Source organism: Ictidomys tridecemlineatus, chromosome 5, assembly GCF_052094955.1.
Source record: "Ictidomys tridecemlineatus isolate mIctTri1 chromosome 5, mIctTri1.hap1, whole genome shotgun sequence".
Lineage (NCBI taxonomy): Eukaryota > Metazoa > Chordata > Mammalia > Rodentia > Sciuridae > Ictidomys > Ictidomys tridecemlineatus.
The window spans coordinates 59,346,249-59,634,606 of record NC_135481.1 but is presented as its reverse complement, the minus strand read 5'-3'; the positions used below and the strand labels follow the sequence as shown (position 1 = coordinate 59,634,606).

The 288,358-nt window shown below is 38.9% G+C and overlaps 7 protein-coding genes, 1 long non-coding RNA gene and 1 pseudogene across 35 annotated transcripts; 4 read left to right on the top strand and 5 right to left on the bottom strand.

Moving 5' to 3' along the window:
• Positions 1 to 35,536: 35,536 nt before the first annotated feature.
• On the bottom strand, positions 35,537 to 62,847 carry Ppp1r36 (protein phosphatase 1 regulatory subunit 36). The gene is made up of 11 exons (XM_013357490.4): positions 61,699 to 62,847; positions 61,013 to 61,077; positions 55,013 to 55,099; positions 54,096 to 54,193; positions 53,933 to 53,999; positions 51,569 to 51,667; positions 46,353 to 46,487; positions 37,094 to 37,136; positions 36,598 to 36,776; positions 36,321 to 36,512; positions 35,537 to 35,840 (listed from the first exon to the last, which is right to left on the bottom strand). The coding sequence occupies exons 1-11, from the start codon at positions 62,014 to 62,016 to the stop codon at positions 35,693 to 35,695; spliced, it is 1,431 nt and encodes a 476-aa protein (XP_013212944.1). The 5' UTR covers positions 62,017 to 62,847; the 3' UTR covers positions 35,537 to 35,692.
• A 5,178-nt stretch (positions 62,848 to 68,025) lies between these two features.
• Positions 68,026 to 70,536, bottom strand: Hspa2 (heat shock protein family A (Hsp70) member 2). The gene has a single exon (XM_040274977.2). The coding sequence runs from the start codon at positions 70,399 to 70,401 to the stop codon at positions 68,497 to 68,499; it is 1,905 nt and encodes a 634-aa protein (XP_040130911.1). The 5' UTR covers positions 70,402 to 70,536; the 3' UTR covers positions 68,026 to 68,496.
• A 4,618-nt stretch (positions 70,537 to 75,154) lies between these two features.
• On the bottom strand, positions 75,155 to 102,775 carry Zbtb1 (zinc finger and BTB domain containing 1). Of its 10 annotated transcripts, none has more exons than XM_021724789.3 (4): positions 101,062 to 101,202; positions 94,193 to 94,322; positions 84,424 to 86,339; positions 75,155 to 79,088 (listed from the first exon to the last, which is right to left on the bottom strand). In XM_021724789.3, exons 3-4 carry the CDS (start codon positions 86,319 to 86,321, stop codon positions 79,085 to 79,087), a joined length of 1,902 nt encoding a protein of 633 aa, XP_021580464.2. In that variant the 5' UTR covers positions 86,322 to 86,339; positions 94,193 to 94,322; positions 101,062 to 101,202; the 3' UTR covers positions 75,155 to 79,084. The 10 variants fall into 10 exon arrangements, with proteins under 10 accessions (XP_021580464.2, XP_013212951.2, XP_021580463.2 ...); XM_013357497.4 differs by having other exon boundaries at positions 75,155 to 76,950; XM_021724788.3 differs by lacking the exon at positions 75,155 to 79,088 and having other exon boundaries at positions 79,279 to 86,339; positions 94,189 to 94,322.
• Positions 101,392 to 180,591, top strand: Zbtb25 (zinc finger and BTB domain containing 25). 17 transcript variants are annotated; one of them, XM_078050048.1, is made up of 6 exons: positions 102,024 to 102,329; positions 103,332 to 103,424; positions 113,385 to 113,480; positions 114,630 to 114,717; positions 115,949 to 116,128; positions 119,935 to 126,648. In XM_078050048.1, exons 5-6 carry the CDS (start codon positions 115,956 to 115,958, stop codon positions 121,067 to 121,069), a joined length of 1,308 nt encoding a protein of 435 aa, XP_077906174.1. In that variant the 5' UTR covers positions 102,024 to 102,329; positions 103,332 to 103,424; positions 113,385 to 113,480; positions 114,630 to 114,717; positions 115,949 to 115,955; the 3' UTR covers positions 121,070 to 126,648. The 17 variants fall into 17 exon arrangements, with proteins under 17 accessions (XP_040132335.2, XP_077906174.1, XP_077906177.1 ...); XM_078050051.1 differs by lacking the exon at positions 103,332 to 103,424; XM_078050047.1 differs by lacking the exon at positions 114,630 to 114,717.
• Positions 132,467 to 140,451, bottom strand: Akap5 (A-kinase anchoring protein 5). The gene is made up of 2 exons (XM_005322789.4): positions 140,305 to 140,451; positions 132,467 to 137,863 (listed from the first exon to the last, which is right to left on the bottom strand). Exon 2 carries the CDS (start codon positions 137,636 to 137,638, stop codon positions 136,331 to 136,333), a length of 1,308 nt encoding a protein of 435 aa, XP_005322846.2. The 5' UTR covers positions 137,639 to 137,863; positions 140,305 to 140,451; the 3' UTR covers positions 132,467 to 136,330.
• Positions 144,673 to 287,564, bottom strand: Mthfd1 (methylenetetrahydrofolate dehydrogenase, cyclohydrolase and formyltetrahydrofolate synthetase 1). 2 transcript variants are annotated; one of them, XM_078050042.1, is made up of 29 exons: positions 287,452 to 287,564; positions 231,679 to 231,745; positions 196,255 to 196,339; positions 186,968 to 187,027; positions 186,510 to 186,563; positions 183,981 to 184,117; positions 183,770 to 183,870; positions 181,717 to 181,853; positions 180,201 to 180,312; positions 174,249 to 174,376; positions 173,731 to 173,828; positions 173,372 to 173,545; positions 171,715 to 171,851; positions 170,146 to 170,192; positions 169,416 to 169,523; positions 169,225 to 169,299; positions 166,188 to 166,290; positions 162,434 to 162,510; positions 161,711 to 161,851; positions 160,018 to 160,086; positions 159,622 to 159,733; positions 159,388 to 159,527; positions 156,424 to 156,465; positions 153,633 to 153,733; positions 152,629 to 152,806; positions 149,853 to 149,960; positions 149,274 to 149,426; positions 146,379 to 146,472; positions 144,673 to 144,892 (listed from the first exon to the last, which is right to left on the bottom strand). In XM_078050042.1, the coding sequence occupies exons 2-28, from the start codon at positions 231,705 to 231,707 to the stop codon at positions 146,383 to 146,385; spliced, it is 2,796 nt and encodes a 931-aa protein (XP_077906168.1). In that variant the 5' UTR covers positions 231,708 to 231,745; positions 287,452 to 287,564; the 3' UTR covers positions 144,673 to 144,892; positions 146,379 to 146,382. The 2 variants fall into 2 exon arrangements, with proteins under 2 accessions (XP_077906168.1, XP_005322847.2); XM_005322790.5 differs by lacking the exons at positions 231,679 to 231,745; positions 287,452 to 287,564 and adding an exon at positions 212,422 to 212,668.
• LOC144377814 (large ribosomal subunit protein eL22 pseudogene) lies at positions 184,964 to 185,442 on the top strand (annotated as a pseudogene).
• LOC101958852 (uncharacterized) lies at positions 212,727 to 266,453 on the top strand. The gene is made up of 10 exons (XM_078050059.1): positions 212,727 to 217,888; positions 220,909 to 221,219; positions 222,429 to 222,557; positions 237,764 to 238,020; positions 245,625 to 245,760; positions 248,080 to 248,391; positions 249,503 to 249,703; positions 261,720 to 261,929; positions 262,917 to 263,132; positions 266,183 to 266,453. Exons 2-10 carry the CDS (start codon positions 221,103 to 221,105, stop codon positions 266,342 to 266,344), a joined length of 1,740 nt encoding a protein of 579 aa, XP_077906185.1. The 5' UTR covers positions 212,727 to 217,888; positions 220,909 to 221,102; the 3' UTR covers positions 266,345 to 266,453.
• On the top strand, positions 269,764 to 277,463 carry LOC120886490 (uncharacterized). Of its 2 annotated transcripts, none has more exons than XR_005729463.2 (4): positions 269,764 to 270,569; positions 271,549 to 271,702; positions 274,095 to 274,130; positions 276,201 to 277,463. It is a non-coding gene; the product is annotated as an uncharacterized LOC120886490 (long non-coding RNA). The 2 variants fall into 2 exon arrangements; XR_013438982.1 differs by having other exon boundaries at positions 269,772 to 270,392.
• Positions 287,565 to 288,358: the final 794 nt, after the last annotated feature.

Genomic DNA, 288,358 nt, shown 5'->3' with positions numbered 1-288,358 from the left:
CAAGGTGTCAGTTGTTTGCTGTGAGAAAGGAACTGTACAGGCTTTGCCAGGTCGTGCCCGCATATCCAATAGAAAGCTACCCCAAGTTCAACCATAAGCCACCGTGAGAAGCATCTCCCTCCCATCCGTAGGCTTTTTTTAATTTTTTAAAATATCTTTTTAGTTGTCAATAAATCTTTATTTTTGTTTTGCTTATTTATTTATATGTGGTGCTGAGATAAAACCCAGGGCCTCACACATGTTAGGCAAGCGCTCTACTACTGAGCCACAGCCTCAGCCTCCATCCCTAAGCTTTTTGTAAATATTTTTTCTATTGTCTGTCACATAGCCTGAAGTCCCAGTAAGGGTGACATGCCCCTTTTGATTTTGATGATGATCAGGTTTTCAAGAGCTTCTTACTAAAAACACAAATGTATGTGGGCTAGGTAGCTTCGAGATGGGATATAAATACTATGGAAATGGGGAGAGTGACTTAGGAGATGGGCGATGTGACAGAATGTGGATGACGATGCTAGGAGACTCTTGGGCAATTTTTCTAATAAAAACCTAAAGCATTTTCACATGCAAAAATCATTAATTTAGACTGGGGTTGTGGCTCAGTGGTAGAGAACTTGCCTAGCGTGTGTGAGGCACTGGGTTTGATTCTCAGCACCACATACAAAATAAATAAATAAAAGTCCATCAACAGCTACCAAATAAATTTTTAATTGGAATGTTACGCATTTCTTGAAGTTTTGTTTCTAAAACAGACCACTTTAAACAACACTTCCAAGTTCTAGTTGGAGGGGCAGGAATTTGGCAGTTAGGATCTCACTCAGTTGTTGAGAGTCTTGCTAAGTTGCTGAGACTGGCCTCAAACTTAAGATCCTCTGCCTCAGCCTCCAGGAGCTGGGATTACAGGTGTGAACCACCATATCTGCTTTGGTTTCCTTTTAGATAAGTCTAGCCTTTATCTGTTATCAGCAACTTTAATGAGGATTGCTAAATGCCTACTATGTGCCAAGTGACACAATGGACTCTATGTATGCATTATGTTCTTGTATTGGGACTATTTTATTAATAGGAAACCAAGGCTTAGTGCAGTTGACTTTCCCAAGGTCACCAAATGTGTAAACAGTCGCCAGGATTCAAGAATTTGCTGGAGTGATCTTGGCCACTTTAGTTAATGCCAGAGTAAATTGACAACAGACCTTGGGTAAGTGACCAGTTACTGGGAATCTCCAAATGACCCTTAATCTTTGTCCCAGGTTTATATTGAAATGCAAGAACAGAATTCATGTAGCCTATTCTCTTGACTTCCTGGGTTCTCAAATGTTTCCATGTGAGAAATGCTATATTTGCAAGGATATCATATTTCTGTACCCACAGTCAGGACGGGGGTTCTAATAGGGGGACCTCCAAGTGGACTAGCACGCAGTCACAATTCAAGAGCAGGATTTTCTCAGTTCCTGGGACACGTGGTCATCACAGCCAGGCTCTGATTCAGATCGGGTGTTCTTTTCTATTCCCAGCACATAGACCTTGGCACTCTTGCCTTGTCCTGCTTGGACCTCCTGGGGCTCCTCCTGCAGGTTTTAGGGACCACCCACTTTTGCTGACAGGACAGCACCTGTTGTCATTCCAAGTAGGGTTGGGGATGATGAGCATAGCACATCAGTCTTCCAGTGATGACAAAGGACACGTTGTGCCCCACCAAGAGACAGCTTGTCCTGCTCTGAGCAGCAGGGGCCAGCCCATTGCAGTTTGTTTCCACAGGATGGAGACGACTCTTCTGAATACATTCTACTGGTGTATTTTTGTTTCTGCTTAAATCATGATGCTCAGTGGCTCTCCACCCACTTAATCAACAGGTTTCTATGCTTCAGGGTGAGAGAGAGGCCACTGAGAACAACCAGGCCATTGCTCAGCTCTGGCAGCCAGATTCTTTTTTTTTTTTTTTTCTCTTTTCTTTTAATCCCTTGGAAGACAGTAGTATTGAAAAGTGGTCTCCAAAGTTGGAGGTGTACCCAAGACAGCACAATGGGGTACAGAAAGAGAAAATAGGGCATTTATTTTCATTTTTGTCTATCCTTTAAAGTACCTATTTGTGGATATATGCTTTATAATACATGTACAATATTAAATGTATAATGTTTTTTAAAAAGGTAGATAGTTTTGAGACTATCCCATATATACAGGCTGTCCATGCAGAAACAGCCCCAGAGGAAACTGGCTAGGAGCACAGTGCCTGTAATCCTAGCAGCTTGGGAGGCTAAGGCAGAAGGATCTTAAATTCAAAGCCAGCCTCAGTCACTTGGTGAGGCCCTAAGCAACTCAGCGAGAACCTGTCTCAAAATAAAACGTAAAAAAAAGAGCTGGGGATGTGGTTCGGTGGTTAAGCAATATCCCTGGACCCACCTCCCCCAATATATATATATATATTATATACATGTTGTTGCCATATATCTATTCATATATGTTATACATATACAAGTTGGCTGTCCATAACCATGCATTCTTAAAAAAAACGTGCTTTGTACTGAATATGTGAAGACTTTTTCTTGTCATTATTCTCTAAACAATACAGTACGACAACTCTTTATATAGCACTTTACATTTTATTAGGTATTACAAGTAAACTAGAGATTATTTAAAGTATACAGAAAGATGTGTATTGATTAGATGCAAATACCATGACATTTTATTTAAGGAACTTGAGTATCCACAGATTTTGATATCCAAGGGGAGTCCTACAACCAATCTCCTGCAGATACTGAGGACAGTTTTATGTGTGTGTGTGTGTATATGCTTGGGTGTATATACATAGAAGCATATATATGCTCAGATTTTTTTATAAAGCATGAATATATATAGTTTGAGACTCTCATATGTATACATATCCATATATATCAAATATATGTGTAAATGCTCAATTGTTGTCATTAGGATACATGATAAAAAACTAAAGGCCAGGGGCTAGGGTTGTGACTCAGGTGTAGAGTCCTCGATTAGGCCCTGGGTTTGATCTTCAGCACCACATAAAAATAATAAAATAAAGGTATTGTGTCCAACTACAACTAAACAATAAATATTTTTTTAAAAATGAGGTCAGTGCAAGCCTAGCATGTGTAAGGCCCTGGGTGTGATTCCTATCACAATAACACACACAAAATCAAGGCCATTGATCTTGAAAAGCAAGACTTGATTGTTGTTGTTGTTTTGTTTGTTTGTTTTTGTACCAGGGATTGAACCCAGGGGTGCTTAACCACTGAGCTACATCCCCAGCCCTTTTTTTTGTATTTTACTTAGAGACAAAGTCTCACTGAATTGCTTAGGACCTCTCTAAGTTGCCGGCTTTGAACTTGCGATCCTCCTGCTTTAGCCTCCAGAGCCACTGGGATCACAGGCGTGCATGACTATGCTGAACTAAGATTTGGTTTTAGGAGAGAATTTTCACCCCTAAATTCCCAAAGCTCCCTTCTATTATTAAAAGCATAACTGAAGCTGAGTGTGGTGGCACACACCTATTGTCCCAGCTACTCGAGAGGCCGAGGCAGGAACCCATGGCTTTGATAGCAGCCTGGGCAATACAGGGAGACCCACACTGCACACAGGCAAAAGTGCATCACCTTTCACTACAGTCCCCAGGTAGAGATGACTTAAACACCTACCCTCTGGGGGAAAGGCAGACCACATTTCCAGTGGAGGAAACTTGGAGAAAGAGGAAGAAGAGAGGCCCATGGCGGCCGGTGTTGGGGGAGAGGGATCGCGTCCCACTCCACTCCGGGTAGGTCTTGGAGGTTCCCAGAGCAGGGGGCTGCTGCTTCTTTCCTTAGACTCCTTAAGAAAGGTCCTCACTGGGGACATGGGCCACGTCGTCTGAAGGTGGGCCTTGGGGTGGTGTCACAGAGTCCTCCGACCTACGGTAGTAGTGTAGAGGGGACTGAGGGTCCTCAGTCCCCAAGTGGATGGACACGAGAGGTCAGACAATGTGGGAACCAGACAACCAGAGGGGCTTCAGACACAGGGGCCCAAAGAGCTGGGTGGGTCCAGCTTTGCCAGTGAACAACCTGGCTCAGGAGGCTGAGTCCGATCGGCCTCTCTACCGTGAAGGCCCAGAAGGACACGGAGCATGGCCCGCAGGCCCTTCACCCCCATGAGGACACAGGCATTTCCCTCTCTTTCCAGATGTTTCTGCAGCCAGATACCATTGGTGATGGGTTAAATTGTCCCCCTGCCCCCAGCCCAGATTTCTATGTTGAATTCTTCACCCTTAGGACTTGATCAGAAGGTGACTTTTTTTAACAGGGCGGTGGCAGATATCATGAGTTAGGAGGTGGTCAGTGGAGTAGAGTGAGTCCTGATCCAGTTGCTTGGATCCTTCTAAAAGGGGAAGTTTGGAGCCAGACACTATAGGGAGGACACAAGTGAAAGACCAGGAGGAAGAGGACCTTCTACAAGCCGAGAAGAGGGGGCCTGGACTAGGTCTTCCCTGCCCGCCCCCAGGAGAAACGGACCCTGCCAACATCTTGAGTCTGCATTTCTGGATTCCGGAACTGAGAGACAATGAATTTATGTTGTTCCAGCTTCTCAGTTTGTGGTGCTGTTACATGAACATTGCCAACAAATTGACCATCTTTGTTAAAGAAGTGAAATGGTTGGGAGAAATCAGGATTTCTGATTCAAGAGGGGCTGGGATAACCTAGAAAAGATCATTCTAAACTGAGAGAAAATGAGTTCTCTGGAGAAATCTTTCATGGACCAGTGGAGTCCTCTGCCCCAGTAGAGGCAACTGAGGTCTCAGAGGAAGATAAGTGTCATGATCCATTTTCTGTCACTATAACAAAATACCACAGACTTGGTGATTTACAAAGAAAAGAAGTTTATTTGGCTCACAATTCTGGAGGCTGGGAAGGCCTGGGGCATGGCGCCAGCGTCTGTTCAGCTTCTGGTGAGGGTCTTCTGGCTGCTTCATAAAAGGCAAGAGAAGGCTGAGGAAAATAAACTTGCTTTCATAACAACTCACTCTTAAGAGCATGAACCCGCTTGTGAGAACTCACTCACTCCTGTGAGAATGGCAGCAATCCATTCATAAGGGTGTTCCTCATCCCCTAACCCCCTCTCAGGAGTCCAGCCCCCAACACCAACCCATTGCAGCTCAAGCCTCCAATATATAAGTTTAGGGGGAACTTCCAAGCCATGGCAGTAAGATAATCACCGACAAAGCAGCATGCCCTTTCTTGCACATTCTAGTAAACCAAATAAAATGTCATTCCTGCAATACTTGAATCTTTCAGAGATACAGGCCTACCCTGCCCCACTCTCTAAGTGTGACTAGAACTCACTTTCCTGAATATTTTAGTTTCCAGACTGGTCACTGTCTTATAATAGATAGTGGCCCCCTCATGCCTTGCCTGATGTGGGTAGCAGGCATGTTGAAGTCTGCTTGTTCTCAGCTCACAAGAGTTAGCTGTTAAAGTCTCAGGAACTCTGTAATCCCAATGTTAAGCATAACCATTACCAAAAATTTAATTATCTTATTCTAATTACTTATTATAACAACTTACAATCAAATAAATTACATTTTTTAAAAAGTAACAGGCTGATTCAGGAGAGGTGGCACATGCCTGCAATCTCAAAGACTCAGGAGGCTGAGGCAGAAGGATCGAAAGTTTGAGATCAGCCTCAGAAACTTAGCGAGGCCCTAAGCAACTTAAGGAAACCCTTTCTCAAAATAAAAAGTAAAAAGGGTTGAGGATGTAGTGCAGGGGTAAAATGCCTCTGGGTTTAATCCCCAGTACCAAAAAGAAAAAAGTAGTGAATGCTCACAAATCATTACCTAGCCAGGCACTGTGGCACATGCCTATAATCCCAGCAGATCTAGAGGCTGAGGCAGGAGAATGACAAGTTCAAAGCCAGCCTCAGCAAAAGTGAGGCACTAAGAAACTCAGTGAGACCTTGTCTCTAAATAAAATCCAAATAGGGATGGGGATGTGGCTCAGTGGTTGAGTGCCCCTGAGTTCAATCCCTGGTCAAAAAAAAAAAAAAATCATTACATTTTAATTATTTATTTCCATCCATGTTGTAGAAATACTTGATAATGAGTAGATACTGCATCTCTTTCTAGTTCCATGTTCTGTGAATTCAGGTTGGTAGCTTGAAATCGCCCGTGTTGTGGGTAGGCATACCATGGAAATTGGCAAATGCTATTTCCCAGCCCTTGCCCCCAGGAGAGCCTGTTGTGAACTCTGACAAGCACACTGCTCAGTGTAGACGCTGCCCTGGGCTCCATGTTTGGGGCTGGGGATGTGGCTCAAGAGGTAGCACGCTCGCCTGGCATGTGTGCGGCCCGGGTTCGATCCTCAGCACCACATACCAACAAAGATGTTGTGTCTGCCGAGAACTAAAAAAAATAAATATTAAAAATTCTCTCTCTCTCTCTCCTCTCACACTCTCTCTTTAAAAAAAAAAAATACCAAGTGCAAAAGCTTAAGAAACAACTAGTTCAGCTGTGTGCCGGTCTGAGCTGGAGTTTAGACCATCGAGGAATGAAGAAAACAAATCCAGTCCCCCACACTTACACACCCAGTGACAGTGACACCAGGAAAGCCTCTCGCATCTTCCCAGAGTTGAGGTGGGGCACTAAACAAGTAGTGACTCACCTTGATACCTGTGACACCTGCAATACCCGCATTGCCTTTTGCAATTGAGTAACAGTGCTGAACAGGGAACATCTGAGCAGGTTTCCACCTAACCATCCCCATGGCTATAAAATACCCCAGAGTGACTTTTTGCACTACTTCCAAGAAAATGAGAGACTTCACCTGGGCCCCAGGCCTCCAGGACTGTGCAATCTATTCTGTAAATACTCTTTCCACCTGCTCATGTGGTTTTGTTGGGGGGTGTACTGTGGATTGAACTCAGGGGCACTCGACCACTGAGCCACATCCCCAGCCTTTTTTTGTATTTTATTTAGAGATAGGGTCTCAGTGAGTTGCTTAATGCCTTGCTGTTGCTGAGGCTGGCTTTGAACTTGAGATCCTCCTGCCTCAGCCTCCCAAGCGACTGGGATTTCAGGCGTGCACCACCACACCCGGCTTAATGTGGCCTTTTAACTCTCTGGTAGAACCAAGTCCTTGGGGCAACAGCTCTTTTTGCACAGTAACAGGTATAAAAATAGCAGGCGACCCTACTTCAGCGATAGATGACAGGTAAAAAGTGTTTCAGGGACCACAGCAGTTACGCTCTGTGCTGTAGTAGTTTGGAGTTTGGGGGCTGACCTGGGCCGGCATCCAGCGCTACCACTTATCAAGTGTGAGGCCTGGACCAGGCATGACTTCCCCAAGCCTCCACTTTCTCACGTGTACAGGAGGGAAAGAAGAAAGATTGTCACAGTTGAATGAACAAGAGATAGAGGTTTAAATACATATATTAAATCTCAAAATTACAATGTTAGCCAGGCTGGTGATGCATACCTGTAATCCCGGCAGCTCAGAAGTCTGAGGCAGGTTCAAAGTTCAAACCAGCCTCAGCAACAGCAAGGCCCTAAGCAACTCAGTGAGACCCTGTCTGTAAATAAAATACAAAACAGGGCTGGGGATGTAGCTCAGTAGTTGAGGGCCCCTGAGTTCAATCCCTGGTACCAAAAATAAAAAATAAAAAAGGAAAAGAAAGAAAGAATTTTGATGACATTATTTCATTTCCCCCGCTATTAAAATGTCTGATGCCATTATGATTCTTCGATTTTTTTATGTGACCTCTTTTCTCCATGGACATATTTATGTATGTATGTATTTCTAGTTTTGCAGTGCTGGGGATTGAACCCAGTGCCTCACACATGTTAGGCAAACTCTCTATCACTGAGCTACATCCCAGCCCTCCTTGGACACTTTTAAAATCTTTCCTTTTAAGCCGGCACAATGGTAAGTCTGCTTGTTCTAAATAAAATACAAAATAGGGGGGGCTGGGGATGTGGCTCAAGCGGTAGTGCACCGCCTGGCATGCGTGCGGCCCGGGTTCGATCCTCAGCACCACATACCAACAAAGATGTTGTGTCCGCCGAGAACTAAAAAATAAATAAATAAATATTAAAAAAAAATACAAAATAGGGCTGGGGATGTGGCTCAGTGGTCGAGTGCCCCTGAGTTCAATCTCCAGTATCCCCGCCCCCCTCCCCAAATTACAATGTTAACCAATGCAATAAAAGGAAAATAGTCATTTAACTACAAAGAAGTTGGGGTGGGGGTGTCACAGGGATGGTGACGACTCTAAATCCTTGTTATTCGGAGCAGAGCAATAAAAATCATACAGATTATTTAAAGATAAGGAGGTAGCCCCAGAAACAGTAATAGAACAAAGAGCAGTAGTTATCTTTAGGGTATGGGAGTCAAGTTGGGGGGAGATGTGGCCATTCCACTCATTGCTGGGCTTTCCAAATTTTTTACTTTCACATCCTGTTCACGTATTTACCCCAATTCAATTTTTTAAGTAAAGAAAATAGTTCTACGTTACATGAGCTAGATTTCTAATATGTCTCCCTCTAGAAAATTTAGTTGATTTCTTTCTGCTCTTTTTTCTAAAGTTGAGTTTACATGCCTTGCCATGGGGACATTGGAAATAGTTCATATTTATAGCCCCGATGTCTCTCTAAGTCTCTGTAGCTCTTTGAAGTCTGTCTTGTGTGTCTCTTGATTTATAAGATGCTGGCGAATCACTCCAAATAAAGCCTTCTTTCCTTGCAAAAATATGTAAAGAAATAGCAACAGATGATTCAGAGTTTGAAGCAAGTGTTTTCATCTCCAGAGCCTAAGCTGCCTGCCTGAGCAACCTGCCATGGCTTCAGAGCCAGGCTGCTTCCTGCTTGGTCCTCTTCAGCAAACCCAGCTCTCTCCCCCAGCCTCAGCCCCAGCCCCAGACCCGCCCCCAGATGGAAATCTTGAACCTGTCATTGACCTACTGATAAGCTTCAGGGGACCCACAGATGCCCAGAATAACATTTGCAACCATATACTTTCCGGGGGAGATGGTACAAACAATTTCCAGAGCCCTAGAATTGAGGTCTCCAATCCTCCTAACAAAGCAAATTTAAGTGGTTTTTATACCCAGAGAAATAGTAAAATTTGTGGTTCTCTAACCATTTATGTTTCTAATATAGCATGGTGGCTAGGAGTATCTACTCTGGACCTGGCTGTCTGGCTTTGAAGTTTAACTCCATTATCTCCTAGCTGTGTGACCTCAGGCAAATTACTTAACTTCTCTGTGCCCTTTCTTTCCCAAATATAAAATGAGACAAATAAGGGTACTTACATCATTGGCTTATTACTAAATGAGTTAATACAGGTGATGTGCTTAGAACAGAAGCTGGTACCAGGGCAGTTTTAGTTGGTCTTTGATCCCTTTCTTGCTCAGACTGACAACTCATAAGTGGTCACTCTCAATTACTGTGTGACTATTTTCAGTGTGCTTGGGGTGTGACTGAAGCACATCCTGGGTGGCAGTGCAGCACTTTGGGGGGTCCTAATTCATAGATGACATTGCACTGATCCTATGGATAACAGCAGAACCTTTCAATGGCTGTGTGTGTGTGTGTGTGTGTGTGTGTGTCTGTCTGTCTGTCTGTCTGTCTGAGGATGACCCTGGTGGCTTGTGCACTGAACACTCACTCCCCCGAGGGCCTCCTGGGCCTCCTTCATCTGCTGGGCCTAGAAGGACCGTGTCATCCTTCGCATCACCATCCCCTGCCGTACGCTCTCCTCTCTGCCCACTTGGCCAGATCCGCTCATCCTGGAGGACTTAGCTCAAGCCTCTCCTCTGAGAGCTCTTTTGTGCACTCCCTACCCCACATGGAACACAGTGTTCTTCCTTTGGGACTTGCAACCTTCATGCCTTAGCTCTTAATCACCACCACAACCCTTATAATAAACCACACTGATCATTATCTCCCAGTTACAGATAAGAAAATTTAGGATAAGAGAAAAAAAAAATTTGACCTGTCGGAGGCTCTGATCCACTCCTCCAGACTTCCTCTCTGACTCTGCCCAACTCCTGGCCCATCATTCGGTCTTTCATTTATTTAAAGTCTCCTGTGACCCTTGTGATCATCTCTGTATCTCAAGCATCTATCCTTGTACCTGGCATCCCGTAGGTGCTTAATAAATGTTAAATGGACAGAGCCATCTCGAATTTAGGCTCTGCAGAACTTTTACCATGGCTTTCCCCAGATTGCAACCTTTCAAGGAGGCTTCTAGCCTTGACCAGGTGGTTAGCAAATGCCTTATTAATCTGATAATCAAATATTTCCCTCATGGCTACTATGGGACAAGCACCAAGATCACACAGTAAACAAAGTGGCAAAGTCCCCTGCCTCTTGGAGTGTATACTCCCCTTTCATTGAAGAAAGCTTCATGGGCCCCTCCCCCTGGCAGTGCCACTGTGATGCCTCCCGCTGGGGAGATAGGACAGACCTCCTCTCAAGAGTTATATTCCAGATGAATAGATACATGGCCACTCCCACACTACAGCCAAAATGTAACTTCCAGCACCCAGGCCAGCTGACAGCCCAGGGCCTCTGTCTCAGGTGCACAGTGACCTTGCAAGTGTGAGCAGCCCTTGTGTCTGGCAGAGGCCCTCACTGAGCAGGTCAGGAAGGGCTCCTGGCTTCCTCCTCTGTGTTCACCCTTTGCATGTGCCCGGCTGTGGCCTCCTCCTCCTCCTGGCTTCTCAAGCCAGGGCAAGAGCCTGGGCAGGCCCCGTGACACTCCTCTCTCGCCTGGGCTGCTGTTAGCTTGGGGATCAAAGAGGCAAGTGCAGCCAAGTTTGCAGGGTGGGAAAGCTGGAGGGTGAGGCTAGAGCTGGCTCAGGGTTGGCAGAAGCTGGAACACCCAAGGTCAGGTGCAAGCAAGTGCCGTCAAGGTTCTGACACTGACCAGGGGCCCACGGTCACAGAAGGCATGACACATATCCTTCCTGTCCTTTTCCCTCCATGCATAGATTTTTAACTATGAAATCCCTTGTATTCTAGAAGGGTGGAGAGGTGTATCTTGCTGCCTCAAAGAAAATCTTGCTATTAGATTATGAAGGCTCCACACAGAACTCAGAGGGGTGAACCCAGAACTGTAGTTTGATCTCGAATGTCTCCAAAAGACCATATGTTAAAACATGGCTTGGCACTACTAGTAGTCAAGACCTTTAAGAGGTGGGGCCTCGTATGAGGTTTTAGGTTGTTGAGGATGTTCCTTTGAAGGGGACTGGAACATCAATCTTTTCTTTTTTTCCATAGTTGGCCATGGGATGAGGGCTTCCTCTGCCATCAATGGGCCATTCAACCACAGACTGAAACCCCCAAAACTAGGAGCCAAAACAAACTTTTTGTTCTTTTTAAGTTGGTTATCTCAGGTACCTTTTTACAATAACAAAGAGCTGAGTATAACACCATGGGTCACATTAGCCCTTGACTCTGTCCTTCCAGTTGCCTCTCTGCCCACCCCTTCTAGCAAACAGCAATCTGTTTTTCTGACTGTCTCGCACCACACACGAATCTGGGCACTGATCTTCAGCATGCTTTACCAGTCCTTTCTGGGGTCTCTCCCAACCCCTCACCTTCTCCCCTGACCAGCTTGGCACCCAGTGACGTCTCCCTCTGCTCCCTCCACCCCTGCCACGCCAGCTCCCACAGCTAGCTACCCTTACTTCAGGGATTATGTACATGTGCTGGGCTACTTGTGACAGAGGCTCCTTCACCCTCAGAATTCTGGATTGAACTTTGATTTAGGAGCAGACTTGTGGCACAACAGGATTCTCTTTCTTGGTTAAACCAGATGAAGGGGAAAATCTGGAAGAACTTCAAAGTGAAGGAGGGGACGCAGCGTCAGGGCTGGGAGGCCTTGGCTCACTTCACTTTTATGCACCGTGGAGCAGCTTTATGGTCCCCCTCGACACCCCACCTACATAGTTTGCCTCAGATTTTGAAGACTCGGTTCAAGCAGCCTCCCTTGTTTTTCTCCTCCCCTGAGCCCTCAGTCTACAACTACCTCAGGCTGCTCTGAGTCTCTAGAGCTTCACCCAACATGCAACACATCAAATTCCCACTACCCGAGCACTTCTGGCTTGAGTACTGACCTGCTTGTCACCAGCACGTGGGTGTGTGCTGAGCTGTTCCCAGTGCACAGCCTAGGTGGTGACCTCTGGGGCAGGCTGTACCCCTGGGAACCTCCCACGGCCTCTTGGCATCTTCAGGGGTGGGGGTGGGGGGGCATTTGCTTGCTGATGGATGGATCATTAAAGATGGAAACTTGCTCCGTCATCTGATTCACCTTCCTGATAACAGGCAGGTAGGTGGCACTTTGGGCAAGGGGCCCATATCTGGTCTGTTCTTTGCCAATGGTGCTGTCTCAGCAAAACCCAAGGTTGAACAGAGCCCCAGAGGAGTGGAAATTACAGGGAAAGCTCTCCTTTTCTAGGCCTGTGTTCCAACGTGATGATAAAACATCCAGCTACACTTTCATTCCCAGCCTGGAAACCACCGCACATGGAAGTCAGTGTGGGCGGTCATCAGAGGCCAGGGAGAGTGAACAGAGGCGTCCTCAGGCTCGGGGAACCTCATCAAAGGAAATCTGCCTGGAGAATAAAGGCTCCTAGGTTTGTTTTGAAAGAAAGGAGGGGGAAATATATCCTGGCTCCTTCAAGTACAAGAGACCTGGCACCACGTCTGTCCACCACGTTGGACCATCCAAATATGAAAACCAGTAATTATGTGCTGTGGGCAGGGCCGGGCTGGTTTCTCAGTGCCACATCCATTTCCCGTGGTGGGCGGCAGTGCTACAAGGAGCAGCGATGCCAAGTTTTTTCAGCTCTCTCCTCTGCGTGGGGAGTTTAGAGGATAGCCAAAGCGTCAGGTTTGCAAACACAAAGTGAGCCACTGGGAAGGTGCTGCGAGCACAGGAGGCCAGGCTGCAACCAGAATGGCCAGTTTTTGTTTGCTTGCTTCTGTTTTTTTTTTTTTTAGTTGTAAATGGACCTTTATTTTATTTATTTATAGTGGTGCTAAGGATCAAAATCAAGGCCTCACACATGCTCGGCAAGCGCTCTACCACTGAGCCACAACCCCAGCCACTGTTTCTATTTTTTTATGGATATTTAGCCAAGCCATAGAGCATTCTCCCACGGTGGAAGCAGGGCAGGTGAAAACAGATCTCCTGGATAAAGAGGCTCTGAAGGCAGGCTGGGCGTGAGGAAGCACCTACTCAGATCTGGCCAGTGATTCCCACAGGAGCATCCGGGGATTTCTGAGCCCATGGCCCTGGCCCTCTCCTGTGGCCCTGCCATTAGCAGTCTATTAAGGGAGAGGAGCCCTGCCAAATCGACTGAATAGAAGCAACCTAATGGCTGGGTGCTGCAGCACACACCTGTAATCCCAGCCACTGGGAAGACAGGAAGATTGCAAGTTCAAGGCCAGCCTGGGTAACGTAGAGAGACCCTGTCTGAAAATAAACAATAAAAAGGGCTTGGGGTGTAACTCAGTGGTAGGGCACCCCTGGGTTCAATCCCTAGTACTAGGAATAAACAAAAATGACCAAATATAGTAAAATTAGCCATTGGGTACCTTCATGTGTAGACCTGTGGGACAGGGAAGTACTAAGGAGGAAGAAGCTATGGTCCACAGGGTTTGGAGCTCAGAGGGTGAGATGGCCACTGGTATGCCAGTTTAGCCAGTTTGTCCCCCAGTCATGACCCCAGGTCATCTGTCTCCTTCTGCTCACGTGACTGGCTTGCTTAAGCCCAGGGGAGGAGATGGTCCTCACAGAGTTTCTTTGAGGTCAAGTTTCCCAAAGGACACCCCTCCCACTGCGCCCAAATCTCTTCAGCTTCACTTCCCAGAAGGTTCTGGAATAGGGCCCTGTTGATAGCTAGTGCTTGGTGATCTCAGTGAGAAGCTTGGACAAAATGTGCTCACCTCATCTAAACATCCACATTTTTAGGAGGCACCCACTTACTGAGATGTGTGGTTCAGCACTGTGGGAGTTCCTTCTCACATTGCGATGGTTGGCACGGACTTCACTGCCTTGGGAAAGAGAGATGCCAGTTAGCTGGGGAACAATGCGCCTCTCTTGTTCTCCTCTTTCTATGGAGCTGAGTCACCAAATAGTTCCTGAATTTTTTAAAGATGGAAAATAACTTTTTAAACAACTTAAATAATTTAAACAATTATTTTTAGATAGTACTTGCTAACATAAGAATATTTGTCCATGGGATAAAGGTGGAAGGAAAAAGCTACCAATTTATTAAAATAATTTGTAATCGCACAAACTAAGGACAATTCAGGAAATATGCTTCCACTCTTCTTTCTCTGCCCCATCTTTTTGTTTTTAAAATTGAGACCCATGGTGTATGAATATGTGCATCACGTCTTTTATTTTGTCACATTACAAATAGTAATAACAAATTTTTCTTTTTTTAAGATAGAGTGAGAGAGGAGAGAGAGAGAGAGAGAGAGAGAGAGAGAGAGAGAGAGAATTTTTCAATATTTATTTTTTAGTTTTCAGCAGACACAACATCTTTGTTTGTATGTGGTGCTGAGGATCGAACCCAGGCCGCACAAATGCCAGGCGAGTGCGCTACCGCTTGAGCCACATCCCCAGCCCCAAATTTTTCTTTATATACTCATAGAACCACTATCATATTGAAGACATGGAATATTTCCATTACGAAAAAAAATCCCCTTGTGCCCTTTCTGAGTCAATACTCTCAATCTCCAGCTCTAGGCAAACACTGGTTGGCTTTCTGTCATTATAAATTACATTTGTTTTTTGAGTGTTCATGTAAATGAGGTCACACAGGATGCATTCCTTTTGTGTGTGGCTTCTTTTAGTCAGCATGTTTTTGAGGCTCATGCATGTCCTGTCAAGTGTAAGTGTAAGAACCTCTCTTCTCTTGATGGCTAAGTAACATTCCATTGGATGGCTATACCACAATGTATCCATTCACCTGTTGATGAACATTTGAGTTGTTTCCAGTTTGGGGAAATCATAAAGCTACTATGAACAGATTTTTGTGCAAACATATGTTTTCATTTATTTCTATTTCGGGGTATGTGTGTGTGTACCAGGGACCACTGAGCCACATCCCCAGCCCTATTTTGTATTTCATTTAGAGACAGGGTCTCACTGAGTTTCTTAGTGCCTTGCTTTTGCTGAAACTGGCTTTGAACTTGCAATCCTACTGTCTCAGCCTCTTGAGCCACAGGGATTACAGGCATGTGCCAGGGTGCCCGGGATGTGTCTTCATTTCTTTTGAGTCAAGGCCTAGGAGTGAAATTTCTGGATCATAAGGTATGGATGTATTTAAATTTACATATCTTACATATGAAAAGTGAAGTGTTTTCGAAGTCATTGTACCATTCTACAGTCCTACCCATTGTGTACGAAAGGTCTAGTTCCTCCACATCATCACCAACACTTAGTATGATCCATCTTTTAATTTTAGCTCTTTTATTGGGTTTTCCATTACATATAGACTTAAATTCTACATTTTAAAATTTATTATTAGATCATGCATGTTTATAGTATTTGTAAATGTCCTTTTTAATAGATGCAGTATGTATCATTATAGGGATGAACCATCATAGTAATTTCCTATCGGTGAACATTTAGGTTGTTTGTAGTCTTCTTTGTAAATAATGCTGTTAAAACATCTTTTTCAGAATAGGCATTTTTTTTGGTAGAACAATAGATAAGAAAAAAGAAAAAAAAATCTATAATTTTAGCATCTAGAGAAAATCACTAACTTTTGGATATGCCCTTCTAACCAATTAGCTGTCTAGTAACATTTTTTTTGAGTCTATGTTCTTATTCACTGCAACAAACTGATAAACCGCATTTTTTTTCTGTAATGGGCCTTAAACCCATTAAAGTGGGTTTAAGAGCCTCACACATGCTAAGCAAGTGCTCTACTACTCAGTCCTTTTTATTTTATTTTCTCACTAAATTGCCTAGATTGGCCTGGAACTTGAAATCCTCCTGCCTCAGCCTTCTGAGTTGCTTGTGATTACAGGGCACATGCCACCGTACCCAGCTTGATACACTACATCTTGAAATGTGACATGTATATGTTTGTGTTTAAAGCCATCTCCCCTTTTAAAGGAGAGGGATCATAGTGCAACGTGAATCTTTTTAGGGCTCTTGATACCAAGAGTTTCTTTCTAGCACCGTGAGCCAAAAGGAATTCTAGTGTTTCAACCTGTCCTGTGGGCAGCTGCTTCCAATAGAAGGAGTCAGAACTTCAGGATAATCTCTTGCAGACCTCAGGAAGACTCCAGAGAACCTTAAGAACCTCAAAGATAGCCCCTGCTTGTCCACCTTCCTTCTGGCAAACACAGGCATATGCAAACTCTTAAGAGCATTCTGATGCAATCCTCCCATTTGTGAATTTAGGGGAAAAATGAATTGCTAGACACACCCTCTCTGGATCAGGGAGGAATTTTCTAAATGCTGGGTGTGTGTTAAAAGGAAGGAGCTGGTTTGTTAGGACAAGCCCCAACAGGCAAATGTCTCCAAGCTCCAGGCTGGTGAGTACCTAGTGAAGACAGAGAGACAGAAACCACCAGTCTCAGGAGGGCAAAGAAGGGAAGAGAAAATTGCAGCTTTATTTTTGTCCAGAGATTATAGTGTAGGAGTGAACAACTACTTCCCAGGAGGACCCAAGCAGCAACACCTGGAAATGTGAGATGACGTTGTTGTCATGCCTCCTATGTGTCAGACACAGGATCAGGTGCTTTATGAACAGCAACCCCTTGAATATTTGCAGTGACCCTATGAGGTCATTGGTATTATCAGCCCAATTGTAGAGAAATTAAAGTAGATGAATTAAGTAACTCCTTTGAGGTCACACATACCCATATATGGACCCACATACCCCAGTAATGCCAAGCAGCTCCCACAAAAGTACTAATACAGTGCTCTGGGAATGATACCTCTGCTCTGCTTATAATATCCAGACCTGCCTCTCTAGCTGATCACACTGGTGCTTTGGAAAATGTGTACTTAAAGAATATGAGTGATTCTCCTGGGGCACCCTGGGAAGGAGGTAGCATCGTCTTGAGAAAGGGCACTGGCCTGAAGTCTGCCTCAACTGCCCATTATCTACTGGCAAGTCACATGACCTCTCTGGGCCTCTGTTAACCCCCTGTGACACCTTCTGTACCCACTTTCCCATTCAATCATAAGGGTCCTGGTGAGGGTTCGCTGAGACCGAGTATTTGACCTGCTAGGGCAGACTGCCTGCATGGAATCCTAGATCTGCCACTTGCTGGCTGTGGGACCCCGGGTCATTTCTTTAATTTATGATGCCTCAGTCCTTCCTCTGCAGAATGGATCTACCGACCTCATAGGGTTACAGTAAGGATTAAAGAGTGAATACCTGGGACTGAGAAAGCAGTACATAATGTCATTATTACCATTGATAACATATAGCCTTCCATCCCCACGTGCCAGATAGCTTCTCCTCTTTTCTTGCTGTCTCAACCATGTCACACGGGCCTCTGGTTCTCTTCAGAAGTTTGCAACAGAGGCCAGATACATGCTTGGTGGTGTTCTTTGAAAGTGTCTAACTCGGGGCCAGTGAGAGAGTTACTCCTACTCACTGAGGAGAGAACTTCCTGGCTCTTGGTTCACTGCAAGGTCACTGTGTCAAGGGCAAGAAACACCTAGCATCAGTTGCCACCAAGACTGGAGTGAGATTCTATTGTGTGTATTCACAAAAATGCACTTGTGCTCTGAAACCAGGACCCCAATAAGGGATGCAGGAAGAAGGGAAGAGGAGCATCCTGTGGACACAACCCATCTGCTCTTCATTTTAGAGACTGATGAGAATGCAGTGTCCTTGTTTCTGTATTTTAATAAAATCTCTCCAGTGGTACACTGCTTTATAACCAGCAGACAAACCACATTAATTCAAACCAGGTGGACTTTATACAGTTTTAGCATTTTAGAGTAGTTTACTCAATTCAAAATGTTTTCTAATTTCTCTTTATGATTTCTTCTTCAACCCATGAGATATTTAGAAGTGAGTTGTTTAATTTCCAAATAAGGGATTTTCTGATATCTTTCATTTATTGATGTCTGGCTTAATTTCATTATGAATGGAATTGAATAATGAGAGAACATATTTTGTTTTCAGTTCTTTAAATTTGAGAATGTTTGTTTATGGCCCATATTATAATGGGAGCTCTTCCGTGTGCATCTGAAAAACATGGGTACCTATTATAGTGGAGTAGAATGTTCTATAACATTCAGTTAAGGAACAGTTGTGGGTGGTGATGTGGGGATCTTGTCTATCTGTGATCCTTTTCTATATACTTTGTTCACTTATTGAAATCTCCATCTATATTTATGGTTCCTCCTATTTCTTCTTTCATTTCTACCTGATCTTGTTTTGTTTTGGTACCAAGGATTGAATCCAGAGGCACTTAACCACTGAGCCACATCCCTAGCCCTTTCTAAATATGTTATTAGAGACAAGGGTCTCCCTGAGTTTCTTAGAGCCTTGATAAGCTGCTGAGACTGGCTTTGAACTTGTGATCCTCCTGCCTCAGCCTCCAGAGCTGCTGGGATCCCAGGCCACCAGGCCCAGCTCCGATCTTTCATATGCATTTTGAAGATATATATCTGTTTTTAGATATATACACATTTAGAATTGTTATGTCTTCTTGATACAGCTATTACTTTATCATTATGTGATGTATCTGTTTATTCAGGTAATAGTTCTTATTTAAATAAGAACTGGTATTCTTTCAATTAGTATCAGCCTGATTTAGCCCTTCTCCATCCTCTTACTTTCAATCCATTCCTTTTTATATTTAAAATGTGTTTCTTATCGAGTCATAAATGGGTCTAGTTTTTTAAATATTCAATCTGACAAATTCTACCTTTGAATTGAGGTAGTTTAGACTATTCACATTTGATGCAATTATTGATATGTTGGATTTAAGGCTACCATCTTGCTAGTTGTTTTTCATGTGTCACATAATTTTCTCTTCTGTCTTCTTTTGAAATGAGTATTCTAATTATTCGATTTTATCTCCACTTTAATTGTTTTAATTGAAAGTGTTTCCCTGCCTACTGAACCCAAATTAATGATCCTTTTAATGTATGGCCAACTACAGTTCCATTTTATTTTAATTAAAAGAATATGGACTTTGGAGTCAACCAACCTGACTTTGATTTGAAACTCTCCGACAAACTGGTTATGTGGCCTTCGTCAGTTTAACCTCCTTAGAGTTCAATTTATCCATTTGTACAAGTAAATGACCAATACTGCTTTTCAGAGTACCATGAGAATCAAATGAAATGTTTATTTAAAGTACTAGCATAGGTCCAAAACATTAAAAATAATTTTACTTAATGTTATTTGCTTTTATTTTATCTATGTGTTTGCTTTCTATACAGCTCTCTTTCTAAATCTACTTGAGCCATTACCAGGAGGCACACACCTGGCCTAACAGCTAACCAATCCTGTACCTTCTTTCCTGAGCCTAGAGCAGACATTGCTAATCAATCACAGAGCTGTTTCTAAATAAGCTCAGATATAATGTCTCTTCCTTTCCCATTCTTTCATCTTTTTTCTTTTTATTAATGCCATACTGTTTCTCAATGTTTTGTCAGCCAGTTGTAGATTGACCAAAAGAAAACCTAAAACATACTGGAAGTCTTTTTAATGCATTTATTATTTAATTGGGTTAAATACCTCCTTTCTCCAATAAACTTTTTACTTTGTTCATTTATGTGCCAAACCCTTCTTGAAAAAGGTACTGCAAAAGGAGAACTTCAGTTTCAGTTTTTTCAGGTCAATGGTCCCAATGGCTGAATCAATGAGGTTTTTATTTTGTATCTGTGAAACCAGACACCAAGGAAGGGAAGGGGTTGGAAGACGCGGGGCAGGCCAGAGGTTAGGGACAGAGCCTTAGGGCTGTCTCATCACATTCTCCTTTTAAAACCACGCTCAGGCATGTGACAAGGACATGGTGTCTTGTGACAGGTACCAACTATTCCTCATGGAGCCTTGGGTATCATTTAGCTATGGATGGACAAAGGAGGATCTGTCTTTTGCTTGGAATGAAAGCCCTGACCTTGTATCATGGGAAAGCACTGAACATTCTTCATTCAGCTGCCTCTCCCCAGCCCTGCTCTGGAAAAAATGACTTCCTGTTAATGATGCTGGGGCTTTTTCCACTTCCAGAGACTTGCTGGTGCCCAGGAACATCGGGAAGCTTTGCACTCTCAGATCCTGAGCCCTCTGGGCTGGGACTGATCTTGTCGGTGGCACCACCACCACCTCCTTGTGACCCCAGGAGAGGCTGATTTATAATAGAATTCGCTTCTTATCACTTAGGAAATCATCACGAGAGAACAAACATGTTGCCTGAAGGAAATTAAAAAGCGATCCCCTCTCCACTGCCAGCCTGGATCCGCAGGGATGCCGGGTGCCCTCGGCCTGAGCTCTTCCTCCCCCAACCTCCTCTTTCTCTGCTTTCTCCCTCTTTCCGGTAATGAAAAACAGTAACAATATTTAGGGGCTTGGAACTTCTTGAACGTTCCCACATTACTTGAAGAGAGTTCATGACTTTTCACCAATTTGGAACATAGATTAAACTGGAATGAGTGTCTACTTATTTTTTTCCCATATTTTTAATTGATGCATTATAATTATAAGTAAGGGTGTATTCATTGTTACATATTCACATGTGCACACTACATAGCAATATAATTTGGCCAATATCGTTCGCCAGTACTTCTCCTTTCCTTCCTCCTGGTCCCTTTCCTCTACTTGTGTCCCTTTAATTTTCATAAGACCCCTGTAGGGGCTGGGGTAGAGTGGTAGAGTGCTTACCTAGCACATGTGAGGCCCTGGGTTCAATCCTCAGCACCACATAAAGATAAATAAGTAAAATAAAGGTATTGTCTCCATCTACGACTAGAAAAAAAAATTTTTTTAAAAAGACCCCTCTACACACTTTATTTTCCCTTTTCCTCTCTAGTTTCCACAGATGTAAGAAAACAGATGACCCTTGACCTTCTGACTTTGACTTATTTTGATTAACATAATATTCTCAAGTTCCATCCATTTTCCTGAAAAAAAAAAAAACAACTCATCTTTCTTTGGCTGAATAAAAATGAGTGTCTATTTATAGTATATTTGTGTGATTTTGGGTGACACTACCAAAGCCTTTAGAAACAAAGTTCAAGGAAAGAGTTTCCTTCTTTTTCATTTACTGCCAAGGGGACGGCTTGCTCTGGCATTTTCTGTTTTACTATTTAGAAAATGGTCTTATTCCAAATGTAGAAAAATGGTTATAAACACATACACACACACACACACACACACACACACACACACACACACACACACGATTCTTATCCTGAAATCTTTCTGCAAGGCAGGGAGAGGGGTGCAGTTTAAATCCATGGCCTCTGAGTTCTCATTGCCTCAAATACTGCTTCATGTTCAAGTGCATCCAAGAATGTCATAGCTCTATGCCAGTACTACTTAGGCAAAATAATAACAACAAAAATCCTCCCAACGTGAACAGAACACCTCCTTAACGCAAGCTGCTTTCCTTTGACATACGATCTGTTTTCATCCTCATCACATCCTCGGAGCTGGGCATTTCCAAGCCCTGTTTGGAAAACTTGAGCAACCTACCCAGGAAGATGCTGCTACTATGGCGGAGCTGGTATTTGAACACAGATCTGGAACCTAATTCAGCCCTCATTCCACTACCTGTGATACATAAAGAGACACGTTACTATCCAACACCACAATTATGAACTAACTGTGTATGTTTTTGTCTGCTGGAAGATGGAGTTATTCATATAATTTACATGAATAATTTCCAGACACAGAAGGTAGGAGAGGAACTGTAAATCCTTCTTAGAGATTACCTACCAACCCTAGGAGAACTCTAGAAGAGCCAGGAAACATGGCTCACCACTGTCAGCTCCTGGGATACCTGGTCCTTGTCCCCTGGTGTGTCTCCTCTTCCCTGGACTCCAGCCCTAATACGTCGTTCCTGGACCTGGCAGAAACTCTCACTTCCTGGCTGTCCTCTCAGCTTCACCTTAAGAAATTCTCCTCTCTTGACCTGCTTTCTTCCAGGCTTGCTTATGTGTCTGGGCTTCTGTCAGCCTTTGGAGATTTCCCCAGGCAAAAATCATCAGTCAAGCTCTCTGCTTCGATAGCCATTTGCCCCTGAAATAGAACATCTAGCACGTGATATTAACATGAATTATTTCTGTTTCTTTTTCTTGTTAGATAATGAGGTCTCTAACTGCAGGAAACTAGAGTTATTTGTCTTTCTAGGGCCTACCAAAGGTCCTCAACCATGGTTAGTTGAACTGAATAGGGCTTAGGACGTTGCTCAGTGGTAGAGCGCTTGCCTAGCCTGCATGTGGCCCTGAGTCACATCCCCAGCCTTGCAAAACAACAAGCTGGCTTACCAGCACAGAATTCAGGCATGAATATATTTGAGGACATGTTATGGAGACTATTTGTTTATACTTCTGTAATATCTGTTTTAGTCAGCTTTCTCACTGCTGTGACTAAAAAACCTGGCAAGACAATTTTAGAGGAGAAAAAATTCATTTGGGGGCTGTGGTTCAGAGGTCTCTGTCCATAGCCAGCTGATTCCATTCCTTGGAGCTCAAGGTGAGGCAAAACATCATGGCAGAAAAAAAGAGTGTGGTGGAGGGAAGCAGTTCACATGATGATCAGAAAGCTAAGTGATAGACTCCACTCCCCAGATACAAAATATATACCCCAAAGCCCATCTCCTCCAGCCACACCCTACCCATTTTCAGCTACCACTCAGTTAATCCTATCAGGAGATTAATTTGCTGATTGGGTTAAGACTCTCATAACCCTTTCTCTAAACCTTCTTGCATGGTCTCACACAAGAGCTTTTGGGGGACACCCAATATCTAAACTATAACATATTGAAAGGCAAAGGAGTAAATATTCTCAAGAGCTACATCCAATTTGAAATCCATGTGATGGTACATGGGTGCCGTGTATGGGACAGCCATAGCTGCGTGTGCACAGTTTATAATTTTGGGATATAAATGATGGGATAGAATGAGGCAATTTTGAAATTATAACTAGAATTTTGTGTCAGTGAGATGTTTAATATAAACATCACGTTTTGTCAGAGTTGACTCAAATAAGAACTATGAATTTAACTGTGAGTTTAAAATCGTCTTTTTTAAGTGTTAAGAATGGACTCAAGGATCTCTTCCAGGGGCCTATTTTACTTTTTTGTTTTCTGTACTGGGATTGAACCCACAAACCCTTAACCACTAAGCCACCTCCCCAGCCCTTTTTATTTTGAGGCAGGGTCTCATTAAGTTGGTTAGGGCCTTGCTAAGTGCCGAGGCTGGCTTTGAACTTGTGATCCTCCTGATTTGGCCACCGGAGTCCCTGGGATTACAGGTGTGCACCACTGCACCTGGCCACCCATTTTACAATTTTTATCATCATAGATGATCAAGCCATAATCACCGTGTCCTCAGAGTTTTCCAAACTTCGTCTCAGACCCATCTCCCCTTAGGAGGTAGACATTAATAATCTCTCCACTTCTCTTATGAGGAAACTGAGGCAGTTTGAAGTGAAGTCATCTACCAGAGGCCTCGTAGGTGGTAAGTGGAGAAGCTGTGATCTGAACTCAAGCAGAATAGCCAGGAGTCCACATCCTATATACCTGCACGTATACTAAGTTAGCAATACTCACCTGGACCTCAGGCAAACACATCCTTGGATCTTGTGTAACCTGAATTAGTATCAATCACAGATTTGGTTCTTTCTTTTCAGTTATACCCTCTGTAGATGACAGAATATGATATTCAGCTCTCTCCTAATAATGTCACCATTAACCCCTGAAGATAGATTTTTAGTTTGTGAGTTTTCCTTCTATGTCTGAATAATTCTAGTTAGCTTAAAATTTCTCCAAAAAGGTGGGCACAGTGGCATATGTCTAGAATCCCAATGACTAAGGAGGCTGAAGCAGGAGGACAGCTTGGGCAACTTGATGAGAACTTGTCTCAAAATGAAATTTAGAAGCCGGGCACAGTGGTGCACACCTGTGTTCCCAGTGCCTTGAGAGGCTGAGGAGGAGGATCTCGAGTTCAAAGCCAGCCTCAGCAACTTAGTGAGGCCTTAAGCAACTCAATGAGACCCTGTCACTAAATAAAATACAAAATAGGGCTGGGGATGTGGTTCAGTGGTAAGCGCCCCTAAGTTCAATCCCAAGTCCAAAAAGAAAATAATAATAATAATAATTTAGAAAAAGGGCTGGGGATGTATCTCAGTGGTATAATTGAACCCCTAGGTTCAATCCCAGCACAAAACAAAACAAAACAAAAAAGTGTCTCTAAGATTCTCTCCTCCCTATAGCCTAAGCCACCCACATTTTTCCGTGCATACTTTACTCTGGGAGGTAGACTTCTCAAATTATAAAGTCTAAAAATGGAGAGGAGTATTCTCCAGTTAAGACCTGACCCATGCCATATGTGGGAAAAGAAATCAGGACTTTTGCTTATATTTTCTCATTAACATTCCAGAATTACATTCTTTTGCTCTCCTGCTGGTTCTCTATTGCTGAATAATTTTGTACTTGTGACAAAATTGCTAACTTTGAAAACAAGACCACATTTTTTTTCTTTTTGATGCTAGCTCCTTCAGGCCACTTCTTATCTTGGATTTGCGGTATGGATCTTGTTCTTTCTAAATTTGTCAAGATCCATCTGAAAGGGTCGAACTTAGTTCTCATCGTCTGTGATGTTAGCAACTCCACCTAATTTGGTATCATCCACCAAACACAAGATACTTGTTCTCAACTCCATCATGTGGGTCACTGAAGAAAGTATTTATATAAACCTCTTTTCCCATAAATATACTTTTGTGGCTTCCAGATAACTTGGGAGTGGTGAGCTGAGTTCACAATTTAATCCTTTCCAAGAACTGCAGTCGATTATCTAAACTGTATGCTTCTTACAAAAAAAAAAAAAAATCAAGATTCATTTCCAAATCTGAAGAAATGCTGATGTTTGGCTATTACTCAGTTCCTGGAGGACAACCAAAGTTGAATTTATTCTAAATACAGGAGAGACGAGAATGTGCTTTGGAAGCAAAGCTTGGCCTGGATATCTGGAACCTACTCTCCAGACTACCATTCTTTTTTCTTATTATTAAGCAGAGCAAAACTCAGGGAGGGCAACTGTAAACTGAAGTACTGGGCATCTTTAAACACAAGTTTCCATAACATTTATTTTGTATCTTGTCCCTTAGAAAAGTAAAGACAGGGCCTTTTTAAGAAAAAGAAGTCCTGGGCTGGGGCTGTAGCTCAGTGGTGAATGGTCTGCATAGCATGTGAAAGACTGGGTTCAATCCCCAGCACTGCAAAAAGAAGTTCTGGGTCTTTCTATTTTCTTTCAAATTTTTAGGGAAATCTGGCATTGTTCATACCAATAAATCTCAGTCCTGGCTGAGATGATCAGGGCCACCAGGAGAACTTGGAAAAATGCACATGGTTGACCCTCGCCAGACTCCCTGAATCTCCAATGTTGTGCCACTGACTGGAGGTGGGGGCAGGACATCTCCATTTTTCAAAACCTCCCCTAGATGCTTATGTTAATTATGTTTAAATCCATGTAATGAACCTTGTAAAACAGATATTTTGAAAATGAAGTGAATTGTTGGGTGTGGGGACACACACTTGTAATCTCACTGAATCCAGAGGCTGAGGGAGAAGGTTTGAAGGTATGAGGCCAGCCTCAGCAACTTGTGAGACCCTGTCTCAAAATAAAAAATAAATTAAAAGGGCTATGGATATAGCTCAGTAGTAAGACACTCTAGGTTCAACTCCTAGCATCCAAAAAAGAAAAAGAAACAAATCTAAATATGTTAATTCAGAAAGATCTCACATTGGTTATACAGAAGGTATAGTAAGTTTTCATTTGATATGAATTCATTATGAATTTGAAGAAATGTATATAGACTTATACCTTAGGTACACATACACTGTATCATTTGGAAGTCTCATCCCCAGGTCATGACAGGCACCAATCAGAAAGAATGTCATGTGTCGTGCGGAGCACCTGTGCCTGTGGGGTGTGAGCCCTTTAGGTGATGGATTGCAGGAGAGAGGATCTCTGGGAGGGACCAGAGTAGATGGGTCATGGGGGGCTGGGGAAGCGCCTGCTTACCAACTGCTGTGGAAGTATTTCAGCATGCTCACAATCTATCGAGGATTCCTGAATTTATATGTAGGGGAAAAAAAAAGTCTAGGATGATCCTCAATCAACATTGGTAATTAAAGCAGAAAGATGATTTGGGTAAAATCACCAGGAATATTTGGGAAATAGCCATGAGTATAGGGAGAGTGGATAACCAGCCATTATCTACAGGCAAGACCCCTCTGCTGAGCCAGTCCAATGAGCCCACTGCTGCCACTGCCCCTTGCAGACCCTGGAATACCAGTGTATTATCTTATCACTATTGAGATGTGCATCTCCCTCCCTCACTGGACTATGAGCCCCTTGAGCACAGGAATGGGATCCTATTAATGTTTGGATATCTAGTGTCATGCCCCCTCCCACACACACACACACTCCATAGGTTCACAGTTCTTGCCACAGAGGAAGCAGAATGCTGAATGAAATAAATGAGCAAATAGAATTTTCTGGATACACTAATAATAGGCAGAAAGAGTGAGAGCTGTATATAACTGAATGTGTCATTCCTGAACCTCAAAAACAAAAACAAAAAAAATGCACACTCTTTCTCATTCTCCATTTCTCCACTGATGAATTGTCAGATGTAACTTCAACCAAAAACATGTGGCTTGGCTTTCACGGTGGACTAGCTTTGTCATTTTCTCTGAATTAAGCATTGTTTTTAGCAGAGATCTGTATAAAACCATGATTTCATAAAATGATTGTCTTAATTTTAAATGGTAGATTCTGATGAACCAAACTACCAACTCTATTGGGATTCCCTTCCCCCCATCCTTTGCAGTCCTAGAGATGAAACCCAGGGCCTGTGCACACCGGGCAAGTGCTCTACAACTGAGCTGCACACCAGCCCTGGGCTTTTTGTTTTAATTACCCATACCTTCAAAGAATTCCAAACACATACCTTAAACAAACAACTTGAAACCAAACATGGTTCATAATGACCAGGATTCTGGAGCAATAAAGCAAAAATAAACTATATATTCAGAATTAGTTTTCATAATAAGCCAGGAGTCAGGAACACATAAGAATCTGACTCCACCACACCCACAAATTATGTAACAGTCTCAGATTTCATCTGCTTTTTCTAGGCCACAGGGAAGTTAGAGACTGGGAAGCTCTTTAAAAATGAAGGATAATGACTTTCTAATAATAATCATGATCCAAAGAAAGTTGATTGTCTTTGCTTATTTATGATCATTTATGATCCACCTCATACAATATACTATAAAAGGCAAAAGCTCAGAGAAATAAAAACTGATGTTCACACCACAACCTGTACATGAATGTTTGCAGCTTTATTTGTAATAGTGCAAATCTGAAATCAATCCAAATGTCCTTCAAAGGATGAATTAAACTGTTCCATCTGCATCATGGAATACTACTCAGTAATAAAAGGGAACAAACTATTTGATATGTGCAATGAACTGGATACACTTCCAGAAAATGCTGAAAGTCAATCCCAAGAACTTACATACTGTATGAACCCATGAATATGACATTCTTGAAATAATATGTGTGTGTGGCTATAAAAGAGTGACAGGAGGGATTCTTGTGGTGATGGAATGTTCTGTGTCTGGGCTAGATCAATATTATGATCAATATCCACTATGAAATTATACTATAATTTTACAAGATGTTACCATTGGGACAAGCTAAGTAAAGTTTTCATAGGATCTCTGTATTTTTTTTTACACTTTGAATCTGGAATTATCTCCAAATAAAATGTTTAATTAAAGAAGGAAACAAACAAGAAAAGGTATAAGCAGCACAAAAATAAAAATGGGAAATATGTATAAAAATGGGAAATAAAAATCTGAGCAACCAACCTCAAGCTCTGATGATTAAGTATTAGTTTTAAATTTGTGTGTTTTCTTGCAGTAAAATGAAAAGAAGAAAACATGATAGATTGAATACTATCATTCTCTGATGAAAGTAATCATAAGGAGAGGTGATTCCCCCCCCCCCGCCCCTTTTAGCAGTCAATTCTAAAAGAGAAATTAACTTAGTTTAAAATACAACCCACTGATGCAGCCAATTTGGAAAGCAGTATGGAGATTTCTTGGAAAGCTGGGAATGGAACCACCATTTGACCCAGCTATTCCCCTCCTCGGTCTATTCCCTAAAGACCTAAAAAGAGCATGCTACAGGGACACTGCTACATCGATGTTCATAGCAGCACAATTCACAATAGCAAGACTGTGGAACCAACCTAGATGCCCTTCAATAGACGAATGGATAAAAAAAAATGTGGCATTTATACACAATGGAGTATTACTCTGCATTAAAAAATGACAAAATCATACAATTTGGAGGGAAATGGATGGCATTAGAGCAGATTATGCTAAGTGAAGCTAGCCAAGCCCTAAAAAACAAATGCCAAATGTCTGCTTTGATATAAGGAGAGTAACTAAGAACAGACTAGGGAAGAAGAGCACGAGAAGAAGACCAACATTAAACAAGGATGAGAGGTGGGAGGGAAAGGGAGAGAGAAGGGAAATTGCATGGAAATGGAAGGAGACCCTCAGGGTTATACAAAATTACATACAAGAGGAAGTGAGGGGAAAGGGAAAAATAATACAAGGGGGAGGAATGAATTACAGTAGTGGGGGTAGAGAGAGAAGAGGGGAGGGGAGGGGAGGGGAGGGGAGGGGAGGGGGGATAGTAGAGGATAGGAAAGGCAGCAGAATACAACAGACATGAGTATGTCAATATGTAAATCAATGGAAGTGTAACTGATGTGATTCTGCAAGCTGTATACGGGGTAAAATGGGAGTTCATAACCCACTTGAATCAAAATGTGAAATATGATATATCAAGAACTATGTAATGTTTTGAACAACCAACAATAAAAAAAAATTTAAAAATAAAATAAAATAAAATACAACCCACTGAGCTCAGCCAGCTGAAAACTCAGGTGCTGCTTAATTTAATGATTATTAATCCATGACTTGGTTATTTGAGATCCTAGGGGAAAAAAGAAACCCAATTTTCAGGCCGAGTCCTACACAGATGTGGAGCAGATGAACACCCAGAAGGAGTGGCTTTGGGGAAAACAAAACAAAAAACACTTCATGCCCAACTGTCTTTTCCTATGCACTCTCTGAAAGCCCGCCATTTGGGATGAACTTCTTTAGACTAAGAAATTTTACTACCTGGATTTCTGAAAATTCAAGGCCTGGTTGTTGCTGAAGTGATGCTCACAGAGGAGCTACTGGGCATTCAAGAGCCTCAAGAGAACATGGAGAGATTTATACCCTGAGCTTTCCCATCTAGGGCAGCCCCCAGCCCAACCCTCTTGCCTCCTCAAGTCTCACCTCTCCAAGTATCCCCTGGCCCTCACTGCCTCACTGGTTTTCCACCTAAACTGGATCATGCCTATTAACACACACACATGTGTTCCAGTATCTCTGAAAAGCCAAAGCCAAAACAATTCTACAACAAAATAATGCCACCCCTTTGGCCCACTGCGCTGCCTATTGACTGTATTCCTTTCCTTTGCTTCACAGCAAATCTCTCCTTCTCATGGTCCTGGTCTCCACTCTGCCCTCTGCCTTTCCCCCACAGCACCTGTTTCGAGAGGGCGCCACACCTCCAGGCCTGCACAGCTGACTTCCATATTCCCAGATCTAAGGTCACGTCTCTGTTCTCATCCTACTAGTTCTCTCTGTGGCATTTCTTCCCAGCTTCCCACTCCCTACTTCATGACATGCTTTCTCCTTCCACGATTCCTTGCTCTTGGTTTTCCTCTTACCTCACAGGCTATTGGCACATTGTTGATCTATGTTGCTGGAACACATAAGGGATTTACTGCATTTTCTGGCTCCTCTTCTGCTCTTTCTAACATGTGGAAAGCTCTACAGCTGGGTAAGGACCCAGTGTCTTTTCTACTTGCATTAAATCTCTCCTTAGCCAATCGTTTCCAGTCTCAATGACCACTTACTTCCAAATCTACATTTCCAGGTCTGATCTCTCCCTCAAATCAGTAGCCTCTCACTGATCTCCCATCCTCCATTCTCCATTCCGCACTGCCTTCAACCTCCAGCCCACTTTCCACACAGGAGCCAGAGGAATCATTTTGAAAATAAATCGTATCATGTCACTACTTTACCTAAATCCCCCATCTGCTCCCCAACCCAATTAATATAGAATCCTAACATCCTACCCACTTACAAAGCACAAATCATCTGGACTTTGCTAACTGCTCCTCATTCATCCAGAAAGACACGGACGACATCTGCCTCATCATGGGAGAATTTGGAGGTCATAGCATAACAGGTGTACTATATAAATATTTCTTTGTGAATCAGTAAACTAATAATTTAGTAAGACAAACTTGTAATTCTAGACCGGTAGCAATAACTCCGTTCCTCAGAGTTCTGATTTGAAAAGTTAGCATCCATCACCAGCATTCTCCCTGGTTTGCTGTAAGAAGTCATGGGGGTGGGGGAATTGTCTAGTTCTAAAAATCCACGCAATTGGCCTTTAATGGGTACATGTTACCACGGGAGTCCTGGGATGACACTTAGGGCTCCTCCCCCCTTGATTCTTGGTGTGAAATGACACAAGACTCTTGGATTCTCAAGCAGATGCTGCCTTTGTGTCTGCATCAGTGTGTGACTGTCGGCACATATTAAAGGAGGTGTGAGAAGAGAGATGGTGAGTGTGGGGGAGGAGATAATTACCCCAAGGGAAGCAACAGCACATTTATACAGTCAGAGGCTCGGAGAAACAACACAAAAGAGCATGGAAATCCACTGCACTTCCACCCGGGCCTCAAGCCAGCTGCTGGCAGGGGCTGAAGTTGATTGGAGCAGTTACCCATCTATAGGATTTGCTGCATTTTGTGATTTTCTTTTCTTTTCTTTTTTTTTTTTTTTTTGAGGGAATCTTTTTTATTTTCAAACTTTTCATGCATGCTTTGGTCTGTGCTTGTTGCAAAGCAAAAGAATAATTGGGGGGGGCGGCGTTGTGGCTCAGTAGTAGAGCTCTTGCCTAGCATGCATGAGGTACTGGGTTCGATTCCTGGCAGCACATAAAAATAAAAACAAAATAAAAGTATTGTGTCCATCTACAACTAAAAAAATTTTGAAAAAAACCAAAAACTGGGGAGGGTGCAATTTTCACCAATCACATCCTGGTAGTTCATGGAGAGCTGATACCTACTTGTTTTTATCTCCCAGTGTCCTTTCCACTTCTGCTCCCCCTGCAACTGTAAATATTTAAGTCTTTGCCTCTATTTTTTTTTAAAAAAGAGCAAAAGCTTAGAAAACCACAATAACATTATTATACCTAACAAATTTACCAATAATTCCTTAATATCAAATATCCTCCCAGTATTAAATTTCCGATTGTATCACATACATTATATATGATATGTATTACATATATATCATAAAACAATTATTAGCTTGTTCAAATTAGGATCCAAACAAGGTCCACAATGTATTTGACTAATATATCCCTTAAGTCTACTTTTCTCACTTAAAGATTCACTTTATTATTTGTTGTGGAAATCAGGCCACTTTTTCTGTAGATTCCTCCCTTTTTAAAATTTTCCATCTGCATGCCTGCAGTGCTATGGAGCATTTTCCTCCTTTCTTAGGTTTCCTAGACTTAGGCTTACAGACTCTGTTCTATGCAGTTTTAATTTTTTGGAGGGACTTCTTTAGAGGAACTGTTGTAGACTCCCTGCATGATGCCCAGGTGTCTCTTAGGATGTCAGCTGCTACTGGCGATCAATGTCTGATCCATTATTCCATTTATGATTTACAAAATGATAATATTCTAGCTCTATCCCTTTATGGGGGTTGTTTTTGTTAATTTTTTTAGTTGTTGATGGACACACAATACCTGTATTTTATTTATCTATTTATTTTTGGAGGTGCTGAGGATTGAACCCCATGCCTCACACATGCTAGGCAAGTGCTCTACCACTAAGCCACAACCCCAGCCCTATCATTTCCTTTTAATTTATTTCCTGAAATAGCTCTGCAGAGAAAAATTGTCCCTCATCCACTATTTGGGTTGCACTGTTCAGTTGGAAAGGGAAATTACTACCTGTCATTTGTTGGGTAGAAAGAGCCAAGGAAAAGAGAAGCTCAGAAGAACAGCTGTGCTGTTTTTATCAAAGCACTGGTACAGGAGGAGGGGGAATGACTGATGGAAAAGAGATGTTCATTCCCCTCTCTGTGTCCTCATCACTTCTCAGGGGGTGATTTCGAGTTGGCCAGCTGCTTGGTCCGAGTCTCCACTTCACAAGTTAGCCTTACCCGCTTGCTCTCCCGTTCTGTCACAGAGTTTTGCTCTTGACTTCCTAGTTCAGCTCTGAAGGCTGGAACCCTCTTGATATGGTTTAGATCTGAAATGTCCTGCAAAAGCTCATGTGTTGAAGGCTTGGTCCACAGTGCATCGGGTTCACAGGTGACCTTTGGGAGGTCATTGGATCATGAGGGCTGTAACCTCGTTAATGGACTAATCCATTTATGGACTGAGAGCTTAAGGGGCTATTGGGAGGTGGTAGAAACTGTAGGAGGTGGGACCTAGATGGAGTAAGTCACTAGGACTGTGCCTCTGAAGGGTATGATCTGTTCCTGTTCCCCCTCTCTGCTTCCCATCAGCCATGAGGTATAGTTTTGCTATACCATGTGCTCCCCATCATGATGTTCTGCTTCGCCACAGGGCCAGAAACAATAGAGCCAAGTGATCATGGACTAAAACCTCTGAAATCTTAAGCCAAAATAAATCTTTCCTTCTTTAAGTTGATTTTATAAGGTGTTTTGTCACAGTAATGGAAAACTGACTAACACACTCACCTTATACTTCTTCTTCTTCTTTTTTTTTTTTTTTTTTTGGTTTTGTTTTTTTAGTTGTAGTTGGTCACAATACCTTTATTTTATTTTTATCAAACCAGTACCCTGCACATGCTCAGTGAGTGCTATACCGCTGAGCCACAATCCCAGCCCCTCCACCTTATACTTCTTAAGTGTCTCATAAACCTAGCAAGGTACTGAGCACTGAGTAGGTTATCAATAAATTACTTCTTATAAGGTAACAAAATATTTACTTTATCATTGTTCTAATCATTCTAAAAAGAACTTTTAAAGTGCTTATTTGGTTACTGGGCTGAATAGAATGACACATTTCCACCCCTCAATGAGTGGTAAATCAATAATGGACATCTTCAGAGATCAACATGAACAAGCCAGATATTTGAACTAGCCCTAAATGAATACACAAATATGCTGGAAAGGTAAAATATGTTACTGCCAAATTTCCTTCAGAAGGGTCACATCAGAGCATACTGCCACTCCCTCATTCATGTGTGAGAGTGCCTGGTTACCTACCCACTTGCCAATGTTGGTCATTATTTCTTTCAATCTTTGCAAATTCTATAGATAAAGAGTGAAATCATATAATCTAGTTTATTTTTCCAATTGTTTAATTTTTTTTACTGGGCACTTTACCCAATGGTGCTCTACCACTGAGCTATGTTCACAGTCCTTTATTAGATTTTATTTTGAGACAAGGTCTTGCTAAGTTGTTCAGGCTGACCTTGAACTGGTGATCCCCCTGTCTCAGCCTCCTGAATCACTGGAATTACATGTGTGCACCACTAGGCCTGGAAAAAATTTGATTCTGGAAAGAATTTGATTCTAAATAGTGTCAATGATCTCAAACTAGCCAGTGGAGGTGGGAGAGGTAACACCTCTACAAAGGTCTTAGTTGCCACCCACCATAATGCTGGGTTTCAGAGTGACCTGACTGAGGTTCTCAGACCCAGCACATTTTTCTTTTGCTTTGCTTAGGCCTCTGGGTTTGAGTTAGGAGAAGTAAAGGAAATGAGAATGAATCTTTGCCCAAAGAAGAAAAGGGAGGTTATTTGCAAAAGAAGTGATCTGCTATACCAAGCCCTTTGGCATGGATCACCTAGACTGCCTTAGACATTATCGAGAGAGAGAGAGAGAGAGAGAGAGAGAGAGAGAGAGAGAGAGAGAGAGAGAGAGAGAGAGAGAGAGAGGGCATGCTAGCAGTATGTTGCTAGCAAACTCTGGATACAGAACAACTTTTTGAACCTACTCCCAATCAGACTGCTCTGGAGATGGAAGCACAACAGCCTGTCAATAAAACAAGGGGGGAGTTCACTGGGCTCTCAGCCCCAGAAACTTTCTTTTGCAACCTAAAACTTGTTTAGAGGGAGGTCCATGAATGGAGAGTCAAATCTACTTTTCTTTCTTGGTATGGAGATTAGCTGAGATCAGAATGCCACATGTTAAGTCCTAAACAGGAATGGTTTGTGTATCTATGATGGAATTGAAGCCCAAAATAAATGCAAAGACAGAAATGGTGACACAGATAGGTATCAGAAGCAGAACCAGGAGTAGGTGGCCTTAAGACGATGGCCAAACTAGAAGACAGTTCTGCAGCCACTGACAAAAGCTTAAGCAATAAAATAGCTCCATCTTTCCTAAGTGCTTGCTACCCCCACCAACCCCACAGCTCCTCCACTAAACAAGGCCTGGCCACCGGGTTTTCGGGTCTGAGCCCTGGTATCTTCCACCCATAGCTGCCTATTCAGGCTCCACAAAACTTCAAGAGCCATCTCCATATCCATCCCTCCATCCCCAACTTGAAAACCTCTCTCCTTTAAGCTGAGTAACACTGTTTCTCTTTATATCTGACTTCTAGCCTTCTTTTCCTTGCCCTGCTCAGGGAGAAACCTGAATGAAGACTGCATGTCAATGCATGTTAATCATCTCTACAATACCAGGTGCCACCTAGGTACTGGTTAAACTTTTTTTTTTTTTTTTGGTGCATGTATGGGATAGTACTCAAGGGCACTTTACCTCTAAACTACATCCCCAGCCCTTTTGATTTTTATTTTGAGGCAGGGTCTTGCTAAGTTTCCCAGGCTGGCCTTGAACTGAACTTGTAATCCTCCTGCCTCAGCCTCCAGAGTTGCTGGGATTAGAGAGGGTGCTCCATCATGCCTGGCTTAGTGTTAAATTTTTAATTTGCCTTTTTTGTTTCTGAAATTTTATTTACACACATACCAAAGATGCTTTTTCATAAGGCAAAGTTGGATTTAGAAATGAATGCTTCTTCACCAGTCAACTAAAATAGTATTTAAGTGGCCTAATACTCTTGAAGAGTCACACTGAAGTAGAAGAAGCAAGAAAGTAACAAAATAAACCAATAAAAATAAGAAAATGAGCTTTCAAGAGATTTCTGGAATTATTTAATAGTCTATTGAACTTTTTACAAAATAACTTGAACAAACAAAATTAACTTGAATAACTTAAAAAGTTTAATAATAATAACACACATATTGATCCTATATCAAGCAGTTAAGTTGAAGTAGTTTACCTGAAGTGCTGGGACTTGATTACAGAAGTGGAATATACCAGATTATTTAGGGCATATTTAAGAAGACAATGTTTTCATGACTCCAGTGTGTCCTGAATCTGGTTGTTATTTCTCTCTACCAGGGATGGAAGTCTTTTAGATGATTTTGCATTTTCTTTTGGTTCAAGAGGGAGAAGGGTATGAGGGTTGAACAGACATCGTGGCTCCCCCAAAATGCCAACTCTGTAAAAAGAATTTTTGGTACAGCTGAGGTAGTATACTAAAACTAAGACAGACAAGACACAGACAGACAGACAGACACACACACACACTTTTTTGAAAGTTGTCTCTATTTCATGAATAACCACTGTGGTCTGACATATGAATCCAAAACTCAATCCACAGCAAGATTTTGTATTGACCCTTCCTAAATTTCCCAAAGATGATTCTTACAATACATAACCATCAGCCTTAAAGAATCTGTTACTTACTTCTCCAAGTTACAACTATTTGGAGTTTCGCACAACTTTCTAATGATTTTTTTTTCTAATCTCAATGGATATAACTAGAATTAATCTGGACAGGAAACAGTCAGGAGCAGGGGATTCATGGAAACACAGATGCCTTGTCTTCATTCAATTCTCTGCAGAGGCCTGGTGCTGAGCCCCTGCCCCTTCCAGGTCCAACCCTCAGGCTGTCTGGCCTCCCTCCTGAGTCACTTACACTGACATGGGCACAGAGTCCAGACTTTGCATGTGTTTTTGTACCCGGCCTGGGAGTTTGATGCCTACTAGATGATACTTTTTCTCAACGATATTCTGAGCTTTTTCTCTGAGAGATGGCAGCAGAGTAGACAGGACTGGAGAACGCATGTTAACGGCTTTTTTAATGGCTGGGCGTTTTGCCATCATTCGCCTGTGGGAGAAGAAAGATGCCATTTAGATCACCTTCTCCAGCTGTCTAGAAACAGCCTCAAGTTTACAAAAGTCAGAGATCAAACCTGAATTGTACAAAAGTCATGCGTTTCTTCTCCCCTCCTGATTCTTCATCTTCCCGTTTCCTTCGAGGAATGTTGAACATATTAGAGCGGAAGAGCCTTCCTATTTCTTCCTCGATTTCTGTCAAGTGTTGACGTTGGAAGACAATCCATGCTACATGTGTACAGAAAGTGAATAAGGACTATGACAAAAAACAGACAAGAATCACGATTTTCAGAAATCATAAGAAAAATTCTCAACTGTTCATATAACATTGCAAAGTAGCTACAAACCCAAATGACCCAATTTCTCAATATCCCTGAAAAGCCATGAAAAATTGGACATGTACTTGCCTTCATGGGAGAAAAATCAGACCAAAATCCTAAGGTGTACTATGTGGCTTGTTAGCATTTTTTTTAGAAAGAATATTCACCAAAATAAGTGCCTAAGAAATGACTATTCATCATTGCTATGCACTATGTATCACAGCACAAAGAAAATCCCTAAAATGTGACTCACCTCGAAGAATTTCCAGTCTTTTTGTGTGTCTGACATTTTCTCCCTGCAACATAGCACATTATAACAATAGGCTGAGAGGGAAGTTTAGTCTTTAATAATCTAGCTCTTATCTTTCCCAAAATGTAGGCTCATGACCTGTGGCTCCAAGACAATTAGCTACATGAATGCTAGCAAAAGGCAAAGAGAATACAAATGCCTTCTATTCAACTTCCTAGGTGACCCAGGTCAAAACTTCTGGAGTGTTTGGGCAAAAATTAACCAAAATTACCAGGCACCGTGGTGCATGCCTTCAATACCAGTAGCTCCGGAGGCTGAGGCAGGAAGCTTGCAAGTTCAAACCCAGCCTCAGCAACTCAGCAAGGCCCTAAGCAACTTAGCAAAACCCTGTCTCAAAATAAAAAAGAGTTGGGAATGTGATTCAGTGGTAAAATGCCCTTGGGTTCAATCCCCAATTCCCAAAAGAAAAAAAAAAGCCAACATAAATTCAGAATAAACAAGCCAATGAGAAATTGTATATTTTCAAATGCTTCTGGTGATGTGAGTGTTGGGGACATGACGAGAGTGGGAAGGTGGTAAACAGGTTATGTGAAGTGATAAATAGATGTGGTTGCACAGAACTAGAAGGTAAGTATAGAATGAAGAAAAACAATGGTTTTGGCTGCTGGATGCAAAAAAGAAAGAGAAACAAAATTAATAAAATCAACACCACACCATCAACAGACTAAGAATTATATTGTGCTCCTCCTTCTTCTGAGTAACATCTGACATTAAAGAGTCTGGAGCTTTTTCTCTCTTGCTAAACCACACACCCAGACCTGAGCCTTAGCTCTTAAAGGCAGATATTTGCCCAGCAGTCCTTGCAACACAAATTCATTGTTAAGGCTATTGTACTGGGATGAGCATGCTTAGTAAACCTGACCTTGCATCTTACACAGGTTGTTTTGATTTTGACTTTCAGCTTTAGGGAAGCAGGCATGTTCTGAAGAGTTCTTGAGAGTTGACTGTGGGGGCTGTGTACCTGCAGTCACTCCATCAGTCATGGGGAAGGAGGTCAGACCCAGGGTGCTCCAAGGTTGAAGCTGGTTTCATTTCTGCTTTTCCTTGTGCCTTCCTTGGAGTAACTGTGATTCCTAGGATTCTAGGATTGGTCCTGGGACCAGGCTTTCCAGAACCATCCTGGAAAGTCTAGGGAAGATAATCCTCAATCCTCAGGACCTGCATCCTTCTTCCAGGGACTTTGGTTTTTACTGGCCCAAAGTGACCTTCCATTGGGGCATGAGCCCAAAGAGCTGGTTCATCTTTTACAATTCTTATCCTACCTGCTTCTTTGTATACTGGATTCCTCATGTACAAATCTTCAACACAAAATTAAGGCAACAATAATTACATTAAGTGCAGACTATATTGCCAGATACCATGCTGAAACCTTTATGTTGACTACCATATTTAGTCTTCATAATACCCATATGAAGTAGTCAGCACTATTATTCCCACTTACAACAACAACAAAAAAAACTAAATTTGAGATTAAAAACCAAATATATATGTTTAAGTAGGGACAGATCTTTTTTTTTTTTTTAATATTTATTTATTTAGTTAGTTAGTTTTCGGCGGACACAACATCTTTGTTTGTATGTGGTGCTGAGGATCGAACCCGGGCCACACGCGTGCCAGGCGAGCGCCCTACTGCTTGAGCCACATCCCCAGCCCAAGGGACAGATCTTATGCTAAAATTCATGCCTGTAAGATATACACCTCTGTCCTCATAACCAGAATGCTTGGGAAATGGCTTTTTCTTTAGAATAGTTTGCAGATAAAAATATTGAACAACGGAGTCCAGCAGAAACTTTTCAGGGAAAGAAGCTTCCATGTTTCTTTGGTTTATTCAGAAATTCAGGTATGAATTCCTGCCCTTTCATACCTCTACCAGATTGAAACTAGAGCCCATGCAGACCTGCCAAGCTGAAGCAGAAAACCAAACAATCTGTTTTTGGAATAATGAGTCAGCTTATGTTCTGGGAGAAAGTTTAGAGAGACAGCATCTTGGCAAGGTTTTGAAATTAGAGAGTGACGTCCATGAAACACACATTCTCCCTCTCTCTCTCTCTCTCTCTCTCTCTCTCTCTCTCTCTCTCTCTCTCTTTCATTTTTTAGTTTAGAAGGAAAGGTAACATGAACGTCCTTCACTTTCCTTCAAATTGGCATAAATACCTGAACTCTTATCTCTCTTAAAACCTAAAGCAAACTGATGTGGCCCACACCTGGGAAATGAAGAATGGAAGACTGGGTCTTACCATTCTGATTTATCTCTATGAAGGAAACTGAAATGAGTCCAGGAAATGGATGTGTAGCAGGGGCACTGTTTGGGATCTCACAGTTCAATCTCTGTAAATTCATCTATTGCTGGTGAATTGTGGATCATTTTCTCTTTTTTGTATTTTATAATTTCTATATTAAGGACATAGAACCTAAAATCAATTGATTTAAAATTTAGAAATTTTTTGATTAATAGAATGAAAGACACTTCCCCCTCTGCCAAAATCACCTGCAAAATTAAACAAGGTTTGTAATAGCACAATCCAATAGTAACATAAGGTAAGCCATAAATATAATTTTTAAATTTCTAGCAGCTATGGTTAAAAGAAACCAAACAGGTGGATCTGGAGGTATAGCTCACTTGCTTAGCAAGCACAAAGCCCTAGGTTTGATCCCCAGCACTGCAAAATAATAAAATAAAATAAAATGGTGATGTTAATTTTAACAATATATTATTTTATTCAAATTCCTGAAATATCATTTCAATATATACTCAATATTTTAAATTGATAAGGTATTTTATTTACCTTAAAGCTTTTTGTACATATTTTATATACTACATATATTTCACACTTATAGCATCTCTCAATTTGAAGCTACATTTCAAATGCTCAGTAGCCACATGTGGCAAGTAGCTACCATGCTTGTCTGCAAGAGCACTGTAGTGTGTGTGGGACCCGGGTTCGATTCTCAGTACCACATAAAAATAAAGTCATTGTGTTATGTCCCTCTACCAAAAAAAAAAAAAAAAAAGTTCTCTCTCTCTCAAAAAGACAGAGAGAGAGAGAGAGAGAGAGAGAGAGAGAGAGAGAGAAAAGGTTCAGTTTGGTCCACAGTGTTGAAGGCTTCAGTCCATCATCAGCTGCTCTATTGCTTTGGGTCTGCAGCAAGGTAGCACATCATGGCCAAAGCACATGTTGTACCAAAATCACTCACTCACCTCATGAACCAGAGAGCAGAGGAAGAAGGGGCCAGGGCCCCACAATCCCTTTCAAGGGCACAACCATAATGACCTAAGGATTTCTCATTAAGCTCCACCTCTTCAAGCCTCTGCCACTTCCCATCCTGGGGATCAAGCCTTTAACTCATGGGTCTTTGAGAGACATTCAAGATCTAAACTAAATAAAGGTCAAAATCTGCCCTATACAAGGAAAAAGAAGCTTCAAAGATGTGTTGGTGGAGAGGGGAAAGAGTCCTTAATGCATGTGACTGAGCTGGGAGGCAGGTTTAAGAGTGATTTAGAGCTGTGTGTTGTGGCATGCATCTGTCATCCCAGCTATTTGGGAGGCTGAGGCAGGAGGATAATTTGAGACCAGGAATTTAAGACCAGTTTGGGCAATATAGTCACACCCACCACCCCCCCAAAATTTTAAAAGATGATGTTTTAAAAGAGCCTACTTTTCTTTCTATCTCTACCTCCACCACCAGCCTCTTTGGTCCACCATGAGGTGGCAGCCACACTGAGAGTGTAGGAAGAAGGTTCATATCCTAGGATGGGGGTGAGGATGAAGCCTGTACTAGCTACAACCAAAGAACAGATCTAAGTCTATAGTTTACACCAAAAAGGAGGCTTTTGCATGTATCTCCAACACCAGATAAATTTTACTGAACACATTCATCAAAATTTTGCTGATTTATGTGATACTGGATTTTCACAGATGTGTTTAGAATAGAGAAGCATCTTCTCTTACTTCTCAAGCAACATGAAAGCACTAGATTAACAGCCCCAAATTATTGGTTCTACTATAATCTTCACTTTAACTCCAGAGATAAATGGCATGAGGTATTCTAGTCCAATATTAGCCATGCATGTATTAGAGGGAAAAAAATCAGAAAACCCACATGAAAATATTAGCTTATTCAAATTATAGTGAATAAGACATGTTAAAATCAGCTAATTACTTATAACTGAAAAAAATCACTGTCCTCATTTTCTACATAAAACCCACCAATGCCAGGCACGGTGGCACAGGCCTATAATACCAGTGTCTCAGGAAGCTGAGGCAGGAGGACTGTGAGTTCAAAGCCAGCCTCAGCAATTTTGGAAGATCCCAAGCAACTCAGTGAAATTCTGTCTTTAAAAAAGAGGGCGGGGGCTAGGGATGTGGTTCAGTAGTTAAGTGTCCCTGAGTTCAATCCCCAGTGCAAAAAAAAAAAAAAAAAAAAGCCCACCAAAAGAATACTATAAATTCCTGAATCAAGGACATAATCAACATCCATGGCCATTAACAACTCACTGGCAGAACCATCCTGCAATCTGCTTTCCTCTAAGTCCTTTGTTCTATACATGTCAGTCCTTTGACATGTATGGAATTTGATACATAAATGGTGCATGGTGAGCTCTAAGCCTGTTCTCCAAACTGCCATCCAATGGGCAGAAGAAAAGCAAGTGATGCTGCAGATGGTGGAAAAGGGACCAGGATCTTGTGCTAACCAGAGGCATTCACCTACTTTCAAACATCATAGTTTCCTTTAAAAATCATATTGTAAGAAGGAAAAAGGAGGATGGGGAAAGGGGAAATATTGGAAGACAATAATGACCAAATTATATTGTTATATCATGTGCATATTCAAATATGTAACAATGAACCCACTATTGTATATAATTTTACTGCACCAAAAAAAAAAAAAACATGGAAAAGATTGTAGCTGGGAGCAGTGGCACACACTTGTCATCCTAGGTATTTAGAGGCTGAGGCAGGAAGATCCCAAGTTCGAGGCCAATCTGGTCATCTTAGCAAGACCCTATCTCAAAATAAAAAAGGGCTGAAGATATGATTCAGTGGTAGAGCACTTGACTAGCATGTGCAAGGTCTTGTCTTTTGCAATCAAACCCACATTTGTTCTACTTTAGTCCCAAGCATTTGAATGTAGCTAAAGATTCTCCAGATGCTCAATAGTTTCTAGATTTGAATTAGCAGTAGTTGATTTTCCAATGTTCCACTTATCTTTTTCTAAAATATAGGGGAAATTCAATAGTGTATTCAAATGGCCCAACAAATTAACACAACTGTCTAAATTGAACAATTAGCTGACAAACAACACTATGGTATAATTGCTTGAAAGGCTGAGTAAAGCAAAATTCTTATGAAAACACAAGAGTGCGTGTGGTACAGAAAGGATGCTGTAACGCAGTGGCTTTCAGACTCTTTAAATTGTAACTCACAGCAAGAAACATACTTAATATTGAGTCCCTAGAATACACACATTGACTGCTATGGTGTGAATCTGGTTTGTCCTTGCTGAAATACAAGCTGAGGCTTACTTACCCAAGGTGACAGTATTGAAAGGGAGTGGGACCTTTAAGAGGTGAGAACTAGTGGAAGATGGCAGAGTCACCACTGCCCTCTACAAGGGATTGATGCTGGTATTATGGAGAGTTGGGTTGGGTCTCATAGAAGTGGATTAGTTTCACAGCAGGTTGTTAAAGAAAGAGCCTGGCCAGGCACAGTGGCACATGCGTGTAATCCCTGGGACTTGGGAGGCTAAGTCCAGAGGATCACACTTTTGAGACCAGTCTTGGCAAATTGGCAAGATTCTGTCTCAAAAAATAAAAAGGGCTGAGATGTGATTCAGTAGCAGAACACCCTGGGTTCAATCTCTAGTATTAGGGGGTAAAAAAAAGAGCAAGCCTGCTTTCTCCCTGATTTCTTGCTTCCTTTCCCACCATATTGTCGCGACCCCTTGCCCGCAAGGAAGACGCAACTCGGGAATCTTCTTTCAGCGGTTTATTCAGGCCCTTGATGTTTCTTCTACTCATCCCTCGGATGCCCCTCCCAGGCTTAATATAGCATCTCAAGCCCCAATGCGAAGCTGCCACGTGGAACTTTCTCATAGGGTGCTGAAAAACCATGCGCCAACTCTCCCAAATAAGGAGTTGTTTGTCACAAACCACAGCGGAGCCAGCGCCATCTTGTAATGGCGACCATAATCTGCATAAGCGGCAGAGGCGGCTCACCACACCATATGATCTATCTTGTACACTATGACACCTGACTCCTCTTTCTTCTCTATCTTCACTCTCTCTCCACTTCCCACCTTTGATGCTATCTGCCATGAGGTCCTTACCAAAAGTGAAGCTTGGTACCATGCTCTTGGACACCGGTTCTATGAGCTCATTAAACCTCTACTATTTAGAGAACAATAATACAGAACCCAGCCTCAAGTATTTTGTTAAAGCAACTCAAAACATACTAAGACACAGACACAAAAGTATCCTGAAAAAAAATACTTAACTTAATTTTATATGATATACTTGATTTTTTTAAAAACATTAAAAAAAATTTTTTAGTTGTCAATGGATTTTTTACTTTATTTATTTATTTGTTTATTTATATGTGGTGCTAAGGATTGAACCCAGGGACTTACACATGCCAGGCAAGTGCTCTACCACTGAGCTACAACTCCAGCCCCAGATACACTTTTTTTTCAGTTGTTTATTAAAGTATCCCTGGACTATGGATTTCTATTTATTACTTTTACGCCAGATATACTTATTTTTTAAAATTATTTTATTCTCTTCACAACTACATTGATTTCAAGATCTACCAATATGCTATGACTTGTAATTTTAAAAACAAATTGGTTTAGGAGCATTACCATAAGGAAAAGCAGGCTGTGGAAAGCCGAATGTGTAAGGACTATCTATACTTTTAAAAGATACAGAAAGAAATAATGACTGCAAGCCAGATGTGTTGGTCCATGCCTATAATCCCACCTACTTGGAAGGCTGAGGCAAGAGGATCAAAAGTTCAAAGTCAGACAGGAAAACTTAGTAAGACACTATATCAAAAAAATAAAAAGGGCTGGGAATGTAGCTCAAAGATAGAGTAGCCCTGACTCAATTCCCAATACTGGGGGGGGAAAAATCAATAGGAATTTACCAAATTGGGTTAAAATGTTAGAAAAATTCAAAATATAACAAGACATGTTACTGTGGAGAAAAAAATCACCAATAGATATTACTAGAAAGTTTGATATTAGTTAAAAAAATAAAAAGCTTATATTCATAGTTCATCTGATATGTTGTAACAGATTTCAAATGGAGCAAAGTCACATTTCTTTAAAATGCTAATTTTAAAAAATTAAAAAGAGAATAAGTTTAACCCAGGAACGGCAAGAACTTGTATGACTATCAAATATCAGAAAAAAGGTGGACATGTTTGAATAAAACATTTTTCTAATGTTTAAATATATAAATATTCAAAAGAAAACAACAAACTAAAAAATACAAATGATCAATCCTTGGTTTAGGATGTAAATAAAGAAATTAAAAAATTTTTCAACTCCCCCTTGGAAAATGGTTGAAACTAAATGAGTAGACAGTGAATAATTTTAAAAAGAAAAAGAGCAGAGATTCTAAAAGCCTGAAAAATATTCATTAATGTAAAACATCTTTAAGCTTTTAATATACCTTTAAACTATCAAAAATATTAAAATAATAAAACCCATCACAACCAAATATGCTTATTGCTGAGGGCAATACAAAATGTTTTAATTTTTTTGAAATCACTTTTCCCAGCCTCCCATGCAGGAGGTCTTGTGGAGGGCTCTGGATTCTTTTCAGTTGGTTGGTCTTGGTTGGTTGTTTGGAGATGGGGTCTCCCTATGTTGTCCAGACTGGACTCAAACTCCTGGGCTCCAGTGATCTTCCTGCCTCAGCCTCCCAAATGCTGGGACTATCGGCACATACCACTACCTCTGAAATGAACATTTTTGGAGCACAATCTGGCAATATGTTATGAAGAGCTTTTTAACAATTGTTTGTGCCCTATAGGTAAAAACATTCTGGGTAATAAGCCATAAGGAAATAGTCCACATGAACAAAGTAATTTATGTAAAGCAATACAAACTACAGTAAAACAGAAAAACTGAAACCATATAAATGTTTACAAAAGGGATGGTTAAGCAATGGGTACACTATACAACAGGATAACTACAGCTGCTATGGAAAGTGATAAGTGAAATTACGTATGCAGAATAAGAGAGGAGAGCACATAGGAAATGTAGAACACACACAAAAAAAACATAGGAACAACTGGGTTAAGTATGTTCATGGACAAAGATATCTTTGAAAACATGGGGGATTTAGAGAGAGGTATATCATGTATGTGTTCTTTTCCTATTGAGGGTTTTTTTTTTTTTTTTTTTTTTTAAGTTCTGGCTATGGCCATGGGATGGCTCTTGGGCTTGTCATGAAACTGTTCAGGGGGAGATTTGGGGTTAAGGATCAAAGTTTTTCTTCCTGTGATCTCCAACTTTCTGGTGATGAGACCCCTTTTTAAATTTCAATTACAATTATGCAGACATTGTCATCCTAAGACAAAAATTGTATTCCCATAAACAGTGTTATTTTATAACCCCCACCTCTGCAGCTCTTCCTGGCAGTTGCAAAACAAGCAGACATTCCATCCCCCACCAACATTGGTCTATCACTCGGTATGTACTAGAGGCAACCAGTAGCCCTGCCTAGCATAGGAATCCCTCCTGGTTGAGAGCAAGATTCCACTGAGAAATCAAGTCATTTAATCACAAGCAGGGGAGAATTTTTGAATATCAGCTGAGCCGGGTGTCATGGCACACACCTATAATCTCAGTAACTCTGGAGGCTCAGACAGAAACACGGCAAATTTGAGGCAAATTTCAGGAATTTAGCGAGACCCTGTCTCAAAATAAAAAACAAAGGGCTCGGATGCAACTCAGTGGTAAATACCCTTATGTTCAATTCCGTACCTAAATAAATAGATATTAACTGAGATTCTGGGATGTCTTCCATACTCACTTGACTCTCTCAAAGCAGACAACCCCCAGTGCTTGGGGCAGATTTTACCTGAGCCCAATTATTCTGGACAACAAAAAGGAAATGCTTTTCTCCCTGGTACCAGAAGTCAAATGCAAGGGTCCTAAGGGTATCATGATCTAATGGCATCTGGAGTGCACTTACTTTCCACAGCACATGTGATGCTTATCGGGCATGCCCAACCCTAGCACGAGGACACAGTACTTCTGAGCCAAATATTTCTGTGCTGCTTCTAACTTACTTAAAACCAGCTCCATCTCTTTTTTCTCTACAAGGCCCCTAGAGGGAAGAAAAAGATAATATGGATTAATTTGAGTAAATGCCTATTAATTAGCATTTTAAAAGTCTGAATTATAAACTTTTTTGAAAGATATACTAGTGAGTCAACAGACCTGACTTACCAATTCATTTGTTTTATTTGAGCCATGACATAGGAAAATCCTTAAAGTCCCTTAAATCATTATTAATCACTAGAATCAGTAACTCAAAGTTTATGGTCAATTTTCACTTGTTTATAGATAGATTCTTTTTGCTATCTATGGAGCCTCAATTTTATATACAGCTAGTCCTAATATCTACAGAACAGCTCAACTAACAAGTGACCCATAACTGGTTGCTGAGGCAGCGGGCAGCTTTTCTTTCTACTGTGTTCTCAAAGCTGCTGTAGAGACTCCCTGCCACCTAAGCTTTCCCAGTTCCTGGTGTTTCTATTAATCTTGGGGGCTTCAAGTACAGCACTGGGCCACTCTCAGTTCTGAGTTTAGGTTAAAGAGGCATTTGTGGACAACTATTTTGGGAACTTGGGTGTCAATTATAATAACATTGCTTCCCTATGAAAACACAGCCCCAGCTCCAACTGAATTGCAAATGATCTTTGTAAAAGTCTTTTCTTAGGTTGCAACATGTCTGAATCCTAATTTTAATTTTTTTTTTTGCAGCACAATAGGGAACTATATTCTTGACAATACATTCCAGTGCACTGTTAGTCACTAGATACCAAATGAAATGCGCAGTACACAAAAACAAATTACTATCCCTTCTGAGGTTAACCACTACAATGACTAGATGAAGATATGCTGTGAGGGGAAATGGTGACTTTAAGGATAATATGGCTGTTTCAGAGCACAAAACATTATTACACATGATAAAAGGCATTTTATTCTAGTGGAAATCACTAGAATAAAATGAGTTTCTTGAATAGATAAAGTGGGCTCCAACTATTTAAATTTTGTTTTAAATTTTTAAGAGAGAGAGAATTTTTTAATATTTATTTTTCAGTTTTTCGGTGGATACATCTTTATTTTTATTTTTATGGGGTGCTGAGGATCGAATCCAGCGCCCGGTGCATGCCAGGAGAGCGTGTTATCACTTAAGCCACATTCGCAGCCCTAAATTTTATTTTTAATTTGTTTTAATTAGTTATATATGACAGTAGAATGTACTTTGATACATCATATATAATGGAGTATAATTTCTCATTCTTCTGATCGTACATGATGTAGAATCACACTGGTCATATAGTTATATACAAACATAGGGTAATAATGCCTGATTTGTTCTATTATCCTTTCTAACCCCATACCTGCTCCTCTCTCTTCACTCCCCTTTACCTAATCTAAAGTAGCTATATTCTTCTCTAGCTGCCCCCCATCATGGATTAGCATCCACATATCAGAGAAAGCATTTGGCTCTTTTTTTGGGACTAGCTTATTTTGCTTAGAATTAAGCTCCATCCATGTACCTGCAAATGCCATAATTTCATTCTTCATTAAGAATGAGTAATATTCCATTTTTTAAATCTATTCATCTGTTGAAGGGCATCTGGGTGGTTCCATAGTTTAGCTATTATGAATTGAGCTGCTATAAACATTGATGAGGCTTCATCACTATATAAGCTGATTTTAAGTCCTTTGGGTATAAACCAAGAAGTGGGATAGCTGGGTCAAATGGTGTTCAAGTTTTCTAAGGAATCTCCATACTGCTTTTCATAATTCTTGCACCAATCTGCATTCCCACCAGCAATGTATGAATGTATCTTTTTCCAGTAGGCTCCAATATTAAGTGTCCAAATGCTATGTAACCCAAACACACCCCTCCACATGAGCCCCAATGGCCACATCACAGCCTCTCTCCCTGCTTCCTGTACCTTCAACCTTCCTTTGTCAAAGTTGCCAGTAGCTTTTGCTATAATCCCAGCAGCTTGGGAAGCTTAGGCAGGAGGATCTCAGGTTCAAAGCTACTCTCAGCAATTTAGCAAGGCTGTGGGCAACCTTGTGAGACCCTGCCTCAAAATAAAAGGCTGGGGATTTGGTTCAGTGGGTAAGTACCCGTGGGTTCAATTCCTTGTACACAAAAAAAGAAAAAGAAAAATTCTATATCTGAAAAACCATTCCCTATAATGTTTCAGCCTTTTTACTTCATTCTGTAGCACTGCCTTAGATAGCCCTAAACACTAAATTAATAGTTCACCTGAAATAACCAGTATATTCTTTAAAAATGCCAGGGTGCAGCTTAATGGTAGAGCATTTGACTAGCATGGCCCTGGGTTCCATTCCCAGAACTATTAAAAAAAAAAAAAAGTAAATGACAAGAATGACAAATTTTGCTGAAATTGATGCTTCAGTAAGAGAAAAATCAGCATAATACTGTGAAATAAACATCTGAAAAGAATTTCAACTGGAGTGTGGTTGTGTACATCTGTAATCCCAGTGGCTCAGGAGGCAGAGGCAGGAGGATAGCGAGTTCAAAGCCAGCAAAAGCGAGGCATCAAGCAACTCAGTGAGACCCTTCTCTAAATAAAATATAAAAAAAGGTCGGGGATGTGGCTCAGTGGTCGAGTGCCCCTAAGTTCAATCCCCTATACTAAAAAAAAAAAAAAAAAAAAAAAAGGTTTAAAGAGCCACAGAAATGATCATATTAAACCTTTGAGATTTAACCCAGGCACCAAAATATGCAACCTTAACCACTGTAATAAATTACCCCTTAATAACTAAAGTCAAGTCATTTACTTAATGGAAAGTTATGCCACCATTAAAAAATCATAAAGGAGGCCATAACTTGAAAAATGTTTATGGTACAAGTGTTTATAAACTCAGGCAAAATTGTGTCTTGTTCAGAGCTATAAATCTTGATTCTGAATGGATGAACTCTGGAAACGGACCCATAGTTGATCAATAGAAGGTGCTGGGTGTGGTAAAGCACAGGCTTTTGAGTTAGACCTGGGTTCTAGCCTCTCTCTACTACTTAGTAGGTATGTCATTTCAACAAATTACTTCACCTCTCTGAGCCTTAATTTTTTCATCTTTAAATGGGGAAGAGCTTTCTTTTCTTGGAATTAGGGCTTTTAACCATCCAGTATCATCTAAATGCATCTCCCCCTGCCCTTGGCTACACAATTTACTTTGCTGTATTTTTAAATTTTTTTAAAATTTTAATTTGTTATATATGACAACCAAAGACATATGATTCATATAACCCATACACAGCACAATTTTTCATATCTCTGGTTGTACACAAAAGTAGAGTCACATCCTTCGTGTCTTCATACATGTACTTAGGGTAATGATGACCATCGCATTCCACCGTCTTTCCTACCCCTCTGCCCCCTCCCTTCCACACCCTCCCTTTTACCCCTTTGCCCTCTCTAGAGTTTATTTAATCCTCCCACCTCCCCCGCCCCAAAAAAATGCATCTTTGACATCTTTCTCCATTTCTTTCTGCCCTCCTCTCACAGGATGCAAGCTTTCTTCCCAAGTGCGACCACTAGGTTAAGACAAGACACTATCTCGTTTATTTCTGTGCAACACTGTGAATTAGGCACTATCATTATCCCTATGAAATCAATTTTTTTCTGTGCTGATATCACATTGCAATCTATGTTTAATTCTAAATAATAAGTAAATGGACTGATTACTGGAAAGCCTGAAAATGAAAGGTCATAATGCTTTTTTAGAATCAAACCCCAGAATCAATCATTTTAAGACCTATTTTGCTTTTGGTCATTTCTGTAATTGATTCCTTCTAAGAAACAGTCTTATATCTCCATGTTCTAAAGAGTTTTCATGCATTTTAAAAATAACTAAGGAATCTTTCTTCTCTGTTACCTGTTAATTAAGATATAAAATAAATTTCTTTGCTAGATTAGCAATAAGCCTCAAAATTAGAAAAGACCACACAAAATAAGCCAAAATAATACCTCCAAAGTCTAATAAGTTTCTACTTGGGAATAGTAAGAATCCTTGTACCTTTGAAGCTCACACTGGCTTTAGCCCTTTTGCTCGCTACCATAGAAACACTGCATGCTCTGGCTGTCTTACTGTGAAAGGTTGCCCTGAAACAACACCAGCATTGCACATTATGATAGCTTTATGGTAGCAGCAGTGTTTGAATTATTTATTTGGTCCTTTACAAAACTGCTATCCAGAAACTATTTCTCTATCCATAAAATGTTTTTCAAACTGCTTGATTATATACAGGAGTTTTGCATTTCAAAATACTCTGTAGCAAGTTAATGGCTCTATTCAACATTCCTAACAGCTAAGTCACTGGGTTGGTTCCACATGTACGAGGAGGGCAGCTGGGCACTTGGAAAGTTCCATGCTTGTGAAAGGTCATGGCCAAGTCTGCAAGGCATTGTTCTGCTGTGGACTCCAAGTTCCCAGAGCTTGCCCCTGGGTGAATATCTCTAAGCCACCTCTGTGTAAAGCAATTATGTTCTTTACAAGTAACCTAAGAAAGTTTGGGGTTTTTTTCCTGTGATGACATTTTGGCCAATTCTGTTATTTAAAAAAAAAAAAATCTTAGCTTTTTTATTAGATGCTTACAAACCCTTTAGCAAGAACTTTTATTAGCACAGAAAGCATAACAAAATAAATCTATTTCTGCACTACTGGATATGGTAGCTACTAACTACATGTGGCTGTTGAGCATTTAATGTGGCTAGTTTCAACTGAGATATATTGTAAGTATAAAAGACACCAGGCTTCGAAGACTTATTTCATAAAAAAAGTAAAATATCTCATTAATCACTCACTTCCTAGTATTGACTACTTGTTATAATAATATTTTCCAGTCATAGGGTTAAATAAAATAACTTTTAAAACTAATTTAACCTGCATCTTTTTAAAATATGGTTACTAAAATTTTTTAAATTACTAATGTGGCTTTCATTAAATCTCATTATTGGGTACTGTTATTCTTTATTAGTTGGAATATTTTGTTGTACGGAATACCCATTATTCAATGAGCTTTAAAAACAGGAAAACTTCTCCCATGTACACCCAAAAGATTTTTAAAATTCCATTATCTCTTCACCTTAGGTAAAAGTTACTTTTAAACTGGCACTTACAGAACTTACTTACACCATATAGCTTTCGGGCTTCTTTTCCAGCGAGTTTTTTTCCAAGTAATGAGATAAATAGTATAATAATGCCATGAGGAAATTGTCAAGATTCTTATTTCTATGAAGAAATTTAGAAAACAGAAAGAAAGAAATCAACACTAACCTATTTCAAATATGAGGTTTTTCATAAAAAATATGGGCATAGGACATGAGTAGAAATACATGTTATCATGCCTATCACACAACTAATTTACTTACCATTTAAGATTCTATTACACTACTGAAAGTTAAGAAATTCACTTTTTGTAAAAAAAAAAAAAAGATTTATTTTTGGAAAGTCAGACACTAAATTCTTTTTGTTTCTTTTGTACTGGGAATTGAACCCAGGGATGCTCTTCCATTCAGCTACATTCTCAGTCCTTTTTTTTTTATTTTTTATTTTGAGACAGGTCTCACTAATTTGCTGACACTGGCCTCAAACTTGCAATCCTCCTGCCTCCGCCTCCCAAGTCCCTGGGATTACAGGCTCCACTGTGCCTGACTACTAAATTCTTACAGTTGTGCTTATTAATTAAATTTTTAAGAAGTTCTTAATATACAAGTAATATATATCCATTGTTTAAAAAATGTACAGAAATTGGGGCTGGGGCTATAGCTCAGTGGTAGAGAGCCTGCCTCGCATGTGTGAGGCACTGGGTTCGATCCTTATCACCACATAAAAATAAATAAAGATATTGTGTCCAACTACAACTAAAATATTTTTTAAAAATGTACAGAAATATATAAAGTAAAATATTCTCTCTTCTATCCTACTCCCTGGTTGTGGCCACTATTAAGTCTTTGGAATGAATTCTTCCTAAACGTTCTAAAGCATAGGTGTTTACATATAACATCCTCCCCCACCAACATGTATACATATGTATAAATATATGCCTTAAAGTATTTTTTTTCTATAGATATGATTTATTGCCACTTGCTTTTGTCACTTAAATGTGTAGTGTGGACCTCTTTCTATAATGCTATGTATAGATGTCCCTTATTCTTTTAAACAGCTGAATATTCTCTCTTCAATTACTTAACTAGTCTTCTGTTGAAGGATATTGATGTCTTTTTAAAATATTATAGACAGAAGTGAAATTGTTAGAACACAGTACACAAGCATATTAAATTTTCATGTTTTGCTCTCCAAAAAGAATGCACTGATTTACAATGCTATTCTCATTTTTCAATTAGAAGTTATTGTTTTCTTTATATTTTTATCAGATTTTACCTTCTTTCTAGCCCCCAAAGGACATTCTTACTCTGACATGCTTTCTTTTAACTGCACCTTTAGAGCAGAATGAAGGTGACTATTACAGATTTTTTTGTCAAGATATTAATAACTACTTATCTAACTTTGGGTTTCCCCAGAAAAAGATCCTGAAACAAGGAACTGAGAGTAAGCAGATGATGTGGGATGTGATCTTAGGAAACATCCTATGGAGAGTGGAAATGGAATAGGAACAGGAAGGAAGCCAGTGAATGGGGTGCTATCACCGTGAACTAGTATAATTCAGTTCTGCAGGGGCTCTGGGAGGTTGTATAGAAAATATCATGTAGAAAACAACTCTAAGGAGTTGTCCTGCTTGCCAAGGTCAGTGCTCAGGCCAAGTGGGCCCCTGCAGTGGAGCAAAACCTGAGGGCAGAGTCTCAGGTATTCATCACAAGCAACCTGCACTGGAAATCTGAGGGGATGTAGGAGAAGTGCCTATAGCATTGGGTGCCCAACTCTAATAGACCAGTCATATGTGCAGATGCCAAGAGAAGCCCAGGCACAGACGGCCATAGAAAGGAGACACTATTCTTAATTTTGTAGCTAAGGGAACTGATGCTTAGAAAAATCAAGAAACGGGGCTGGGGATGTGGCTCAAGTGGTAGCGCGCTTGCCTGGCATGCGTGCGGCCTGGGTTCGATCCTCAGCACCACATACAAAGATGTTATGTCCGCCAAAGACTAAAAAATAAATATTAAAAAAATACTCTCTTTCTCTCTCTCTCTAAAAAAAAAAAAAAAAAAAGAAAAATCAAGAAACATTCTACAGTAAATGGGTACATTCTGTGAATGGTATTATAAATATAGTGCAGTCTGCATGGAACTCTGGGAACATGACTCTGTACTCCTTGCCCTGGGACTTTGTTGGGGTTTCCTGTGGGCTCCTGTGACTTTTGGATTCCTCTGCCAGACTTTTTGATTTCAGTCTTTGTGACTGAGTGATGAGTTGATGGTTTACATAGAACCTGCTTCCTGCTGTTTCTCTAAAGATCAGATCTATCAGCATTTATCAGATGAAATTACTGCAAAGTAAAGGGGAAAAGACTTACAATGTCTTGCAAGCATTACACACCTCATAAACGTTGTAAAAGAACAGATCTTCTGCATCTCAGTATCTTGTAGCAAAAGCAAAGCAACAACTGAAAGGAGAGAAGATGGTAATTGAAGGAGAGACAAAGTGCTGCCTTAGAGGTTCATACCAGGTAGTGTGTAAGGAGGAGGGAACAGCTACTCACATTTAACATCATCCAGTGTAACGTTGCCCTGCTGACCTCGTTTCTCTAAGGCTTTCGCTGACTTATCCTCTCTTGAAGAGAGCCTTTTATCTGTCAACCTGTTTTGGAACAACAGCATGTAGTAGTGTTTTGTTTTTTTTTTTTGTTTGTTTGTTTTTTGGTACCAGGGATTGAACCCAAGGGCATTTAACCACTTAGCCATATCCTCAGCCTTTTTTATTTTGAAACAGGGTCTCACTAAGTTGCTAAGGCTGGCCTTCAACTTGCAATCCTCTTACCTCAGCTCTTGAGCCACTGGGATTACAACTGTGCACCACCATGCCCAGCCCCTAGTGTTTTAAAAGGTTTTAGTTGTATCTACTCTATCTTGTAGTGTGTGAATCATTTACTATAAAGTAAGGAGATCCTCAGAGTTATGCATGGGTTTCATTTAATGAAATATCATTTGGGGATGTATTTTATTAAACATTATATTTATTATGCTAGATATAAAAGGAATGCACACTGTCTGATATAAAATGTACACATAGGGCTGGAGATGTGATGCAGTGGTAGAGTTAGTTGCCCAGCATGTGCAAGGCCCTGTTCAACCCCTAATATCATATGTACAGTACACGCACACACACACATATATTCCATCCAAAAGAGATCATTTCAATCATCTATTTCTGGATAGTTACAATATTCAGATTAAAAGAAAACTAAAAAGTTGAAATGTACTAACAGCCAAGTTATCACAGATACATTTATAGGGATGATTTGTAACTCCCACTATAATTTTGAGGTAGTGCCTCATTTTTCCTTTATTGGTACTGCATTTCAGCCTGAGATAATGGAACTTAGAGTTTGTAAAGACTTAAGTGATTCCACTGAGAGGCACCATTGGCAGAACCGGCATGGATGAGAAGTGAAACCACCTTTCTGAAGCGGGGCCATCAGTTTCAGCAAAGTGAACGGCTTTGCCTTTCTTTCCTTTTTCCTTGAGTTCTACTGAAGATATAAAACTGCAATAGAAATGAGATGATTAGGAACTTGAGTTTTCCCAGGGAAAAAACTAATCACATCATGATCATAACTCATACAACCTTAGGATGGCATATATTATGAGCAGAGGCCAAATATTTTTGGGCACAACAGTGTTCCATTTATGAATTTATACACAGAATGATTAAATCTTCAGATTTTACATTAGGCTCTCAGCCTCAGCAGCCTCCACTATACTACCATACACAAAAATTTCTATCTAAAAATCTTGTAGTAACTTCTCAAGAAGCAGAAACCTCACTAAGTTTGCAGGGATTTTAAAAATTTATCGAGTACTTGTTATGGGCCAGATGCTTTTAGGAAAAATCTTATTTATTTATTTATTTTTGGTACTGGAGATTGAACCACTGAGCTACATCCCCAGTCCTTTTTATTTTTAATTTTGAGGTCTTGCTAAGTTGCTTAGGACCTTGTTAAGTTGCTTTGCTGGCTTTGAACTTGATCCTATTGCCACAGCCTCCCTAGTCGCTGGGATTACAGGCATGTGCCCATGCCAGGCAGCACAATCTCATTTAATCCTCATAGCAACTCTATGAGAAAAATAATATTAACACCATTTTTATATCTGGGAAAAACTGAAGCTTAGAAAGAGATTAAGTAACTTGATTGAGATCACATAATAAATGGCAAAGCCAGGATGGGCACCCAGGTTCTCTAGCCACAGAGCTATGGGCATAGCCACCAGGCAATCCTGCCCCCAAGAAGTCATCTTGGTAATTTTGAACCCCTCTCAAGAACTTGCCTGTCTCCAGGAAGTTTTCAGAACCCTTTACTTGACTCAGGATTTCCTTACAGGCAGTATAAGACTTATTTGGCAGTAATGGATCTAATTAACAAGAGACCTCAAAAAACAACAAGTTTATACTGAGGCCCCTGAGACTCTTGCTGACAGTGAACATGAGATGGTATCTGATTATAGCCACGCTCTCAGAATATCAGCAAATGCTAACAGGAAAATAGAAGTCTTTCAAAGATCAGTAGGATATGGTTCCTACCTTAGAGAGAATACATTTTCCACAACTGTGGTGTTTGCTACATACATTGGTTTGGTGGCCCAGTGTGGGTTATGAATTGCTTTTCTGCTTGGAAACAATACGGCATTGATAACCCAACCAGTAGCTTTATCTCTGCCCAAAGTTGTAAGTGCCTCTGTTAAGCTGAAATGTAGATAGAGTAATGGAAGTACTTTCTCTCCAGTTTTAGTCATTCTCTAAAGATGAATATCGATCATATAGATCCTTATTGCCTCCTTATAAAATAATTTTGGAGGAATACCTCCCCAGCAGCTTTGGCCAACCTCCTAATGTCCTGTTGTATCATATGTCAGCTCCAAAAAGTGAGTACATGATTTCACCTCAAGAGAATGGATTACTTGTATTTTTCCACCTTTCTTTTCCTTTCCTTTTTGAAGACACTGGCACCATGCTGGCCAATGGATGATTTCCATGCTTTTCATTCTTTCTGATGTTCCTCTTATCATTGGTCTCCAAGGATTGGGATCATGGGGGAGGGTGTACTGAGTTATTAGGGTGGGGGAAAGGCAAGAAAAATAAATAAATTTATGAATACCAACTGTTAATGGTGGCTACTCCAATGAGGGGTGGAGGGCTGGGACAGACACGAGATAGTGGTAAAGAAATCTGTCTTCCACATCTGTATGCTTCTGCATTATTTGAATTGTTTAATAATAAGAAGGTATGTTTATTACCTGTATAACTAAATCTTTCATCCCCTCTACATGCTTACTGACTCACCTACTGTCCTAATCTCTCTATTCTGTTAGAATTCATGGTCCTACCCCCTCCCTCTAAGATTATCCACCTAATTGGAATCTTGCTCCTCAGTGCTCCCACAGGAGGGGCTTTCTAGAGCAGAAATGTAGCTCATGTACTCAGTAAGGGTTCCTGGACAGGCCTGCCACCTCTGCAGCTTCTACTCCGACCACTGCCCACTCAGATATGTTCAGACTTTAATAAGAAATCAGCACCTATATTTCCACTGAACCCAAACACTAACTCTGGCCATAAAATATACAAAGGTCTATTTTCCTCCACCTTAGTACTGTCCCTAATAGCAGGACACTTAAGGTAACCTAAGGTTTGCCAAACTGAGTTACTTAAACATGAAACAGCTTCATCATATTCCTTTCTACATCTCCTCAAACTGTCCCAGAATGTATGTGTGTAGGCCACATAATACTTGGGGTATTTAATTTTTTTTAATTGAGTTGTAACTTATAAGTACTAAAGCAAATAAATCCTAAGTATAAAGCGTGATCAAGTTTTTAATATGTATATACCCACGTAACTACCACCAACACATAAAAACCATTTCCAGTACATGGGCAGGTTCCCCTGTACTGTCCCCCACTATGTGCCAGTTGATAATACCCCTAAAGGTAACTGCTATTTTTTACTTCTAACTTGGCAATTCCTTTTGTTTTAAAAAATTTTTACACACATATAACCATTCATTCAACCATTTACTTTTTTGTTGGGGGGCTTTGGTGTTTGGGGGGGAATTTATTTATTTTTGGTACTGGGGATTGAACCCAGGGGCATTTAACTACTGAGTTGCATCCCCAGCCCTTTTTCATTTTGAGACAGGGTCTAGCTAAGATGCTGAGGCTGGCCTAGAACTGGCTTGAGGCTCCTGCCTCAGCCTCCCAAATTACTGGGATTATAGGCATGTCCCACTGTGCCCAGCAGTATTTACACTTTGTATCTAGCCTTTTTGGGACAATATTATACTATGTGACTTAGATATTATTTTTAATACATTTAATCAACATATAGTAACTGGGGTACAGTGTGATATTTCAATACATTTATATAATATCATGATCAAATCAGGGTAACTGGTGTATCTATCACCTTAAACAATTATTACTTCTTTGTGTTGGGTACAATTATAAACCTCTCTAGATTTTTTAAAATAGACAATTAATTACAACCAATATTTTAAGTCATACCATCTCTAAAACTAGGGGAAATCAAATCAAGTCATATTTTAATAACAATTTGGTAACAAAAGAAACTTTAGCTTATGAATATGAATATTTTATAAATATGAAAAACTATGAAACTGATTATCTGTAAGTTTACTAGTAGGCTCAAATATGAAATAGTGCTACCTGGATTAGCACCGAAGATTAGTTTGAAAAGTACTGCTAACTGGGCTGGGGTTGTAGCTCAGCAGTAGAGTGCTCACCTAGCATGTGTGAGGCCCTGGGTTCGATCCTCAGCACCACATAATAATAAATAAATAAAGGTATGATGTCCAACTACAACTAAAAAGAGTAAATATTTTTTAAAAATACTGCCAATTAACTTCATTTATACAGAAGTTCAGTGAGTATGGTACAATTTTCATTAGAGAAGAGGGCTAAGATGGCCTTTATTTATATTTATTTTATTTTTCATTATTGAAGATCAAACCCAGGAATTCACATGTGCTAGACAAGCCCTCTACCACTGAGTTACATCTCCTTACAGCCCTTTTGTAATTTATATCTTACAAAAGGGCTGTCCCTATCTATTCTTCATCATGTTCCTTTCTACACCTCCTCAAACTGTCCCAGAATGTATGTGTGTAGGCCACATAATTTTTTAAATTTTGAGAAAAGTTCTTGCTAAATTGCCCAGGCTGGCCTCAAATCTGGGATTTTCCTGCCTCAGCCTCCTGAAGCACTATGTCACTACCTAAGATAGTCCTTAAATATACATGAAGAGGGCTGGGGATGTAGTTCAATGTAGAGTACCTGCCTAGCATGCTGGGTTTGATCCCCAGCACCTATATATGTCTATATCTACATATAGATACATAGAGATATACATATGGTATGAAGAATAGATATGTATATCTGTATGTATCTATATGTAGATGCAGGCATATATAAGAAACTTTTAGACCCACATTCTATTTTGATTCCTGTGACTAGTCTTTCATTTAATAACCACAGCTGTCTGTCTCACAGTCACCAAGTGTAATGCTTTAGAAGCTGCCAAACAGAATCTTCTATGACATTTCTGAGAAAAAAAAAAAAGCAAAACTAAAATTACTACTTTGAACATAAAAGATTCCTTAATCCTGGAACAAATATATTCTATGAAACTTGATTTCAATGCTAATAAAATGTGAAGCCTTTTAATTATTTGTTTGACCTCCATGTCATTACATTTATAATGTAACTATATATACTTAGCAAAGTTCTTCCTGGCCTCCAGCCCCATTTGTCCAACAGCTGAAGAGTCATATCCATGTGAACATGTCATAGCAAACTCAAACACACATTTGTGTCTTTTAATCTGTATTTGAGTGAAGGGCAAGCCTAGCCATTCACTTTCTCCACTCAGACACCTGGGAGTCAATAAAGACCCCTACTTCTCCCTCTCCTTTTATATCCAGCCACTTGTATTCTATCAATTTTATCCAAACATTCTGTCAATTCCACCTCTTAAATATTTCTTTGTCCTTCACCCTTCTGTTTTTAACTGCATGGAGTTAATTCTGCTACTTACTATAACTATCTCTAATCCTGCACAAGGGTTTTGGCATCAGACTAATTTTGGTTCAAACTATCAGTTGTGCTACTCAATGTCTATATGACTTTGCTTAACCTCACTGACCCTCTGTTTCTTCACCAATAAAATGAGAATATTTTTTAAAAATTTTAAAAATATTTATTTTTTAGTTGTAGTTGTTTGGACACAATTCCTTTATTTATTTTTATGTGGTGCTGAGGATGGAATCCAGGGCCTTGCATGTGTAGGCAAGCACTCTACTGCTGAGCCACAACCCCAGTCCCCATAAAATGAGAATATTAATGCTCACTTCATATAGCTATTTATAAGAATTAGAAAAATATGCACTAGATACACAAGTAGTGGCTAGTATTATCAGTTTAGTTATATAGTTTTAGAATCAGTATTTATTTTTTCCATTGATAGCAGGGTACTTAACCACTGAGAAACATCCCCAGCCCTTTTTTGTATTTTAATTTGAGACAGGGTCTCACTGAGTTGCTTAGTGCCTTGTTAAATTGCTGAGGCTGGCTTTGAACTCCTGATCCTCCTACCCGAGCTTCCTGAGCCACTGGGATTACAGATGTGTGCCACCACTCCCAGCTAGATTCAGGATTTTAGATTAGTTTTTCTAATCTAATTATATTTCCTTATAAAATGTACCATCATTGCAGGAGGTGTAATATGATCCCACTCATGTAAAACTATTTCTATAACTTACAAAGGCAACTTTACACAGTATTAAGAATATGGACTCTGAAGCCAAACATGCATACATTTAAATCTTCTTAGTCACTTATGAGCTATGCTATTGGACCAAGTTACTTAATTTTCAAATCACTTAGCCCTTTGAAATCTCAGTTTCTTTATCTGTAAACTGGATAGCAGCTGTTTCAAAGGGTTTGTAGACTGATTAGTAGAAAGGCTGGTTCATGGGAAGCAGCTGGTAAGGGTTAATTAACAGAAAGTGATGTCTGCCAGGCTGTTCAGTAAAATGATAATCTCCAGATAGTTGGACTTCACCAGATATTTATTTTATTCTCTATACTTTTTTTTCAATACAAATTGTAATGTTACATATTTGAAATTGTGGTCAAAAGAATGAGATAGAATTAGGCAATAATTCCAAATAGTAATATAAAATATCCTTTTTGTAGAATAATGCTAAATAACACTATAAAGGGAAAACACTGGTTAAATATTTATTTTTCTAGCAGTAGGGAAGATATATATTCCTGTGTATTTCTTAGCTTCCAGAATCTCTATACTTTTCTTCATTGCTTATTGCTTATTTTTTATCTCACACATATGTAATTTTATAAAACTGCTAATAGTTTTATTAAAATTTACCTTCTGAATTCAAGAGTTTTGGTTTCATCTTTCCAGTACCACATCCCTAACTGTAATCCTGATTGCTGCAAAATGAAATGATTGAAGCAAAATTAAAAGTTCAATTTTCAATCCACGTGTTACATAAACCTTTAATAACTCACACGTCTTTTTTTAACTCTAGTCAGTAAAGATGTAGAATCTTAAAAGTGTATTTTTAACTTATCCTTTTTGATTGCTTTTTGGTTTGGTTTCAGTAGGAAGGGAGGGAGGGAGGGAAGAAAGCAGGAAGAGGAAGGAAGGGACAGCTCAGGTAAGGAAAGGGAGGAAGAAAGAAAATTTAAACTGCACATAACTCAAGATTCATCGGACAAAAATATTTGGGATAAAATAAATTGAAGCCGAGCATAACCACAACCTTTGACCTGATTTGGACACAAAACAGCAGCCTGCTCCAAACCCTTCGCCCTCCGTTCCGAGGCAATCGCCAAACCCTTTCAGGTAGTGGTAGAGAGCAACCCACCAGCCCTTCCTTGCCCCGGGTCCTATCCAGAACAGGGCTGCTTCTCTGCCCCCACCCCCGACGCTCCCCAGCTGTTGGGCTACTTTGCAACCCTCCAATCAGAGGTGGTGAGGTGGGCTTTCACGAGCATCTAAACATCTGCGAGTGGAGCCAGAATTCAATTCCTACCGACTGCTCAATGTACCTCTCTAGGTCTGTTTTTGTGGGCAAACATGCTGGTATGTTTTTGAGAACTACCGGTCCCGGAGGAAGGCGGCGACCCGCCTGTGGAGGAGGTCACGGAGCGCAGCAAAGGACGAGGGCGTGCGGGTGCCGGTAGGTTGTTGTCCCGGGCACCCGCCGAGCCTGCGACCGTCGCCCGCGGCGCCGATTGCCGATCCGGGAGAGCAGGGCCGCCTTCACCAGCCCCCGGAGAGGGGAGGACACAGGCGGTTTGTACGTCCTGCCGGGAAGGGGCCTGCTTGTCCCACCGCTTCCTCTTAGACTCGGGCAGCCGGTACATGGCTGCACCCTGGCCGCCTCACAGCGTCGCCCAGGCCACCGGACGCGGGCGCTGGCTCACCGGACGCGGGGCGGGGTCGGGGGCTGCTTCCGCCGCGTGTCGGCGGGACTCGCGCTTCTCTCCAGGTCCCTAAAGCCCCACCCAGTGCCCCGTTAGCATGTCTGACTCAGTAGTAAAGCTGCGCAGGACTTGAGGGCATTCCCTCCGTGATAGTACACTTCTGCGTTGTTTCAAAGCAGCAACTATATTCCCTCCTATAGGGAAGAACTGTCTGTTCCCACCTTTCTACATTAAGTGGGTTGGACCTACGTTGATTTTGAGGTGTTGCAGGGGAAGAAGCAGTGTGGCCTAGTGAATGAGATACCAGAGGAGATTTTCAGAACATTTCTGCCTCTTCACCAGTTGTGGAACCTAGGGTAAAACAGCTCCCATCCTGCTTCTGAAAATACCCAAATCAGGAGTTATGAAGATTTTCATAGTTGTGTGTTTGTAAAGCACCAGCCTTAATAAGTACTCAAAATTAGTGTTGCTCAACTCAGAAAACGTGCTCGGTGTCAATGTGTAATTAAGTTGCTATTTTTACATATATTTTTCATTTTTCAAATCACATATCTTGTAATTTCCTTTTGCAATTGAGTTGGTATGCAGATTTTGGTTGATATTTTCCCCTTCCAACACAGAAGCAAGCAATGCAACATGATTAGGAATATTGAATAGTTTGCTTTTGTATCCCCATAGTTTAAATGGCATAAAAGATACTCAGTAGCTTAGGGATTTTTATGCTCCCATAAACTTTAAAATTGTGGCTAGAGATACTCTGCTGATTCCGACCCCTACCCTCCCATCTCACTACTTGGTGACAATTACTGATTATATCAGGATAAACTATAAAATAGTAATCATCTAGATCCATTCTGGTAGCTGTTCAGGTTGGCTCGATATATGGAAACCCATCTATACATTGGCAGTGCTGTTTTGAGACTAAGGATAGGCTTGCTTACTACCAGATGACTACCTTGAAAGGACAAGAAAAATATTCCAGATGCTAAAAGTCTTTTTTTCAAACAATGTATATAACTTGAGGTGGGGAAAACAGGGAGAAAAAAATGAAGAAAAGCTCCCCGGAAAGTCTAAGAAATCTGGATGGAATCTGGATGGAATTCAGTCATTTCATAATCATACTCAGAGTGTGGTCATTAAACTCTTCAAATTGCTCCCCCAAATGTGTGAAGTTTTAATGAAAAACCAAAGATCTTATATAACATACCATAATGTAACTCAGGCAGTGTAATATACAAAACTAAGGTAAAAAATGTTATTGACAGAGAATAAAATTATGGTATTTTCAGGTAAATGGGTAGAGTTGGAGAATATCATGCTAAGCAAAGTAAGCCAATCCCCCCAAAACAAAGACAGAATGGTCTCTCTGATAAGTAGATGGTGATCCATAATGGGGAGGGGGGAGGCATGGGGAAAATGGACGAACTTTGATTGGGCAAAGGGGAGGGAGGGTAGGAAGGGTGCATGCGGGCAGGAAAGAGGGTAGAATGAGATGGTCGTCATTACCCTAGGTACATTTTGACTGCACATATGGTGTAATGCTACATCATGTACAACCAGAGAAATGAAAAGTTGTGCTGCAATTGTGTACAATGAATCAAAATGCATTCTGTTGTCATATATACCAAATTAAGATAAATTAACAAAAAAAGAAAAATTATTTCCAGTACAAAAGGCATTTAAATAAATCTATACATAATTTGAATGCTAAAAAATAAACTCAAAATATCTACAAAAGTTATTTCACATGTTCTAGAAGAACAATGTTTAAAGAGAAACTTCAGTAACTCTGATGGACCATCTTAGAATTCTCTACCACTTTACCTAAGAATTCTTTTTAGGTTTTTATTTTTAAAATAGCACTAGAAATTTACAACCTACACTAGAAATGTATTTATTTAAAGAAAAACAATTTGTGACCTTTAAAGTAGGAATATAAAGATGACTTATAAATAGCTAATAATTCCAAGTGCCCTAACAAGACTTTTTTTTTTTTTTTGCCTAATTAAGGGAAAAAAGTTATACTCCTCAAAGTATAACTAAGAGCATATAACACAGAAGTAAGCTGTTGGTCTCAAACTTTAGGCTCAAGATATTAACTGAATACAGTGTATGCTTATACTATGAAAAAGTCATAAGGGAAGACTTACATATAATTCTACCTTAAAAATTAATTTTCCATAAAAGAAAATGGCAATACCAAATTCTGAATAACACCACTTTGGGTTTCTTATTTCCCTACCCATCAATTCACAAACAACCTGATCTACAATGAAAGGGGTCAAGGAAAGGGCCTATGACTTCTTGATTTGTTCTAAGGGAAATATAACATTAAGTATCACACTATACAATTTTAAAAATGCTAAACCCCTAAAATATTTCCATTCCAAGAGTCATATCAAAAATAAAAACTGGGGGCTAGGGCTGAGGCTCAGCAGTAGAGCACTTGTCTAGTATGTGCAAGGCCTTGGGTTAAAATAAAGATATTGTATCTACAACTAAAAAAAAATATTTAAAAAAATAAAAACTGGTCTGGAGTTGTATGGTGCAGTGGTAGAGCACTTGCCTAACACGTGTGAGGCACTAGTTTCAATTCTTAGCACCACATAAAAAAATATATTGTGTCCATCTACAACTAAAAATATTTTTTAAAAAACTGCACTCTTTCTGAAGATCAAAATTTTCTCCAAGGAACAAAATTCTGCCTCTAATTTCTAATTCTGTAATTCAAAACAGTTTACTCACATATTATAAGCTATAAATAAATTCTATTAGCAATTGTCTTGTGGCATATGATTTTTAAAAAAAAATTCTAGTATTCAAAAATCAAGGGAATATGAGTCTCAACAATTTTTTTTTTTTTTTTGTACTGGGGATTGAACTCTTGGGTACTCTTGAGTACCACTGAACCACATCCCCAGCCCTATTTTGTATTTTATTTAGAGACATGTCCTCACTGAATTGCTTCGTGCCTTGCCTTTTGCTGAGGCTGGCTTTAAATTTACCATCCTCCTGTCTCAGCCTCCCAGCCATTGGGATGACGGGCATGTGCCACCAAGCCCACCTCTCAACACAATTTTTATAAACTATATTCAATTTAAAGTAGCAATTTCTTATAGGCCCCATTTAGCTTCATAAAAAGACTTTTGATTTCATCCAGAGAGAGCCACTGTATTCCTGGTTAATACATAATACCAATAATTAAATTATCATTTAAAATCTCTGACATACTGAATAGGTGGTGTATTAAATATCCTATTTATGCATGTAAGTTTAAAGATGTCAATAGCATTAGTATCTCCTAATGTACAAGTTTTAATGCCTTTCCATTGACTAGTTACTGTACAAAGTGAGATTGTTTTTGAAATTTCACACATCTCAAATTCTGTAAATAATCTGTTGTGTCTCATTGTAACAGATGTCTAGATTTATCACCTTAAAACAGGGACAATCTTTAATCATACATTCAGATAAGAATGTAAGTGGGGGCTGGGGATGTGGCTCAAGCGGTAGCACGCTCGCCTGGCATGCGTGCGGCCCAGGTTCGATCCTCAGCACCACATACCAACAAAGATGTTGTGTCCGCCGAGAACTAAAAAAAAATAAATATTAAAAATTCTCTCTCTCTCTCTCTCTCTCTCTCTCTCTCCTCTCTCACTCTCTTTAAAAAAAAAAAAAGAATGTAAGTGCCTGGAGAAATATATCTTTCCAATCTCTTAGCATCTATATATAGTACATTTGCTTTAATCCTGATCAGTAGTCTCTACTGTAATTTACTACTTTTGAGTTCAAGTGATGTTAATGATTCCTTAAACTGTAATTTAGTCCTATCCTAACTTCAAGTACTTTTTCCACTGTTATTTGACTATGGCTGACCTTATATCTTCTAAGGAGTTCCCAAGAGTTCTTGGGTTACCAGTTTCAACTAACTCCTGGGAAACACTAAATGGCCACTTTGGTGCCTTTATCTTAGTAATATTTGAATTCAGGTAAATTTGAGAAGAATTAAATTTAAAAACACTCAAGGCAGCTAAAAGTTGTATAAATTACTTTTTAAAACAACAGAAAATAAAGCATCTAATACATTAAGGTTAGGACAATAGCTGGTTGCAGGAGGCCAGGCCATATGATCAAGGACTACCAAAGGTCAGTTTAAGACTTTAGAAACTAATTCCTATGATGAGGTTTAAAATAGTCATACTAATACCAAATTGCATTAAAGATATTATTTTTTGAAGTCAGAATAAAAGATCAACACTTTCAGCAAAGAACTGGAAAAGGGCAATAGTATGAGTATTAACTTGGTAAAACTCACGTAAAAAAGTCATTTTAGGGCTGGGGATATAGCTCAATTGGTAGAGTGCTTGCCTTGCATGCACAAGATCCTGGGTTCAATCCCCAACACCACACACACACACACACAAAAGTCACTTTAAAGCCACTGTTCACCTGATTCTGTCAGTACTATTTTGTCAAACATTTATGTGATGCTGTGTGTAGACAAAGAAACACCCATTGCCAAAAACTTTCCACCACTATAACACTAACATTAATAAACCCAAGTTACCATCAGCTTTTCTAATAATCACCTTTAAATTTCTAAAGAAGTATTCTGAAGTAATTTCACAATTGCCTATTTATCTTCTTCTCTCTCCCCTGGCCCAAGTGAGATTAAAGTAAAAATTATCTGCATGTAAGGGTCAACTATTGTGTGAGAAGCCCTAAATTATTACTCATACTATTATTCCAAAAATTAATCTCTTCATGGCCCCAAAGGGTCTGCTGCTAGATTGAAAATAAAGTTTTTATAATTTATATAATTTATAATCCAATTATCTTTGAACAACATGAGGAAAATCTTTTCACTTGGAAAGAGATAAAAGGACATTTATACAGTGAAGACATTGGGTTAAAACTATGAATTTTTTCCAATAGGGTTTACTGAATTTCTCCTAAATTCCCTTTAAAGGAAATGAGAATAAAGCAGAAGTGTCATTCCATTTAAAAAAAATAATAAAAATCACCTTCTCCCAAGGATGTGGATTTCCAAAGGGTTTGAAATATTCTATTTGTAACAATCTCAAATCAGATAAATGGTCTCATGTTGTATATTAACAATATACAGTATTATCTTGTAGTTTGCCTTTTAAAAAAGAAGTTTATGGGTTGAGGCTGTGGCTTGGAGGTAGAGTGCTCGCCTACCATGTGTGAGGCACTGGGTTTGATCCCCAGCACCACATACAAATAAAATATATTGTGTCCACCTATAACTAAAAAATAAATATTAAAAAAGAAGTTTATTATAGTGATTTGTGAGGCAAGTACTGCAAAAACATTATGAGCTTCAAATGGGAGAGGGGCCTATATATCATCTTTCCCTATCTCCCAATAGTTACAACTGCTGGAAACATGTTCTTATATAATTTTCCAGAAGTTGAGCTGTTTTGCTAGAAAATTAAAGTTAAAACAAATTTGACTTGATTTGTACTTAATGTTAAGTCACTTTTAAACTTTAAAGCAGGCAAGCTTTAAAGTGATTTACAGGCACCTGTATGTCACAAAATACAACTTTATTCTATACTACCTTTTGACTATTACGAGAAGATAACTTCTGCCTCCACTAGGTTAAAAAAAATCAATAATTTTTATACTTAACCCCAAAATATAGCTTGTATTTTCCTTGAATAGTCAAGTGGATTTTCAGTAGAACACTTAAACCAGGTCTTAGGAGCCTGGGTATACTAGAAGACCCCAGTCAGGTTAAAAAGGGAGAAGAAAAGTTTACCCAGATTCTTCTCCCCTTAAGTTGTTGATAATTCAAGGCTGGAACTTCATCTGAGAATTAGAGAAGATTGGATTAGATAAATTTCACATCACACTAACATTTTAAAAACTAACATGAATAAAACATGGGAAGGAGGTAAAATTGAAAAACTCCAAGACAATAAGTTTGAGATCAATTTCAGCTTTACTTGAAATTTGCATTTATTTGCAAAATATACCTGTCCTTAAGATCACTGTGATGCTTAGTCTTAAAGTAGTACATAAAAATAAACAATTTTAAGCATTTATGTATTTTGTTACTAAGCTTCCATAGGACAGGTATGCAAAGGCCAGGTTTCCCATCTCAAACAAATCTCCATGCACAAACTAAAGTAAACCAAAAAATGCTCAAATCAGCAATGACACAAATGCATTAAAGAGAAACTGCAAATCTTTTTTTCCTCAAAATTAAACTTCAGAACTAACCTTTAATAGTTAAACTAAGTTGTTGTACCTTTCCTTTCATATGCATACACCAGGCTAAAGACTTTCAACAATAGATTTCATACTTGGCACAAGGACATTTCAAAGAAACCAAAACAAAAGGGGGAAAAAAAGAGAAAGGAAAAGAGATTTACGCTGATTTAAGTGCAAGCCTTAGTCCACTTCCTCAATAGTAGGTCCCCCGGACGCTCCAGAACCGCCGCCAGGACCTCCTTGGTAAAGTTTGCTGATGATGGGGTTGCACACTCTTTCAAGCTCTTTCTGCTTGTGTTCATACTCGTCTTTTTCTGCCATCTGGTTTCGGTCAAGCCAGTTGATCACCTCCTGACACTTGTCGAGGATCTTGTTTTTGTCCTGCTCGCTAATCTTGCCTCTCAGTTTCTCGTCTTCCACCGTCTGCTTGATGTTGTAGGTATAGGACTCCACCGCATTTTTGGCTGCGACCCGGTCGCGATTAGCTTCATCTTCCGACTTGTACCGCTCCGCCTCTTGAACCATCCGGTCAATGTCATCCTTGCTCAGACGACCCTTGTCGTTGGTAATGGTGATTTTGTTTTCCTTACCAGTGCTCTTGTCAGCAGCGGTGACGTTGAGGATGCCGTTGGCATCAATGTCGAAGGTGACCTCGATCTGGGGGACCCCACGGGGTGCTGGGGGAATCCCAGTCAGGTCGAACTTGCCTAGCAGGTTGTTGTCCTTGGTCATGGCCCGTTCGCCTTCGTACACTTGCACCAGCACGCTGCTCTGGTTGTCTGAGTAGGTGGTGAAGGTCTGCGTCTGCTTGGTGGGAATCGTGGTGTTCCTCTTGATGAGTGGGGTCATGACGCCGCCAGCCGTCTCGATGCCCAACGACAACGGAGTCACGTCTAGTAGTAGCAGGTCCTGCACGTTCTCCGACTTGTCTCCGATGAGGATGGCCGCCTGCACTGCGGCGCCGTAGGCCACCGCCTCGTCGGGGTTGATGCTCTTGTTCAACTCTTTCCCATTGAAGAAATCTTGCAGCAGCTTCTGGATCTTGGGGATACGGGTAGAACCACCCACCAGCACAATCTCCTGGATCTGGCCCTTGTCCAGTTTGGCGTCGCGCAGCGCCTTCTCCACCGGCTCCAGGGTCCCGCGGAAGAGGTCCGCGTTGAGCTCCTCGAAGCGGGCGCGGGTGATGGACGTGTAGAAATCCACGCCCTCGTACAGCGAGTCGATCTCGATGCTCGCCTGTGTGGACGAGCTCAGCGTGCGCTTGGCGCGCTCGCAGGCGGTGCGCAGCCGCCGCACCGCGCGCTTGTTGGGCCCAATGTCCTTCTTGTGCTTGCGCTTGAACTCTTCTGCCAGGTGGCTGACCATACGGTTGTCGAAGTCCTCGCCGCCCAGGTGGGTGTCACCGGCCGTGGACTTCACCTCAAAGATGCCATCCTCGATGGTCAGGATGGACACGTCGAAGGTGCCGCCGCCCAGGTCAAAGATGAGCACGTTCTTCTCACCACCTGCGCAGCCTTTCTTGTCCAGGCCGTAAGCTATGGCAGCCGCCGTGGGCTCGTTGATGATGCGCAGCACGTTGAGGCCCGTGATAGTGCCCGCGTCCTTAGTGGCCTGGCGCTGCGAGTCGTTGAAATAGGCGGGGACCGTGATGACCGCGCTCTGCACCTTGCCCCCCAGGTAGGCTTCGGCGATCTCCTTCATCTTAGTGAGGACCATGGAGGAGATCTCCTCGGGGAAGAAGGTCTTCATCTCCCCCTTGTACTCCACCTGCACCTTGGGCTTCCCTCCCTCGCTCACCACCCGGAACGGCCAGTGTTTCATGTCCGACTGCACCGTGGCGTCCTCGAACTTGCGACCGATCAGCCTCTTGGCATCGAAGATGGTGTTAGTGGGGTTCATGGCCACTTGGTTCTTGGCGGCGTCGCCGATGAGGCGCTCGGTGTCCGTGAAGGCCACGTAGCTGGGGGTGGTGCGGTTGCCCTGGTCATTGGCGATGATTTCCACTTTGCCGTGTTGGAAGACCCCCACGCATGAGTAGGTGGTGCCCAGGTCGATGCCGATAGCCGGGCCGCGGGCGGACATCCTGACTGAAAGATAAACGAGCGGTGTTAGGACGAGAAAACCGGGGAGCGGCAGTCCGCGGCGGCGTCAACTAACGGTCACCTCGCACTACTCTCCGCGAGCGCAACCAGTCTCCCCGCTCCCCGCTCCGGGTTCCCCGCTCTTATAGCCGCCTTCTGGAAACTCCCAGAGCCAATCCGCTCCCGGGACCGCCCGCACAAACTCTTCCAGCCCAGCCACAGGCTTGCCTGGGTCGGAGTGACCGACCTGAAGCCCAACAGATGTCTAGTTGGGTGAGGGGCGGGACCCCGACCCTCGCTAGAAGACCCAAGGATGGCCGTTATGCAAATGAGGCTCCTCCCAGTACCTCCAGCTGCTTGGGGGCGTTAGGCTCGTGCCCTGGCCCCCGGGCCCCCCGCCCCCGCCAGGTGTGCGCGCTTTTTCCGCGGTCTTGGCTTTCCAGAAGCGGGATTCGTCGACACGCAAAGGATTGGCAGGGCACGCGGCCAGTGAGCAGCGCGGACTCCTCAGTGAGGGCGGGGAAGGAAGGGTTGAGGCGTGGCGCCGGCAGGAGGTGCGGAAGGGGAGCGGGGTGTGGGGATTATTTATGGGTCCCGAGGCCGCAAGTGCTTTTAGTGCCAGGTGTCCAGACTGACCTAGCACGAGGAAGAAGGGGAATTCATTTTGAGTTGGTTGTACCAAATAAGTACGGCCCAAACCGGCCCGTTTGGCCCAAGCTGAGGGGATTCCGGTCTCTGCCTGACAGGGGGTGGGGGAGGCTCCCCTGGACGGAGACAAAAATGAGGTTCTTTTGAGTCGGTGGTCAGCGACTTGAAATTTTATATAGCGTGTTTCGTTGCAGCTCCTTGTGGCTGTGAAGCACTCGGTGAAAGCTGCGTGGCGCGGGGGAGGACGAGCCCGGGAAGGCCAGCCGTTTTCCTCGCTGCGCGCGGGCGGTTTGCTGGGGCGAGACGGGAGTGTCGTCAGCCCGCCTCCCAGGAGCCTAGGGTTGCACTTTCTCGACCAAGCTTTTATGGTTCCTTGCTCGTCCTATCGCTGTAAACCTCCAGGTTTCCCCTTCCTGTTCTCTGCACTGTTTCCCTCATTTTCAGCTTCAAGTGCTTTGTCCACCGCTTTGAGTCCTTTAGGGGAAAATCGAACAAATTCACGAAACCCCACACGATCCCCGCATCCCTGGCGTTCGCACACTCTGCAGAGTTTATGTCTGAGCCCAGTGAGATAATTTTCTTTACCTGTGATGAAGTCACAGGTAACTTCAGGTGAAGGTAGATGAAAAAGTTCACGGTCCGTTGGTGTTCAACGGGAGTGTGGGGATAGCTCAGGGAAGCACTGCCCGGACCCAGGTGACTGGAGTAGAAGCTGAATCCTGGAGTAGAGAGCGGTAGCTTCTCGGGTAGGGGGTGGGGGGGGGGCGGAGAGGGAAAGTGAGGACAGTGATTCCTACTTTTAACAGGTACCTACTGTGGAGAGGAAAAAGACAAACGGCCCCCCATACGGGATTGATAGTCTGATAAGGAAGTAACACAACTGGAGAAAAGTGCTGGAAAAAAGGGTGCTGTGAGAACCCAGAACGATGAGTGAGACTGGTGTTGGTGAGGGCTTCCTGGAGAGGCCACATGCCCTAGCCAGGTGCTGAAGTTTGCCAGCAGAGTTGGAAAGGCAACGATGAGGCCAGTATATGAGCTTTGTACGGGAAGCTTACTGTTACTAGAAGGAGAGGGGTACAGACAAGAAAATCTCTACAGCTGGGCAGGATACTTTTAGGAGTCTTGTGCCCTGGTCTTTCCTGGTCTTTGAAGCTGGCTAAATGCTGGTGTAGCTTGGAAAAAAGTTGCATAAAACAGAGTGGGAGAAGAATTTTGGCCTGAGAAACACAAAAGCTATTTATATCTAAAAGGTAACGTTGACAGAATTCTATAAAATCAAATCAATGAACACCTTAAGGTTTTTTTATTTAGTCATGTATGTAATTCCCAGTTTTTAATATGAATTTGTTAATCTCACTGGTCAAGCAGTATTGGTTTTAACCATCATACCATATTCTTTTCCATGAAAGCAGTTGAAAAAAAATAGAAATAGGAAAACATTTAGAGAAAATATTAGGAAAACGAGGGGAAAAAATCAAAACATTGTAATTGAAGCTAGCATAAGTTGTGAGTACAGATTTCTTGGCTTTATTCTTGGAAATTCTTGTTTTTTAATTTTATTTATGTGGCCTGGAAAGAAATACTAATTAATTCTTCCTAGAATTGATGAAATAATGTGATTTAGCACTAGGGTCCTACCTACATTTGAAAGAACCTGATAAGCACAAGCTCTTCCTATTTCTTGTACTCACACGTTTACTTAAAGCAAAGCAGGCCTGCAAAAAAACAAGCAGGCCCAGAGTTCTCCCACACAAACGCTAAAATTAGAGTTTCAAAAGGAGAGGTTCTTTTGCTCAGTAACTATGTTTTACCTCTGTGCGCAGTTATAATAAAGAAATAGTTATCTAATGACCACATTCATCTTAAACACAACTTTCTAAACCAGAGTAGCAATTATAACCATACTTTGATTAGCTATAACTATATATTTTTTGCTCTAGTTTTTTACCTGGTAAATTGATTTTCAATGTTTTATAGTTTATATGGCATCCTGAACTTTTCCCAAAATGATACAGTATCTGCCTGTTGATTTTATATGGAAGACATTTTTGCATTCATAGACTATTTTTAGCACATACTGATTATTCTTGGAATTTTTATATTTTCCTTATTTGTATTGGTTTTTTAAAAATCTTATTTTTCTTTTTGATAATTGATTTATAATTTTAAAAACTCTTAAAAATTATCAGATTTGCAAATTTATGATCAAATAATATTCATCCTTGCCATTAATGGTGTAGCAAAACAGATAAGCCCTACCAGTGAGGATGTCAGATATTACAGTCTTTCTGAAGGCTATGTGACAACTTTTTTTCTTAAATACGACCATACTTTTCATTTAATATTACTTTTTATGGCTTTGCCCTAAGGAAATAATAGAAAATGCAGGTTTTATTATTTAAGTTAGCAACATAAATAAAAGGAAATGACTTAAATAGATAACAAGAGAGTGATTATGTAAATTATAGAACATGCATATGATGAATTATTATACAGCCATAAAATTGTTAATAAGGTTTTTAATGTTACACAAAATTATTCTTGATATAAGTGAAAAAAGAGGTTGCAAAACTTTTTTTATCTTTTTATCCTACACAGTAATTTACTAGCTCAAATATTTTGTTTCTGGCTAGTTTTTGTTTTGGTTTATTTTGGTTGCTGAGGATCAAACCCAAGGTTTTCGCATGTAAAGCACAGATGCTACCTTAGAGCTACATTCCTAGCCCTCTTCCTGTTTGTTAGAAGGGAACTGCAGCACATCATTTAACCTGAATCTTGTAGATAATAACTTCATTTTTCTCCTGATTACCTCTCCTATTTCTGTTTCAAAAGTTGAAGACAACTTTGCTGTCTGAAAATATTTGTACTAGAGATACAAAAGATGAAGAAAATGAGGCCTAAAACTATGTACATGCCCAAGAAGATTGAAAAGAATAAATTTTCCCAGAATTACTATGAGAGAAAAAACTTGTGTATTTTCCAGCAACCCTTCTCAATCCTTAATCCCTACCCACTCACAATCTTCCTAAAGATTGTGGATTGTTTTGAGGAGGTAATGCTGGCAGGAAAAAGAAAGAGTAACACCCTATAATTTGAGGACCTTTGAGCAAACTGGAGTTCATCTAATGATTATATTTACGATCTTTATAAATACTGCCATTTTATAATCCTTTGAAAGTGTCCTTTCTTGAAATAATTGTTCAATGACCTGTTGCTTCAGGAAAAAAAAAAATTGCCATTTGTTTGAGTCTTAAAAATCCAGTCTTTTAGTTACAGTTAAATTGTAGATACACAATAAGCTGGTGTAGGAAACAACTGTGTCTGGTATGGAAGAACTGAACCTGGAAGAAATCATTCTGTGACAGTAGCGGACAAATTGTTCCTCTTCCAGTTTTGAGGGCTAATTTTAAGGTTGAGGAATAGTCTTGAAACAATCCAGGAAAAGGGAGACTATTCTCCTGTACTTGGGGAATCAGACTCAATATGCCATTATTTTTAATACTTATTAAAATCTTTGAACATAAACAGAATTAATTGCTGGCAAAGAAGTCATTTTTCTGAATAGTAAATTATGTTTGCTATTTTGAGAAAGAAATTAACACTCTGAAAGGACTTTGTCAGTGGATTTTTTTTTTTTTTTTAGTTATAGATGGACACAATACCTTTATTTTATTTGTTTTATTTTTATGTGGTGCCAGGGATTGAACCCAGTGCTTAATGCATGCTAGGCAAGCGCTCTGTTGCTGAGCCATAACTCTGGCCCCTGTCAGTGGATTTTTTTATAAAATATTCTTTTTATATTATGAGGAAACCCAATTTGTTGTCATCTGTGTTTGCCATGAAACAACATTTTTCAATCATTATTCTATATTCAAAGAAACCAGGAATTGTCACAAGAGTTTTAGCTAATTCTCTTTGTGCTTTTTTTAAATTGTGCAGAAACACTATAATTAAATACATTGTTTATTCTGTTATTATAGTATTAGAGAATGAGAGGAATTGATAACTTTTCAGACTAATTATTATTTTTTAATGTACAGGGCACTGTACATTAAAAGATCCAGGTTGAAAAACATACAGTACAAATAAAAGTAATATACAGACAATTTAACTTCTGAACATAAAGGAGTAACTTTTATTAGATAAAAGCATGTATTTAAAAATGTAACAAAAGTACTTTATGTAATCCAAAAGTTCCATTTTATACTAATATACAGAAAATAATCATATCATAGAAGGCATTTATACCATTTATAATGATTATAATTCATGACACTTGTAGTTAATACAGTCGAAATTTAAGCCATTTTTCTTTAGTAAATCTAATTCATTAAAAATTTAGTTGATCAAATTACTTGTTGTCATTTTCATATTGATCTGGCACCTTTAATTATTGGTAATATTCTTTTATCTTTTGTTTTCTGTTTATTTTTAGAAGCCTGCAGTTGTTTCTTTGTGTTCCTAAGAGATGAATAGTAGTGTTTTTTAGACTCTAAAACTTCTCTAGACTTATTTATGTCTCTTGAAACATTTTCATGTTTGATCTCTTTAATGGAGTTCTTTTCTCCCTTCTCCCATCTATTCCTACTATCCCATTATAATAAATTCTGATTTTCAGCTAGTCTAATTATTATAATAGATATTCAGTTATCTCCTACTTTGCAGCTAAGGTTTTTAAGTGACTTAATCCCTGCATATATACTCTTAAGTATATTTTTAAAGTTAGATCTCTTTGTGCAATTTCTTACTACAATATTTGAATAAGCATAAAAATAAGACAGCACTTCTAAAAATATATAACATCTTGGTATTGCACTAAAAACAATAAAGATCTGGTTACATAATTAATCAAAGGTAACAGTATAGTATATTCACAATAAGGAAATAATATGGCCATAAGTCATGTGGTTAAGAATGTGTATGTATGTGTATATTGCAATGCATTTGTATCCAGGTTAAAATCTCAAGTATTTCTGCATGAAAGTTTTTTTTAAAAAATGTTAAATGTTAATCATCATTTCACTCAATACTTTGTTGAATTTTATTTTGAATTTTGAAGTTGAAGAGCAGGGCACTGTACATTAATATTGAGAATATTTAACAGAAATTAATTCTACCTTATTAGATTATATTGCTAAATTCAGAAGAAAACAGCGTGTCTGTGATTTGTGAAAATCTACCACTATTGAGATTATACTACTCCACTCTTCGAGTTAACAGACTTAAAGAGGAGCGTATATTAATAACCTTGTATGTGCTTGGTAAGCACAGAAAGGAAGGCAAGTGTTACTTACAGTAATAACTAGATTGTCTTGTTATAATATTGGCCTTACATTTCCTTCTCTGTACTCCTGTCTTTTTACTTAACACTTAAACTACATATTTTTCAGTGAATTTTTAAAAACTGCCTAACTACATTTCTTAATATATAAGCTATGATTCTGGTTATTTTAAGTTTAGAATTATATGTGTTCTTTAGAGATATGTGATTATCTCTTTGTTTTATATTTACAGTAGTCTACAAAACCCTTTTATTTTAGAAGGGACCACTGAAGATAATTAGCATATAAAGTTTCATTTTAGTGCAGCTTTAACCACTGATGTCATAAGAATTTTACAGTAACTTTAGCATATTTTTCACAACTACTAGGAAAGTCACCATGAATCAATTTTGTTATAACAAAGTGATTCCAAAGTGATCTTTATTTTCTTGGATCTTTGCAACTGGAACTTTTGGGGCTGATGAAGTTTGTCAGGAAGACAGAAAAGATGGTGCCACTTCAGATCTGATATTCCTGGGTCTGCACTTAAAGATTATCTGTTGAAGATTGATTCTTCCCCATGTCCTCTCCAAATTCAGATCTGTCACTTCTCCAGAGGTTTAGAAGGCCCTATTTCACCACTGCCACACAGAAAAAGACAAAACTCAAGAAAAAAAACATTACAAGTTGACTGTCTACAAGATACAACATATTTTTAGGTCAGAATTTCTTAGCTTTTGGCACCAGGCCAGCACACTGTTAAAAAGAACAAAGAATAGGAATAAAAGAATAGTTTCTAGAATTTAAATTTACCCAATTACTTCTTGAATATAACTCACTGCATCTTTCAAATATTATTATTACTAATACAATTCTGCTATATTTATTTAGCAGAATTTTATTTTTGTCTTGCATGTATGGTCTGAACTAAATGGTTGGGCACAAAAACGTAACATAAAAAAGGAGGTCAGACAAATAGAAGAGTAGGAAGGAAGAAGTTAAGACACATTTTTCCTTCAAATAAAGTTTTACAATGTATTTTTTAATGACAAATTTCTGATTGAAACAAATTTAAAAATTCATGTTCCTCTCTTCAGCTATGAAGCTAACATTGCCTTCCTCAAATATTGTTATATATTCTGCAAATGAAAAGGAAGTACACACATACACAGAGAAAGATGTTTTCCTTCAAATTCCTAGGTATATAACTGTCTTAACCAGCCCCAGTGATTCTGGGTAGAATTATATTTTTGCCTAGAATTATAATGCCTTGTATAATTGTAATTCCATAATTAAAAAATAAATTGTCTCTTAAAATGATTTTTTTCCATATCAGGGAACATAAACATTTGAAAGGTGATTTTCATTATCAGTGTGCTTAGAATTGTTTCATCAGAAATTGAGCTGAGCCTATTCAACTGCTATAAACTATTGGTTTTAAGTAGAATGTAAACATTAACACATTTGAAATAAAGGATAGACCAGGCTTTATAGCCTGAATGCTTGTCTGATCCTTTCTCAGGTAAGTAGAGTATTATACAAATTTTCTCACATAAAATTATTATTATTCCTGGCTGAAATGAAATCATGTTTTTTAAAAATTTGTCATTCTTTGACTCAGAGCTATTGTATGATTTCTTAGTAAAATGATGATTAGTACATTGAATATTCAATTCAGAGCCAAGTAATCTTTATAACACCTTTTTTTGGTCAGTTCATTGAGTAGGATATTAAGATATTATAATAGTTTCCTGCCCCCTAGTGATCTGTGTGGATTCTGATAGAACAATTTAGTCACTATTGAATGACCTCAATGATTTGGTTCTCCTAAATACATTAAGGGAATAGCTTAAGTAGGATTTAAACTTAATGCTGAATTCTACTAAGTGTATGTACATAAATATGTAAGCAATATTACATTGGTTCACAACTAGCTTGAATTTACAAGCTGTTATTTAGTTTATATTTACTAATTGTCAGTTACAGATACATTCTAAACCCTTGTCTTTTTGCCTCTTGCCTTTCATATAAACTTATAAGTAGTTAACTTTCATCTGGTTTTTGAGGCTACACCCATGTTACCAAATGATATGTCCTTGAATTTGACAGCAATGAAAAGCAGGCCACTTAAATGATTATATAGACATTCACAGAATCATCTGCAATTCAATCTTCTCACTTGAAAAAAAATGTTTTAACAGATAAGTCATTCTAGTAGTAGCATGGAAACTACTGTATAGAAATCAGGTAGTAGATGCAGAAGTTAGAATCAGATTGGAGGGGTTGTTTCACTTAAATGTTTAAATTTGCTGCTAGGTTAGGGTGGTTATGCAAGCTGTCATTTCCTGAGATTATTTTTCCTCTTTTATAAGACTGTAAATTCATCTAAAATCTATGCTTTCATAAGTTGAATTATACACTCTGGAATAACCAACTTTTGTTTCTTTTTTTCTTTTTGGCTATGCTGGGGATTGAACTCAGGGCCTCAAGCATGCTAGGCAGGGGCTATACCTCTAAGCCATATCTGCAGCCCTCCAATTTTTGTTTTTAAGCAAACCTTGATTGCTTTATAAATCTTAGCAATCACAATACAGTAATGGGAGAGTTTTTTTTCATATTTTTATTGGTGCATTACAATTGTACATAATAGTGGGATTCATTGTTACATATTTGTATATGCACACAATATAATTTGGTAAATTTCATCCCTCAGTATCTCCCTTTTCAGGGGTGTTCTGTTTTTTGATCAAAGAAATGATGACTTTCTTATCCACATCATCTGTTAAGGCAAAAAGAGGAAACTGGTTATTCTGTCATTCTGCTTTTTCTTGGGAGCATTTGTTTTCAAATGAGTTCTTAACTCATCAGTGTCAAAACAAATAAAAGGAAATGGAGATTGATGGAAGAGATTAAAACAAAGGACAGCAATAGAGAAAATAAAGGGGGGGAGTCACAGACATAGAAATGTATAAGTTGAATTCAAAGTAATTTTTAATTGATTTCTACCACAGGTCCCCACAAATGGCTGACATACCACTGAATGTTTCAAGTTTTAATGAAAGAAAATCAAAACATATCAGCATTTAATATTTATTTCTAAAACATCATTCTGAATGACTCATTCAAATAAAATTTTGTTTTCCATTCTCATATTTTCACATTACTCAGAATGTTCATTAGGTACCATTACTAGCCCCCTTACCAGGCATTGCAGATGAGATGAACAAGGAGCACAGCCTCACAGGACCTTTATCACATGAGCCTGAAAAGGCCCATCTTTGTACTTCTTGATAGGTGGAGCAAGTAGCTTAGTGGTTAAGTATAGTAATGTAGGCAAAGTTTGGTCTAGATTCAAACTCCAGGTCTAATAGTTTCTATGTGATTTTAGGAAACATACTCAGCCCTTCTGGACCTGGGTCCCCTATCTAGAAAATTAGTATGATACTTACCTCAAAAGACTGTGAGGCTTAATTAAAATTATGTATGTAAAGCATTTGAGTATATAGCCCTAAATAAATAGATACTGGGATTATTGAGAACCCTATTATGAATGGATAATGGATTTCCAAATCTGTGATGTAGCTTCAAGTTCTAAACACCAAATATAACTCCACTTGCTTGAGTTTCCTACCATCCAACCTATCACCCTCAGACATTAAGGATATAGGGAGAATCTTACAAGGATATGTTTTCCCACAGCTTTTTGGTGCTCTGCAATGCTAGAAGTTGTTGATGCTAGGATGCCTTCAGAGCACTAGCATTTTATCCCTGGGAAGCATTAGTTACAACGGAGAAGGGGATGGTGAGGAAAGTTGACTGATCAAAACAGATTAATGGAAAAAAAAATTTCAATTTTAATTCATGATAAAACTCAGTTAAATTAGATATACCAAATTTATTTATTCTTAACTATGTATGCATAGACATATCCAGGTTTTTTTCTATTGGTACTTATTTAGCTTTTTGTTAATGACAAGTTTTATACTTAAATATTGACAACTGTTACACTGGTTCTTTGGCAGATTTTCCAGAGATACATTAAGTAGGAAAAGTTTCGTAGTGATATAGAGGATTGAGTATCGTGTTACCAATGAGAAGTTGCCAGCTATCACCAGCCTCTTTCCATTGTTTAGAATATAAAAGTATCTCAAGTATTCAGGCATAGCCTTGATATGTACATCACTCTTATTCAGTTAGGCAGCCTATAATTATTTTAATCTCATCAATTTATTTTAATCTCTATTCATCTCACCTATAATTTTCAAATGTTTTATTTACTTCAATTTTTATATCCTATTCATATTTTTTTTGCTTTTAATTACAGAACAACATCTTTCTTGCCCATTATTTTTCCTTTTAATTAGTGTCAGCTCTAGCAAACACCATCCTTATTTTAATTCTTATTATTGTAACTAGCCCCTCTGGAAGATTTTTTTCTAATTTAATTTTTGTCCATAGACAAACTGTTAATTACTTTGTAGTAATAAAACATTTGCCAAATACCACTTACTCATATGGCTCGTTTCTCTGAATATTTTTACTTTAATAATATGGGAAATTAAGACAAACTTCTGAATCCTAATCTACTATGGCCTTGGCTATGTTTTATTAATCTCTGGGTGTGAGGGTCTTATTTACTAAAAAGTTATAAAACATCCAAATTGCACTGTAATTAGTGGCAAGTTTGTTAAAAGCTGATTATTCCTCCAGGATTTCTTGCTTTTTAGAAAAAATAGGCCTGGGGATGTAGCTTAGTGTTAGAGCACTTGCCTACATGTCTTGCAAGGCACTGGGTTTGATCACTAGCACCACAAGATAAAAAATTTAGTCTGGGATTGCTCATTACACATAAAGAAATCCAAAAAACTAGCCAGGCACAGTGGTGCATGTCTGTTATCCCACCTACTTAGGAGGCTGAGGCAGTAGGATGACAAGTTCAAAGTCTGCCTGGGCAACTTGGTGAGACCCTGCTTCAAAATAATTACAAAGGGATGGGTATATAGCTCAGTGGTAAAGTGCCCCTGGGTTTAATCCCAGTATGGAAGAAAAAAAGGAATCCAAGAATTGGTAGTGGTAAGAACAAAAGGTCTTTTCAAACAAAATGGTGTCAGGATGAAACGGGAACAAGATCCTACTCCATCTATCTAGATTTTTCTTTTTTTAAAATTTGGAGCCTAAAGACGTGTGTTTTATGAACAGCAGACAACTTCCAGTCTTCATTCTCTTCACAGCACAGGAGAGCAAGAAGCAATAGCAAAGGAGTTAGAGCTCTTTAGCTCCATGCTAACAGAGGATGGAGGTAAAAGGAAGTTGAGTCTGGCTAAGGTGTTGGGCATTTTTCATTTCCCCTAATTTTGTTTTATTTTGATATGGGATTGAACCCAGGGGTGCTCTACTCAACTACATCCCCAGTGCTTTTTATTTATTTTGAGACAGGGTCTCACTAAGTTGCTAAACTGCCGAGGTTGGCCTCAAACTTGCATCCTCTTGCCTCAGCCTCCCAAGTCACTAGGACTACAGGCATGTGTCACTGTGCAGAGCTTCCCTTAATTTTAAAAGCCACGGAGCCTTTGAATGAACTGTTTGATAAGGAAAATTATACTTTCCACTTGGAGAAGCCTGTACTACCCTGTAGCTAATTCCAAAACAAGTGTGTCCTGTGACATATGAAACAAGAAGAAAATATCATGAGGTGTGACTTTGTGAAACTATAAACATTTCAGTCATGTAAAATCAAGATAATGTTTATATATTTGGTTGCTAATTGTTGGCTGTTAGCACATGGCAGAGTACAAAATCACACAACCCCTCCCCAATGGAACAAATAATCCTTTCTTCAAAGAGGTAGTATTTAGAAAAAAGCCCTCCCCACCCCCCACCCCAATAGTGGGGAAAGCCATTTCAACAAAAATTTTGATGAGGGTAGAAAAAAGTGACCCTGAAGATCATGTTCACTAAGATATCATGTAGTTAGGAAATTTGGTTTATTTTATCTCTTTACACTACTTTCTGAGAGCTTTTGGTTATCAGGTTCCTAACAGTAATATATATATACATGCATCTTATATTTCATTTTAAGTTGCATTTCCAATTTAAGTATTTGATAAACAACTAAATCTAAGACTAAGAGGAACTCATTTTTCCTGCATTCTCTGTTAACTGTGTGGCTTTAAAAAAAAATATTCTTGATTTCTTGTTTTATCTTCTTGTGCCTCTCTACTTCACATTAATTCTGCCCTGGCTCCTGTGCTATTCCTAACCTCAACAATTTGAACATATCCCTGTAAGTCTCTGTACTCACACTGCTCTACTACTTTCAACTAAATCTTTACTAGCCAATATATCTCTCAATTCTCAACTTGTTCTTTTATGTAAACTGTACAAAAATTACTTATTTAAAAATCTGATGTGAACAAAAAGCAATGCCATTAAACTATTGCTCATAATCACAAAATTATATTTTAAATATAGGAGAGTTAACTAAAATCCTTTTAATTATAAGAAGGGTATTATGTTACAAGTAATTCACATTAATAGGCATTCTATTCAGTAGATGTGTTTATTGGTGGGTCAGGTTTGCCAGTGTTTTAATTCACATGTAAATGATGTAGACCCTCGGTCAATAACAACTAACAAACTACTTTAATTGAAAATGATAAACTATTTCCATTTATATGTTGATTATTTTATAATCTTCAAATTTTGTATCCTTTACAGAAAATAATAATAAAGCATGGTGATAAACTGCAATTTGCCACGACACATTTTCTCCAAATCTTAGTATAAAACACAACACATTTTTTGTGCACTCTACTTTTATAGAACAACCAGATTTATAATTGATTTATTTTATTAGATTTATCAATATACATGGCAACTTTCTTGAATCTCAAAGTTCCAAAAGTATGTAATTTTAAATCATATTTTCCTTTAGATGTCATACTTCTAGAGCGCTATTAAAGTCTATTTATAAACAAAAATAATTGGTAAACTAACACACTTTAGAAAATCAAGAATATTTTAAATTAAAAATATTTTTAATGAATACAAGATGTCTTTTTAATTAACTATCATAGTTAAATTTAATATCATAAAACAAAATGGCTTATCCCCACAAGTTTCACAAGTGAGGGAAAGCCATTGGGATTTACACTTAATATAAGTTTTTAATGTGATTATTAAATGATAATATTTTATCAGTTATAGGAAATGTTCATTTATAGGAATTTCCTCAGGTCCATCAATCTTTTTAGGCCAAGTTTGAGCCCATGTCAACCTTAAAGGTTAGATTCAGTGCACCTAACTTGCCTAATAAGCTTGTCAATTTAAGAATATGAATTTCATTGATAATAAGGGAGAATAAACAGTAGCTAACCCACTGTTCAACTGGGAAAAGAAAAAAGAAAAAGAAAAAAATGCTAACAGTGAAATAGGGCAGTTTGAAATAAATACTTTCTAAAATTTAAACAGGAATGGCCAATCATATTGGGTTTTAAATTTCACATGATAACCTTAAAAAAAAAAAACATAAAAATAGTGAAGTCATCACCTTATTGATAAAAAAAACTAAAGTTTAATAGTCATTGAAGGGGTAACAGCCACTTATCATCTACATGTAAAAGTAATTTAAATCCAAGCTAAGAAAACTAGAAACAAAGAATGCTATTAGAAACAACAAAAAAATGATAAAAACATTTTAACGCCTAAAATGTAGAAACTTAATATCCTAAACAAAAATATTAAAGATAAAAGGGACTTGAATTTTTTTAAAACAATTCATCTTATAAAATCAATTTCTAAATAGCTCATATCCTTTTTGCTTTGGTGTTTTGTCTGCTATCAACTAGACATTAGTACAGTAGAAAATCACTTAGGTTCTTTTCAAATGCTTGGCATTATAATGTGATCTCATATCTTTCCTCAAATTAAATTTTGCTCCACATATTCCACATGTATACAGATGAACATCCATGTGCTGCTCCAATTGTTCATTATTTGGGAATATCTGAAAGCAGACCTGGCATATAGTCTCACCAGCAGATAAATGAGAAATCATATGCCGTACATGGTCATGTTTTCTGAAGTTTCCTTGATCACAAATGGAACAGACATACCTGGCCATGCCTTTGTGCATATCATTGTGCAGACGCAACTGACGTTCTCTTAAAAACTGCTTTCCACATGTCTGACAAACAAACTGTTTTTCCTTAGTATGAACAGTATAGTGTTCTCTTAAATGACACCGCTGATAAAATCCTTTTCCACACAGATTACAGAAATGCTTTCGCCTGTGATCTCTTTCATTTTCTTCCATGATGGCACTCTTAAACATATCTTGGTCTAGGCAGCTAGACATATGTTCAACCACTAGATTTTCAGTTTCAAAACGCTGGCCACAGTTAGGACATCGAAAAGGACAGGCAGAATGCTTAAATAACTGCTTTTTTTGGATACTGTTTAACTGGTAATGACTGTCCCTAAAATCATCCAACATTTCAACAAACATATCTCTTATTTCAGACTGCTCATCAGGATTTTCTTCCATGTCCATTTTCTCCTCAGTATTTCCTAACCCATTCATTGTCAGATCTTGTGGTTCTCCACATCTTTGGGCATGTTCCTGAAGTTGTCTACCCTTGACAAGTATTTGTCCACATTTACCACATGCACAGATATTTTCAATGTGTTTGGCTAGGTAATGAGATGACAGGTCCTCCTCAGTTATTGTGAGTCCACACAGCTCACAAGATGCATTTTCAGTATCCTCTCGAACTGGACTGCTGTTGTTAGGGGGTCTCATATTTTCTAAACCAACTCTTTCATCAGCATTTATTGACATCCGAGGTTTTAGAGTTTTCCTACCACTTTTTTTAATGCTGACGTCTTCTTCAACATAGTATCTATAAAATGGCTCTTCGGGTTCATCTTCCAATTCATCGTTGTCAGTGGATTCGTTACAGTCTTTATCATTAACTTTAATAATGTTAAAATCTTTCAGCTCATCTGTAGGAATATCTTCTGGCTCCATCTTGATAATGATTCTTTTCCTCTCAGCAGCTCTGCTTTTTTCTTCAGTGGCTATTTCAGACTCCACTGTGCTACTTTTCCTGTTTCCAGTGGTTGAAGCTGAATCATCAGGAGCCTGGCTTGTGTCTCCTCTGTATTTGTCGGTCTGTGCAGAAAAAGTTTTAGAAGAATCCTTTTCACCAAATTCAGCTTTGATGTTACTGTCTTTTTCATCTCTAATATCTACTATTCGGTGGTAAGATCTTGTGTTTTGGTATGAATGTCTGTTAGTACAGGTCAACACATGCTCATCTAATAATTTTTCACAACTAAAGCCAAATCCACAGCTGTCACAGGTAAAACTCCGTCCAAAGCGTCTCGATACACGTTCTTTTGGAGCAGATAATTTGGACACAGAACTTTTTTTACATACATCAAATAGTGGTTCAGGAAAATTACCTAATTGTAAAGATTCTTCATCAGGCTCTCTATTATGTGGTGTATTTACTGTTGAACTTGGCTCTGCACACCACCTATTGGCTTCACTTCCATTTCTAGCCACAGTGTCTTCATACATTCTTACTCCAAATATCATTTTGCTGTTCTGTTTGCTGGAAGCAGAAGATGAACATTTTGAACTAGAACAATCTGCATCCTGTATATCCTCTAAGCAGTCAGGAACATTATACAGCTGTAGGTAGTTCATTGCCACTTTAAACTGCTCAAAACTGGAGGGAGCTGTCATAATTTTTCCTAAATACATAAATTGCAAAATGAGATCAAAACACTCAGCACTAATTTTCATATTGCTGAGATTCAGTTGTGCAGTACTATGTTGATGGTTCATGAAAAACATTCTAAAATAGGAGCTGCAGGCAGCTAGAACGGCTTTGTGGGCTTGAAAGTAAATGTCATCAATTGCAATACAACAGTCACAGAGAAAACCCCATTCTCTTTGGTTGTTTAGCTGCTGAAGAACGTAGCTGCTGTGGCTGGGTTTTGCCATCTTCTATTAATTAGAGACCTATGTAAAACAAAAATATTAAGTCAGATGATATAAGAAAAGCATTAAAATAATTTTTACCATTATTTCAGACTTGTCTGACTGCTATTACATTCAAGGTATGAATAGATTTCCACCCTAATGTAGTAAAACCTGCTAATACATTATGAATAATTTTTTAAGTTTGAAAATGAAAACAGCTATTTATTCAGGTTTCCCATATTAAAAAAAGTCATCAAAAACAAAAACCTTAATTTTGGTTTCAGGAAAAATGTATACATTAAATATGAAAAGAAAAATGACATTCTTTTTCCCTTTACTTTTAAAATGCACTGGCTTTCAAAAACTATATTTATGGGGCTGGGGATGTGGCTCAAGCGGTAGCGCGCTCGCCTGGCATGCGTGCGGCCCGGGTTCGATCCTCAGCACCACATACCAACAAAGATGTTGTGTCCGCCGAGAACTGGAAAATAAATAATAAAAATTCTCTCTCTCTCTCACTCTCCTCTCACTCTCTCTTAAAAAACAAAAAAAAAACAAAAAAAAAAACTATATTTATGAAGATAACAGAAAAAAGTGGGAAAATTTTCAAGATTTAGAATGGAGTACTTGAAGGAAATGAACAACAAAAGAAATAAAAGATTAATCTGAACATTAGTAACCAGATTATTATTAAAAATTTCTTAGATGATTGACATTAAGGAACTATTGCTCATTTAAGTGTGATAAGGGTTTTTTGATTGTTAAAAATGAGTGTATGTGCATATATTATACAACCAGTGTAACTTTACATAATGTACAATCAGAAGAATGAAAAGTTATACTCCCTTTATGTATGACATATCAAATGCATTCTACTGTCATGTAAAACTAATTTAAAAAGATATGCTTTGCCATTATAGGACTTAGTATGATAAAAAAAATATAACTCGCTGATCTATTTTTAAAAAATTAAAAAGTACGCCTATATCTCAAGTATAATATAACTATTAAAAATCTTTATCTTTTATATATATGTATTGAAGTGTTTGTAGATGAAATGAGATATTCAAGATGAATGAAGTGGGTGAAGGGACTATATATGATACAAAATTGGCTATGTGTTGATAACTATTGAAGCTGGGAGAAAAGTAAAATTCTATTTTTGTATATTTTTGGTTTTGTTTTGGGTAGTAGGGATTGAACCAGGGGTGCTTTAACACTGACCTAAATCCCCAGGCCTAAATAAGATCCAATTTTAGCCTCAAATTTTAATCTGTATACATAAAGGTTCAGAATGTATCTGCTACTAAAAAAATTCCTACGCAATTTTACTGAACTTAAAAAGAACATTTAAACAAGCTGTTCAGAGAAATAAATGTTCACTCTTCAGTCCCCAAACTCTTTGATCCCTGCTATTGTAATTAAGAGTATCTAAATTTACTTACTTTCTTCTTGCTTTTATCTGTTCCTCATAGATCAAATATGGATTACATACCCTTTCCCCCTACAGGCCTAAATTACATCTTCCTTCCTATTTCCCTGCCTAAAGCCAGAGTTCCATGGGTAGGGAACTCTGTGAGTGTGGATTACATATTTTCAGATTTGTTGTAAGCATACATGCATGGCATACTGAGTACTTCCTATATGTGTCAAACACATAGTTTTGCTTTTGTAGTGTGAAATGAAGGTGATGACATCTGCTGCCTTCTTAAAATGGCAACCACTATGCCTTCTGGAAACCAGATCAGGTGTATCAAGTAGGTATGATATTTCAAACCACTGTAACTTGAAAATCTGTACCAAACCATGAGGACTCCTGTTTTCCATGGATCTAAATACAGAAGCAGTTTATGCCAAAGACGCTCATCAATATGTTATTTATAATTTGGGTGCCTGATAAAAAGGGAATTTTTAGTGAATAGTCTACTCCCTAGATTCACTCTTAAAATTCACTGACTTTCAAAAATTGTATTTTTGAATGAAGACAACAGAAGTGAGAAATTTTTTTAGGATGGAGAATGAAGTAAACAAAGTACAAAATTCTATTACAATTAGAATTATATAAAACAAATCCAAACAATACAGTCTTATTCAAAAGTTTTAAAAAAAAAAAAGTCTACAAAAATGTGGGACCCAAGCTCATTTAAGTAGGGCGAGATTTCTAGTGTACAGTCATTTTTGTAGGATTTGGAGAGACCCTGAATGAAAACAAAGTAGAAGGATTGAAAAAAATTACTTTCTAGTAATAAGAGTTGTTCAAAAATTAAACAAACCTGTTTGGAGGATAATAAGCACCCAAATTAAAGAAGAAGCAAAATGTTATTGAGGATATTACAGTGAAATGAGCACAAACCTTGAATCCGCACAAACCTTGAATCCGTCAGACCTGGGTTCCAATCTAACTAAGAGTTTTTAACTTGCTTTCCTAGTTCACCCTTAGTTTCAAGGTGGGGATAACACCTCAAATAACATTAAAATAAGCATTCATAGAGGTGGCGTATAAAATGTATAGTGCTTGGCAGGTAATCAGTTAATGGAAGTAACAGTAACTACTGTCACAGCAGTGGTAATGCTTACTTAAGCATCAGGAAGTAAGTCTAAGTAGATAATCTTAAAGTTTCCTTCTAAATAATACAGTCCATTAGAAAGCTATAAATCTATAACAACTTTCAGGCATTAAATAGTCCACACTTGAAATAAAGATAAAGAGTTCCAAGAACTCTTATCCGTATGAAAAGCAGTTTTATGGCCATTAATTCAAATTAATACAACTACATGTAAGTCCAATTACATATGACATCTGAAGCTATAATCACTACTCAATCAAAGTAGTAAAAATACATTCTGTGTTAACATAAACAAAACACTGAAACAAATAATGGTACTTATAGTATTTAATGTATATTTATTCATTCAAAAATTTTACTGAATACCTTTGGTGGACCAGGCACTATTAAGTACTGAAATGAGCAATAGCATAGGCATTCCATAATCTCAAGGTTAGATCACTGAGAATTTTGACATTTTCTAAATTAGTGATTTCATTCAACATGAACTGAGTAAAATTCCTACTCTATGGAAGAAGGCATCATGCTGTAGTAGAACACAAGGGCTCTGGGTTTAAATGGGTATGAATCCCTTGCCTCCATCTGTCTGTCTACATTCTCTCTCATCATAGAGGTGGAAGCTGAACAAGGGCTGTCTAATTTTTGGTGCTAACCAATTACTAGGCTGACCTACAGTTTAAGCAATGGTATTAAGCAATTGTCCAAGTTCTGGGTAAAACTGATCTTAGGTAGAATAACTTCTAATAGCTGTAATTTACATTGTACCAGCAACTGTATTCTTGTTCTCTCTCATTCAGAAAAGCTTTAAGAAGGCTTAATACATTAAAAAAAAAAAAAGTAGGTATGGAGGATGAGGGATCTAATCCTTAAATCTCTTTTACATTACATTTTTTATAATGCATTCACTTTTTTGGGGGTGCTGGGAATTGAACTTAGGGGCTTCACACACACTAGGTAAGCACTCTACCACTGAGCTACACATCCTTAGCCCAGTGCTTTTGCTTTTATTACAAAATAATTTCAGCTGAGTGCAGTGGTGCACAGCTATAATTTCAGTGACTCAGAAGACTGGGGGAGGAAGATCACAAGTTTGAAGCTGGCCTCAGCAACTCTGTGAGACCCTGTCTCAAAAATAAAAATGACTGGGGTTGTAGTTCAGTGGTAGAGTACCCCTGGATTCAATTATCAAAATAAATAAATAAAATCCACAAAAAATAATTTCACTCAAATCCCAAGTTTGATCTCTTTTTCAATATTCTGACCCTCTTTAATGATGGTATTAAAAAAAACTTAGTGAACTTTCTTATAGTAAAACCTATAGAAAGTTTCACATAAAAGTATTGCTTATATTTCAGTTGCTCCTGTTTTTATGACTGAAATCTGTAGTTGCTTTTGTTTGTGTTACTTAGCTGCATCACTGGAAAAACAAGTTTATCACAGCTAGAAGTCAAAGGCTGGGCTGACAGCAAAACATTCAAGTGTGATTCAAAGGACTTCATGTTTTTTGGATAAGGACTGCTCCCCTAAGGCTAGGATACCCAATGTGTGGTACTTCAGCAAGAATTTAAAAATTAAAAAATTATGCTGGATTTTTAAGATTTTGATTTGAAAAGCTTATTAGCTCCAGCTCATCTCAAATTCAAAAACAGCTAACACATTAAACATATTAAGTAATTTAGATAGTCACAGACATGTAGAGCTTAAAAAGATCTACTCCAAGTCCAAATTCTTATTTTATAAAAGAAGGTTAACAATCTAGGGCCACTAAACCATATCTCTCAGGATATAGTTAGCTGTGGTGAAGTAAGTAGCAGGACTATAAAACAAGGACTCCAGTCTACCTAGATGGTACTAAACACTTCTTTGGAACTATGAGGTGTGGCCCTCTGCAAAGAACACTAACAAAGACTGGGCGTGGGGCTTAGAGTTTATTGGCTATGTGCTACTGCACAAGTGACCACCCCCATTCTGAACACTATTTGTAATGTGATTTTACCTGCATTTGTCCACTTAGTCTTATTCAACAGATGTGTTCCCTAAGATATACTATGTAAGCTGTTTCAGTAAATTTCTTATTGACACTAAGATTTCAAAAACACTTACCCTCCATGGCTAAATCTCTTAAATTGGAAATAATAGTATCACTGGATTACCTATTTTCACATTTCTTTATAAGCAGACATCACAGTCAGCACACTGAGTACTTACTATGTGCCAGGCACATAACCTTTCTTTTTGCAATGTGAAATGAGGGTGATGACATCTTTGGCCCCATCACTGGATAAATGAAAAGGGTCTACAAAAAAGCATGTAAAGCAAATAAAGTAACTTAAAGTAATTTTGAAGTGTCTCCTTCTGTAAGGCAAATAATAATTCCAAATTGTGACACAGACTTGCATTACCACTGAGAAACTTAAGGATGATTTGCACAGCCTCAGGAAAGTCTGGAGGAGGGCCTAGCACCAGACTCCCAATTCAACACCCCATCTCTACACCTATTACAGTTACCTCCAGATCTCAAAGGGTTATTTAAGTACAGGTTGAACATACCTAATCCCCAAATTCCAAATGTTCCAAAATCTAAAATTTTTAAAGTATTAACATGCCAATAAAAGTCATAAAAATATTCTACAATCCAGGAAAATTCTGTCTGAAAGCTGAAACAATTTTGGTTCCAAGCATTTCAGATATGGGATACACAACTTGAACTTGTATATACTTTACTCTCCTTTTACCTATTTCTGTGTCTTATAAGATCGAATGTATGTGTATGGATTTAATTAAGGACTGTAGATTACTTTTTTAAAAAATATTTTTTAGTTGTAGATGGATACAATACCTTTATTTATTTATCTTTATGAGGTGCTAAGGATGGAACCCAGGGCTCATACATGCTAGGTGAGTGCTCTACCACTGAGCCACAACCCCAGCCCAAGATTACCTTTTATGGAAGCCTAAAATGTAATGAAAGGGTTCCCTCATGTTTTATAATTAGAATATCAGAATGTATTGAACACCTACTGTGTTCCTAACACTGTATAAAGCATGGGGGTGCAGAAAGATGGTGTATAGCTGAGCTAATTATATATGAGGGATTAAATTTGAAACTAAAAAGCAATTTGAGAACAACTAAATGCTAACTAAATTATATTGACTAAAATACAGCAAGAGTTTAGAAGGAGAAAAGCATGAATTATACCAGAACATTAGGCTTTAGGAAGGATGTAGGATTTGAGTGGAAACTTGACAAAGGGGTAAGTGGAGAAAAACAGAGAGCAAGGGAAAGACATTTCTGGTATTTGCATAGGTATGTATATAAATAGTTGGGGGGGGGGACTATATAATAGTTTGAATGGAAAGGAAGGTAGATTTGCTTTATAAATGGAAGGTGAAGGATGTGAGGTGTGGTAAATGACAACTATAATACAATAATAAAATGAATAGCTAATATTTGTTAAGCCTTACTATAATGTCAGGCTCTGCTCTAGGCAGATATTTGTGTGTGTGTTTATCTCAACACATACTACATATACATACATAGGTTAAAAAAACTAGATTAAAGAAACAGAGGTTGCTATGGTTTGGATGCGATTTAAGTGTGTTCAAAAGTAGTGCACGTGCTGGAAGCCTTGTCAGACATGGTACCTTTTTTTTGTGGTGGTGTTGGGGATTGAGCCCGGGGCCTTGGGCCTGCAAGGCAAGCACTCTACCAACTGAACTATAGCCCCAGCCCTAAGATGTGGTACCTAGTAGGAGGACATAAGATCACTGGTAGCACCACCCTTGGAAAGGATTAAGACCAGGTAGCTCCTAAGAGGGAGTCTGTTATAAAGAAAGCAAATATGCCCCTTTATTTTATCCTTACCTTCCCTGCCCTTGTGAGGCCTCTATTATCAATCCTAAGTTATTGTAACGGGTTCCTTAATGTGCTCCTCAAATATATCCTTCACTCCCAACATATGATCTAGCCAAGAGGTGACTTTACCAGAGCCAGTGCTATGCTCTTAGGATCTTTGGCATTCAAATTGTGAGCTAAATAAACTTTTCTTTATAAATAACCCAGTCTTAGTTATTTTATTATGGTAATGAAAAACTGACCAAGACAGAGGCATATAGTATGGCATGTATGCCATAAAGAGAGAACTTCTTTGGATTAGAGCACAAGCAATATAACTCTCCAGTCTAAGATCACAACCTTAGAGATTTTGCCACCTAAAAGAATATCGCATCAGCAAAAGTTTTTTTCTTTGAATACCATTTTCCAGGGTATACAGTTCAATCTCTGAAACTGATTAAATTCTTTAGGTTTTCTCCTTGAAACTTCTGGGAATAACCAGTTGTAGAGGGTCCTAAAGATAAAATGTTTTACTTTAAGCCATTTAAATGATTAGAAAAATTTATTAGAAAAATTATTAGAAAAACTTATTCACTATTTAGACAAACATTCTGGCTGGTTATTAAATTCCAAATTCAGTACTCAGTACAGGAAGTTCTGAAATTATAATTGGGTTATGTTCCAAAACTTGTTTTTAAGTTATTTGGAACCTAAAACACATATTCCCATAGAAACAATGCTATAAATGGTAGCTTGGTTTCATGTTCACACCCTCAAGTCTTTTAAAAACACAACTCAGCTGTACATTAATGCTAACAATGCTGAAGTATTACTTGTATCGTTAGCACTGACAGAGACCCAAGGAACAGTCTGGTATAGTAATGCCCACTATTCTGAACCCTCAAGTTCAGGGCCGAAGCTTAACAGCCTGGGTGTTCCTGTGTCTAGCACACTCTTCTCACATAGTTGGCACTTAGTATAGCTTGTTAAATGAAGGAATTTTTTAAAAGCCCAGGAAGCACACCCTACTAGATTTGAATACCAGCTCTACAACTTATGTAGGTATGAGGAAACTTTTTTATCTCTCTAGTTCTACTTTTCTCAACTATAAAATTGGCATAATTAATACTCATCAAAGAACTCTTATATAAACTAGAGATGGCAAATGTTTTTTGCCTTTTCAATCCAAGCATAATCCAATTTTTAAAAATTATTAATGTCATCATTGCACATTTTATAAAATTTTATGAAATGACAGGTTCAATCTACTATTCTAGAGGCCCACAAAGCAAACCAAGTGATATGCTCACAGCCATTTGTAGGTTTAGTGGTTGTCAGGATAACCCTGGTCTCTTCAGTCCTGGTCTAGAGTTCTTCGCTACTCTAACTGCAGCTCCACACACAGCACCACCTGACTATGTTCTCTACATCAATTATGTTTTGCTGAGGTGCAGGAGCTGGTGAAATTTGCAAAGTTTGTTTATACCTACACCTGCTTTTGGAGATGGTGGTTTGTTGGTTGGTTTGCTGGTATTTTTCTGTCCCCTTGTCAAGCCAACAGCTGTTACTTCTAAAAGGTATGCTGACCTCCTTCTGTTCACCATTTCAGTCTCTTATAGGCTGTGAAACAAGACAAAAACTCATTGAAACTCAATTTATAATAAATTAATTTTCTGTGAGAACCTAGGGAAGGGCTCCAGGAGTAAAGATATGTTTTCAATCCCTAACTGGGTTTAGTGGTCCATGCCTGTAATCCCAGTGGCTCAGGAGGCTAAGGCAGGAGGAACACAAATTCAAAGTGAGCCTCACCAATTTAGCAAGGCCCTAAGCAACTTAGTGAGATCCTTTCTCAAAATTTAAAAATGGCTGGGGATTTGGCTCATTGGTTAAGCACCCCTAAGTTTAATCCCTAGCACCCCCCCACACACACATACAAATTTCAATTTCTGTACTTTGTTGATAGGCACTCAAATTGCCTTCTTCTGCTTCATGACAGGGATTAGGTAAGATTGCCAACCAAATAACTTATGAAATACCTTTGTAGTTCAACCGAATTGCAGGTCTAGGAAATCAATTCAACCCAAAGGCAGAGGAAACAGTGGCTTCTAAAATATTCTCTTTCCTCCAGGAGTAAAGTATTTAATCCAGGCAGTTTCTACACTTTCATCCTTCATCTTGAAGAGGCAGCATAACATATTTTGACCACCAGAGGGCACTGCATAAACAGTTGGCTTTTCTCCACTAAAAGTGGTTTTACCAGGAAGTCCCTTTTTGCACATGGCATTTGTATTCACTCTTAGGGTTCATTTTGTAGGATTCCTACCCATTCCAAAGTACTCACTTTATGCACTCAGACTTTGTCTGAGGCCCACCTAAAATTGCTCCTCCCCCTGCATTCTGTTTCAGTTGCCACCACTGTGCACCCCCAGGCTACTTACAAATTACCTGGAACTTCTGGCAATCAATTTACCAAGTCTTGCCAATTTTCCCACTCAGTATTTCTCAAATATGCCCTTTAGTTTACCCTTACCTTCCCTGCCCTTGCGAGGCCTCTATTATCAATCCTGAGTTATTGTAATGGGTTCCTTAATGTGCTCCTCAAATACATCCTTCACTCTCAGATGATTCACAAAGAATAAAATTAGACCTTGCCATTCTCCTGCTATAGGTGCCCCCTCACATATCCCCAGGCCATATAACTCCTTGGCAAGGCATACAAGACCCTCTGTGCCCACCCATCTGTGGCTGCTTCCTAATTCAAACTTCAAAATTCAAGCAATAGAGTACTGCTTGTGGCCAGGCATCCTTAATATACAGGACTTCATGTCTTACCTCCAGTTTTACTGAGGCTGATTGATTCTGCTGTATGACCCTCCCACATATTAGAGGTTACTACCTCCTCCTAAAAGCATTTTATAACTTCCTCTCCCATTTTTAACTGTGTATTATCACTTTATTTTGCACTTTACATTTTAATAATTAGAATAGCAATATATATAGTGGGCATTAAAGTACTGATTAACCAGATGGCCTGAGATCGGCCACTTATTAGGTGTGACCTTGAGTAGGCTGCTCTCCCAATTTGTGCCTCTTTCTTCAACTGTGAAGGGATGGTAGCTTTTAGAGTTACCATAGGCATGTCAGTCACAAAGTGCTAAATAGGAACTGGCTACAATTACATATGTATTGGTATGCCTCAGTAGATTGTGAGCAACTTGAAGGCAAGGACTTTGGCTTATTCCTTTATGTGGAACACAACTATTCAGTGAACAGTTACTGAATGAAGAACCAGTAAGGTAGATCTCAGCAATGATGGCAGGGATCACCAGTTTCCTTCTTTTAGGAAATCTTACACATTCAACACTTTTCAACTCTGTGGCCCCAGTGTTTTTTGTTTGTGCATAATTCTTTTTTTTTTAACATTTATTTTTCAGTCATAGATGGACACAATACCTTTATTTTAGTTTTATGTGGTGCTGAGGATCAAACCCAGTGCCTCACACATGCTAGGCAAGCGCTCCACCTCTGAGCCACAATCCCAGCCACTAGTTTGTGTATAATTCTAACCACACTCCTAATTAAAATTCAACAAAATGAAGGTGAAAATAGTGGCACACCACTCTAATCCCAGCTACTTGGAGGCAGGAGGATCACCAGTTCAAGGCCAGCCTCAGCGACTTAGTGAGACCTTCTCTCAAAATAAACAAGACCTAGAGGTCTAATTCTTGTTCTTTATGAATCATTTGAGAGTAAAGGATGACCCTGTCTCAAAAAATAAAGAGGGGTAGGGATACAGCTCAGTGGTAGAGCACCCCAGAATTCAGTCCCCAGAATGGTGGGGCACGAAATTCAATGAAATGAAACCAATAAAGATTAGCATAAAAGTTAAGAAGCTTAGGAGCTGGAGTAGCTAGAGTGCTAGAGCTCAGTGCTAGAGTGCTCACCTGGCATGTGTGAGGCCCAGGCTTCAATCCTCAACAATGCATATAAATAAATAAGAGATCCACTGACGACTAAAAACTATTAAAAAAAAAGTTAAGAAGCTTAAACTTAACTCCATTTTAAGTCATAAATCTATTTTAAGATTTTCCTTCATCCCAAATCACCTAACACCGTGAAAGCATTCCTACCTTCACACTATTGCTTAGAATCTTTTCCATGTCCAGCTCACATTCTCTGAGGAGTTCTTTCTGATCCCAGGAAGAGGCAGAACACTCTCTTTTATGCTTCCCAAACTCTGTATACATACAACCATAGGGTGGCCAAAAATTTATCTTCTAAACTGGATGCTACATCTATACTGCGCTTAAGGTAGGTATTATAATTATTTAGTTCCTCTGCTTTATTGTAAGGTTTAGAACACTGTCTTAGTCATTACTGTAACCTCTAAGCCTCCAGTTGCCTGACATTTAGTTGATATTTGATGGTTTTTGGATGAATAATTGTTGAAGTAGGTTAAGTTTTATTTTGCTTACCAACTTTTTGCTTTGTCACATGGCTGACAATTTACAGATCATTTTTCATGCATTATACAACTAATTCTCACAACTACCCAAAATAGAGTTTTTATAAAAAATATTTTTTAATCGTAGATGGACACATACCTCTATTTTACTTATTTATTTTTAATTAATTAATTAATTAATTTTTTTGATAGTTGGACAGCATGCCTTTATTTATTTTTATGTTGTGGTGCTGAGGCTTGAACCTAATATCCCATACATGGTAGGCAAGAACTCTACCACTGAGCTACAGCCCCTACTTACTTATTTTTATGTGGAGCTGAGGATCAAACCCAGTGCCTCACACATGCCAGGCAAACGCTCTACCACTGAGTTACAACCCCAGCCCCCAAGATAGGTATTTTTACTACCCTCATTTTGTGAATGAAGAAACAAGTCCTGTGGTTGATTTACCCCAAACTGCTTGTCTTGTAAGTAAAAGTTCTAAGTTACAGTTTCTGTAAGCCAACCAACACTTTCTGGACATAACTATCAACCACACTGCTCTTTTGGAACATTCTAAGCTTCTCAGAATCTCCCTTTTTTACAAATCCAAAAGTTCGCATCATTCTCATACTGCTCCATCTTACAGGCAGGCAGAATGCCCTGCCTTTTCCCTAACCAGATTCTTGCTGCCCACTATAGAATGTCCTCCCCAAACACTAGAATTTTAAAGTGGAGATGGACCTTCTTCAGTTATTTCTAAAAAAGAAAAAAAAATACATCTATCTTACATATACAACAGAAAATTTCGGCAACTATTTCTTTAATTTTCACATTTTATTTTAAAACAGTTATAAATTCAAAGACAAAGTAGTGTTTAAAAAACAAAACATGTTCCCAATACCCTCAAATAACTGATATGAACTATCTTGGGTCTTTGTTTTCAAAACAACTTCTTCATAGGTTATTCTTCAATACACCAGGCTAAGGAGTGATTCTGTACTTTGACTAATATCTCCTACAGTTAATGTAAAAATAACTATATATGCCAAAATGTAAGTTCATTACAAGTCTCTACCTTAAATATATGCCAAGATGCCAATTATTAGTAGCACTCAGGTTTGAGTCCCATCCACCCTTCCCCAATCGGTCCTTCTCATGCCATACCTGAAAACAGACTACTAACTTCTCCCTCTTTCTTCTCATTTCCTTTCCGTAATATTCAAAATTCAATCTCTGGATACCTTCATCCAGAGGTATGTGGAACCTCCATCATCCACATCAGCACAGGGATACATTGGGAGTGGTCTTTATCCCAATTACACCCACTCATACCCAACTATAAATAAAGAAACTTTCTACATGTGAGGGGTTTGTCTTGTTTTAATGCATTTGGCTTGGATAAAACAATCCATCAGAGACTAGATAAAATTAAAAAAAAAAAAAGTGTGAGAACCCACCCACCAAGGTACACTTCAGGAGAACAAAGCGAAGATAGCAACTCTGATAAGTCTAAACTCTCATGTTTGCTACTTGATCATAGAATTTAAAATCAGCTCAATTCAAAACACTCCCTTTTTCCCTACCTGGCAATTCTCACCAACTCAAGCAGTGAACAGAGAACATGAGCCCATGAATCATGACAGGCCATCCTTAGGCAGGGTAAGGCGCATGCAGCAGCACAGCTATGATCAAATGTTGCCTTCTTTCCTTTTAAAAACAAGGAATTGACTGTTCCTGGTGATTATCTCTGAGGAGTGGGAGTCAGAATAACTTTCATTTTTGTATTTTATGTATTTCAGCATAGATCGAATGTTTACAAAGAGTATGTATTTTATAATTTTAAAAAAGTATTTCCATTTTGAGGAAAAAATAGACATGAATAACACTTGACTTGGTTCACATTAGAATATAAGAAAAATTACAAAGCAATCTATCATAAAAGGTACTGGCACAAGAAGAAAATATCAAGAGAAAACATAAAGTAAAAAGCTAAGGAAAAATTTCTGAATTTCTTGTCCCAAATGGTTTCTTCCCCTTTGGGCCAGAAGGTCAACAGTGAAGACTTAATGTCTTTCCTGGCCAGAGAAGGACAGGCCTGAAAGCAGGCACTTCTCTTCTCCTGCACATTTAAAGAGAAATGATGCTGCAAAGAACATGGAGACACTTTGAAAAAGGTCCACTATCTTCCCCATAGCCTGGCAGAAGAGGAGAATGAGGAAGCAGTACAAAAATAAGCAGTGTTAAAGTGAAATCAAAACACAAGGTCAATAGCAAATGGCTGTGACTGTGCTCATGCCCTGCTAAGGTCCTGGTTAAAACATGGTTTCTCTTCTCTGACAATGATGCACTAGCCTCCTCACCCCCTCAAAAAAAAAAAAAAAAAAAAAAAAACACCTAAAGAGTACGCCATCATGTTAGAGGTGGAAAGAAATAGACTGCGTGGCCTGAGTTACTGAATAGCAGGAAAATTTGGTCTTAATGAAGAAATCCTACTATAAAAATCAGTGTGTTAACTGAAGGCTTCCTGTATATTTTCTGTTTATTAACCTTTGGAGAAAAGCATTTCACCTCCACTATGCTTCAGTTTCTTCTGTGTAAGAGGAGGACGCCCCATCTGGCTCTCAAAGCCATTCAGTTTTACTGAGACTTAGATACTTAGCAAGTGATTCAAAATAAGATTTAATTCTGAGCAAATGATGGCTTGCCATCAGTCAGGCTTCATCTTCCTATATCTACAAATCTCCCGTTTCTCCAGATCATGTCCAATTTTACCAATAAGATTCCACAGAATCTAATTTCTTCGTTTCAAAGCAAATCATGAGTGCTTTGAAGTTGTCATATTGCAACCTTCAACAAATTTGCCTTAGAGTGCCTCGACCTTCACTCAAGAAATTGATTCTAAGTTGCCTCAAAAAGCTCCTTTGGGTTCAAGTATCAATGGGAAAATTGTTCCCGTCGTAATACGGTATGAAAATACACTTTGGCCAACGCAGAATCTGCATGTACCTGAAACTGCATGTATGCTGAAACTCGACTTAGGAACATTATCACGACATACAAATGCCTTAAAGCACTGAAAACAACGACTTTTATCAACCTCTTCCAGACGCGCCCAACTAGGAAAACGTCTTGTCAACCGTTCAGATCATGTGGACGCGTTGCTTAGGTGGAAGGGGAGACAGAGCGGAGCGCAGCTCAGTCAGACCCATGCCTACACACTCCAGTGGCAACAACTCCGGATCTACAACCAACAACACATTCACCGAAACTAACCAAACTTCTAGTAAGCGGCCACCACTGGAGGCGAAAGCACTTTCTTCCCAAGAAACAGATCTTTCCCACTGAAAATTCCCAATACCCAGACCTACCACTTTTTACTGAACAAAAAAGCGTGTGTGCCGGCGAGAGCGGGTGGGAAGGCGCGTAGGAGAATTTGCAAGGCTCTTATGCCTCCTCCCTCGGAGCGCGCCCAAGTCTGCGGCCTCGGGCTCCGGGACACTTCCCCTCCCACCCGCCGAGGAGCCGCAGCTGTAAGTTGAGAGAAGCGGGCCCTGGGCCCGTCAATCAACCGGGTCCTCCCGCCTCCCGTCTACACCTCCCCTCCCCCCTTAAAAAAAATAAAATAAAGGCAGAGAAAGAAAGGGAAAAGATGATAACTATTTGGTAACTACTCTCCACCCGGGCTTCGCCTCCCACCCAGGGAGGCCGCACGCTCGGGACCTGGAGCGCCGACATAGAGCAGGCGGCCCAGCAGCCGCCGGTCTCCAGTTCCTCCCAGCGCCTCCGCCTTGCTCCGGCTTCCCGCACGGGTCGGCGCCCCTCTGGCCCCGCACTCCGCCAGGCCCGCGGCCCGCCGCCCTCAGGCCCGGGCCAAAGTTGCGCAAATAGCCCCACAACTGGCAAATACTCACCCGCCGCAGCAGGAACCCGGGCTGCGGAGATTTTAGGGAGTTTAAGGCAAATCAGCCGCGGGAAAGGCGGGCGGAGGCGAAGGGGCCGCGAGCTGCAGTGGCGGCGGCGCGCAGAGCTCGGGCTGGGCTGCGCGGAGAGACTCTGGCTCTGCCAGGGACTGTGCTGCAACAAAGGACTTCCGCTGCCGCACAGCCGCGCCTGCCGCACCGCACTGAGCCGGCCCCGCTTACGCGGCGACTCCGGGTCTGCCCACCAGTTCGCTGCGGCGTCCGCCAGCCTTCCCCTCCCTCTCGCCCGCCCACCCACTCCGCCGCTGGCTGCTAGGGGCACCCGCGGTCGCCTGTTTGTTGCAACAAGTTTCTGCGTCGGGCTCCGAGGAGGCTGGCACAACCCGCACCGCGGGGGCCGTCGTGGCGGCGGCTTGACCACCCCTCTCGCCCCTCTCCCAAGGGTAGGCTTGGGACCTCCTAATGTTTGCACAGCTGGATGGGACTGGGTTCCTCCCGACTCCCCAAGGGCAGGATGATGCTTTACTACTCGTCCCAGATGTTAGACCCCCGCCCAGCAGGGCCTAGCTGCGGGGCCCTCTCCCTCGCGGTATGCCCGGGGCGTTCTGGGGGCGCCGGTACCCTCGCCCCATCCTGTCCGCGGCTCATCCGCTCTAGGACGCCCATTCCCCGCGTTCCCCCCACCCTGCCTTCATTGGGCCTGTCCGCCTCTGGCCTTGAGTCACTTCCCTCGCCATGCTCCACCCCGTCCAGACGGCCTCGCCTCCCAGGCTCCCGCGGCTCGGCCTGGCTGGCCCCGCGCCCTCACCCGCCGAACACGCGGGCACATCTTCCCCGCCCCCACCCCAACCTCAGAACTGCGGGGGTGCCCGTGCTTTTGCACACCCTGGGGAAAGTCCCCAGGTCACGCGGTTGTATGTGGGGAGCCTGTGACGCTCAGGCTTAGCCCCACGCTTCCGCTAACAGAGTCAGGACTGGGGACCGTGGCGGCACCCAGAGCGCGGGCCGACCCCCGTCTGGCCACTTAGGCGGGCGGGCGCACACGTACGCACGCAAGCACGCACACCCGGCCCCGTCGTCGCTGGTTCCCCAGAAACTAGGCGCACGATCACGTGGGCCCATCGCGCGGCGGCCGACGCGGGAAGCCGCGCGAGAGCCCGGCACCGGGTGCGTGAGTCGGCACTGCCGCGTGCAGTGCGCGGCGCGGAGCCCGCCCCTCCCGCATAGAGAAGCCAGCCCGCCGCCGCGGCGGCGTCTGGGTAAGCGTCGCGGCCCAGCCCCTGTAGGCTGCTCTGGGTTCAGTCCCTCCCGCCGCTAGCCACTGGGGCTGTGGCTGCAGCTGCATCGGCCGTGAGACGGATGCAAGTAGCTGGGGAGAGGGGTGTTTTTTGATCTATTTGAGATGTCATTCAGGGCGCAGGAGGAAAATGGCAACCTTGAATGAGCGCTGGGTGGATGACCAGAGCTGCCCTTTGGTGCCACGGCTGGGGCCTGACCTGACACAGTCGGGTGTGGCGCGCGGTCGCGCCGCGCAGGCCTGGAACCCTCCCTGCTGAGGGCCTGGGTGCGACCCCGCGCCAGAAGCCCCGATACTCATGACGCGTCTCCCCCTCCTGTCCCCCCTCCCGCAACTGGGCCCACCCATCTTACAAGCGGGAAGGTCTGCAGGTGCAGCTGCGCGGATGCAGCGGCCAATATCTCCTCCCCATTCTTGTTTGTGAGTACCCAGTTTCAAGGACAAAAAGCTAGGTCCCTAATCCCAATAATTTCTCTCTCTCTCTCTAAAATGTTTACGTCATTCTAAGCAAATTCAGTTTTTCTCTTTGAAGTTGGCCCCATCTTATCAGCGCCTCCCCAGCACTTACTTGGAGAAATCAAGTGCTAATCAATTCCTTGGGCAGTGAGCAGCGCTGTACCTAGAACCTGGCAGTAGCTAACGTGTTTTATAAGTTAACGTTTGTATTTCCCTGCAAGAGGTTAAATTTGGTATTCTTCTCTTTAGACTCAAGTCCTTTTGGCAGAACTGTTGATTCACTCAGGATTCTGTCAAGTATGTGAAGGACATTTCATAATCTCAAACGTTTGAACTGAGAGAAGCCTTACATAAAACTCAGTTCGGGGCTTCAGTAGTAGAGCGCCTGTCTACCATGCACGAGGCTCTGGGTTCCATCCCCAGTATAGCAAAATAAGAAAACAAAAACCAGATATTTACAAGTACATCAAGCCTAAAGGGCATGTGTTTCTCGATCTGCTTGATCTAGGGCCTCCATCTCAGCTGGAGTTCATAGTTGCAGACATCTTGGACATTGCATCCTCCACCATGCCAGGACTGCTGTGCCAGTTTAACCCGCTCTGTATGTATCAACCAAAGGAGATTACACTTGGCTTGTAGGATTTCTCAGGTTTATTGAGAAATCAGTCTTGCCAGTATGTGATGGCTCTGCAGTAGGGAGATAGCACTGTTTCTAGGCGGGTTAGGCAGCAGGTGATGTGCTTTGGGGCCAAAAGCCCATTCTCCCTCCCAATACCTCCCACCAAAACCAAACAACAACAAAACCCTTTAGCTCTATTCTCTGCAAGAACTACAACCTTGTGGCATGAGTTGGTTTTTAGGTTTGGGCATCAAAGCCTCTAGGAGTCTGAATGTGTTAGTTAAGGATAAACTATGAATCCATTAGGGGACAGAATACTAATGACATGAAATAAGTTAGTTCTGATGACTGGGATGAAACCAAGAGGCAACAAAACATCAAGGGATGGTTAACAAGAAAGTTGGAAGGGACCCCACCTTACCTGCTGTATCTTTTTGCTCAGTCCTATCCTGAATGTCTTTTTTGGATATAGCTGAGATGGATTCTGCTCAAGTTAGGTTTATTGAGTACATTTAGTGGGTCAGGTCCCATACCAGCTGCTTTCATAGATGAATTCTAAATTGTTCCCTAGAAGAAGAAAATACTGTCTCCATGTTATAAATGTGTTAAAACTCTGAGGAAATGGGCTCAGAGAGATTTACCTGACTATGATGATAAAGTCATTTACAGAGGAATTTCAACCTAGATCCCTTATCTTCCAAGTCTAGTCTGTACTCTTTTGCATTATATGTTGCTCCCAATTCAAGCCAGGAAGGGGATGAGAGAATCGCCTGTGGCTGATTTATTGGCGCCTGTGGTTGCCCATAGAGGCCAAGCAGGACTTTCAGCTGCCCTCTATGCCTCAGAAAGTGGAGCTATGTGCTTCCACCCTATCTCCTGAGGGGAATGCAAAGGAGCCAGGCTGTCTAGCTGGGGAGGAGGGGCCCAAGTGTCTTGGTTGTAAAATAATCCTGGTCAGGGCTATGCTGGGAAATATTGCATAATGCCCTCCCTACCACTGAACCAAAGTGATTTATTTACTATGGTCCGTAGGTGGTGCTTGACCAACTTGTCCATCTTAGTAATAACAGACCAGAAAAGAGTTGGGGGTCTTAAATGATTGCAGATTCCCCCCCTCCATCTTGTTTTAAAAAAGCAGTGCAGGTGCTCTTATCTAGATAAATTATAAAGTACTTCTATACTACTTCTGTGCTCCCTTTCTGTTTTATTCACACAGCATGTGAATATCAGTCCTTTGAGAGGAGAGATCTAACAAAACTACTGCTCCAGTTTATAGTGACCAGTATAAGCTATGGAGTGAGACCTGCTAGTTGTTTTGTTTGTTTGTTTGTTTTGTTTTGTTTTTTAACTTTTTTTTTTTTTAATGTGGTGGTGCTGAGGATGGAACCCGGTGCTTCACACATGCTAAGCAAGCGCTTTACCACTGAACATCAAGACCTGCCTTTTTTGATCCCCATGTTATACTACTTGCTAGTTATGTATCCTAAGTTTAAATTTTTTCCTCATCTCAAAAATGGAAATGAAAATAATAAACATTAGTCACAGGGTTAAGAGAGAGACTGGGGAGCACTAACATACAGCCTTACGTATAGTAGTATAGTAGTATAGTAATAATAGCTGTGGGAAATAATCTGGATAGTATTTATTCTTCCTAGAAAAGGAAGGATGTTGCTTCTTAAACCTGCTTAGGGGGGCTGGGGATGTGGCTCAAGTGGTAGTGCGCTCGCCTGGCATGCGTGCAGCCCAGGTTTGATCCTCAGCACCACATACAAACAAAGATGTTGTGTCTGCTGAAAAACTAAAAAATAAATAAAATTCTCTCTCTCTCTTAAAAAAAGAAAAAAAAAAACCTGCTTAGGGAGAGTGGAGGAAGAAGTGGTGTTAGAAGCAAGCAGTTTCAGGATTATTAATTGATTTTACTTACATTCTGCTTTCCTTTTTTATTAGGAATTTTATTTTTTTCTTTATTTGGAGGAAAAGTGTTTATAGTGTTAAGTCAGTTATTTTTGAAATTTTTCTAATTCAGTTTTTCCCTAGTTACAAATCAATTATACATGGATGTTTTATTTCTTCTGGAAAACTCTAGGCAATAATAGCAAAGAATTTCATGGTTATGTGGATTATATGTTCATGGAACTGTAATTCCTTGGCAAAGAAAGTTTTGTTTCACTTATATTCAGAAGTTATAATCACTCTTGTCTTACTGTATTCTAGGTCTATACTAGCATTGTCCTTTTCAACTTTCTCTGATTCTTTGAGGAACTTTTTTTTTTCCCTGTCAGAAATTCAGTTTTTATGTTTTTTTGTTTTTTGGGTTTTTTTTCCTTTTCTTTTTAATGGACTAAAAAGAATCTTTTTCTTCACAGGGTTCTGATTTTTTTTTTTTTTTTTGTAAAGGTCCATTAGCAGTTTGTACTCACTGCTGTTAGCATTGTTGTTGGCCTAATGCTGTGGCTTATCAGGCATCCCACAATGTTGTTTAGATGGGGGTTAGAGGTGGAGAAGCCTGGCTGTGTCTGCCAACTGGCAGGAGGCCCCAAACTGACATTTGCCCATTCTGTTAAAGGTTTCTAGAGAATAACTGCTGTTTCTTTATCATCAACAATGTCTATTTCTCCTCTTTAACATTCTCTGTGGATTTCATAAGCCAATATCAAGAATTTATGCAGAATTTCATCAAACATTTTCAGATTTGAAATTTCTGTATCATTTTTACATATTATGAAAGTAAATATAATGGAATATGAGAAATTTCTAGTGTTTTTTTTTTCCCCTTCTTGATACGGGAAAGCTACATCCCCAACCCTTTTTGTTTTTTTGTTTTGGGGCAGGGTCTTGCTGAATTGCTGAGGCTAATGTCAAACTTGCATCTTCCTGCTTCAGCCTCCCAAGGCTCTGTGTGCACCAGGCCTGGTTTTCTAAATACTTTTTTTTTTTTTTAAAGATATCAGAAAATAATGTATTCTTCCTCTTTCCCATCCCTAATCACCTTACTAGTTTCAGAGCCTTTTGTTTCTTATTTTGGCCAATTTTTAAAAAAAGTTGCAACTGGAATTATGGTTCATTTAATATACACAATATCATTCCCATACTTTAAACTTAACATTACTACTTATAAATAACTAGTATAAAATTGTTCCATTTTACTTAGTTTGAATTAATCCAGAGTTACTATAATCTAGAAAGTAAATAAGATTTTGTTAGTCTCCTAATAACATGTAATTTTAGAGTATGAAGTACTTCCTTGGTTCTGTGCTCTTCCAAGGCAATGGTTGTTAATTGTGGTGTCATATGAAAGATTCCTGGGAGCTTCTTTTAAAAGAAAGGACCTATGCCTCACCAGGAATTGTTTGGGTGGCCTGGGATGGGTCTCTGGCATTAGTCAACTTTACATAGAAAATTTTATAGTTAGTGATAACATCCATTTTTTCAGGATAAAATAATTTCTAATTTCCATACCTTTTCTTTTGTTCAGTGCTGGGGATTGAACATGGCCTTGTGGGTGTTAAGCAAGCAGTATACCACTGAGCCACACCCCCAGCCCTATTCTTTGATTTTTCTGGGTAATCAAATGTCATACCTCTGCAATCATCTTAAAAGTTGTATTAAAAAGTTAAAATCGTTGTAGAAAGTATTTTGTCACGTAGCACTTGGAATATTTTGTTTTTACATTTGTATTTATAGCCATAAGTAAGGAGTTCAAAAAAACTGCGAACATTTCTCTGCCAACTTTCTGTCTTCTTGTCTTAATGCTTATGGTAAAGTCTCAGTGATAGAGACCTACAGGAGAAGTAAGACTATTTTCTTTCTTTTTTTTTTTTTTTAAAGAGTGAGAGAGGAGAGCGAGGGGGAGAGAGAGAGAGAGAGAGAGAGAGAATTTTTTAATATTTATTTTTTAGTTCTCGGCGGACACAACATCTTTGTTGGTATGTGGTGCTGAGGATCGAACCCGGGCTGCACGCATGCCAGGCGAGCACGCTACTGCTTGAGCCACATCCCCAGTCCAAGACTATTTTCTTTCAGAAATAGATGTCCTAATCCTTTTTTCCTTTCTTATTAAGGATTGTACAGCCTGGAGAAATAGGAGTTGTACGGTCTGGGATCTCATTCTGGCTACTATAGAGATGAGAGTGCAGTCTAACTAATAAAATATATTTTTCTAAATAGAAAAAATTTACATCAAGCCAACTTGTATGTTATAGATGGACACAATGCCTTTATTTATTTATTTATTTATTTTTATGTGGTGCTAAGGATACAGTCCAGTGCCTCATACATGCTAGGCAAGCGCTGTACCATTGAGCCACAACCTCAGCCCTCAAGTTAACTTTTTTTTTAAGAGAGAGTGAGAGAGGAGAGAGAGAGAGAGAATTTTTTTTAATATTTATTTTTTAGTTCTCGGCCAACACAACATCTTTGTTGGTTTGTGGTGCTGAGGATCGAACCCAGGCCGCACGCATGCCAGGCAAGCGCGCTACCGCTTGAGCCACATGCCCAGCCCTCAAGTTAACTTTTAATTAAACAAACATATGGTATTAAACTTCCTTATCTTACTTAGTTTGAACTAATCCTGATTTAACTACAGTTTGGAAACTAAAAAAAGTTTTTATAGTCTCTTAAATATCATGTTAATCCTGTTATTTTATTACTTTGATAACAAAGCTTGATTTATTTATTTATTTTGCAGTACTGGAGACTGAACCAAGGAGCACTTTACTGTTGAGCTACATCCCCATCCCTTTTCACTTTTTATCTTGAGAGAGGGTCTTGCTAAGTTGCTAAGGCTGGCCTCCAATTTGCGTTCCCCTGCCTTAACAAATCGCTGGGATTACAGGCGTGGGCTGCTTTGTCCAGCATATAAAGCTTTAAAATGAAACACTCTTATTGTTTCTAGTATTTACAGATATAATAAAAGGATAACTTTTTTGCATCCTTTCTGCCATCTTAAAACTTCCACCAAAAATTCTTAAATGCAGCTTCTAAGATTTTCTGTTTGCTTGGGAAACTGATTATTTTGCATATCAGAAAGTAAAATGGATGACAAAGAAATGATGAACAAAGTCTATATAAAAAGGCTGGGGCTGGGGCTCAGCGGTAATGCACTTGCCTGGCATGTGTGAGGCACTGGGTTTGATTCTCAGCACCACATACAAATAAATGAAATAAAAGTTTATCAGCAACCAAAAATATTACTAAAAATAAAAAATGCTTGACTAGGATCATACATGATGTGCATGTCTGTAGTTCCAGCTATTTAGGAGGCTGAGGCAGGAGGGTTGAAAATTGAAAATAAGCCTAGGATTTCATAAGGCCTTGTCTCAAAAGAAAAACTTAAAAAAGGGCTGGGGTAGAGTGCTTGCTCAGTATGCAATCTCCAATACAAAATGGAAAAAAACAAACTCAGCTAGGGCTAGAGTATAAATCAGTGGTAGAGTACATCGAAGGGTGTGTATTAGAAAATATTGTAATAACTTTGCAGTGGATTGGCACTTTGACAGATATAAAATATGCTGCCTTAAAATATTAAATGTCTTTTATTATGCAAGCAAGCTTGTATGAATCTGTTTTGTGTGTGAGGTATATGTATGTATATGTGTGTGTGTATCTTATCTTTTTAACAGTTCTGAATTTATTTCATTTTATAAACTTGGAGAATTTACCTCTGTTTGCAATTTGCAATTATATTTCAACATAATGGAAAGATCTACTATCAATCTAAATGTTTTAAAGTTCTAGATGGGGGTTTGGAGAAAAGGCACTGGATTTAAAAAGTCAGAACTTGAACTACCATTAGCCTTACTTAACAGCTAGTTTTCTGACTTTGTGTACCTTTCCTGCCTTTTCTGATTTTAAAGTTTCTCAGTTAAAAATTGGAGCTGATAATACCTGTTCTACTACCTCATGGGGTTTAAAAAAAAAAAAAAGTGTAGGTTAGTAGTTCTCAAAGTGTAGTCCAAAGACCCTTGGTGATTCTGAAACCCTTTCATTGGATCTACAAGTATCTTCCTTTGGCAAGATTTTCAGTATACTTGAACCAAAACAACACACAGCAACCCATTGAATGCAGAAGCCAATAAGTTGCTTAGGTCATCATGAAGTTGCTGAGGCTGGCTTTGAACTTGTGATCCTCTTGCCTCAGTCTCCCAAGTCAGTGGAATTATAGGCATGTGCCATTGGACCCAGCTCCAGCTGTATTTTTTTTTTGGTACTGAGGATTGAACCCAGGCGTGCTCAACCAGTAAGCCACATCCCCAGCCCTTTTTTGTATTTTATTTAGAGGTGGGGTCTTGCTGAGTTGCTAAGTTCCTTGCTAAGTAGCTGAGGCTGGCTTTGAACTTGCAATCCTCCTGCCTCAGCCTCCTGAGCCACTGGGATTACAGGTATGCGCCACTGTACCCAGCTCATTTAAACATTTTATACTTTTAATTTCTTATTTTTTTAAGTTGTAGGTGGACACAATATCTTTATTTTATTTATTTATTTTTATGTGGTGCTGAGGATCGAACTCAGTGCCTCACACATGTGAGGCAAATGCTTTACCATGAAATACAACTCTAGCCCCTGTACTTTTAATTTCTAACATGGTAAATATGGATAAATATTATCCACATAAATAATATCTTCATAACCATTAGTCCCTTTTTTTTAAAGTGTTTAAATATACGTTGAGATCAGAATTTTTAGAGCAGCTGATAAAGAGTAATGGCTAATTTGTTCCTGTTGGGACAGTTCTGCAGATTAAAAACTAGGGGAACCTTTTTTTTAATTACCAGATGACATTTAATAGTTACAAAAACGAGAGTAAAATTTGCAACTGGAAGAGGGAAATACCAGTGGGTAAGTTTATACTTTAATGAGTTTTTAGCATGAGGGTAGGCTCCAGTTGGTGACACAAGGGAATGGCTAAAACTGGGGTAACAAACCTGTACTCTTGCTTAAGGAAGAGGCTAGAGTTCAGAATGTCGGTGTATCTGGAAAGTGAAGGAGAAATCCTAGAGAGGATATTGGGGTGGTGGAATCATAAATGCTAAATATAAACTTGCTGTATATATACTTGCTGTGTATATATATTCTTTGCTGATTCAGGGTTGAATCTCTTGCCCATTCCTGATATGTACATGTATAGAATACCTTCCAAACAGCACACATAAGGCTAAAAAATCTAAACAGGTATTTTCAACTGTTGCCCAACGTTGGGGAGGCCACACATGGAGTTTAGTTCCAACCAAGTTAATTGTCTACAAAAGTAGCACTCTTTGAGGAATGTGACAGATTCTGAGAATCTCTTATATTAATCACAATTTTTAGCATATGATCTAAAATGACTACACATGGGAAAGAAAACAACAGGGAACCATCACCCTAATCAATGGACCCCCACAGCAACCCAAAGCTAGATTGCAGAGAAGATTTAAAACGGATATTATAACCATGGTTAAGGATATGAAGCTAAGTAAGGTTGTAAAAAATAGGAAATCTCAGCAGAGAAATAAGAAACTTCCAAAAAAGGAATGAAATGAAAATGTGAGACCTGAAAATATAGTATCTGAAATCTTAAAATCTCACTGAGTGGGCTGGGGTTGTGGCTCAGCTTGCCTGGCACACATGAGGCACTGGGTTTGATCCTTAGCACTACATATAAAAAAATAAATGGTATTATGTCCATCTACAACAAATTTTTTTAATTAAAAAATTAATATAACACCTGTGAAATAAATCCTGTCATCTGTATTTTATGAGTGAAAACTGAGACCCAGAGTGCTGAGTATATTGTTAAAAATCACAGTTTAGTAAGCTAGCCAAGCTGGAGTTTTAAACTGGCTTTCTAGAATCTAAGCTTTCACTACTGTGCTATTCTTCCTGCAGAATAAGTAACTGATCATACTGTTCTCACTCAAACATCTTAGCTTATTGCAAACACAACTGGGGTAACTTATATTCAGTCTCCTCTGTGAACTGACCCCCTCTTTCTTATTTCCTTTTGTTTGTTCTATGCCAAATGAATTCTTCTGTTATATAATTATTCATATACCTCTCAGTATTTTTTTTTTCTTTTTTGATACTGGGGATTGAACCCAGGGTACTTTATCACTAAGCTATGAAAGGGCTGAGGAAGCCCTTTTTATTTTTTATTTTGATGCAGGTTCTCCTTAAGTTGCTTAGGGCTCCCCTGAGTGGTCAGAGCCTGACCTTGAACTTGTGATCCTCCTGAGTCAGCCTCCTGAGTCACTGGGATTAGAGGCATGTGCCACTGTGTTCAGCCTTCCCAGTAATTTTTATCATTATAATTATCATCATCATCATCATCATTATTTTCCCTATTTATGTAAGACCAGTTCTCGTGCCTTGTTTTCCATTAAGTTACCTGTACTTATCTCCCCCTCAAAGCATGTTCATAGCATGTTTTCTGAACTGTTCTGATGGCACCACTTAATGGGTTTTTTTTTGTCTCCAGGTCTTGAACAGTACATGCTTTCAAATATTTTTTCTCTATTAGGCTTTTCTTCAAGAGTATTTGTTGAGTAAATTAAGAGTAATGAGTAAATGTTACTCGGACTATTAAACAAGATATTTGTATTTGCGGCTTTTTAGTGTAGTATTCCTCATTTCCATATGGTTCAATAGTTCATTACATTAATGCATTTTATATATATATATATATATATATATATATAGAGAGAGAGAGAGAGAGAGAGAGAGAGAGAGAGGAAAATGTTTAGGATCTGAGGCTTTTTTTTTTTCTAAAGCAGTTTGTAAGTCTGGCTTAAGGTATTTCAATTTGAGACATTTCAATGATTTTCACATAATAAAATTTCTAATAGTGTTTTTTGTGGGGGCAGTACTGGGGATTGAGTCACATATCCAGCCCAATTTTGTGTTTTATTTAGACTGGGTCTCACTGAGTTGCTTAGTGCCTCACGGTTGCTGAGGCTGGCTTTGAACTCTGGATCCTCCCATGCTGCTAGGATTACAGGAATAAGCTACCGTGCCCGGCTCTAATAAAGATTTTTATTTGTTTATTTTTTTAAATCTCCCTGATGGTATTTTGAAATTGGGAAAATGTGAGAAATACAAGTAGTGGTTTTTGGTGAAATAACTTCTTGGAACAGTACCTACAATTTAAATTTTTGTTTATATTTTAGAGGATTGAGTTAAACTTCTGTATTTTCTGTTACCTTGTTGATGCTTAAGGTGTTTTAAAAATGATATGCGGGCTAAGGGTATAGCTTAGTTGGTAGAATGCTTGCCTTGCATGAATAAGGCCCTGGGTTCAATCCCCAGCACCACCAAAAAAAAAAAAAAGAGAGAGAGAGAAAGAAAGAAAGAAAGAAAGAAAAAGAAATGGCAAGGGTTAAGAGGTTTTGTTTTAATTGGGGGATAAATGGGCACATGTTTGAATAAATAGGGTTTAAAAGTAATGCCTGGTGTCACACACCTATAATCTCAACAATCTGGGAGACTGAGACATGAGGATCACAAATTTGAGCCCAGTTTCAGCAATTGAGCAATGCCCTAAGCAACGTTGTGAGACCCTGTCTCAAAATAAAAAGGGTTGGGTATATAGCTCAGTGGTAAACTGCCCCTTAAATACCAAGTAACCACCCCCCACACACCAAAAGTAATACATGAATGTGGAGTCAAAAGAATCAAGTTACAGTATTCCTAAAGAACAATATTATTTATATAAAATTTTAAAACTTGCAAAGCAACAGTATACCTTGTTAAAGAATGGAAATGTGCAAGAGAGCTGTAAACACCAAGTTCAAGATCGTGGTTATCTTTAGAGGCAAGGAAGATGGGGGGACAGACTGAGGGAGAGATGCCAAGGAGTATCTACTGTGCTTGTGATATTTAGTTTATTTATTATTTTTTAAATATTTAATTTTTAGTTGTAGTTGGACACAATATCTTTATTTTATTTATTTTTATGTGGTGCTGAAGATCGAATCCAGGGCCTCGCACGTGCTAGGCATGCACTATACCGCTGAGCCACAACCCAGTGCCCCCGTGATGTTTATTTTCTGTGTTTTGCAGTAGGTGGGTAGTTTTTTTTTTCCCTCTGTATCTACTTGTCCATCTGAAATATATTATTTTAAGTTCAGATCTTATAGTTCCCTATCCATCCTTGACTTCCCCTACTCCTTAGTTTCTCTCCCAGAAGTAAACATTTTACTGGTTTCTTGGAACCTTCCCAGAGATGTGTAGTAGACATGTATAAAAGAAAAAATATTAAATCCTCTTACAGATAAAAAGCTGAATCAATACAGAGTTAAGTAAGTCATTTACACAGGGCCATAATGCTAATAAGTGTCAGAGGATTCAAACCCAATCTCTAGAGCTCAAATTTCTGGAGTCCAAACTTGTGTATAAATAAATCTTTCTCCCACTTTTTCAAATAACCAGCAGCTGGTGAGGCTAAGGCAGGAGGATCACTAGTTCAAAGCAAGCTTCAGCAACAGCAAGGTGCGAAGCAACTCAATGAGACCCTGTATCTAAATAAAATACAAAAAAGGGCTAGGGATGTGGCTCAGTGGTTGAGTGCCCCTGAGTTCAACCCCTTGTACCCCTCCCCACAAAAATAAATAAAATTACCATCCATTCCTTTTATATAAATAGTTTTCTGTATACATTTTACACTATGCTAGATTTTATTTTACTAATAAGATTAAGCATTAATTTTACTGTATCACATCTGCTTAACCAGCAGAAAATTCGATTTTCTCTCTGATTCCTCTTTTCCAAATACTCCAAAGGCTTCATAGGGGTGTTTTTATGTGTAATCCTTGTGTTTTCTTGGCTCTTCCAGTTTGTAGGTCATATTCACTCTGGGAGGTGGGGAGGAAGGAAATTTGGACTCTAGAGTTTGGGTTTGAATCTTCTGCTCTGCCATTTACTAGCAGTATGACCTTGGATAAGTGATTCAAGTCTGTTGATTTTTTTTTTTTAATCTGTAGGAGGCATTTAGTATTATTTCTTTTAGAGTTGTATTAAGAATTAAATGAGTGGAAGGTGCCTAACACATAGAAAGCATGGTAAAATATCAGCTATTTTTATTATATTATTGATTATCAGCTGTCTATGCTCAAACTATTGCCAGTCCCCAGACAGCTAATCCAGACCTCCACCATTGACCTCCTTTGACCTTGATCTATCTGGCTAGTGAGGTAACTTCATTCTCTTTTTCAGGATCTGCTCTTTCAAAGGGTGTTCTCTCAGTCACCTGGTGATGCCCTTTATAAGTACCAGAACACTCTGCACAGCTAGAACAGAGAAGGTGGTGAAGAATATCCTTCCACATGCCTAGAATGATGGCACTCCTGAATATCCTTATGCTCACAGTAGGCCTCTTGGCCAGAATTTTTCTTACAATTTCTTCCTTATGTAGGACTTTGTCCCTTGAGACTCATTTGTCTTATCCTGCCTTTCTTTCTTCTTCCTCCTCCTCCTTCTTCCTCCTTCTTCTCTTCCTCCTCCTTCTTCTCCTCTTTACCACTGAATTACATCCCCAGCCCTTTTATTTTTTTAATTATAGATGGACACAATACCTTTATTTATTTATTTTTATGTGGTGCTGAGGATCAAACCCAGTGCCTCACACATGCTAGACAAGTGTGCCACCACTGAGCCACAACCCCAGCCCCACTAACCCTTCTTTTGAGATGGGTTTTGCTAAGTTTCTTAGTGCCTAAGTTCCTGAGGTAGACCGAATACTTGCCATCCTTCTGCCTCAGCCATCTGAGTTTCTGGAATTATAGGCATGAGCTTCTGTACCTGACATCCACCCCTGCCTTTTCTTACCTTCAGGCATATATGCTTATCTGTTGGAGTCCAGTTGAGAAGAGATCAGGAGTTAGTTTCTTTCTCATGGGGCTCCTGGGCTCCCATGTAAATCAGAGAATGTGGCCTGACATCTTTAAGGGCTCCTAAACTTAGTGTTACTGATCATTCCCCACAAACATTTTAGGATAGGTGGGCAGCTATGTCCCCTGAGTGCCAGAGGATCCATAAGGAACAATGGCAGCTCTACCCTAGACAGTATTCCTTATGTTATTCACATTTATAACTAACATTTGAATAGCAGTATCTATTACAACATGATTTTCATGTAAGTTAGCTCATTTAACTCTGAGGCAGGGATAAGTATCTCATTTCCATTTTTCCATTGAGGAAACTGAGCATTAGAAACATTATGGTTGCATAGATAGAAAAGAACAGAACTTCCTTTTGCTCATGCGTCATTCATATCAAGCTACCGTCTTATAAGGTGATCAAAGGCCTTGTTTACTGTTCAACAGAGTTTATATCAGTTATCATAATGGAGGAAATTAATATTAGCAAGTTTTGGGGTGAAATTAACAGGATTGAAAATCTATGATTTCATTTATATTTAGGAATCCTTGCTGCTCTGTAGGTTTGTATCAACTGTAAACAGTTTTTATAACACATACACACACACACACACACACACATACAAACATATATTTTTATATTGCTCTTTTTCTCAGAGCCACAATGGATACTGCTAGCCATAGCCTTGTCCTTCTGCAGCAGCTGAACATGCAGCGAGAATTTGGTTTTCTATGTGATTGCACAGTTGCTATTGGAGATGTTTACTTCAAAGCCCATAGAGCAGTGCTTGCTGCTTTTTCTAACTATTTCAAGATGATATTTATTCACCAAACAAGGTAAGGATGTGTTTTTTGTATATTAGAAGAAGATTATGTATATTTCTCACATTACAATATTGAAAAAAGTATGTCTTATACTATCATTTTGTGTGCTATCATTATAGTGAGACCCCCTTTTTCTTGGTACTGGATCATCTATCATTTTATCAGTATACTATCATTATACTCAATTATGCATTTTTATCTAAATGTTCATTCATTCAAATATATTAAGCAATTTTATAATTGTCTTATATATCAGTAATTAAACTCAATATGTAGTAGATCTGTGGTGGAAGGTCAGAATGAAATTATAACTTAAATGTATTGAAGGCTTATCCCATATTGAAGTGCTAAATCTTATAATGTAATTCTACAGTTACCCCTATATTAGAGAAAAGAAACAAATTGAGTTGGTAAGATCGAGTTGCCCAGCCAGGATTATATAGCTAATATGTTAGACTCGGGTGCAGATCTGAAGCTAAAGGTCTATGCTCTCTTTTTAAAAGATATTTTTAGTTATAGACGGATATAATAACTTATTTATAATAACTTATTTTTTTATGTGGTGCTGAGGATCGAACCCAGTGCCTCACATGTGCTAGGCAAGCACTGTACCACTGAGCCATAAGCCCTGCTCAGGTCTTTGCTCTTAATCATTGAGTTGTTGATTTCTATTTCATGATACTTTCATAGCAAGATTTTGGTGTCATAATTCTACCTACCATGAACTCCATATTACAATTCAAAGGTCTTTTGTTTAAAATATGTTTTCAAAGACTTCCTTTATGTTTTTTGAATTTATATACAAGACAAATTTAGATATTCAGATTACGGGGTTGAGGGATACTGGGGATTGAACCCAGAAGTGCTTTACCTCTAAGCCACATCCTAGTGGTTTTTTATTTATTTTTTTGAGAAGGGGTCTCACTAAATTGCTTAGGGCCTTGATAAATGCTGAGACTGGCCTCAAACTTGCATCACCTTGCCTCACCCTTCCAAGTCACTGGGATTACAGGCATGCGCCACTGCACCCAATTTAGATATTCAAATTTGAAGCTCTGAATAGAGAGTAATTTTAGTCCATTCTAGATTAAAAGTGATTCAGCAGTCTGTTTTTCTTTAAAGAACCTTACATAAATACTTAGGAATCCAACCTCAATTATACATTTGTATCTAAATGTTCATTCATTCAAATATATATTAATTATTTGTTGATGTGTTGGCACAGGCCTATAATCTCAATGACTCAAGAGACTGAGCCAGCTTCTACAACTTAGTGAGACCTTATCTCTAAATGAAATAAAAAACTCTCAAGATGTAGCTAAGTGAGTACCACTGTATTCAATCCCTCATACCAAAAACAAAAAACAAAAAAACCAAGCCTGCACGTTATGTATATTAAGTACCTATGTGCCAGGCACTTAACTAGACCCCAGTAAGTGAAGTTATACACCCTGCCCTCAAGAAATTCGTAGTCTTGAAAAAAAAAGTCCTATAGATAATGCATGTAAAACAAATTATTACAATGTAATTTACTTCTCTATACCTCTCTTCTGTCTTGCCTGTAAAGTTTTAGAATAGAATAATCACCCCCTAGGGTATTTGAGGAGATTAAATAGATCAATATAGATTAAAATGCTTAAAACAAGAGCTTTGTTGTTACTAATAATACCATGTCTATCATAGAAGAGTGTACAAGGTAAAATAGTATTTCAGCAGCTGTACTGTGAAGAGACTTTACAGAGGTCCTAAATCTTGAAAGATCAGGAGTTATTCAGATAGAGAGGCCTATAAGAGGTATGTAGCAGATAGAAGGGGGAAAAAACAGCATGAAAACATATATATATATATACATACACACACACACACATACATATACACACATACATGCACATATATGTATATGTGTGTGTATATATGTATATACATATGAACATTCAGACATTCTGAGTAGATCAGAATGATTGGAATGCATGGCACAATAGGGAGAGCAAGTTTGAGTGTAGAACAAGTAACAGGCAGCTTTTTCTGCCAGTCTAAGGAGTTTCTTCTCTGACCTAAGTGTCACAGTAGATTGCTTTCACTGCTTTAGAAGTGGCACTTTGTCTTCAGTCTCCTGAGAGCCATGAATTGGTTCAGCCCCTAAAGTACATGTTGTGTGCCAGGTACAATGCTAAACTGAACCTAGGAATTATGAAGGTTGCAAACCTGCTCTGTATTGAGCAACTAAAGAAGCCCCTCAGTTAATAGAGTTCTTAACTGGTATTTTAAAAAAAAATTGCCACAGGCCATGTCATTGGGTAGCTAGGTCAGAACAAAGAATGAAGACCAAGAGAGGAAGAGGGAATCCTGAGATATCAGGACTAAAGAAATGTATTGCAAGCATACTGACACCCAGTGCATTCTGATGCATTGACAGTGAGCTTCTGCTTCCGAAAGGTAAGTCCATTGACTGATTTCCATTTTCCCTTCATATTCAACAGTTTCCCTTAGGTTGTCTCTTTTCCAATTTTATAGGGATTTTCTGATCTCTTTTTTACTGTTATTTCCGTCTATTAACTAAATTCTAGATTCATATCTAAGAATCAGATTAGGATTACCTTAATTTAGGATTACCTTAATTAAAGTTTTCCAGAATTGTACCTATGTTCATTTGAGATTTAAAGAATAGAATATTAATGTATTTTGGAAGCCAAAATAAGGTTAACATAATTTACATTTTAAATATTACCAATTTCAATAGACTTTTTTAAATTTTAAAGTATTTTTATTGTGCATGGAGATGGTACATATCACTTCTATGTGTATGTATACCACCATTTTAACCATTTTTAATTAAACAATTCAGTGGTAGTAATTACATTCACAATGTTGTACAATCATTGCTGCTATTTACAAAACTTTTTCATCACCCTAAACAGCTTGTTGTAACTTCCAATTTCTGTGTTTAATTTGCCTATTCTAGGTATTTCACGTAAGTGGCATCATATAATAGTAGTCTTTTTGAGTCTGGCTAATATTACTTAACATAATGGTTTTAGGGTTCATGCTTGTTAATAGTCTGTATCAGAACATTATTCCTTTATATGGCCGAATAATCTGTTGTAAGTATAAAGCTGCATTTTGTTTATCTATTCATCTTTTGATGAGCACTTCAATTGTTTACACCTTTTGGCTACACTGAATAATGCTGCAGTGAACATTGGCATGTAGGTATCTGAGTCCCTATGTCAGTTCTCTTGGTTATATACTCAATAGACTGTTAAATTCCTTAAGAACAGAACATCTGGGCTGGGGATGTGGCTCAAGTGGTAGCGCGCTTGCCTGGCATGTGTGCAGCCCGGGTTCGATCCTCAGCACCACATACAAAACAAAGATGTTGTGACCGCCAAAAACTAAAAAATAAATATTAAAAATTCTCTCTCTCTCTCTCTCTCTCTCTCTCTCTCTCTTAAAAAAAAAAAAGAACAGAACATCTATCTTACTCTTCATTTTTCTACCTCCTGGCATCTAGTATAGTATTTATCACTTAAGAGTCATTGATTAATGTCCAACTAATCAGAGTATCTGTCTGCATTTCCTAACTTTAGCCAGTAGATGAAATATATGAAGGCTTATTGTTAGACCATAAAATTGGTGTAAAAGGAAGTGTAGGCTTTTGTTGTAGTGTTTTATCAAGACAGATTGCTAAATTAATTTATACTTCGTAAGAAGAAACTGCTTTAGACTAAGATTGCTGTTAACTGAAAGGCCAACTAGGTTGTGTTTTCATTTTGCATGGTTCTCTCTCTCTCTCTCTCTCTCTCTCTCTCTCTCAACAGTGAATGCATAAAAATCCAACCAACTGACATTCAACCTGACATATTCAGCTATTTGTTACATATTATGTACACGGGGAAAGGGCCAAAACAGATTGTGGATCATAGTCGTTTGGAGGAAGGGATTCGATTTCTTCATGCCGACTACCTTTCTCACATTGCAACTGAAATGAATCAAGTGTTCTCACCAGAGACTGTGCAGTCCTCAAACTTGTACGGCATTCAGATTTCAACAACCCAAAAAACAACTGTGAAACAAGGGCTGGAGGTCAAGGAAACTCCTTCCAATAACAATGGAAACAGAGCTGCTGTCCAGGGTGACCACCCTCAGTTGCAGCTGTCTCTTGCTATTGGGCTTGATGATGGCACTACAGACCAGCAGAGAGTTCATCCTGCTGCCCAGGCCTTGGAGGAGCACCAGAAACCCCCGGTGTCCATCAAGCAGGAGAGATGTGATCCAGAATCTGTGATCCCCCAGAGCCACCCCTCACCCTCATCAGAGGTAACAGGTCTCTCTTTTACAGAAAACAGTGTCAAAATACATTTATGCCATTACTGTGGGGAACGTTTTGATTCCCGTAGTAACTTAAGACAACATCTCCATACCCATGTGTCTGGATCCCTTCCATTTGGTGTCCCTGCTTCCATTCTGGAAAGTAATGATCTTGGAGAAGTACATCCACTTAATGAAAATAGCGAGGTTCTTGAATGCCACAGGCTCAGTTCCTTTATTGTCAAGGAGAATGAGCAGCCGCCTGAACACTCAAATCGTGATACCTCAGAGCCTTTGCAGATTAGTCAAGTATCTTTGATCTCCAAAGATACAGAGCCAGTAGAATTAAACTGTAATTTTTCTTTTTCAAGGAAAAGAAAAATCAGTTGTACCATCTGTGGTCATAAATTTCTTAGAAAGAGTCAATTGCTGGAACACATGTATACACACAAAGGTAAATCTTACAGATATAACCGATGCCAAAGGTTTGGTAATGCATTGGCCCAGAGATTTCAGCCATACTGTGACAACTGGTCTGATGTACCTGTGAAAAGTTCTTGCTTATCACAAGAACACTTGGACTTGCCTTGTGCCTTAGAGTCAGAGCTCACACAAGAAAATGTTGACACTATCCTTGTTGAATAGCAACTCCTCCTACAGAATTTTTATACCAATCCTGAAAAAAAATTCATGTGTTATTTTTTGTTTATGAATTATTTTCCTTCTCAAGTGCTTGACTTTTTTTGTAATCCAGTTTTTAAGGTTGTATATATTAGGTCTTACAAGACATGCCTATTAAAATGTAACCTTCAGTTAATCCTATGAACTTCTCATAAATTAAATCTCAGTTTAGAAATCAGAAATCAGTGTGGAAATTTATAGAAACTTAGAATCTAAGTTTTTCCAGGTTTCAGAATCAGTAAAATAAAATAGAATATGAAATCTGTTTTAAAGAATATTCTAGGGGCTGGGGATATAGCTCATTGGTAGAGTGCTTGCCTAATATGTGCAAGGCCCTAGGTTCAATCCCCAGCACTGCTAAAAATAATATTCTAAACTATCATTCATGGCTTATGTTTCATATGAATTTAGTCCCTATGAGGATTATTTTAAAATATTTTCTGCCATGTAGGAAATTAGTAGCTAATTTAATACATAATTATCAATAATACATATATTTGTCTTTTTAGAATTTTCCCCACTTTTTTTATTGGTGCATTAGAGTTGTACGTAATGATGGAATTTGTTGTTACATATTAACAATATAATTTGGCCAGTATCACTCCCCAGCACTTCCTCACTTCCTTACCATCTCCCACCCCTTAGTTCTTTTCCTCTATTGATCTCCCTTTGACTTCCATGAGATCTGCCCCAACCTTTCTTTTCCTTTTTCTTCTCTAGCTTATGCGTATGAGAGAAAACATAGGTCCCTTGACCTTCTGAGTTTGACTTTACTTAACATAATGACATCTAGCTCCATCCATTTTCCTTCAAATTACATAATGTAATTTTTCTTTATGACTGAAATATATAGTATATAGGATTAAGACGTGGCTATACTGAATCATGAGTAATTTTGTTGTTGTTGGGTATTTTTGGTTTTTTTTGGTACCAGGGATTGAACCCAGGGGCACTTAACCACTGAGCCACATTCCCAACCCTTTTTTTTGAGACAAGGTCTTGCAAAATTGCAAAAGCTGGCCTCGAATTTGCAATCCTCCTGATTTAGCTTCGAAAGCCACTGGGATTAAGGAGTGTGCCATGCCTGACTTTGTGTGTGTGTGTGTGTGTGTGTGTGTGTGTGTGTGTGTGTGTGTGTGGTACTGGGGATGGAACCCAGGGCATTCTGTCACTGAACTACATCCCTATCCTTTTTTTTTTTTTTAAGACAAGGTCTCCCTCTGATTCCAAGGCTGGCCTTGAACTTGTGATCCTGCTTCAGTTTCATACGTAGCTGGGATTACTACAGGTGTGTGTCACCATACGCAGCAAAATTTTACTAGGTTTGCAACATCTTTTATTTACTAAACATTGAGTATAGCTCTTTTAAAAAATATATTTCATTTAAAAGAGTAGTCGAGAGGGCTGGGGTTGTGGCTCAGCGGTACCACTCTCCTAGCACATGCGAGATCCTGGGTTCGATCCTCAGCACCACATAGAAGTAAATAAAATAGAGGTATTGTGTTCAACTAGAACTAAAAATAAAAATAAAAAATAAAAGGAGTCAGATTAAAAAATAATCTTAAAGAGAAATACATAAGCAGATCTACCTTAATCTCTGTTTTTATATGCTTAACTAATACCCTGGGGTTGTAACCTTCATCCCAAGCATTAAGAACAATTTGAGATATTTCTGAACATACATTTACATGAGTTTAAAGACAAAAGTGATAAAATACAAATCATCTTTCTACTGTCTTCTGTCAGGATTTTCTAGACTACATGGGTTAATGTTAGTTTTCTAAAAATCACTTGACATTTTTTAGAGGCATAATGGTCACTTTTTCTGTTCCTAAAACAAGCAAAGTAGATAAATTCAGTAATCTAGAACCACATTGAAAATCTGTGATGGTAGCTTTCCCTGTGTGAATAACTTAGTTTCCTTTTATATAATGGTGATATAAAGCTAAAATCCCAGAAAAATTAAAGTTTGTAGAATAAGTGATAGATACTGCTGCTCTCTATACCTGAGAAACATCTGGTCAAATTTCCCCATAAAAGATAGATTTAAATTGTTTCTGAAGAATTTAAATTTCAAGTACTAATAGTGAAGAATAATAAAGGAGAACTGGGGTTGTGGCTCAGTGGCAGAGTGCTTGCCTTGTATGTGTGAGGCACTGGATTCGAGCCTTAGCACCACATAAAAATAAACAAATAAAATAAAGGCATGCTGTCCATCTACCACTACCAAAAACAACAACAACAAAACCCAAAAAAACATAGCACTGGATTTATTAAAAAACAAAAACAGAAGAGACTCCAAACAGTCATCATTTTTGTGTATTGCCCTATTAAATTCTAAGCCTCACAGACATTTGAAGAACATTTAAGAGTTCCTACTCTTATTTTTATTTTATTTTATTTTTTCCTTTTGAGATGGGATTTTGCTCTGGTTTCCCAGGCTAGCTTTGACTTCCTGGGCTCAAGTGGTCCTTCCATTTTAACATCCTGAGTAGCTAGCTAGGACTACAGACAAATGCGACCGTGCTTCAGCCTTACAGACATTTGAATATATCTCATAAAATTGATTTGTAAGACTTGGAATTTAACCACATTCAAAAAATCTTTTTTTTTAATGACTTGTCTTTTTTTTTATTGGTTGTTCAAAACATTACAAAGCTCTTGACATATCATATTTCATACATTAGATTCAAGTGGGTTATGAACTCCCATTTTTACTCCATATACAGATTGCAGTATCACATCGGTTCAAGCTCCTTCCTAACTGCACACTTCTTAGGATATTTGGTGACGTACTCAACAATCTTGATATTCAATCAGGAGTGAGCTCAGAATAATCCACCTAATTAGAACACAAAGATTTTCTCTAGGTAAACAGTTTAGGTAAAATTACAAAGTGTTAACTTTTTCTTGAGGTCTGAATGAAGAATACTTCTAGGCATTGTATAAGGCAGTTGAATTTCTGCTGAAGGTGAGAAAAACCTCTTGGTGTCAAGAATGATCTGTGCTGAGAGCAAATTTCTTTGTTAATATGATCAATTGTATTGGGAATTGTTAAAAACAAATGTGTTGCTCTTTGGATTCAGAACTTCATCTAATCTTAAAATTTTTTCTACTAATTCACATAAACAATTACTCAAACTTATACTGCCCTTCAAGATTTCAACTCACAAGAACAACACAAATATTAACACTGATTTTATGTATTTTGGGCTTTTTGTGATATATTCTGTGATCTTCTATGTATTTTGGGCTATTTGTGATATATTCTGTGATCTTCTATGTATTTGGGGCTATTTGATATATTCTGTGATCTTCTTAAAGTAAATTTTTATTCTCATTAAGTTTTCTTATAGCTGATTAGCTATGCTAGACAATACTTTAAAATTAAAGTACAAATAAATCTATGTGAGTGTTAAGATAGTGGTCACCTGGATTTCTGTTCTTATACTTTCTTTTTAATATTAAGAATTCAAAGCATTGGGGTGTTGTGGTACACACCGTAACCCCACTAACCCCAATTACTCAGAAGGCTGCAGCAGGGGCATTACAAGTTTAAAGCCTGTCTGTGTGATATAGCAAGATCCCATCTCAAAAAAAAAAAAAAAAAAAAAATGGCAAGCAAGCAGATGCTCTTTCCTTGGTCCTTTTTTTTTTTTTTTTCCTCTTTTTTTGTTTTTTCCCTTGGTCCTTTAATATTCTGTCTTACAGTATGGAAAGTGTTGTTGACTTCATTTTATTGGGAAAAAAAAAATCCCAAAAGCTGAATTCCAGAGAGTCAGTAACTTTTTTTTCTTTTTTCATTCATCAGGCATTTTTAAAATAACTGTCATAAGCCTAACACTGGGCCCTGAGAGTTGTTTTTTTTTTTTTTTTTTTTTTTTTTGGTACAGGGGATTGAACTCAGGGGTACTTGACCACTGAGCCACATCCCCAGCCCAATTTGGTATTTTCTTAGAGACAGGGTCTCACTGAATTGCTTAGCATCTCACCATTGCTGAGGCTGACTTTAAACTTGGGATCCTCCTGCCTCAGCCTCCTGAGCAGCTGTGATTACAAGCATGCACCACCGTGCCTGGCTGGTTTTTTGTTTTCTTTAAGACATGATTCCTCACTAAAATTTTTAAAGTTCTTGTATGTAAAGCCTTTTGTTATGACTATATCATCTGCAAAATAGAACTATGTTTTTAGAAAGTATTCTAATAATGTAGGTTTGCTTAATGATTATCATTCTTAAAACTGGAAAACTAACTAGGCATTTTCCCCATGGGTCAGCTTTAAATTTTCTCTTCTTTTCAAATTCTACATATAGTTTTTTTTCTTGGAAAAAAATAGACAATTTCAGTATTTGTCCTTATGAGTGTATTATCAAAACTTAATGTCTAATAAGTAGTCTGCCTTATAAGAAAACCAAAATTCTTGATCTGTAATTTTTGAGATTGTTCCTTCTTGCTCTGGCTTTCTGATTTCCTACCTGTAAAATAAGTACAAGTAATACCTACCTCATAGGGGTGTTGTGAGGATTTGTATTAAAGTTGTGTTAAATTCTGTTAGTATTAATGATTAAAAACCAACCATAAAGAGAAAATTACATTTATTCTGTGACTAAAAATATTACCCAATATTTCAGCTTATAAATTCTAGAACATGTTAGAAGCAGTCGTGTACTATTTAATATTCAATAATTAATTGACAAAACTCATTTTTTACAAATAATAGAATTGCTTGAATTCTTATTCTACTGTAATTATAACAATTTTTCTTTAGCCTTCAGCAAAGAAGATAGGCTTTTGGCATTATTGGGAATAAAATCTTGCCAATTTCAGCTTTATTGGAAGTTTCTCCAAATGTGTTGTTTTCACATAGGAAAAGGAACAAAGACAATGAAGAAATAACCATTCATTTTTTTGATGAAGATGATTTTAATAGTAAATAGGAATAGAAAATGGAGTAAGGATATTACATGGTACTTCATTAATATTACTTTAAAATAGTATTAAAATAATTTTCACTAAAAACTGAAGGAAATATATATTATGGAAAAAGATAATCTGGAGAGTGTATAACTCTATTAAAATTTATTTGTACAGGCAAATGTTTGATGTTGTAACTCAGATTCTTGATGATCAATATCTATTTTTTTGTAGTAATTGAGGTAAAAATAGACCATGTCAGAGTTTTTATAATGTAACTTGTGTCTTTGTATGTTTTAAACTGAATGTAGGTCTTTGGCATTGTATTACAATTAATTTTTAATCTTAAGAGTGAAATGTGTAAATATGCTCTGCTATACCTACTTTTTTTTTTTTTTTTTGAAAACTGGTAAGGTTTTACTGTCCCATGCCTGGATGTCTTAGATCCGAAACTGTGATTATTATCAAGACCTGGAAAAATGTTTTGTGCTTCAACATGTGTCTGTACCACACTTGATTACCTAGTAGATATTGCTCCAGTGCAATTGACATTAAGTGTCATCAACTATATTTTGTGCCAAAAAACTCATTTAGTCAAATCAAAATATAAATAAAATATTTTAAAAGAAAGTTGAACTATAAATGTTTGCATAATAATAAAGGGCATACTGAAGAAATCTTAAAATTATAGGTAATTTATAGCAAATGCAGGAGACTAAAATCAATAATACATTGTATGATTAAATCTTTCAACTAATGTACTATGAATTTGCTTCAGAAAAATTCTTTTAGAAAGTTTTGTATTCTCCAGTTGGAATAGAAAAAATAGATTCAATGTACTTTATCAAGACAAATTAATGTAATTTATAAACAAAACCTTTTATTAGCTCAGCTTATAGATTGTGTTCTTATTTTACAGCAGTCCTGCCAAATATTGTCTTCCTAGTATTGAGGTAAGTAGTCTTTGTGCTGGGTAACATTTTGGAGGTGTGATGCAAAAAAGTATCAGTGGACCCTGTTCTTCCCAACCATAATCTGTGGTAAAAGAAAAGGGGTATCCTAATCAAATAAGTGCCTTCCAACTGCCATTTCTGGAAAGAAAGGTAATAAATGTCTAGTCATTTCCCAGAAGTTTCTTTGCCCCTATCTTCCCTATTTACATTATATCTCCTTGCCCCCAGTAACATGATCTACATCAGTGGTTCTCAACCATGTGTCAGTCAGGATGGGATTCTCCAGTGAAAAGGAACCAACAGGAGATAGAAAGATGAGATAGATATATAGATGTGTTACAAGAAATTGGCTCATGCATTTATGGAATTGAGAAGTCCCAACATCTGTATTTTGCAAACTGAGAAACAGGGGAGCCAATGGTGTAGTTCTAGTGTGGTGCAAAGGCCTTGAAACCAGTAGAGCTAATGGCAGAAGTTCCAGTTCAAAATTGGGCAGGTTTGAGACCCACGCCAGTATTTCAATATTCATCCAAAGACCGGAGATCAGTATCCTAAATTAAAAAAAAAAAATGCTTACAGACACCCAGAATACTGTTTGACTAAATATATGAATACTTCATGATCCAGTCAAGTTCAGACATTAACCAGCACACAGAGATATCCCCTTCTCCATGGTAACATCTGGCAGTATGGAGATGGTTTTGGTCATCTACTGAATTAGGAGATAAGGGAAGGTTGCTACTGGCATTTAATGGGTGTCAATCACGGATGCTGCTAAAAATATTACAGTGCAGAAGATAGCCTCCCACAATGAAGAACCACCCAGCTCAGTGTCCATGGAGCTGAGGTTGACCAACCCTAGTGTAAAAGCCTAATGTAAGTTTTGTGGTAGTTGTCAGGAATTAAAGGATGCAAAGAAACTTATTTTAAGATTTATATCCCAATTATTTTTGAAGTTAATTATTATTTTAATGGAGTATGTGATATGTTTGTTGTGAACTGAATTCTATTTGTATTATCCTATCCCCCAGATTATAAAAAATTAAAAATGTGATTATTTAAAAATCAGAGGTGTATTAATTGGAACAGTTTTAAATCTATTCATATACTATTTGAATGAAATAATTGTTGTCTCTAAATTCTCTTGGTGAAATTAAAATGGGATTGTAGGTTATAATTTTGTAAATCTTGGGGGATGGGGTTGTGGCTCAGGGGTAGAGTGCTCGCCTACCATGCGTGAAGCACTGGGTTCCATCCCTGGCACCATATAAAAATAAAATATTGTGACAACCTATAACTAAAAAATAAATATTAAAAAAATTTTTTTGTAAATTTTCAATTGGCCAAAAGGTGGCACCAGTGTACTTTTGAAAAATGCACCAAGTTTGGTGTTACTCTTAATTGTTAGCTACTTCTGGATCTGCCTTTACTTTATAGTCAGGATTTTCCTAAAATTTCAAGTTAGGTATTACAATATCTTAACATCCCTCTTTGATTAGGATGCCTCCACTTTACATGTAAATATCATATCAGTAGATAACTTTTTAAAGCATCCCACTTTTATTTTAATATTGAGTATTTCTGAGGATTTTTACAAGTCATTAACCAAAGGTCATGGGATTTTGGTCCAGTCATGTTGGCTCTTCTGATCAGGTGTCAAATTCAGTTGATGTTTTGTCTGGTGAAGGGATTTGAGAAAATAGAGACATTTGAGAAAATGATTCCTTGCTTTTTTTTTTTTTTTCACATCCACAATCTGAGGCAGACCATTTAATTTCTTTTACAACTATGGTTCAGCTGCTCACTACAGTGGTATTTTTTTTTTCTTCCTCATTTCCTTCCATCTAGTTCTAGTCTGAGTAAGCTGAGAATTCCTTTCTCTTTAATGGAATCCTCTTACCCTCAGCTCTTCTTGCCTTCCAAAAATTAGTCAATGTCTGTCTTTTAAATTTGTTCCCATTTCTACTACAAGGTTATTGTTAGTTTTCTCCTAGAACTTAATACCTAGCCACCAATTGCTTTCCTCAGTTTTATTTCACAGTTGATGAGCCAACTTGGAAAATGAACCCATTTCCCTCAGATAAATTTTCTTCCAATGTTTATACAATGTTATACTTTTTCCATTGAAACAACTTGGTGATATCAAATTAAAATAACAGAAATAAAGTAACCCTTTACCGTTGTCCTTTACTGTCAGAAGTCTGAAGGAGTGAGTAGCAGTGCACTGGGAGGGATTCCTTGTACACTGCACTAGTCCCTTCCCTTCTCAGAGCCAGGGAGAGGCTTATGGAAGGAGGCAGCCGGAGAAGGTGTCCCTCACCAGCTATAGTTGTGTTTTTACTGAGTTTCAGAAAGTCCCACATCAGATTTGTGTGTACCTAGTGAGTCTTTGAAGAATGAGACCTTATGAATTTAGCCTGTTTTTCTGAAGACATATGACATATGATACTTTGTTCTAAATATGTAGGTTAAAAACAAAACAAAGGAATGGGAGATGGGAGGGACTGAGATTTGTAGAAACTGCTTTGTAGGGAAGGAAATCTAAATAAACTGTAATGGTTCTTCAGCAAATATTCATCTGTTAACTTTTTGAATGAGAAAATGAAACATTTGCATAAGGAAGGGGAAAGGTCTTTAAATGCAGACCAAAGATTCCAGAGAAATGATATAAAAAATTTTCTTAGCCAGTCAGTTCTCATTTCCGAACACTTCCCCTTTCTCACAATTATGCAGTCTCATACTATGAGTGAAGTGGTTCCTGTCCTCTTTTTTCCAACCACAGTATTTTAAAGTATGGGAGGAAAGGCATATAAAGGGAAGACTTTTTTAAAAAAATTTTACGCATCTCTTTGTAGACCTCTCAAACTTTGATGGCTACACTCAGCCACCATGATGGCCCTGCAGATTATGTGTAAATACACAGATGGTATAGAGGTCATAATAAGATTTAAGTTTAAAGACTTGTCAAAATTTGTTATACGCTACAAATAGGTGGATTTTTTTTTTTACTGTTTGTAAAGTATGGCTTAATGAAAAAAGATGCATACCACTCAGATAAATACAGAAAAGTCTTATTAGAGTTTAACAAAACTTAATGATTGCTATTATTCACAGTTATTCATCATCTTTCAGGAGAAACGCATCAGCCAGATATTGAGCACATAGAGAGAACTCAGAAAATTAGAGATAATTCTATGCAAATTCATGCTGAAATCAGGGAAATAGCTGACAAGGCTATTTGTGACATATTTGGATAAAATATAGAAAATCCAGTTCATTTTTCTTCATCTGAATTTTGTAGTGACCATTTATTTTGGCATTCTATACATCTCAGCCTTCTAGCATTTAAGGGCAATTCTACTTTAGTCATTCTGTTAGGAGAATAGAAATACTTCAATTTTGTATGACACTTAGAGATATTCTGCCTAAATACCTGATTTTGCAAATGACAATTACACATGAAACCTGTGTCCTGAAATTTATACGTGAGGCTATTTGATGAGCACACATATGCATGCCTATAGCTGCGTTAGCTGTGGTGATGGATCACCAGGGTATCCCAGAGTCCCCCTAGTGACCATATTGGCCAGACATTTCTGTGTGACCCAAAGATACAGATGTTAAAGCAGGGATTTGGGGATAAAAGATTTAGATACAGGGCTGGGAGTGTGGCTCAGGGCAGAGTGTGTGCTTAGCATGCATGAGGTCCTGGGTTCAATCCCTAGCACTTAGGAAACATATGCAGTTATTTGCACCCAATCTCCCAGGAGGGCAGAAGTGGAAGACCCTGGTTATGGCCCCAAGTTCACCTATGAAAAATATATGAAAGGCTTAATCCTGCCCCATAATTGCAGTGTCATAAAGGTCAAGGCTGAAAGTCCTTTTTAAGATTAGTTACAAAGCAAATGGTGAGGAAAGTGTTTAGTCTTGCTGATGTACAGAAACCGCTAGGGACTGCTACCATGGTTATAATAGGTTGAAAATCAGTTTTAAGGCTAGGAGTTTTCCAAGCTAGGAGCTATCACCATCTTCTCTAGGTTTTACTTTTTTATGGTGCCTGCACCCAACATTGCTGAGAATTCACTGCAGTTCTGACAGTGTGTCATGTGTACATGTACAAACACACATGTATTTTTTGTAGAGCTCAGGAACAACCTTTGGTAAGCTTAAACTGGAAGTGGGGGAGGAACTCACAAAACAGTTGGAGCCAAGGTGGCTTTAACAGGGATTAGCAGAGTTGCCTGTGAGGACAAGTTTGCAAAAGGTAGTATATATTTCTAGAAATATGTAATTTGATGAAAATTTTAAAAATTTGATAACTGAGCCAGGTGCAGTGGCGCAGTCTGTATTCCCAGTAGCTTGGGAGGCTAAGGCAGGAGGATATTGAGTTCAAAGCCAGCCTCAGCAAAAGTGAGGCGCTAAGCAACTCAGCGAGACCCTGTCTCTAAAAATATAAAAATTACAGCTGGAGGGGCTGGGATTGTGGCTCAGTGGTAGGGCGCTCACCTAGCATGTGAGAGGCCCTGGGTTTGATCCTCAGCACCACATAAAAATAAATAAAATAAAGGTATTGTGTCCAACTACAACTAATAAATATTTTTTAAAAATACAGTTCAGTGTAAAGTGCTCACCTAGCATGTGAGGCACTGGATTTGATCCTCAGCACCATATTAAAAAAATAATAAATAAAATAAAGGTATTGTGTCCATCTACAAAAAAAAAAAAAAGACATTAACTGGAACTAGGTTTAGTTTTAGGACTTTGAAGGTACCATCAACTTTTAAATGGGTCCAAGTCTTTCATAGAGCCCAAATATTATTATTGGGCTGTAATTAAGAAAAACCAGCATTATGTTAGCAGTATGAATCAGTGTCTTAGTAGTCACAGAACTTTTGACACACCCAGCCTTAACCGGTACTACCTGGATAATTTAAGCATTTTTTACATCAAGATGGCTTGATTATTTGGGAAACCATAAAGATCATTAAGAAATCAGATTAATATAATTCAGAAAAGACAACTAATGAGTATATAGCAAGAAAGGATGAAAACTGCCTTTTTTGTTTCTATTATTATTTTGTTTTGTTAAGCAGCACTGGGGAGCAAACCCAGGACTTCTTGCATTGCTAAGCAAGAGCTCTTACCACTGAGCTCTACACCCCCAGCCTCCCAGTTTTCGTTAAATTCACAGGTGGCATCACATTCAGAACTTCCCTTTAGGTTGAATTGGTTAAGAATTCTAGTTCTCTTTTTATGTCTCTTGCTGAAAGTAGACTCCTTCAGGCACATATATAAAGTCTGTCTGATGCCCAATCAGCTGAGTGGAACTTTTGGTAAGGCTAACAAAGTGGTTTTATCAGTATGATATTTATAGTTTTATGAAGTGAACATAATTTACCATTTTTTAAAGCTGTGGATAAATAAACATTCTTTATTAATAATTAGTATCTAAATTAATTCAGCTTGAAACCTTTTTCTCATAGTATTATTTATTTAATACTAACATCTGATCCACAGTAATACAATACCAATTTCAATGAGAAATACAAATGGAATTCTTAAGACTTTCAGAATAGCTCATCCACTTAACATTTTTACAGACAATGAACTACTATAAATATGTAACGTTATGCAGGCCTTTTTCTGTACCTAGGCACAATTCAGAATGAATATACTGTTTAACTATTTTGAAACTGCTAGTGTATTCAGATGACACTTTGCCCCACACAACCCAAAATTACTCTCTGTTTCCCTATCTGGCCTCATGTTGCTGCACTGTCTGTGGCTCTTTGCCTTAACCTCTGTCCCAGCTTCTGCTGTCCTGCTCCCTAAACTGAGCTCTTGGAAAGCAGAGAACCTGTTCCATTATCAAAATGTTTGGCACGTGTAATGCCTAACAGAGGCTGAATTAAATAGTATTTAATCTGCACACATAAGTTTTATGAAGCTTCATTCTAATAAATGTAACTAAATAAGGATCATTATTTAAAATATCTTTCATAAAATGTACTATGGAGGATATTTTGAATTGTAAGAAACCTCATGTTACACAATAAAACACAGGAATTTGAAACTAAAGAACTCTAAAACTTAAGGGATTCAAAAATAGCAGGCAGAAAAATCAAACCCTGATGTATTTAATAGCAGATGAAATTAGAAAGTAGACTTTTTTCAGTAAAGTTGACATTAAAAGGATGTTTTCGAACAATAAGATTCTAAAGTCTCACAATTATTTTTAAAATTCTGTAAAACCCTAAAAAAATCTTAACTTTAAAAAGTAAGGCAACTTGAAGTTAGTTAGAAATTTATGGATAAAATTAACTCTGGAATGCATGCAGATTTGACTGGAGCCCTCTCATGATCTCTGAAACAACCTTTAGCAAGATGCTTCTTCACATATACTGGTGAAATAATACAAGTTCTCAAAAGTAAATTAGAAAGTTTCTAAAGACTCCACTGCATAGTAGCCCAATTAAGATCATTGCAAACTCTGTGCTGTCAAATATATTATCTTGAAAGAAAATTATGCAGACAGCTTTTATATGAAGAACTCCATTTGTGCCACATGCTTATTATTCTTTGAGGTGGAGGAGGTGGCAGGGAACATAATTTCTGTTTGAAAGTTCTTTTGTTTTCTTCTACCTTTACTGGGTACTATTTTTATATCTTGTAAAGTGCTTTAAAAAATGTTAGGTGAATAGTGCTACATAAAATAGAGGAGAATTTTAATATCCTGTGTTGTAAGAAGCAAAGTGAATAATACTTGACTCTTAAAAGGGGGAAGATAATATGCTGAAAAGATTAATAAGAATCTGATAAACTCCCCCAGGCTTGCAAAAAAAAATCTGAGTTCAAAGTGAAGCTAAATCCTAGCTAATAAATGTTCATTAAAAGCAATATTTATACCGTAGCAGATTTAAATGAAAATATGGTGTTCTTAAATTTAAGCTTTTTAAATGATCAAATGGATGTGAAATGAATCAGAACCTATTTATATTCACACAGTATTTTGCATATGTGGTAAAATTACTTAAAATAAATACTATTATAATAAAAAATATTTTATGAGAGACTTCTAGGCCATCCAATTCCTGCTTATTTCTATAACAAAAAACAATTTGGATCCCTTTAGAAATTCACTATAATAGGATTTGGCCATGTAACAAATATAATAGATTGAGACCAATTAATTTGAGGATTGTATTTTCAAATAAATACTAGTTATTTAATTCACCAGAAAAGATTGAGGAGAAACCACTTAATAAAGAACACAAATAAGAGTATACATATCATCATAAAAACAATCATAATGCATTCTAACCAAAATTACATTTATCAAACAGTGTGAAACCTAGATATTTCACTATACATATTTAGCTTGTATCTGTTTTTTTTAAATCCTAAATAAATGTCTAAACCTTCCAAACTGCTTTAAATAATTGATGAATGCTATACTTTTGCTTGTTCATAAGAGATTACTGGAAAATTATAATGCAAGTATATTGGCTTGGAGCAATCCTTGTAATAAATGAAGACAGGATTCTTCAAAATACTATACAATGCACCAACCTTAATCAGGTTTTTAAGCTGTTCATTTTAATATGTGATATTTGCTGGTAGCTTTCTAAGTATATTAGCACCACATAAAGAGTTTTTCAAAGAATATGACTTAATCTTTAAAAAATATTGGTAGAACTTGTATAATTAAAAGACAAGGATTTCTTGGGTCATTTTTTATCTTGCTACTAAAGGAAACTTCCCCACCAATTTTATAAATATGAAGGTAGGAAAATCTGGGAGAAATATTTTTGTACTGTAGCAAAGAATCTTACTAATAATATCCATTATTTGGTTTAATTCCAAAGTCAGACTAGCTTTCTCTGTCAGAGGTCTCAAAACTTATTTACCAAAAAATGAATTATAGGAAAAATTAGCACATAACTTTGTGTAAGCAATCTTGAAATGACGCCAAGTCGTCACCCAGATCATTTAAAATCATCTAATGTGCATCCTTCCTCTAAGGTGGTCTTCAACAAACCTTACCATTCATACTTCCATTTCTTCATGTGTTTCAAGTAGTAACACCATAACTCAGTTTAGAAAATGGGAGACTATACAATATGAACTCTAACCTGTGAGGCAAGGAAGTATGTTAGGGTATCGTGGCCATTTCATACAAGAAAACATAGAGGATAGAATTTTCTCCCAAAAACATGGCAATCATTAATGTGATTGAATGCTTCTCTTTAAATAACTGAATAAAATGCAAATGAGCCCTTCTCGTTTTTGTAAAATATTAGCTGGACTGGAAATTGTGATGAAAAGTTAATTTTCAATATCCATGTAAAATACTTTTTACTGGTTTCTCTTAACACATAGACACGCTGAAAATATGTACCTTATAAATAACTATACATGGCTCATTCTTAGCCCAGAATAAACAACATTTTCACTAGAATATTATAATTTCCTAGGATCTTTACCATCAGATCTCTCCCTTCCTTGAGGAGAGGTTGGTAAATAGGGTCTTTAAAGAAGAAATTCTTCAAGAAGAACTCTGTGCTGTGATCATTTGTTACTTCTCCTGGATGAAAAGTAATATTCCCCTCATTTTGTTTTCATTGTTTTGTTTTACACTTTTCAGCAGACCAGCCGGTATCAGCTGGTATAAAAATGGATATATACAGATCTGCTGGGTCTAAAGCAAGGTGGAAAGGGAAACTGTATCCCTTGTTTCCACACTATTTGCCTATTTGAAGGATCTCACGAATGGTTTTTGTAAGGGACTTGAGCAAAATGAGAAAACCACATATGTTTAATTCCAGTATGCATATTATGCATACCCTCTGCTGAAATTAGAAATGAAATATATTTTTTGAGGTAATACTACTGCTGAGGAATATAATAACTATAAAATATACATTCACAAAAATAACTCACCTTATTCACCATTTTAAACAACATAAAAGTGCAGTGTAAAAAAAGTTTTTGAAAGCTGAATTCGATGTTACATAGCATTGAACTATTAAAAAGAAATCAGACTTTGACATCAGAGAACAGTAAAGAGCTTATGGCATACTTCAGTGCTCAATAAATATTTCCTTCCCCAAACAATCTCCATATGCCATTTTAGTACTCCCTGTATGTCACTTTGTGTTGCAATCTGTGCTGACTTCCTTCAATCCAGAAGTGACTGCATTTCAGTGGTAGAGTTTTATGAACTTGATTTACTCTTTAGCACTTGTAGGCCGGGATTTTTACCTTTAATTCCACAAGTGATAAATCTTATTTGTTTCTGAACAAGAAATGCCACAAATGTGTAAATGGTTAAGCTTTTCTTCCTTGACCTGGAAATTAAGTCACTGTAGGAGAGTGTTTATCTTATTATCATCGGAGGCCATTTCATTAACCAGCTGTTCTATAGACAACTGGATAGCATTCCTGACAAGAGAAGAAGCTGTTTCTATTAAGAGTGTCTCATATTGTTCTGGAGTTCTACCCTCAAAACCACTATCATTAGCGAAAACCCCTACTTGCTCATTTTCTATTGAAATTAAGAATGGCTTTGGGACATTTTTAGATTTCTTAACATCAAATTCACTGATTTCAGTGTCTGTAATAATAATAGCAATTGGCTCCATTCTTTTGCTTTCTTCTGATTTGGGTTTCTCTGCATCGATCCCATTTTCTTTCAGATCTGATTCCTGGCTCAATTCAGTATCTTTTGGCTTATTCTCTTCAGCTACCATCTCTCTACTTTCATAGTCTTCACAGTATGGTCTGCTTTCTAGGACACTGTTACTGGATTCTTCCACAGTTTTCTGATCTGGGATTGCAGGAGATGGAGGAACATCAGAAGCCACTAGTTGCTGGTTGTCTGTTTCTGAACTTGCAAGCGGGCTTGCTTGTTGGGGTTGAACACTTTGTTTTTCTTCAATCATTTCAATTTCCTTTTCAAGGATTAGAGTTCCTGTTTGAATAGCAGAATGCCCATTATCTAATTCAAGTTCTACTGAAATCACGTTCTCTCCAGATGTTATGCTGCTGTTCACATTTGATTCACAGACCTCATCACCATCTTTTTGCAGGACGCCTTCACTTAGGTCCTGGGCTGACTTAGCCTTTGTTGCCTGGTCATTTAATTGGGTCTGAGTTTGTATATCCAACCCTTCAGCCTCTTTTTGGACTTTGATGGTGCAGTCTGAGTCTTCTGTAATTCTGGAATGATTACTTCTTTGTGCACCTTTTGAGAATTTTATGCAGGGAATCTTAATTCTGGATTTTACCTTTTTCTTAGGAAGATCAGCATCCTCATCCTTTATTTCAGGTTGCACTTCAGCCTTAAATGACTTTTGCTGCTTTGAAGAATCTGACCTTTTCCTGTGTGTTACTAGACGTTTGATTGAGGCCCAGGTGCCCCCTGGGTGCTGTGGCTGATCAGAAGCTCCTGCTTCTACCCGACACTCCCTTGCCACATTGGCAGCCTCAGAGACAGCTTTGGGCTTCACTGCCTTGACTGCTTTCTTTCTTCTCTTGAAGCAAAGCATGGATGTTTTTTCCTCATGTCTTTCATTCTGAGGACTGACTTCTGCTAATTTCATTTCATCCTTATTTTCTACTTGAATTTCAGAAACTGTGGTCTCCATATTTACACCACACTCTTTCATTCTCTAGAAAACTATATTATTTCTTCCTTAGGCAGCCTTTTAGGGCAAACCGGTGGACAAAAATATTCACACTGAGTAAAATCTCTCCCAGGTATATTCATTCCTTTCATCCTACTTTATACGGTTGTTTTAGGGCTTTCTCTAGTATACAGATGCCTCATTTCTCTATTGGTTGCAATTTCTTTTTTAATTTCTTCATGAAAGGTCTTCTATTTCAAGACCAACCTGATGAGAATAAAAAAAATGGTATTTTATTTGACCATGAGAATATTATTTTCTGTGAACATTATTTCAGTTGAATGTAGATTCTACTGGACATGTTTTCCATATAGTAACTTCCCAAATGACTAAAGAGTAGAAATTGGGGTTCTACTTTTGCCCTATCAAAAATATTTTGATATGAATATATATTTTCTTTTTTGTGAAAATTTCATTTTGGATTACTCTGCAAGTCTGATATTGTCAATTCTTTAGTTGGGCTTGTCTTCATGAATTATTAATGATCGTAAATTGTAAGTTTAGCAAAAAACAACTACAAACAACAAAAAACAGTGAAGGGCAGGATGACAAATAATCTAATATAAAGAATTTTGAAGCTGCAAAGGACATCAGAGATTACTTGAGGTCATTCAGGTCCAGCCAGATGACAAAATTGAGCTCCAGAGGGGGCACTTGGCAGATAAGGTCATAGCCATAGTTAGAAGATTTTGACTCTCTAGAGTTCTTTCCATTGTACCATAAAGTTTCTGCTCTAAAAGTGTATGTTCTATCAAGAAGGTGCTAGTTTTCATACATACTCTTAGGAAAATTTAACATCACTGTCAATCTCCACTCTCAAATTAGTTCTATAACTTTGGTGTTTCACTTAAGTGTTTGCTGTTCATACTTTTTCCACTGTGGTATGCACGTAGTTGGAGGTTGGTACAAGTTAATGATAATAGCTGACATATGTTCAGCAACTCTTGTGTATTAGTCCATGCTGAGCACTTTTACATACATCTCTAACCTGAACCAGGATATTACCAAATGAGTGGGTGGTAGTATCTCTGTCTACAGATGAAACAGCTTTCCTAAGATTACAAAGTTAGGTCACAGGCTCACATTCAGCCTAGCGCTGCCTGTTTCTAAAACCTATGCTCTGAAACTGGGCTTTAAGAGTTTCATCAGAAAACTATTTTTTTTTCTTATCTTCAATAAATCCATTAGTCAAATTTTAAAAAATTGTTTAATGGTCATTTAATTAACCATAATGCAGCCCATCAACTCATAATTGAACCTAGACTGAGTTCTTACTATTTTAAAACCAAGCTTTTGAAAGTCTTTTTATTTTTTGGTTCTGGAACCAATTTAAAAGCTAAATATAAATTGATACGCCATGCAATTGGCAATTGATAGGCTAAACAAAAATATGAAGGAGTATTTAAAATTAATCCACAGAGTAGTATGATAGCATCAAAGAATGCAGATATGAGGTGATTACCTAACAAAAAAATCCTATAAATTTTAGTTGGTATCCTAAAATACGCAAGTGAATTATTTTCTCAACTGTTTTTTATGTAAATCCTAAATGAAGTTTCATTTGGGTAGCCCTTGGTTTTGTGAACTGGAATTCTGGAAAATCAGTTTATGATCTAAGGAAATATATTTTTAGGTTCAGTATGGCATACTTCATGCTTCTAAGACAAAGTCATTCTAGAACGATGGCAGAAAATATGAACATTTTACAGTATCTTTCACTCATAATGCTTCAATCAGCACCAGAACCTCAGCTGATTGTAACTCAAGTCTTCTCATCTCTTGTGCATTCTCAGAGCTTAAGCATTTTTAGTAAGCAGAGGATGTATTACTAATAGAAATATTGAAAATAGATTATTTTTAAGAATGTATCATTAGAAACTAACCTGAATTGCCCTAAGACAACTGCTTGTAAAGCTCACTTGAATGTATATCATGCTGTAGAAACAAACATCCAAACAGAAGCCTAACAGAAGTGGAGGTGGGGGAGGGCGGGAGGCAGTCTGTAGACATTAAAACTTAGAAGAATGTTAGATTGCTAATGACTCGTCTTTAACCTGCAAGGGTAGCTTCACTGACTCAGGAAACCTTAAAGCCCCCGTTTTTCACCGAATCTTATGTCTCTAATGCCACATAAAATACCACCTCCCTTCTATGCCTTGCAGCAAAGAGCAACCACTACCTGAGGAAAGCAAAGCATCTTTCCCGAGCACCAGATATGGACCACGAAGCTTCCTTCTGGAGGAATGAATCTCTCTGGCTTGATACCCTTTATGGCAGGATATGGAGCGCTCAGGATAAAGTACTCAAAAAGGAAAATGTCGGGGGCGTGGAACAGATAACCAAGCTTCAAGCTATCTGTAAAATTATAATGGTCAGGAATCTCAAGTCACATTTTCCAAAACAGGGTAAAGGAGAGGGGGGAAATACCGTAACCCATGCTTCTGGTACTAGCGGTAAAGCCAAGTGGGTAGGTGGGAGACGCCTGCGGACTAATGACCTTCTAGGTTCTCATTCCTGGCCATCTCGGAGGACCCGGGTCCCCCTTGTAGTGAGGGCACCTCCCACCCACTCTGCCGCACAGGAGGTGAGCGGACCTGACACTTCTCCGACCCACCGCCTCCGCAGCCTTCTAACCTGCCTTCACTTACCGTTAGCGCTGGCGTGAACTCCACTGCTGAGGTTGGGCAATCTTGCGCAGCACTGCGCCCAGACAGCCTGGGAACCACCTCGCACCCTGAGCAAACAGCCCTCTGCAGAGGGACTGCAGCCAGGCTGCGCCCCTTCCCCAGCAGCTTGAAGATTGACAGCCGGCCTCACCAATGCGCGAGGAGCGGCGGGGCGGGGCCGGAGGCAAGGCGGGGCAACCCTAGGGGCGGGGGCGCTGGGAATGGGGGATCCACCTGTGAATAGTTTGCAGCCAGCTGGAGAGCTCCCTTCTGGATCATAGCCGGTGATGCGAATTCTCCCTGCGGTCTCAAATCAGGGCAAGGGCAGAGGTACCACCGAGAGAGTGGTAAGATGGGGGAGGTGACCAAAGAAGAGAACCCCGCATTTTTCAAAGTAGCAAAATCCTTTTTTAAATTATAGGCACTCCCATTAAATTACCTCCACGAATATTGAAAGACAAGGCAGACGTCTAATTTTAAAAGCAGGATTCAAAGTGCATAGAGTAGTGAAGTGTCAGTTGGAAAGAAAATTACATATAAATCCAAACAAAAAGAAACAAAACTTTCCCAGCAGTGGCTTTGAATATGAAGTTCTCATGGTTCTTGCCAAACAGGCTCTCAGACCTGACTCCCAGTAGGAGGTGGAGATGACAACATCTAAGCCAACAAGGTGAGAAGGGCACGGATCGCAGTCCCACCACTTCTTCTTTTTTTAATAAATATTTTTAAATTGTAGCGGACACAATACCTTTATTTAATTTATTTACTTATATGTGGTACTGAGGATCAAACCCAGGGCTCACATATGCTAGGCAAGCACTCTACCCAGAGCCACAACCTCAGCTCCAAGTCCCACCACTTTTAATAACTTACATATATTTCCTAAAATAAGTTGAAATAGCTTTAAGTTACTTATGTTATAAGCATATAATTCATTATGTGATTAACTTTGTCTCTCTTAATTAAGCAGGCGTGGAAGAGAGGACATTTCTTACTATTCCAGTCTGTCAAAGGGTTCAGGCATTTTCTACCTTCCGGCCTGATGGTATTTTATTTTCATGGATTTTCTGAGCCTTTACCTAAAAATGGTTCTAGTCGTGGTTAAAAACTGCACAAGTACTTATTTGTAAACACAAAGCATGAATGTAACACCCAATGAAAGCTTAGGTTGACTTGCTTTGGGAGCACTCCTGGGAGCTTCAGCTGTGAGGTCCAGCCTCCTCCCTGAACCTTTCCAGCAGAACCTCCAGATGGTGGAAGGAAGAACTCCTGAAAAACAGCAGCACTTCTTTCTTCAATGGGACCATCATCTTAGTGTGTGTGTGTGTGTGTCTCCATTTTTGAATGTTTTCCCAGGAACACCTTTTACCTTTGTAAGATTTTTTTAATTCCTTTTTTCCCCCAGGGCTGAGGACCAAACCCAGGGCCTTGCGTGTGCTAGGCAAGTGCTCTGCAGCTGAGCTAAATCCCCAACCCCACTTTGTAAGATCATTCCACCAAGACTTATTAAGGAACAAACTGCACAAAAACAAACTGAAGTTGGGCACAGCAGTCCACGCCTGTAATCCCAGTGGCTCAGGGGGCTAAGGCAGAAAGATTGCAAGTTCAAAGCCAGTCTCAGCAACTTAATGAGGCACTTAGCAACTCTGTCTCTAATTGCAATATAAAAAAAGGGCTGGGGATATGGCTCAATGGTTGAGTACCTCTGGGTTCAATCCCTAGTACCCCCCCCAAAAAAAAAAACCAAACAAACAAATAATCCAACAAAGCTGAATTGAAGTTGTCAGGATCTTAAATTTGCAGATAAGAGCTGTAAAGCAGGAAACCCATAAACATCTATAAGCATCTGAATTAAGAAATTCAGTTTAGCACTGTTTATCCAACAATCATAGGTGTGTGAAAATGGCTTTGATATCTCCTTATGGGCTGCTAACCCTGCTTCTGCCAGTTTTGAAGCTTAAACAAGACAAAAAAACTGAACTTAGTGGTCCACACCTATAATCCTAGTGACTTGGGAGGTTGAGACCAATCTCAGAAACATACTGAGATCCTGACTCAAAATAAAAATAAAAAGACTGGGGATGTAGTTCAGTGGCAAACTGCCCTGGGCTCAAACCCCAGTTCTGCACAAATAAATAAGAGCAAAAAGAAATTCATGCCACTTATACTCAAACTCCAAGATTCTTCAAATCTAGTGGACCTGAGAATTTGCAGCAGTTTTAGGCAACAATAAGGATGGTTTACCTAGATGAGGACAGGGCAGAATAGCTGTCTTAGTAGAGAGCACTGGGAAATGAAGAAAGATTCATGTTGAATGATATAAAGTCCACCTTAATGACTCGTAGATCTTATTCTACTTGCTTAAAAAAAAAAAAGTAAAAGGGAGCAGAAAAGCAGTTTGAGGTCAGAGGTAAATTTATCTTGTATTTGAAAGACAAATTAAGAGATTTCTTTGAGGTATATTACAAATAACTTGTCCCTGACTTCTACCACACATAGTCATTCACACTGAGTATAGTACTATAAATAAAATACTGCACTGTGGTTTTTCTTTAGGATTTGACTAGAACCCGATGCCAGATCTATTTTTTAAAAAATGTATCCAGTACCTCATACATGAAAGAAATCTGTCATCCCTGAATGCACTTAAGTGACAGTTAAGACTGTTGAAATTATTACACATATCATTGTCTACTACTCTATTAGTAGCTTTGCATTATGTAATAGGAAATGGGCTATAAATGTCTCTCCAATTTGATGAGAAATTACCCTACTTACAGTTTATCATGTAATATCACCAGATACAGTGTGACAATAAAATAGTTTACACATTTATCTGAATCATACCATCATACCATTTCTCCAACTCTGGTCACTACCCACCCACAGTCCAGGCCTGAGCTGTGGAAGTGGGTAAGCCCTTCAAGAGTCTTAACATTTCAGAGGTCTTCTGAGAAAAAGTCCTTCAGCCCCTTTCCCTAGCACACCATGAAGTGAAACTGTGGTTCCAATTTGCTGATGGTTGATCTGCCTGGGGGCAGCATGAAAGTTGCAGAGAGCCACCAGAAACCCAACAGCAGTTCTTCTGGAATCTGCTTTAATTGGCAGCACATAAATGTTGCTGACTCAATTTGAATTAAGTGTCTATACATTTTCAATTCACAGCAACAGCCTAGCAGTAAGATGACTAATATGGGGAAGGAACGCAGTCACAGCCCAGAGAACAGTAAGAACAGACAAAGGGAAGCAGTGATCAAAAGTAACTCCCAACCCCAAGGTGAAAACACTGGGCCTTCTCTGGTGACACACATAAGCACTCCACGCACCAATGCTTCTATGGTCTTTAATACAAGTCTTCACTTGACCTGCTGTTATTTGGCTGCTTGTGCCTTCTTTCATTGTGGAAATAGCATCTGTAAGCTGGTACGTGTGACACATCTTCTTTATCAAAGACTGAAAAAGCAATTTCACAAAACCCATGCCATCAGGACTGCTCAGCAGCCTTCTAACCTCTATTTCCTCTCTTAGCTTCTTCTACCCTTATCATTCCTTCCTTCTGGAGGGATATAAAAAAGGCACAGCTTACCACCTCTCACAACCTGGCAGGAGTTGCCTTCTAGGTAGAGCTTGGAGAGACGGACTGATGGTAGAGAAAAGACTTTGGAAACAAAACAACTTACAAGTTCATGGTGCAGGCCCTGGCAGTGCAATCTTGCAGTTTGCCTTTCTGTAAAATGGGGATACTAACTTAATTTAGAGATCTATTCTATCATAGTTAATATTTACACATTTTTAAGCAAAGGTTAGCTCTTACTTTGAGATGACAGGTCTCTCACAAGAAAAGTTAGAATATTCTAGGAAAAATTAAATTCTATAGAAAAGCCCAGACATTTAGTAGCAACTCAATAAACAACTGCTGAACCAGCAAGAGTAAAAAGGATTAACCTATGTCTAGTGCTATGACATTCCTTCCTAAGGACTTAATGGTGCTAATGCTATGATAGAAATGGGAATTCCAAGGAAGCTCATATATACGCAAACCTATATACGCAATACTTCCCTAGGATGGGGGTGGGAAATGAACAATATAGAAAGGTATTAGATAAAAAGGCAAATCTTCCTTCATACCCTACTCCACTCTGACCTTCTTAGGTCTCCTGAATCATGGGTCCTTGAAGAGATACACAAGCATGAACATATTCCCCACTTTAAACACAACTGATCACAAAGTACATACTGCAATTTGCTTCTTCAGCTCCAGGGGGCTGCCCAACAGATGGGTTCAGATAGGATGGCAGTGACACTGCAGCACAGTCTATCAGTGCTATGATTTACATTTTAACACCAAGATAGCAAAATTACTTTCTTTTTATTCTGTAGAACTTCATTAAAGTAAATAGGTACATGAGCTATGTTAATTTGTACATAATCATGAGAATTAAGGCTGAAAAAAGGCTTGTAGGCAGACTCCCATTATTCATTTCATAAGACCCTCGGCAGCGGCTGACTTCTCACAACTTCCCACCACAGTGGGCCAAACTTTCAAAGTGGCTTCTTGGAGAAGAATGATCTAGAAAGAAAAACAAAGAAATAAATGTTTTCTCTTTGCACCAAAATGTTTCTTCTTTCCTTCCACACTGCATTATTCCCCATTCATATTGCTAAAGCTGTTGACATTTACATGCTCTCCCACCTTCTAGGTGGGTCTGCCCATAATAGGTTGGAGAATAATGCATGGCATTTACATGAAGGTTATGTTAATACTGCTCAGGAACACACCAAGCAGTAAGCCAGGACCGCATTTCCAGTAGTTCACATGCCCTCTCAAAGAACACAGTCTCCCTGGCATTGAGCTCAAAGTCTCTCTTCTTAGCATCCTCACCATGACTTAAATGTTACATTTTGCTTCCATCTGGACCTTTACTTTCTCAAATGATATAAGAGCTTTTATTCTGCCCTTTGATGCCCTTGTCTTTTCTAGCTCTTTCCATCATTTCTCAAGCCGTCCCTCCTCTGGTTCCAGTTTGGATTTGTAACTCGAGATCATTTACATAGTCGTCAGTACACCTGTTACTGTCAAAATCAGGACTCAATTTCCTAAAACTCATCTTCCTCTTTTCTTGGTTTATTTCCTCATTTTTACAGGGTACATTGCTAAATAATTTCCTAAGAGGAGATGTGGAAGTGGCAAATCTGTGCATATCTGAAAACATCTGGACAGATTTGAATGGGTTAACATAGAGGGAAAGTTATCTTTCCCTGAACTTGGGAGATATTGCATTGCCATTGTTAAAAAGCCTCTTATTGATGATAAGACAGGTGTTCAGGGTAATTCTCATTTTTTCACAGGCAAATCATTTTTTTTTTCCCTTACTTGGAAAAGATTGTTTAGGATTTTCTTATTAGATGTTTTTGAAATTTCAATTGGATGTGCCTAGGGATAGTTCACTCATTGTGATTCACTTAAGAACCCAAGAACTCCTGGACTGGTCCTGTTTTCTTCTTCTTCTTCTTTTATTTTTTAAATACTTTTTTAGTTGCATATAGATACAATACCTTAATTTTATTTGTTTATTTTTATGTGGGATCGAATCCAGTGCTTCACGCATGCTAAGCAAGTGCTCTACCACTCAGCCACAACCCCAGCCCCATTTTCTTCTTTACTCTGCTTTCTGGGACATTTACTCAACTCCTGCCTTCTGTCTGTTCAAACTTGTTGATACAGATCTCTAGCTGGTCTGGCCTCCAACATGCCATCAACTTTTAGCTCAAGCCTAACCTTCTCTGCTGGCCCTCCATAGTTCATTACAGCAACACGCTCCCCTGCACAGCCAACCCAGGACAAGCCTGCTCTTTTCCTAAAGATGTGTTGAAATACAAATATCTCATTCACTGGCTATTGCTAACTCTCATTCTTGATCTCCTCCCCTCAGTGAAGTCCAAAAAGAAATGTTTTGAAAGCATTAAAATTTGAATTTTTACAATTGTTGATTTCTGTAATACTAAATATAGTATAGAGGGAAAGAAAAATAAAACTCTATCCAATAACAATTTACCTGTTTAAAAGAGTCCATTCACCTGTTCGGTTTCAGGGTCCAAGTCAATGTCATAAAAACAGGGCCGGGTAGGGAGCCCAGGCATTGTACTCATCTAGGATGTAAAACAGCATGAAAAATGAACTTAATGTGATTTTTTTCGGGGGTGTGTGTGTGTGTGCAGAGTACCATGGATTGAACCTGGGGCACTTTACCACTGAGCCACATCCCCAGCCCCCATTTTTAAATTTTGAGACAGGGTTTCACTAAATTGCTTAAGGCCTTGCTAAGTTGCTGAGGCTGGCTCCAAACTTGCAATCCTCCTGCCTCAGCCTCCTGAGTAGCTAGGATTACAGGAGTGCACTACTATGTCCAGTACAATCATTACTCTTAAACTTATAGTGCTTATATGTTTATTCTTGCTTCTTTTCTAAAGTCTTGACTTTAATAAATACCTGCTTAGATGCAAATTCACATGGATTGTAAGTGTGAACTTGGTATATTTTTATGTGTAACCATACCCTGTATAATGAACACACACAAGTTCCAAATCAGAACCAGACAGGAAAACAACTTAGGCTGAACTTTTAAAATTTAAGTATAAAAACACTGTTAAGTAGGATGAGTCATCTTCTGTAAAACAAAACATTAATACTCAAAAAAATCTAAATTTTGACATGTGAGCACCAAACAATACACAATATAGGGATCTGATAACTGGTTTCTATTCCTGTGTTCTGCAAGAGATAAGGACAACTATGGAAAAGAAAAGGACTAGTTTTTAGACCTGGCAGAAAAATCTAGCAGACTGCATATTATGAAGACAAGAGATATGTGCCCACTGGGGTAGATGTGCATGTGCCTGTCAGCAGAAAGCTCTAAAAATGGTTCCCCAAACAGCAGTAAGATTTTCAGAGTTTTTACTCCTTCCCAAAGAAGATTTTTTTCTTAAATATTGGTTATTAATAATCAGAAAAAATAAAATGATGTGTATACATATATATAAATCTACATATAAAACTCTGAAAAGAAGTCCCCATGCTTTGAAGTGATACATAAATAAATCCTCTGAGCACTGCTGAGGCCCCACAGCAATCAAGAGGTGTTTAAATCATTTGATTATGTGTGCAAGTCTTGGTCAAAGTTAAAGCTGAAGGCCCCTGAAGCAAGTTTTATTCTCCATGAGAAAGTCTTGTACTGGGCAGGCTGGCTGTCTGAGCAGGCAGATGTACACTGGCCTGACCACATCCAGCTCTGCTTTCACCTCTATGATTACCCTTCTTCATACGAACATGGAAAGTAACCAGGCAGAGTGCAGCGACTGCTCTTGTTCTGATAAGTGCTGACAATTTCTCCAATAGAACAGCATACATTTCTGCAGGTGCTGGTTTAACATTCTTATCAAAAGAAAATTTCTACAAGCCCCAAACTGATAAGCATTACATCACAAGACTAAGCCTCCTATTCTCTGGAGTGGCCAAGGAGGCAATAGTGTGCTGGCACTTGTGCTGATGCCATTGTTCCATGGTGATGTTGACCCATGCTGTGAGCTAGGGTCAATGGGCTCACACCTCTTGCCTGAGACCAAAGTCAGCAGAGGTAAGAACTGAATTCAGCTCTGACATCATGCACTTTCACAAGGATGCATAATGTCACCCCTATCACTTTCTTACTGTACCGAAAGAATGGCATAGCTTTAAAAATACATCCATGCATTTCTTTTCTTTTTCTTTTTTCTTTTTTTGGTACTGGGGATTGAATTCAGGGGCACTGAGCCACATCACCAGCCCTATTTTGTATTTTATTTACAGACAGTGTCTCACTAAGTTGCTTAGCACCTCGCTAAATTACTGAGGCTGGCTTTGAACTCTCAATCCTTCTGCCTCAGCCTCCCGAGTTGCTGAGATAACAGGGATGCAGCAATGTGCCTGGGGCATTTCTTTTTTATAGTACTAGTCTAGTTGAATATTTCAATTCTGTTTTGCATGTAAGTACAATTTGTAAATTCAGGATAGCAGGCAGACCTAAGAGGAATCTTAGGCGCAAATCTATGTTAACGTTAGGACAACATTTGTCTAAACTACGATTATGTCCTTAATCATCTCTCTACCTTCCTATTATGTGCATAAAACCTGTAAGTAGGCAAATTTGCTTTTTGTCTATCTATGATTCAGTTGTATTTTATGAAGGAATTCCTTACTCAAAGATGATGACCTCCCTGAATTTTAGGCATCTACTCTAAACCTGTCAGTAAAACCCTGGACATACAGAACCTCAGTCCTTACTCCTAGGACTGCTGGGAGGACTGTTATCTAGTATAAGGTGCCAAATAAACACTAATTATGATTATAATTGTCCTTCAGTAACATCAGGGGTTGGTTCCTGGATCCCCATGATTTCTAAAATCTGTAGATGCTCAAGTCCCTTATTTAAGATGATGTAATATTTGCATATAACCTATGCACATCCTCTCCTATACTTTAAATTATCTCCAGATTACTTGTAATGCAATGTAAATGCTATATAATTATATATATTAAAAAGTTTGTATATGTTCAGTACAGACAATTTTTTAGAAATACTTTTGATCCACAGATGATTGAATCTACAGATACAGAACTCAATGGCTATGAAGAGCTGCCTACATATTACCACTGACCCAACCTATCAATAGGTCCATCCTGGACTCAATCAAGGGCAAGTTACCCATGAATTTTTTATGCAGTAGTAGTCAGAGTATCACATTTGAATTAACATCAATATGGTCCATAGCATGAGGATTAATCATAATAGGCCTAACTCCAACTTTCTTCTCAGCAGTGAACTCTGTTAATTTGGCATTTTATTGGCAACTTAACAATACATTTAGGATGAGAAGCACACATAAGTAGGTTCCTCTCTTGTGGCCTCACTTACCGTTCCTACTAAAGGGTAAAGAAAACCAGCCCCGACACTGGCACGGATGTCACGAATGGGCAGAACAAAGCCTGTGGGCACCCCTTTTTGCTCTGGGTTGTGAGACAAGGACAAGTGTGTTTTGGCCATGCAGATGGGTAGATTCCCAAAGCCCTGGGGGGAAAGAGAACAAGAGTAGGACAAATGAAAAGTTGACAAGTACAAAAAAGGATATCAGGGCATTCTGATTACAAGCTTCTTTAATTTATTTGAAATAGCTGATGACCTTCATGTTTATCTCTATTTCTCTATCCTCCTGCTTAATAGAGCATGAGGATAAAACCGGGGAAAGGTTCTTGATATTTCAGTTATGACATTCCTCATATCCTCAGGGCTTTTCTATACATTCACATACGACATATGGGTAAAGGAAGACCCTAGATGGAATCACCTATCCAAACCCAGGATTTCAGAGGTGAGAAGGCTGCTATTCAAAGAAGTGAAGTGGTGGGTGACTGGCAGGGCTGGGAGAACTCAGGGATTCTGACTCCAAGGCCTGCTTTGCAAAGGGAGGAAAAAACAAACTAGCCCAACGCCTACCTGCTTTGTGTAGACTTCAGCTTTCTGCTGAGCTTCAGGGAGTAATTCAATGTCATCGGCCCCATAGATCTTCTGTGCAATGATCCTGATTTTATCCTCAACTGGGAGCTAATACACAAGAAAGAAAAGAGAAACCATGACATGCATGAGAACTCCTCACAGGGACATGGTCACATTCCAGGTCAGTGTCACTAAAAGGGTCATATTTTTTAATATACATATATTAAAATGCAAATAATTTGAAGTTTATTGGTTTAGGAACATGTTAATTCCAAGCCCCAGATTTTTAAAAAATTTTTATTTATTTATTTATTTTTAGTCATACATGACAGTAGAATGCATTTTGATATATAATACATAAATGGAATGTACATACATCAATCATATTGTCTATTCTATTCTGCTGCCCTTCCTATCCTCCCTACTCCTCCCCTCCTCTCCCATCCTTCCTCTCTACCCAGTCTAATGTGACACACTTTTTTTCCTTTTTCCATTACAGCATCATATATGTATTCTGTATAACAATGAGGTTCTCCTTCCATCTTCTGTGCAACTCCCCTTCTCCCTCTTTTTCCCTCCCACCTCTCTTCCCTATTTAGTGGTAGTCTTCTTCTCATGCTCTTCCTCCCTATCCCATTTTGAGTCACCCCCCTTATATCAGAGAAGACATTCGGCATTTGTTTTTTAGGGATTGGCTAACTTCACTTGGTATAATCTGCTCTAATGCCATCCATTTGCCTGCAAATGCCATGATTTTATTATTTTTTAGTGCTGAGTAATATTCCATTGTGTATAAATGCCACATTTTTTAATCCATTCATCTATTGAAGGGCATCTAGTTTGGTTCCACATTCTAGCTATTGTGAATTGTGCTGCTATAAACATTGATGTGGCTGTGTCCCTGTAGTATGCTCTTCTTAGGTCTTTTGCCAAGCCCCAGATTTTAAAAAATTTTTTAATTTTTTAATATTTTTGTGATACTGGGGATTGAATTCAGGGATGCTCTATCACCCCAGCACTTTTTTATTTTGAGACAGGGGCTCATTAAGTTGTCTAGGCTACCCTCCAACTTGTAATCCTCCTGCCTTAGCCTCCCAAATATCTGAGATTACAACATGCTCATCCCAAGCCCAAGGTTTGATAAGTGGAGAATGTCCCATGGAAGTGAAATTATTTTGTCTATATATAATTATACGTGAGTGTGTGTGTGTATGTAGAGGGTATGGTTAGATACACTGATAGAAAGATACATACACACACACACACACACACACACACACACATATATAAATACTGTATTAAAATTAGTATTTTAACTGGTTCTCTACTCCTTAGCAACTAAGATTAAAAGAATATATTGGGCAAGTTTTTTTTTTTGAAAGGAGTAATAAACTTTATAAAAGTAAGAATTATACCTTTAAAAAGTCATCATTTATGAAGGAGCTTTGTTTAATGGTCATGAATAAAATGAATATTCAATAAAGGTTTTAAAAAGATGCAACAGATTACTTTCATATGCATTTTATAATTGGGGCTTATTAAATGCCAAGGCACATTGAGAACTTCTGAGGCAAAAAGCACTTTGGCGGAGGGGTGATCTAAGACTAGCCGATATTGAATAAGACAAAAAGTAGTAGCTTTGTCTTATGTCAGAGCAGAGAAAAGCTCCAAGCAGAAATGGGTTAAAAAGTCCTTGTTACCCTACTTCTTCCATGTCTCCTGCTTGCTTTAAGAACTGTGGTTTCTGACTTAAGTGCTGTGGATAGGGGTTTAGAGAGGGTAACTGTAAGTACTTTGCACTTTGTGTACCATTTTCTAGAATGATGATTGGTTGAAAAGATTTTCAAACCCATCTATAAAAACCAGAGTTCAGGGGCTAGGGAGTAGCTCAGTGGTAGAGCACTGGCCTACCATATGAGAGCACCATGTTTGAGAGCACCAGTAAAACAAAATAAACACAAAATTCCATTAAAAAAAAATAACAGCGTTCAACAGGAGAATGTCTGTCAATAGGAGATCTTTTTTTTTTTTTTTTTTTTTTTTTTTAAAATACTGGGGATCGAACCTGTGTGCTTTATCACTGAGCCATATCCGGAGCCCTTTGTATATTTTATTTTAAGACATAAAGTCCTGCAAAGTTGCTTAAGGGCCTCACTAAATTGCTGAGGCTGGTCTTGAACTTGCAATCCTCCTGCCTCAGCCTCCCAAGTTGCTGAGATTACAAGCATGTGCCACCACTCCTGGCAAAGAAGTTAATTAATTGGCAGTGTATTATATCTGCAAGTGACAAAGAGGAACAAGACAAAGAGGAATTTGACAGTGTATCATATCAATATAAATACTGTATTAAAAGCAATCAGTATTTTACCTTTATTTTACAAGAGTAATTGAGTTTCTTCCTTCTGCTTTTTTATGTTTTTAATTTTTTTTCAAAGCCTATGATATCTTGTAAAAACCAAGCCAGGAACTAGCTTATAGAATTACAACCAGAACTGCACCTATACATTCCATGTTCCTAACCGAGTTTCCAATTGTGGGCATACTACTTAACGTTCGACCACATCCTGAAGTACATGGGACAGAGAACTGAAAACAAAATGCAATCTTACAGTTATCCGGAGCTGAGAGTCCAGTCTTTGGTCCTGTAACTCGCCCACGTAGGAAGTGAAACCACAAGGTTGAGAGGCTGAAGCTGCTACACATGGGCTCCACAGAGATAGCCACACAGAAACCTCACTATACTTTTTTTTTCTTCCGCATATAGCAAGTAACCCACCTCAAGGTCATAAAGGAGCTGGAAGCTGCTGGGCACCTGTGCAGCTCTCTGGACAGCCTGAGCCAGGGCTAAAGCACCCTTGCCCCCTTCCGCCCAGTGAGTGCACTTGACGGCATCAAAGGCCCCATGTTCTCTGGCAAGGCGGCTAACGAGGTCCAGCTCGGCCTCTGTGTCTGTCCTGTAAAGGAGTGCTTCACGTTAAAGCATGGAAGATGGCTGGAAAGGACAAAGTATAACTTTTTTATGCCATTAAAACCCATGTGAGTTACCCACTGATAAATGGAAATCAGTCAATACAAATAATACTGCCTGGGTTTGAATCTTATCTTCACAACTAACTACCTAGGTAACTTTTGGCCAAAACATCTTTATGTATCTCAAATCCCACATGGGTTAAAATGGCAATAATCACAGCACTTATTTCATTGGAATGTCATCAGGCTTAGATGGAAAGTACTTGGAACATTTCCAGAACACTATCAGGAATCAATAAATATTGGCTTTTCAAAAATTTGCTTTCCATTCTACTGCAGTGAGGCCATTATAACAAAACCCAAACCAGTAACAAAATGCCAAACAACCCACGCAAGTCCTCCCATGAGCATTTCCAGCTCAACATGTTCAATTCCATCAAGACACCATCCCACCAGACCTAGAGAAATAATGGAAGACTGCAGGCTACAATCTTATGCTAGTACAAAAGGCCTCTATCAGCCAATGGAGCATTAAACCTCCATCCTGTGTGCTATCTATCTTACTCAGTGTTTGAAAAGGGACCCCACAGGGACTGAATCTCACTTCTGGACCTTCAGAAGGTAAGGCAGTGAGTTTGCCGTGATATATGTGGTACCTGTCAAATTACAGGCTCAACCCGCAGGCTGTAACCAGTAGCAGCAACTGAAGAACAAAATGAAACTAAAAGCACCTCTCAACAGTTAGCTATAGGAAATGCTTCCTGGCTATTTTCCACATTCCTCCCCTTTTCTCTTATGGTCTGTACTTACTTGAATGCATTCACAGCCACCACTACAGGAACTCCAAACATTCTGGCATTTTCTATTTGTTTCCTCAAGTTACTGAAGCCTTTTTCAACCAGCTCCAAGTTCTGTAAAACAAGAGTGACAGGTCTGTAAGCTCAGAGAGCAGATGGTTGCAGCTTCTTCTTAAAAGGCAAACGGCCTCCTTGAGTGAGTAGCCTTTCATTGCCAGGACACAGAGGCAAGCCGACAAGTAAGAGAAGGGCCAATGAGGCAACTCACTCCTGGTGAGTGGATGCTGTGGAGGAGGAAGGAGCTGTAACTCCACCTGCAGCACTGGAGCTATGCCCGTACCCTCATCACCTTGAAAACACAAGAGCTAGGGGATTTGTGGTCATTATACCACATCTACTAGCCACATCTTAATAGCTCTGCTGCTGTTTGAAGGGGATGAGTTGCCCCTACCTAAATGATGTTTATGGATTGTATACACACATATGCTACAAAAATACAGACTCTTTTCAGTACAGTATAATCCCTTCCATTAGAAAACAGAGCCTGGCACAAAAGAGGCATTCACTACCCTTTACTGTAAAAGACCTATGACGACATCACTGATGCTCTCACAGGCTTGCAATCCTACTTATTTGGGAGGCCAAGGCAGGAAGATCTCTTGAGTCCAGGAATTTGAGACCAGCCTGGGCAACATAGTGAGAACCTCATCTCAAAAACAAAAAACAAAACAGACAAAAAAAGGCCAGGCCCAGTGGCAAACACATATAACCTATAATCCCAGTAATTTGGGCGGCTAATTTGAGAGGCTAATGTCAGAGAATTGAAAGTTCTAGGCCAGGCTCAGAAACATAAGACCTGTAAAACATAAAAAAAGGCTAGGTTCAATGTAGTACCACACACACACACAAAAATAAAATAAATAAAAAATAACCAAATACTAAGGAAACATATCTTTAAATGTTACTGCAGTTCTGCTTGCACCATTGGAAAACTGCAAACACTACTAACCTCCTTTACAGGGGTTCAGGCCACGGAAGTATAACCACTCAATAAATATTCATCATGCAGATGTTATGTTTAACTTTTTTTGTTTTCCTAACAGAGCCAAGATTTCAGGGTCCTTTTCACGCATTCTCTCATTAAGTATAAAATGGACTTTTCAGAGATTATTATGTGACACAGGATATCACAACAGGTCAAATACAAAGATGAGAATCCAGCTGTCTTCAGCTAACCAGATACAGAAGTGATCTGAAAATAGATGACGCCCATTTTTTTTTTCCAAAAACTATAGTAACTTTCATAGAAGTTCTTTGTTAATGTATAACTCAATGCTAGTTTCTAATATATTATAATATAACTCACATAAGTAGAAGCTCTCATAAGCCTTCAACAATCTTTTTTTAAATGACAGGAATCAAAAGATTATATATTTAAAAATATATATATAGTCATCATCTCCAAAAATACATATACATAATGATATGTACACATATATACCATGAAAAAAGCCTAGTAGTATTAGTGCTTGATTGTGGACCCCTCAAACAGCAACAGGTTAAAGGTAGAAAACAAATAGGCTCATTATAAATGTGACTTATGGGTTTTTTTCTTTAATAATTGTAAACTAAGATTAGGATTTATCTGGCATTTTAAAAAGCATTGCTAATTCTTAACCTCTAATCACATGAAATCCAATTCATATGTAAGACTGATTGAGAAGGGTTTAAACAAGTAGAATTTCTTAAATGAAGACACCAGCTGGGCCAGTTTGGGGCAGTCACTGTAATTAGACACAGGAGAGGCTGTGGGGTGGCAGAAGGGCCAGAACTGTGAATTCCCCTCCTACGCATGACTCAGACGAATGACCATAAAAGGCAAATCATCACGCAGAAGACAGGCAGATTCAAGGCACCAACAGTTTTTTTCTAGCCAATTTTGAAATACTTTATTTGAGACCTACATAATGACCCTGTATTATTGGATAATGTAAAGGCCTCCAAAAGGCAGAAAAATTGAATTAACCATGACAGCAGATGACCCTGCAACTTATCTGAGGGCCTGATTGTCATGGAGCCACCAAATCTGGCTCTAGAGATGTTTCTTTGATGGTAAACATTATCAATATGAAAAGGTTTGTTCTCATAAATTGTTCTCTGGCTCCTGCTTGATACTATAAACCGAATCAGCTTATGGAAGATGTGCCTACAAAACAACCAGAATATTATTATCTTGGCTCTTTAATATGTGCTTAAATCTGCAGAGGAAAAGGTTATTTCTAAAAGGTTCCTACTTGCTTCTGATTTCAATGGCATTAGGGACTCATCCTGCCAATGCAGGGAAGACAGTCCAGGAAACTTCCATTGGGTTAGGGCTGGGTTTTTCAACCTCAGTACTACTGACATTTTGAGCTGGATAATTCTTCACTGGGGGGGCTATCCTGCTCACTATAGGATTTTAAACAGCATCCCTGTCCTCTATCCACTAGATGCCAGGTACACTCCCCACCCCCAGCTATAAAAAATGTCTTTAGACACGGCCATGTCCCATATCCCAGGAGATCAAAATCACCCCACTGAGAACCAGTTATGGGTCTGTATCAGTGGTTTACTGATCTCTTCTGTGAGGCAGTTCCACTTACTACTACTCATTTAATACAACCTTCAGCACGCTGCCTTTTAGCATCCTGAACTCCCAGGAGCAACCCTGGATCATAACCACATCCATTTCATTTCCCCATGGGCCAGGTTGATTTGGGATATGGTGCTTTCTAAGGCAAATAAATAGAAATAACAGAAGTTACCTCTTCTATGTAATCCTTCGGAAGAGGCAGTCCAGCAGTGACCTGCAAGGAAAGGACACGAAATCAGATGCACTCCCTACTTACAATTAGGCTCTAGCTTAAAGTGGTGTTTGTCCTGAGTAATGGGTGAAAGGCTGCATGCTTGGGGGTTATACAGCAGTAGAGGTTGCTTCCTGCCCCAAGGACTTAGGGCAAGTGACCAAGCACACAGCACAGAGCAAGAACTCCTTTGAGCAAAGTGGGGGACTTTTTGCCTAGGATTTTGTTATTGTTGTTTAATGCCTTTATTTTTATTTATTTATTTTTATGTGGTGCTGAGTATCAAACCCAGGGCCTCACACTTGCTAGGTGAGCACTCTACCATTAAGCCACAACTCCAGCCCAAGTGGGGGACTTTTGTGAGGTAAAGTAAGAGGTGAGAAATGACAGATCTATGACAACAGAGGTCAAAAGGAACACGTTCCAGGCAGGACCAGTGTCCTTAGTAAGTGAAGAAAACTGCAGCAGGGGAGGAGTAAAGGTGAGCATGGGAAAGGCAGCAGCCAGGCCTGCAAAGATCACCCTGGGATGTCAGTTGATGGAACCTGTGATGACCCTGTCATAGTTTCAAGAGCTGGTCCACAGGGCCGGCCAATATCTTGGGGGAGCCAAACCCTGGCACAGGTATAATACAAGCGAGGGAAAACAACAGAATTCCATCATAGAGGACAACTGAAAGCAACCAAATACTTAAGCAGTGGGTTCATTGTGTGTAGATGCCTGGGTACCATGTCCTGATCTCTATAGTGGTTCAGCTCTGCCGCATCCCCAGGAATGAGCAAGGGGATCAAGGTGCTGATTCCATGGACCCAGCATGGTTGGCAGATGGTAATGAAGAACACTCCAGGTCAGTCTGCCTGAGTTCTTCAGGGAGACTACCGCTCCAGCTTCAGGGGGCCATGTGGAGGCAGGGCAGGAAGCAAGGAGCTTACACATCTTTCCATCTGTGAGGTCATGTGGGCAGCAGGTCTAGGTCCTTGATAGAGTTGTACATGCAAAGCCCCCTCTCAGGGCTGGCCAGGGTAAGTACCCAGAATTCTTGCTGTTCAGATCACAAGGTCAGGAGGAAGGAAGCAAAGGAGGGACAATGGTATGTAGATGAAAGAGAGGAATATTGGCTATGAAAAGGGGAGCTTATCCTGCACTGCTAGCAGAAAGGGGTGTCCTGGGTCAGAAGTGCCTTTAGTACCCCAGGAATAACTAAGACCCAGAGCTCTGGGAGGTGTGTTAGAGTGTGGAGGGCACCCACTGTCACACTGTGGTCTGAGAAACCTAAGTCTTCAAACAGCCCTGAGACCAAAACTGTTTTCCTAATAGAGCCAAGATCTCAGGGTCCTTTTCATGCATTCTCTCATTTCTCATTAAGTATAAAATGGACTTTTCAGAGATTATTATGTGACACATGATATCACAACAGGTCAAATACAAAGATGAGAATCCGGCTGTCTTCAGCTAACCAGATATAGAAGTGATCTGAAAATAGATGATGCCCATTTTTTTTCCAAAAACTATAGTAACTTTCATAGAAGTTCTTTATGTTAATGTATAACTCAATGCTAGTTTCTAATATATTATAATATAACTCACATAAGTAGAAGCTCTCATAAGCCTTCAACAATCTTTTTTTAAATGCCAGGAATCAAAATCTTCAAAGAATTTTAAGAGTACCAAAGAGGATCTGAAGCCAAAATACTTGAGAATCACTACAGTAGGACAATGCTGGTCACCTCACTAAGAAACACTGATTTTATTCAGTAGATGAGGAAGATCTTATTTCCCAAGTTATAATACAAGTTCCTGGAGAATAGGAATTTAATTTCAGTGTTTTCTGAAAACTAGCACCATGTCTTTCTATGCTGGTGCTGATTAAAACATGTTAAAATGCTAGAATAAATAGTGTAATGGCGGGGGGGGGGTACTGGGGATTGAACTTAGGGGTGCTTTACCACTGAGCTATATCCCTAAACCTTTTATTTTTTATTTTGAGGAAAGGTCTCACTAAATTGCTTAGGGCTGGATGTGGTGGTGCATGCCTATGAATCCCAGTGGCTCAGGAGGCTGAGGCAGGAGGATTATGAGTTCAAAGCCAGCCTCAGCAAAAGTAAGGCCCTAAGCAATTCAGGGAGACCCAGTCTCTAAATAAAATACAAAACAGGGCTGGGAATGTGGCTCAGTGTCCAAGTGCCCCTGGGCTCAATCCCTAGTATTTAAAACTAAATTGCTTAGGGCTTTTCTAAATTGCTGAGGCTAGCCTCAAACTTGTGATCCTCCTATCTCAACCTCCCAAGTCAATGAGACTGCAGGCATGCAATACAATGCCCAGCAAAAAGTGCAATTTCTAAGGAGTCAGAATTCAGGAAAACCTAGTACAGGTTGAAGCAGAAGATAAGCTAGTCTAACACCTGCTTCTTTATCACCCAGTAGTCCTAAGAGGCTCTATCATTCTCCTTCACCTGCCCTCACTGACCAGGCCTCTGCCCTCCTGCTGTCAGTGGCCCTGTCCACCAAGAACTTCTCAAGGAACTGACTTGTGCCTCAGCTAAATGGTGTGATTGGCTGGCTGCCAATGTCCCTATTTAGAAGTAAAATGAGATTCAGATTTACAGAGAACAGGCTGACATAAAGGAGCGTTTTTGTGCGTCGTATAGCTAAGCACATGTCCTTGGAGGAGTTTAGATACTGTCAGATGTTTCCTTAGAAAGGCAGGCCACAAAGCCAATTTCAGCCCTCTTAAAATGCCAAGAGCTGACGACATGCCTATGAGTGATAAGGCAGACAGCACCGAGCTGTGCGACCACCTCTTGCTTTAGCACCCTGTTAACTATGAGGACAAGAGCAGGTTACTGTTGATGCAGGCAGAGTTATCCAACTTCTTTCGAGCCGCTGAACATTCCTGATAAGACTCTTCTGACCCTAGATCCTCACCGTGGGGCCTCCACCGTGCATCTTAAGAGCCCTGACAGTGGCAACAAGCACCACCACATGAGGGCGGAGACCAGAATATCGGCATTTGATGTTAAAAAACTTTTCCATTCCAATGTCTGCTCCAAATCCTGCTTCGGTCACTGCAAGGGAGGAGAAGAGCAACTGTAAAAATGCCATCCCAACCCCCCATGTTCCAGGAAAAAGCCTGTTCACTGACATTGTAAAAGTTCTCACCAACAAAGCCCTCTGGGCCAACAAGCTTGAGTGCAATCCGGTCTGCAATGATGGAGGAATTCCCGTGTGCAATGTTGGCAAAAGGTCCCGCATGGACAAACACCGGGGTGCCCTGTGGAAACCAGGACACCATGAGCAGCACCATCAACCCTGCTTCAAAACGGGATCATGCAGTCAAGAGCATAGAATTTAGTTGGAATTTTAAAGAAAACTTCCCAGAGGGAAAATACAGAGCCACCTCGTATATTTCAGTATTCTCCCAGTCACAACTGTCAAAAAGATAAGAAAGAGATGAGCAGTAGAAAAGCTCTCTGACTGCCCAAGGAAAGCGTACTTTCTAATCACTGCTCTGAAAGTCAAAAACCAATTCTGGAAGACAGGGATTCCTCTGCTCACCTCTAACGTCTGCATGAGATTGGGCTTGATTGCATCCTTCATCAGTACCGTCAGTGCTCCACTTACCCCCTGCAAGACAAATGCAGGAAGTATCAGCTCACGCCAGCAAGAAAAAAAAACAACCTTTGACATTCTAGCTGTTCCCTTTTTAGTCATCTTGGACCAATTAGTAGTTTCAGCTAAACTAGATCATTCATTGAAGCTACCAGTTATTTTAAGCAGGGAAAACAAGTCGAATGAAAATGATATTCACATGCAATTTCTGGAAAAACATGTTCTAGAAACAAGCATCTCAATCAAGCTCTGTTGCTGACTAATGTGAAGAATCCATTTCAAGCTCATTTACAGCACAGAAATGCTAGTTCCTAGAGGAATGCATTATTTGTAACTTTGGTATCTGAACAGAAATTCATTATGTTTTTTCCAAAACTGAAATTAAAATATTACCCAAAAATTCAATACCAACTCTTAGATATCAGGTCCTCCGTTTTTTCTTTCAGTGCTGGAAATTGAATCCAGGTCACTCTACCACTGAGCTACATGCCCCAGCTCTTTTTATTTGAGACAAGGTTTCCCTAAGTTAGCTGAGGCTAGCCTTGAATTCGTGATCTTCTTGCTCCAGGTTCCTCCTTTAAGCCATCCATATAGCCAAACAAATTGGTGACAATGAAAAATAAAGCAATAATTCCCATTTATACTAAATTTTTTTCTTTTCTTTCGTGGGTGATTGCTAGATATCAAACCCTCATGCATGCTAGGCAAGTTCTCTAATACATAATCCTATATTCAATATTAATGAGTTTCTAAATTTAAGGCAAGGATGTTAAAATTTAAAATACATATTAAATTCATATATTTGACTATGAAAACAGAAAGTTAATACTTTCTCTCTTTTCTAAATTCTTCTGCCATACCACTATCACAAGTCAACTAATTTGGTTAATACAATATAGGTTTTTAAAAGTTGAACTATAATAAGATTCTCATTCTGCAGGGTACCACAGCACACACCTGTAATTCCAGCTACTTGGGAAACTGAAGGATTTCAAGTTCAAGGTCAGCCCCAGCAACTTAGCAAGATACTATCTCAAAATAAAAAGGGCCATGGATATAGCTTAGTGTTACAATGCTTGCCTTACATATTTGAGGCCTTGGGTTCAACTCCCAGTACCACAAAACAAACAAAACCCCCCAAACAAAAAAAAATTCTCATTTCAAATCTCCTATTACCAGACAGTTCAGAAATAACCCTGAAGTAGACAGCCAACTTAGAAGGACCATCAACAAAATGGCTAATGAGTTTTTCCAATGCAGTTATCTGGATAGATGCAGGGCTAAAAGCCCCAGAGGCCTCTGTGCAGAAAGCCACATGTCATGGGGAGGAGGCCAGGAGTGACTCCGAATTCACTTACTAAAGGCCTCACTTGGCCTCTAGATGTTCTCTGAAAACTGAAGCCATAAACTAACAGAATGAAGATGTTATTAAATCATCTGGAGCATAACACCTATTATTCACTATGAATTACTATTTACAAATTTCATAGTTACCTTATCATTAGCATAATCATACTGATGAGTAGATTAGATTATAATGTCTTAAGAAGGGCATAGTTTTTGTTAGTAGTAACCACTGAGAGACCCTAGGACAGTGGGCTCCAATGTGTCATCAAGCCTGGCATGCCTGGGCACTCACCAAATCTTCAGCACTGATGGGCTCCCCTTTCTTGCTGGATGCCACCACCATTTTTCCCAGCCTCTCTCTCATGTCTTCCAGAGAACTGGTGAGAGCCAACACCGCCATGATTTCACTGGCCACAGAGATATCAAACTGTGCCTGTGGGCAGGAAAAAGAGACAAGAACAAAACCTCTGTGTTAAACTGATTTTTTTTTTAATTGCAAAATGTCATCCTATTTGGCATCCTATGCCTTAAATAAATACACAAAGAATTTCATAAAAATAATCCTGTAATTACTTATTCCAAGTCCTTGAGTAGCCAATTTTTAAAAATGTTTTGAATGACCAGGAAGCTATTGTTTTATCCCCGTGAAGGCAGCTTGGAATTGTGTTTATGGTTTCCCCAAACAAGGGACAAAACAGTCACTTTTATGGAGAGACATTTTGTCAAATGACCACAAAAGAGGAGGAATTTTAACCAATTTATATATAAGGATATTCACTTGGGCCTCTCCACCTCCAGGAAAAAAATGCTGGGGGAAAAACACACAGGTGACACATGGGATTTATTGCAAAAGCTGTCAGGAGTGCTCAATATCACACCTACTCACTTCCATTTTAAAAGGGAGAAGGCAGAACAACACCTGGCAGTATCAGTCGTACAGGGAGGATGGAGGAGGATAGAGCAGCAAGATCTAGTTCACACAAGCTAATTTACTTGGGAAGGAACAAATAGTTACCGTCCGTGTGTGCCCTTTCTCTGTTGGAGCCTGTCCAATGGTGATCTTCCTCAGGAATCTGTCATTGGTGTCCAACACTACAATGGAAAGGGAAGACACAGAATGGTGTTTAGTAAAAGGACCTGCTTAAGGGAGCAGCAGAGCTTTGATGGCAAAGTCAGAGTATGAGTTAAGAAATAATATTCACATACCAGAAATGTACAGGAATTATTTTTAAAGCAAGTGAATGTGGAGTGGCTATTTTTATTTCATCTAGAGAATTCAAACAACTAATTAGAAATCTGGAATCTATTTTTTTTTTTTTGTACTAGAGATTGAACCCAGAGGTGCTTAAACCATTGAGCCACATCCCTAGCCTATTTTATTTTTTATTTTGAGATAAGGACTCACTAAGTTGCTCAGTCTGGCTTTGAACTTGTAATCCTCCTGCCTCAGGCTTCCAAGCCACTGGGATTACAGGCACGCACCACTGTGCCCAGCTGGAATCTATTTTTAAGCAAATTCTATATTACAAGAAACAGAGCAGTCCACTCTTTAAAATGGTTGAGGTTTGTGTTGCTCTGTGGAGGAACTTGTTAACCTTATTCCATTCTAAGAAACAAGAGACATAGACTCACAGCAAATGCCAATGCCTTTTGAAAACATGCCAGGTAAAAGGCTTGGTCTTTCCTTTAGCACATTCTATTCAAATGACAGAATATACATCTAATTATATAACTTTGGAAAACTCGGCACAGGCCTCCCAACTATATATAATCCTACCTCCTAGTACTATGGTAGTGCCTCCCTAACTTTGGCTTTTTTATGCATGATATAGGAAGAGTACATTTGATGTGTGTCCTACATTCCTGGCACAAAACTCCGAGAGCCTTTGGAATTTTAAGGGTGATAGGAGTGTCTTGTTATTCATAAAAAACCCCTTTTAATCACATGAGTTTATTCTAATAAGATGACAGTCCCCTAGAGAGCAGAAGGAGGGTCCTGGTCACCAGAAAGATTAAATGATTGGAAGTTTGGAAATTCTAGCCCCATCCACCAACCCCAAGAAGAGGATTAGGGGAGAGAGATAAAGGTCTATGAAAAACTCTTGAATAATAAGATATTTTGATGAGTTTGCAGGCTGGGGAACACATCAAGGTGCTAGGAAGGTGATGTATCCTGCCTATCTTCCACTCTGTTTTTTAAAAATTTTTTATAGTTATACATGGACACAATATCTTTCTTTTGCTTATTTATTTGTATGTGGTGCTGAGGATCGAACCCAGTACCTCACATGTGCAAGGCAAGTGCTCTGCCACTGAGCCAAAACCCCAGCCCTCTGTTAGACTAGTCTTTTTTTTTTTTTAAATACTTATTTTGTTTTTTAGCTGTAGTTGGTCACAATACCTTTCTTTTTATTTACTTATTTGTGGTGCTGAGGATCGAACCCAGGGCCTCACACGCACTAAGCAAGAGCTCTACTGCTGAGCCACAACCCCAGCCCCAGACTATTCTTGAGTTATATCTTTTATAATAAACTGGCAAGCAGGGAATGGTGGCACAGGCCTGTAATCTCAGTGATTTAGGAGGCTGAGGAGGAGGATCACAAGTTAGAGGCCAGACTAGGCAATTTAGCAAGATCCTGTCTCAAAATGATTTTTAAAATACAAAGTGCTAGGGGTATAGCTCAATGATAGAGTTCCCTGGGGCAGAGTGCCCTGGGGTTCAATCCCTAGTACTGAAATAAATACACACACACACATACACACATATACACAAACAGATAAACATAAATAGCGTATCCCTGAGTCCTGAATTGTATTTAGCAAATGATCAAACTTAAGGAGGAGGTCATGGGAGCCTCCAATTTACAGCCAGGTGACTCTTTGGGCTTGGGATTAAAGTATGCAGTAGGGAGGGCACATTGAGAGATGGACCCTTGGGCTGGGGAGGTGGCTCAAGTGGTAGCGCTCTCGCCTGGCATGCTGCGGCCCGGGTTCGATCCTCAGCACCATATACCAACAAAGATGTTGTGTCTGCCGAAAACTAAAAAATAAGTATTAAAAAATTCTCTCTCTAAAAAAAAAAAAAAGAGAGCGAGATGAACTCTTAACTTCAGACTGTGTCAGATGGGGTTAAATTGGGAGATACCCCGTCAGTATCCACTGGAAAACTGAACTGAATTGTTCTGGGAGGAAAAAAACAAAACCTCTAGACATCTGATGTCAGAAGGAAAGTACTGAGAGCAGTGTGGGCACACAGGGGAATAAGAGCAGCCACTTCTGCATGAAATGCCAAGCACACCAACAGCAAAGCCCAAACGGACAACCACCAAGCCAAAGCGGAACCCAGTTCATACGTAAAAGGAGTCAAAGAGGAGAAGCATTTATATTTTTCCAATTTTGAGGACTAAACCCAGGGCCTATGCATATGAGGTAGGAGCTCTACCACTGAAGACCCAAGGAAAAGTATTTTTAAGGAACTCGGTGAATTAGTTTGTATAAGAATTACAATAAGGCTGGGGTTGTGGCTCAGTGGTAGAGCGCTCACCGCGCATGTGGAAAAAACTGGGTTTGATTCTCAGCACCACATGCAAATAAAATAAAGGTATGTGTCCATCTACAACTAAAAAAATATTTTAAAAAAACAAACTATAATAATGTTTGGAGCATGTACTTAGCATACACAAGGATTTGGGTTCAATCTCACCAAAAAAGACTAATGACTTAAACACCAAAAGCAGTGTTATCTGCCGTACTCAGGAGACACACAACCTTACTCAGTAAGTGCACAAAACAATGTGTTGTTGGAGTTATACCTTACTTTTCAAAATATATACTATCCAGTTCCTTATAACTAATTTTTCTGTATCAAATAGCTTGTTGATATTTGTGATCCATTTTTTGTCTGTCAAGAATAGACACAAAGCAAAAGAAAAGTAAATAAGATATTAAATTTTCAAAATGTATCTTTAGTTTATTCCTGGTAAAACATTATACCATCTATTTAAAACTGCTGAAGCAAAGGCAGACCTACCAGTGTGGTTTTAGATATTAAGCGTCTCACCTTAAAAACACCATTAATAGTTTCCATGCCAATAAAAATCACAAAAACAGCCAATATATTGCCCTTTAGCTGTATTCTACATGATGATGAGAATTTCTTCTCAGCAGTAATATAAAATAGATGGATGCACCCTTGGTACAAAATAAAATTATAAGCCATGCTAATTGTGCGTGGAGAAAAGCAACATATGGTGGTGGAGCTGGGCAACTCACTAGCTAAATTCCTAAGTATTTAAACCCTGGAGGCTATCTAATTTGCTACAAAAGAATCTAATAAAATGAAGTAAAAATGATTAGGCAAGCTGAAGAGCTACAAGAAAAATCAACTCACTGATGCCAGACAAGAGTTCTAGAATAAAGGGCACACATGATTCAAGAAATGATTAAACATAATTTCTCTACTTCATGACACCAAAACTTCTTGCATAAAATGGAACTTTAAAAACGTTATTTTTGGTTTATGCATGAACATCCTTGAAACCACCCTCATTTCAATCAACACTGAATAGATAGCAAAATGTTCTCCCCATCCAGCCAAGGGGGTTTGATGGCAGCTGATAAGAGGGGGTGGCAAGAAAAATAATGTCACCATCTTGGTCATGCCTTAACCATGAAAATACCAACCCAGGAGCTTCTGGACTTCACATTTTCACAACGCTCCTGGAGGGCATGGGGAGTGCAGTATAACCCAACACCTTGGGCTTTAGTACCTCTTTGCCAAGTTATGGTTTCCGGATCAATATCCAGTCTTGCAAATCTGTTTATCTCTTCATCTGTTAGTGTGGCAGGGTCAGTCTTTTCAATGCCTAGTCTCTGAAGAGGTAGAAAATTGAAACATAAAATAAGACAAAACAAACATCATAATTTAAAAAAAAATGAATCCTTTTCTTGAGATTGGGTCCCCTTGTAGGAAAAGCAAATCATCTTAAATTCAGAAGAGAATATGATGATGCCTGAGGCTACACCTAGAGGTTATTTCTTCCTTACACATGCACAAATATTGACAGGTTGGTCCCTATGACTGAGTACTAGAGGCATTTCCCTCAACTTATCTCTAAAAAAGAATAGACCAAGAAGTGTTGTAAGACACTTCCTAATTCACCAAGCTCAAATATACTGAAAGGAAAGAAAAGCAATATACAAAGATTTTTTGTTTCTTTCTTTCTTTTCTTCTTTTGGTGCTGGAGTTCAGACCCCAAGGTCTCATGCATCTAGGCAAATGCTCTACCAGTGAAATCTACTCCAAGCATTTTTTTTTTTTGGGGGGGGGGATACTGGGGATTTTAGCCAGATATCCTTTACCACTGAGCTACATCCCCAGCCTTCTTTATTTTGGGACAGAGGGCCTTGCTAATCTGCTGAGGCTAGCATCAAACTTGCAATCCTCCTATCTCAGCCTCCCCCGTTGCACCACTGAGAGCTGCCTTTTCTTTTTTTTCATGTCAGGGATTGAACCCAAGGACTCATGCATACCAAGCATATGCTCTATCACTGTGACAAAGATTTTTAATCAGACAACCAAGAAGCCCAATTCACATGAAAATTTTAGGGGATGAGGAGGCAGCTTAGTGGTAGAGTGCTTACCTAGCACATGTAAGAACTTGAATTCTATCACCAGTACCAAATAAATAAATAAAATTTCAGAAAGGACAGAAATGAATATCCATAAAAAATCAACATGACTTTTACATGCTTTTAATGTAGTGTTGTACTTTTGTTAACTTCTCATCGTTCTCAAAGACAAAAAAAGGGTTTTTATTTTTCTCCTCCCAACAGTGTCTACACAGGTCACATCTTCCAATTTATGGTAGTTCAGAGTGGGCCCCAGCAAGATCTGCTCTGCCTCGCAGTTTCTTTCTTGTGTTATGAGGACCTGCTTTGAAACCTCAGATTGTTTGCAAAGCTGGCCACTCACTGGCTTGTCAGAGAGCCCCACAAAACCTAGAACATGACATTGCTCACTAAAGCCAGCAAAACCCTTGGTCATCCTGTTCAGAATCTGTTGTTGACAATCTACTCTTCAGCAAGCGCCCAGGGCAGACTATACAACGCAGAATGCCAGGAGAGAGGGACAAGAGGCCTAGGACTAGTTCTATCCCTGCAAGGGGTACTGTCACCTTGTGCATGTCTCTTGGCTTAAGAGCCTTTCCCTCCTCACCTCTGATAGAAATTTCTATTAGCAAAGGTAAAATCAGAAGTCGCCTGCTCTTTCCATGGCACCTCCTGCCTCACGGAGCACTACTCTGTTTTGAGTAACAGCTGAGCTACCTGATGGACAGCACTGCAGGGTAGGGTGCAAAAGCAAAATAAGCTATTGAATGCCAGACTGCGTCATGGTTGGTTGTTCTCAATGGTCCACCAAAAAATGCACATGTATTAATAGTGACAAAGTTGTAAAGCAAGTACAGCAACATGTACAGCAACAAGGCATCTGGTACAGGAGAGCTCTGTGGACTATTCTTGCAAGCATCAAAATATAAAGTAGCCAAGAATTAAAAATAAAGTGCGTAGAAATGTTGTTGGTAATAAGCACCCAAAATTTATTAAATGCTTATATGTACCATGCTATCTAAAGAGCACATATATAAAATTTATCTTCCTTACTTCTTCAATAAAGGAATACATGAGTTTACTTATTTATTTTTAATTTTTGGTACTGGGGATTGAACCCAGAGGAACTTTAACTCTGAGTCACATCCCCAGTCCTTTTTTGCTTTTTATTTTGAGATGGGGGCTCACTAAGTTGCTGAGGTTGCCCTTGATTTTCAATCCTCCTGCCTCAGCCTCCTGAAGAGCGGGGATTGCAGGAGTGTGTCATCACGCCCAACATGATTTTTTAACTTTACAGTCCTTTCATGATCACACTCTGCCTTGTCTCATGACTCTTGGCACTACTGATGTGTCCTCCATCACTACAGTTTGTCTTACTGAGAATGTCATGTAAATGGAACCACACATATTCCTTTAAGACTGGCTTCTTTCACTCGGCACAATGTCTTTAAGATTCACCCAAGTTGTTGTGTGTACCAATAACTCATTTCTTCTTATTGTGATTCACCCAAGTTGTTGTGTGTACCAATAATTCATTTCTTTTTATTGTATAGATGTACCACAGTTTGTTTATCCATTCATCCTTTGAAAGACAGAATATTCTCAGGTTTTGGATATTATTAATGGAGCCACTAAAGATACTCATACACAGGTTTTTGTGTGAACACAAATTTTCATTTCTTTTGGGGAAAAAAACCTAGAAGTGTGGTATAGTATATGCTTATTAACTATATATTTGTTACTAAATTTCTAATAATATTTCAAAGTAACTACTCCTTTAACTATTTGATAGTCCTCTATCTATGCAGGGCAACAAGGCAAGTACAGATGAGTAAACTGCAAGGCAAGTTTTATAACAATTTTGCTTTAAGGTCCCAAGGCTGGGAAAGGCAGGGAATCAAACTACAATGTTACTGCAATGGCATCTTGACTCTTTTCCATGCTTTCTAGAAAGGGAGCATCAGTTTTCTTCTTAGCTGAGGGCAGGTTGTCAGTGCTCTCTTTGTTCCAGGACTAACTATTTATAATTTATAAATAAATGAGAAATAACCTCGACCACCAATCCTTGCCACCCACATCACGACAACAGGACTATGATTGTTGATGTAACTTGACACAAAATAAGATATTTTAAGGAGAGTTTTATATCTTTATCACCAAATTTTAGACAATATCACAAAGAGGGAAAAAACTTACCCGTAACCTTCGAATTTGAATGTCAGAGAATTTTCTTACTCCATTTACCGATGGTACCAAACGATTAAAGAGAGCCTTAAAGAAAAGGAGGGAAAGGGCTTTTAGGTCAGAGGAACCCCTTTGCCTTGCTACCCAAGGGGCCAACACTAATCTGGGTGCTTCAGCCCTTTCAAAAACCCCTGGCACCCTACCTTGTCTGTCTGGGTCAGCTCATGGAATATGCGAGCATCAATGGCAGCAGCGACGAGGTTATTAGCTGCGGTGATGGCATGGATGTCACCAGTGAGGTGGAGATTAAACTACAACAGAACAGAAGCCACATTGGTCTCCCAGCTGCTCTGTCTTTCCAACTTTCATTCTACTGCAACCAGTCAACCTCCATTTTAACGCCAGGGGAATACCAAGGTCAGCAGTTAGTGGAGAACGCCCAATGGCGGGAGCTCCTAGAAAATGAGTGACTGGCTGTCTTCAAGAGTAACTCCTCCCACACAGTACAGTTTTCTCTTAACAGCACAGAGATTACAAATGCAACACCACTGGAACCAACAGCAACACAGACTGCTGAGGACATACTCAGATCCCTTAACCAAAGAGCAAGAAGGAGCACACTGAGGCGGTACCAACTGCATTTCCTCTCCTGTTCCCATTCCTGTTGTTAGTAGCCTGAATTCACTGTGTCCTGGTGCTTCTCAAAATCATGCTCCATTTGATCACTTGCTTATGAACTGAAAGCCAGACTTTGGAACCAAAATGTCACAAGTTTACGAATTAAAAGACGATTCTTCCATTTGCATTGTTTCTACTGGGAAACAAGTCATTTGTCCACTAACAGTGCTATTTTTTAGGAAAAAAACCCTTTAATCTCTGGAGATATAAAGATATAAAAAGGGTCTGATTCAGCCAAATCCCAGATTACCTTACCTCTTCCATAGGAATGACCTGGGAGTAGCCACCTCCTGCAGCGCCACCTAGGGGAGAGTAAAGGTTGGGGACTCCTGTTAAAAAACGCTTCTCCATGACTTGGAATCCAAAAAAAAAAAAAAAAAGGGGGGGGATTTTGTAACCAAGCATATTATTTGTTTATTTTTAATAATCATTTGGACAGATTTGATCAAGTATTTTCTAATTTTCTTTTACCACAGTAAAACACTTGATCATGTTCATGCTGAATAGTCTCTCAATTGAAATCTGAGTCTAAATGACAAAATCACGAACACATACATACATACCTAGTCATTATCTTTAGAAATAGGTTCCCTGTGATTCCTAACACATTAAAAGACTCAGCTGACAGTTACATAAAGGCAAGCCTGTTTAATTTCCTACTCTCATAAAGCTACTCTGGCTTTCAAAATAGGAATTTCCAAAGTATTCACACCTAACACAGAGACTCTAATCCTTCCTGAAGTAGACATATATTAGAAAACAGCTTAACTGCTAGAGTTATGCTGGCCCATTTGGATTATTAACACAAGGCCAGTCAAAAACATCCAGGTTACCACATCATTAGTGAGATAAATGTCAACTTGGAATATAGATTTTATTTTTGTGAGGCAGAGACCATGCAATGAGGCAATAAGAGGAAAAGGAGAATAGTGGGTTCACTAAATAGAACAAGGAGAAAGGCTCCTTCCAAAGTGGAAAGGGGGCTGTTAAGACAAGCTTGAAAGCAGAACTAAGTCAAAACACATTCATAAAACAGGTAGAGGGGCAGAGGTGTGCCTGGTGTCGACATTTGCAGTAATTACTGAAACAAGAAGAATGGATACCCTGTCACCAAGCAAATGAGAAAGGTGACTTGAACCTATTATAATTAGTAAAATAATTTTAATTAGAAAAGCAGGTCTACACCACTGCAGCAATCAAACTCTGAAAGATGATTACTGATGTCGTGTTCTCATCCAATCAGAAGAAGCATGTGTTAAAGGTAGTTTAGAGCTTGAAATATCCATGGGAAGCTGCTCTCGTCCTTAATAACGGCGCCTCTGACCAAGTTATTACTAAAATTCTGTTGCTGCTATTATAAAATGGTGATAATACTATGTCATGTAGAACTATAAAATGAAATAATATGCACAGAAATAATATGCTTTGCACAATAGCTGACAAAAAAGCATTCAGTAAAAGTAAGCTTTTCTTATTTCCAACAAGACATCTCTAGAGTCTGTCTCAGACTTGTCAGCATGAATCAATAGCTGGGATAACTTTATTGTTACTGAGATGGTAGACTATTAGGGTCAGATAAAAGCACCTCCAGCTACATATTACCAATCCCACAGAATCCCTGTGCAATGTCCAATAGTGACAGGAGCTGGGGTGATCCAAGGAGAGCCTTCACCAAATGCACTTCTTTGGAGGACTTGAACACCAGGTGTTCCTAGTGTCTAAATGAGGTGAAGACCTCAGACACATTCAGGAGTCAAGTGGATCCGAGAGGAGTGAAGGAGAGGTAGGAGCCCTCTGGCCACCTTGGCCTTGCCCCATAAGTACCTTTTATTCCAAAGGTGGGCCCTTGAGAAGGCTGTCGCACACACGCAAACACATTCTGATAAAGATGGGCGCCAAGGGCCTGCACCAGACCGATCGTGGTTGTGCTTTTTCCTTCTCCCAGGGGTGTTGGAGTGATTCTTCAAGTTTAAAGCAAAAGAGGAAAAGATTCATTCATAAATTATTTATCTTTCACTAAGTCAGACCTACCAGATACTAGAGAATGACTCTAAATCTAAATAAGGACAAAAGCCCTGAAAGTGATCTTTTCTAAAATTCTTAGCTATAATTTCCAAAAAGCTTAAAAAAAAAAAAAAAGAAAGAAAGAAAGAAGGAAAAGCTCTAATTGTAAGAAGCAAATATTCTTGACACTTGATCTTGTAGACAGATGGTATAATTTTACTTTCTTTAATTTCTTCCTTTGGGGCTGAAAATGTGGCTCAGGTAGAGCACTTGCCTAGCATGTACAAGGTCTTGGGTTACATCCTTGGCATTGAAAAAATAAACCTAGCTAGCGTGGTGGCACATGCCTATAATCCCAGCAATTTGGGAGGCTAAGGTAGGAGGATCACCAATTTCGAGACCAGCATCAGCAACTTAGAGAGACCCTGTCTCAAGATAAAAAGGGCTTGGGATATAACTCAGTGGCAGCACATTCCTATGTTGAACTCCCAGTACTGTTAACAACAACAACAAAAACTAGCTTTAAATATAACTTCACCCAGCATTAAAAAATGACTGCTCAGTGTGAGGATGTGGGGAAAAGTTTCACTCCTACATTGCTGGTGGGACTGCAACTTGGTGTAACCACTCTGGAAAGCAGTATGGAGATTCCTTAGAAAATTTGATATGGAACCACCATTTGACCCAGTTATCCCACACCTTGGATTATAATACCCAAAGAACTTAAAATTAGCATACTACAGTGATGCCACCACATTAATGTGTACAGCAGCTCAGTTCACAATAGCCAAGGTATGGAACCAACTTAGGTGCCCTTCAACAGATGAATGGAAATAAGCCAGTCCCCAAAAACCAAAGGTTGAATGTTCTCTCTGACATGTGGATGTTAACCCATAACAAGGGAAGGTAGGGAGGGGATGTATAGAAGTTCATTGGATCAGACAAAGGGGAATGAAGGGAAGGAAGTGGGGATGGGAATAGGAAAGACAGTAGAATGAATCAGACATAACTTTCCTAAGCTCATATATGAATACACGACCAGTGTAACTCCACATCATGTTCAACCACAAGAATGGGATGAAAATTATAATGGGTTGCACACCATGTATGTGTAATATATCAAAATGTACCCCACTGTCATGTATATCTAAAAACAACAAATAAATTGAAAAGACAGAGAACTTCCAAAAAACGGACTGCTCAGGAGATCTATTGAATTAATGAATTAGGGGTTTAATTTTAAAAAATCATACTCCTCTCTACAAGATGGAAAACTAATTTTCTCATTTCTGAAAGACTTCTACTCTTCCCTACTTCAAGAGGTTGCTATAAGAATCAAATAAGATCAGGTGTGTGTGAAAACGCCAAGGCAAAATTAAAGGCACCTCCACACATGCATGCCACATGCAAATGCAAGCCCTGGTAACAGTCAAGATGGCTCTGAAGACTCGAGCGGCAACACAAAGCAACACGGTACCCAGTCACCACCACGTATTTCCCATCAGGCTGGTGCTTCAGGCGTTCCAGTGTCGAGAGCAGGACTTTGGCCTTCGTTTCACCATATAGTTCAATCTCTTCAGAAAGCAGGCCGATTTCCCGAGCCAGGTTACCAATGGGTTTTGGTTTGCAAGATCGTGATATATCAATGTCACTTTAAAAATACAGAAGATAGGCATCAGTCTTTATTCAGTGAATTTAATCCTATACTGGTAATGGCAATACAACCCCCACCCCAACTGATGGTACTTTTCTTGGGAGCGTTCATGTGCCCTTGGTATCCATCAGCTTGAGCCCAGCAATCCATAACATTCGAGATCAGGAAAATTTCATTTTTACCTTGGAACAGGTGTCTTGAGGTTAAGGGTGTTATACTGAAGTGTCCACTTCCCTGGCTTAAATTTCTCCAGGAAACGCTTTGCACTCTCTACTGTGCTCTAGGCAAAATGACATAAATGAAACTTAGAAGAGGTGATTATTTTAACCCCTGTGTCAGTTCCAAACATAAGGGGCCTCTAGTTCAATCCCAAAATGAGCTGATTCATAATCCTCCTAGGAATGTGCTTTGATTCTAGGTGAGTCCTCGTGTACCTGATATGCTCTGGGGCTGCTTGCCTCCCCCCAGACCAGCTACTATGTGTCATAAAGAGCAAGCAAACCAAAACAGATGGAGCCAAGTCAGCCTGTCTGTGCTTTTCTGTTTCTGGAGAGAATTACATTCCAAAGGAAATAAGAATTATGCCATTTCTTCTGTTAATGTGACTGATACTATTTCTCCATTCTTCCATTTCTTTTTTGGGAGAGAAAAGCAGTGTTGACTCTTCAGAACAATCACAGCAACTTTCACTCATCAATACCTGCATCAGCATAGCCACTGTCATGGGCCCGACGCCGCCAGGGACAGGCGTGATGAAGCTTGCACGCTCCTTGGCCTCCTTGTATGCCACATCACCCACAACTTTCCTCCCATTGGGTTTTTTATCATCTGGTTGAGTGGGAATAAATCAAAGCAGAGTCTCAGAATCGAAAGCTAAGTTTCTCTCCAAGCTAAGTGATCAATTATGAATGTTTGTTCCAAAAACTAAGGCAAATTTTAGGGTGTATAACCCCATCAGGCTCAAGTATCTAATTAAAAGCCACAGGATAGGGTTGCAGTGTGGCTTGGTGGCAGCACGCTTGCCTAGGATGCATGAGGTCCAGGTTCCATCACCAGCTCCACTGTAGGGTGACAGGTGTCTCCTATTTCCTAGGAAGATCATTTTACCAGCAAAAATTCACAAGACAACTAAGTAGTTTTTTAGAACCTGGAGAATCCTTTTGTAGTCCCTCAGGTGGCAAATAAAACACTGTTTTTTATTCTTAAAACCAACTACCCAGTATATAATGAGAACCTTTTAAAATGTTAATTTGCCAAGGCCTACAAAGGAATTTTTTTTTGGGTGCAAAAAACTCCAACTATGTCACAGCTGCCAGATACCGTTTCTACAGCAACTGTCAGCGTTTTGTAAGCTCCATGCGTGAGCTGGAGGAACAATTCAACATCCAATTCCAAAGACGAGCAGTTACTTAAATGTATGCTGAAGGCAAAGAATATAATTACACTTCCCTTAAATGGATACAAGAACAACTACAAATCTTACCAGCAAAGAATAGCTGTTCAAGAGAACAAAACCCAATGATGCATCATTGCTCACTCACACAAAGAACATCCTACACTTGGCTTGGTGCACTTCCGGGAGGGGCTGGGGCACAGGCCTAGACCTTGAAGCAATGAGGCTGCCAAAGCAGGATCTGGTAGAATCTTAGCCTCATACTACTTCTCCTTCAGCAGATCTTCACAGCTGAGAGAGGAAGCTTTCAGATGAGGCCAAAAAGCCAGAACTATGCTCTAGGATAAACCCTTTAACTGTTTGTCCTCCACTCTGCGGTGCCCATGTTCCTTGAAAGTACAAAGATGCAAAGAAGAAACATCACTACCTATCTCACAAGCTTGCTGAGAACCAAACAAGAAAAGTGCAAATTCTCTGTGTTGTTTGTGTATGTGCAGCAGTGATACTAGGGATTAAACCAGGTGGCCACTATCACTCAGCTACTACCCCAGCCCTTTTACCCCCTACACTCATATTTTTTTTTAAAATATTTATTTATTTTTAGTTCTCGGCAGACACAACATCTTTGTTGGTATGTGGTGCTGAGGATCGAACCCGGGTCGCACGCATGCCAGGCGAGCGCACTACCGCTTGAGCCACATCCCCAGCCCTCACACTCATATTTTTGATACAGAGCCTCACCAACTTGTTGAGACTGGCCTCAGACTTGCAATCCTCCTGGCTCAGCCTCCCAAGGAGGTAGAATTATAGGTATGTACCACCATGCCTAGTGAAAGTGCACATCCTTGAAACTAAAAACGCATTCTCTAAACATTAAGGTTCTTCTTCCCAACCTAGATATGTACTAGAGGAAGCTGGTGAACACAACTCCTTGGAGTAGTTCCTGGTTTCTAGAAGATTATGAAGCAGCAAACTATGGTAGAACATTTCCCCTCATAACCCCTGAAATCATTTCAAAATGCCAAGGAAATGCAGTTATAGGTTTCAACAATCTAACACTGAGATTAGCCTAAAATGCTCCTTTCATTTCTATTTATTAGTCATCTTAGTTTTTGTATTTTAGTTTTGAACAATGTGCTCAGGGGAAATAGTGACCACTTCTGAGCCTAAGTATACAGCTTCAGTAGCAGATAAACATTGAGATTATCAACTCTGGCCCTAGAATTTCTCTTTCATTGGAAAGTTGCATATACAAAATTCAACTGAGGGGCTGGGGTTGTGGCTCAGCAGTAGAGCGCTTGCCTGACACGCGTGGGGCTCTGGGTTCGATCCTCAGCACCACATATAAATCAATAAAATAAAGGTATTTGTGTCCAATTACAACTAAAAAATAAATATTTGTCAGTACAGGAAACATTATACTGAATGAGTTGAGAATGAATCAGGGTAGGGTGGGAAATCTATTACCTCTTCTTCTATGCCTTTCAAATAAAACACTATTAATCTAGGTCTTCTCAAATTATCTTTAGTAGTAGGTTAAGGAAGAAGAACCTTTCACACATTGCCCTGGCCAATACTTTTTGCTCTGCACATAAATCTTATTAAATAAATAAATAAATTCCTTGTTTGCATGTGTAAGGACCTAGACTCGATCCCCAGAACTATAAAAGAAAAAATTCTTTTTTGAAAAACATAAATTCACCTTAATTCATTCTTAATTTGTCAAATAATTTATCCCTGTTAACCTTGACTAGGTCATGCAAATGATTTAATTTTATTTTTTTGGTGCTGGGGACTGACCAAAGGCTCAGAGAACCAAGGATTTACTGAGTTATACGCCCAGGTCCCATACAAACAATTTAAATAAAATGTGAACCAAGAAGTGACCTAATTGTAGAATATATTGCTTCTAAAATGAATATTTGCAAAGAATGGTTTTTAGGTCCTGCAGCCCACCCACTGGTCTGTAATGCAATGATTCTACCATCCCTGGGGCACAATAACATCCAGGCTTATGGATATATTTGCCTAAATGCACAGGATCACCAAAAACACCAAACAGAAAGGATGATATTGCTTTAATTTTATTCATGTGTTACCATATACACAAAGAATCAATGTGAACAGGAGTGTAAACAAACATTTCAGTCCTATCTTCCAGATTCCAGATCCTCACCCAGGTTTTTCTTCTCCATCTCTCACATCTAATCCAAAAAATGCCCACAGCAGGACTAGGATACAGATTGCAAGGACTGAAAGACAGTGAGCTTGAATGTCATGCTGCAAGTGTTCAAATTGAGGAGTTGTAGGAGAGCAATTTCTTTATCACCCATGAGATAATTACACTACCAGAAAATGAGTGATCATTTATGAGCTACTGTCTTAAAATCGAGGTAGGGAGAGTGGGAGGGAGGTTAAAAACAGTGAGGACTTGACAGTGACTAATGCTCCTGGCAGCTCAGTGTCTACATTTCAAACTTGAGATGGGAAGGGAGGAAAAAAAAAAAAGATTATTCTTGCTATAACTCCCTGAACAATTCAACAGATCTGAGTGCCAGCTGTCAGAAGGCAGGAAGCCGGAGAAGACTCCCCAGAGATGATGACTGGGAGGAGCCTAGCATGGAGCGTACAGGACACTAAACATGAGACAGACAACAAAAGAAATACCAAGTTTTGTGGGAGGGGAGGGGAGGGAAGGAAGGATTTTCAAAAGAAGGTGAGACCACTCCTGGCTAAGGGGAAATAGGACAAGGTCTGGAAGGAGGAACAGACATCACAAACAGAGAGGAACTATGCAATTCGAAGTGAGGTCTGAGTCATTCAGGAGGCTGAGGCAGGAGGATTGCAAGTAAAACTAAAGATCAAAGTAGCTCCAGTGGTAGAGTAGTAGAACTCCACTTGCCTGGGATGCACAAGGCCCTGGGTTCCATCCCCAACACCCCCCCAAAATAAAGTGAAGTTCAAGACTGAATATGTCGCTCAGTGGCAGAAAAGTATAAGGCCCTGGTTTTGATTCCCTGAGAAAGAAAGAAAGCCAGCCAGCCAGCCATAGCCAAGCCCTATTTGGTTGTGTAGTCCAAGCCCTGGCATGGCCCTTGCTGCAAAGAAGGAAGCACTCAATTAGAGATTGCTATTTTCTTTTTTAATATTTTTTAGTGTTGATGGACCTTTATTTTATTCATTTATTTATATGTGGTGCTGAGAATTGAACTCAGTGCTTCACACATGTGAGGCAAGCACTCGATCACTGAGCCACAACCCCAGCCCCAAGATTGCTACTTTCTTGAATCTATGAGGTATGCAACAATACATGTATTACTGTATTGCTCTTTGAAAATTTTATGTTTGAACAGCCTACTCCGCTAAGGATGCAGCACAGAAATTGCAAAGGACAAACAAGGAACGGGTAGGGAAGGCAAATTGGTCCACTTCCAACAGCTTATGCCAGGTATTCATTAAGTGCAAAGAAGAAAAAGGACTATACGGGTCGCTGAAGCTCATGTGAGGAGTCTGGCAAGAGACAAGGGAAGACAAAAGGCACACAGGTCCTGGCCAGCAGGTGGATCTGTGTGGGAATCAGCTGCAGATAGGCAGACCAACAAGAAATGGACAGCAGCTACCCAGCTGAAAGGGCAACTCTTGGGGTGACACTGAAAACAGGGGAGAGAGGAAAATGGTACCTAACATTTAAAAATGAATCCAACAAAGAGAATGATTGGAAGGGAAATGAAAAGGTTTCAGATATGCAAAAAGGAAGGATTACGATATCACTAGCCAAAATAAGAAAATAAGGAATAACCTGGGGATAAGGAAGACACATACAACTTTTGTATTGTTTTGCTTTCTTTGTACCAGAGATTGAACCCAGGGGCACTTAACCACTGAACAACATCCCCAGCCCCCCCCCTTTTTTTTTTTGAGACAGGGTCTCCCTAAGTTGTTAAGCTAGCTTTGAACCTATGAACCTCTTGCTTCAGCCTTCCAAGTCACTGGGCCACCATGCCCAGCCACATAGTTTTGGACGTGACTAAAAAGCTGAATTTCTCTCCTCTGAGAAAAAAATCCAGGTTGAACATTTGTCTGTTTTTTTCATTTGGCAGTGCCAAGGATGGTACCCAAGGCCCCACATGTGCTAGGCAAATTCTCCACCACTGAGCTACACCCTCAGCCCAAAAAACTTTGTAAAACCCTTCCAGAGAACTTTTGGTAGAATGTGTCTCTCTTCTGGACACTCACAGCACTTTGCAACAATTATACAATAGATCCACCTTACCTGTGCGGGATAGTTTCAAAACCCCACCTCCAGTTTTTGCCTGAAACCATGGACAGTACCAAATCCTATATATACTATTTTTTTTCTAAACATCCAAATCTATGATAAAGCTTAATTTATAAATTAAACACAGCATGAGATTAACAACAACAATGGAATAGAAGAGTTACAACACTACACTATAATAGAAGTTATGTGAATGTGGTTTCACTTTCTTTCAAAATACCTGATTATACTTTAACGTCTTCACTTAAAGGAAGCACTCTACAGCTTCTCTTTGGCATACCCAAATTGCCAGCATCACTATTCTTGCATTTTGTGGTTGTGATTAAGTGAAGTAAGGGTGAGCTGAACGTCAACTTTACAACTCCATGACAGTTCATCTAACAATTGAGATGGCTACGAAGTGACTAGACTAACAGGCAGGTAGTATATTCAATGTGGACACGGAGAAGGAAGAGATGACTCATATCCCAGGTGGGATGAAAAGGGACAGCACAAGAGGCTCACCAAGTTACTCAGAACAGCACACAATGTAAAACTCATGAATTGCTTAATTCTGGAACTTTCCATGTAATATTTTCAGAATGAGGTTGAATATGGGTAACTGAAATCATGGAAAAAAAAAAACTGTGGGTAAGAGGGGACTAACTGCGCTACATTTTAAACCCACCCATCACCTTTGTTAAAACAAACTGATCTCTACATGAAGACAAACAGGAGCACCCTCCCAGCCCCTCTGCCACCCTCTCCCTGGATTAAGTCAACGAGGATTAAGTCACTACAATACAGCAGTGAAAGTTCCAGGTTCTCACACCAGGTGGGCCTGCCCACAAGAGGCAACTATCTCACCTATAAACCACGTGCACCCTCAGGCAAGTCAGTCTCTCTAAACCTCAGTACTTCAAACATAAAATAAGGCTAAAGGTTCTCTCTCAGGTTTCCTGTCCTTCTGGGCCTTTACCAGAAACCATAACAATACTCACCTGGGACATAGTTGATTCCACAGTCAATGACAACTGCCCCAGATTTGATCCACTCTCCTTTCACCATTTCAGGCTGACCAGTTGCGACCACCAGAATGTCACCTTTATTTACCTAAGGGAAGGGATTCAGTTTTCAGAAGCTGAGTAATGACACACACAAAAAAATCTAAAAGTGGGTGCTAGGGATATAGCTCAGTTGGTAGAGTGCTTGCCTCGCATGCACAAGGCCCTGGGTTCAATCCCCAGCACCATGAAACAAACAAACAAATAAATAAATAAAGTTGTGTCCATCTACAACTAAAAAACTTTTTTTAAAAAAATCTAGAAGTAGAAAGGACACCTTTGAGCTTTATACTAATTTTTTTTTTTTTTTAAGTTTTCGGCAGACACAACATCTTTATTTGTATGTGGTGCTGAGGATCGAACCCAGGCTGCACACATGCCAGGTGAGTGTGCTACCACATGAGCCACATCCCCAGCCCCTATAATAATTTTTTATTATCATCAGCTATTTCAGGATATAAGAGTAAGGCTTCCAATGGAAGCCACATGCCTGTTTCTGATGGCCTTTCACATGCTATGAATTTCTACATATACCTAGAGCTCCCCTTGCATTGAACAAAATGGGGGAAAGCAATGAAAACCTTTAGGGTGAAGGGGAGCCTGGACTCAGAGCCACAGACTCAGGACAACAACCCTGCATAATATAATGCCTGAAAACTGCATTCTCTCCTACAGAACCTTCCACAGAGCACTGCTTTAGAAAGATTAAAAGAGAAGATGTTAGGCCTCTCTCCTGCTCTCTCCCCATATCTTGCTAAGTTGCCCAAGCTGCCCTTAAACTTGCAATGCTCCTGCCTCAGCCTCTCAAGTAGCTAAGATTACAGGCATGTGCCAGCCACCAGGCCTGGCCATGCAAACATTTTTGGACTCAGGAATCTGATGCGAGGATCAAGAATTAGCTGCCATGGCTGGGCGGGCTGGCACACAGCCTGTAATCCTAGAGGCTCAGGAGGCTGAGGCAGGAGGATCATGAGTTCAAAGCCAGCCTTAGCAAAAGTGAGGTGCTAGTAACTCAGTAAGACCCTGTCTCTAAATAAAATACAAAATAGGGCTGCAGATATAGCTCAGTGGTCAAGAGCCCCTGAGTTCAATCCCTGGTACCTCCCCCCAAAAAGAAGAAGCTGCCATGGGTGTCCGCTGCCCACGACTTTCTCTGGAACACTTCTTCTTCTGCAGTACACATGGGATTCTGGATACCAGAGGCCAATCCCAGTGCCTACACTGCTAACCTCTGTTTGCCAGGAGGCAAATTACTGTCAAAATATACAGTCAGAACAAAATCTTAATGTATAAACTTGGGCAAGTTTGAAATTTGAATTTGTTCCTTATCTTGTAAAATGAGAAAAGAAACATATTAACAACATTATGAGGTTAAACAAGACAGTGAGGGTGAAGTACACACATGCATGCACACACACACTGAACACCTCCTACTCTATCCCAGACCTCCTACCTCCTTGTCCAGATTGGCAGTCTTGGAGTGACAGGTGGTCACTGTGGCATTGTTCCACAGAAGCAAGTCATGCATTGGGGCACCAACTATTTTACTACGCCCGACCACCACCGCATGCCTTCCAGCAATCTGCACCCCTGAAAGAAAAGCCAGCGTGCGTCAGAGTTGGAACAAAGCAGCTGCCCTTCTTCGCCTGCCACCTGAGTGGAAAAACAGAACAAGTGCACGAAAGCAGGTTCTTAGCATCGAACAGAAACCTTCCTAAAAACACTCCTTCTCTGGCAATGAGATTCTTAGCTCTAGGGTTTCACATCCAGATTAGGAACTTGTATGCTGTCCTTGTTGTGGTTTTGGAGAGCATCTTAGGCCAAGATCCATTTACTGAGTCATAGGGGAGTGGGAAGAAATCCTACACTCAAAAAGAAACCCTGAGATACAGCTAAACAACCATATGGAAGAAGTTATCAGATTAAATTACTTGGGAAAAATGGTTACAACTACTTGGGTGTATGGAATGGGGTAAAGAGAAGTGAAGGAAATTAGATTAGTTTTGGTGATTCTTTCCAGCTTCAAGTTTATTCATGCAGTTCCTTATTAAAGTTTCTCATTTGACTTATAACCTGAACCACAGAGTCATTTGCAGGGAAGCGATAAAGAGGAAATTTTAACTATAGTAGAAAGCTTTCTTTTTGCTTACTAAGCGTCCATTCTTCTGGAAATATACTAACATCCTTTTCAGGACTGACTCCTACTGTGCTCAACAGAGATGACTACGGTGAGTACCCAGTAGTAGACAAGTGGCCCTATTTCATCCCCTGGCAAAATCCCATTACTATTATGCCCAAGGATGGACAAGGAACCTGAGAATGAGCTGCCCGCATACACTAAAGCAAAGAGAATGTTTTGAGGACTCTGTCTAAGCCATAGGATCCAGTCAAGGTTGAAGACTGTGGATCATTGCTTGAGGCAGTTTTGAGTTTAAATTATGCTTCATTTATAAAAATCAATTTTATCAGAAAAAGATCAGATCTTATATAGTGTTAACATCATGAATATTCAAAAATAGACTTCTAAGTCTAATATGTTTAAAAGGTTTATCTTGGTCAGGGTTGGGGATATAGCTCCGTGGTAGAACACTTGCCTAGCATGTATGAAGCCCTGGATTCAATCCCCAAAAGAGCAGGCTAGCTAAATACACGCAGACATACACACATATAAAAGATACCTCACTATGCTTTTTAAGATTCAGCAAAAGACTTGAAGCTGACTTAGGGCAAATGGTAGCTACATTATCACTAAGAGGAAGTAGAAAGCTTATAGCTGCTATATAGTTCATGAGATTTGCTTTTATCACATTGTAATAAGCATTTGCTCAGTATGCTGAAAAATATAAATTTAGTTGTAGGACTGAACTGTAATAGCTGTCCCAAGGCTTATGGCTTGATCTTTTCTTGTCAACCAAACAGAATTTTCATTTATGCTGGCCAAACTTTCCATATGAAACTTCTGGCCTACTTTTTTTTTTTAAATAGGACCCATTTCCTTGCAAAAAATAACCTCTGCTAAAAGTATTCATAATGAAATTAAAAATACCAAGGTACTAACTACGTAATAAGGAAATATGGCCAACTGTTCAAGATATCCATTTCCAGCCATCTGTCTAGTCTTAAAACCACTATCTGTGCCAGTTTCAGGGATGGGGACTTTTCACTTTGTACCCTTTCATACTCTCTGAATTCTTATCACCATACAGGATATTTTTTTCACAAAAATAAATTGCTTTCAACTCAAATAACTCTGAGTTCAAATCATGGTTCTGTTGTCTCTTAGGCAAAATACTCCATCTCCCTGAGCCTATTTTCTTAGCTATTGAATGATAACAGCACCTACTTCACAGAGTTTTCAGGAAATTGTGACTTTAGGTAAAACCCCCTAGTAAACAGGCCTGCTGCCAATCAAATCCATCACTTATGCCCACAGTGTGTACCCTCCTCTGCACTCCACATGTCAACACAGGCCCTCAGAGACATTTTGTTATTTGTTTTGTTTTCACCTGTCTCTTTGATGAGTTCCAAGCATCCTTTAGGTGTACAAGGGATGAAACAGTCTTTGAGATCACCTCTAGCAAGTTTTCCAGCGTTGATACTAGTCAATCTAAACAACAAAGTGATAAAAATGAGGGGGAAACAAAAATCATTAGGTGTCTATTCTTCAGAAACAAATGGAACCATCCAATGCAGTGTAGGAAGCCAAGTCACACTCACCCATCTACATCCTTTTCAGGTGCAATAGCATTGATAACTGCCTCAGTATTAATGGGATTCTCTGAATCTAAGGGTAGCTGTACTATGAAGCCATGTACAGTAGAGTCTTCATTCAAGGACGTGATGCTCTTTAACACCTAAAAGTAAGATCACACATACATAGTACATGTACATAGAAGTCAAAAGCTGGGAGAAACATGTTTCAAGGGAAAAATCAAGTGGCCCAATTTTCCCAAAGAATTTAATTATAGTCTTCTCAGAATGTAACTTACCCTGGAATGCTGAGAGAAATTCTACTTTAACATAAAATGTACCTGCTATAGTTTAGACCTGAAATGTCCCCAAATGCCCATGTGTTGAAGGCTTTGTTCACAGTCTGTGGCATTAAAGGAAAGAGGTGGGACATATGGAACAAACTGGGTCAATGGAGACATGCCCTTAATGAGGATATGAGAATGCTGGCCTCTTCCTCTCTCTTTGCAGCCCCCAAGGGTTTAGCAGGCCTTCTCTCTACAGCCCCTGCCATGATGTACTGTGCCACTGCAGGCCCAAAGCAATGGAGCCAAGTGACCATGGACTGAAATCTGAGAACTGTGAGCCAAAAATAAATCTTTCCTCCTTATAGATTAATTAGCTCATTTTACTACAGCAGCAGAAAAGCTGACTAACACAATTCCCCAGGTGTTTGCTAAGAAATCTTAACAAAAAAGCTGGGTACAGTGGCACATGCCTGTAATCCCAGTGACTCGGGAGGATAACACAGAAGGATATCAAGTTTGAAGCCAGCCTGGGCTTTTCACAAAATAAAATACAAAGGGCTAGGGACACAGCTCAGTGGCAAAGCATCCCTGGGTTTAATTCCCAGCACACACATACACACAAAAAAGTAAGAGCTTTAACAACTCACTACTGCAACAGCAAGACCTATGTTATAACCATCAAAATCCAGATACAGAGAAGCCCTTTCTGCTTCTGCTGCTCCCATGGTGCATATTAAAAAACTTGTGGCAAAGTGGGGCAAAAAAGGAAGTAGATTTTGAGGTTTACCCTTAATTAAGCCCATCCTAGAGAAGACGGAATCACAGAAGCTGCCAGTTTCAAGCAGTCTCTCCAAGAGAAAATAAAAAATGGAAAAGCTGGGAATCTCAGTGGATGGGTTGCAACCCTCGAAAGGAGAAAAGGCAAGACCACCATAACAAGGTAACCTGTTCTAAAAGGTAGTTGAAGTATTTTACCAAAAAACATTTGAAGAAGAATATTGGCAACTGGTTGCACACAGTTGCTAACAAAGCAGTTATAATTTGCATTATTCCCATACTAACTAAATGAAGAAGAGGAGGAAGATGAGGATTAAAATTTATTCATCTAGCATATGAGTTCTGGTACACATTTATAATCCCGGTGACTTCAGAGGCCGAAGCAGGAAGATCGCAACTTCAAGGCTAGCTTTAGCAATTTTAGTGAGGTTCTAAGCAGTTACTGAGACCTGTCTCAAAATTATCAAAAGTAATAATAATAATAATAATAAAGATTTGGGAACAACAACAAAGATATAGAGCAGCAATGTGCAATAATCCTGTCAGTGATGACAGGAATGTTCTGCAATTTGTATCTTATAACACAATGACATCTACTGAATACTTGAAATGTAGCTAGTGCAACTGAAGAATTAAATTTTTCATATTATTTCTTTTTAATTCAACTTAAAACAGCTTCCTAGGGTTAGAGGATACCATGTTGGACAGTGTAGGCACAGAACATTTCCCCAGAAAGTTCTTTTTCCTTCCTACCCTTTATAGTTATCCCCCTACAAGTAGGCAACTACAGTTCTGATTCCATTTATTTATTTTTTATATTTTTGCAGTGCTGAGGATTAAATGTAGGGCCTTACATATTTTAGACAAGTGTTCTAACACTGAGCCACATGCCTAGACCACAGTTTTTTTCTTTTCCCTTTTCTCTCTTGAGACAGTGTTTCACTATGCTGCCCAAGCTGGTCTCAAACTTGTAGGTGCAAGCTTTAGCCTTAGCCTCTGGAGTGATTTCCACTACAGGCATGCGCCACCACCCAGCCCACAGTTCTGACTTTAATCACCACTAATTTTTTTGCCCATTCTCGAACATCACTAAATAGAATATGGGACTGGGGATGTAGCTCAGGCGTAGGACACTTGCCTAGCATGTGCAAGACCACTGTTTCAATCCCCAGCTCTGCCAAAAGAAATAAACAAACAAACAAATAATTCATATTTGGTTTTTAAACGGAAGGTAATTACAGGTCAAGGATCAGTTTTAATGAACATGACAGATGATCTAGAGCAAATGGGCCTGCAATCAGCTTTGAGTACCAAATATTCATACCATAGGATGCGCTATTTCCTCTGTGGGTATTTCTAAGGATTTTCTAGAGGTCTATAAAGAGAGATCTACCTGGGGATCTTATGTATCTCAGTCCTTAAAATGCTACTAACAAAAGCCAGAGAAGAAAGCACTCTAGCTGCCTCTTCACAATCAGTCCCTAAGGCTCACCTCAGATTCTGTAGCCGTTCTTGGTAATTTAATGTGAATGGCTTTGATCCCAATCTGTAAAAATGAACATTGAAAACAGGTAAATGCCAATTGAAATTAAGATATGGGCCCGCTTCTTTTAAGGATATGACTAAAATAAACCAGGTTGTTAGTCATGATTTCGCCCCCATGTTCTGAAGACTTAGTCCCTCATTCCAACCGCTCATTATTTACTTGTTCACTGTCACCACACATCATATCCATTATTCCTGCTCTTTGGGAAGTAAGAAAATCATGGATGAGAAAGCATTCAAGAGCAAACCAGAGGCTGCCACACTGTCACCCATTTCTGACTTGCAAAATAAATACTCTAATGTTTGCTGGTGGCAGTAAAAGTCCTATGGGAAGGGCAAAGGGTAACTGGCAGGACCTGGAATGAAGGTGGGGGAGGGTGACAGCACCATTTCTCTAGGCTTTACCTCCTCAGCAGCCTTCAGCTTCACGTTTATATAAAGATTGGAATCATCTCTGTCGCCAACCTAGAATAATAAATACATGCAAATCAGACAATTAGGGAAAGGCAAAGTGTACAGAAAAGCTTCTACAATTTTAGTTATGATAAAAGGAACGTTCGAGCATGTCTCTCTTGTTGGAGAGAACTTTTATAGGAGAAAAAGGAGGCTGTCAGGACAGGATGGGGACATGAATGCTGGTGGCATCGTTACGTTTGCCCCCACTCCCCAAATAAGGTTCACCCAACTCTCACCAAAAAGGTCAAACTAAAAGAAAATGTCAAGCTGGGAGAGGTGGCTGGTGCCTATAGTCTCAGCTACCCAGGAGGAGGGAGAACCGCTTGAGCCTAGTTCAAAGTAGCCTAGGTAACATGGGGGGAGACCTTATTCCAAAAGAAAAAGTAGGGGCTACTTGCATCTGCATGAGAAATGAAGCACTAAGCAAGGGGGCTAAAGGGCTACCAGAAACATGGAATTTCTGCTGACATACCAGAATAAGGCATGGAGGGCTATGAAATTATTGTCAGGCAAAAAAGACACCCGAAAGGCAGAGTACCCTGCCTTCCCCCACACGCAGGCCAGTGGAAAGCTCTGGTGCCCAGCCACACAAACAGCAACCAGAAGAGGACCTCATTCACAGAACAGACAGCCAAGACAGGCAGAGGGCAGTCTGCCACCCTCACAGCAGAAGAAAGTCGGTGCAGGAGCCAATCCTTCGGGTCACTCTGCTGTGGCTCCCTGTGTTCCCTCCATTTTCTTAATTATGAACATATTGAAAGTTTTCCATTATAAGCATTTATCTGTAAAATTTAATTTTCTAAGTATTTTTCCACACTCTAGTAGTCAACCTTTCTCTTTTGAGGTTAAAAAAACACTACAAGTATGGTTTCTCCCCAAACTGCAGAGGGAAAAGCAGTAGGTGCCTTGATTCCAAAGATGATTAGAGCCCTGCTCCTCTGAACAGTACCACAGAACCTGTGCAACTGTACTGCCAGACCCTGCCACACAGATGCTGCCCTTGCACATTAGGACATGGCCTGAATCCTGGCTTCAGACATCCCTTCCATATGTAGTTCTAAGTTTTCTATAAAGTTAATTTGAGTTTTGAGAGAATCAGAAGAGTCCTGTTAGGGGAAATTGGTTTGGGGGGATTTGTCTGTTTTTCTGCAGGGCTGGGGACTGAACCCAGAGCCTTGCATATTATAAGCAAGTGCTCTACCATCAAGCTACACTCAGTGTACCTACCAGTCCTTTTTAAACTACTTCTCTACTTCAGAGTTTCTCTTCATTTACTCTCAAGCAGCTGAAATACTACCATAAGTCATGATTCCAGGAAAGGTATGCAGGCATTTTTCTGAGTCTATATATACCTGAAAATATTTTTTGCTGTCCTTTGTATTTGAAGAACCTTGGCTAAATTTGGAATCACAGTGTGTTCCAGAAGAAACTAGTTCTGGTATATGAGGACTGACCCCAAAGTACTGTAAAACTAAAGAATAAGAGGCAGACAGATCCAGTATTGCAGAATGCAATTTATTTGGGGACTTAGTGACAGAAGTGTGTCTTGGATGGCAACACGACCAATTAGATCCCACAGTTTGGATCAGGAAGAGAAGCATATCTAGGTTAGGACAATGACTTTATCCCATCCGGAATGTACCTGCTTTATCTTATGCTAACATCAAAAGAGTCCGATGAGCCCCTGAGGCAAGGGGCCAGCTGGAAAGCTCCACATAACACTCTAATGATTTTGTCTATTTGTAGCTTGCTGGAAAACTATATAGGAACAACTGGCTAGGGTTATTCTGGGGCAATCATGAGACTACAATTCAAGAATGGCTACAGTCATGTCAAGTTGAATCCGTATAGTGTGTTCCTTCAGAGATGTTGTCTTTGGCATCTACAGAAGACAAAATCTATTTTCATTTTTGTTTAATCCAGGGATTGAACCAGGGGCACTCAACCACTAAGCCACATCCCAGCCCTTTTTTATATTTTATTTAGAGACAAGGTCTCACTTGAGTTGCTTAGGGCCTCCCTAAGTTGCTGCAGCTGGCTTTAAACTTGTGATCCTCCTACCTCAGCCTCCTGAGCTGCTGGGATTACAGGTATGCAACACTGTGCCCAGCCAGAAGACAAGTCTAAAGTCTTTATATATTAACTATTTTATATATTAACTATTTTCTGCCCTAATATTTATAAAGGAATTTTTCTAAAACTCCAAAACTGCCACTAGTTGCAAAGAAGCCTTAGTCATAAGTTAAAATGCCCACATTTTAACATAATCCAAATGTAAAGGAAGAGATATCTAAGGTATCAATTCAAAGATTACTCTCAGTATATGCATTTTATTTCATTCTTCTGTTGCTCGGGATTGAACCCAGGGCCTCACACACATGCTAGGCAAGCACTCTACCACTGAACTATACCTCCAGTTTTAGGCATTTTATATGGAAAAATAGTTACACAATCACTGATGGACTAGGTGCAAGAATATTTAGTTAAAGAACATTAGATTCTTGACTGGCAGTCAAGTGGGTGGGTGGAAGACTGGTGTCTCAGAACAAAATCTTAATCCCATTAGTTTTATCAAGAACAGTGCTTCAGCATTTTATCAGGAATGCTAATCTCTTCCTTCAAAGTAGCTATGCATTATATCATCCCCCCACAAAAAAACAGCCCTATTCCAGAACAGGATATCTTTCTTTCTCTCTTTTTTTTTTTTTTTACAGAAGGAGTTTGCAAAGGACCAGATAGGGTATATTTCAGGCTTTATGGGGCACATACCCTGTCACAGCTGCTGCTACTTCTTTTTTAACTGGTTACAATCTGGGCAATGTTTAGAAATGGGCCACAGTTTACCAATCCCTATTTTTATACCAGAAAATATCTTGGGTATTGATCTACTCATTAATTTAAAAAATTTTCAGTTATACATGAATACAATATCTTTGTTTTGTTTATTTATTTTTATGTGATGTTGAGGATCAAACTCAGTGCCTCACACATGCAAGGCAAGTGCTCTGTCACTGAGCCACAACCCTAGCCCCTACTCATTAATTTTTATTTCTGTCTTAGGAACTTTTTAAAGATACTCAGGTCAGTCAAATTTATTACTTTTTCTTTTTCTTGCTTTTTTTTTTTTTTTGGTCCACATATTTTGTGGAAACTGAGTGAATTACTACATATAAAGCACTCAAAATAAATTCTGATAGGAAGCAAGTACTAGATATTATGTTATTAATAATTAAGATTGCCAGGTGTGGTGGCACATGCCTATAATCCCAACAGTTCGGGAGGCTGAGACAGAAGGATCGCAAGTTCAAAGCCAGCCTCAGCAAAAGTGAGATACTAAGCAACTCAGTAAGACCCCCATCTCTAAATAAATACAAAACAGGGCTGGGGATGTGGCTTAGTGGTCGAGTGCCCCTGAGTTCAATCCCTAGTACCAAAAAGAAACAAACAAATATATTTTATGTACTAAAGAATAGAAAGAACTACAACCTTATTTGTATTTCATAAAAATTCAAGTTTGTTTTATTTTTTTTTGGGGGGGGGTGCTAGGAATTGAACCACTGAGCTACATCCTCAGCCCTTCTTATTTTTTATTTTATATAGGATCTCACTAAATTGTAGAGGCTGGCCTTGAACTTGGGTTCCTCCCTAAGTCACTGGGATTACAGGCAGATCATTAAACTGTAGTAGACACTGGATGATATGTAATTAGTACTGTCATGTCTAGATGTAGTTGCATTTTAACAAGCACTGCAGCTGTAGTCAAGAGGACAGAGAGGAGGAGTTTACATCAGAAGCTTAGAAGCAGTGAGTGCTGACTGTAATGGCTCATGGGCAGGAGCAGCAAGAATCAAGAGGAGGGTGCAGACTCCCAGAGTTTAAGAGTCAGAATCACAGGGAGTGGGGCAGAGAGATGCTCTAAGAGAGGACCTCAGGCATCTGGCATGGTCATACAGGAAGATGGTGGTGCTAGCAACGCTAGAATTGTGAAAATGAGAGATGTGATTGGAACAGATTACGTAAGCCTTGAAAGTGTCGACTCAGTGCTAAAGTACAAGACTGAAATATCCTACCACTGTTTTATCAGCAAGGACATGGAGACAAGCTGTAGAACAGTATTTATATAATAAAAACTCTTGTAATCAATGCATTTAAAGTCAATTCTGGAAGTAGATTTTTAAAAAGGGGGAAAAATTGCTAAGAAAAGGCTTTGTAAAAGTACAAAATTTCAATAGTTTAAAGATCTTAATTGGTTATTTGCAATTCTGGAATTGGGCAATAAAATAGCATCAGTGTTCCAATGAGCTTAGCAGAGGAGGCTGGTTTTATAAACAGAAACGAGCTCAAAAGGAGCAGAAACAAAAAAAACAAAAAGGCCTAGGGATGTACCTCAGTGGTACAGCACTTGCCTAGCATGCACTAGGTTCTGAGTTTGATCCCCAGCACCACTAAACAAACAAATAAAATGTGTGTGTGTGTGTGTGTGGGTGTGTGTATGATTTCAAAATGACTTTCCTTGTAGACTAGGACAGGGAGTTAGAATGACAGAAATGTAGCTGATTGGTTAATTAACATCAGGTTACCTGTTTAGGCAAAAGGATTAAGGCAGAGGGAACTGCAATATTAATTGAAACTGGCCTCTCTGGGAAAGGTCATTACTATCTCTCTAGTCCTAAATTCTCAGAAGATCAGATAAACATCTTAGTTTCAGCTTGGTAGCAGGGAACATCAGCATTAGTGATTCCATTTTGATTTTTAGATTTAACTGATGGGGCCTAGTGCAGGATCTTAGCCCAGATAAAGACCTACTATAATTTTTATTTAACAGTTTACAGAAACAGATTTGGCTTTGTTTGGGTGGTTGTTTTTCCAGTGCTGGAGGCAGAACCCAGGATCTTACACGTGCCAGGCAAGCACTCTACCACTGAGCTATATCCTCAGTCCAGAAACAGATTTCTCACCTATGACATTTACTTTCTTTTTACAACAAACAATAATAAGCCAAGAAATAACCAGTCCCCAAATGTACCAAGTATACACCCACAACCTATTACTTTCTTAGTAATTTGCAAAAAGAAAAAAAAAAAGAAAAACTCATCACAGCAGAGAACACACCACATACTGAGTGACAGGCCCTCTGTGCCTTTTCACTCACCTAAGGCCTGTGAGATACACAGTAACGGGAGGGGAATTTGAGTAGCATTCACACTGAAATTCTTAACAAACAAGGAAGGGAAACTTAGCAAGGGGTTAGATGATGTATGTGGAGACATACAAATAGAGAGAACATGAGGCAGGAAGCTGGTGTTTTAAGGGAGTTTCAAAGGAAAACTGTGAGATCCTGTCATCCAAATCAAATCTTCCAACAGTCAATTATACCTTTGCCCATACAAATATATATCAAATGCCTCCCTTCTGCATGCAATCAAAATCAGGGAAGAAACTCCAATTAGAGACCTAAATTTGGAAGTATTCCCTCATGAAACTATGGGATTGGGTAAGGTCACTTAGGAAAAAATTAAGATGGAGAAGAGATATGAGAGCTGACCCTAAGTCATCCATATGGTTTAGGTATCAGAAGAAGACAAACAACAGCAAAGGAGGCTAGAGAAGGAAGGGAAACAAGGGATGTTCTCTCCAGGAACGATGAGTCTGGATCTCAGAAGGGATCCAGGGTTCACAGTTACTGAACCACCTAGGGCAATAGTTCTCAAAGTGTATCCTGTGCACTCTAGAGGGATCCCAACACTTTTTCAAAGATCTGTGACTTTGGGGGGAACATCTATACCATTCCCCATAATGCCTGAACTAATTTACATTCTCTCTGTCAGGCATGAGAGTTCCCTTTTCTCTACATCCTCACCAGCACTTGTTTTGTTTTTGATAATAAACAATGATCTAGCTACCCCACTTCTGGGTATATATCCAAAGGAAATGAAATCATCATACCAAAAAGATACCTGTTTATTAGCACACTATTCATACCAGCTAAGATGGGGAATCAAGCTGGGCACAGTGCTACACACCTGAAATACCACTAACTCAGGAGGCTGAGGTGGGAGGACTCCAAGTCTGAGACCAGCCTCAGCAATGTATCAAGAACCTGTCTCAAAATCTAAAAAAATAAATAAAAAGGACTGGGGATGTAGCTCAGCGGTAAAGCTCCCTTGGATTCAGCCAGTACCAAAAAATAAATAAATAAATAAATAAAATAATTAAAAGAGCTGGAGTTGTAGTTCAGTGTTAGAGTATCTTTAGGATCAATCTCCAACACAGTTTAAAAAAAGATATGGAATTGGTTTAGGTGTCTATCAACAGATGAGTAGATAAAGGAAATGTGATAAATATATACGCACAATGGATTTTGTTCAAAAATAAAGAAGAATGAAATCTGTCATTAAAGAGTAAAATGGATAGAACTGAAGGACATTATATTAAGTGAAACAAGCCAGACACAGAAAGACAAGTGCTGCAAATTCTCTCCCAAATGTGGAAGCTAAACAAAGTTGATCTGAGTTCTAGAAGTTTGGAAGGGTGTAGGAGTGGATGGATAAAGGGAGATTGAATTTGATTAGTGGATGCTGTATGCATGTGCTAAAATATTACACTAAATCCCATTAATAGGTACAATTAATACAGGATGATTAAAACTAAAATAAAATAACTTAAAGGAGAAAAATTACTATTAAATGAAGATAAATCTGAGGGCCAAATTATTTTCATAATAGAATTTGTATCTAAATAATATTCAATCTAAGTAAAAAATGGAGAGAGATTCTCCAAAGATAATAAATTTATTCCAGAATGAGTATTGCAATAGAAATATACCTGCCACAGAGGCTGGGGATGTGGCTCAAGCGGTAGCGCACTCGCCTGGCATGCGTGCGGCCCAGGTTCAATCCTCAGCACCACATACCAACAAAGAAATATACCTGCCACAGCAAACTATGTGCATATTCAGAGAAGTAAAGGCAAACAAGGGTTTTTAAAGGCAAATTGAGTGTTCCATTAGTTGTTTTGAAACAATCACCCTTGGCCACAAGGATCAATAACAAAGGTGGCATCTAATGTTGGGTAGGCAGTTGCTGGGTAGATAAACTTGCAGAAGTATTTTCTGGGTGAGGCTATAGTACTTTGGCTTTGTGCAAGTCTGTGCTTTGGGCAGTCTTTGGTGATAGTTTTTTTTTTTTTTTTTTTTGAGACAGGGTCTTGCTAAGTTGCTGAGGCTAGCCTTGAATTTATGATACCCCTGCCTCAACCCCCTAAGTTGCAAGGATTAAGGTATGCACCACCACTCCCAGTTGGTGATAGTTCTTATCAGGCAATTAAGCATGAGAACTCTCCCTTCATGGCCTTTTCTGGCTTCATTTGTCAAGGTTTGACACAGTGACTCCATTTATATTCTGACAACTTCACATACTACTATGTTGTTTGCTGTTTTATTGTTTAAACTTTTATTCTGATAGCACAAAAATAATGCTGGATAAGACTGTTGGTGATAGCACAAATTGAGACAAGGGTACCAAACCATACTCTGGTTGCTAAGGTATCTTTCACTGACACATAAATCTTAGTAAAAACAGATAACAGCTTCACTTATGAATGCTCTTGAAGTAATACAAATTACTGATTTTATTAAACCTCAACCTTGAATACATGCCTTTTTATTATTCTGTGTAAAGAATCAAGAAGCATTCATAAAGCACTTCTGCTGCCCAGGGAAGTACAGTGGCTGTCAGTAGAAAAAGCACTTGGGCTTTTGTGCCTTGGCAGCTGAACAAGGTGCATTTTGCTATAGAACACCACTTTTTTTTTTTTTAATTAAAAAAAAGATTTTTTCTTTTAGTTGTTGATGGACCTTTAATTAATTAATTATTTAATTAATTTATTTATTTATATGTGGTGTTGAGAATTGAACCCAGTGCCTCACACATGCTAGGCAAGCTCTCTACCACTGAGCCCAAGCCCCAGTCCCTGGAACACCATGTTTACTCATAAGAATAGTTGGAAAAACATGATTGTCAAATACTTTATCAAAACTGAATAAAGCAAGGAGAACAACAAATTGCACTTGTTGCCAATGATAACACTTCTAGGCTACGGGTTCAGCTTGGTGGTAGAGATGTGCTGAGCAGGAACAAGGTCCTGGGTTCAACTTCCAGCACAAAAAAAAAAAAAAAAATCAAGTAAAGATTAGAACTTAATCAACCTTTGTGAATTTGACAGCTTTTTAATACTTAAAGACTTTTCTGAGTCTGATGAGCTTGTTGGTGATACCATTTTTTTTAAAAATATTGAATAATGAAGAATGTTAGCATTTAGAAAATCTGCCTAATTCAGGGAACCATTGTTTTCCAAATGAGGAATGAAGGATGTTACAAAACCAGTCATGGGTCAATATCCATTCCTGTTTTGTAACATTTTCATGCTTTGTTACTTTGAAGTAAAAAAGCATGAAAATACAAAAAGAAGTTACAAAACATGAACTGTTCACTTAGAGACTTTCAAATTCCACATTGTGACTAACCTTTGAAAACTTCACTCAGTGAATCCTGGTACAGTATCAAAGAAAAATATCTACAATTATCTGGACAACTATATTTAAAAAAAAAAAATTCTTCCCTTCAACAGCTATACATCTGAATGAGGCCAGATTCTCTTCCTACATTTCAACCAGACCAGCACTCAGCAAGAGACTGGATGCAGCTGCGGTTGGGAATCCCCCCTCTTCAACTCTACCACATCTTTACATCAGACAGTAGAGCTCTACGAAGCATGTAAAATAATGCCCCTCTTCTCATTAAATTCTATTATCAAAAAGGTTTTTTTTTCCATTTATTTTACAGAATAAAAAGCTTCCTATTAGAATTTTAACATGAACGAATATTTTTAAAATGTAGTTTTCATTTCCAATACAGTAAATACGAATAGGTAAGACCATATAAATAAAAGCTCCTTGGGGTCTTAAATTTTGAAGAGCATAAAGGGTTCTATGAAGATCAAAGAAAAGGCATCTGGGGAAAAGGCATCCAGAGAGAGGGGCAGGGGACAGCTTAAACCAGCACATGGAATTTGAGGAAAAAAAAGGAGTTGTCTGCTAAGAGAAACTGTAAAGGCATGGGGTTTCACAAAAGCCAATAAAGAAAAAAATGGAGGAAGAAGTCTGAAGTGCCTTTTGCCTGAATTGCTACCATGTGTCTTCTCAGGGAGGTCATTAGAAGAAATATTCATGATAATACCTGTAAAATTGCCAGGCCTGGGGTGAAGTCAGGTACTTGCTCTTTCATCTGAATGACTTGGTTCTTCAATCTCTCCCTTATTTGCCTAGAGAAAAAAGAAAGGTTGAAGATAACACTTCATGTTACAAGCATAAATAAGTGACATGGATTATTAGATGTATTTCTCTTAAATTAAAAATACTTTCACTAAATGAATCTAGGATATAATGTACGATGATCATCTCATCAGTTTTCTAAATTTTAAGTTGATATGGATCCTTTCTAACATCCATTGATGATGACTAGGCTGGGGGTGTGAGGACAGTCAATTTAAAATGTATTCAGTTGGGCCAGCCATCATGATACATGTCTGCAATCCCAGCTACTCAGGCCTCTGAGATAGGAAAATCATGAGTTCCAGGTCAGTGTGGGTATCTGTCTCAAAATAAATAAGTACCCTGTCTCAAAATAAATAAGTCAGGCTGGGTTATAGCTTAGTGGTAGAGCACTTGCCTACCATGCACAAAGTCCTGGTTCAATCCCCATCAACCCTCCAAATAAAATATATTAATTGATGGCATTCTAAATCATACAGTGAATAAGCAAAAATCTGAACAAAATTTCTAGAAGGTGCTGGTTCTAATCTTTTTCAGCCTTTCCACTCACCAGATGCTGTCTTGAAAAACTTTTACAGGGAAGAACTTAAGCTCACACCTTTTGCTCAACCTACCATAGTAAGAAGACGACAGAGTGTCCACATAAGGCTCAATAATAAATCAGTGAATTCCACGGCAAATTCAACATGAACTTACAAATGGCATTCTAATTCATATAAGAATTTTCCTTACAAAAATATAATGCAAGGTTTAAAGAATAACCTCAAATGAAACTCAGATAACCCATTTATCAACATATAACTTCTCAACAACATACAACATTAAGCAAGTTAAATTACATCCATAAACAAATATTCAAAATAGCTCAACTTTGCCCAGTTATGATATATATAATTACATCTGAACAGGATTTGTCTCTCTTGGAGATCCAGTTTTGCCTATCTTTTTTCATCTTACCCTGAACTACACTTGACATAACAAATAAACAAGGACCCTCATTCTAATTGGGGTACTCCTGGCTCTACTTCTCCATGCTTTACAAAAACTGTCATAAACAGGCACAGAAGTTAAAAGAAAAAGCTCATTTGAACTGGTCTAGTAAACATCAAGATTGTTGAATGGTACAAGAAGTCATCCCCTAGCCTTCCAATTTTTATCTAGTTAGTGATCTTGTTTTTCAAATCCATATTCTTTACAAGAATATATTTCATGAGAATTAAGACAGGCATGGTGGTGCATGCCTGTAACTCTAGCAACTTAGGAGGACTTTAACAATTTAGCAAGATCTTGTCTCAAAAAATAAAAAAGGGCTGGGGATGTAGCTCAGTGGTAAAGCATCCCTTGAGTTCAATTCCCCACACTGTACAAAAAAAAAAAAAAAAGAAAGAAAAGAAAAGGAAGGAAGGAAGGAAGGAAGGAAAGAAAGAAAGAAAAAGGAGAAAAGGCACAAACAACAAGGCAAGAAGTAAAAGTTCTGTGTCTCTCAGGGCTCTCCAAAAAAAGGGTAGGTAAAAGTTTCCACTGGTTCTACTTCACTTTTCCCAGCCGAAACAAAACTCATGAAATAACTTACTAGCACAACATAAAAGGAGCCTAAAAAATGGAAAGACAATAGCAGATAAAGATGGTGAAAACAAAGAACAATTCTGAGACTCAATCACCTGGTGAGCTAGGAGAGTTTTCTTATTCACTGAAGTCATGTGACTTTCCTTAAGGCCAAGTGGCAGAAAGATGAACAAGAGTGATGACCCTGAGTGAGCAAATGAGTTCCAACTAGAAACGGGAAGCAGTTTAACCAGATCAGGTGAACTGTCTTATTCTGAATGTGATAGGAACCCGTGAGAGGGTTTTGAACAGGTCTGCCATGATCAGACTCAGGTTTTTAAAAGGTTGTTCTGGTTGCTGAATTGAGAACACACAGCAGAGATGTAAGTCAGGTATACCAGCAACAAACAACTGCAATTGCCAAAGTCCAGGCAGAGATGCTGCTGCTGTTTGGATTACAGTGTTGATTGTAGGTTGGTACAAAGTGATTGAATTCTAGATACATTAACATAAGGCACAGAGAAAATACCAGGGCCACACATAAAGGGCTGAGCTTTGGGGCTGTGAAATGGAAATGGAAAGACTGCCCACTACAAATATCCTAAGGCACTGAGCAGATTTCATTCTGATACAATGAATTTACTTAGCAATTCTTAGAAAGATTCTAGAATAAATGAGCATTTTGAAACCTAAAGACAAAAAATAACAACAAAAAATACACCCAGCAGGTGGTAAGCTATGGGAACCTAGAACCACAGGTGGTACAGATGGAAAGTGGTGTTTTAGTTCAGTAGGTTAACAACAAAGAACTGTTCCATATTTCTATTCTATCATTTAAATAAATCTAACTTTGGAATTTTTTTTTTTTTGTACCAGGGATTTTTTAAACTAGGGTACTTTACCACTGAGCCACATCCCCAGCCCTTTTTATTTTTTATTTTGAGACAGTGTCTCACTAAGTTGCTTAGGGACTCGCTAGAATGCTGAGGCTGGCTTTGAATTTATGATTCTCCTGCCTCACCTTCTGAGCTGCTGGGATTATAGACACAGGCCACAGTACCAGGCACGCGTGTATGCACACACACACACACACAAAAAAAAAAAAAAAAAAAAAAAAAGATTACAGCTGGAGGGCTGGGGTTGTGGCTCAGCGCTAGAGCACTCGCCTAGCACATGGGAGATCCTGGGTTCAATCCTCAGCACCACATAAAAATAAATACATAAAATAAAGTATTGTGTCCAACTACAACTAAAAAAAATAAATATTAAAAAAAAAAAGATTATAGCTGGAGATCAGTTACACTGAATCTCCTAAAGTTTTCCTAAGAAGCAGACTTATCTTTGCAATTGCCTTGATGGAGAAGTTCTTCCAATTAGAAAGGTCTGTTTAAAAGCAGGCATTCAGGCCCTTTTAAACCATAACCGCAAGAACTAACTGTTCATAACTAAAGCAATAGGGTAGAAAGTTTTCAAATCAGAGAGGGAGTCAAGCCCACTGGTTAAATCCCCTAAAATTTTGTGCCCTGTCTTCATTTTCTGGGTTAGCCACTAACTGAAGAACCCTACCATGAAAAGCAGAATAAAAGCAAAGGTCAACAATGACTGAAATTAAGAAACTACAAAAGAGAAAAATGGAGAGAAAAAGTGAACATTCCCTCATCAGTCTTTATTTTAGGGTCATAAAGCTGTGGTGAATTAAATGGTGAGAAGCCTGTAAATTCCAGAAAGTTTAAATGTTGTAACAGAACAACTTCCTAATCTTAAAATCTTCTAAATCATCCGAAACTTCCTTGAGTTGAAGCTGCTGCCAGTTTCTCTCCATCCCCATGAGTTACATATACCTTCTAAGTAAGAATTCCCGAACAAAGTGAGACCAAAATAGATCGCTGGAGGAACACTCATTGTCTCTGAATACCAGAACTACATACATCGAACTAACACCATCCTCCATCAACATTAACTCTAATATCTAAGGGAAGACATATCTTAGTCTCTATGCAGGAGAAATCAGCACTTAAGTGTTAATGAAAGAAGAAAAAGTAGCAATATACCATTAAAGTCTCTCTGGTTCTGATGGATAGATACTAGTAAAATAATTATAGCTTCTTAGATATGTAAAAAGCACAAGCAAGAACAGATACAGGTGCAGTTTTAACTAAGATGCTACTGGCATCTAGTGGGTAGAGATCAGGGGTGCAACTAAACACCCTACAATGCATAGAATAAGCCCCCATGGCAAAGAATTATCCAGCCCAAAAGTTAATAGTAGTAGTGCCAAGGCTGAGAAATCCTGCAATAAAAGGTAATGTTTAGGATTATCTTTTCTAAGGAGCAGAAATCAAGCAGGAATTATTTACTTGACAAAATTTCCTTAAATCTCTGTTAGATAAGAGTCATCTGCCACTGTCAATTTTCTCCAAGTTAACCTCCCCCACAACAACTGTAAAACAGCCTCATCAACGAAAGTCAAAAGTGAACATCCCTACAGAACCACATACTACCTCTGGAGAGTCCTTGTCACACAGTCTAACACCCTCACAGTCACCAGTCATCTCTTTGGCCCAAAGGCTTATATAATGATTCTTGACAGTCTATGATGAATTCCAATTCTACCTTTCTAACACAATGGCACAGGTTCAAATCTTTTGACATTTTATGGCGGAGCAAAAAAGCACTGCTGAAATATAAGCTAAAAAGGACATTTCAACATGATAGACAAAGGAGGCAGCAAAAGGTATTTAGGGACATGGCTCAGGAAGAAAACAAAGCTGCTGTTAGACAACAAATGCTGAAATGTAGTACAAGCTGACAGTAACTCTCCATTCTCACAAGGTACACAGAAGGTAGCTCAGTGGTAGACTGCATGTTCAGCATGTGCCAGGCCCTGGATGCAAATTCCAGCACCAAAGTGGGGAGAAAAGGTACTCAGAAATGCCTTTAATAACTGTCAGAGAAAAAGAACATTCATGGTCAAAATATGTCTTTAGCCAGGCATAGAGGTGGGTACCTGTAGGCCCAACTACTCAGGAGCTGAGGCAGAAGGACCATCTGTGCTCAGGAGTTCACGGTCATCCTAGGCAACACAATGAGACCCACCTCTCAAAAACACAAAACATAGAACTTTTCCTAAATAAGGACCCAAATTTATTTTCCCCTCCAAGGAATAGATTATTCTTAAGATTTTAACAATGCAATTTAACACAAAAAAAATTTAATTAATTTGCTTTATCTCTATTTTGTTCCTTTTGTTGCTTTTTCATTTGTTCGTTATACTTTTTTGCTAACAGGTACTTCAAATTTCTTTTTTTTTAAATATTCACTTTTTAGTTGGACACAATACCTTTACTTTATTTATTTATATGTGGTGCTGAGGATTGAACCCAGGGCCTTACACGTGTGAGGTGAATGCTCTACCACTGAGCCTTACACGTGTGAGCTCTACCACTGAGCTCTACCACTGAGCCTTACACGTGTGAGGTGAATGCTCTACCACTGAGCCACAACCCCAGCCCTTCATATTTCTTTAAAAACTTAATAAGTATTTTCTTATAAAAATAATTTTGATTGTGAGGCCATCTAGTGTTTTAAGAACTACATATATCTTTTTTTTTTTTAAGAACTACATATATCTTGAATTCCTAGTCCTTTAAATCAAATTAAAGACAAAATTACCTTCTTGTTGAAAGAAGTCTGACTGGTCATAAACCACCAACATAGCAAAAAGCTACATTAAATCAGTATATTGAATAGTCAACTAATAACAGTATTTTATATTATTACATATAGGAATATTTATAACAGAAACTCTTAAAATTCAACCCAAGGGTTGGGGTTGTGGCTCAGTGGTAGAACATTTGCCTAGCATTTGTGAGGCTCTGGCTTCGATTCTCAGCACCACATATAAATAAATAAAATAAAGGTCCATCAACAAATAAAAAGTATATATAAGTAAAAAATTCAACATAAATATTATTACATTTGACAGATATCTCTCATACATTTTTTAAAAAATTTTTTATAATTGTACATGGACAGCATGCCTTTATTTTATTTTTTTATTTTTATCTGGTGCTAAGGATTAAACCCAGTACCTGACACATGCTAGGTAAGCACTCTGCCACTGAGCTACAGCCCCAGCCCTCTCATACATTCTTGAAAGTTTAATGTGAAGAAATTATTTTATGCTTCATTGAAAATTTACAATGTCTCAGGAGGCGGAGGCAGGAGGATCTCGAGTTCAAAGCCAGCCTCAGCAATTTAGCAAGGCGCTAAGCAACTCAATGAGACTCATCTCTCTAATAAAATACAAAATAGGGCTGGGGATATGGTTCAGTGGTTGAGTGCCCCTGAGTTCAATCTCTGGTACCCACACCCCGCAAAAAAAAAATTAAAAAATAAGTTCTTCCATCCAATTATAACTCTTTCAAAGATCTAAGAAAGGAAAAGTAAATTGTCTGATACTTGACAGGAAAATCAGGTATACATTTTTAATGAATACTCTCTGAGGTAAAAGACCATCATTTATCCACATACACAATGTACATAACTACTTATTTTAAGCTTCTAGATCAGGGTTTCTCAATCTCAATACTACTGACATTTGGACCAGATGATTCTTTGTTATAGTGGTTGTCCTGTACTTTGTAGGATGCTTAGCAGCTTTCCTGCCTTCTGCCTTTAGATGCAAATAGCACACAACTCCTCTCCTGTCCCATGTAATAAACCAAAAAGGCTCCACTCATGTCCAAATGCCCTGAGGTAGAGGAAAGGAAAACCATTCCTCTTCAAGAACCACTGACAGAGAAACAAATGGAGCTAAGGAAACAGATTGAAAAGTGGGTTACAAATTCATTAGAGAAGGGTTACAAAGAGAAAAGCACCTTTGGAGTCCTGGGGCATGCAACCCAGGGTGGTAGGATTCCTGAACACTGTGGCCCACCTCCCCACCCCTGCTCCACCCAGGAAGGCAGGGCGGCATTGATCACACAACATAATGGCAACATTAATACAGAGTATAGTTTTGCTAAACTTTCCATCTCCTTTCAAAAAGTGAGGCATCCAGATTTTTATGTGTTATTACAGACATAAATGTGTTGAGATATAATCCAATTTTTAAAAATACTTGTACAAGTCAAACAAAACAAAACATTTGGCTTCTAGACCACTGTTTTGTTACCTTCTGCCAATAGAAAGAGTTGTGAGACAAGAGTTATGGCTCTGAGTATGAGAACCTAGAAGCTGTGCCCAACTATATGCCAACAAGGGAGAGTAGTTGCCAGATGCCTCCCAACCAGGGCCTCCCATCCAGAATCAGTCTCACTGATTAGGATTACCTAACCACAGATCTGGCCACCAGAGCTAGTTATGGCTCCAACAAACAGCTTCAAGTGCCTTGCGAGGCCTCTGAATCATCATCCAGGGGCAGTGTGGAAGCTTGAGCCATCTCCAGTTGGAGGGCAAGAGCAACTCAACAGCTCTTCCATGAGAAAAGCTTCACAAAGAGCAGGCCTTTCTGTTCTTAGAGGAGACTAAAGGAAAATCTTAGGTAGAAAAGACTTTGGTTTTGGGCTGCTTACTAAATAAACAGGAACTAGTGTTTGACACCAAAACCCAAAGGAAAGATCATTTATCATGAAGAAAAGTTCCTGACAGGCTCCAGCAAAATGCTGTACAGAAAAGCTCCTTTATCTTCTGAGACTCAAGCATCAAAAACCCAAAGGTGTACTTCTACTACTCAGACTAGTAGCAAAGACCTTCTCATCAAGGAGGTGGGGAGGGAGACAATCCTTAGCCAACAAAGTAAGATGGTTAGATTCTGTAATCAGTCAAAACCCTCAAAAATGACTTTTATTTTATCTATTTATTTTGTACTGGGTGCTCTACCACAGCTACATCTCTAGTCATTTTTTTTTTCCTTTGAGACAGTGTCTAAGTTGTTGAGGGTTTCACTAAATCGCTGAGGCTGGCCTCAAACTTGCGATCCTCCTGCCCTAGCCTCCTAAATCCCTGGGATTATAAGTGTGTGCCACCTCACTGAACTCTCTGACTTCCTGAAGAGGATCAGTTTGAATGCTTCCCAAACAGATTGACTGAGTCATCTCCTAACAGTGGAAAGGCTTCAGGGAGAACCAAACTCAAGAGATCTCTTAGTGGAGATAAAGGTTTGCACTTCCTTTTAGTAAGCAATCCACAAACCCTTCCTTGGTAAGGAAGGAAGATGCACTGTTGAGCTTCTATCACCAGCACTGGAACTCTGGGGCAAGGCATGTCACTTGTGGTTAAAGTTTCATGAAATACAAAATGGAGAGAGAGATGGCTGAGCTGGGGCGGAGGAATCCTGACAATAGCACCACCAGCCACCCACTCCTTCAAGGTCAAGATTTCCAGGGCACCAGTGCCAAGGGGATCAAAGCGCATAGTGCAGGGATACTGGGACCTTCCTCCTGTGCTGTGAATCAGATGTCAAAGAATACAGCTGTAACCACAGTTAGCACACGGGCTTTACACATTCTTTTAGTCTTCCAGACAACCTCCATGACATGATAGTTACCATCAGTCCCACTCAATGGAGAAGACAGAGAAGCCACACACTCCTGCTTAAAACTCCACTGCCAAACTCCCTGGTTCTAATTCTCCTTATAAAGCAAACACCTACTTGCAGACCATATCCCCATTGAAGACTTTTGCTGGTGCCATGACCACAGTAGTTGCTGCCAGCTCTGTGCTCTGCCACATTCCAACTACAACCTCAACAGCCTGGTCTTAAGGTTTTGCCTTACAACCTAGCAGAAAGTCTCACCTCTCATGAACTCCCACCTGCTTTCCTGCATAGGATCCCAAAGCTGAACCTGCTAGGACCCTCCAGGTTCCATGGAACTTTTTTTTTTCCTGGTACTGGGGATTAAATCCAGGGGTGCTTAACCACTGAGCCACATCCCAGCCCCTTTTTAATATTTTGTTTAGAGACAGACCCTCGCTAAGTTGCTGAGGCTGGCTTTGAACTTGAGGTCCTCCTGCCTCAGTCTCCTGAGCCGCTGGAATTACGGTGTCTGACTATGCCCAGCCCCATGTAACTTTGAGTGACCTGGAGCACCAAAAATTGGAGCATATTACAGACAAATCTTTTTAAGCATAAAAGGGCATATAGATATTTCATGTATAGGACAAAAAAAAAAAAAGGCTTATCAATGTTGATTCAGTAGCCAAAAAGACTTGCCCTTTGCCATGATATCAGGGACTGCTCTAAATGCTTTATAAGTAATAACTCATTTAATTATAACAACCTTGAGTTAGGTATCATTAGTACCCCAATGTACAGATGGAAAAACCAAATCACAAAAGTTAACTATTATCCAGTGATCCATGGCGGCCATGCATAGGCTTCAGGGCTACAAGGAATTTACAAATGTATCCAACTTCCCTCACTCGACCAACAAAAACTCTTGAGCACCTACTCCTGGTGTCTGCCAAGTGGCAAACCATCTGTCTCTTTACAACCAGTCTTTTTTAGAAAACAGAATAAATAAAGAAAAATGCCTCTATTGGAGAAAACAGGTCTAATTGTAGGAAAGGAAAGTTTAAAAAAAAAAAATCACAAAACACAGCAGACCCCACTTTGAAATACACAGATAGGGTTTGCTTTCACCTCCAAAATACAAAGCAAGATGGTTTTTCTAACACTGTCTAATATACACCCTTTCCTCCCTATGTATAATCTCTTAAAAGACTTTCACACCCAAGGTATGTGTCACCACCAGTGTTTTCTCTGCTTTCCACAGGGCCATCTGTTAACCCCAAGCCAATCATTTATTAACTGGTTACGTTAAAGTCCAGGGCACAGGCTGTTTTGGGTCAGGAGACCTCTTCCCCATAACAGCAACAGGCTGGTGACTCCACCTCCTTCAAGTCTTTGCCCATTGGTCACTTTTTCAAAGACTATAACCTTAACTCCCATATCAAAAATTACAACACCCATGCCACAGAAATTCCTGACCCTTTTCCCTACTCTGGTTTTCTTCTTGGCACTTCTTATACCTCCTGTTGTTTTACCCACTTTATCATCAATTACCCATCGGTCCACACATTCCATGAATTTATAATAAATAAATAATTTATAATAAATAAATAAATAAAGGTTTTTGTTTTGTTTTGTTTTGAAGACTCTGCCTGGCGCCATGGTGCGAACCTGTAATCCCAGCAGCTCAGGAGGCTGAGACAGGAGGATGGAGAGTTCAAAAGCCAACCTCACCAACGGTGAGGCACTAAACAACTCAGTGAGACCCTGTCTCTAAATAAAATATAAAATGGGGCTGGAGATGTGGCTCAGTGGTTGAGTGCCCCTAAGTTCAATCCCTGGTACCAAATAAATAAATAAAACAGACTCAGGTCTTTGAAGATTGCCTGGCATAGAGAAAACACACAGATATTTGTCAAACAATACTCAAAAAGGACACATACATGTCTCTAACCATGTTATGGTTGGGATAGACAATTCAGAAATGTTCGGAGGTGAAATTATTAGATTATGAGAGCTATGATCAATTAATTGGGTGGACTAATAATTTGAAAGGACTACTGTACTGTACTGTAGGCAGGTGGGGCCATATCCTTGGGGATTATCTCTCTCTCTGGCTCCTCCCTCTCTCTCTCTGCTGGCCACCAAGAACTGAGCAGCTCTCCTCTGCCACACCCTTCCGCCATGATGTTCTCTCTCACCTCTAGCCCAGAGCAATGCAGTTGGTGTACCTTGGACTGAACCTCTGAAACCAAGAGCCCCCAAATAAACTCTTCCTCCTTTAAGTTGTTCTGGACAGTTATTTTGATCACAGTGACAAAACAACAACACAAAACAAAAAAACCTGACAATACAAACCTCAGACCTCCTCCTAATTGTCAAATTCAGGCTGAAATCTCAGAGCTCCTGTCGGGGAGAAACTGGGGTGTTACTTTCAAAGGGAGGTAATTTCACAAAGGGCAGAACAAGCAGAGAAGAAAGCTGGAATGCTGAACTTGGCTTTCACAAAGACATAAAAGCAGACTGATAAGTAGATAAAAGTCAGGGGTAGTGTTTTCAGCAGAGTGGGGAACTGGCAATGAGAGAAGACTGAAGAGAAACAGATGAGCTTATTAAATTCCTTTTAGCAAACAGCCAGTACTTGACAGAGTGAAAACCACCAAGTACTAGGTGAAGACCATGGTCCTAGTTGAGCCTCTGTCATGAAGTAGTCTAGTGGCCATTAGCCAAATCACATTGCTTTTCTGGTCTATTTCCCTATTTGCAGGATGGAGAGGGGGTAATGGACTGGATTTTGGAGAAATTCTGACTGTGAACTCGTGGTCTTTTCCCCACCCTCTCCTCTAATCAAGGAAGAGATTTTTTTTTTATAATTCAAACACTGTATCAATACCATTGATCCAGAGGAAGAAACTGCCCAGGGTACTTGAAGCCTTACAAATGTGACTCCCAGGAAGGCCCAACAGTTGGTGGCAACCAAGGAAGTTGATCTGTAAACTTAGCAAAGAGGGACACTTTCTCTGGACTCCAGGATCCCTGACTGCAATGGAAGAAGCTTGCTTACCTTTCCTCTCATGAGTGTCCTTAGCCTAGCAAAAGAGAAAAGGTAGGGAAACCTCACCAAAGGTCTCCATCTGCAGCCCAACATGCTCAAGCTTTAAGAACCACCTTCTCGCTGGATACAGTGACACATGCCTATGATCCCAGATACTTAGGAGGCTGAGACAGAAGGAACACAAGCTGGGAGGCTAAAACAGGTTCAAATCCAGTCTGGGCAACTGAGGGAGACCCTATTTCCAAAGGAAAAAGAAAGAAGAAAAAGAAAAGAAAGAAGAAGAAAAGAAGGGGACTGGGGATATAGCTCAGTGGTTGAGCACTTGCCTAACATGTGTGAGGCCCTGGGTTCCAATCCCTGTACAGCAAAAATAAAGAAAACCTTGTTGTTCAGGAGTGCCCAGGGCCATGGCCCCAAGAGTTAGCTTCCTGCTACAGTTTCAACACAAGGAATCTAGAAGAACTATGATATCCTATGGGTCCTGCAGGCCACCTTCCCTTTCAGAGCTCCTACACTGTGAAGAATTATAAACACTGTTGCATAGTTCCTAGAGTCAAACTCTCTAGGCAGGTCAAAATGCTAAGATACAGTCACCTTATAAGCACATTGAAGAAAATTCTTCTGTGTGCAAAAACAAGCCTTTGTGTGTATACATATGTGTGTTTTGCTTTCTGTTTTCAAGTCTTCATGCTCCTTTATAAATAGCACTTATAAGAACTGGCCATTCATCAAAAGATGATGCAAAAAGGTCAGCCTGGGTTGGGGATGTAGCTCAGTGGTTATGTGCTTGCCTGGCATGCATGAGGTCCTGGATTTGATCCCAAGCACTGCAAAAATTAAAATTTTAATTAAATTAAATTTTATTTAGCTATGTTACTTCTGAAAAGACTGGAGAAAGAAAACCTTCTAGTACATGGAACAGGTTTTTTCTAGAAAGTGTCTTCAATACCTATGGCCAAATCATTGATACCTCATTCTTCAATGACAGGAACTTGATTTAGATTTAAGAATTTGGATACATGGTCTCAAACTTCAGGATGCCTGCAGGGAGCTTATGGCAAGTGAATCCAATTATATCAGTATCGTATTTGCACCAAGCACTGATATTTTTCAAAGCTCCTTATGAGAGTAAATTGGTAAAACAATCTTGGAAAGATTGCCAATATCAAACAAAACTGATCATTTACATGTTCTATTGTCCTATAATTCTATTCTTTTATATATATATTTATATATTTATATTTATATATATTATTTATATTTATATTATATATTATAATATATATTATATATTATAATATATTATATTTATATTATATTATTTATATTTATATATATATATCTCCAATAAAAAAGCATATCACATTACACCAAAAGACATGTAAAAGAATGTGCATGGTACCATTTGAATTGCCAAGACCTGGGAACTTATGCCACTTATGTCCACAGATAAGTAAACAGCTGTACACAGAACACTATACTGCAATGAGTCAATGAAGTATGAGTAAATGAATTATATGTAACAGAATAATTTCAGAAATGGAGTATGATGCCATTTATAGAAACTCAAAAACAGACAAAACTATCTAGTTTTACAAGTCAGGATAGCGATTGCCTCTATGAGAATTGGTAACCAGATGGCACTTCTCAGGTGCCAATAATGCCATTTCTTTTTTTCTTTTGGTACTAGGGATTGAACCCAGGGGTACTCTACTACTGAGTTATTTCCCCAGACCTTTTTATTCATGTTTTTTAAATATTTTTAGTTGTAGGTAGAGACAATACCTTTATTTATTTTTTTATGCAGTGCTAAGCATCGAACCCAGTGCCTCACACATACTAGGTAAGTGCTCTACCACTGAACTACAACCCCAGCTCCTTATTTTTTTTATTTCAAGATAGTCTCACTAAATTACTGAGGCTGGCATCAAATGTGCAAAAACCTCCTTCCTCAGCCTTCCAAATCACTGGGATTAAAGGTGTTTGCCTCCATAACTGCCAATACTGCCATTTCTTGATCTGGGTGCTTAGTTATACAAATATGTTCAGTTGAAAAAATTCATTGAGATGTATATTTATAATAGGTATACTATTTTATATGTATCCACATTTAATATAAAAATAACAAAAAGTTCCCAAAGTGATTCAAGGTAGCTATCCCTGTCAAAAGAAAATGATTCTAAGCCAGGCATAGTAATGCACACCTGTAATTCCAGTGGCTGGGGAGACTGAGACAGGAATATTGAGAGTTCAAAGTCAGCCTCAGCAATGGTAAGGACCTGAGCAACTCAGTAAGACCCTGTCTCTAAATAAAATATAAAATGGGGCTGGGGATGTGGCTCAGTGGTCGAGTGCCCCTGAAATCAATCCCCAGTACCCCCCCAAAAAAGATTCTATCATTTATGTATATATTAACTAATTACAGATCATTAATACAGCTAACATATATTGAACACTTATGTGCCAGGAACAATTCTGAAGGTTCCTGTTTGGAACTCATTTAATTCTCCTTAGAACCCAATAGCCTGGACGGTATCTTTATTTTACATCTGAGGAAATTTTAGCACAGACACATTAAGGAATTTGCTTAAAGTTGCACAAGTAGTAAAGAGAAAAAAAGGGTTTTCCAAGTATTTGGGTTACACACAAAAAACAAAACAATCTATTTGTCCTTAAGGAACTTATAAACATATTTAATATGCTCTCTGTCCAAATAAAACATGCCCAGTATGCACCAATTTTTGGTAGCCTGCCAAGACAGAAACCTAAATTATCTCTTTACAACCAATCTTTCTAAAAGGACGTTTTTATCAAGAAAAAGTCACTGGTAATGGGCTGGGGCTGTAGCCAGGAGCAGAGGGCGTGCCTAGCATGTGTGAGGCCCTGGGTTCAATCCTTAGTCCTACGTAAAAATAAATAAATAAAATAAAGGCATTCTGTCCATTACAACTAAAAAAAGAAAGAAAGAAAAAGTCACTGGTAAAAGGAATAGATTTGAATATAAGCAAAAATAAACAAAAAGGAAAGTCAGGCAGAAACTATGCAGTTTAAGAAGCAAGGTATTGAAAAACAAGATTTTTAAAAATAGCCAACAAGTATATGAAAAGTTGCTAAACATCAATAATAATCAGGGAAATGCAAATTAAAAGCACTTCACATCTCTTTGGATGGCTATTATCTAAAAGACGAGAGAGAATCAATGTTGAGGGGATACAGAGAAAAGGGAATCCTAGTACACCACTGGTGGGTATATAGATTAGTACTATTATGGAAGATAATATGGAGCCTCCTTAGGAAAGAAAAAATAAAAACTACTACATGACCCTGCAGTCCCTCTCCTAGATATATAATCAAAGGAGACGAAATCACCTCCTTGTAAAGATAGTGCCCTGTCACTATGCACTGAAGCATCATTCAAAACAGCCAAGATATGGAAACAACCTAAGTATCTGCTGATGGGTGTATGGATAAAGTGGGAAATATTTACCATGGAATATTACCAGCCAAAACATGGATGGACCTGGAGGACATTACACTAGGTGAAATAAGCCAGAAACAAAAAGAAAAATATTGCATAATTTCGCTCATATATGAAATATTTATACATAAGATTAGGTCAAAGAATAGAAAGTAGCAGTTATGTAAGAGGAACATGTCTAGACTTCTAATGTACAACATGAAGACTATAGTTAACAGTTATATTGTGTGAGGTTTTTTTTATTAAATAAGTAGATTTTAGCTATTCTTGTCCCAAAAAGTATCTATGAGATAATGTAATTTGCTTCACTATAGAAACCATTTTATTATCTATATGTATACCATGATATCATGTTGTAAACCTCAAATATACCTAATAAAATATATTTTTAAAAAAGCACTCAGGGATTAAGTATTGCAATTTCTAGTGCAAAAATCTGGGGTTCTTCCTCACCAATGTGGAAGATTCACCACCATCTAATTTACATCTCTCCATCTTTGTTCATAGTCTCTACCTTTCAGGAAACAATCATTTTGTCCCAAGGTAGGCTTTACCACCAGTTAACTTTCTAATGCACTCAAAAGCCTCTTTGAATAAAGTTAAGGATTAGAGGACAATTGTTATTGTCAGCTACAGCACATACTAAATAACTGGAGATGCCAAAGGTCTCAAATGCAACTTCAGTAAAGTCAGAATAGATCATTCTCTGTTCTTTCTACCCTCCTCTTACCCCCCAAATCACTTCTAAAACAAAAAGCAGGGGGCATGGTTAGGGGGTGTAGAGAAGTAGTAGAGCACATGTTGAATACTGGGTACAATCCTCAGCTCAGTAAAGAACAGGAGATGTTCCTTTCTGGGAGCAAAGTTGGCACCAATATCCACTTCAAATCTGAAGGGGTAGAAAAGGCAGAGCTCAAATGGAATATGGAATATTGTCAGGACTCATGAGCCAAACTAAAAATTAACTCTAGAGTCAGTACAGAAAGATGGCTGTTAGGAGCACGAGATGGAAGGGAGAGGAAAAGTTAAGACTCTGGTGTACTTGGAAAAACCATGGACTGTCACCAATCTTATAAAGTGCTGTCACAATGTAATCACCTCCAAATCATAGGAGAAAAGAGTGGACAGGATTTCTGAGTTCTTCAACTGGCGCCCCGGAGCAGTTCCAAATACTCTCTCAAGAAAGTTGCCAGCACACGGCACTTTTGGAGCTAAGTCAGGCCAAGACTTGCCTCCCCCACTCCCCCCTTAGAGGAGCCCAAGGGCAAACAGACTGGGCCTGGGACCTTTCTTCGCTTTCAGGAGACCTGTAGTAAGGTGATATGGGCCCAGTCAATGTTCTTCCTCCCTACGCAACAGACCTGACACTGCTTCTACCAGCGTCCCTCCTGCAAAAATTGGGTCGGTGGGGAACTGCACACCTGGCTCAAAGATCTCGCCAGCGGCCCAATACGCCCTAACAAAAATGACAAGTGCTTACGCAGAGACCACCTTCCCGTTCAGGACTTCCGCCGGTGCCATGGCCTTCAACAGACCGCTGCCCACGATTGACACCACCAAAATCGAGGTTCCACTCCCTTCGCAGCGGCGGGACCCCGGAGCCTAACCCACGTGTTTAGTGACTGCCCACAGAGCTCGTACTACTGCGCCTGCGCCCACCCGCACCCCTCCACCCCCAGGAGGCGGAGGCGCGTGCGCAACCCAGGAAGCTGTCGTTCCCTCTGCTAGCGAAGAGCGGAGGGGTAGGGGGCTGCAGCTAAGGGAAGAAAGTAGGTGATGACTGGCTGGCGAGAATGATTGGCTGGTGGGAAGAGCCGGTGCCGAGCGCGCGTCTTTCTGGGGCGGGAACCCGCCGAACAGCGAGCTGGAACCGACTCCGGAACCCGCCTTGGTTTCAGCCAATCAGGGCCGGGCGGCCTGGCGGGAGTTCGCGGGCGCGGGAGGCGCGTCTCCGCTACCTCTCTGTGCTGTGGGGACTTCGGGCTGAAGCTGAGGCTGAGGCCACCTGGCTTCTCTCGAGAGTTCTGCCCCGCCCCGCCTGGCAGTGGCTGGGGACCCTTGGCTTGTGGGCAACTTCCGACTCTCACACCCGCGCTTGTGTGGTCGGGGTCGGCCTCTGATTGCAGGGGACTGAGTTGGCGCCAGCGGCTGTTCCAGCCCCGCTGTGCTGGGAAGGGTGACGGAACTGGAGGGTGCGTGGTTCCCCGCCCCAGACCTGGGGTTGGAGCAAGGACGCGGGCCGCCGGTCCGCGAGATGAGGTTGACCCTCGGAGCGCACGCTCCTCCCTGTAGGCGTCCCTCCGGGAGCAGGACTGAGTTTGGCATTTGCTCCGGGAACCTGCGGGACCGACGAGGCAGCTGGGGTGTGGGTGAGGACGGTCCCGCTGGGCGCCGGGTCCGCTGACTCTGCTTTCTCTGCACCAGCACCTGGCTAGGTTCTTACCGAGCCCGGGTTCAACCTCCCCATGTAGTTTAGTCGTCCAGATAGATCACTTAGGACCTGACCAGTTAGCTGGGCTTCTTCTAACAACCGTTTCTTTTTCTTTTTTTTTTATATTTATTTTTTAGTTGGACACAATATCTTTTATTTATTTTTATCTGGTGCTGAGGATCGAACCCAGGGCCTCACACGTGCTAGGCAAGCGCTCTACCCCAGCCCTAGCAAGCGTTTCTTAATGGCAGAGCTTATTTATTGAACTTGATGGGGTCGGGGGCTGTAATTGACATTTGTCTAAATTCTGAAAATTCCTAAATTCTTAGAATATTTTGCAATATCCACTATATGGAATTATAGAATCTTTTTCTTGTTTTATTAACAGTTTTGAGGTGTGGCTTACATATCATAAAATTAACCCTTTTTAATATATATTTTTTTAGTTGTAGTTGGACACAATACCTTTATTTGATTTATTTATTTTTATGTGGTGCTGAGGATCCGAACCCAGGGCCTCGCACGTGCTAGGCAAGCGCTCTACCACTGAGCCACAACCCCAGCCAAAAATTAACCCGTTTTTAAATGTCAGTTTTTTATATATTTACAGACTTGTACAGCTACCACCATGATACATTTAGGAAATATTTGGCGATTTTTTTTCCAGTGTGTGTATGTGTGTGTACACTTAGGCTAAAGATTGAATCCAGGGCCCCCCATATGTTAAGTGGCTCTGCCAGTAAGCAACATCCCCAGCCCCTAAGTGGACACAATATAACACATAGTGATACAATAATTACCATATAATAGTAATATAATGACTTCTGAACACACACTCATATTGTTTTGCCTGAACAAATGAAATTAACAAGAAAACTTTCTGATGAATTACAGGTAGTGAATCTTTTTGTATCTTACATTACCAGATAGTGACTGTTTCTGTTGTTTTGTTTGCTGAGAAAGATATCCAAACTCCATTTTACAAATGGGCAACTAAACTTTGAAGTATTACTTGCCCAAAGCTGTTGTTGGCCCTAGGACCCAAAGCTGGATGCATCATCTTTAATTTATTGCCTTTGCTATCTGAACAAGTCTAGTTTTCAGCTGTCATATCTATGACCTGTACAGTTCATTCATTCATTGAGCAAGAAATTGTTGAGCAGCCACTATGTGCCAACAACACAGCTCTAGAGGTATATTGCTGAACCAAATATATTAGTAAGCTGTTCCTGCCCACAGTTCATATTTTGGTGGGGGGAGAGAATGATCAGTTTAAAGAATATACAGCTAATAGATTAAGGCATGCTATTATTTGTTTCCTCATTTACTAATTTTGCAGTGCTAGGGATCAAACCCAGGGCCTCAAGCATGCTAGCAAGCCCTATAGATATAACCCTAGCCCAGGGAAATGCTGTTTTTAAAAAATAGACTAGTTAAGAGGATAGATAGTGATGGTGGGGAGGTGGAAGGTGATGGTTGATACATGTTTATTCCTTTTTCCTTTGCTGGAAATTGAACCCAAGGCCTCACACATGCTAAGCAAGTGTACTACCACTGAACCACAACCCCAGCAGTGCAGTTTTGGAATTGTGGTAAGAGAAGTTTCTCTGGGCAATGATTAAGCAGAAACCTAAATGAAGGGAGGAACTTGGAATGTAATAGAAAGATAACAAGGACTTGGTCTGAGCTACAGGGAGATGAAAGGATTTTACCTTTCTGTAGAAGGACCAGGTTTTAGGGATAAGATCATGAATTCAACTGAAATGATTTCAGATGCCTCTTCAACATACAAGTGGAGACATATTTAAATCCATGAGACTGGATAAGAGCTCACCAAGAAAATTGGATATAAGTAAAGAAAGAACCAATGACTGATCCCTGGAACACCCAAGAGGAAAGACAAAAAGTGAATCCGGTGTGTTATGAGGAAAACTACAAAAGCGCATTGTCTTAAAAGACAGTATATTTGGGCTGGGGTTGTAGTTCAGTGGTAGAGTGCTTGCCTAGCATGTAAGAGGCACTGGCTTTGATTCTCAGCACCACATATAAATAAGTAAAATAAAAGTCCATTGACAACTAAAAAATAATTTTTTTAAAGAGAGAATTTTTTTTAATATTTATTTTTAGTTCTAGGTGGACACAACATCTTTATTTGTATGTGGTGTTGAGGATCGAACCCAGGCCGCATGCATGCCAGGCCAGCGCGCTACCACTTGAGCCACATCCCCAGCCCTAAAAAATATTTTTTAAAAAAGTATATTTCATGGGAAAAGGGATAATTAATTTTGTCAAATGTTGCAGATAAGGAGGATTGCAAGTTCAAAACCAGCCTTGGCAAGTTAGCAAGACTCTGTCTAAAAAATAAAAGAAAATGTTGCACATTGGTTAAAGTAGGGAGTAAGAATTGACTACCTCAGAGAGAACAGTAAGACAAAATTTTTTTAAATACATGTAATGGCAGTTGCTAGAAGATATGTGTCACTTTTTTGCCCAAACTTCATTTTTACAACCTTTTGGAGGAGTGATTTAATAATATATTGATATTATTGTAATTCTACTTCTTGGAATTTATCCTTAATTAATATTCACACAGATACACAAAGATAAATAGGAAAATGTTAATTGCAACATCAACTTCAATAGTAAACCTCAATAGCCTTCATCATAATGAATCTATGTAAAGGCAGGTTATCTGTAAAATGTATATTACCATTTAATTTATTATTATATCCCCCAAAGGTCTTCTTTGGTTATACTATTAAAAAGTTGCCCTCTAATTTACCTCTCCTTTACTTTCACATGAGCTTATTTTATTCATAGCACTTATTACCATAAAAATGATTTGTTTTTAAGTTATTGTGGACTATCTGCTTTCTCCACCAGAGTCTGAGCTTTATAAGATTTCCTTTGTTGTTCGTACCTACTACACATGGATATTTTTAATTTTATTTTTATTTTTTGTATTGTCGAGGATCAAATCCAGGGCCTCGCATACAATAGGTAAGTGCCCTATCACTAAGTTACATTCCTATCCTCAGTGAGTATAATTTTTAAAAAATCTTGTAGAGGGAAAAAATGCTTCCTGTTATCCTGGAGTAGTTATCTATTACTCTAATTTCTATAACTTAATTTCTCCAGCCTCATTTTTATCATATATAGATGACGACAGTGGGCAGTTATTCTCAGCCCTAAATTTACTTTTTTTTTTTTTTTTTTGGTGCTGGGGATTGAACCCAGGGAATTGTGCATGTGAGGCAAGCACTCTACCAACTGAGCTATATCCCCAGCCCCTAAATTTACATTTTAATGACCTATATAGCTTTTAGTAGGAAGTTATGCTTAGGTTCTACCTTTGACTAATAAAGTCATAAATTGGGGTAAGTTCAAGGTATCAGTATTCTTTGAAGATTTATTTGATATTAAAAGATATTTCTGGTTATTTCAAGATCAAGAATACATTATAGAGCCAGCAATGGCTGTGCCTAACTATATTCTCAGGATACTGAGGCAGGAGGATCACAAGTTCAAGGCTTACCTGGGCAACTTAGCAAAACTCTGTTTCAAAATCTTTTTTTCAAAAGGGCTGGGGAGGTAGGGATGTAGCTCAGACGTAGAATGTCCTGACTTCAATCCCTAGTACTGAAATAAAATAAAATAAAAAACTAAAACTAAAAACTAATAATACATATCCAGGCATAGGGGCACATTCTATAATTCTAGCAACTCTGGAGACTGAGGCAGGAGGATTGCAAGTTCTAGGCCAGACTGGGCAACTTAGCTAGGCCCTAAGCAACTGGGGATGTGGCTCAGCAGTTAAGTGCCCCTGGATTCAATCTCCAGTCTGCATACACATAATAATTGTAATAGTAATAGCGACCTACTTTCTCTGCTGTGAAAATATTTTCCAAGAATTAGAATCCTGATTTTTCAGACAAAGAATCTTTTGCTTTAGAAATAGTAGATGGGTGACTGGAGTTATGGCTCAATGGTAGAGCACTTGCCTAACATGTGTGAGGCACTGGGTTCGATTCTTAGCATCACATTTAAATAAAAAAAATAAAGGTCTTTCAACAGCTTGAAAAAAAAGAAAAGAAATAGTAGATGGAATAATTTCCCATTCTCTCAAAATAGTTCTTCTTTGATGAGATATATGTTGGAGTACAAATGTTTGACCTATTCTAAGAATTTCACAAAAGGAAAATCAGAAATATGATTTGCATGATTGCTGGAGTGTTCACTTTTTGGTCAGATCACTTTCTTAAGATTTCCTAAGATTACTAATGCTTGATGAAAATCACTTTGTTTTTTCATTTTATTAATTAGGGAAATAACTACAAGTCTAACTGTCACTTTGGGAGATTTCTTCTCCCTCCTTGAACCTCTGTGATGCGGTTGCCCAGCAACAGCTCCTTTGATGTGCTAACATTCTACTGGCAGGACTGCTGCTTACAGTGGACAATTCAGGTGCCTTCTGGGATTGACCTTGGATTTGGAATTTTCTCTTGTTCTTTATGTGGTAAAAATTTTTGCTTTCTATTAAATTTTACATAGCATATTTTATCTTATGAGTATGTAAAATAGAATAGTCATATATAAAACTAAAAATCCCAGAATAAACATGTCATATTGTTACATTTTATTTTTACTTTAGATATCTCATACATTTTTATTGTATTTTCATGAAATTCATTTTAGGGAACAGTACTAATATCTATTAAATTAACTTTGTATTAAGGATTTTTTTTCTCTTATTGTTTTCTTTGGTTGTTCAGTTTATATTTTCTGTGGCTGTTGTGAGATGATAAGGACAAACCAGAAGTAGATCCTACTGTTAAATACCTTTTATTTAGCAGGAGAGATGAAAATTTGACATAATACAATATCAAATGAGATAATAATGAAATGAATAGTCTGTGGGGCTAGAACAGAATACCCAGGCTGCGTAATTTATAAAGACTGGAAATTTATTTCTCATGATTCTAGATTCTGGAGGCTGGGAATTCCAAGATCAAAGCACTGGCATTCAGTATCTGGTAAAGTGGTAAAAGCCTTCTTCTTTTTTTTTTTTTTTTCCTCAGCACCAAGGATTGAACCCAGGAGCATTTAACTACTGGGCCCCTTTTTTCTTTTTTCATTTTTAGAGGGGGTTTCCCTAAATTGCTCCAGCTGGCCTCAAACTTGGCAATCCTTCTGCCTCAGCCTCCTGAATGTCTGGGATTACAAGTGTGGGGTACCACGCTCAGCCTGGTGAAGGCCTTCTTATTTCATCCTCACATAGTAGTAGAAGATAAGAGAGTGAGCTCTCTCACTCAAGACTTTTTTTTTTCTTCCTGTACCAGGAATTGAACAACCCAGGGGCACTTTACCAATGAGCCATATCCCCAGCTCTTTTTATTTTAAATTTTGAGACAGGATCTTACTAAGTAACTTGCAATCTTCCTGACTCAGCCTTCCAAGTCACCACCTGCACCCAGCTACCTCAAGACTTATTAAGAGTCCTGATGCCATCCGGGAGGGCTTGCCCTCTTATCACCTCCTAAAGGTCCTACCTCTAAATTCTATCACACTGACAACCAAGTTTCAACATATTAATTTAGGGGATACATTCAGACCATAGCAAAGTTAAGAGGAAAGAGAGATCACCTTTGCTTTGTAGAAATCAAGGAATCCCCTTAGAGGAGATGGTATTTGAACTGACACTGAAGAATTTTTATAAAAGTTCACCATCTTGGAATGGCCTGCACAATAGCTTGTTTTTTAGAGAATATGAGTGAAAATCAATAAATAAAGTTGTTTTTAATAGAGCACAAGGGGCTAGGGAATAGCTCAGTGGTTGAGTGCTTGCCTAGCATGTACAAAGTCCTGGGTTCAGTCCCCAGAACTGCAAAAAGAAAAAAAAATAGAGGCCAAGATTCATAAGATGGTAAGAAAATAAAAATGAAAGTAAAAACTGAGAATATTAAGAAGAAATTTATTTTTAGTATCAAGATTATTCCAGGACTAAGGAGGAATTTATTTTTCCTTCCATGAAAACTTTAGTTTTTTTTATTCTCTTCTTTGGCTTTTAGAAAAGAAATTGATATAGTAATTATCTTAGGTATCAAGTAATGAGAATAAGGGAGAGATTAAAGTCTCACTAGACATATTTATACTTTATTATTTGCTTTTGATAATATTAAATTTAGAGTAAATTATTAGATAGATTTTTAAAATATTTATTTTTTAATTGTAGTTGGACACAATACCTTTATTTTATTTACTTTTATGTGGTGCTGAGGATCGAACCCAGGGCCTTGCATGTGCTAGGCAAGTGCTCTACTGCTGAGCCACAACCCCAACCCTATTAGATGGATTTTAAAACAGACTTCAGGGTTAGTAAAGAAAATACAAGCCCTTATTGCATTGTGTTCCATGCTCCTCAAGTCACAGGGTCCTTGGGGCTAGGGGTGTGGTTCAGTGGTAGAACTCTTGCCAGGCTTTTCTGGTTTCCATCCCCAGTATCACACCACACACACACACACACACACACACACACACACACACACACGTACACACTTGCGTGCGAATGCACACACAAGTCACATGATCCTTATTTTTCCTTTTTCCTTGAAAATTCCTATCATTCTGAGACTGTCCAATTCTATGGGAGACAACACTTAGCAAAGGAAAAACATACCCCACACTTACATGAAGCCCCTTCAGGGCAGTTCCTAAACATCAGAATGCATTCCCTGATTTTGTTTTGTTTTATTTGTTTATTTATTTTGGTACTGGGAGTGGCTCTACTACTTTGATCCCAGGAGTGGCTCTACTACTGAGTTACATCCCTAACCCTTTTTATTTTTTAAATTTTGAGATAGGGTCTCACTAAGTTGTTGAGGCTAGCTTCAAACTTTCTGTTCTGCCTCAGCCCCCCAAGTAGCTGGCATGTACCATTGCACCTGTCAATTTTCCTGGTTTTGAAAAAGGATCCCCTATCCCGTTGCTTGATAAAACATATGGACATTGATCTAGAAGGTCAATTTTTTAAGTTTTCTCTATTCTTTAAGATTTTACTTTAGAAAAGAAAGATAATATATGGAATTGAACTGGGTAGAGAAAATAGATTTAAGGCAATGCTGAAATTCTTAGAGAATTTAATTTACAAAAATTACAATATGAGGTTACATTTTATTTTCCTCTGGGGTATAAAATGCACTATGAACTATCACATTCTATGTTATTAATTCATATTTGACTTTTATATTTTAGTGGTATCTTGAGGGACATAATATTTCTAACAGATTAAAAACAAGGAAAAATTTACAAGTCAAATAACTAAAAACATGATTAACAAACAACATTGTGGGTATAACTCAGTAGTAAAGTGCTTACCTAGCATGCACAAGGCTCTGGGTTCAATCCCCATCACTAAAGGAAAAAAAGGGGAATGATATTGTAAGTGTACATACCTACATTCACATGCTACTTTCACCAGTTACACTCTAAACAGAGTTTGGTCCTGTCTCTAGAAACCAGCTCTTCCTTTTCTCTAAGCAATAGGTTCATTGGGCAGCTTCTTCTGAGGTCTAACTAAGCCCTGAGGATCTGAAGTAGAACCTTCTAGAAGACATTGCTTTTGATGCCCAACAGACCTCAGCATCTCTTCTTGAGTACTCTATGGAAACTTCCCTGGGAAGCATCTGGGGTCACCGTTAGTAGATCCGTTTCATGCTGCTTGTATCTCCAGCATGTCAAGCCCTCTCCGATCTCTAAACCACTCACATCCAGGAAGGCTTCCTACTAGGCCCCATGAGGCTAAGTCACCACAAGTCAAGCAGCTATCAGCCTGGAAAAACCATCCAGTGGTGAGTTGTACTCTGGTGTTTATTTTTTTCCCCATTCTCATAAGGAAGTAAATCAATCTCTCCCACACAACTGAGAGCCTGAAGAAAGGGAAAGTCCATTCTGTTTGTCCATTTGTCTATGCTAGTGCTCTGACCCTTTCTTTGCTAGTGAATGAATACAAGAAATGAGGTCAAATGATATCCCACTTCTTTTGATTTCTGGCTTGATTCTAGAACAAGGAGCAAGAAAGTATTAGAATCTAATAAAACCTCAAACGGATTTTGGTTTTGACTGGTTTTGTAGTTCTGGTATTTCACTAATGCCCATTATCCCCAAAATAATATAAAAATAGACTATAAATTGAGTTTGATCTAGTTCAATTATTTTACAGATTAGGATACTGAACCCTAGAGAAAGGTCATAGTGATTAAGTGGCGGAACTAAATAGTCTGACTCTCATTATCTTTTTAGTGCACCACATTTTTTTGTTTGTTTATTTGCTTTTTGTAGTACTGGGGATAGAACCCAGGGCCTTACCCATGCTAGGCAAGCATTGAACTATATCCTCAGACTTTTTAATTTTTATTTATTTATTTACTTTGTTTTTTGCAGTACTGGGGATTGAACTTTAGGGTGCTCTACTACCAAGCCATATCCCCAACCCTTCTATTTTTTATTTTAAGACAAGGTCTTGCCAAGTCATCTAGGCAAGGCTTGAACTTGCCATCCTCCTGCCTCAGCCTCCTGAGTTGCTAGGATTATTTTTTATTTTGAGGTAGGGTCTCACTAAGACTGGCCTCAATTTGAGATCCTTCTGTCTCTGTCTCTAGTAGCTGTGATTACAGATGAGCACTACCAGGCCCGGAATCAATTACCTAGTAGTTCATGTTTCTGTAAACTTTTTATTAGATGCACATTAAAATTTCCCCATTTTCTTGATTCCTATGTTTTCAGAAATTGTGTCTGCACAATTTATAGATGTGCAGCATTTCCTCGTGGCTCACATTACAAATTGTTTTAGAAAATGTGAAGTAGCTTTTTTGGTCAGCATGTTGTTGCTTGCTGTTTTCTTGGGACCTAATGTGTTTGTTAAGGTAGCACCTCAAAATGAATATTTTAAAGTTTGGTCTATTTAAAAGTACTTACTTGAGTTAATATAAGCCAGAATATTGTGGGTTTTTATTCACAGGATACATGTTTAGTAATTAATTGGCAATTTCTCTTTGTAGGCTTGTTTTGATCTACCTCCTGAGGTGATTTCTACCAGGAACCCAGTTACATGCAAAAAAAGGGCAGCTGACCCAGTCCATCCTGACTTTGCTGGTTTGTTGGTGAAAAACAAGAATCTTTTAGCTGAGGTATAGAGATTATATAAACAAAAAAAGAACACTAGAAAATTATATCTTCTGTAGGAGTAGGGAGAGTAAACATTCTGATAAAGAGCTCAAGGTATTATCTATCCCACTTTTGCTTTTTGTGTGTGTGTGTGTGTCTCAATATTGAATTCTTTCATTCCTGAGGAGCAATTTTAATTTAGACTCAAATCTGTCTTTTGACAGAGAATATCCACTGGAGATGACTGACAAATGTGGGATATTAGAACATAGCTTACAGATTACCATGCTTAAAATTTATGTAAAAATAATAATCAATTATATGTACTAAGTTGTTTGTTTGTTTGTTTTCCAGTGCTAGGGATTAAACCCAGGACCTTGACCAAGCTAGGCAGGTGCTCTACCACTGAGCTATACTGCCTACCTTAATTTTTTTTTTTTTTGGTACTGTGATTGAACCCAGTGGTGTACTACTATTGAGCTATACCCCTGCTCTCTTTCTTTCTTTCTTTCTTTCTTTCTTTCTTTCTTTCTTTCTTTCTTTCTTTCTTTCTTTCTTTATTTATTTTTGAGACAATGGCTTACTAAGTTGCCAACGCTGGCCTTCAACTCACAATCTTCCTGTCTCACCTTCCCAAATAGCTGGAATTATAGGTGTGCGCCACCATGCCTGGCTCCTAAATATTTTTAATTAAAAAAATGAGCTCCTATTTTTAGCATACCACCAAATGGCAAATATTCACTAGTTTAATTTAATACTTGATATATCTAATTGGCATCAATAGATTAAAAAACAAAAACAGAAAACACATTTGTAGGAAATCCCTTGACTTTTACTCCCTCTGATGAAGACTAGAAAGCACCTGTAGAAATTCTTTAGTTGAGCCTAACTATTCTCAGGATTTGTTGCAAGAAATAGTTCCATAGGTAGCCATGGTTGGAAGCTCAAAGGTCATTGTTAAGGGTACTATGATGTAGCCATTTATGTCTATGCTGCCTCTATGGTTACCTCTAGGCAAAATGCTGGGAATGCTTACATTTGAGGGGCAATGACCAGCCCTTTGAATAAGTAGCAATCTATGGTGACTATTTCCTAGGGCAGCCATAACAAAGTGTCATAGACTGAGTAGATTTAACAACAGTTTATTTTTTCACAGTTGTGAAGGCTAGAAGTCTGAGACAAAGGGCTAAAAATGTGACTTAGAGGTAGAGTGCTGGAAGCGCCTGGTATATGTGAAGACCTGGGTTTGACTCCCCAGAGTGGAACAACAGCACCCCACATCAAAAAAGTCTGAGACAAGGTGTCAGTTGGGTAGTTTTTTGGTTGGCTTGTAGCTGGTGGTCTTCTCCCTGTCTTCACGTGGTTTTTCCTACGTATCAGCCTATGTCCAAGTTTCCTCCTCTTATAAGGATACCCATCATATTGAATTAGGGCCTACCTTAATGATATCATTTTAACATAATTACTTAACATAATTACTCAAATTCAGGCACGTGCTGAGATATTAGGAGTTAGGACTTCAACATATAAATATGGGTGCAGGGACTCAACATAGTCCTTTATAGTGGATTCTTTGCTGCCCAGAACCATATAAAAGTACTTTTCTATTATTTCCTCTATCAATGGCCTAATTGATTCCAGATTTAATTTAAGTAGATACAAGTATAGATACAGATATCTAGGTAAATATATTTATGTATATACATATATATATATTTATTTCCATTTTATCTACACAAGAGTGGTAGATAGAACTTAGATTTAAATGGAGCTTATATAGACATAGTATATCTTATGAAAGCTTTGATAGAGTCATAGATTTTTCTTTTCTTTCTGGAAAAATGATGCCAATCCCTTAAAACTATAGAGATCTTATTATAACAGTGTAACTTATTATTAATAATCTCAGAAATTTGAATTTTTTATAACTCATATTTGTATTAGATTAAGTTTTATGTCTATGCATAATTCATTTAAAAACTTTTAAACCATCAAGTATAGTAGCAAATTCCTATAATCCCAGCAACTCAGGAAGCTGAGGCAGGAGGACCACAAGTTTGAAGCTAGCCACAGCAACTTAGGGAGACTCTGCCTCAAGATAAAATCAACATATTTGGGGATATAGCTCAGTGATATAACTCAGTGGTAAAGCACTTGCCTAGCATATGCAATACTCAAGTTCAATTCCCAGCATTAGGAAAAAAAAAAAAGCTACTTGTCACGTGTATATAAATCATTTCCTAATTACATATATGTCTTCATCTATTTAACAAGGTAAATATCTGAAAGGCTCTGTAATATCTCATTTTGACATGGTTTTAGATAGCTCCCATTGGCATTGTCTAAATTTAATACAAATTAGTGTCAGCCAGGTACAGCAGCACATGCCTGTAATTGCAGCAATTTGGGAGAGTGGGGCAGGAGGTCACAAATAAAGAAAAAAAGAAAAGAGAGAAAGAAAAGGGCTAGGAATATAACTCAGTGGTAAAGCACTCTCAGGTTCAATCCCCACCCCCACACTCAAAATTAGTGACTATTTTTGCATGGTTTCCTAGTGTTAAAGTCATTTTAAAAAGAAAAGTTTAGTGATTTCAACAGAATACCTGAGCATCAGCATGAGTCATCTTTTCTTTTTCCAATAACCTATTATTTAATTCCATAGGAACAAAACTGTCTTGATAGGGTAGTTCTCTTCTCACTGCATGCATTTAAAAATTTTTATTATAATTTATCTCTTTGTGGGACATACAAAAATAATTGTGTTTTTGCCGTTTAATGGAGAAACAGGTGCAAGAGAGCTATATTTGGCTAAAGCTGGATATAGAAGGAATAAATATTAACCTATTCAGTTGGTTATTGTGTTGTCTAGTTAAAGCAGTATGATACTGAGCTAAAACTCTTACATAGTGCTAGGTGGGCTGCCATGTTAAAAAATATGAGTTCAGAACAAAAAGTCATATGAATATGTAATAACAAATCTCACTAATATGTATAATTATAATGCACCAATAAAAAGGAAAATGTATAATGAATTATGGTGTTCTAAATTTAAGATAATTTAATGTGTCTTACCAGTACTTTTTAGTTTGATTCTCATGGAAACTTTTATTTGTAAGGGAATTGACTATATTATGCAGATATTTTTCTTGCCAGAGAATAATAATAAGGCTAATAGTAGGACCTGGTAGATGAAGCCAGCTCTGGAGAGGGTAGATGAGAATAATAAAATTTTTTCAGGTAAAGAAAATTATTACTCTTTCCAATTGATTTTTTTTACTGAGATAATCATAAATATACTTGAAATTATTAAAAGAAATGGCAAGCCAGTCATGGTGGCACACACCTATAATCCCAGTGACTTGGGAAGTCGAGAATCACAAGTTCAAGTGGGATCACAAGTTCAAGGCCAGCCTGGGCAACTTAGCAAGACTAAAAATTTAAAGAAAAAGTAGGGGGCAGGGGCAGGGGGATGTGGCTCAATGATAGACTGTGGAGCAGTGAGGTCTTGGATTTGATTGCCAAGGTGTACCACAAAAGAAAAACAAAAAGTTACATTGAGATCTCTGTACACTGTGTCCAATTTCCCTTTTTTTTTTTTTTTGGTATAGGGATTGAAACCAGGGGTGCTTAACCAGTGAGCCACATCCCCAGCCCTATTTTTTGTTTTATTTAGAGACAGAGTCTCATGAGTTGCTCAGGGCCTCACTAAATTGCTGAAGCTGGCTTTGAACTTGTGATCCTCCTGCCTCAGCCTCCCCCGCCGCTGGCATTACAGGTATGCACCAAAACACCCAGCTTGTTTAAATTCTTTTAATGGTAAAATATTACAGAACTATAGTATAATGTAACTGCCTGAGTATTAACATTGATATAGTCTACCAATCTTATTCAGATTTCCCCAGTTCTGTTTGTACTCATTTGTATGTTTATATATTAAATGCTATAAGTCAATCAAGATACTGAATAGTTCTAACGTCACAAGAATCCTTCACATTGCCATTTTACATCTACACCCACTTCTTCTCACCCCCAACCCTTGGTAACCACCAATTTCTCCTTTATTTCTCTTTTATTTTATTAATTGTAGATGGATACAATACATTTATTTGTTTGTTTGTTTGTTTGTTTATATGTGATGCTGAGGATCAAACCCAGTGCCTTACACATGCTAGGAAAGCACTCCATCACTGAGCCACAACCCCAGCCCCTTTCTCTTTTATTTATGAAATGTTATTCAATTTAAAGTATATGAGATGATTTTATATAAGGGACTTGGGCATCTGCAGATTTTGGTTATATGTAGGGAATCCTGGAATTGATCACCCACATATACGCAAAGGACAACTGTACTTTAAATCACCTCTATATTACATATAATTCCAAATTGTAAGTGCTATGTAAATAGTTGTTATATTGTATTGTTGGAACAATGACCAAAAAGTCTGTGTATGTTCAGTGCTGGACTCATTGGCACATGCATGTAATCTCAGTGACTGGGGAGGCAGAGCACAAGGATCACAAGTTTGAGGCCAGTCACAGAAATTTAGAGAGAACTTCAGTGTTATGGTTTAATTATGAGGTGTCCCCCAAAAGCTTATATGTGAGAAATGAAAGGTTTAGGGGTGGATGATTGGGTTATGAGAACCTTAAAGCAATCAGCAAATTAATCTCCTGATAGGGATTAACTGAGTGGTAATTGAAGGCAGGGTAGGATATGACTAGAGGGGGTAGGCCTTTGCAGTATATATTTTGTCTCTGGCAAGTGGAATCTCTCTCTACTTATTGATGGCCATGTCCTGACTTGCTTTCCTCAGTCACATTATTCCATCATGATGTTCTGCCTCATCTCAGGTCCTGAGGAATGGAGATGGTTATCTATGTACTAAGACCTCTGAAACTATGAGCCCCCAAATAAACTTTTCCTCCTCTAATTATTCTTGTCCGGTCTTTTGGTCTTAACAATGAAAAAGCTGACTCAAATGTGCAGCAACATAGCAAGATCTTGTCTCAAAATAAAAAATAAAAAATAAATAAATAATAAAAGGCTGGGGTTGGGGCTGGGATTGTGGCTCAGTGGCAGAGCACTTGTCTTGCACATATGAGGCACTGGGTTCAATCCTCAGCACCACATAAAAATAAATAAATAAAGGTATTGTGTCCATCTACAACTAAAAATAGGTGGGGAGGCCTGGGATGTAGCTCAGTGGTAAAGTGCCCCTGGGTTCAATCCCCTGAACAAATAAAAAAAAGTTTACACATGTTCAATATATAAACACAATAGTTTTTCAAACATTTTGATACATGGTTGAATTCCTGCATGTGGAACCTGAGGATAATAGAACTGAACTGTATATTAAAACACTAAACATGGAGTTATCATATGACCTAGTAATCCTTTTCCCAAGTATACTCTCAAGAGTGGTGAGAAACATTCACAAAAAAACTTGTACATAAATATTCCTAGTAGCATTATTTGTAAAGTCAAAAAGTGAAAACTCGGGCTTGAGAGAGAGAGCTCAGTTGGCAGAGTATTTGCCTTGCATGCACAAGGACCTGGATTTTTTGATACAGGGGATTGAAACCAGGGCACTTTACCACTGAGCTACATCCCCAGCCCCTCTTTTTCAAAAACATTTTTTAGTTGTAGATGGACTCAATACCTTTATTTTATATATTTATTTTTATGTGGTGCTGAGGATCGAACCCAGTGCCTCAGCAACACACATACACACACACACACACACACACACACACACACACACACACACATAAAAATGAAAACTCAACCTGGAACATGCCTGAAATTCCAGCAACATAGAGGCTGAGTCAGGAGGATTGCAAGTTCAAGGCCAGCCTGGGCTACTTAATGAGACCCTGCCTCAAAATAAAAAATAAAAAGGGCAGCAGCTGTAGCTCAGTGGTAGAGTGCCCTTGGAATCAATCCCTAATCAATCAATATCTCTCTCTCTCTCTCTCTCTCTCTCTCTCTCTCTCTCTCTCTCTCTCTCTCTCTCTCTCTCTCTCTCGTATACACACGGAAACTCAAATGTCCCTCAACTGATAAGTGAATAATCAAAATAAGGTTTATCCACATAGTAGAATATTGTTCAGCCATAAAAAGGAATTAAGTAGTGATATATGCTACAATGTGGATGAACCTTGAGAACATTACCTAAGGGAAAGAAGAAAACATATACAATTCCATTCATATTAAATGTACAGAATAAACACATCTATGGTTTCCAGGGGAGTATGTAACTGCTCTAGTGAGTATGGGGCTTCTTTGGGAGATATGAAGATGTTCTGGAATTAGATGGTAGTAATGATTGCAAAAACTTGTGAAAATATGAAAAAATACTGAATTGTATTTTTCCCCACATTTCTTTCTCCTCTCCTCCTCCTCTTCCTCTTCCTCCTCCTCCTCCTCCTCCTCCTCTTCCTCCTCGGCACTTGACCACTGAGTCACATCCGAAGCCCGTTTTTTGTATTTTATTTAGAGACAGGGTTGCTTAGCACCTCACCTTTGCTGAGACTGGCTTTATAACAATCTACTTTGGCCAATATCACTCCTAAGCACTTCCCCCATCCTTTCCCATGAATTGTAATTCTGAAAGGTGAATTTTATGTGAATTACATCTTAGTTTGTAATGGGAAAAAAATGAAGCTACTATGATTGCACAATTCTGTGAATACAAAAAACTACCCAACTATATAAACTTTAAATTGGTGAATTAACTGGGTGTGGTGGCATACACCTATAAACTCAGTTACTTGGGACACTGAGACAGGACAATCTCAAGTTCAAGGCAAGCCTGGACAACATAGCAAGACCACACCTCAAAAACACTCCTCCCCCCCCAAAAAAAAGAAGTGATGAATTATATCTCAATAAATTTGTCTTTAAATGTTATATAAATAGAATGTTACATATGTAACATCTGGAGATTGGCTTTTTCACTTAGGATAATTTCATAGAGATTTATCCAAATCATTGCATGAAGCACTGATTTGGTTCTTTGCATTGCTGAGTAGTATTCCATTGTATGTATGTACCATAGTTTGTTGAATATTCACCCATTGACAGAAGTTTTAGCTTTCCCACACTAAGACAAAATATATGAGAAAAACAACTCAGGAGGGAAGATTTAATTTGCCTTATAATTTCAGAGGTTTCAGTCCATGATGGGCTGGCTCCAAGGTAGAGACATGATGGCATAGGAAAGTTGCTGACCTCATGGCAGCTATGAAAGCAGATCAAGAGGGAGAGGTGCAGGGGACAAGATATGCTCCCTGTTGTCACAGTCTGTCTGGGCACAAAATAACCGAGCCGCCACAAAGCCTTGTAGGTTCAAACAGCAACTCTGTATTCCCGAACTCTCTCTGGCACTCTACATACACTTCCCGGGAATACCTCCCTCCACTAGGCTCCATGCACCAATTCTCCCGGAACCCCGAGAGAACTCACCGGGAACTCCAAAGTAGGGAGTGCCCAAGGCAGCAGGATCTGCCCTAATCCAGGAGCCGCCCTATTCCTGGAGCAGGGTCACCTTTCAACCATTCCCTCTAGCAAAATGCCAGGCGTCATTCCGACTAAACTGCGGCTCTCAACACCCTGTGACCCACTTCCTCCAGTGAGGCCCCACTTCCTACCGTTTCCATCACCTCCCAATGATGCCATCAAATTATTATTCCATCAGTTAATCCATTGATGCAGTTAGAGCCTTCATGATCCATCCATTTCCCAAAAGCCCCAATTCGAAACATTCCTATATTGGGCACAAGCCTTCAACACATGAACCTTTGGGGAATATTGTAGATCCAAACCATAATAATAGATATCTGGGTTGTTTCCAATTTTTTTGGCTATTACAAATGAAGCTGCTGTGAACATCAATGTGCATATTCTTGTAAGAACATAACTTCATTTCTCCAGGATAAATACCCAAGAGTGCAGTATCTGGGTCATATGGTAACTGCATTTTTACTTTTATAAGAAAGTTGTCATACTATGTTCCAGAGAGGCTGTACTATTTTACATGTCTACTAGCAATGTATGGGTGATCCAGTTTCCCTGTATTCTTACCAGCATGTGGTGTTGTAATTACTTTGTATTTTAGATATTCTGTGTGTTGTAATATTTCATTATGGCTTTAATTTGCATATCCTAATGGATGATGATTTTTTTTTTGTTTGTTTGTTTTTAATTTTTTATTTAGTTTTCGTTGGACACAACATCTTTGTTGGTATGTGGTGCTGAGGATCGAACCCGGGCCTCACGCATGCTAGGCGAGCGCACTACCGCTTGAGCCACATCCCCAGCCCGAATTTGAACATATCTTTATGTGCTCATTTGCTATCTGTATATCCTTTCTGGTAAAGTTTCTGTTCAAATATTTTGCCCATTTTCTTTCTTTCTTTCTTTCTTTGCTAATAATTTCTCACTTTCTTTATATCAATTTTTAAATTTATTTTTAAAATTTATTTTAACTTTTTAATTTGTTCTAATTAGTTATTTTGCCCATTTTCTAATTGGATTGTTATGAGTGTTCAGAGAATTCTTTATATATTCTGAATTCAAGTCCTTCATTGACAGTTTTTATCAATAAGTCATATCTTAGTTTTCACAGTAGCCTAAAGTTAGCTAAGTCCTGAGTATATTTCTGGTTCATGATCTCTAAATCCAACATCTGACTCTTCAAGTTTGGATTTTCTTTGTTACCTAAAAAGTAATGCATGAATGTTTTAAAATCTTAGAGTTTACAAATCAGTGGTCATGAAGAAAAGGTAAAAAAATTAGGAAATGGGAGTAACAATGAGAAGTACCAGGAAAACTACATGAATATAGGCTTCTTGAAGGTAGTAGCAGTTAGGGTGGACTTGAAGAACACAGAATGTTTCACAAAAGTTGAAGAGGGGGACTATAAAAAGTGATTGGAGAGAATGGGTAGGCAAAATAACTTGCATTTGAGTTTGTCCTCAATGGGCAGGGGGATCATCACAGGGTTTTCAGGAAGATCTGAAGTGACAACTGAGGGCAGAATTAGATATCCTTTGTGTTCTCTGTCCATTCTTTTCATACCACTATTACTGTATTTATTAAGGTAAAGTTTTATCTAAAAAATTATTGTCTTCAAATTGGTTTACCTGGCGACCTGGAAAAATCTTGAGAGCATTCTTAATCTTCTTTGGATCCTTAGCACCTGGCACCTGCCTGGAAAACAGAAGGCAGTAAGGGCTTATTTGTCAATTAAATGAAAGGATGATTCTGAGAAGTGTTAGAGTGGCAGGGCTAGTACTGGCAGCCAAGCCAGGAAAACTGCCTGGATCCCAGTTGGCAGGAATCAGCCACCTGCCCACATGGGAAATAAGCAATGATATAAAAAGGAAAAGTTAATTTAATGCAGCTTGATGAAACTGGGGAGAAACAGCTAGATTGTTTCTTCAGTGGCTCTACAGAAGCAGTTACAATTTGTAGAAACAAAACCCAGGGGATATATATATAAGCAGACTTAGGTAGGCTATACAAGCTATAGAAAATGTCAGTCTTACCTTTCTTGGCATCCATCAAGGCTGGGAGAAGTTTCTCAGTTTCCCTTCTCAGTATAAGGAAACTGAATGCAGAAAAGTATTTATCAGGAAGTTTCTTTTCATTTTAAAGAGGCTGTGTTTCATTTGCATTCCTTCTAAATAGTTTTACTTTAATGAAATAATTTTTTAAAGGACTTTAGACTGAAAAACTGATTTATGTTAACATTTTGCCAGAAGGGCCTAAAAAACCCAATTTCATACTCTAAGTTAATTACCATTTTCATTTTCTCTAGGATAAGAAAGCTGTACTTAGCTTAGGAGAATTGCTTAGGGATAAAGACTATAAATCCTCTCTTTAAAATTTCTTTTCTTTTTTTTCTTTTTTGAGATGGGTCTTGCTGTGTTATCTAGACGGGCACACTCCTGGATCCAAGTGATCCTTTCACCTCAGCCTCCAGAGCAGCTGCACCACCACAGCCATTCCCAGCTTGTAGGGAGTTTTAATAGGCATATGATTGAAGACATGGAATAGTATTTTTAAAAGATTGGTCATGTGCTGGGAATGGAATTAAAAAGCACTCTTGCCCGGGCATGTTGGCATATACCTGTAGACCCAGCTGCTTGGGAGACTGGACAGGAGGCTGGGTTTGAGCTCAGATGTTTGAAGCCAATCTGGGCCACATAGTGAGACCCTGTCTCAAAAAAAAAAAAAAAAAAAGAAAGAAAGAAAGAAAGAAAAGAAAAGGAAAAAAAGCTCTTTCAGTGATGAACTCAGTGTAGGCCTGACTTTGGGGTAATTGGACTGACCAGAAAGTGTTTATTGAATTCCAGAGACTCTTCTTTTCTGGGAAGCTTCATCTACTTTTCAAACAGTAAAATATATTTTTAAAAAATTTTGTACATATTTTATGATTATTTAAACAGGAAAAAAAAAGAACCCTGCACCCACAATATAGGGTGTGTTATATCCAGCTTAGCACTGCTCAACAGCAGCAAAGCACTTTCTAGAAACACTTACCTAGATTTTTTAAATATAGATTTAGGAAGTTTTACATATTACTTTCATGTATGATGTGTGTGCAAGTTAACTTTCCTTAAACTTTTTTTTGGGGAGGTGGGGGTAGCAGGAATTGAACTCAGGAGCACTGAACCACTGAGCCACATCTCCAGCCCTGTTTTGGATTTTATTTAGAGACAGAGTCTCACTGAGTTGCTTTGTATCTTGCTTTTGCTGAGGCTGGCTTTGTACTTTCGATCGTCCTTCTCAACCTCCTGACACTGGGATTACAGGCATGCACCACCGTGCCCGGTTTCCTTATGTTTTAATGCTCTTTCGAGGATAACCCCTATAAATATCAACTACTGAAAATAAGTCATCATATTCATATTGTCTTATTTCAGTTTGCTATCCGGCCTCAATGAAACAAGTTAAGAAATAGTGTTCTTGGTTGTTTATGGTAATCATGGATGCCTCTTTTTCTTTTCATAATAAAGAGCAACAAAAAATGTTCAAAGTTATTCAAAGGGTGGCAGTACTATTTATTTTTTATTCTTTTTAGTTAAATATGACAGTAGAATGTATTTGACATACATACAAAGAGTATAACTTCCCATTCTTGTGGTTGTACATGATGTAGTGTTACACATTTCCTATATGAATATAGAAAACTAATGTCCAGTTCATTTTACTATCTTTCCTATTTCCATCCCCCTTCTGTTTTTCCCCAATTCACAGTATTATTTATTGAAGTAAGGAACATAAGAAGAATTATTAGAGCTGGGGATGTAGCTCAGTGGTAGAGCTGTTCAATAAAAGGGAATTGAAAGCATTTCAAAATCAATCACTCCACATAAATATGGCCAAATATTAGTCTGATATATACCATAATCTCTTTTTATGGTCTTACCCTTTGCTGTACATTTGTTTCAATAGGATTCCATATTTTGGGTATGCATATCAAGAGATGACACCAAACAGAAGTTGGAATCATTATGGTTAACCTGAGTATGTTGGAAACGAAAGAGAGGCTGAACATTATTATACACAGGCCATGAATCAGAGTGAATGTTAGCTACACTATAAAACAGACAGCAAAGTTTGGGTGGAATAGTCACCAGCAATTTCCGAATAACCAATAGCTGATTGACAGGTAATATCTCTCATGTCCCAAACCCATATTTGCTGCATGGCTGCTATGATGCTTGATTTTTTGGCTAAAATAGGACTCGTCAATTTGCAAGTAGTGAGCTGTACCACCACCCTATTTCAGAAATGCTTGTATGGGGCTGGGGATGTGGCTCAAGTGGTAGCGCGCTCCCCTGGCATGCGTGCAACACGGGTTCGATCCTCAGCACCACATACAAACAAAGATGTTGTGTCCGCCGAAAACTAAAAATAAATATTAAAAAATTCTCTCTCTCTCTTTAAAAAAAAAAAAAGAAAGAAATGCTTGTATACTTGGAGATAGAATTGTAGATATTCAATCAATGGAAGAATTTGAACAATTTGACCCAGGGAGACAAATTGTTCAATTGACCCAATCTTCTGTTGAAATGCCTCCAAGCAAGATAAAAAGAAACATAGTAGAAGACTGAAAAGAAGTCTTCAGAAATCTTCAGAGAGGAAAAGAAAAAGGAGATAACCAATTTCGTGAAAATCAAGGAGGAAAAAGTTGTGAAGAGGGATAGATCAGTCTTGGTTTCACTGTAGGAAAAAAACACTCTAAATCAAGCAGAAAATAATTTATTAAGTCGGGGAATTAGGTGTATAGCAAATGATTGGAAGATCAGTGTGTGGGAGTCAGGGCCAGCACTGAATGGATGAGTAAGCTCAAGACATCTGTAGACACTATCCTGTGGTTAGGAAGTTGCTGCTGTTGAGATTTATTTATATATTTGTTTATTATACATGACAGAAGAATACAGTTCAATTCATAGTACACATATAGAGCATAATTTTTCATGTCTCTGGTTATACACAAATCATTTGTGTTTTCATACATGTACTTATTATAATGATGTCTGTGGTTGAGTCTTTATGGCACAGCCACGGTGGCCTCCCAACCTCTGCAAGGGCGGAATGTTCATTTTGGCCCCATCCTTGACCTGGCTCACCAAAAGAAATAATAATGGGAAAAACAGCCTCTTTCTATACTCTGTTTATACCAAAGAGACAAAGTCCAGTTTGCAGACAGCCTAATTCTCAAAGTGTAATTCCCCAGACCAGCCACATGAATAAAATCTGGGAACTCAGAAGAGAAACAAATTCTCTGTTCCCACATCAAAATTTAAACTCTTGAGGTAGGCCTAACCATCTGTTTTGCTTCTTTGTGTTGTTTGTTTATTTGTCTTTAGGGGCATATGTTGGGGATAAACCCAGGGCTTCACGCATGCTAGGCGTGAAGCTACATCCCCAACCCTAGTAACCTATTTTTTTTTTTTTAAACAAGCCCTCCAGGTGATCCTAATACATGCTAAATTTGAGAACCATTGGCCTAAAGAATCCCAGCCTATTTAAGGGAGTCTGGAAAATAACAGTTTTATTTTTAGTTCTGCAGTACCAGAGGATGACATGGGGGTAGGAATTGGTACCCAAAACCAGTGACCACATCCGGCAAAGGAGAATGGTCAGTGGTGTCAGAGGCCTCAATGACAGATGGAATATAATGGTACCTGAAGAGAAATGGTTGAATCTCTCAATTAGGAGATCACTGAAGAGTTTCTGGGGTGGGGCATGCAGGATAACTGATGAAATGACATTAAGTCCAATTATGATGGACTAGGCCTGAACATAGAGAACTCTTATACTTGGGGTGGCTGTGCAACAGAGACAAGACATGGGTTTTCAGCTGGAGTTCAAATCTTCTGCTTCCCCCACGACCAGGTCTGTGCCCTGTACCATCCTGGCTCCATTTCTACAACTTTTTTCAGGATCTAATATGTATCAGACACTGTACTAGGCCCTATGTCATCTTTAATCTTTATAGCCACCTTGTAGGATAAGTAGGAAAATTTAGCTGAATTGCCTATGGCCACAGTCTGTCTTGCTGCTCTGAGGTTTGAGGTCTGTCCCTATGCCTTCCGTTCTTGCTCTAGAAATTCTCTGGACTCACTGAGATGTGTTTTTATGAAAGATATCATATATGTTTTAAAAATACATGAAGGTATGTTTTTAGTGAGAATATAGAAGATTCAGTTCTTTTTATTCATCTTGTTTTCATTTCACATGATTTTTTAGACATAGAGGACAAATACCTTATATACATATACTGATGAAAAACTTAGTTTAAAATGCTTGGTCCTCATATAGACTTCACTATTAGAAAATATAGCTTGTGTGTGTGTTTGGAGGGGGGGAGAAGTACTGGTACCCCTGAGCTATATCTCCAGCACTTTTTAGGCAGAATCTCACTAAGTTGCCCAGGCTGGCCTTGAACTTATGATCCTCCTGCCTCAGCTGGAATTCTAGGCATGTGCTGATATACTTGTGAAAATATAGCATTTCTAAGTATTTTTTTTTCATAACAGTATTCCTGAGCTGCTTCTGGTTATGAAACTAATGATCTTTCACTATGTAAAAAAGACTAAATCTGGGGCTGAGGTTGTAGCTCAGCAGTAGAGCCCTTGCCCAGCATGTGCAAGGCCCTGGGTTCCATCCTCAGCACCACATATAAATAAATAAATAAAATAAAGGTATAAAAATATTAACAGTTAAAAGATCCCTGAATATTAGCAGTACCTCACTTTTCCTTCATCTGGTGAACATTCTCCACTTATCAGAAGAGATGGCCCTCATTACTTACAGTTCTTTCTGGGCTCCTCCTCCTATTCCACACCTGTCCCGATTGGTGGGTGTGGCTTCCCCACTTCCCAACAAGCCATTACTCTTGCTTCTTTCCACAACTTTATAATCTCTTCTTCCCTTTATCTGCCTTACATATATATAGCCTATTTATACCTTGCTTTTCCTCCTGACTTCCTCTCCGCTTCTCCAATGAGCACAAATAAGACCAGGAACCAAGTGTTATAAACAGGCACCTCTCCCGAAGATAGACTTGTGAACCCATTTCTCTTTACAACTCATTGGAGGCCTGGGGTTGTAGCTCTCAACGGTAGAGCACTTGCCTAGCACGTGCCAGGTGCTGGGTTGGATCCTTAGCACCACATAAAAATAAATAAAGGTATTGTGCCCAATTATAACAACAACAAAAAAATCAACTCATTGGAAAGCAAAACAAACATCTAGCTGGATGTGGTGGTGTGCATCTGTAATCCAATGATTCAGGAGGCTGAGACAGGAGGATCACAAGTTCAGCAACTTAGTGATACCCTGTATCAAAATAAAAAAGGACTGGGGTATAGTTCATTGGGAGAGAGCCCTTGGGTTTAATCTCCTGTACTGCAAAAAAGAAAAAAAAAAAAAGGAAAGAAAATACATTTTTAACATTGGAATATATGGTTAAGAGTTGTTTGAAAGGCTTCCTTTTAGAGTTCGGGATATAGCTCAGTGTAGGGTAACTGGCATGTGTGAGGCCCTGAGTTTGATTCCCAGCACTAAAAAAAATAATAAAATTTAAAAAATTTTAAAAGCCTCATTTTTTTTAATATAATGTGTAACTTAAACACTTGTAATTACTTAACATTATGAATGTTTAAAAATCAAATTATAAATGATTTTAATTAGTATTTACTTTCTCATTAGCTAAGAAATCTTCAAAGCAAACTTCTCATAAAGGAAAGTATGTTGCAAGAGATGAAGAGTGAGCTAGAAAGTTATAAAGAAAATAACACCCAGCAGTCATTCCAGATAATGTCCCTGAGAGATGATATCCAGGACCTACAGGAACTAATTGCTTCTCTAACCAGAATTAAGTCTTTGAAAAACACCAACATTGAAAGTGTTGAAAGAGGCAACTGGGAACTAACTGAACGAGTTACAGCACTAGAAAAACTTCTAAAGTAAGGAATTTTCTGGTTTGTTTTAAAACAAGTCTTTTGCCATTTGTTTGCACATAGTAGGTGAACATTATACTCCTGATTAGTCACAGAATTTAAATCTAGTAAAATTTCACCTAATACCTGAATCAACATTATAATAGTTAAAAAAAAAAAAACCTTTTGCTGGTATGTCACATACTATAAGAATCATGCCTTTAAAGTATATAGAATGCAGTAGTTGCACAATCATCACCACTAATTTCAAAATATTTTCATCACCTTCAAATTACCAGCCACTTACCAGTTACCCCTCATTCTATTCTCCTCCAGGTCCTGAAAACCACTAAGCTTTCTGTCTTATGGATTTGCCTTTTCTGGATATTTCATATGATGCAATTATAATGTATGAGGCCTGTGTCTGACATCTTTCATGTGCCAAAATGTTTCAAGGTTCATAATTCAGTGCAGGGTAGCATTAATCAGTTCTTCATTCCTTTTTATAGCTGAATAATATTCTATTATATGTATATCACATTTGGTTTATTTATTTATGTAGGGGTCATTTGAAGCAAAAAAGTTTTTAATGAAGTTTAAAATTTTCTAGTCACTTATATCTTTGGTGTTATATGTAAGAAATCATTGATTAATCCAGAGTCACATTTACATCTATCTTCCCCCCACCGCCCCACCTTTGGAACTGGGGATTGAACTCAGTGATGCTTAACCACTAAGCAACATCCCTGGCATTTTTTTCCCCTAATTTTGAGACAGGATCTCCCTATGCCAGTTCTACACTGTTAATTACTGTAGCTTTATATAAGTTCATTTAAAGATCATTTCAGTTTGTCAATTACCCCCCAAAAACGTAACTTGAATTTTGACAAAGATTATGTTGAATATATATATATATATATATTTTTTAATTTGTTCTTTTTAGATATACATGACAGTAGAGTATATTTTGACATATTGTGTATATATACATACATATATACATATGTATGTATGTATATATGTGTATATATTAATATATTGATATTGTCTTCATTCCATGCACATGGGGTGTACTTCCATTTATTTGGGTCTTCTTTAATTTATTTTAATAATTTATTTTGGCACTGGGGATTGAACTCGGGTTTGCTTTACCTTTTTATTTTGAGACACAGGGTCTTGCTAAGTGGTAAGGGTCTTGTTAAATTGCTGAGGCTGGCCGCAAACTTAATCCTCCTGCTTCAGCTTCCCAAGGAGCATGTGCCACTGCTCCTACCTTCTTTATTTGTTTTAGTGTGACATATTATAGTTTTCAGTTTACATGTATTTTGCTAAACTTATTCCTAAGTATTTTTCTTATTTATGAATTATAAACAAAACTGTTCCCTTAATTTCATTTTTAGATTGTTCATTTTTAGGGATTAGAAGGACAATTGATTTTTGTTGTTGTTGTTGTTGTTGTTGCTGGGGTTAGAACCCAAGGCCTTGCACATTCGAGGCAAGCACTCTACCAACTGAGCTATCTCTCCAGCCCAACAATTTATTTTTTTTATGTCAATCTTCTGTCTGCAATCTTGTTTAACTTGTTTATTAGCTCTAATAGGTGTGTGTGTGTGTGTGTGTGTGTGTGTGTGTATTAAGATTTTCTCTATACAAAACTTTGTTATCTGTGAGATGGTTTGACTTTTTCCTTTCCCTTTGGTGTTTTTTTTTTCCTTGCCTAATTGCTTTGCCTTCCACTATTCAATACAATGTTGAATAAAAGTGGCAAGAAGTCGGCATCCTTGACTTGTTCCTGAAAGCCCAGAAGAAGGCTTTCAGCCTTTTACCAGTAATATGATGTTAGCTATGGGATTTTATAGATGCCCTTTATCAAGTTGAGGATGTCCCTTGGATTCCTAGTTTGTTGAGTAGTTTTATCATGAAGGTGTGTTGATTTTGTAAAATGCTTTTTTTCCGGCACCTTTTGGGATCATCGTGTAGTTTTGTCCTTCATACAATTTGTTACTTGTAGACCTATGGTTACTTAGTAGGTTTATAGAGAAAGAAGGCATTTGATCATGTGTCCTCGGCGGACGGGCAGAAAAAACATCATTAATTTTCAGTCCTATTATATGAATACTATTTTTAAAAGTCACACAATGATGAAAAAATGTTCTGTTCAGATATGAATACTAGTGTAGCCTGTTATTATTCAGGTTGTACTAGGCTCTATTAGCTCACGGATAGGTTGAAGTTTCTTCTGTGTCTTGTATTTTCCAGATCACTTTTTAAAAGAAAACAGGAATGGGGGTATGTAACTCAGTGGTGGAGCACTTGCTTAGCCTTTGTGAGGACCTGTGTTCAATCCCTAGCACAAAAAAAAAAAAGAAAGAAAAAGAAAGAAAAAAGAAAAGGAAAAGGAAGAAGAGGAGGAAGAGTGGAGGAGGAGAAGAGAATTAAAAATGTACAGGGAACTAAAATTGATAGGAAAACAAATCTTTACTTAAAGGCTTGCAAAAAGGAGAACGGGACTTCCACTTTTCTTCTGCTTATGCAAAGTGTCTAGAAAAAGAGGACTGACAAACTTTAAGTGAAAGATTGATTAAAAGTAATTCATCATTCAGATAGATATGAAGTTGCCTATAGGTTGATCCAACAGCTGACCAGCCATGGCAAGCTATTCAACACAACTTTGAATATTGCTATAGAATGTTAAGAATTGGATAGAGGTGTCCCCCCAAATCTTCTGTGTTAATGCAAAAATGCTCAGAGGAGAAATGATTGGGCTGTGAAAGCTGTTACCTAATCTGTCTATCCTAGTTTGAATAGACTGGGTGGTAACAGTAGGCAGGTGGGTGGGCTAGAGGAAGGTGGGTCACTGAGGGGGTTCCCTGGAAAGGTGTATCTTTCCTGCAGCCCCTCCCTCCTTTCTCTCTCTCCCTTTGCTTCCTGGCCAGCCATGAGAGGAGCAGCTTTCCTCTACCACACCCTTCCACCATGATGTGCTGCCTCACCTTGGTCCCAGAGTAAAGGAGTTAGCTATCTTCGGAAAGAGACCTTGAAACTGTGAGCCCGATAGAAATTTTTTCTCCTCTAAGTTGATCTTCTCAGTTATTTTGTTCACACAACAAAAAGCTGACTAAAACACAGAGCAAGTCACTACTGACTTGTTTTTTATTATCCTTAGCGCTGAAGAAAAACATGGCTGTATCTACTGTGATGGGTAATTCTGTGTCAACTTGACTGGGCTATGAGGTGCCCAGTATTTGGCCAAACATTATTCTAGGTGTTTCTATGAGAGTATTTTTGGATAAGATTAACATTTAAATTGGTAGACCAAATAAAGCAGATTGTTCTTCTCATGGGTGGATCTCATCTGGATGGTGAAAGGCCTAAATGGAGAATCTTCCCTGCTTGATGGCCTTTGAACTGGGACATCAGCTTTATTTCTGCCTTTGAACCTTAACTGAACCATTAACTCTTCCTGGCTTCAAGCCTGTGGGCCTTTGGACTGGAACTCCACCATCTGTTCCCCTGGCCTAAAGCCTTCAACATAGACTAGAACTATGCTGTTGTTTTTCCTGAGTCTCCAGCTTGCTGACTCACCTTGCAGCAGATCTTGGAAGTTGCCAGTCTCCACAACTGCATGAACCAATAATAATAACTCCCTTTCTATTCATTTATAAATCCTGTTTCTCAAGAAAACCCTGATTAACACACATACTATTTTTTTTAAAGGGATTTCATTATTAGTGTTTGGGGGACAGGAGGAGTGGAAACAGTTCCCATGGAAGAAATTTGGGAGGACACTCTGGACAATAATTGTTCTTAAGCCATTTCTGGTTCCCAGATCCTTTAACTATTGTCTCCTTGCATTTAGTGAATCTAGGAATAAGATTTCATGGGCTGTGAATGTAGTCAGTAGTAGAGCACTTGCCTAGCATGCATGAGTCCCTGGATTTGATCTCTAGTATCACAAGCAAAAAAAAAAAAAAATTAGGCCTAGCACTTTTTACTTTTATTCTACTGGTATTGAAAGAAGTATGAAAATGTCCAATTATGATTGCAGATTTGTATTTATTTCTTCCTTTTAGTGTTGTCAACTTTTGCTTTATATATTTTGAAGCATCCTAAATATATTGATATATTTCTATTTAATTGTCCACCCCGCTTTTTTTTTTTTTTTTTTTTCAGTGCTGGGAAATGAATCCAGGGCCTCACATATGCTAGGCAAGCACTCTACCACAGAGCTACATCCCAGACTGTCACTTTTTATTATGAAATGACCCTCTTTATCTTTTTATGTACTTTTTCCTTGTGTGTGTGTGTGTGTGTGTGTGTGTGTGTGTGTTGTTGTTGTTGTTGTTGTTGGAGGTCTAACCTAGGGCCTTGCACATGCTAGGCAAGCACTCTGCCACTTAGTTATACCCCAGGCCCTTCTTGCTTTAAAGTCTACTTCGATATTAATAATTTCACACCAGCTTTCCTTTTGTTAATGTTAGCATAGAATGTATTTTCCCATTTTAATTTACATTTTTCTGTGTTCCTATATTTAAAGTATGTCTCTTGAAAAATGTTTAACATTGTCTTTTTAAAATTCAGTATAATAATCTTACATTTTAATCAAATGTTTATATCATTTGTCTCTAAAGTAATTACTGAAATTGTTGGATTTCAGCCAGTCATATTGTTATTTTATATTTTCCCCATCTGTTTCTGTACCTTTATTAATCCTTTATTGCCTTATTTATTTATTTATTTGGTACCAGGGATTGAACTCAGGGGCACTCAGCCACTGAGCCACATCTCCAGCCCTATTTTGTATTTTACTTAGAGACAGGGTCTCACTGAGTTGCTTAGTACCTCGCTGTTGCTGAGGCTGGTTTTGAACTCATGATCTTCCTGCCTCAGGCTCCTAAACCAAGGGGGATTACAGGCGTGAGTCACCACACCCGTCTCTGTTTTATTTTTGATTCATAAGTTTTTATTTCATTTTCTCCTGTATTGAGCTTTTAATACTTTTTTAAAATATCAGTTTTCACCCTAAATTTAGTGATTAAAAAATATATATTTGATTTATTAGTTTCCTTTAAATTAGTACTTTTACAATACCCCCTCAAATAAAGTATTTATGACAGTTTAACTCCATTTACCTATTTCTTGCTTTTGTTCTATTGTTATATTTTACTTTTCCACATGGTAAATAATATATTATTGTTTTTTTAACCATCAGTTTTTTTTTTCTGTAAGTATTTTATTTATCACTGAAGAAAAAACACAGCAGCAAGTTCTGTGTTGGCTTTAGTAAGACCAAATAGTTAATCTTTAACATAGCTACTACACTTCAAAAATTGAAGTCAACACAGTCATTACTACAAATTACTTGTTGAAAGAATCTATTCTGAAGAGAAAGGAAATTAGGAAAAAGAATTTAAAGAATTCCTCCAAATCACACATTTATAAATATTGTCATATTTAAAATGCTTGAAAGGCATGAAGTCTCCATTAATGGAAAAGCATTTTGCTATTGGCAACAGAAAAAAAAACAGCGATAGTTTACCAAATGCTTTAAAATTTAAAAGCTGTACTATTTCGGGTTTGCACTTGAACAGTATTGTCATTACAATAATGACTGCAAATTGCTTTATACTCACCTCTTCTTAAGTAAAATCTACAGAAAATCCCACTGTATCCAATGTCTGTAATATTTACTGCACTTAGAGTGAACCTAAAAACTTCCTAAATTTAGTTAATAGTAAATACCTCAAAATACCTAAAGAGGTAGGTTTCAACCGCTAATGGTGTAAAAATTGTTTCGGATCCACTGGTTTAAAGGGTCTTCGAATACATTTTAACAGAAGCTTAACACCTCATTCCAAATTAATATCAGATATTTCAAAATCAAACAAATATCAGTTCTATACCAAGATACAGGTGTTACTCCATACCTGACGGGTTTAACCATTAGTTTTAATTTTTGTCTATGCACACATTCCCTTTCTGTTGTTCTTCATTCTATTCCACAGTTCTGTGCAAGCATCAGGGATTATTTTCCTTCATCATGAAAAATTGCCTGTCATATTTCTTATAGAGTGATTCTGACATTTTTCCATTTTATCCCCCCTGAAGCTGTTTATTTTATCTTCAATTTTTTAAGTACCTTTATTTTATTTTTTTTTTTTATGTGCTGCTGAGGATTGAACCCAGTGCCTCACATGTGCAAGGCAAGTGCTCTACCACTACGCCCCAGCCCCAGCCCCTCATCTTCAATTTTGAAGAATAATTTCACTGAGTATAGATTTTTGTGTTGTCTGTACTTTCCTTTCAGCCACTTAAGATGTTATTCAGTTATCTTTTGGTATTATAATTTCTGTTGAAAAACCAGTCATCAGTCTTACTTTTGTATCTTTGAAAGTAATGTGTATTTTTCCTCTAGCTGCTTTTAATTGTTAGCAATTGACTACATGGGATTCACAGAGCTTATTGAATCTGCCAATTCATGTCTTTCATTGGATTTAGAAAATTCTTGGGAATTAGTTTTCCAAATATTGATTCTATTCCATTCTGTCTCTACTTTCATTCTAGGGCTGAAGTTACAGGTTTGTTAAACATTTTGAGTGTGTCCTGCATGTTAATAATATTTTTTGAATTAAATTTTTATCTTGATAATTTGAATACTTTCTTTTGGCTGAGTGACTTAAATTTGTTAATTGTTAATTCTGGGGGGTGCAATTCTTAGAAGAGTCACCTAAAAAATATGGAGGATAGATTGATTGAACTCAGGGGCACTCAACCCCCGAGCCATATGCCCAGCCCTATTTTGTATTTTATTTAGATACAGGGTTTCATTGAGTTGCTTGGCACCTTGCTATTTTTTGCTAAGGCTGGCTTTGAACTCTCGATCCTTCTGCCTCAGCCTCCAGAGCCACTGGGATTACAGGCGTGCACCACCACATCCTGCTAACCTAGTTTTAGGATAGAAAATATTACCAATATGTGCAATTGGTAATCAAAGAAGTACCAAATTATTAGCTGCTTATATCAAAGAACATGATTTAACAAGTTTTTATATATGCTATTCTTTGTTGTGCATTATTATTTCTTTTTTCTTTTTTTTAATATTTATTTTTTAGTTTTCGGCGGAAACAACATCTTTGTATGTGGTGCTGAGGATCAAACCTGGCCGCACGCATGCCAGGCGAGCGTGCTACCGCTTGAGCCACATCCCCAGCCCATGCATCATTATTTCTAATTCTTTATTTCCTCATCAAACTCCAATTGAAGTCCCACTTAGGGATTGTTAAAATAAGAATGTTTATCCATATGGATCCTCTGGATGATCACAGTATTTCCACAGTGGCATATATTCATATCTAAATTTCACCTCAAGAGGATTGTTTCACAATGATGTCCCCTAGGGGAATTACTACAAGGATTAACACTGGATTGTTTTTCTTTCCATTTCTCTACCATTTCTAATCTCTTCCTAGAAATACTTAGATAACTGCCTAGCTCTTTTCATAAGAAATATATTTTTACTTGATATACTTTTAAATTTATTTTGAATGGAGGCATTTAAAAGTTATTTTTAATTAATTGAAAATTAGTTGAGTTGGTTTTACAATATTGTTATCTACTTTTATCTTACACAGAGTACATCTGGTTGAAAGAGAAAAAGCAGAGCGAAAAGCTGATCTTTTGGAGAAAATGTTGTCAGGCACTAGCAGATTCCCTTCTTATATGACTATGAAAGGACAAGAAGATTTATTGGATGTTTTCCCAGTGAAGGTGAGAACAAATTCCAATTAATCTCTGAAGAAACAGGATTTTTATTACCTATTGTTACTCCAGAAGATAATGGGTAGAGTTGAGTAACTTATTGGTTAGTTCTCTCTGTCTCTCTCTATATATATTGGGGATTGAACCCAGGAGGGTTTTACCACTGAGTTACATCCTTTTTTGTTTTGAGACAAGTTCTCACTAAGTTGCTGAGACTGGCCTCAAACTTGTGATCCTCCTGCCTCAGCCTCCCCAGTCACTAGGATTACAGGCATGCACTCCCACACTCAGTTGCCCTCTTCTTAATGGAAGATGAAAGGAAGGAGGAGAGTGTGGCAGGCTGGAAGCTGTTCTGATACATGGAAAGAATATGCAAGAAGGATCTGAAGATCTCTCTGGTTCTAAAGAAAAGGTTAGCGGAAATGGGGCTGTGAGATAACTGGGAAAGAGGTGATGGTGAGAGTGAAATATTGGATTTGTTTGTGTGTTTGTTTTTGCAGTGCTTGGAATCAAACCTAGGGTCTCACACGTGCTAGGCAAGTGCTCTACCACTGAGCTGTACTCCTAGCCCCCAAAATATTGGAGTTTAAATTTCTGGTGTGGATTAGTACCTGCGGCTGACAAAATCTGGGTTAGTGCATCTGAGTGTAGGTGGTTGAAGAGGAGAATAGAAGTGAAGGTCACTGGGGTACAGGAATCATGAAGCTAAATTGGTGGGTCATCTCCATTGGTCATTGACATCTAGAATGATGATATAAGTTGGGTTTAGAGGAAGGAAGTGAGCCTGGGCTTTAGGTAGACAGTGATTGATAGGATGAGTTGAAGGTATTATAGAAGTCTGAAGGAAAAGAAGGGGAGCCAGATGTTGTCCAGGAAGTGGTGAAAGTTTATTGTGAAATCCTTAGTTTATTATATAATGTGAATCTAGAACCAGGCATGGTGGCACACACCTTAACCTCCCCCGCCCAGCTACTCAGGAGGCTGAGACAGAAGGATCCCAACTTTGAGGTCAGCCTCAGTAACTTGATGAAACTCTGTCTCAAAATAAAAAATAAAAAGGGCTGGAGATGTAGCTCAGTGTAAAGTGCCCCTGGGTTCTCTATCTAGTAGCAAATAAATAAATTAAAATGTTTAAATCTGAATTTAAGACAAGATCCTATACAATCTGATTAATGGGAGGAGTTTCATTAAAAAAAATTCAGCAACTACTTTCAAAGTATTTTGAAGTATTCTTTATTTGCCCCTCTCAAGTAATTTAGAATTCATAGTTCCTCTCTCTCTCTCTCTCTCTCTCTCTCTCTCTCTCTCTCTCTCAAATATTGTTGTAAAACTCACACATTTCTGAAAAACTCTCACAGAGTCAAAGTTCATGCAGTTCTGACCTTTTCTTCCCTTAGTCTTTATTCCTGTGGCTGTTTCTTCCTAAACTTTTAGTGATACAAACCCACCATTACTTCCACAATTCTTGCTCTTCTTGAATTTCTCAGTTTCATAACAAAAAGCCCCAAAACTGAACTTGCTTACTTAGCTCCCAGAACTGAAGGTGACAGGAAGGTGGGAAGAAAGTCTTGTTGAAGTTATAAGGTGGAATTCTGCTGTGGGAGGTAAGGGAAAGAGGTACATGCATTATCTGTAATTTTTTTTTCCTGTCATGTTTACAATGGAAGCAGAATGACTACAGGAGCATAAAGGAAAGGTTAGGGAAAAGAAATATGACTTTCATTTATACTCTCATGTTATCACGGTTGTTTTTATTAAATTATATTTGATAATCATAACTCTTTAGGAAAATATTCAATTCTCTGCCAACTTTTCACTAATGGTCTTAGCATTCATTGATGATTTAAAAAAAATTTTTTTAGTTGTAGATCGGCACAATACTTTTATTTTATTTATTTTCATATGGTGCTGAAGATCGAACCCAATGCCTCATACTTGTGAGGCAAGCACTCTGCCACTGAGCCACAATCCCAGCCCATCATTGCTGATTCTTGCTTAGATCAGTTATTACATTAGGAGTTACAAAATGATGATGATGATTTTTTTTTACATTCCTATCATTCCTTCTACACTTTTTAGCTCAATTTTTTATACCTTCATCAACTGGGGATTTTTGGTTAGCTGCTTCTTTAAGCTTAATTTCTACTTTTGCTGTTCCCATTTGTTATTTTGAATATATGCCCAAGTTTCTCTTGTGAGTCTTAATTCTTTCTCTTGAGGGTCTCCTGAAGTTTTGTGCTACTACTATATTTTGTAGTTCAAAAGAAGGAAAATAGAAGTCTCTGTATTTAATTTCAAGTGAGAAGTTTAACTTGTGTGCATATTTAGGATAAGACCGAAGCTTTCCTGGCCAACAACTTTGAGAGAGACATTTTTCATACTGAAGAACCAAATCATAAGCAGAAAATTTGGGATGGATGTCAACAAGATTTGATACAAGAGGATAAACAAGCACCAGAGTTAGACAGACAGCCATATTCATGCGGATGGGAAACTGAAACCGCACAATCTCAATATCAGAATTTCCTCAGTCAATTGTCTACTCTTCTGAGTGATAGCATTGTTCCCATACCAGCCACAGAGGAAGCTGTGAAAGAAAGGATACTGGAAATCAGTGAAAATGAACTCTCTTGGAAATCTGTAAGCACATCAAAAGAAAAGTTATTTTTTCCTATTTGATTCTTTTAAGATATAGACTTTGCTATTATCTAATTTAGTATACTGTATGGCTCTGAGTTGTAATTTTGATTGTATTTCCATAGTGAAAGAAGATAAATAGGTCATCTTACGACACTGGAAAAAGTATAGCACAGTCACTAAGAGCACAGAGGCCTGCTATGAATCCCAGCTCTGCTCTTAGCTAGCTGTGTGATCCTGGGCAGATTACTTATTCTCTCTGAGCCTCCATTTCATCTGTAAAATGGTGGAGAGGAGTATAGTTCCTATCTCACAGAGTGGTTGAAAGGATTGAATTGGTTAATACATGGTAAATGCTTAGTACAGTTTGGTATAAGTTCAATAAATATTAACTTAAAAATATTGCTATGGGAAGATAGTATTTTCATAATGTTCCAACACTGGTTAGTTTAGTTGGTGCAGTTAAACAAACTTGTCAGGTCTGGGGTGTAGCTTACTGGTAGAGCATGTGCTTAGCATGCATGAGGCCCTTGGCTCTGTCCCAGTATCAAAAACACATTCATAAATAAATTTCAGATCAGTTAGTTTAATTTACTGGTCAAGTCTATCAAAAGACTGAATCAACATGTTCATGTGGATATATCTTCTTGTCCATGTCCAAATCATTTTAGTAAAATTTTGTGATTCCTCACCCTGGAATTTAGCTGATGATAAGTATTTCTTAAATTCAATGTGTTAGTAAAACCTACTGCACAATAATCTGTGTTCCAGTTTTGGGTTTTTTTGGGGGTGGGGGCAGGGACAGAGGCAGTGCTGAGGATTAAACTCAGGGCGTTGTGCATGCTAGGCAAGCACTCTACCACTGAATTATATTCCAACCCCATCCATTTTAAAAAAAGAAAAAACAAAAAACTCTGCACACTTAAAATTCACTATACAACTTCCTCAGTACTAAAAATCTCTTAAAAGTATCTCTTAAAAGGCTTCCCTATTCATCTATTTTGTAATTTAATGTCATCACAAAATCAATATAATTAGAACATACAGTTTTGAAATGATGCAGAAAGCATGGATCATCAGGAAGTTTTTGAAAAATATCTCCTTTTTTAAAAAGAGAACGGAAGGCCTACAGCAGGAAATTCAGATGCTCACTAAGCAATTGGAACAGCTGCATCAGATTTACGAAGAAACTGCTCAAGAATCACCTCAGGGTGGAGAAAATTATAGGGAACAAAAAAAACCCTTGAAACGTCTAGATGGAAACATTGGTATCAATGACTTTTTTCAAAGGAAATCAGACTTGGACAGGAATAAAGTAAGAATATACTGAAGCATAGGCATTTCTTTGATAAAGGGAATGATCATATTTTATTTTATTAATGACTTTAACATTATTTAATGTTTAAAGCTATTCATACTATATATACTTCTCCTACTGGAAAAAGGGGAGGATTTGCTATAGATCCTTGAAGTTTCTGATTTTATCAAAAAGCCTCTCCTCTTTCCATATCTCCATTTCCTTACTGTGCACATATTTGATGTTTATTATGACAGATATGTTAATAAATATCTTAATACACTTTTAGAAGAGGAATTAGAAGGAAAGGAATACCAAGGAATGATTCTCTAATGGTAGAATTTCAGGCACTGTGACAGCTAAATATGATGAGTGTCAGTGAGGTGCATTGATGATATTCCTTGAATAATTACTGTATAAACTGTTATCTTCTCCAATTTCTGCTTCCCTGAATGTATAAGGAAAAAGGCAATCCTAAAAGTGGGATGGAAACGAGTAGGTTGCAATTCAATTTGTTTTCAGAAGTCCTGTTTCTATTTTGCTACCTCTTCACTGAATTACCTGTCGAACCTTAACCTATTTTATACTATTTCTATAATTGCTGTGGCTTAAGGTGTAATATCACTTACTTATTTACTAATGACTCAGTTGGCCTTTCAGCCCATTCATGCATCCAATACACACACACACACACACACACACACACACACACACACATATATACACACACATATGTACATTTTTTTAATTTTTAAATTTTTTTGGTGCTGAGGATTGAACCAAGGCCCTCAAGTATGCTAAGTAAGCACTCTATCACTGAGCTATATCCTCAGCTCCAATCCAATATTTATGGAACTCTTTTTTTTGTTTTGTTTTGCAGTGCTAGATGGTAGGCAAGCATTCTACCATTGAGCTATACCTCTGGCTGGAGCTCTTAAGTTTTTCTTCCAGCACTTTAGGAAATGGGGTTTTTAAAAAAAATACCCATAAACCAATACAGTGGTTACACACCTATAATCCCATCTGTGTACAACTTTACCTCTAAAGAAGCTGAGGCTGGAGAATTGCAAATTGAAACTAGCTTCAGCAATTTAGCAAGACCCTATGTTAGGAAAAAAAAAAAAAAAGACAAAACAAAAACCAAAAAAAAAAAAAAAAAAAACTGGGGATACAGCTCAATGGCAAACTACATCTGGGTTCAAACCCAGTACCTAGGGAAAAAGACATATTCCATAGAATTCAAAGATGAGTGCAGCTTCTATCTCTGCTTTTACGTGTGTGACTGATAATGATTCATTTCCACATAAAATTATTTTAAATGCTATATTGAAATTTAAGAATATGCAATCCAGGCGTAGTTGCACGTGCCTGGAATCCTAGCTACTCAGGATGCTGAGGCAGAAGGATTGCAAGTTCAAGGGCCCGCCTCATCAACTTAGTGAGACCCTGTCTCAAATAAAAAATGAAAAGGCTAGGGATATAGCTTAATGATAGGGTACCCTAGGTTTCAATTCCCAGTAAAGTGGGGGGGGAGGCTAATAACATATTATTTCCACAACCTTTTTAATCATGTTAAAAGATTTTAAGAAAAAATAATAATTTTTCAGCCCTCTTTCTTCCTCTTTCTTATCAGTAACCAATTGTGTATACAAGCATTCTTTGTATTAACCAAGAATAAATTGTACCAGAAACATACAGGACTTATATGAAGAACATTGCAAAATCCTAATGGGGAATATGAAATAAGATCTGCAAATGAAACATACCAAATTATCAAACAATGTCAATCACCAAAGTTATAAATATGTAGATTATTAATATCTGAAAAAGTGACCCATCAGTATATTAATATTTATTTATTTATGGGTACTAGAAATTGAACCCAAGATACTTTACCACTGAGCCACTTCCTCAGACCTTTCATTTCTCTGGTTGTACATGATGTAGAGTCGCACCATTTGTGCAATCATACATTTACCTAGGGTAATGAGTCTGTTTCATTCCACTCTCTAACCTACCCCCATGCCCCTTCCCCTCCTCCTCTCCGCTTTACCCAACCCAAAGTGCCTCCATTTTGCCTCCATTTTTCCCATTCTCCCTCCCCCCATTAAGGATCAGCATCCACTTACCAGAACATTTGGCCTTTGGTTTTTTTTACTTTGCTTAGCATGATGATGTTCTCCAACTCTATCCATTTACCTGCAAATGCCATAATTTTATTCTCTTTTAATGCTGAGTAATATTCCATTGTGTACATATATCACAGTTTCTTTATCCATTCATCTTTTGAAGGGCATCTAGGTTGGTTCCACAGTTTAGCTATTGTGAATTGAGCCTCTATAAACATTGATGTGGCTGTGTCATTATAGTATGCTGATTTTAAGTCCTTTGGGTATAGACCAAGGAAGGAGTGGGATGACTGGGTCAAATGGTGGTTTCATTATAGGTTTTATTTTTTTTAATATTTATTTTTTACTTTTACTTATACAATATCTTTATTTTTTATATTTATGTGTTGCTGAGGATCGAACCCAGTGCTTCACACACGCTAGGCGAGCGCTCTGCCACTGAGCCACAACTCCAACCCTCATTCTAGGTTTTCTAAGGAATCTCCATACTGCTTTCCAGAGTGGTTACACCAATTTGCAGTACCACCAGCAATGTATGAGTGTGCCTTTCCCCTACACATCCTCACCAACATTTATTGTTGAGTGTATTCTTGATAATTGCCATTCTGACTGGAATGAGATGAAGTCTTACAGTAGTTTTGATATACATTTCTCTAATTGCTAGAGATGTTGAACATTTTTCATATATTTGTTGATTGTTTTTATATCTTCTGAGAAGTGTGTGCTCAGTTCCTTAATCCACTTATTGATTGGGTTGGTTTGGGGTGTTAAGTTTTTGGAGTTTTTCATATATCTGCAGATTAGTGCTCTATCTGATGTGCATGTAATAGAGATGTTCTCCCACTCTGTGGGCTCTCTCTTCACGTTATTGATAGTTTCCTTTACTGAGAAGAAGCTTTTTAGTTTGAATCCATCTCATTTGTTGTTCTTTGAAACATGTTGTGTGGAACTAATTCTTCATCTGCCATTAAGTGAAATGTAGGGCAAGGCTGTGTGTGTTTTTTTGTTTTTTTTTTTTTTTTTTAGTCCATACATTTTTGATAACAGGATTTCTCCTGGGGATATTTAAACAGACTATAAAAAGTACATAGAAAATTTTACTATTTAGTATGCTTAACTCCTCTTTTGACCAAAATACAGTACAAGAATTCCAGACTTCCCTGGAGACAAGACAGAACAAGGGCTGTGTTTATTTTTTATCTTTTGATTGTTGCTTCTGGTAGTACCTTCATTTCCCTAAATAATTTTATACTACTACATCTTGAATTTTCTATTTCAGACATTATCTGTTGATTTCATATTAAAGTTTTATCTCTCTTATACCACTTTCCCATCTAGCTATTTCCCAAATATAGTTGATATACTGATAGTTGGGGAGAGATCCATAATCAATATTTACTTCACTATGACAACTAAATATTTACAAAAGTTACAAAGTACTATGTTCTTGTTTCATGTCCTTTCTTGCATTGCACTTTTCCTTAGAGTGAATATACCTTCCTTGTGTTTTCATATGTGTCATTTTCAACATTCATTTGTTTGTCCCTTAAATATTATAACAAATTATCTACTAGTCTATAAAAATATGACATTTTTTCCCCTCTCAAAATTTTCATTTTCTTCCTTAAGACTGGGGATCTTGATTTTTACCCTATGGGTCTGGACCCAGGTGTGATCCAGTGACTTTTCTTCTCTAATCTCTGAATCTCATATCTTCTTCTTCTTCTTCTTCTTCTTCTTTTTTTGTTAACTTTCTCATTTTGCTTGGATACATCCTCCAATAACTTCCTAAGAAATGATACCGTGGGAAAGATACTTTTTCTTTGAGTACTTGCATAAATAAAAAGGTCTTTTAAAAAAAATCTTCACATTTGATTGATAATTGAGTTCACACAGAGATTAGAAAACATTAATTCTTCTAATTATCTTTGGGGCTCCAGTGTTGTTATTGAGAAAAATGTGCCATTCTTATTTTTGTTATCCAGTGTTATCTATTTTGTTTCTTTGAATGTTTTAATACATTTGCTACATTTGTCAAGATATTTTAAATAACTATTTTTTTCTCATAATAAAATTAATTCATGTGCATTATAAAGATTTATAAAGCACAGAATAGGAAAAGAATAAGACCAAAATCACCAGTAATTCCACCATTTGGAAATAACTGGTGTTATCATATATCATATTATAATGTTTTCTTTTGATTACTTTCCATACATATTATTTTTGTCTGGTTTGTTTGTTTGGTACTGGGAAGTGAATCCAGGGGTATTTTGCCACTGAGCCACATCCCCAGCCATTTTTATTTTTTATTTAGAGACAGTGTCTCACTAAGTTACTCAGGGCCTCACTAAGTTGCTAAGGTTGGCTTTGAACTTGCAATCTCCTGTTTCAATCTTCTGAGTCACTGGACTCACAGGAGTGTGTCACCATGCCTGGCTCTTCATGCATTTTTTAAAAAAAACATTTTCTTAGTTTTAGATGGACACAATACCTTTATTTATTTTTATGTGGTACTGAGGATCAAACCCAGTGCCCCACACATGAGAGGTAAGCGCTCTATTACTGAGCTACAGCCCCAGCTCCTCAGTGCATATATTTTTTTTAAAATATTTATTTCTTTTAGTTGTACACAATACATTTGTTTTTATTTATTTATTTTTATGTGGTGCTGAGGATTGAACCCAGGACCTTGCACATGCTAGGCGAGTGCTTTACCGCTGAGCCACAACTCCAGCCCCCTCAGTGCATATTTTTAACAACTGAGATAAGCATAGTTTTTCTTAATCCTGTTTCTTTCATTTAACTCTATATTATTATTTTCTTTTAATAAATATTTTTTTTTATTGTTGGTCGTTCAAAACATTACACAGTTCTTAATATATCATATTTCACAATTTGATTCAAGCGGGTTATGAACTCCCAACTTTACCCCGTATACAGATTGCTGTATCACATCAGTTACCCTTCCATTGATTGACATATTGCCTTTCTAGTGTCTGATGTATTCTGCTGTCAGTCCTATTCTCTACTATCCCCCCTCCCCTCCCCTCCCCTCCCCTTTTCTCTCTCTACCCCTTCTACTGTAAATCATTTCTTCCATTTGTATTATCTTGTCTTACCCCTCCTTTCCTCTTATATATCATTTTGTATAACCCTGAGGATCGCCTTCCATTTCCATGCGATTTCCCTTCTCACTCCCTTACCCTCCCACCTCTCATCCCTGTTTAATGTAAATCTTCTTCTCAAGCTCTTCGTCTCTACCCTGTCCTTGTTTACTCCCCTTATATCAAAGGGGTCATTTGGTATTTGTTTTTTAACGATTGACTAGCTTCACTTAGCATAATCTGCTCTAATGCCATCCATTTCCCTCCAAATTCTATGATTTTGTCATTTTTTAATGCAGAGTAATACTCCATTGTGTATAAATGCCACATTTTTTTTATCCATTCATCTATTGAAGGGCATCTAGGCTGATTCCACCATCTTGCTATCGTGAATTGTGCTGCTATGAACATCAATGTAGCAGGGTCCCTGTAGCATGCTCTTATTAGGTCTTTAGGGAATAGACCGAGAAGGGGAATAGCTGGGTCAAATGGTGGTTCCATTCCCAGCTTTCCAAGAAATCTCCATACTGCTTTCCAAATTGGCTGCACCAATTTGCAGTCCCACCAGCAATAAACAAGAGTGCCCTTTTCCCCGAATCCTCTCCAGCACTTATTGTTGTTTGACTTCCTAATGGCTGCCAATCTTACTGGAGTGAGATGGTATCTTAGGGTAGTTTTGATTTGCATTTCTCTGACTGCTAGCGATGGTGAGCATTTTTTCATGAACTTATTGATTGATTGTATGTCCTCCTCTGAGAAGTGTCTGTTCAGGTCCTTGGCCCATTTATTGATTGGGTTATTTGTTATCTTATTGTCTAATTTTTTGAGTTCTTTGTATATTCTGGTTATTAGGGCTCTATCTGAAGTGTGTGGATTAAAGATTTGTTCCCAGGATGTAGGCTCCCTGTTTATCTCTCTTATTGTTTCTTTTGCTGAGAAAAAACTTTTTAGTTTGAGTAAGTCCTATTTGTTGATTCTAGTTGTTAACTCTTACGCTATGGGTGTCCTATTGAGGAATTTGGGGCCCAATCCCACAGTATGTAGATCATAACCAACTTTTACTTCTATCAGATGCCGTGTCTCTGATTTAATATCAAGCTCCTTGATCCATTCTGAGTTAACTTTTGTGCATGGCGAGAGATAGGGATTCAGATTCATTTTGATGCAAATGGATTTCCAGTTTTCCCAGCACCATTTGTTGAAGATGCTATCCTTCCTCCATTGCATGCTTTTAACCCCTTTATCAAATATAAGATAGTTGTAGTTTTGTGGATTGGTTACTGTGTCCTCTATTCTGTACCATTGGTCCACCCGCCTGTTTTGGTACCAGTACCATGCTGTTTTTGTTACTATTGCTCTGTAGTATAGTTTGAAGTCTGGTATCGCTATACCGCCTGATTCACACTTCCTGCTTAGTATTGTTTTTGCTATTCTGGGTCTTTTATTATTCCATATGAATTTCATGATTCTTTTATCTATTTCTACAAGAAATGCTGTTGGGATTTTGATTGGTATTGCATTGAACTTATAGAGAACTTTTGGTAATATCGCCATTTTGATGATGTTAGTTCTGCCTATCCATGAGCAGGGTATATTTTTCCATCTTCTAAGGTCTTCTTCTATATCTTTCTTTAGGGTTCTGTAATTTTCATTATATAAATCTTTCACCTCTTTTGTTAGGTTGATTCCCAAGTATTTTATTTTTTGGGGGGATATTGTGAATGGAGTAGTTGTCCTCATTTCCGTTTCAGAGGATTTGTCGCTGATATACAGGAATGCCTTTGATTTATGCGTGTTGATCTTATATCCTGCCACTTTGCTGAATTCATTTATTAGCTCTAATAGCTTCTTTGTAGACCCTTTTGGGTCTGCTAGGTATAGGATCATATCATCTGCAAATAGTGATAATTTAAGTTCTTCTTTTCCTATTTTTATGCCTTTAATTTCTTTCGTCTGTCTAATTGCTCTGGCCAGTGTTTCGAGGACTATGTTGAACAGAAGTGGTGAGAGAGGGCATCCCTGTCTTGTACCAGATCTTAGAGGGAATGCCTTCAATTTTTCTCCATTCAGAATGATGCTGGCCTGTGGCTTATCATAGATTGCTTTTACAATGTTGAGGTATGTTCCAGTTATCCCTAATTTTTCTAGAGTTTTGAACATAAAGGGATGCTGAACTTTGTCAAATGCTTTTTCTGCATCTATCGAGATGATCATATGGTTCTTATTTTTAAGTCTATTGATGTGGTGAATAACATTTATTGATTTCCATATATTGAACCAGCCTTGCATCCCAGGGATGAATCCTACTTGATCATGGTGTATAATTTTTTTGATATGTATTTGAATCCAATTCGCTAGAATTTTATTGAGGATTTTTGCGTCCAAGGTTCATTAGAGATATTGGTCTGTAGTTTTCTTTCTTTGAAGTGTCTTTGTCTGGTTTCGGAATCAGGGTGATGTTGGCCTCGTAGAATGAATTTGGAAGTTCTCCCTCTTTTTCTATTTCCTGAAATAGCTTGAAAAGTATTGGTGTTAGTTCCTCTTTAAAGGTTTTGTAAAACTCTGCTGTATACCCATCCGGTCCTGGGCTTTTCTTAGTTGGTAATCTTTTGATGGTTTCTTCTATTTCCTCTATTGTTATTGGTCTGTTTAGGTTGTCTATATTCTCCTGACTCAATCTGGGCAGATCATAAGACTTAAGGAATTTATCTATGCCTTCACTATCTTCTATTTTATTGGAGTATAAGGATTCAAAATAATTTCTGATTATCTTCTGTATTTCTGAAGTGTCTGTTGTGATATTATTGCCTTTTTCATCCCGTATGTTAGTAATTTGAGTTCTCTCTCTTCTTCTCTTCGTTAGCATGGCTAAGGGCCCCAACTTTTAGTTTTGTCAATTTTTTCAATTGTTTCTTTTGTTTCGATTTCATTAATTTCAGCTCTGATTTTAATTATTTCTTGCCTTCTACTTCTTTTGCTGTTGTTTTGCTCTTCTTTTTCTAGGATTTTGAGATGAAGTATGAGATCATTTATTTGTTGGTTTTTTCTTTTTTTAAGGAATGAACTCCAAGCAATGAATTTTCCTCTTAGAACTGCTTTCAATGTGTCCCATAGATTCCGATATGTTGTGTCTGTGTTTTCATTTAACTCTAGGAAGTTTTTAATTTCCTCCTTGATGTCTTCTAAAACCCATTGATCATTCAGCAACCTATTATTCATTCTCCAAGTGATGCTTGATTTTTCCTTCCTTCTTTTATCATTGATTTTCAGTTTTATTCCATTATGATCAGATAAGATGCATGGTATTATCTCTACCCCTTTATATTGTCTAAGAGTTGCCCTGTGACATAATATATGGTCTATTTTTGAGAAGGTTCCATGTGCTGCTGAGAAAAAAGTGTAACTACTTGATGTTGGGTGGTATAGTCTATATATGTCAATTAAGTCTAGGTTGTTAATTGTGTTATTGAGTTCTATAGTTTCCTTATTTAACTTTTGTTTGGAGGATCTGTCCAGTGGTGAGAGAGGTGTGTTGAAGTCTCCCATGATTATTGTATGGTGGTCTATTAGACTCTTGAACTTGAGAAGAGTTTGCTTGATGAACACAGCTGCACCATTATTTGGGGCATATATATTTATGATTGTTATGTCTTGTTGGTGTATGGTTCCCTTGAGCAGTATGAAGTGTACTTCTTTATCCCTTTTGATTAACTTTGGCTTGAAATCTATTTTATTAGATATGAGTATGGACATTCCTGCTTGTTTCCGCAGTCCATATGAGTGGTATGATTTTTCCCAACCTTTCACCTTCAGTCTATGAATATCTTTTCCTATCAGATGTGTCTCCTGTAGGCAGCATATTGTTGGGTCTTGTTTTATGATCCATTCTACTAGCCTGTGTCTCTTAATTGGTGAGTTTAAGCCATTAACATTTAGGGTTATTATTGAGATATGGTTTGTTCTTCTAGCCATATTTGTTTATTGATGTTTCTAAACCTGATTTGTTATCCTCTTTGACTACTTTCCCCCCTTTACTGTCCTACCTCCCATTGTTGGTTTTCAATGTTATTGTCCATTTCCTCTTCCTGTAATGTTTTGCCAAGGATTTTTTGAAGAGATGGTTTTCTAGCTGCGAATTCTTTTAACTTTTGTTTATCGTGGAAGGTTTTAATTTCATCTTCTATCCTGAAGCTTAATTTCGCCGGATACGCGATTCTTGGTTGGAACCCATTTTCTATCAGTGTTTGAAATATGTTATTCCAGGATCTTCTAGCTTTCAGAGTCTGTGTTGAGAGATCAGCTGTTATCCTGATTGGTTTGCCTCTAAATGTAATCTGCTTTCTTTCTCTTGCAGCTTTTAAAATTCTCTCCTTATTCTGTATGTTGGACATTTTCATTATAATGTGTCTAGGTGTGGATCTCTTATGATTTTGCACATTCGGCGTCCTGTAGGCTTCTAGGATTTGGGATTCTGTCTCATTCTTCAAGTCTGGGAAGTTTTCTCGTATTATTTCACTGAATAGACTGTTTATTCCTTGGTATGGAGCTCTGTGCCTTCCTGTATCCCAATGACTCTTAAATTTGGTCTTTTGATATTGTCCCATAATTCTTGGATGTTCTGCTCATGGTTTCTCAGCAGACTTGTTGAGCTGTCTATGTTTTGTTCCAGTTGAAATACTTTGTCTTCATTGTCTGATGTTCTCTCTTCTAAGTGATCTACTCTGCTGGTAGTATTCTCAATTGAGTTTTTAAGTTGGTTTATTGTTTCCTGCATTTCTAGGATTTCTATTTGTTTGTTCTTTATTACCTCTATCTCCCTGTGAAATTGATCTTTTACTTCCTGGATTTGTTTGTCAATCTGATCTTTCATTGTCTGATTTTGCTGTCTCATGTCTTCCTTGAGACTCCAGTTCATCTGAAGCATATATATCCTGAACTTTTTATCTGACATTCCATCTGTTGCAGCTATTACCTCTTCTAAAGTTGAGTTGACCTGCATTGCTTGTGGTCCTTTCTTTCCTTGTCTTTTCATGCTGCTCACGTTTCTTTCTGCTTGGTGAAACTGTTGTGTTTATGAGATTTTCCCCCTAATTATTTATATTGCTCTTGTGTAGATGAAAAATCTCCCTTGCCGGGCGGGTAGTGGCTGTGCTCCTCCTCTAGTTGGGGTGATCTCACTACTGCGCTGGCGGGCCGCTAGGCCTGCTCTGCCGGTTGTTCGCAGGTCTGCCCACCCTGCGGGTGCGGGTGGCAGCTCTGCTCTGCCCCCCTCCAATTGTGGTGATATGACTACCACCCCCTCGGGTTGTTGGGCCTGATCAGGATGCGGGCGGCTGCTCTGCTCTGCCCCTACTCCAATTGGAGTGACGTGTCTACCATGCTGGCAGGCCTCTAGGCCTGTTCCGCTGGTGGGTCTCAGGTCTGCCTGACTCTGGCAGTAGGGGGAGTTGGGGGTCGAGAGTCCTTTGGTCCTTGCGGTCACACCCACGGAGAGATTTTGAAGTTTCCCAGTTGTTCGCCAGGTGGGCGGGGCTGTTAGCAGAGCCCGGAGGGCATGGCCATGCGGGGACCCTTTAGCTGAGTCGGGCCACCGGGAGCCACCTGAAGAGCGGGGCAGCTGTGTCTGCGTGGCTAAGATCCAGGCGGGTGGTTTGGCTGTTCGCCGAGCGAGAGCAGAGCCTCCCGGGAGAGCCGGTATGGCGGGGGCGTCTGCCGGTTTGGGCTGCCACTCTGCTCCGGGCTGCCACCGCTTTCAGAAGCTGCTGGTGGCTGCGGGATTGGACCTCTGCATGCGCGGGGGGGGGGGGGGGGGGCACCTGTAGAGCTGGGTAGCTGCGGCCGCGTGGTTAGGAACCGGGCAGGTGAGGCGGCTGCTCCCAGAGCGAGCACTAGGCCTCCCAGGGGAGCCTGGATGGCGGAGGCCGACTGCCGGTTCGGGCGGGGCGGGCCAAGTCGCTCCGGGTGTCCGCAGCTTGCAAATGCGGCTGCTGGCTGCAGGACTTGACTTCTGCACCCGCCGCGGGGCTACCTGTAGAGCCGGGTAGCTGTGGCCGCGTGGTTAGGAACCGGGTGGGTGAGGCGGCTGCTCCCAGAGCGAGAGCTAGGCCTCCCGGGGGAGCCGCTTGCCGGAGCGGCTGATGGCTGCGGGACTAGACCTCTGTGCCCGCGTGGCCGTCCAAGATCCACTTCTCTGGGACAAACTGTCACTTCCAATAAACCTACCAGTTCACGGCAGCTCTCCTCTTAAGGGAATTATGCTAGAAGTTCCTCCGTAGGTAGGCTGCTGCTGTTCCGATGGGTCTTTCTTATCCTGTTAAAGTGGAGAAGTTGGAATCGCTGCTTCCTCGCCGGCCGCCATGTTGGATTCTCTTAGTAAATATTTTTAAACAATTTCTAGGGAATGTATTATTACCATATGTAATTTTCCTGACATTTGTATTTCTTTTATTTTTCATTATGAATAGAGTAGTAAAGAATATCTCTGTACATGAATCTTTATACAAATGCTCATTATTTTCTTAGAATACATTCCTAGAAAAGAAGAATTAATCTATACTATTGCTAAGTATTTACAAATAGTCTGTTTAACTGTTACCTTTGATAGCAATAGACATCACTTTTATTGTAGCATTTTAGTCTCCCAATTATCTTAAAATGTGTATTTATGTTGAAAAGATATTTTACTTATGTAAATATTATTAAGCCTACAGTTTATTGTTCTAGAATAGATTGGTATCATGCTAGTATAGAACATTTTAAAGCCAATTATTTATTTCAATACTGTTAATTTCTGCAAAGGAAAACTTCAGAACTCCGGATTCTCAAGTAGATAAGCATAACAAGAAGTTCAAACAATTAGAGATGTTGTTGAATATTCGGCAAAATTTACAGATTATTACAACGCCAATATTGGAGGAGAAAATTCAGAAACTTCAGAAACAGCTCAGTGATTTGAAATTATCAAATAAAAATATGAAAACTCAACTGACAAAAATAAATGTCCTTAAAGTAAGTAAAGGAAATGAAGTTTTCAAAAATTCATAAAAGTTTTGGTCCATTCCTATTTAACTGCATTAGCTCTCATTGAACTTTTTAAAGAATAAATTAAAATAATTTTATATACAAACAGAATAATATGTAACATTAATATATAATATGTTATTCTATAATATGTATTACTATAGGAAAATAAAATTGGATGCCTGTGAATCCATCAATCATTTTAGAAAACAGAATGTTACCAATCCCACTGAAGCCCCCAGGTATCCTCCTCCCTATTTCTCAAAGGTAACTGGTATTCTGAATGTTATGATTTTAAATCCCTTGCTTCTTTTTGTTTTAGTTTTATTGTAGTTTCTTATTGGGTTAATGGATATTTTTTTTCTCTTCTTTGGAGCTAGATTCAGTTTTCCTATATCAAAAGTAGATTTTGAGTTAAGCCAAATACACACTAAATAATTGATCAACTGATATGCTGTTTTATCACCAATATTTTTCTTACTGTTGAACCAATTATTTTATCCATTTCTGTATTTGTTTAATGTAGGCTGTAAGACCTTTAAGGATATGGAAAATATGTTAAGCTTCTTTAAATCCATGAATTCAGTTTATATAAATGCTAAATGATTATGAATGGTAGAAATGACTCTTAATTGAAAAATTGTAGACTATTTCTCTTTTCCATATGTGGTCATCAACTTTTCATTGCTGTGACAAAATACCAGAGATAATCAACTTTTTCTAAGATTTATTTTGGCTCATGATTTCAGAGGTTTCAGTCCAGGATCACTTGGCTCTATTGTTTTTGGATCTGTGATGAGACACCCTTCAACACATGAGATTTTGGAGGAAATTTCAGATCTAAGTCATAATCATACCTCTTTTCAAAGAGAGATGGGGAAAAAAAAAACACGAGTTATCAAGCCTGTCTGTTTTTTATAGGAGATAAACTCACAGTCATCTACTCCCTTTCATCCACATTTTATCCTCTCATAGGACAAAACAATTATGAAGCTCAGACAATCTTTAACAAAAGTTGAAACAATGAAGGAGAAGGTAGTTATGAATATAGATGATTTGAAAACTACATCCGACTCTGCAGAGCAAGAAGCAAGATCAGACAAAGAGAAGGCCCGTCAGATGTTAGACACTGTCACTCCTGAAATCTCCATAGCCAAGAATGTGCTTGAAGTGTCAGGACAAGAACAAGAGGTTTTTTTTCTTATTACTATATTAAAGTTAATTTAGTTGGAATGATAAACACACCCACCTCAACTTACACTAACTAACTTAGACAAAACAGAATTTATTGACTTATGGTATAAAAAACAGGTTAAACTAATCTCTGTGAAGTCAGAGATGAACCTAGGCCCCAGGACTAGCACCCGGCACTTTTTCACTGTCTTCTTGGCATCTGTGTGACAGTTTGTCTGACTACCAGTGTTTTATTTTATTTTTTTTCCTATGACAGGAAACATGGTCAATGACAGCCATGGAGTTTCATATTTAGTTCTTGTGATGGGAGAGAAAAATTCCAGAAGGGATCTTATTGGGCCAGTTTAAATCAAGTGTTTCTCCCTGGAGAATCCCACAATGGCTTAGGAATGGGATATGTGATTGTTTTAGTTTGGAGGATAGGGTCATGTTAGAGAATGGAATCTCAGGACAATACATGAGGAAACCATGTATGTTATTGTTTGTGTCACATTCTAGAATAGAATGACACTTCTAAACTTGCTTAGATTTTCACTATACTTATAAAGCAAATTTGTTTCCTTTTTTCTTCCTTCCTTTTTTTTTTTTCTTGTTCCTTTTCTTTTCAGTGCTTGGGATCCAATCCCAGGGCTTCACTACAAGGCAAACATTTTAACAGACTTTTTAAAAGCTAACTGATCATTTTGGGCCATTCTTGAAGTATAATCACATATCCATATTAGTTGCTTAAAAAAATTGAAACTTTTCCAAATTCTTGATGATATGCTCAAAGCAGACTCAGGAGGCTGGGACAGGAGGATCACAAGTTCAAAGCCAGCCTTGGAAACTTAGCAAGGCCCTAACCAACTTACTGAGACCCTGTCTTGATTAAAAAACAAAACAAAAACACCAAAGTCATAGGATTAGTGTTTTCTCTTCTTTCTCTCTCTCTGCATCTTTGTCTCTTTCCCTCTATTTTCTGCATATTCATTTTCTTTTCTATTTTTTAGTTGTAGTTGGACACAATACCTTTATTCCATTCATTCATTTTTATGTGGTGCTGAGGATTGAACCCAGGGCCCCTCGCATGCCAGGCGAGCGCTCTACTGCTGAGCCACAATCCCAGCCTGTGCATATTCATTTTCTATGTTGTTTTTATCCCTCTTTTCAATGCCCCTTATATTTTCAGTAAAGTCTATTCCCCTTTGGTCACTTTTTTTTTTAAAATGTGCCAGGGATTGAACCCAGTGCCTCACACATGCTAGGCAAGTGCTCTACCACCGAGCCACAACCCAGGCCCTCCTTTGGTCATTTTGTAGCTCACTCCTCATTTCTGAAAAGATTTTCTGTTATTCTTGCCTGATTTCAATGATCGTATCTTCTGTATTCATTAGACATCTTAGACATGGTTTTATTCTGAATTATTAAATGTATAATTCAAAGAAAGGTGTTGTTGTTTTCTATGTCTGCAAATCCTCATTTAATTAAGATTTAATTCACTTCAGGGTTTTGTGTCAAACATGTTTCCTGTGCTTTGTGACTGTTTTTTTTTTGGGGGGGGGGCATATTTTCATCACCTAAACAGTTTTGATAATACTGCTTATTCTTAAAGCAATTATTTTTGAGGGAAAACTGAGGATTGAACCCAAGGGAGCTTTACTACTGAGCTACATCCCCAGGCCTTTTTATTTTGAGACAGGTTCTCACTAAGTTGCTGAGGCTGGCCTGAAACTTGGAATCCTCCTATCCTCAGCCTACCAAGTTGCTGGGATTATAGGTGTGTACCACTCCACCTGACTCTTCCTAAAGCAATTCTCTATGGATATTAATTTGCCATTTATCTGTTCAATTTGAAATCCTTTTAATTGTCCTGGTTTTCATGTTTCTTCTTTAGTAGCTGTAGGTTGGGTTTACTTACTAGGTTTCTTAACTCAATACCGCCCTCTTTTGTTGAGGTGGTAAATGCAGTTTTTGAAGTTCACTAGAACAAGCCTTTTATTTGGGGGGTAGGAATTTGTGTGATGTATGATTCTGCCATACTCTCCCGTTTGTATATGTCTTTTAATTTCATTGTTTACTTCTTCCTTTTCCTTTATTACCAAGCCACTAAGAAACACTTCACCCTTCTAAACTCTTCAACCTCCCCTTGCCCTCTAGAACTACCATTTCTGGTCTTTATGCTTTCAGGCCTCTTTCTTTTCCTTCCTCACTATCAGGTTTCAGATTTATTCTCTGTATTTCCCCATTTGAGAACTATCCCATTTCCTGGGGGTAAGGCTATCTGTGTTCTACAACAGTGGAAACCAGTAGCACCCTCCTCTGGAGCTGCCCCTACTAGTTTAGGATATTCATTTCCACTCAATGCAGATTGAAGGCTGTGATATTCTTTAGTTGTTTTAAGCATGGATTTATGGGTGATTTTTTTTTTTAGTTTTAGGTGGACACAATATCTTTATTTTATTTTTTATGTGGTGCTGCTGAGAATTGAACCCAGTGCCTCACACATGCTAGGCGAGCGCACTACCACTTGAGCCACATCCCTAGCCCCTTTGGGTGGTTTTTATTTGTGCTCTTTCTAGATCACTGTGGCTTTTGGAGTATGGATGGATATATATTTAAGGGACTTCTATTATCATAAAGCACACCAGAAGTCTAAAAAGTGTGGTTGTGCATACGTTGTCCCAGTTCCTTAAGAGGCTGAGGCTGGAGGATCACTTGAGCCCAAGGGTTGGAGGCCAGCCTGGGAACATAGTAAAATCCCCATCTCAAACAACAGCAGCAACAAAATTTAATTGCCTTATGGGTGAAAAACATTAAGATGTAAAAAAAAAATAGGTCTAATCTACTAAAGTGTAAACATAAGAAAAATATAAAGGAAATTTTAAAGAATTATTGGAATAAAAGGGACTAATTTTCTAGCTTAAAAATACCATTTGAATGTAGCATATATTACATTTAAAAAGAAAAGCTGAATAAGACCAAATTTCTAATATTAATTTCATTGTGCAAAATAAATTGGTGACTGAAACTAATGACATATCTTGATTTTTGTGGGTGGTTCTTTATAGCTTGGTGACTTTCGAGAAACTATTTTGAAGATGTTGGGATTTGACATGAAAACAGCAGACAAAGAAATCATCAATCAGTTAAAGCTTATTATACAAGTTTATGAAATATCTAACAAATCAAAGATTGCTTCTGATTGTGAGACTGGACAAGATAATGAATAAACAAGTTCTGCCTTTTAATTGCTGCCAAGAACTGAGCAGATATAGCTGTTTCCTACAGCATCTTGAATATGCTGTATCATGAATAAAATGCAGTGGAAAAATTTTACTTAAGTCTCTTCTCTCCTGTGATGTTTGGCACTTAACATGTCTTTGTAAATAATCTTGTTCAATACCTTTATTGTAGTCTAGTTTGGATTGCTACTTTGTAATACATATAATTATTTAATGACCTTTAATCACTAGCTGTATTTTTAGCAGAATGCAAATCAGAAACTTGTATTCTTAGTTGAAATATTTATATTCATAGTTAACAGTCTGTTTCTAGAATGAACAAGTTATTGGGTTTAAAAAAAAAACCCTTTAAGAGGGGCTGTGGCTATGGCTGTAGCTAAGTGGTATAGGGATTGCCTTGCATGTGTGAGGCACTAGGTTCGATCCTCAGCACCACTTAAAAATAAGTAAATAAAGTATTGTGTCCATCTACAACTAAAAATAAAATACCCCTTAAGAATCCAGGTAAAGTTAAATTCTGTAATTTGAATCTATCTTATACATTTTATTAACAGAGTATGAATAGCAAATATGAAATGTTGAGGGGTAGGAAGGTCTTTGACAATTCTTGTCAGGCAATAGACTACATTGTTTTTTATTTTCCTAACATTTAATAGTGTCTGTCAGTGTTTCCCTAATGGTAGGTTGATTTCTAAGTTTACGGGCTTTTTAAAAATAGTATAATTTCTAATATATTTCATTTAAAGTAGGAAATTGTTCATCTTCCAAGGTAGTCTTAGATTTACCCAATATGTCCTCTGTGGGAACAGGTCAGAATCTGAACAAGCATGTGGGATTCAATGTCTGTTGTGGTCACTGCAAAGGGTCTCCTGTTTGGCTTAGTTTTGGAGGGCTCCTTAGCATGGGAGGGATCAGGTTATATTGGACCTTACAGAAGTAGCACTTTGGAAGAAAATGATTATATAAAATACCCATTTAAGGAAAAATGAGAATCACCTTCTAAATCGTCATAGTTGTGACTCTCAAACTGTATGCCAAGGAATCTTGATATACTTCAAGAATTACAGAATTTTAAGCAGAATGTGAATCAGAAACTTGTATTCTTAGTTGAAATATTTCAAAATTTAAGGGGAAACAGTGATATTTAACATCTATCAGGAAAGTACATGAGTACTAGTTTCAAGTAGTTTATAATTTCAACATTTGATCACTTTGTTTCTTTTGATAACATCTTTGTGATAAAAACTGCCCAGAACTTTTGTAAATTTACTGCCAAGTGAGGCCCATCAGTTGGTATCCCTACCAAGGAAGCTGACATGCAAACCTGAGGAATAAGGCATTCTTTCCCTGGACTTTAGGATACATGGCTGAAACATAAAAAAACTTGCTTATCCTTCCTCTGAAGAATTTCCTTGATCCTTGATTTAATCCCAGTATATGGGGGTGAGGAGTAATATTCTTGGTCTAGCAAAAGAGAAAATGTGGGGTACACCTTGCCTGGAACAGGAACTGGCTATTCACAGAAGAGGGATTGTAAAAAGTGTTAACTGTGTTAATTCTGAGCAAGTTAGGGAGAGTTACCCTTCAAATATCTGGGACAATTTTTTCTAGAAATGCTTTCAATCCAAATCACTGCACATTGTTCTTCAAGGACAGATGTAGATATAAGTGTTTAGATAACTGGTTCTCAAGATGCATCAGAATCACCTAATAAACTTTCTTTTTTTCTAGTCCTATTAGAGGTTCCAGCTCAGTTATTTTTCTCAAAGCTTCCTAAGTATAAAAATTGATAAAATTACTTGGGAAAACTGTTAATTAATTTCCTGGGTCACCATAACAAATAAAGCTTGTTGGCTGAAATAAAAATAGGTAAATATATAAGTAAAAAATTAAGATAATAAATACAAATTTTTTATCTTATAGTTTTGGATGTCTCACTGGGCTTAAAAATCAAGTTGTTGGTAGAGCTGTGTCCCTCAGGGAAGAGGAAAATCTTTTTCTTTGCCTTTTCCAACTTCTAGAGGTTGCCAACATTATTGGCTCATTGCCTCCTTCCTCCATCTTTAAATCTAGGGTCAGTAGGGTGCAGTAGGACATGCCTGTAATCCCAGTGACTCTGGAGGCTGAGGCAGGAGGACCTGAAAGTTTGAGGGCAACCCCAGCAACTTAGCAAGACATGTCTCAAAAATAAAAAGGGGGTGGTGGTAGAGCATCTCTGGGTACAATTTCCAGTACCACAGAAATAAATCCAGGGTCATCAGGCCATCCTCATTTTGCCATACTACTATTTCTCTGGTTCTCCTCTGCTCTACTTGCCTCCCTCTTCCCCATATAAGAGCCCTTGTGATTATATTGGGCCCACCTGAGCAATCAAGAATGAAGTCCCTTTTTAAATTGTTAATACTTTGTCATACTAGGGATAGAACTGAGGACTCACACTTGCTAGGCAAGTGCTCTCCAGCCCTGATGTCCCTTAAGATGATTAACAACCCTCATTCTTTTTTGCCATACAACTTAATACAGGTGCCAGGGATAAGGGCATAGTTATTTATTGTGCCTACCATAGTTAACAACTACTAAAATTGAATACATTTATGCTTTATGAATAGGCAATTCTACTCCTACGTATATAACTAGCAAATGTGTGTATATTATACAAAAAGACATTTATTAGATTATTTATGGCAGCATTGCTTATAATTGTCCCAAACTCTCATCTACTAAAAAAAAAAAAGGTAAATAAGTGTGGCAACCAAATGCATTGATTAAGCATTCAGAACTCCTTTGGGATTGAACAAGAAGTCAACTGAAATGCTAAATTTCTCAGGGTCAGAAACTAGAAGGTGGTTATGAGGCCAGAACCTAAGAGATGGCAAACATAGGTTTGAGGAAAAGGGGTAAATTTATGGGGTTCTCTTAAGCAAGATGATAAGATTCAAGTATGTATGGTGGAGAAAGTAATGGGATGTAAGACCTTGTTCTTACTGAACTTGTCACTAAACAGCTTTGCACACTTGATAAAGTCCTGGCACTTCTTTGAACTCGAATTTTATATCGAAGTTAAAGAATGTGACCTGGATTCCTGAGTTCTAACTGTGAGATTCCAGGCAGCCCCAACGACTCTGGCAGAACATGTTCTGGTCAGATTAAAGGAGCTCTTTACCCGCAAAAGACAGGAGCCAGCGGGCACAGCCACTAGGTACATTCTGATACAGGCTCCTTTCCTCAACAGCCAAACAACGTGTCTTCAGGCGTTGACAGTCTGAGATCAGCCTCCTCCCTCAGCCACCTAGCCCCGCCTTTCCCCTACAAGTGTCCCCTTCCGCAAAGAGGAACACCCTATTCAATGTCCTACGGTGCAAAACGTCCCAGCCCCAAGTCCTCCGCTTACGTGGCGACCACGTTCTAGTACGTGAGTCCCTTATGGGATTCCCACTGTAGGTGCGGCCAAACTGGCGAGCGACTTCTCGGAACAGTCCGCTAGCGTCCAACAGTTCAGGGAACCCGCACTACTGCGCCTGTGCGGAGAAAGGGTCGGGTATTCAACTGTGGTGGGTGCTGGTGCTCAACGCTGCTGGCGGGAGAGAGCAAAGAAAAAAACGAAGGCCGTCAGAAATGGCTGTTAGGGGCAAAGATGGGTTGGTGGAAAGAGCCGGTGCAGAGCGCGCCTCTGACTGGGGTGGGGCCCGCCTCCGTTCCAGCCAATCAGGGCGCGGGGCGGGGCGGCCTGGCGGGATCCGTTTCGCGGGCTCTGGAGGCGCGTCTCCGCTACGAATCTGCGCCCTGGGGACACTTTGCTGTGTCTAGGCTCTCGAGAAAGTTCTGCTCCGCCCAGTGCAGCAGCGACTGCAGACCTTGAGCTTGGTCGTTTGGGCGGCTCCCGACAGTGGTCGGGGCTGGCCTCTCATTCTTAGGGTCTGAGATGGAGCCAGTGACTTTTTAAAAAAAACTCGTGAGCGAACCTGGTGCCAGCCAAGGTTGAAGCCCCGTGGCTGTTCCAGCCCCGCTGTGCTGGGAAGGGTGACGGAACTGGAGGGTGCGTGGTTCCCCGCCCCAGACCTGGGGTTGGAGCAAGGACGCGGGACGCCGGTCCGCGAGATGAGGTTGACCCTCGGAGCGCACGCTCCTCCCTGTAGGCGTCCCTCCGGGAGCAGCACTGAGTTTGGCATTTGCTCCGGGAACCTGCGGGACCGACAAGGCAGCTGATGTGTGGGTGAGGACGGTCCCGCTGGGCGCCGGGTCCGCTGACTCTGCTTTCTCTGCACCAGCACCTGGCTAGGTTCTTACCGAGCCCGGGTTCAACCTCCCCATGTAGTTTAGTCGTCCAGATAGATCACTTAGGACCTGACCAGTTAGCTGTTTCTTAAGTAGCCTGTTTCAACTAATGGCACGGTTTATTATTACTCGGGTTCTTTTTTGGGGGGGGGTGCTGGGGAGCTCCTTGGGTATTTTTTTTTCTTATACTTAAATTCGAAGAATATTTTACAGTACCCCCGTATATGGAATTAGAAAATTTCGTTTGGTTTCATTGGCAGTTTTGTTGAGGTATAATCTACATACCATAAAAATGCACCCATTTTAAGTGTATGATTTAGTGATTTTAGTGTACGGTCATGTGTGGATTTATGATAGGAACACTTCAACAAAATGCGTTCTTAGTCCATTTCGACCACGATAGAGCGTGAACTAAGAGGACTACATGGTCACTAAGCAATATAACTTTTTGGACCCCATTGTAAATGTGGTCAGTCCTTTACTGAAAAGTCATTATTCCACACATGACTATTTCCAGAGTTGTTCAACAGGAAATCCTGATAGCACCCCCTACCACCACCACCACACACACATATAATTTGACCTTCTACAGATACCATGTAACACAGGGGCCCTTGAAAGTGTATACTTAGGGCTGGGGTTGTGGCTCAGTGGCAGAACACTTGCCTAGCATGTGTGAGGCACCGGGTTCGATTCTCAGCACCTATTATCAATAAATAAAATAAAGGTCCATTGACAACTAAAAAAAATATTTTTTAAAAAGTGTATACTTAGATTATGTCATTATCTGAACAAGTGAAATTTAAAGGGTAATTAAAACATGTTCCTGTAAATTGCAGGGAATTAAACTATTGTGTCTTACACTACCTTTTTAAAAACATATACTACTTTTATTTATTTTTTTTTTTTTGAGACAGGGTTTCACTAAATTCCTTATAGCCTCACTGAATTGCTGAGGCTAGCTTTGACCCTCCTGAACCTCTGGGATTCCAGGTGTGTGCCACCACGCCCAGTTTGACTGTTTGAACTGTCTCTTATGCTGAGGAATATGGTATAAACCCCACTGTACAGGTGAGAGTGTGAACTTTAAAGAATATTGCCTAAAGCTGTGTCTGGACAAGGCCCCAAACCAGATGCCTTCTCTCTAAATTTGTTGCCTTTGGCACCTCAAACACCTTGATATGTCTATGTATGACCTGAGCGAGTACTTAATAAGTGGCCACTGTGTGCCAACAGTACTGCTCTAGATAAAAATACTTTAGTGGCTTTACCACTGAACTATGTCCCCAGTCCATTTGATTTTATATTTTGAGACAAGGTCTTATTAAATTGCTGAGATCCTCACTTAGTTGCTGACACTGGCCTCAAACTTGCAATCCTCCCGCCTCAGCCTCCCAAGTCCTTTGGATTACAGGCATGCACCACCATGCCTGACACATTGAAGATTTAACCCCTAATTTGATGATGTTATTGAAGGGAAGGCTTTTATGAAAAGTAATTAGGTTTAGATGAGGTCATGAAGGTGGGGCCTCATGATGGGAGAGAGAGAAACTAGAGTTCTCTGCTGTGTAAGGACATAGTGAAAAAGCAGCCATTTTTAAAATGGGAAGAGAACACTCATTATGATTGAATGGCATTTTGATCTTGAACTTTTCTGGCTCCAGATCTGTGACACACAAGTGTCTTGTTATAAGTCACCCAGTCTGTACTTTGTTATAGCAGCCCAAGCTAAGACTTATGGCCTTGTTAATGATAAAATCAGGTTATATAATAGAATATATAGTACAATCCCATTTATCTTAGCACAGAAGGCCTTTCTAGGCACACTATCAAAAAGTATTCCCTCATTTGATCTCTGATCACTAGTACTTTACTTTATTTTTAAAATCACCACCTAAAAGTATTTTATGAATTTTTATATTTGTTTACTTTCTCTTTTTTAAGTTCCATTAGAGTTCTGCCTCTTTTATTCATCTTTATATACCCAACGCTGGGAGATACAGTTCTTAACAACATTGTTTCAGGAAAACAAACAAATTCCCACACAAAACAGCATTTGTATGGCTGTTTTAAAATAAGACCACAAATTATTTGATTTTCTTTTCCTTCAAAAGATGGAATCTAGCTTGATGTGGTAGTGTACATCTGTAAATCTGTAATCCCAGCTACTGTGGAGGCTGGGGCAGGAGGACTGCAAGTTCAATGACAGCCTGGGCAACTTAGTGAGACCTTGTTTCAGAAAAATTAAAAAAAAAAAAAAAAAGGACTGGGGATATATCTTGGTGGTAAAACAATTTGCTTAGCATGTGTAAGGCTCTGGGTTCAAACCCCAGCAACACACACAACACACACACACACACACACACAGCCAATTCCCCTCCTTCTGATTAGAATATGGTGGAAGTGGAATTATGTCAATAGGTCACAACTTCCTTCTTGCTGTCTCTTAGATCATTCACCCTGAGGGAAACAGCTGCTGGGTCATGAGGACATATCAAACAGAGCTGTTTTTAGGCTCATGCAGTGAAAAACAAGTCTACTCCCAGCCAGTGGGGACTCAGGACTTTTGCCAACAGTGGTATGAATGAGCCACCTTGAAGCTGATTTTTCAGCCCTAGTCAATCCTTTAAATGACTGCCTCTCCAGGTGACCTCTTAACAACATGTCACAAGGAGGCCCTGAACTGGATCCCTCAAATTCAAACTCTCAAATTCTGTTAGATAATTTATGGTTGTTGTCATAAGCCACTAAGTTTTGGTGGTAGAATGAATAGACAGTGACTACACTCCCCCTTAGGACCTACCATAAAGCAAAATAGGTGTGGCCTAAACAGTAGCTAGCAAAATTCTTTTCTATTAGGAATTGTAGAATTCATTATTTGTATAAAGTTCACTTTTTAAAAAGTGGGACAATTTTAATGTTGGGAATGAAATCACATTCTAATCTATATGTACTAATCTGATTTTAAGATGAACACTGGAATACACAGATTTGAAAGGTTTGATTTTATGTATAAGTTAAATATCCATCATGATTTTAAAATAGTGAATTTTTAAAAAATCTACAATTATAAATTTGTGTGTGTTTGCATGTGTGTATGCATGTGTGAAGTTTTATGGATTAAAGCCAGATGCCTGCTACCACTGAGCTAGTTGCCAAGGCTAACCTTGAATGTGGCTCCTCCTGTTTCAGCCTAGGCAAGAGCTCTACTGTTGAGCTATTTATCAGTCCTAGAGATTTTAAAGTGCATACTTGATTTATTATAGTTTACTTTAATACTTCTATAACTTCTCCCCCAAATTAAGACTCTTATGATAGTTTAATTGAATTTATCCCATACCTACCATGCTATTTTTGCCATATTTACTTTTACACACAATACAAATCCCATGAGATCTTATTTTTAAAAAATATATTTCTTTTAGTTGTTGATGGAACTTTATTTTTATTTATTTACATGCAGTGCTGAGAATCAAACCCAGAGCCTCACACATGTCAGGTGAGTACTCTACCACTGAGCTACAGCCCCGCCCAGACCTTATTTTTATAGTCATTATTTTTTATATAATTTTTTAGTTGTAGATGGACTCAATACCTTTATTTTATTTATTTTTATGTGGTGCTGGGGATTGAACCCAGTGCCTCACATGTACTAGGCAAGTGCTCTACCACTGAGCCACAACTCCAGCCCCTTTATAGTCATTATTAACTATCATATTTATGTCTGTTTCCCAATACCATTATCTGTTCTGGTGCTCTTTAATTAATTAATTTATTGCAGTGCTGGAAATTGAAACCAGGACCTCATGCTTACTGAGCAGTCACTCTACCGTGCACTATATCCCCAGCTGCACTGGTGTTCTTTATTCCTGTAATTCTCCAATGAAATTATTTTCCAACAACCTGAAGAACTACTTTTTTTTTTTAAATATATTTTTTAGTTGTTAATGGAACTTTATTTTACTTATTTATATGTGGTGCTGAGAATCAAACCAAGAGCCTCACATATGCTAGGCAAGTGCTCCACCACTGAGCTACAATCCCAGCTCCTGAAGAACTACTTTTAATGCTTCAGTTCCTATAGCAGTGAATTCTATCAGGTTTTTTTTTTTTGTTTAATTTTCTTAAAAACTTTCTTATTTAATGTTCACTCATGGATGGTATTTCACTGGGTATAGAATTCTGGGTTTGAAGTTTTTTCTTTCAGCACATTAAGATATCATTCTTTTATTGTCTGATTGCCTTGGTGTCTGTTAAAAAGTCAGCCGTCAGTTTTATACTCTTATTGTTGTGCCTTTTAAGGTAATGAGTCTCTCCACTCTTCCCAATCCCTATGGCTGCTTATAAGACTTTCTCTGTTTTTAATTATAAACAATCTGATTATTATGCAATTTCTCTCATTCTGGGACTCCAACTATACACACACACACACACACACACACACACATACACTCTATATCTACATATATATATATATGTACACATACACATACCTACACATGCATATACATATATATGTGTGTATGTAAATATATATATATATATTTGTGTGTGTATGTATATATATGATTTTTTTCTGTGTGTATCACATATCTCCAGAGTTATTTTGTGTGTGTGGTGGGGTGGGTACCGGGAATTGAACCTAGAGGCACTTTGTCACTGAGCTATATCCCCAGCCCTTTTTATTTTATTTAAAAATTTTTTTTTAGTTGTATATGGACAATACCTTATTTTATTGATTTATTTTTATGTGGTGCTGATTATTGAACCCAGTGCCTCATACATGCAAGGCAAGTGCTCTACCACTGATCTACATCCTCAGCCCCTGTGACTATAATCCTAAGAAAGGAGGGGATGTAGAAAATATGGAAACACAATTGAAACTATAGATAACTTTAGAAACTGTAGTGTACTTTTAGAACAGAGAGAGAGAGAGAGAGAGAGAGAGAGAGAGAGAGAGAGAGAGAGAGAGAGATATGACCATTCTAGCAATTGCAATTGGTATTCAAAGCAAGATCCAAGACTGGGGTTGTGGCTCAGTGATGCAGCACTTGACTAGCATATGTGAGGCACTGGGTTCTATTCTCAGCTCCACATAAAAAAACTAAATAAAATAAAGTTATTATGTCTACCTACAACTAAAAAATATTTAGAAAAATAAAAAATAAAGCAAGATCAGTCATAAAATCAGTCATTTGAGTATCTAAGCTATTTGTGTATAAGATGCCAAATTTTCACATATATTATTCTTTGTTGTAATATAGTTACTTCCAGTTTGCTTCCATTTTCTAAATCCAAATTAAAGGATGCCTTTGGGCAATTATTGTGGTAGAAGTAGTTCAGTCTGTGTGTGATATCCTAAATGTCATAATCATCAAAGTATTATCCTAAATCCCCCATGTATATGTATACACACACACACACACACACACACACAAAATTTTATTTCATGATGAAGATTAAAGTAAATTTTGATTTGTTTTAAAAGAAAAAGAATTTTTGTTACCTTGTATTACTCTACCCAGTAATATTGATATGTGTTGATTAATTTGTTCCTTCTCTTCTCTAGGGAGAATAAAAGGAAACAGTACAGCATGGTTGACTGGAAGCCTTCCTGCCCTTGGATGTGTGGAAAGAAAGTGCACATCAGGCCTGAAAGTCTCTGTGATGCTAAAGAGAAGGCATGGGGGAACTAGGACTGTGAGAGAGCTGAGTTGAGGTGGTGGTTAGAGAATGAAATATTGGAGTTTTAAATTTCTAGTGTGTTGACAAAATTCAGGATTGTTTTTGTTTGGATCTAGGTGTAGGTGAAGAATGGTAGAGGCAGTCATGTACTGGTAAACCAGCTCAAAAAAAAAAAAAAAAAAAAGAAAGAAAGAAAAGAAAAGAAAAAGAAAGAAAGAACATTTCAAATTGTAGCATTTATTGATTCACCATGACTGATTTCAAGCTACCAGTATTATCAATATAATATCATTATGCATGGAATATGAAAAAGCTAAGAATAATCAACTCTCAGGAACTGGAATGAGCTAGCTTCAACAGTGTGCCACTGAGTACTATGGTAAGTACTTTAGTCAAGTCTCCCCCAAAGTGCCACGTGTTAAAGTCTTTGTTGCCAGCCCAGGGGACTGTTGGGACTTAGTGAGATATTTTGGAGGTAGGGCCTAGTGGAAAGAAGTTAGGTCATTGAGTGTGCTCTTAAAGGGGATATTGGGATCTCAGCCTTTCCTCTGCATTTCTTTTTGCTTCCTGACTGCCATGAAATGAACAATTTTCTACTACATGCATTTCTACCATGATGTACTACTATCCAACCACAGGCCCAAAAGCAATGAAGCCCACCAAGGACAGACTGAAATTCTGAAATCTTCTTATCAATTGTTTATATCAGGTATTTTGCTACAGTGACCCAAAGCTGACTAACATACTGAACATGGGCAAAGGTCATGGAATTATAATTTTTTTTTTGAGATGGGGTCTTTTATATTGCACAGGCTGGCCTCAGACTTGCAATCCTCTTGTCTCAGCTTCCTGGGTAGCTGGTATTATAAGCATGCATCAACATATTGGAATTAAAAAGTTTGTGAATCACAAAACTATATTGTTATACATGTCATCATCTGTAGCCATTGGAATACAGAATTATGTTATGTGTTGGTGTAGAAGAATGTGAATTTGGGGTTGGGGTTGTAGCTCTGTGGTAGAGTACTTGCCTCACACATGTGGGGTCCTGGGTTCAATCCTCAGGACCACATAAAAATAAACGATCATTGTAATGTTTTGAGCAATTAATAAAAAAATTAAAAAAAATTAAACAAATAAAAATAAAGATATTGTGTCCATCTACAACTAAAAAAAATATTTTAAAAAAATAATGTGAACTTGTCCCTAAATCTTTGTTAAGTGAAAGAAAGTTGGGGAGTGATCAGTAGATAAGAATTCTTAAGATGCCAGCCAGGGAGATTTTTATAGAAGCCTATTGGGGGGAAAATTTTTCAAGGAAGTAGTGGGAGTCCTCTTCAGCTCCAACAGATTGTTCATGTAGTCTGTGGGTAGAGCAAATTTCCACAGATCTAATGTATGTGTGGGGTTCCATTTTTAAAGAACAGTTCAGTTGTTAAAAGTTGTTGACTGTATCTGGGCATGTTGTGGTGTCATGTGATGTATGCCTGCAGTCTCAGCTACTCAGTAGTCTGGGGTAGAGATTTGATTTGAGAGTTCTAGGATAACGTGAGCAATGCAGCAAGATCCCATCTTAAAACAGGAAAAAGAGAAAAAAAGAAAAAAGAAAACAACCAAAAAAGGCAAAGATAAAAAGTAGCTAAAAGGAATTTCTATCTTAATTTGCTTCTTTCAAGTAATAAAGAGATCAATTATCCATCATTCATAACACACCTTCCATTTTCTGCCAAAGCCAATGTCTCGGCTTGGCACCAGAATCACGAGGCACTCACAGCTTTGTAGGTTCAAACAGCAATTCTTTATTCCCGCTCTCACACCACCTCCACACAGGTCCAGGGGCAAAACGCGTTCTCCTGTCTCCCGCACCAACCACCTACTCCACGAGGCTCTCTCCAAATCCCATTTTAATCTCTCGAGAACTCAACGGGAACAAGCAGCAGGAACACCCTAATCCCAGCAATAATCTTCAACCGCCAACTTCCCTAAAACCCATTATCTTAAACTGGCAACGCCTTAAACTCAAGGAGCCGGTTACTTCCTCAAACCTGATCAGCTCTAAACCCGGATCTGCCTAGGTCCTTGAGCAAGGTCACCTCATTAAAGCATGCATGCAATGTCCCATCAAATGTCCTCTAAGCAGCATGGGGTACGCTTGGCAAGGAAATTTCGATGCGTCATTCCTACTTGGTAATGGCCCTCAGCATCTCCCCCCTTCTGATTAATTAAACAACAAGCAATGTGGCTTAGGACCGTGCCTGGTAGGTTGTCCAATTCAACATATGGTTCTTACCCGTCATCGGATGAACTGACCTCTAGGCGTCAGTCCCCTGTCTTAGGTTGAATCCACTGCAATCAGATCAACCCGTCGCTGACTACCGGTCCAGCATTCAGCCATGCTTGTGGATAGGCCTAAGCACCAGTGGGGGGGTGAGGTTCTTGCCTCACCTCTGTTGGCCCCCAAATTTAACCTTGGTGCCAGTGGGGGGGTGAGGTTCTTGCCTCACCTCTGTTGGCCCCCAAATTTTAGACCATCACTAGTAGAAGGGAGGAAGATACAGAAATGCCACAACACCAAGCCAATTGACGGCTCCTTTGGAAAAATTGCATCACTGGTGACACCATCAGCAAAGATGTCAGCATTACCACAATTAACATGGGGTGCGCTGGCAAGGAAATTGCATCACTGGTGACACCATCAGCAAAAATATGCCAGCAGTACCACAATTCGCTGCACCAGACGATAGTTCACAATGCATGCAACTGATATATAGTCCAGGCAAGTTCTGCAGGCAGTTCAAATCGGAGGAGTCTATCAATATGTCCATTTCCTCCCAAAGTAAATCAAGTCCTTGATTGAGCATTACTTGTTGAGTTATATTCATTGATGCATCAGTTTATACAGTTTACTGTGGTAGCTATCATAGAAGCTGTAGTTTGGTTTTCTTAGTCTTCACCGGCACTGGGATGGAGATGGGAATTCTGGTAATGATGTTAAAGAGACATTATCCTGAACAGGATTATTAAATATAATGAAAAGGAAAAGTGAAAGTAAACAAACAGATCTGTTAATCACCTTTAAAAACAATAGTAAGCAAACAGATCTATTAACCACCTTTGAAAACAATCATTAACAGCTGTTTACCTAATTAGATTAAACCACTTAAATCACGTGAATAAAAAAAAATTCGGATCCATTTTTTCATGAGCGCTCCTCATATAAAAATATGGACATACACACATACTGACATGCAACACAAAACAGTGCAGACATAACATACAACACATAAGACAATAATAACGGCCTTGTAGCTTTACCTAGGTAAAATCTCCATTGCAATGTTTAAAAACTCCACAGTCAAAAAATAAAACACAGTCAAAAAACAAAACTGATCAGAAAAACATTAACCTAGGTTTGTATGAGCTCAAAAAATAAAATAGAACTACGATGTGGGAAAAATGCAATAATAAAATAGATATTGAAAAAAAAGGCACCGTGGTTAATCACTGTCGCAGATGTAAGAATAGCCAAGCTGGAGCTCTGGATTTCAGCTGTTATGGATTTCAGTCAAATCATCTTCTTTTTCTGTAGAAATTGTTTTGGTTAACCTCTCTGGAATCCAAATCGGCTGCTGTTCTCCCTGTGGGAACACACAAACGGAACCCCGACTCCAGACAATAACTGGATCGGGACCTTTCCATTGTCCTGTTAGAATATCTTTCCAAAGTACCTTAGGCTTATGTACATTTTTCGGATACATATGTCTTTCCGCAGCACTAAGTCCTGATGAATCCAAATTTAGAAAGTTTAGAGTAAAAAGAGTTATTTTAAGTTTATCTTTGGGGGATATATACCCCTTTCCAATTCCCTCTTTTTGCTTTAATAGGTACGTTTTAATAGTTTGATGAGCTCTTTCAACTATGCCTTGTCCCTGTGGATTGTATGGGATTCCTGTTATATGAGTAATACCAAATGATGAGCAAAATTGTTTAAAAGATTTAGACGTATAACCAGGACCGTTATCAGTTTTTAACTGTTTAGGAACACCCACAGTGGCAAAATTTTGTAAGCAATGAGCTATAACATCTTTAGTTTTTTCTCCGGCATGAAGGGAGCCCATCAAAAATCCGGAAGAAGTATCAACTGTAACATGTAAATATTTTAATTTTCCAAATTCTGGCAAGTGTGTGACGTCCATCTGCCAAATATGGTTAGGTATCAGTCCTCTAGGATTGACTCCAAGATTAACTTGTGGTAAAAAGGTCACACAATTTTGACATTGTTTTATTATATGCCTGGCTTGTTCCTTAGTTATTTTAAAACGCTTTTGTAAAGTATTAGCGTTAACATGAAACCTTTTATGAAAATTTGTAGCTTCTTCTACAGTAGAAAAAATATGTATATCATGTGTAGTTTTATCTGCTAAATCATTGCCCAAACTAAGGGCTCCAGGCAATCCTGTATGTGCCCTGATATGTCCTATGAAGAATGGATCTTTTCTATCCCAGATTAGACTTTGTATAGTGGAAAACAAAGAGAAAACAGTAGAGGAAGGGGAAATCCTACCAGCATCTTCAAGGGATGTTATAGCATTAACTACATACTGGCTATCAGAGAATAAATTAAATACAGAATCTTTGAACATCACAAAAGCTTGTAGAACTGCATTAAGCTCTACCTTTTGAGCTGACTGTTTGGGAACTAAAAATGTAAAAGTTTGATCAGGGGTAACTACTGCAGCTGTACCATTATTAGACCCATCAGTGAATATATTTGGAGCATTCATGATAGGTGTTTTTCTTGTCATTTTAGGAAAAACTACAGGATGCTTAGACCAAAAAGACAACAAAGGATTAGATGGTAAATGATTATCAAATGAAACATTCGATTTACACATGATTATTGCCCAAGTATTTAGTTCATTAGCTAACTCATCAATTTGCTCCATAGTATATGGAGTAATAATTTTATTGGGAGAAATTCCAAACACTGTCTTTGCTGCTCTTATACCTTTGAGTATTAATTGTCCTACAGCCTCAGGATACCTAGTAAGAATAGTGTTAGGAGAATAAGATAAATGTATCCACAATAATGGACCTTCCTGCCAAAATACTCCTGTAGGAATATTTCTTGTTGGTAGTACAATAAATAATAAAGGCAAACTTATATCAATTCTATCTAAATGCATATTTTCCATATATGTCTCAATAATTTTTAATGCCTTTCTAGCTTTAGGAGTTAACATTCGGGGTGAATTTGGATCTGATGGACCTTTTAGAATATCAAATAAAGGTCCCAACTCTCCTGTTGGTATGCCTAGATAAGGCCTTATCCAATTTATATCTCCCAACAACTTTTGAAAGTCATTAAGTGATTTGAGTTGATCTACTCGTATTTGAATTTTAGGTGGACGGACCATGGTTGAGGATAATAGAACTCCTAAATAATTAATTGGAAAATTTAATTGTACTTTGTCTATTCCTATCTCTAGATTATAATTTTTTAATAAGTTTGTAAGTGTGGCATAACATTCCAGCAATATGTTTTTATCTTTATGTGCCAATAATACATCATCCATATAGTGAAATATTTTTAGTTCAGGATTTTGATTTCTAAGTGGCTGGATTGCTTTATTAACATATATTTGACACATAGTTGGACTGTTAGCCATTCCTTGAGGGAGTACTTTCCATTCATATCTCTCATCAGGACCTTCATGATTTAATGCAGGGATAGTAAATGCAAAACGTGGACTATCCTCGGCATGAATTGGAATCGAAAAAAAGCAATCTTTAATGTCTATAGCTAAAACATGCCACGTTTTTGGTAAAGCAGACAATTGAGGAATCCCTGATTGAGCAGGTCCCATAATGACCATTTCATTATTAATTGCTCTTAAATCTTGTAATAATCTCCATTTACCCGATTTCTTTTTGATAACAAAAATGGGAGTATTATGGGGAGATACGGAAGGTTGTAAATGTCCTTCCGCTAATTGTTGTTTGACCAGATCATGGGCTACTTGTATCTTTTCTTTAGTCAGGGGCCACTGAGGAACCCACACTGGTCTTTCTGATTTCCAAGTAATTTTGATTGTCTCAGTGGCCCTTTCTGAAAATCCAACCCATGTCTGTCTGTTCCTTGATCTATTTGAATTGGCGCTGCTATACCTTGTTCTTGTTTTCCTAATCTTTTTTCTTTCCTGATACCTTGTCTAGCCCTAGTAGTGGGCACATTAGGATTGATGTTATTTGTTAACATCAAACCTAGTTGATCTAGGACATCTCGTCCCCATAAATTAATAGGAAGGTGATCCAAAACATATGGCTGTATAGTTCCTTCACATCCTTCAGGATCCTTCCAATCTAATACCATAGCACTTCTATGGGGATTAGTCGCCACTCCTAGGCCTCGAAGCGTTTGAGTGGCTTGTTGTAATGGCCAATGTTTTGGCCATTCTTGAAGAGATATGATGCTAAGGTCAGCACCTGTGTCCAGCAGTCCATTAAAGTCACGACCCTGAATATTTAGTTTTAACATTGGGCGAGAATCTAAATTTAAAGACAACATAGCCCAATCTACACCTGTGGAGCCTAATCCCTTGGAACCTCTTTCTACATTAAGACTAGAGAACTTATTATGTAGGCTGGGTAGTATTAACAACTGTGCTATTCTATCTCCAGGTGAAATTACTGATATACCTCCTGGAGAACTAGCTATAATTTTTATTTCACCTACATAATCGGGATCAATTACCCCAGGACTTATCATAAGTCCTTTTAATGTAGATGAACTACGTCCCAACAATAAGCCTACTGTTCCTTGGGGAAGAGGTCCTTTTACTCCTGTGGGAATGATTTGAACTCCCATCTCTGGAGTTAATACTGCTCTGGCAGAGGCGCAGATGTCCAACCCTGCGCTCCCTCGGGTTTGTCTGATGAGGGATTTAATGGACAATGTGTCCTGGGCACAACCCTGATGGGGTTTCTGGGTTCCTCCACTGCCCCGTATATTTGTGGTTGTGGGCCCCGGAGCATTGGGCCCCCCGGTCCGTTTTTTGGCAATGAAGCCTGGTGCCTTTCTCCACGATATCGTGGGTAAATACCTGATCCTTGTCCGTTTTTTGATAAGGGAGTACCTTCTATGGTGGTTTGAGAACGGCATTCATTAGCCCAATGTCTCCCTCTACGGCATCGTGGGCAAATACCCGGTATTCTATTCCTTTGATTTCTAGTTTTGTTAAACCCTCCTCTTATGGGGCAACTCCTTTTAAAATGTCCTGTTTGTTCACAATTATAGCATGTTTCTAGCCTGGCATCTAAAGCCTGTTGTACTGCAGCTGCCAAGACTTGCCCTTGTTCATTAACATCTCTACATAATTTAATATATGTGTTTAAATCTTCATGTCTCCATGGTCTAATAACCTCTCTGCAGCAACGATTTGCTTGGTCATAAGCCAGTTGTTTTATTAATGGCATTGCTTGTTCTGTGTCACCAAAAATTTTGGCAGCCGTTTGAATAAGCCTATCTACAAAGTCAGCGTAAGGTTCATTAGGTCTCTGTATTACCTTAGATAGCTGACCTTGTAAATCTCCATGTCCTTGTAAAGTCTTCCATGCCCTAACTGCGTCTGCAGCAATCTGTACATATACAGCAGGATCATATTCCATTTGTTGCCGCTGTCCCTCATAAGGTCCCTTTCCTAATAACATTTCAAGACTTCTTTGAGGGTAACCGGCTGCTGCATTTCGCCTAGCTGTCTCCATGCAAAATTCCTCATTGGCAACCTTCCATAACAAATATTGTCCTCCATTTAGCACAGATTTACACATGCTAGCCCAATCTGCTGGCGTCATGTCCAAGTTAGTAATGGACTCCACCATGCTTACCGTGAAGGGGGCTTGAGGACCATAGGTTGTTACAGCCTCCTTTAACTGCTTCACTGTGTTAAATTCTAAAATACGGTGAATTCGCCGCCCTCCTGCCTGTTCAAATACAGGGCATGCTAATCTTTGAGGTCCTGTCTCAGGATCCCATCTATCAACTACGGGGTTTGAGGGCCACTCAGCTGTCTCCATCGGTGGGGCTGTTGGTTGAATTACACCCTCTGGTAAAACGGAGTTAGTAACAGCCTCTTGTTGTGGCCTTTTTTCTAATAACCCCTTTTCCTTTAAATTTTCTCCCTTTCTCTGACTAGCTCGAGAGACCTTCTCTTTTGCTTGACCTAAAATGTCTTCCTCCATGGTCTGAATCTCTAACAATTTACTTAACACTTTTTCGGCTTCTTTTTTAATAATTTCTAATCTTCTATAAAGATAACGCAACCCAATAAGATAACACAAAACAAAACCACAACTGAATGAAACAAAAACTGAATAAAAATTCACTGTATCAATTTTCTCTTTCTCGGGGCTAACAAACTTCAAACCTTGAGCCAACCATTTTTCCCAGTTTGCCTGAGAAATTTCTAGGGATAGGCAGCTTGAAACAAAAACGAAATAAATCAAAACAAGAACACATTGTTTTTTGAAATGGTCACCCATTCTCTCGCCTTCCCTCAGGGGCGAGCGATTTTACTCACCTCCAAATTCAGACGTTCCGCGTACGGGCCACCAAAATGCCAAGGCCAATGTCTCGGCTTGGCACCAGAATCACGAGGCACTCACAGCTTTGTAGGTTCAAACAGCAATTCTTTATTCCCGCTCTCACACCACCTCCACACAGGTCCAGGGGCAAAACGCGTTCTCCTGTCTCCCGCACCAACCACCTACTCCACGAGGCTCTCTCCAAATCCCATTTTAATCTCTCGAGAACTCAACGGGAACAAGCAGCAGGAACACCCTAATCCCAGCAATAATCTTCAACCGCCAACTTCCCTAAAACCCATTATCTTAAACTGGCAACGCCTTAAACTCAAGGAGCCGGTTACTTCCTCAAACCTGATCAGCTCTAAACCCGGATCTGCCTTGGTCCTTGAGCAAGGTCACCTCATTAAAGCATGCATGCAATGTCCCATCAAATGTCCTCTAAGCAGCATGGGGTACGCTTGGCAAGGAAATTTCGATGCGTCATTCCTACTTGGTAATGGCCCTCAGCAATTTTCCTCACTATATTTTTCACATCTTAAAATCTTTTTTTCTCTCTTTTCCTTTACTCTCAATTTTCTTCAAATCTTGTCCCATATCCAGAACCTATACCACTCAGGACTTTTCTTCCCCATTTCTTATTTTGCCTCTGTTTTTCCCCTCAATTCCTTCTGAGGCAAATTTCATCATTGCTTTTCTTCTCTTTCTCTCTCCAGTGCTAGGGATCAAAACCAGGGCCTAGTTCTTACCATTGAGCCACATCCCCAAACCTCATCATTTCTTTAATAATTTTTTCTCCCAGTTTATTTTCTAGTTTTACTTGATTAAAATCTGGAAACTGAATCTGCTTATTGAGCCCAGAGTTGCATAAAAGGGTGGGGACAAAAGATACAATTTTTAAAAAATATTTATTTTTAGTTGTTGTTGGACACAATATCTTTATTTTATTTTATTTATTTTTTATATAAAAATAAATAAATATTTATTTATTTTTATCAGGGCCTCACACATGCTAAGCGAGCGCTCTATCACTGAGCCACAATCCCAGCCCCTAGATACAATTTTTTTAAAAAAGGAACTAAGAGCTGGGTGTTGTGGCCCAGGTCTGTAATCCCAGTGGCTCGGGAGACTGAAATGGGAAAATCGTTAGTTCAAAGCCAACCTCAGCAATGGTGATTGCACTAAGCAACTCAGTTGTTAGACCACAATGCAAGAAAAGACCACTGACTCCAATTAAAATCAAATTAAAGCAAGCTTATTATTTCGACCAGCCAGGCTGCCTCTCCCACCCAAAACCGTGGGAACAAGACAGCAGCTGCAGCTTTCCTGCAGCCCAGCTTTATAGCCCAGAAAGTTACACAAAGGGGGATTACAGATAACAGAACTCTGACAGCATAACACTAATGGTAGTTTACATTTTTTTTTTTTTTTTTTTTTGCTGGCCCCAACAGAATTCATGAGGATCATTAGAGCCTCAGAGAGGGTCGTTGTCTGGCCAGGGAAGGCCAATATTTATGAGGTGTCACTGAAGTTTCAGAGAGGGCTGCTATCTGGTCAGAGAGCCAGGCATGGGTGAGTTAAGGCACAGGCAGGCATTCCAAGCAGGTTCAGAATTTGCAGTAATTTATAGTAAAGCCGAAATTATCTTTTTCATGGCTTTGTGGCGAGATGGCTCCCAATTTTAAGAAAAGATTAGGTTGGGTCTATCACAGTGAGACCCTGTCTCTAAATAAACTACAAATAGGGCTGGGGATGTGGCTCAGTGGTGAGTGCCCCTGAGTTCAATCCCTGATACCAAAAAAAAAAAAAAAGTAACTTAGGATTTTACATGTAGTTAAAATGAATTGGCATATGCAGGCAAGGAACAAGAATTTCATATATTGCTTGTGGGAGGTTAAATTGGTATAACTAGCTTGAAAATATGTTTGGCAATATCTTCTAAAACCAAATGTCTGCCTAATGACTCAGCAATTCAACTTTATCCATTGTAGAATGTAATGAAGATAGCTATCAGGTTAGGTTTCAAAGTGTTAGCCAAATCTACTACATTGTAATTTCTATTTATAGAGATCCATACTCTTTTTTTTATGATTTTGTGTGTATTTTTATATTGCCGGGGTCCGGCTGGCTGGCAAAATAACCGGGGGTGACGAATAACTTGTGTACGTTGATACAGCAGAAGAGGGAGCCGTTTATTGTAGGACGACAGAGCTATTTATACATTCCACACAGCTTATCTTAATTAGCATAAACTAGATACAGTCAACCAATAAGGAATCTCCACACTTAATGGCTCACTTTTATTACTTCTCAAACCACTCCCTCTGGCATTTTGCCAGGCACCATCCAGACTTGTTTACGAACTCTTAACATTCCCCTGTCAAAATGCCAGGTGTCATCCCAACTTGTTTACAGACTCTAACAATATATAGTATTGGGGTTTGAACCCAGGGCCTGGCATGCTAGGAAAGCACTTTGCCCATTAAGCTATATTCCCAGACTCTACCTGAACCTTCTCTTTTAAAATTTGAGACAGGGTCCCACTAAGTTACCTGAGATGGCGTTGTTACATCCTAAGCCCTTGGGTGTAATGCCTAAGATTAGTGCAATCACCCCAGCACTGAAACAGAAGTCCAGCAAGGCAAGGATGGTAACTGGAGCAGGTTTCCTGCAAGGCAAGAGACAGTGATAAAGATGGTGAGATACATCTCAGAGAGAAAGATGGTCAGATAGGCTAGGGACAAAAATGCACTGAAATGATTAGGCTTTAGGCTTTTGTCAGGATGGGGTGGAATTTGCAGTGTCATGAAACCTTGCAGTGGCAGTAGCCATGCCTCTTCAGGCCACTGCTTGTGTAGTGGCTGCCTATTTGAAGGAATCATAAGAAGTCTGTGCTGTGCCCTTTTGTACCAGGGTCATTTTGTCCTTTCTGGCCTAGTGGCATGGATAGAAGATCATATAGCAGTCAACTGCCCTCAGCACAGTTGGTGGGCACAAGCCAGACCGTGGGAACATGATGTGTGCCTGAAAATCTGTGGAGAAGTGTGATTACTCCTTTGGTAGAATGTTGGGGAAGAGTGATGGTGTATTTGGTGGCTCTGAGTAGTCTGCTCACCATCCTCAGAAGAATTTCTTCCCTAGCCCCACCCACAAAAGGAGAGAAGGAATTTGTGTCCTTAGGGAGTGGCATGATGGTTATTGGGTCCTCTGGCTCAATCACTGCTCAGGGACTCTTACAGCTGCCACCACTTTCTCACCTTCCAGTTCTTCCATTCTAGCTCCTCTCTGACCAACTACCTACACTGATAGCATTGAGCTTGCAAAACTTCTGCCTCAGCTTCCTGAGTGTCTAAGACTATGGGTGGATGCCACTGTGCCTGGCAGATTCATAATTTTTGAATCTTGTTTTTTTTTAAACTTATTTTAGAACTTTATCACTATTTTAAAACTGTCTTACTC

Excerpts from the sequence above, each read along its gene's own strand:
- Hspa2 (XM_040274977.2), bottom strand. The coding sequence starts at position 70,401 with ATGTCCGCCCGCGGCCCGGCTATCGGCATCGACCTGGGCACCACCTAC.
- LOC101958852 (XM_078050059.1), top strand. The coding sequence starts at position 221,103 with ATGTCAAGCCCTCTCCGATCTCTAAACCACTCACATCCAGGAAGGCTT. Across the intron at positions 221,220-222,428 it reads CCTGGAAAAACCATCCAGTG|GCTTGTTTTGATCTACCTCC; the intron begins GTGAGTTGTACT and ends TTCTCTTTGTAG. Across the intron at positions 263,133-266,182 it reads TGTCAGGACAAGAACAAGAG|CTTGGTGACTTTCGAGAAAC; the intron begins GTTTTTTTTCTT and ends GGTTCTTTATAG.
- Zbtb1 (XM_078050046.1), bottom strand. The coding sequence starts at position 86,321 with ATGGCAAAACCCAGCCACAGCAGCTACGTTCTTCAGCAGCTAAACAAC.
- Ppp1r36 (XM_013357490.4), bottom strand. The coding sequence starts at position 62,016 with ATGTACCGGCTGCCCGAGTCTAAGAGGAAGCGGTGGGACAAGCAGGCC. Across the intron at positions 51,668-53,932 it reads TCTTTTACAACGTTTATGAG|AAATAAGAATCTTGACAATT; the intron begins GTGTGTAATGCT and ends ATTTCTTCATAG. Across the intron at positions 37,137-46,352 it reads CATCACATGTGCTGTGGAAA|GGAGAAAATGTCAGACACAC; the intron begins GTAAGTGCACTC and ends GCTATGTTGCAG.
- Mthfd1 (XM_005322790.5), bottom strand. The coding sequence starts at position 212,462 with ATGGCACCGGCGGAAGTCCTGAACGGGAAGGTGGTCTCTGC. Across the intron at positions 173,829-174,248 it reads CAGTGGCTATGCTGATGCAG|AGCACAGTAGAGAGTGCAAA; the intron begins GTATTGATGAGT and ends CATTTTGCCTAG. Across the intron at positions 166,291-169,224 it reads TTCAAATTCGAAGGTTACGG|AGACTAGGCATTGAAAAGAC; the intron begins GTAAGTTTTTTC and ends CTACCTCTTCAG.
- Akap5 (XM_005322789.4), bottom strand. The coding sequence starts at position 137,638 with ATGAAAGAGTGTGGTGTAAATATGGAGACCACAGTTTCTGAAATTCAA.
- Zbtb25 (XM_021724783.3), top strand. The coding sequence starts at position 102,666 with ATGACGCGTCTCCCCCTCCTGTCCCCCCTCCCGCAACTGGGCCCACCC. Across the intron at positions 102,788-115,948 it reads TCTCCTCCCCATTCTTGTTT|AGCCACAATGGATACTGCTA; the intron begins GTGAGTACCCAG and ends TCTTTTTCTCAG. Across the intron at positions 116,129-119,934 it reads ATATTTATTCACCAAACAAG|TGAATGCATAAAAATCCAAC; the intron begins GTAAGGATGTGT and ends CTCTCTCAACAG.